Consider the following 238,222-nt stretch of genomic DNA (forward strand, 5'->3'; position numbering starts at 1 on the left):
GCCCCATAAGCCCCCCCCTGGCTACGCCCCTGGTGTAACGTCATTCAACGTTGGTTGTGCTTGCCTGGTGTTGCCAACAGCTTCACTGTACATCCACTTTCACAGGGTGGAACAAGGGCTTTCTTTTTTCCTGGGAGGTTGCCCTTAGGCATAGTACTATCTGTGGCTTTTAAACAGTGCAAGTGTTTTGTAAAGGCGACTGCGCATTGTGTATGCTGTGGTCAGGCAGGCAAAGATGGGATTTGTTTCTTTTCATAAAGGGGAGCACATTTTGATAAAGGCTGCACCCCTTGGTGATATTTCACCATGGCAGCAGCCATGTCAAGCATAAATCTTAGATCTTTAATTAACACCAGTTAAACACCAAGCATGATGGATACGGATTTAGGCAGATTTCTCCTAGCATTTATTGATTAATTGATTCATTCGTGGGGCTTGATGTCCCAAAGCAACACTGGGGCTGTGAGAGATGCCGTAGTGAAGGGCTTCAGGTTAATTCTGACTGCCTGGGGTTTTTCAAGGTGCACTTAAATCTAAGTAGTACAATGATGTTCTCGGATTTCATCCCCATCGAAATGCGGCCGCCGCGGCTGGATATAGAACTCACAACCTCATGCTTAGCAGCAGAAAGCCATAGCCACTGTGCCATTGAGGTGGGTTGCTAGCATTCAAACTGAGAGACAAATGGCAGTGTGTTTTATATGAAATTTTATTTACAATGACTACAATGACCTTTGAACAAGAGCAATGTTTGGACTAACACTCATGACAGATCTTGAACGGTGCCACTTGTATATACAAAAGTAAGAAAGAGAAAAGAATTGTGGTGTGATGCGATGGAAAAAACATGTAGAATTGCTGTTCCACCAAAATTAAGACAAGGTAGCTTGCTTTGCGAGTCAGCAAGCTACACGACAAACCGTCGCCTACATTTGTGTAGCCCACATCCCATTGTTCATGCGACAGAACACATTAGCTGGGAAATGATGAACCTTGAGCATAGTGCTAACTCTGGAAGCAGTACACAAGTGTATGTTTTGGTACCGAAAAAGAAAAGAAAAACATATATGTAGAGAGAGAGAACAAATGAAGGTGCATAACAGAACGTTGGTTGCATGACATCGAAACATGAAGGTGCTCTAAACAGTGCCTTCTCAGTAAAACATCTCTGAAACAACACTGGCATGACAATCTGGCTGTACATCAGCTGCCTGTAAACAAGCATCAGCTTTTGCCAAAACATCCAAGTACATAAAAGGTTTAAAGTGTGCAACAACAGCAATGGTGCTTTGAATTCTTTCTTACAGCGATCAATAAGGACTATCATGTACAGTCAAACCTCGCTATCTCGAAAGTGTTCATTATATTGAACACTTTCTATATCACCTGGAAAATCACATGCACTTTTATTTTTTATTTCTAATGGGGTCGGACATAAAATGGATATGCCTAACTCTGCCACCCCACACCACACGGGCTCTTTTGACAGACTATGAGCTTTCGCACAACACCCTCGAAGATAGCAATGGCACAATGGCCGTTGCTGCTGCTGCGATCGTGCTGGCTTGTCTAGTTTGACAACGTCAACGACGCACTCATAGATGCACTGCATTTGCCGCAGTGACTCCACCTCGGTGCCGCACTCTGCGCCTGCCGCAACTCGCGAGGACTGGTGGTTTGCATCCACAAAGGCGCACGACAGCGCATGCTCACTGGGCTCACTCTACACGCCTTGGAAGATGCCATTTTAAGCTTTGTTGTTGACAGTGTTTCAAAATGCTTTGATTAACGGACTGGGAGATCGCAGTAGAAGTAGAGGCCAAACGAAGACGCTGCCAAGGTTGATCCCGCAAGTGCTGATGTTGCCCCGCTCCCGACTTCAACTGAGGCTGTAGCTGCTTTGGCCCTTCTATGCTGCTACTGCGGCGCAATAGCCGGCCAATCGTTTGGGATTGTTTTGACAATGTTGAAGAGAGCACCGTGTTTAAGCATGTGGCTGCCAATAAGAAGCAGGCTACACTGCTGTAGTACCTTCAATCAAATAAATGAATGCTTTGTGTGAAGCTTCAAATGCGTATTACCTGCGCCACGATTGGGGTGCGATCGGGGAACATTGTTCGGAGCGCGGGTTCGGCTGCACTGCGCGCGTTTGGCCGAGGCCGCCCTGACTTCACGCCGCTGATGAAGTCGGCGTGGCCTAGGCCAATGGTGTGCGGCGCCACTGGTTCATTGATTGGTTAACAGAAGTTGGTTCATTGGTTTGGTTAGTCCTTGGTTCATTGATTGATATGCAGAAGTTCTTTACGTGTTTTTTAGGTGATTTTATATATGGAATTCTGGCTATATCGAACTATTTCGCTATCACCAAGCTGTTCGATATATCGAGGTTTGACTGTACTTCGTCAAGCCCACTTCATAGTATATGTACATTTCAAGCTCTAGGTGCCATTCATCAGGTTAAAATGTAGGCCCTGACAAAGCTTACAAACTTTGGGCTAGCTGTTTGAGGACATCTAGGCCTCTTGCAAACTGAATAACCAACATAAATCACAGTCAATGATGCCAGCAACTAGCAGGTGAAAACAATGAATTTCCTTTCATGAAAATAACTCAAGTACATGCCAGGTGTTTCAACTAAGGGTTAAGAAATCCTTGACCCTTTAATGATAAGGCATAAAAAATACCGGAAGGAAATGTTTGTTTTTCATTGAAATGTGTGAAGTACACAGAGTAAGGACATAAAGCGAAAAGAGACATTTGGGGGAAACGTTTTCAGTAATAGGTTTGATGCCTGTAGGCTTTGCCCCAAACCACCTATGGACCCATGTGGAAGTTGCACGGACAGTTCTCTTGGGATATGAAACAGAGGTGTACATGGCATTTCTTCTTCAATACTTGCAATATATCACTGTAGCCGGGGATTTTGTGTCGGGCTATCTCCTCTGACTGTGCTTTCAAAAGAACGCTTCATGCGCCAAACTTTGTCATCCTATGTTCCCACTCTAAACTAACCAATGATGCTTGCTGCTCATCATTCAATGTTACTTAGCCAGAAACACCATACTCAAAACCAAAACTGGGCAATCAAAAAATCTTTTCTTTTGCTTGTTTCTTGTACGCAACACTCTTCCATGAAAGGTTAGAGATAGACGAGTTGAGATATTTGAGTTATCTTACTGAGATGGCCATAATTGCACTGGAAAACAACTTAAATTGCCTCAACTTTTCCAATTGAGCCACTGATTAACAAAATCATAATAGCGGACTTTTTTAAAACGTTATTCTTTATTTACACATACTGCTAGCCTCAGTTTTAGGCTGTGGCAGGAGCCGTGGAAATAAGACTGGCTATGCTGTCTTTCACAATGTAAAAGTTCCAGGCTGCCTGTTGTCCTTGCATCTTTGTACAGTTCAGTGCAGGATGCCTTCTGAGTAGCCCATAATAGTTTTCAGACTCTGAAGACAATAATTCTACTAATTGCCGCAGTGTAGTCATGGATGTCTGACATGCCAAACCAAGACTGAACACATCAAGAGCACAGCTACCATGCAGTGATGTGTGTTGTGCCACTGCTAGCAGACTAGTATCTTGCGCTGTTGCAAAGCATGCTATTCCTTGTCAGGCAAAGTATGCTCACTTGGTATACAAGCCCGGAAACATTCAGAGGAGCATTACCTAGTTCTCATCATGCAAGCACCTCAGATGCTCCTACAGGCTGCATACCTGCCCTAAATAAAAGGTTAACCTAAGATCTTGTTAATGAGCACCTCAAATGAGTAAATTGATGCATAATTAACAGTTGTCACTGTAGTTAGGCACATCCATAACACAAAAACCTTCACAGATTTACGCAAATCAGAGTAGTTCGTACATCAAAGACAGCAAGCCTGTATAAGGGACTTCTCACGCCTTTCGGAAGTCCTAGAGGTCTGATTTGGCATTGACTTAAGCCTATCCAAGACTTTCAAGTGCATCACTATATCCGGTGCAATTCTTTCACTATACTAAAGCTTTTTCAAATGCTACACTATATCCAAGCATCTATACTTCCTGCAATACGTGATGCCAGCGTCTGGAAGCACGTCCCGATCCCCTGGTTATACAGTCGCTTCGGATCAGCATTGCTGGCTGTTCTTAGCGACAATTCATCATCAATGTTGGCATTTGGCTGCGTGTTGTCACCGATGCCCCGGTCATATGGCCGCTACGGTTTCATGCTACGCTGCAATTTCCAATACAGGCTGCAATGCGGGCTGTTTTCAGGCTCACATTGTTTGCACCATGTTTGCACCCAAAAACTGTGCCGGAATTTCCTTAACAGCTCCGCTTTAGAAGATCACTCGAATATATAGACTCCTTTATCTTTAAGGACTTTCAGATGCCTTAGCTGAAACACCAGCTAAAGACAAACATGTATGTACATAAACCTGATGAAAGATGGGGAAACGGGGAACTCGACTAAAAAATGGTGCCTCCATTCCTTTACAGGGGAACAGTCCCTTCCCAACTGTGCAACACTGCCTGTGTTGCATTCATCACAGAAAAAGGCAGCAGGACAGAGACAGCTTACTGCCACTGAATATATGCACACTCTTTTAAAAGTGCAATGTTGGCTCTCTGGCAAAGTATCACTGCCCTAAACATGGCACCACGACCCTCTATCAATGTCAGCACTAAGAGTGAGGATGTTGGAGAGTGCATGGAAAATAATTTCCGATAGTACACACTGGCTGCATGCGCAAAAACCTTATGAACTGTGCTCACAACTGAGATTCTAACGACGTCCTGTGCGCCATGTTCTCTGCAGCGACACATTGCAGGAAAGCCACCATGCCATCTCTGAAGGGGAAGTGAAATACGTGCACAAAAGAATGGCAGTGCTCAGCTCATGACAATGTAGTTTGCCTTGCAATGCACCACAAACTCAGAGACTGCGTCTCCCTCACCACTGCCGCCTCCTCCGCCAGAAGCGCCGCTGCTTTCTGCGGTCGCGGCCGCACCGCGCAGGCCGCCCGTGATCTCCTCGCTCTCCGCCAGGGGCAGGAACAGCTGGACGAACTCGGGCGTGTACGGGGGTGCGATGACATCCAGCACCTCGGTGACAAAGTAACGGATGAGAGACACGTCCGTGTCCTGCCGCTCCCAGCAGGCCCGGACGTAACTGACAACTGGCACGACGCACCCACGACTCAGCAGGTGCACCATGCGGTCTAAGAGCATCTTGCGTCGCTCCAGCTGAACCAGCACATCGAGCTCCTCGTGTGGTGGGGATTCAAAGAGTCGCACCAGAAGGTCGAGCACCTGCAAGTGTGAGGTGACGGCCACCAGCAGGTTGACACAATGGCTTGCGGATGAATTTGCTTGATTACAAATAAAAATATGCAAACAGGCTTTCTCTCCACACTACTTAAGCACAAGCCAGCCTTGTTGTGAAATGTTGGCAGAAAATGGAGAAAGGTGAAATCTGTGTGCTAGGGGTACAACACGTGCAGCTGTGTTAATTTCCTGCCTTCTAGTTGCAACTCTGCCAGTCAGGGCATTTACATGAATGCAATGAAAGTAGGCCGAGTTGGCTTGTTGGGATGAAACCTACTGGTCATGCTTTCGTTCAATAATAGCCAGTTGCGCTTAAGGTCAGACTGAGTCAACCTGCCTGCACATGGTAGGGCGAGTTGGTTTGGCCTGCATGGGAAAGTGCGCAGGAATGCTGTTGGTTCTTGTTGGCAATATGTGTGCAGAAAACTGGAAATTATGGCTAAACTGGGGGCAATGTTCTCAATCACTTTTGGAGAGAGCATTACACTTCACTACAAGTCACATGAGAATTCATGATCAGCAGTCAGCCTCTAGAATTGGTGCAGGACTACGTTTATCTAGGCCAATTACTTGCAGAGGACCTTGATCAAGAGAAGAAAACTTACGGAGGAGAAAAATGGTTTGGAGGGCATAGGGCAAGCATTACCAAATTATGAGCAGGAGCTTACCACTACTGTTGAAAAGAAAAGTGCAGAATCATTGCATTCTACCAGTACTTACACATGGGGCAGAAACTTGGAAGTTAACAAAGTTTGAGCACAAACTAACCCTTTCCCTACCGTGGGGAAAATGGGCATTTTTTGTAGGTTACACTACATTTTTTTTATGAAGGAACTGTGGCACTCAAAATTTTATGCAGTACATGAAAGCAAAGCAGAATGAATGCATTTTTCAGGCATAGAACTTTTATTAATGAGACTTACATGTCATAAAAGAATTGGCTGTGGCTGAGCTCGGCTATGCCAGGACATACATAGCGAAAGCTAAGGGATAGCATGGTTAGCCTTGGTTATTAATCTTGATTGCAAGTCCAGGTTAGTCTGGTTGTCTAGCTATGTTACGGCGTTTAGCCAGTCGTTCGGCGTGCTGTTCGTCTGTTTCCTGGGCGATTCGTTTCCTCTTCGTCTTGTTCTGATGTCGATTCCAGGCCTTCTCCTGCTTATCAGAATTGTTGCCGTCCATACTCTCACCTCAACTGTGGTTACGGCGCATGCGAGCTCTCTTTTTCAATCCTCCAACATGTTATCAGGCATGCGACGCAGCTGGCGAAGCGAGTGGAGGCGAGCGCAACAATGAGGAACACGGTGTGGTAGGAACGCGGTGTGACATCATGTGCCTCCTCGGAGTACAGCCACGGCGAAATCGCAAGTTCGCAACCAGTAAAGCTTTCGCTTTAAAATATAAATTGCCAAACACAAGACTATGCGATGAAATTGAACAAAACCATAAGGTTACGTTTGATGTCAAAAGAAAAAAAAATGCCAATTTTTTAAAATATGTGAAATGTTTTGATATTTAATAGCCACTATCTGAAAAGAAATCAAACATTTTCTCTGAAAACAACTTACGCAACAAAACTTTATTTGGAAGCCCTGCAGTTGGGCATGCCATGCAGCAAAGAAGTTCCTCGATGTGAAACATCGGGGAATGCTGCAAGTCTTGCACTAATCTCTTGTTTTCTGCTGCATTTGCTGTCACAACATTTCTTGCAGTTTCGGTATGTCATTTTATCTGGCTGGTGTTGAATGGCTTCAGTTGGTGGAGGGGTACAAACTAGCAGTGTATCCCTCAAGTTCCGAGTTGATTTCTGTCGTCATCACTCACAGAATCAGTCAGATGAAAATGCAGCATCTTCTCACTAGCTGTTGTTTGAGCCATTGATAAAATCAGCCACAGATGCAGAATTATCACAAGATCTGCTATGTTTTGGAGCGTGCATGCCACTTCTGGAGGCAGCTGTTTTCGCTTTCAACTCCGATAAGCGAGTGTGTGCACCTCTCCAGAGCCGATTAAAAATTTGCTGCTAAGTGGGAAAAAAAAGAAAAGAAACCTCTATAAGAAACGAAAGTTTACTTCTCTTACCATACCATAACTTGCCCATATCGCTTCTTATTGACACTGACAGCATTGAATGCGTTGATAGCTGAACATGCGACAGTTGAAAAATGTTGTTTGCTCCTTTTTATCTTGCTTTGTTGCAGTGTTTCTGAAATTGTTTAATTCTTTTTTTTTCCCTGAAATCATTCCAATGTAATTAATTGTTGCTCTTACTGTTTTGCTACTCATGTATTCTTGCATTTCCTTGTTGTTGTCTTTTTCTGTATTTCTGTCCCTCCTGCAAGGGCCACTACAAGGCCTGCAGTATTTTCTAAATAAATAAATAAATAAATAAATACGTCAGATGGCACAGTGTGTCCGTGAATGGTGTGGAAGGCTTCGGAAGCGGCATTTGAAACCATTGTTAGAGGGCTAACTGTGCCCAATGGGCACAGTAGGCAAAGAGTTAAGGATTGCAAAATGAGAGATGGAACGAAAAATGTTAGGTGTAACATGAAGAGACAAAAAGAGAACACTGTGGATCAGAAAGCAAAGGGCGTAGTCGATATTCTAGTTGATATTAAGAGAAAAAGATAGAGCTGGACCATGTAATAGGCCATGTAATGCATAGGGCAGATAATTGGTGGTCCACTAAGCCACAGAATGGGTGCCACGGGAAGAGAAGCGTAGTTGAGGATGTATAAAGTTATGTGGGGGGATGAAATTAGAAAATTTCAAGGTACAACACATAATGGCCAAGTGATGCTGTGACAGCTTTATTATAAGTAGAGATGCACATAGGCAGAATAGTTGCTGGCAGAAATGCAAGCAAGGCTAAGCCTCTCTCTATGAATTGCCTGCACTACTGCTCCCCCCTCTCTTTTGACTAAACAATGCTAACTATCACACAGGCCTAACAGTAAAGAACAACTGAACTAAACTTTTGTCCAATTCTCAGTTGACAATGTATGTTTGTTTTATATATATGTATATTTTGCTGATTTCTAACGGTTTCAATACACTGGAAACAGGCCACTAATCTAGCAAGGCCTTCTCTGGCTGGGAAACTAGACAAAACTGGTGTGAAAAACCAACACTCTATACCTCAACATAGATTGCAGTCGACGACCAATAATGCGGACTCGACGGAAACCGGTAAAACAGCCAAATTGTCGAAAGGCCAGAATAGTGGATTTGGCCCAAAACAGGCGACTTTATTTCACAAATGCCCAAAAGAGGTGTGCCATATTCTCAGGTCGTCGTTTTCAAAGATATCGTGAGACTATTCGTGACCTTCAATTTCGTGTGACTATAGCGCAAGGCACGTTGGCGTCTACGAGCCACACCATTCTTGGCCAAGCATGCTATCTTATCACAGTGTGGAAACCCTGCCACCTACTCATGTGTCCAGTGCTAGTCATGTGAACTATTATAAAAATGAAGGTTTGTTTCGAAAGTATTCATCCAAGAATATGCCACAAGTTTGTTAACGCATGTTGCTACGACCTCATACACTTGCCCTTGGCCTAGACATTTCATGGCCACGATTTTTTAGCAGTGCCTCTTATGTTATTCCTTTTTCAAGCTTTTTGAGCTTCGTCAGTGATCGGAGCGATGCTCCGCACACGTTATCAGCAGGATCAGCCGGCCATGAACAATGGATGATAAGAGTGGCATAGAATCGAAAAAAAGAAACTACAAAATCGTGGTCTCTATCTTAACCATTGTCATGTTGTTGCTGCATATAGACATAAGTACAATCAATGCATGCACCAAACCCCCATTGGTGACAGCTAGATCGACTAGGCTTCGCTAGTTTCGGTTTCACGAAGTGCCGGTGGCATCTATACTTCGTTAAATACATCAGGTGCAATGCTGTGGAAGCTACGTAAGAAGTCCGGTCACCAAAATGTATCACTCCGCGCGTTTCCGTCTATGCTTCGCTGCGCGCTAGCGGCGTTTGCTTGCACGAGCATGCACGTGAGGCTGCCGCGACGGGCTGCAATTAAAAAATAACGAAAAGCAAATTGATTTAAAACAACATGTTAGCAGCCGCATAAGTACATAGATTATTTTTAAGGGCAAATACTTTTCTTTTTCATTCAGAACTGAGCTTATGTAAAAATTTTTTTTTGCAAAAGTCGGGTCAAGAAACACTGAACTATTTCAAGTGCAAACACAGCCACTGAAGAAAGTATCTCAAGCCTCCACAGCATTGCACCTGATGTATGAAACGGAGTATAAAAATGAAAATATCGCTATTTTGCTTGACTTAGTGGTCATATTGGCACAGAATTGTGCAGTCGGAGTCTAAATTTTCACACAACGTGCTGCATGGTGTCCAAAATTTCAGTCGTCCTTATACATTAAGTGGCAGTGGCAGTTACCATTAAGTGGCAGTTACCATTAATGGCAGTGCTGTGGGGCTGTCCGAATAATCAAGCATGTCCGAATAATCGGTCGTAGACAGTATTATGTAAGCAGTACGTTACGTCGAGGAGGAGAGGCCTCACCTTCTGGTGCAGGGTGGTATGGCAGACGACCACCTCGTCGAGCAATGCCAGGTGCAGCGGCGTGTGCTCTGTGCTCAGCTTGAAGTAGGAGGAGTCGGACACGGTGTGCTCCACCCAGTGCACCACTCCCAGGGCCACCACGGGGTAGCGCATTGCCTGGAACAGTGGCCCCAGCTCGGGCACCAGCTCTGATGAGCCACGGCGCTCCTGGCACAGCATGTGCACCTTCTCCACTGCCTGCTGCGTGGCACGCAGCTCGTCCCGATTCAAGGACTTGCGCACCCCCTTGCGACGTGTCTCGTACACGCTTCCCGCATAGGCAAGCAGGTACACGTACTTCGGTCGATGCTCTGGGTTGAGCCGTGAGCCTGGCCGGAACAGCGCATCCAGTAGCAGGTCCAAGAAGTGTGGCTCGCGCAGCAGCTCGACGGGTGGCGGGTCGGGTGCCTGGTACATCTTGTGCAGCACTGTCACGTCAGCCGGGTTCAGTGCATCACGCGACAGCATGGCCGACAAGGCCTGGCAGGCCCGCGGGTAGGCTGCGGCACCGTTCAGTGCCATCGTGATAGGTGTTGGGTCGTGACCCGTGCGCTGTGCATACCGGCTGATCTCTTGAGCGAGCCGCTTCACGTTAGAACCACCACGGGGCTCCTGCGAGCAGGTATAGTAAGGGGACAGAAACAGGAAGGAAAAATGTGAAGGGCTCAGGTGACAATTGCAAAACTTCACTCTCGGCTCAACCTCCCATAAGAGAATGTGTAATAGGAAAAGCTTGGAAAAAGAAAAAAGTAAAAACAGAGTTTAATTTCAGCTATGCTTTCCTTGGCTTCATTGTCTGTTGGCATCATAGTATACAGTTGTTACTAGTGAGAAATCTAGCAAGAAATCATGCCTCCTTGCTTCTCCAAATTCTTCTTATTGGCTTATTGGCCAGTTGCTTGCTACTAAGATCACTGCAATGAATGAAGTGCACGAGGCTGAGGTTAGTAATGATGCAGTGAATAAGAGAAAGAAGTGAATAACCAAGACTGCATGTGCGGACGCAAGTGCATCTCTTTCGGAAAAGATGATGATGATGATGATGAAGAGCTCCAAGCAAAAGATCACATGGCACAAGAAACAAATATAGAAGGAAAGGAGCCAACTATGGAAGTCTTCGAAGCTGCTTTATCCTCAAGGTTTCTCCTGTGACGCCTGCATCTCCTCAGCTGGCTGGACTCTACATCAAGCCATCCATCACTTGCTTGCCGCTAAGCGTCATCACCTTGCCCGCCTATCATTCAGCAGTGAAATATGTATTCTTCATTAGACTGAGCTGCAGGCTTCGCAGTGCGTTGTTTCATGCTGTTTGGTATTCTAGCATTCTGTTAATGTCCTTTTGATACATATTGCACTGTTAACTGCTTTAAGTGTCTGTTAGCTACTTCTGGTTTCTTGTGTGCACTAAATGTTTTGTGTGCCAGTGCTAACAAAATGATTTTGTCCTTGTTTAGGTGTTGTGAGGTCACGCATCAGTGACCCGCAACAATAACTAAAGAACCTGCATCAACATCACTTACTACATGATGTCTGTGGTTGAAAGAATGTTCCATATCCAAAGCCGCAGTTATGAGTTGTACTGGCTAACATCCCCAAAGCTAGGCTTAATATGTGTACACAAATACCCAAGAAAAATGGAGAGAGGTACAACTGCTGCAATAGTTCAGTTGGTAAAGTGTTGCGCATGTCAGGCAGACGTTGTTGGTTCAGCTCCTACAGGCAACAAGTTGTCTTTGCTACCACATTCATCTCCGTTGTCATCATTATTTTTATATTTCAGTTAATTTTAACATACCTGCCAACATAGGAACGTCAAAATTTTTTAAACCCAGCAGACACGATGGTGAGAAGGCGGTGTGGCGGACAGCATGCATTTTCTTGAATAGCTTGCCCTCAGCACACAGCAATTTAGGGACACATATACACTTTAATAAAGATGACTTATGTTTAGACACAGCACACATGCAGCAACAAACTTGGCACAGCAAATGCTGACTTTTTCAGCGAATTTGGTGCCGCTGATTTAGCCTGCTTCAGGAACCTTTCTGCACAAACTTACTTGAGGTTTGTACCCTTCTTGCATCCCTTCAACTCTAGAAGACTTGTAACGGAAGGTTCAGAGACCGACGAGTGAAATTTTTTTTGCGACCAGAATTTATCTTTCATAAAACATGATGAAACAATCGTATATTCATATAGTGAACCCAAATTCCTGAACTTTAAGGAAAATTAGGGAGAGTCAGCAACTATGCAATCAATTACCACAGAAATGTCAATTATGAACGAGAAACGGGGCCCCCGCAAAGCATTCTTTTTGCTCACTGCACGAGGCACCCTCTTCTGCACCCTGCAACCTTTGCACCAGGGAAGCTGCACTCACCTGTGCAAGCGTGTGCAGCACGGACTGGCTGTACAGATAGGTGTGCTCGCCATGGCAAACCATGCGTGTAAGCTCTGACAGATTTTGGCTCATGCGCTCCTCGCCTCCCTCGAGGAAGTTGTCCGTGGCCGCTCGAAGCACACGCGAGAACACCTCCAGCTGTTGCGATGCTGTTGAGATGGATGTGATTTCAGCCTGCAGAGAGACCACGGAGATGCTTGTGAAAAAGAAGAATACAAGTGAACAAACGCGTAGGGTGGTCGATACTTAGGGGAGAAACTTGATAGGTGTACAAGCAGATACAATTTTACCACTTCTTTTGCTTTTAAGAGAGCGAGAGAGAAAAAAAAGGTGGCTTACAAAATCTGGCTGGCTGGTAATAAATGATGAAAGATTAATCTTCAGGTCTTCAAATCATGGGTAAGTTACTGTGGGTGCTTACATATTTATCATGTGCTTTCCTTAGCAGTGGATAACGCTGGATGTGCACAAAGAATGTGACCCCAGTGCTCATTTTCACAATACCATAAAAACATTATCTCTGGTTTATTTACGCCGTTTAATGCTCAAATGGTACACAGAAAAAGCATTCCACAGCCTAGTGTAGTGGCGAATATTCACAATCAATCCAGAATAGAATAATCACCGGTATTTCCAAACCTGGCATTTAACAATATTTAACTTACCCAGATCAGTCGATGAGCGCTGACAGATGATGTCAGGAAAGTGAGAAAAAGAAAACAAAAAATTCCAGGTGTCACCAATCCAGCTAAATAACTGGTGACACCAGTTTAAATGACTGCTATACAACACCAGCAGGCTTCATTTTCTACCAGACAAACGAATTATGTAGTTATATTAAATGCATTAACATACAAAATTCACTACTGCAAAGTGTGCTTGGTATACAAGATCTAAGTGTGATAATGCACCAGTGGTAAACACAAAATAACTATTTGCCAGGATGTCAACATAGTTCGAAATTTACTGGGGATCAATGCTGCAAAAGGCTTAGAGAGTCCTTAAAAACAGTGCAGCTCATATAAACAGTTTCTTTTTTCTTTAAACACATTGTTTGTATTGGCGGACATTAGAAACTGTATGACAGTTATCAATTACATCTGATTAGTTACCTAGTAAGCACACACTAGCCTATTAATTTTGGTAAGGGCAGATGTTTCAACAAGTTCCAGAATATCCACCCTGAAATTTGAGGTGAAATGCACTGGCGTTCTGTTTATAATTTTCCCACCATGCCTTTCTTGCCCAGGACAAGTTAAAACCTTCTGGAACACGAATGTATATTTAATGGCAGGCACTGAGGATAAATCTTTCAAAACTGTTTCTAGTCACAGGATTTCCACTAGTAACTGAGCGTGCAAGTAGTTAGTGGTTTTAATTGCCCGATAGTAACATGAGCACTCAAGTTACCTCATCACAAACCTCTCTAAGAGAGAGGTGAAAAAAAAAAAATGAAAACAACAGGAAGCTGGCTATGTAATCTAAATGACTAACTTTGATCAAAAGCAAATGTGCTCATTGTTTTAGATACCACACACACCACACACACATACAAACACACAAAGACGACTCTTTCATGCTCATATTTTGAACAGAGGTGGAATTTGGTGGTGTGTATTGTTTTATGTTAGTTGCAGTCAAAACAGATATAAGAAATTATCAGATAATCCTATACATGAGCTGAAGTACCTAAGTCTGAAATTCTTCTCACCGATATCAGGTGGTAATAAATACGTCCTTATAGCAAATATCAAATATAACAAACATATCTTGGTGTTGGACTTTGTTAAAAAAGGTTCCATCCAGAATGAATCAGAGGTGCCTTTAATTTGCGACAATGTTGGACTAGCAAAACCACTTCCGTTCTAAAGAACAGTGAAGCCATTTGTCACTAAAAGCATAGAACTGCCGCTGCATTTTGTCTTCTCTGTGGAAGGAGTTTTACATTTTTTTTTACATTGTGAAAATTACTTTACAGTTCAGGTATCACAGTTCAGATATCAGGTGGTAATAAATACGTCCTTATAGCAGATATCAAATATAACAAACATATCTTGGTGTTGGACTTTGTTAAAAAAGGTTCCATCCAGAATGAATCAGAGGTGCCTTTAATTTGCGACAATGTTGGACTAGCAAAACCACTTCCGTTCTAAAGAACAGTGAAGCCATTTGTCACTAAAAGCATAGAACTGCCGCTGCATTTTGTCTTCTCTGTGGAAGGAGTTTTACATTTTTTTTTACATTGTGAAAATTACTTTACAGTTCAGGTATCACAGTTCAGATATCAGGTGGTAATAAATACGTCCTTATAGCAGATATCAAATATAACAAACATATCTTGGTGTTGGACTTTGTTAAAAAAGGTTCCATCCAGAATGAATCAGAGGTGCCTTTAATTTGCGACAATGTTGGACTAGCAAAACCACTTCCGTTCTAAAGAACAGTGAAGCCATTTGTCACTAAAAGCATAGAACTGCCCCTGCATTTTGTCTTCTCTGTGGAAGGAGTTTTACATTTTTTTTTACATTGTGAAAATTACTTTACAGTTCAGGCATCACTAAAGATGACTGCATACTTGCTATTTATTGAGATTGAAATAGGCAAGTACTGCATGCAAAGATTGCATTAAAATCAAATGCACTGCCAAATGCCCTGTTAGTGTGAGGTTCAAGAGAAACAAAGCCAGTGGTTTAACTGGAAAAGTCATTTATACTGGCCTTCCTTATCAGTGAAGCATTCGGTATGCGCATTCGCCTGTGGTGTTGCTGCTCAGCTGTGTAACAGGCAAGACTAGTAATATTGACACGTGTACTTATCTTTATCGGGCAACCACGTTTCGCCGCTTAACAACTGTAATCGCAGAGCGAGGGACGCGGCTGCATGTATCCGACGTTTCTGGAAAGTTATCGACGCTTCTATCCGCGTGTCTGTTGTCGCCGAACCTTGTGTTATCAGATTTCATCGCGTGACACGAATGGTGTAGAACTTTGTGGAAGATACGCGGGTCCCATCAGTTAATCTGGAACATTCGACGACTGATCTATAAAAGCCGACGCGCTTGACCCGCTGATCAGATTTTCGACGATCGCCGACTGTGTTCGCCGCTGTCGTTGTGCTTCAAGTGTATCCTGTTTTGTGGGCACAGGTTCGCCCAATAAAAGCTAGTTTTGTCTTTCACAGTACTGCTACTGTGTTCTTTCTTCACCGTCACTACCACGTGACATCTGGTGGAGGTGCTAGTGCGTTCATGTACCGAACGCCCCCGCAAAGCCGCGATCCAAGCCCGAAGCCCGAGGACAAAACCGACACCGCCCAAGACCAGCGTGCTAGCCGCAGACTGCAAGGACTGCCCCCAGAGCACGGACTTCTACCTGAGGCGACAAAGAAGATCGTGGTCAAGAGAACCTCAATGGCTGCCCCAGCGTCCCCCGTTATCTTACAACAACCCCGGGACCCACCGACCTTCCATGGAGCAGCGACTGAAGACCCGGAATCCTGGCTGGAGACCTACGAGCGAATCGCGACATTCAACAACTGGGACTCCGACGACAAGCTGCGGCATGTCTACTTCGCCTTAGAAGACGCCGCCAGAACGTGGTTTGAGAACCGGGAGTCGACCTTAACGACATGGGACCTCTTCCGTAGCGGCTTCCTGCGCACCTTTACGAGCGTCGTGCGCAAGGAAAGGGCCGAAGCCATGCTGGACGCCCGAGTGCAGCTACCGAACGAGAACGTTGCTATCTTCACGGAAGAAATGAAACGTCTCTTCCGCCACGCCGACCCGGATATGCCCGAAGAGAAGAAAGTCCGCCTTCTCATGCGTGGTGTGAAGGAAGAACTTTTCGGCGCAATGGTACGAAGCCCACCGAAGACCATCGACGAGTTTCTTCGCGAGGCCACCAGCATCGAGAAGACACTCGAGATGCGAAACCGGCAATTCGACCGCCGCACGACCTCGACAAACTACGCCGGAGTTCAGTCACTGGCCACGGACGATCTGCGCGAGACCATCAGGGCCATTGTGCGCGAAAAACTGCGCAAGGTCTTGCCTTCGTCGCAGCCTCAAGTGGCCTCGATCGCCGACATCGTAAAAGAAGAGGTGCACCGATCGCTTGGAGTTCCTGAGGTGCAACCAGAACCGCCGCAGACTCAGCCGCAAGCGATGAGCTACGCCGCCGTCGCCCGCCGTCAAGGTCCCCTTCCACGGCCGCGTCAGGGCCCCGTAACGCCGCAATTCCGTCGACCACCGCCGCCGCCGCCAGCACGACCACCCGTCGCCCAGCGCACCTACGCGAGGAAGACGGACATCTGGCGTGCTCCTGACCACCGCCCGCTCTGCTACCACTGCGGAGAAGCGGGTCACGTCTACCGACGATGTCCGTACCGGGAGATGGGACTGCGAGGTTTCGCCGTCAACGCACCGCGTCCACAGCTTGGCGAGCGCCCACGTGACATCGCCGATTACCTCGCCGCTACTCAGTGGAGCCCTCGACGGCCGTCCCGTTCGCCGTCACCAGGACGCTACCTGTCGCCGCAGCGCCGACCATATACCGGCCCAGCCCGGGGCCGCTCTGCGAGCCCATATCCGGAAAACTAAAAGCAGCAACCGATGGAGGTGCGGTTGCTGTTCGTCGAACTGACGAAGATCCTCCGCCGCCGACGAAGACGACAAAGAAACGATCTCGACGACCTAATGACGACACGCCGCCGACCCGACGAAGTCAGGAAGCCAAGACTACACCGACGAAAGACGGCTTGACGACGCGACGTTCCAGCTTCAGTTCAACACGACGCAGCCGTGATCCGACGCCAAGACCTAACTGCAACGCCAGACAAAGAACCACCGACCTCGATGTACTTCTAGACGGCCACGCAGTCACTGCCTTAGTCGACACAGGGGCCGATTACTCCGTAATGAGTGGACACATCGCCGCCCAGTTGAAGAAGGTTAAGACTGCATGGGAGGGCCCCCAAATTCGGACCGCTGGAGGACACCTCATTACGCCGACTGGAATCTGCACGGCAAGAATAACCGTTCATGACCGGACTTACCCTGCCACCTTCGTTATCCTCCAACAGTGTTCACGAGACGTCATTCTCGGTATGGACTTCCTGAACCAACAAGGCGCAGTCATCGACCTGAAGTCGAAGTCAATAACGCTGTCGGAAGATAAAGCGATACCGCCGGAGAGCCCTCGTAGTCACCACGCCTTGAGTGTGCTCGAAGACCAAGTGAGCATCCCGCCCCGCTCCAGCATTGTTATTTCGGTCGGCACCGAAATACCCGCTGACGCAGAAGGTGTCATCGAAGGCGACCAACGCCTCCTGCTAGACCGGGGAATTTTGCGTCGCAAGAGGGATCGCTCGACTGCATGGAGGGAAAACTGAAGTGTTGCTGACAAACTTCAGCCCGGAGTTCAAGCACATCAACAAGGGCACGACGATCGCGTACATCGAGGAAATTGTGGAAACCAGTAATGCGTTTGTCCTCTCGGATTCCGCCACATCTACCCCGACGACCACGGTTCCCGAACCAGACTACGACATTAATCCGAGTCTCCCAGTGATTAAGCAACAGCAGCTCAGAAGTCTGCTCCGACGATACAAACACTGCTTTTCGACGACATCGAGGATTCGACAAACACCAGTCGCCAAGCATCGCATAATCACCGAGGAGTACGCTCGACCACTCCACCAAAGCCCTTACCGAGTTTCGCCGCGAGAACGCGACGCTATAAGAGAACAAGTCGACGAAATGCTGCGCGACGACATCATCCAGCCGTCGAAAAGCCCGTGGGCATCCCCTGTTGTCCTGGTGAAGAAAAAGGACGGAACCCTACGTTTCTGCGTCGATTATCGTCGTCTGAACAAGATCACGAAGAAGGACGTATACCCCCTTCCACGGATAGACGATGCATTGGATCGGCTTTGCAACGCTAAGTACTTCTCCTCGATGGACCTCAAGTCTGGCTATTGGCAAATAGAAGTCGACGAAAGAGATCGCGAAAAGACCGCCTTCATCACCCCAGACGGCCTCTACGAGTTCAAGGTTATGCCATTTGGACTGTGCTCGGCGCCTGCAACGTTCCAGCGCGTGATGGACACGGTTTTAGCGGGATTGAAATGGCAGACCTGTCTCGTTTACTTGGATGACGTCGTTGTATTCGCCGGAAATTTCGACGATCACCTTAGGCGGCTTGCCACAGTACTAGAGGCCATCAAGTCATCAGGGCTCACTCTGAAGCCAGAAAAATGCCGCTTCGCTTACGACGAGCTTCTGTTCCTAGGCCACGTCATCAGTAAATCCGGAGTACGCCCCGACCCGCAGAAAACAGCTGCCATCGCAAAGTTCCCGCAGCCCACCGACAAGAAGGCAGTGCGTAGATTCCTTGGCATGTGTGCCTACTACAGGCGCTTTGTCAAGGACTTTTCACGCATCGCCGAGCCGTTGACACGTCTAACTAAATGTGATGTTGAGTTCAAGTGGGAAACGCCGCAGGCCGACGCATTTGAAGAACTCAAACGACGCATGCAGTCGCCGCCGGTACTTGCGCACTTCGACGAGTACGCCGATACAGAAATCCATACTGACGCCAGTAGCCTAGGCCTCGGCGCCGTCCTGGTCCAGAGAAAAGATGGACATGAACACGTGATAGCTTACGCTAGCCGGTCGTTGTCAAAAGCGGAAGGCAATTATTCTACAACCGAAAAGGAATGCCTCGCCATCGTTTGGGCTACAGCGAAATTTCGCCCTTACCTATATGGCAGACCATTCAAAGTCGTCAGCGACCATCACGCCTTGTGTTGGCTAGCGAATTTAAAGGATCCCTCAGGACGGCTGGCACGGTGGAGCCTCAGACTACAAGAATACGACATCACCGTAACATACAAGTCCGGACGAAAACACTCAGACGCCGATTGCCTATCCCGCGCCCCCATTGACCCGCCGCCGCAAAATGACGAGGATGACGACGCCTTCCTTGGAATAATAAGCGCGGAAGACTTCGCCGAACAACAACGAGCGGACCCGGAACTTAAAGGCCTCGTCGATTATTTGGAAGGGCACACCGACGTTGTCCCCAGGGCATTTAAGCGCGGATTATCTTCCTTCACGCTTCAAGACAGTCTACTCGTGAAGAAGAACTTCTCGCCAGTCCGCGCCAACTACCTTCTTGTTGTCCCGTCAGGACTTCGTCCAGAAGTATTGCATGCCCTACATGACGATCCGACCGCTGGACACCTCGGTTTTTCCCGGACACTCTCGAGGATACAACAAAAGTATTATTGGCCGCGCCTGACCGCCGACGTCGCCCATTATGTCAGAACATGCCGAGACTGTCAGCGACGTAAGACACCGCCGACAAGGCCAGCCGGATTACTACAGCCAATCGAGCCTCCTTGCCGACCATTCCAGCAGATCGGGATGGACTTGCTGGGACCCTTTCCGACGTCAACAACCGGAAATAAGTGGATCGTCGTGGCGACAGACTACCTCACCCGCTTCGCTGAAACTAAAGCACTGCCGAAAGGTAGCGCAGCCGAAGTGGCGAAATTTTTTGTCGAAAACATCCTGCTTCGACATGGCGCCCCAGAAGTCCTCATCACCGACAGAGGAACGGCCTTTACAGCAGAGCTCACCCAAGCCATTCTGAAATACAGTCAGACAAGGCACAGAAGGACCACGGCCTACCACCCGCAGACGAATGGTCTTACGGAGCGGCTGAATAAGACCCTCGCCGACATGCTAGCGATGTACGTCGACGTCGAACACAAGACCTGGGATGCCGTCCTGCCATACGTAACATTCGCTTACAACACGGCGGTGCAAGAAACAACACAGATCACGCCGTTTAAGCTGGTTTACGGCAGGAACCCGACGACGACGCTCGACGCCATGCTGCCCCACGTCACTGACGAAGAGAATGTTGACGTCGCTAGCTATCTCCAGCGCGCCGAAGAAGCCCGACAGCTCGCCCGCCTACGGATCAAGAACCAACAGAGGACCGACAGCCGACACTACAACCTCCGACGACGCTTTGTTGAGTACCAGCCCGGCGACCGTGTTTGGGTTTGGACACCGATACGCCGACGAGGACTCAGTGAGAAACTACTCCGACGCTATTTCGGACCCTACAAGGTCATCCGACGTATTGGCGCTCTGGACTATGAGGTCGTGCCAGACGGCATTTCGCATTCACAGCGACGTCGCGCACGACCTGAAGTGGTCCACGTGGTGCGTCTTAAACCATTTTACGGACGCTAACGAACTTTCCTTATTTTTTTTTTTTTTTCTTTGCTATGAGTGCTTACTTATTACTTTCGTTGGTTTGCAGCATCGGGTCGATGCTCTTTAAGAGGGGGGTATTGACACGTGTACTTATCTTTATCGGGCAACCACGTTTCGCCGCTTAACAACTGTAATCGCAGAGCGAGGGACGCGGCTGCATGTATCCGACGTTTCTGGAAAGTTATCGACGCTTCTATCCGCGTGTCTGTTGTCGCCGAACCTTGTGTTATCAGATTTCATCGCGTGACACGAATGGTGTAGAACTTTGTGGAAGATACGCGGGTCCCATCAGTTAATCTGGAACATTCGACGACTGATCTATAAAAGCCGACGCGCTTGACCCGCTGATCAGATTTTCGACGATCGCCGACTGTGTTCGCCGCTGTCGTTGTGCTTCAAGTGTATCCTGTTTTGTGGGCACAGGTTCGCCCAATAAAAGCTAGTTTTGTCTTTCACAGTACTGCTACTGTGTTCTTTCTTCACCGTCACTACCACGTGACAATATGGTCCCTATAGTGTGCTTCATGCCTTCTGTTATCTCACCGATACACTGGCGGACTGACTCTCTTATATGCACAACACTCCACTGCAATCGCCCTTCTTGGCTGGGTAAAATGAACAAGACAAAAAAAATATATATCTGTCCAGCCAACATTTTCACTACCACGATGGCTTTTTCGCTGTCTCCAGTAAAGAGGAAGAGGGTTTCGCATTGGAATTTTGAGAAGTGCTTCAGAACACATTGGCCGAAGGTACTGAAATCAAGCAGTGCAAGAAGAGAGCACAAATGTGTAAACACACCCACACATGCACGAATACATGTACGATACGTGTGACATCAACTCAGCCAGAAGATGGGCTGCTGATCCTGTCCTTCCTTGTTCGTGGCAACATGGTACAACAAAACTATCACTTTCCCTCCTATTGCTTCCACTACGTGCTGTCTTGCTTTGTCTAAACAATGGTCTTCTTACAGAGAACAAGGAAATTAGCATATTTGTTCCGTTGTTTCCTAATGTTACATTCAACTGGTCGCTTTCGAGTGCTCTCACTGTGTGGTTTACATTTGGCTGGCTGATATTGAGTTTCAAAACTTATTTGGCAGGTTCGTTCAGAGCGCCGTGCTTTAGCTCAGAGCACTCGGAGGCATTCTCACCTTCAAGGTGGGAGCACGACCAAGATCTAACACAATATTCTCGTCACGTGGCTCCTTCAATTGCTTTGGGAGTAGCGGAACGGTTGGCTGTGGCAGACTTTCTGTGGCTCTAATCTTAAAAGGGTTGCAAACCGAGCTGGAGAACAGCAGCAATCACTCAAATGTACCATTCCTGTAAATGTGAAACTTAACCCTGTACTTTTTTTTTTAACCTGTGGGATCATGCCCATACCTGAAATCCAGCGTCGGAGATGAGCTTGATTGTGAAGTTGAGCATGAGGCAGTCGGGGTACTCCTCGGCCAGCTTGTAAATGAGCGAACGCCATGTGGGGTGTTCAATCATCTCCGTCAGCCAGGCAGGCGTTTCACCCTCATCATTGAAGATGGAGTCCGCCTTCTTGGGGTCAAAGTGCTTCAGGATCATCTGCTTCAGGTGGTCCTCCACCAGGCCCTGAACCTGTATCAGGAAGGATAAAAAGTGAGATGGTGTGAGCAGAAATGGACCTCACTACATCTCTGTTGTACTACATGCATAAATTAAAATTAGAAGAAAAAATTGGTAGTGGCTTAGCTCGGCTATGCCAGGACATATGTAGCGAAAGCTAAGGCATAGCATGGTTAGCCTTGGTTAATCTTGATTGAAAGTCCAGGTTAGTCTGGTTGTCTAGCTATGTTGCGGCGTTTAGCCAGTCGTTAGGCGCTCTGTTCGTCTGTTTCCTGGGCGATACGTTTCCTCTTCATCTCGTTCGTTTTGATGTTGATTTCAGGCCTCCTCCTGCTTATCAGAATTGTCGCCGTCCATACCGCCGCCTCAACTGTGGTTGCGGCGCACGCGAGATCTCCTTTTAAATCCTCTGACAGGTTATCTGGCATGTGAAGCAGCTGGCGAAGCGAGCGCAATGACGAGGAACGCGGTGTGACGTCATGTGCCTCCTCAGAGCACTGCCACGGCGAAACCGCAAATTCGCGGCCAGTAAAGCTTTCGCCTTGAAAGCCAGTTTCAGCCATAGGTGACGCATTTAAAGTGATAGCAAGGTTTAGTGTTGCGCTGAAGGGGTCCCGGAACGCTGGCGTGGTGAAGAGTGCTGCCAACAGCATTGCAGCCATCGCATCTCATTGTTGTTTGAGATAAGAAAGCATAAGACTTAGTTTTAAGTTTACTGTCGCAGACCAGTGTGCGACGATGTGGTATGCACACAGGCGCTCAGCAGGAATGCTGTGTGTGTGCACAATGCTCATGCCTACAGTGGAGGGACAGTGTGTCCACTTGACTGTCGCTTTTGCAGCTAAACGCCCTGACGTTGCTACCGTGACAGCACAACGGCAGCGCGAATGCGCCTCAGTCCTCTGTAAACTGCTATCACAATAAAATGTCAGAACAGCTCTTACAAGTGATTACTTCAGACTATGACACACAGTCTGCGCACAAATGGTTTTCTAAGCATGCTGTAGTCGCAGAACCCCGTGTGAAAGTAAGGAGCGAGTATAGAGCCATAAGGGCTGCGGGTGTGGAAACGCAAAGCGCGTTGTACTTGATCGTCGCATTTCAATTCGTGCCGATGTTTCGATATACAACAAAATACCAATTCGTCAATAGCGAAATTAACCGCTCTAGTATGGGGTAAAGCAAGCAAGTGAGCCCGGATGCCTTGCTGGCGGCTCTATGGTGAGAAACGAACCAATAAACAGCTGGGCCAGTTGCGACGCGACTGGCCGCCAGTCATTTTTGACGGATTATACACGTTCGTGTTCAATTCCCTGAGTGTGATTGCGGAATAAATGATACGGGCACTGACAGGACAGTCGGTGTCCGACACAGGCCAGATGACGGTAACCAGTTCTAAACATTGTCGTAGAAGTCAAGTGACAAGAGCTCAAACGTCATCGCAGTCGCTTCTTTACGTTGGTCACATTGCGTCACTAGGAACAGGGTTGTTCGGTCAAAGTTCATGTCTATGCACAGAAACACAGCGTCCCACAAACGCAACAGGCTGAGCTTGGTCAACAACAACGCAGCTGGTGCGCTGAGTTTTACCTCGGTGATCTTCATCCCTGCCATGATGAGCCATTCGGCCAGCAGGTTAGCCGTCTGGGCGACCGCCTGGTAGTTTTCTAGCAGCAGGTCGACGACTTGCTCCGGGTTGCCCCCCGCCTGGAAGTAGCGCTTCAGCTGGACGAAGATGCCGGGCTCCATTATGAAGTCGAGGCTGCTGAACTTCTCGATGCATTCCTGTTGAATTCCCTCGACAAGAGCCTCCTGATCTTCACCCAGAGGCGAATCGGCGTCGCCTTCCTCCCATGTCCTTTCTTCGTCGAATTCCTCCATCTTCTATCGGGACAGAGTACACAAGACGTTCACTTTACACGCTCGATTTCAACTTGAGGCCACTGAAGCAACCTACCAAGCAAAACAAAACGCTAACTCTAAACTGACTTGAATAGGATTGACAGTGGGCTACAAACCGCTTCCTTCAATGGTTATATCAACAGTACGGGCTTTCATGGTAGGTGTGATTTACATATTTATTCTTGCTTCAACAAGCAAAGCATTCAGAAGAAAGGCGCTTTAAAATATTCAACAAAATCCTGGTACTATGTAAATGTTTAGAAGCGTGCTTACAGCAGCTTCGACTCTGGTGCTAGCAGCATCAGGCAACAGTGTGGGAACATTTCGCGCTCTCCACTTTACAGCTGACAGTTTTGGCTGGTTTTGGTTTGTAGCTTTTTTTTTCTCAGATCGTGCCCTTGTAGTTTTGCTCAAGAGGGAGCGAAATATACACCTACTCCGTCTCTCACTACAGGCCATTCTACTCATCTACTGGAAGTAACAAGCTCACGTGCTCCCGTTTCCATTTGCTTTTCGTTATTCACCGTCGCGCTCGCATCTTTACCATTGGTAAGTGAACTTGCGCTCTTCATAACGCTCCACACGTCGTTTGACAATTTGTGTGAGCTTCGTACAGCTATCTAAACAGTTTCTCACTATCTTTGCCATTTTTTTTCTTTCACCGTAATTCACGTGGCATGCTGCGCAAGAAAACATTGAATGCAATCACGAGCATCTTTGGCCCTTTATAGCAACACGACCCAGTCGGTGTAAGAAATGTTCGCTAACACTTCCCACCAATATGACTTTGCGACTGTACTTACCTGTACAGCCGTTGAACTTTTGCATAGGCGAAAATTTTCGCTAATATTTACGAGAAAAGTAACCTTGACGAAGCTTTACTCTTGTCTTAAAATTTGTCCACTCACGCAAACTACGTTCACGAACTTTGGTTATTTTGCGTCGTAAATGGTTTCATGTACGATTTTGGGCAAACGTACGCGGCGTCTCTGGCGTACCAGCACGGCTGTTTCTTCCGGTTTTTTACATTTTCAATCGCGTACTGCTCTTTGTTATGCTGATTATTCCATGTCAAACACGCGCGGAATCGTAGAAGAGCCCTGTCAAGTCGAGCAAACGATATTCTACATTTTGGCTTGCCCCAGTAGTCTGGCGCTGGTTGTCTTTTGACGAAGTTTGTGTATTAGAATGTAGCACAGTCAGTGCTTGCCGCAACAATATGAAAACTAACTGGTGTAGACGGCAGCATATCTAGCGCATGCATTCTTTGTGTGGCTCGACTTGGTGCTCATATTTATTTTGCTTTCATAACAGGTGGGCGAAGCTACAGTTGACGCATTGTGCAGAAAAAATGCGTTCGATGTCGTTTGCTAGTTTCAATTTTGTTTAAGCAAAGCAAGAATACGTGTTATGTATGTGCGGCTCTTCTGTCATTCACTGGTTCATGCTGTCACTTCCGGGCAGCATGCTAGCTAGCACGTGAACTTATTTGACTATATTTAGATAGTTAGCACTCACATTGCGAATGTTGGTTGGTATTCTATGCTGGGGGGGATCTTAGGCATGGTCAAAGCCCTGACATGTCTATGACTGACACAACGCTCAAAATGCAAAGGATAACGTACGTTAACAGGGGCTTGTAATTACAAGCAACCCACCTTTTCCAAAGCATGCCTGTGTGGTTTTCTTTCATTAAAAAAGTGCAGAGAACAAATTGAGCAAGAGTGCCAAGCGTACCTCCTATTTGTTTTTGTTTGAGGTTTGTTTAAAAAGGGCAAATGATGCCTTCCTACAAAGATTCACATAAGAAAGTTTTCCACATAAGCTGTGAGGAACTCTCCTTGTCAGTATATGGCGTGTTTTTTTTATATCACACAGAATTTTAAAGCATTGCCTGTGGCAGATGATGTAATTGTAGTCCTCAAGTTTGATTACCTATAGGTGGACATTACTTGCACGAGAAATTGAAATGCACAATAAAATATTTAACAAGAATTTACTAGTTTTTAAAAATATTTTATGGCACAAATTGCATTTAGCGAGTGTAGCATGTGAGTTTTCAAGGCATATCCACTTTGAATGAATACTAAGGATAGCACGTGTTTTGAGATATGCACTGTGAAACTTGCGGTAAAAATTGAGTATTGTATTCTACTTACTTTTTTAACAAACCGCTGTTTTAAGCGTCGAAACACAAAAGTAACTGGAATGCCCATTCATTTTGTTGCACACTTAGGGAATAAATATCTTGAAACTGCTGTCATCCTGAAAATTGGTTCCAAGTTACTATACCTTGCGAACTCACTAGATGCAATCTGCAAATAGGAATATGTTTCACAAGGTAATCAAATAAAAAGTTGAATAAGGAATTTTTGTTAATTAGTCTAATATGCACTTCAGTTTCTCATGCAAATAAATTCCACCTTTTCAAGTAATCCAGCTGAAGTACTGAAATTGTGCTGCCTGCCACAGGCAATTTTCAAAAATTCCATATTGTTTAAAAAAGAAATCCAATATATTCCTGTGAGTAATCTTGATATTTTAAATGAAACATTTGTCTAAAGGATACTTTTAACTTTGATAACGGTTTGGGAAATTTACCGGGAATATTGTTGACTTTGGGCTACAAGACAACAAATACCAAGATTCTACCCTGGTCTTCCTTCTTAAAATTAACAGGCAATTTTAACGTTCCGAATTAAAAAAAAACAACCCGAAAACGAAGGACTTTAGGTATAAAGTCCAACTACAGTAACTTGCTGCAGGCTTGGAATTTAAGGGTCAGCTTTATGTAAAGTGATGCTGCTGGGTGTTCTGCCAGTTAATGCACACTCTTGTGTCATTTACGAAGCATTTTTGCATTTCCTATTTTGTAGTTTAAGGCACCCAAACTTTGAGAGGACAGAAAAGAACTGCCATGTCAGCGCAACGTCGTGCTGCTTCTCCGTCAACGGAGACCCGCCTGGAAGCCCTGGAGTCATCGCTGCTCGTACTGTCTCAGAAGATGGAGACACTGCGGCCACTGTTGCACCGTGTCCTTGAAAACAGTCAGGCGCTACAGCACCAGCAGCCACCAGCCGGAGTGGGGGCAGCATCGTCCTCGTCGGCCTCCTTTGGGTCGGAGTTCCTGCACGACTTCTTTGCCGATGACTATGATGAGGGAGGTGGCGGCGACTTCCCTGAAGATTCCCAGGTGGGTTGTAAGGTCGTTGTGAATGTTCGCCTTGGTTAAACTCATGTATGCATTCTTTTTGTTTTGTTAAAGTATGTGCTTGCTCATCTTCTCTGGGGTTCACTCTGTGTTTGGGTATCTGTTGCATTGCAATGTTGTGCTGTTGGCTTCCGCCTGGGCCGCTTCCAGAGAATGCCTGCCTTGAGAAAGCGGTGGCTGGACAGTGTTCGGGGAAAAAAGGGAGTGGCAGGGGTTCTTGCGTACTGGTTCTGGTGAGCGCCATAAATTGTGCAGCATGCTGCTGTAGCGGCATCTGGAGAAGGGAGTGTTTGGGTTAGGCCGAGGCTGCGCGGGCAGCTGGGGTGGTTCGAGTGGCAGCCACCGTCGGTGCGAGTTATGCAGTCCAGACACATGGTCCCGTGGCTGGGGGCAAGAATGTGCGCAGCTGAGCGGGCAGTGTGGTCTGGGACTTGAGAGACAACGGAACGATCTCGTCAGGTGCCTGATCGCAGCGACGAACTGCCCCGAGGCCTTTTCTCAGCCGAATTCATTAATGTGAACTCGCTTTCCTTGTTTACTGTATACTCAGTGTAACCGCTAATGTCTGTCTGCAGTTAAATTCAGTCCAAATTATTGACATCCAGCATCTTTAGTCCCCGAATAGCGAAGCAGAGAATAGTGCAGTGGCCTAGGAAAAGCTGAGAAGGAACGAAAACACCATGGAAGAAGAACCCAGCGGAGGAAGAGAAAAGAAAAATTTACTTGGGTGGTACTGCTTATGAGGTTATTTACATCCGTCTACTACTTCCTTAACTAAACTTAAAATCAAACTCTAAAGGATTCAGCGAGAAAATGTCAGGCCTGTCTGTTCTCAATTTAAGCAAACTGATTCTCGTATTGAACCCATCAATACTAAAAACACTGAACTACTTGAATTGAGAAGAACAAGACGTCGTTTTGAACTTTTTGAGCCTGCTTTCATTGCGAATTGGCTCTTGGTCACACATTGTACCTTTCCCCATTGTCTATAAAACCTACACTACACTTCACTTGCTAACCCCATATATTGCCAGAACTAATATTTGTAAGTTTCCCTTCTTGTCACCTTCTCTATACGATTGAAATGACCTAACTGAACATTCTGACACACTGTATGAATAGATGCTGATCAGTTTTGTCTGATAGTTCTTTTTTCTTTCTCTTGCCACCATGTTTTCTCTAAAATGCAGATTTCTTTAATCTTTGCTGTCCGTCTTGCTTGGACCAGTTTAGTGTGCAGTGTGTAATACTAAATAAATTTGCCTATGCATTGGCACCAATAAACAGCTCGCACAGATGACATTGCAGGCATCATATTGGCAAACCCTTGGCATGGCCAAAAAGGAGGTTCACCAACCCATTTAGTCCACTACATTTACCTCGTCTTCATCAGCACAGTACAGCCTGTCAAGGGTCGGCAATCATGATCCTCGGGATTTATGAAATCTTTAACCCAGGGCTGCTCAGCATAGGGCCTGCGCACCGCATGTGGACTGCAGTCGAGTTTAGACATTGATAGTGTACTGGTGCGGCAATTACGAGGAAAACGCCGATGTTGACGCCAAACAGAGGGCACGAAATGAACCTGAAAAAAGAAGGGTGTGGTGTCGTAGTAGCCCTTGTCCGGAGTAGATCAGGCGCGCAATCAATGAAAAAGTTGCCCACACCAAGACCGTGCTATTGGTGCAGCCAGTGGCGTAGCCAGAAATTTTGTTCGGGGGGGGCTACGCCACTGGCCCCATGTGTGTGTGTGTGTATATATATATATATATATATATACACACACATGGGGCCAGTGGCGTAGCCAGAAATTTTGTTGTTGCATTTAAAAGAAAAAGTTTAATTCTAGTGACTACTGGTTTCAAATTTTTTATTTAGGTGGTCAATTATTTATTAAAAATTGGCCAAATCAAAAATTTTCAGAAAACGAAGCTATCAAGTTTAAAACTCCGTGCCTCAACAATGAAAAATGATATCACAATTCTGTGAATTGCATCTAATAGTACATCTACAGCGGACAAAATGGATATGTCACACATGAATCTCAAAAAAGTTTAGTATTGCGGAAATACGGCTTGTGCAGAACCCTTGTACACAACGTAACCAATTCACGTAAGATACAAATTGACATAGCAAACTTGTTCGCTTTGACTGTTATAATAGATGCCGTTTACAGAACCACAATGTCTGTTATTCATGCATAGCTATTAGTTTGTAAACGTCGTGCTTCTATATTTTCAAACTTTCGAATTTTTCAAAATATTTTAAACAACATTCAGGCCCTGAATCGAAGTTGTGTTTCCAACAGAACTAGGATTTAACTTTTTCTCTCAAATGCAACGAATTTCAATAAAAGCGATTAGCAGGATTATCTAAGAAAAGGGTTTCTGCGTTTTACAAGTATTTGAATAGGCCGCGTCGGATTGGGCCCAAGCTAAAGCTCCCTCTTAAACAATTTGTCAAGGGATCAAATCCATGAATAACTGCATTGTCATTGCCAAAGATGCTGCAAACGAATTCTTGAACGCTACGCACAGTCAAAACAATAAAATACGTATTTTTTCATAAAAGAATATACTCGTATGTGCCAAAAATATTGCCCGAAATAACTGATATCAATGCTTCCATATTTTTGTCTATTTAAGTAAAGAAAATATCACACGAACTTTAGAACTATATCAGTTCGAAACCAGGAAAGCAGTGCATGCCACTGATATGAAAAATTAAAAGGCAATGAACTGAACAAGTTGAGGACAAATATGTTAATGAAACTTTTTCATTCAAGAACCGTGCTTACATTCTTGTATATATGCAATGGCCAGTGAAAAATCTCAATGACGCTGTAATTTGTTTTATTGTATTACGCAGAAGCAGCTGTCACCGGTCGTGTATCGTGAGTAATTGCACCGAAATCAGTCGCAACAGAGGGCACGTATAAAAAGCAGGAATTCTGCAAGATATACGAGGACAAGTCAAATGAATGTGATCCAACAACGGGGTACTTCTTTTAAAAGTAGTCTTCATGAGAACTTAGACATTTGTCCCATTGACTAACCAGTCGCGGTGTTCCCGTCTTATAAAACTCCTTGGGTTGCTGCTTCAAAAAGTCTGTATCTGGTTCCCTTGAGCTGTTTTTTCGGTTGCCCAAAAATGTAGAAGTGGCAAGGTGACAGGTCTGAGCTGTACGGCGGATGCTGCAGCGTTTCCCACTTGAAATTTGCCAGTTTTGTATTAACCACGTAAGCGACGTGGGGACAGGCATTATCGTGGAACAAGATGACCCCATTCATCAGTTTTCCACGTTGTTCGTTCTTGATTGCGACACACTGCCATTCTGGCGTTTCACAATATCGGAAACAATTGATAGCCTCTCAAGATTTAGCAAATTCTATCAGTAATGGACCCTGACGACCGAAAGAAAAGTCAACAACACCTTTCCAGCGGAAATGATGGCCTTTGCGTTCTTTGGGCGTGGTAAATTCGAATGTTTCCACTGTAAGCTTTGCCGTCGTGTTTCAGGCCCGTAGTAGTGGCACCAAGGGTTGTCCCCGATCACAATTGCAAACATGAAGTCGTCATCCTCATTGTGATACCCGATCAGATGAGTCAAGGCAGCGCGAAACTTCTCCGTCTTCTCGCTATGGATCAAAATCTTGGGCATCCATTGGGCACCAAAGAGCCGATAACGGAGAAGCTCATGAATTAAGGCGTGAACCGAACCGTGACTGATGTTTCAGACGGTCTGCCAGTTCATCGATGCTTATCGTCCGTTCTTGTTTCATGAGCTCACGAACCTTTGAAATTGTATGGGGGGTGATTGCACGATGGTTTTAGCCCGGTCTTGGAATGTCTTTACAACGTCCTTTAAACCGTTTGCTCCAACGCTTCACAGTGGTCAATCAAATGCCGTGTTCAACGTAAACGGCAGCCATAAGGCGATTAATTTCTGTTTCGGAAACACCTTTAGCTGTCAAAAACTTCGCGACACCGAGCTGTTCAACTTTTGAAGTGTCCATTATGTGACGCAACCATATTCAACCCAGTGTATGAGAGCATTAAAGAACATATATCTTCACACCTGCGCGTCACTTTTTTAAATGAAACATGCCGTTCTCCTACGCGCATGCCTCGCAGATAATGAACCGAACCATTATTGCGCGGTTAGGGTAGGCGCACTTTCATTTGACTCGCCCTCATACATTAGAAATGCAAAGATACAATAGGATATACAAATGTCAAAATACGGCTTGATAAAAGACAAAAAAGTGTCACTGGAAACATAGTTCACTGCATGTATACACAAAACATCGCAACAAGATATTTAAGTATACGTATGTCTCCAATGAGTCTATGTATGTAAGAAAAAGTAACTGTATGTAATGCGTCAAACAAGGCAAATAAACATGTTGCACAATCATAGATTCACAGAATCCTAGATTCCGCCCCCATTCCATCCACTCCCCCGATGTATTGCGCGCGACGGAAGGCGGCGCGCTTGCTCCCCGCTTTTCTCCTTTGCACACACAAGACTGAGCCACCATCGTCAGCTCACCCATTCCACCCTACGCTTTCACTCGCACATACAGCATGCAGCGCGTGGTCACGATTTTATCACCCTTGGACTTTATACGAAACATGAGGGCGACGGCGACGGCAGGAATGCGCCTGGAGTGTCCATATAATTGCTTTCGCAGTAATATAATAAACGTATCCGGCAACTGAAGCGTCCCGTCGCCCATTACTTTCCGCAAAAGAAGTATCAAAATCGAACTTTCACCATGCGACAATTCGCTGCGCCGCAACATTGTATTTTTTTTTCTGTGGGGCGGAGGCACCGAAATGGAAAAAAAAAATGCATAGGAAAGTATGTTGGCCAGAATCGAATGCCTACATCGGGCACCTAATGGGGCTACAGAATTAATGCCGAAGAAAACATGAGACGATTGGCCCACTGAGAACCATACGCATATTGCTCAGTATCCTACACCGGCGAAACAAGACTTTCCGGAAAGGTTCTGCTCAAGGAACGCGGTGCAATCCTTCGAGTCCCCACAGTGATGGCGGCGAGTGACCATTTTTTTTCTCGTCTGCTAGCCAGAAAGCTTCCAAAACTCTGTCAGGTGAAAATCCACTCGGCCAGAGCAAACCGAACGCCCACCGAAGTGCACCGCGCGGTGGTCGGGGCCGTACGAGAAAAACATATGCGCTCTGGCTCGCTCTGGCAGCCCGCGGGTAGGGTAGCGAGAACAAAAAAAATTGAAGAGGCGCAATGTGTTCTCGGCGAATAAAAGTCAAAGTAGAAAAAATAAATAAGAACGTAGTTACTTTGGCTGGCTTTAGTGTCTTGACATGGTTGTTCTGGCGTAGGTTAAAAAAGTGTTGATATTTTTTTATGTGACATGACGGCACAAATGAACCACCCCAACACATCGCCTCATTGGACCTCGCTGCGTGCTTTGTCAACTCGTCTGCTAGTGTGTTGATTTGGCTTGTCTCGTTGTATGTACCGATGTAAGACTAAGTCAATGGACCTTTGGCGTCAAATGTTTATAACAACATTAAACACACAAAGTTCCGCAATTGAAAATTTAAAGCACAACTTTGGAAATGTCAATGCACGTTTCACATCAAGAGCTTATGAGCTTTATACCCATAAAGTTCCACAATTGATATCCATGCGCTCCATAGATTCCGTGGCCTCAGTGAGATGCCGCGGCGAGCCCGCTCACCATCAAAGCACCTTTGAAACAATGTGCTCGAATGGGACTGCTTGGCGTTATGTGACTGCCGGTGTATGGGCGTTGCCACGAAATCCAGCCCGAGTTCGCAATCTTCGCGGTTAAATGTCTTTTCGAGCGTCAAAAAGACCAAAAATAACGTACAGCGCAAAAGGACAAGGACAGCGATAGACGACATACACAGCGCTGTGTATGTCGTCTATCACTGTCCTTGTCCTTTGCGCTGTACGTTATTTTTGATCATGAATTATCAACTAGCCCAAGCAACCACCCTAGTCAAAAAGACATTCTAGACAAAATCCAGAGTGATTTCCGGCGCCGGGGGTCGCTTTGGTCGGCGGTGCATGGACAGCACGAAAAAATTTCGGGGGGGGCTGAAGCCCCATAAGCCCCCCCCCCTGGCTACGCCCCTGGGTGCAGCGTCTACAATTGAATCTAGCATGCGCTTGCCCTATATGCTTCCACCGAATAACACTAAACAGTCTGCCTTTCTGCTAGCAAAAGATGCAACCTGTCCCTATAAAATTGCGGCCCATGTGGCTACCAGAGAAGTTTGTTTTGGCCCTCGCTGGGTTTGAGCTGCGCAACCCTGCCTTAACCCATTACCTTATGGTGTTTCATACCTGCTACTCATAGAACAAATTTTGACTTACTCTAATCGCCATGAAAGGAATTTATCCATATTTACTTAGAATCTGTGTTATCTCTAGCAATTAATTTCTAGCAGCTGTAACTGTGAAAGCAGTTCTTCAGTATTTGGAAACATATTCAGAAAATTGCCGCAGTGTATGTATCACAAGAAGTAGTATGGAAGCAACCAAAAGGATGTTAGGCTACAAAATGTGAACACAAAACTTACATATTGCACTGCACTTACATAGGGTTATACATAGGTAATGCAAGATGTAACAGGTGTAATTAATGGTAACTAACTGTTTAAATGCTGATGGGATGTGTTCATTGACAAAGTGGCATCTGTGACCTGTGTAGCTGTGGTAGAGTACCTTGTTGTGTCTGTAGGGTCTGATAAGACATTCCTAGAGTGCTGAGTGGCCTTTCTTCAACAGCCAATGCAGCAATGGGCCAGACAAGACCAGATGGAGCCACATGCATTAATTGTAGCAGATTGGCCACGTCTCCTGTAGCATACACGTCTCCAGATAAGTAGAGATTGTTAAGCGTTCTAACAAGCGAGCCTTTCTGCAGGGTGCAAGGCTATAGGCGAAATGGAACCTTGAGCTTCGCAAGGCACCATCTTATTTGCAGTGTTCAAGAGACACTAAAGAGAAAAATAATTTCCCCTGTATTAGTAGATTGCCCTTTTATAATTTACCAGAAATGCCATTTTTTACCAATGTTACCAACTCCTGCTTTGCTCATGGTGAGTAGGCGGCCTGCTGCCTTTCCTGCCACCGCAGTGCTCCGATTGTTCTTTGTGCTAAGTGTGTGGGCATTGTCTGCTATAGCTTAGTGAGTTTATGGCTTATTGCAGCACGTGGCATTTACATAGTGCTCGTTGATTAACTGCTTAAGTGTTTTATTTTGACCAAAAGTGACCTTTATATTGCTTTCTGTCTTTTTATGAATGCTAATCTTCAAACCTTACTCCATCGAAAATCCTTCTAAAGCATTCTTAGTCAATTTGTTTCGGGTTCTAAGCATGAAAATAACATTTTACTTCTTCATAATGCCATATATAGGCATGTACTTGTCATTGCCACCAGCACTGCAGACGCCATCGTCTCACATTTGCCAAAAGGCAAAAAAAGTGCTCGATGCCAAAAACGTGGTCTTTGAACGGCTACAAAGTGCTGCCTTTATGTAGAAGAAAACAAAGACCGCAATAAACGCGCTCCTCCAGCGCTGACGAAATGGCTGCCATCGATGTTGTAGAACACGAGTACTGAATCAACGCGCCCTTTGAGGTGCTGAAAAAGTGCCGACATCTATGCAGGAGAACCAGTGGACAGAGGAAGACTTTGATGCCAGCCGTCCAGTGGCGCCTTACATAGGCCGCTTTGTGCGCCGATGCTGGGAAGCCCGTGGGCGAGCAGTGCGCTGTCGCAAGGCTCGTGCAGCCTACCCCAACCCAAACTTGCCTTTTCTGAAGGTATGTGCAGGGCCTGCTGTACTAACTGGCTGTAGCTTCCCGGTCATAATTAGCAAAAAGAATAAGGAAAACTGAGGGACTCTATTTTTTTTGTCAGGATTTTGATTATCATAGCCTGAGAAAAAGCATAGGGGGTAGTTAACTGTCTTTCTTTTGTTAAACTGAAATGTAGAATCAATGAGGAAAAGGGAAAAGTGGGTGAGAAGACAACTTGTCGCTGATGGGAGCCGAACCCACATCTTGCACACAATACATGCGGTGCATTTCCCTTCAGCTATGCTGCCCAGTGGCTGTCCTGCCGTACACTTTCTTGGGTTTACTATATATGTGTATGTGCACTCAGTGGCATAGCTAGGTCGTCTGGCACCCGGGGCCCTTAGGTCTTCTGTCACCCCCGCCAACCCCCCCCCCCCTCGGGTGTCGTCGAGAAAGGCGAGGATATCGACAATTTCCTGGTTTCAGCACCAGTACAGCCGCCTTGGACACCGCGCACGTCCCCAAGGTCCCCCTCTCCTTCGCTTTCTTTCCCAGAGGTCGCGAATGCAGCAGGTATTGGCGGCGAGGAGTTACGGAGTTGCCATCTATCGAAAGCGCCTCGCTGGCGTAGTATGAGGGATCACGCGGCACGCTCCTAATAGGTTTTGCTGTCAGCGCTCACTGAAAACACCACCTGGGTGCTCTCACAAAAGTTTCTGTAAGTACTTTTGAAACGAGAGAAGTTTTTTACAGCCTGAATAATAATTTCGGGCAAACTGAAAGCACAGAATCGTTTACAGACGCTATCTCTTTACCGAATTTGTACAGTGGACGCCACTGTGCGCGGTCACCGCGATTTAGTCTCCCGACCTGGCTTCTTGCGTGAAAGGCAGGCAAACGCCGAGACCAAACTATGTGAAATATGTTCTTATAGTTTTTGTATATCTAAATGGAGCGTAATACAATGAAGCCTCAGTGCAGCGACCAACTGCGTGTCTGCATGCTTGTCCGCGCACTGTTTCGTTTTTGCCGCGTGCGCGTTTTTGCACCGTGCCATGAGCTTTAAGCTGCAGAATGTGAGCATTTGACAGTATACAAGCAACCAATGTTGCGTGGACGCTATCAGAGCTGTTCAAAAATAATTTCACTGTAGAGACTTCGACGCCTACGGGGACTGATGTGCTGGACGTCGCGACGATTCAATCTTTTTTTTTTTCTAAATTCTTGGACGTTTCAATATTATTTCTCGAGTTGCGTCGCACTATATGTTTATCGGTGTTCTCAGCGTGTGATTTCCCACTGCTTTTTTTTTCGTAATCCAGTGCATTAATTCATGACACAAACATGACTATATGCCATGCTTTTTTTTAATGTGCTTCTTACCGCTCCCTTTCCACTCCAGTGAAGTTGCCAGTATCTATAGCATCGACAAGTTCATAGACAAAACCGTCCTGACCTTAGTCGGGCAGCGGACTCGGGCAAGCATCTCAGTGCTCATTTTTCAAACACTGCAGACCCGGCGCCGAAGCAGAAATCTTCCTCGCGTCTGTGCTTGCTGCATACCCGAGTTGTAGCCGATGACTTTTTGCTGGTTTTATGTTACGCGAGCGAAGCTTCACGCAGCTTCTTGTCCTGCGGCTATGTATGAATAAGGCTGACACCCGGGCTCCGTTGCATACCTCCGGCACTGCGGCACCGAGCAGTAGTGGCTACCTTTGAAGGTAGTAGCACCTTCAAAGGTAGCCACTACCTATTGTAGTGCTTTCAATCGTTGTAAAGGAGACACTCGAAGCGGGAAAATCCCGCCAATAAATGAGGACTGCAGTGTACGAGGGAACTTAAACTTTCCTTTTCAGCTTGCTTCGGCGCTCCCGAAGCAGCCGACACGGCTGCTATGTCCACGTACGTGATCCTTAACAACACGTCACGTCGACGGTGGCGCCAGCTTTTCCAGTGGCGGAACTCGAGGCCAATACACGCTGTTTTTTTCTGCGCCAAATAACACAGTGTGCTGCACTGATAACTTCGCATGTGCACATCTTCTGTCAGACTGTAAGGCTTGGCAACCAAAACAAATGCAGCTTCGTGGCAAATACGGCTCACGTCACTAGTAAAAAAAAAATTTATAAAGTTTTAATTACCAATTTTAGCGGCAACATTGCATTTGCAAAATTGAAGGCCGACATTCATATCTTGCCCAACAACAACTTCACAAAAATCGTCGTAGGTACTATGGCCCGCAGTATTTTGGCTGTGGGCAGCCCTGAACGAAAACAAAAATTAAATTGTTTCAGTGACGCTGATCTCCCCACCATATTAGGAAAACAGAAAACGCCACCTGCCTCCCTGCTGCTGGGCGCCAATGTTATGACAATTACGCCTTCTCTTTATTGTGATCAATAAAGCCTTGTTTTTATTTGCTGTTATACGGACGAACGTGATTATCCTAGCTGCGGTACCACCAAAAGAGTGGGAACAGAATAGAGCACGCTTCGCGTCGATTCTTGGCGTCACCATAAAAAAAAAAGAACCTCGATGAAGCCCGTGCCAGCGAAACCTGTTGGTCTGCACTCGCAATGGAGAGGGTTGCGGGATCAACCTCACTGGTCCACTATTTCCTATTTCTTTCGCTACTGCCATACTGGGCGCCGCCCGCAGTGCCAAAGTACTGTAGGTTGTAGCACCCAAAACGATTTTGTTTAAGAAGTTTTTGTTGAGTTAATAATATGAATTTGAATCCTCAATTCTGGAATTGAAGTGCTTCCTCTATAAGTACTAATTAGGGGATTATTAAGGATATGGTTATTACTTACCTGCCATATTTTTCACGCTACCGAGTTCCTAGTAATCACAGTCACATAACTTCATAGAATATCCGGAAATATCCTTACAAAATTCACGTGTTTTTTTTTTTTCAGTTCTGTGCAGCTGACACAGACAGTGTACTTATGACATGAAGTCACACAACAACAACAGTTTTCTGAAACTTTCGAGGGTAAGAAGGAAAGCGTGAAACATAACGGCAGGTTTCGCAGCGGCTTCTCGGAGCGAGCGGGAGAGGGGAAGTAAAAGCGAGCTGGACATCGCGGCAGCCGCGACTATATACAGCCTGTCGAGTCATACGCCGCCAAACTCTTCAGCCGCACCCAATCTGAAGACGATCCAGAGAATCCCATTCGCGACTTTTGACGGCCGCACCTATGCAACGTCGCTCTCAATGAACGCTTCGCTGTAAACGAGAGCGCTGGGCGCGCTCGTTGAACGCCCTCTTAGTGCTGTCTTTGTTCGTCTTCGCTGCACGTTTTGAACGGAAGAGGGACCCAAGAGCGTTTGTTCAGCGACTCCTGCTCCCAGCATGAACGCACGGCACACCCCACATGAAAAATTCCGCTAACACGAATAGTTTAGCGACCATTTTGGGAATTACATTTTATTAGCCCACACATTCATGCAATTATTTCATGGGGTGTTGATAGAGCTGCAGCCGACAATTCTGCGGCGCAACGCATCGGGTACATGAGCTCGGGCTACTGGATACCGGAGCATTCTTTGCCATTTGCGCCCAGTCAAGCCGGCAGAAAAAGGGGTGTCTTCAGGCGTATGACACCCCCCACCCGCTGGCCCCTTGCACCCGGGGCCCACGGCCCCCCGGCCCCCCTGTTGCTACGCCACTGTGTGCACTAGATCTACTCTTGGGAGTGTTGGCCAGTGCCACTCATAGCGATGGCGGCAGAAGTGGAACATCTTTTCAACTGCAAGCATCACACAGTTCGGGAACTTGGGAAGAGGCAGCGGACCGATGAACCTTTGCACTCTCCTCAAGGCATGAAGGCTGCCAAAGTTGAGAGCCTTGCTATGCACTGAGCTAGAAGAGTAAGGGGAACCGAATGACTGTTTTTCGCTACTTTTGACCATGGGGTGCCAACGAAAGCATAGGAGGCTTAGGTGAGACTTAGGGGGCCCTGACTATTCTTTGTTTTTACTGAAAATTTTATCAGGTGGGCAAATGTTTGCGTAGAAAAGAATCATTCAAGAAAGAAAAATGAATCAAGAGAAATATAATTCATTTAAAGTGGTGAAGGAGCATTTTTGCGACTATATCACTACAGTCGCAAAATATGGTAGGCGCATTGGCTGTTCTTTTGCCTCTGGTATGGTGATATACCTCTTGCCTCTGAACACAAAAGCTTCCATTCTCCCTTGTGTACACTAATAAGCAGCCTTGTTGCCTTGTTCACACTATTCACGTGTTGCAGGTTTCTCACCTCGGTGCATCGTTGTTGCCGCAACATTTTTGTTGTTGCAGTGGCGCACTGAACTATGACTGAACTGGAGAAGCTTCAAGCCTCTGTAGCTGAACTGAAAAAAAGAGATTTTGTGCTGTCCCAGGTTGCTCATGCAATAGTAGCAAACATGAAATGTGCTTGAGTGCACAACGGCACTTTTTAAAGAACCATGGTAACAGTGCCATCATTAAAGTATAGTAACTGGAGTCCGTGAACATAAAACATGTAGACAACCATGAAGTGCAAATTTCCACTACATAAATCCTTTGGATTCTCGCCAGTGACAGCGAGGGGTTACGTCAGTGGGTGAGAGAAATAGGGACAGAAGACAGTGCAAAACTTGAGTGGAGGGGATTTATTTATTTCTTATATTTTGAAATTTCTCTGCTGAATAACTTTGGACTGCATACACCTATTGCTGCCGCTGTCATTCTTGTTGTATCTATTTTTCCAACCGTCAGTCCAAGCAAACTGCGACCAAAAAACAGTGGCTTGAGAAGTGTTTGAGGGCACCTTTAAGCCTCTTCATCGGCAGTCGGCAACCAAAGCTGCGGTTTCATGCCTAGCCAAGGACATGGCTGCCATGTTTGTAGCATTACGTGTGTGATTTATGTCTGAATCATTGTGTGGTGTCTGAAATATTGGTTATTGCCGTGATACATAGGGGCTAAGTGTTGGAGGTAGTTCCAAAAGTAAGTTTGGGAATTGTGCAAGTCTGAAAACTCGGCCACCGGCCAATGACTGTATTTTACGTCTTCGCTACCAGAACGTCCCATACAGGCACAGTGTGCATAAATGTGCACACGTAAATATGGCATCGAAAGCAAACGCACCAATGAAAACAATTATATGTAAAATGTATCGCATACATCTTGAAACACTTCTATTTGGACTTGTTCTGGGTATTTAAATACAGTTGAATCTCGTCAACTCGAATATGCTTAGTTCGAAGTTTGGTTTGTTCGAACTGACACTGTGGTCCCGTCATATTTCGATGGGCGAAAATGCTCAGTAATTCAAATGTGCAAGCATTTGTGATGGTTAATTCGAATATACTGCACTCCGACAATGCTTTCGGCGGTGTGCGAAATGATGCGGCGGCGCCTCCGACCAGCATTCCTCTGACTCCGCTATAGAGGAAGAGCTTCGGAAAGACGTCTCAACGCCGTGTGCAAAAAAAAAAAAGGAAAACCGTGGTGGGAATTTGTGCGCAGGCATGTGCAGGCACGCATAACCGATTACTTCTGTTAGTGACAGGTGTCCTATACAGCCAACAACCGATTTTCCGGACCCCAATTTTTCAGACATGCCCAATAATTCGGACGCCTTCGCGGCACTGCCATGTACCTCATAGAGCAAATGTGTAAGAACGCCTGAAATCTCGAGCCTGCGCTCTTGCACGCAGATCCGCTGGCAGCTGTAGCCACACTGCGACAATGCTCGGTCTAGCTACTTCGACTTTCACTACCAAGCTTCTTGCTGTTCGGTGCCGCGTGTTTGATTAAAACCATTTGCCACTGTTAGCAATGACGCCGACTCCGCCTTTGTAATTCTCGCCATTGGCTTCGGAGCGCGAAAAGCATGGCGCATTGCATAATGTCGGTTCCCGAAAGTCGGCTCGCCCCAATACAGCAGTGATACGCGGTGAAGCATATTAACCATCAGACAGGGGCAATTGTCGCGGGAGATGGTATGTTTCCATTAAACCTTTGAGGGTCGATTTTTTTCGCCATATGCGACCGCCCAGGGTTGATTCTTTCTATCACAGATTCCAATTCTTCTTTGGGACTTGCTTCGAAAAAATTTTACCGCAATTTTTCTAGGGTGACCATAAAGTGAGAAAAAAATATTTTGAGTTGGTATACAGTAAAAGCTCGTTAATTCGAACCGCAAGGGGAAGCCGCTTCAGTTCGAATTAACGAAAGTTCGAACTAACGAAAGTGAAGGAGCGCAACAGTACACTGCGATTTGGAAGCAGTAGGGCATGTCAGAAATTTGGCGTGTGCCGCGGGCACACGCCATCTTCAAGTCGAAGCTCTGGGTCCGACTGTGCCACACCACCGATGTCCACCGAAACGAACGTTAGCCGAGGCTTAACACCATCACAATGAATCGCAACGGCCGATACCTCCTAAGCTGAAAACAGAAGTGCACAACCGATGAAGACTGCCGAGACAAAGACGCTGAACATGTGAAGGTGGCGAAGGCCCTGATTCGTTGGTTCTTGATTGCAAGCGCAGCTGCGACGTACTTGATTCGCTGTGTTTTGGAGCTTGCCGTGCCATCTCCACACAACATTAGCAGCTGTACAAGATTTGCAAAGCCTCCAAGATTCGCAACGGGCAAGAAGTCTCGGAGTTTACGTAGAACGGAGAGGCGGCAGCCGCCGCTGCCTTCTGGCTGAGCCCGCGTCGGTTAGATTTTTGTCCAATTTTGCCTTCTCTCGCCGTTCTCTCCGTTTCGGAGGCAATACAGCCTTGTGTGTAAGCAGTAGGCGCGTTTCTCTGGCCGTGTGCCAGGCGAGCGTAGTTCGAATTATCCGTGAGGGAACCTCCTCGCGTTCGAATTAACGGACTTTTTTATACATAGACTTCTATGGAGCTTGGCCGGACCAAATCGTACAGTTCGAATTATCCATAAATTCGAATTATTGAAGTTCGAATTAACGAGCTTTCACTGTATATGTACCCTATTCATGAATAACAACAATAAAAAAGGAAATAAACTTATAAGAATTAAAATTTTGATGCATTGTTATACACATAGCCAAGCGTCTAAAATTCTCACACGAGAATATTTCGCAAGACTCAAATGTTCCTGCTCTTACACTAACATGTACATCCATAGCATAATAAAAGTGCATAGGTGGGCACACTAGAGAAAACTGTGTGGTTGTGTGCCTGTCGAAAAAGCAAAACGTGTGACAAACTTCCGCTAATCTTCATCTTATCGCCAACCAGAGGCAATCGGTTTTTGTGTTTCCAAAAAAAAAGCAACGGTAACGCTTGCATGGCAGCATCCTTCCTATGCGCGCCCCTGTGAGCACTAAACGAGCGAGAGACAGGCGGTCGCCCATTGAGCGATTAGTATTAGTAACAAGATAGCCATCAGTTTTGCAAGCGAAAGAAGCCAAAACTGCGCGGAACAAAATGCAAACCGCCACACACGCACACGCACCAATGTGCGAGCGGTAGTATACAGACGTGCGGGAGCAAACTAGCTCTAAAGCAAACCATGCAACGAAAACCGAGAGGTAGGCGTGCGAAAAAAATTCTCTGTATTCTCTCCCAAACAGTGGCAGTACATGACAGATAAGAAAAAGAAAATTGTCGTGCTTTTTAAACGTACAGACGGCACTGTAAATATATGGCGTTGACCATTTTTGGACTTCTTTGCGGTGCCGTACATTTACTTCATTGACCCTTAAAGGGTTAATTGTACACGCGTGCATCCGCCGTCCCCTATCACAGTACGAGCACCGATATGCCTAATAAGTGCACTGGCAGGCCTTTAGAGCTATTTCGGAGGTACCTGTGGTGATTTGAGCCCTTAGGGGCAGTAAAAAGCATGCATTCATTTTTTCGGACGTTTTCGCGACCCCTTGGGGGTCCGAAAAATTGGATGTTGACTGTAATGTATAAATATGTGTGAATAAGTCTCCTGGAATTTCCCACTCATGTGTTAGCTCAGTGCTCATGGGCCACTGCAGGTAAGTCCTCCATTCAATTAGCTTCCTTTAATTCGAAGTTCGTTTAATTTGAACGAAATTTCGGGCCCCTTCGAGTTCAAATTATCGAGATTCGACTGTAATATGTGTGAAGTGCTTAGTTAATGAGTTTCAAGGTAAGTGGCTGCATGCTTGCTGTCGGTTGTCCATATGTCGTCATGTAGTGGGTTCAGTTTTTAACGCGACAGCGTTAAGGAGCTCGTGTCGCAGAAAAGCCGGTGTCGTCGGCGTTGACCGTGAGGGATAAATCACGGCAGGCACTTCATAAATAAAAAGCAACTACCAAGATGTGCTGGGTGGGAATCGAACCAGGGTCTCCGGAGTGTGAGACGGAGGCGCTACCTTTGAGCCACGAGTTCGATGCTTTCAAGAGGTACAAACGCGCCTCTAGTGAATGCGGTGTTGCCTTCGAAACGAGCCGTGGAAAGTTATCCTGCGGTGTATATCGGTAATTATGAACGTGTAACTTACAGAAGTCGCAATTACACGAGTAGCGAAGTGTGTTTCCGCTGCATTTCTTCTGCGCTTTCCACACACGCAGAGCCATCTTGTGGCAAACACAGAAGACCCCCTCCTCTCCATGTACGGCGCTGCCCCGACAGATGGCGCGCCACGCGCACATTGGAGCTGCGAGGACCGGTGCGAGGCGGTTCGCGGCCCGGACTCTCTCTCCCCTGACAACGCTTCACCTGGCTCCCTCTGCAGAATCAAGCGTCCTTCTTTTCTTTAGATCGCTATCTGTCTATCTCTCTGCCCATGCCGATCACGACGTTTGGCTGGCGTGCATCATTTCCCCCTCCGAGATACCGAGTTCTTCGGTTCGTTCCGCTTGCTCAGGCGCACGTTTCGTTGCTGCGCCGAACGCCGCGTTGCTCGACCATATGGCTCGACGCTCACCGCGTCCGATGCGGGGCGCCTCGTAAGTGATGGCGGCCCTGTAGCCCATTGTCTTACACCCCTTGGCGGGTCGACGGGAACGCTGTCGCGTTCCACTCTTGAAGGCGAAGCTTAAGCGTCCTCCAATTTTTTTATTCTTCTTTCATAGTGTTTTACATCGAGTATATTTTTCATTTGGTTGGATAGGTGCATTACAAGTATGCTAGATAAGAAATATATTTGATGTGCTCGTATCCAATGCTCATGTATCGAGTTATTGCATGGAGTCCGCATTCTGTAAGCTCAAGAAAGCTCTTCAAAGAAATTAACTTTGTTCTGTAGCTTCTTGCTTTTAATTATTATGAAGGTGCAAGAAATGGGGTGAAACTAAATTTTCAATCAACGGAATTAAATGGAACTTGAAAAAGTTGTATATTTTAAGCAAATGCAAACAAAAATTTATTCCTTCGCTGTAACTGACACGGCATCGTATCCCACATTTTTAATTTCTTTATATTTAGCAGGGCAGGACTCCACTGCATTAAATTTGACCAATCAAATCTTCAATATTTGCTCTTCTTTATACCTGATAATTCATGACATCAGCATTCATTATACTGAGGTTTGACTGTATATACTTCACGGAGCAAGAAACGTATAGTAGTGGAAACTCCGCTGTTTGTGGCGACCAGAAAAGGTCACAAGCCCACGCAGCCACTATCATGCTGGCAGTACCTGGCGGCCAAGAAAGAAATGACTGCCGTTTCGGTTGCCAAGGCAATCAATCACGTGTGTGGCTAGCGGTTCAAGCCTGGCACAAGTCCTACTGTGAGAACTCACGCGATTCTTCGGTGCTGGTAACCTGAACAGCGATAGGTGCTAGGCTTCAACCATTTAAGAACAGTAAAAAACAAAAATGCGTTCTTTTTAACGACCGCTATAATAAGATGATCTTTAGCTTCCGGTTATGCGTGGTGCTATTGTTTGACACCTGCGTGATGACTTCGATTGGATGGGTGTAAGCGCTGCTGGCATTCACCGAAGGCAAACATGCCTTCAATTTCTTCGAGTACATGATCAAGATGATTTTCCTCAAGCTCATGGGCCTCACACGCTTTGTGAACATCGCTGACGTTCACCACCACTGATGTTCCTGGCTTGTCGTATACACTCATTCTTCATCTTTTCATGGTAACATGACTGATATTTGTGATGCTTTCCAGTGAGTCTGCTTCTTTTTCAGGCATGTCGTAGATGCAGGGAGCAGCTTCTGGATGCAGTCCAGTTTTTATTTTCAGTTGGTCCAAGATTACTTCCCCTCTAAGCTCATCGTAGTATTTCATCATGTTGCTTGTGAAGTGCTTCTCGCAGACGTAATTTCTTGATGTGAGCTGACAGCCGTCCCCAGGAATTGCCGCAGCCCATGCATGCTTGCAGATGTTCAGGCAAATTCGGAGCCTTGAAAATGCTCACATTTTCCCTGCAAGACTTGTACCTCCTTTGTAGTTTTTAACGAAACGGCTGCATCCCACCTTAGGCTAGCAAACTCTAAAGAAGGGCATTTGTGCGTAGCGGTGCTGTTAGTATTACGACCCTCTAACAGACACCGACAAGAACTGTTGCTGTTTGACTTAAGGGGACACAAATACAGTGTTATGGCGTGCCCGCTGAAGCGAACGTCTGTGTCGTCTGCTTTGAGTGGAAAACACGTGTGCCGCTGAAGAGCACGCGCCCAAGCTGCCCACACAGGTGTCTGCATTCTTTTTTTCTTTCACTGCAGCTTGCATAACGCGCAGCAAAGCACTGCCACTGCATGTGCAACCGTCGGCACATGCCTTTTTTGTGACTTTATCTGGTCGCCCGCACTGACGGGAGTTTCAACTTTCGTCATATTCTTCCTTCATGATATACTTTAAGCTCACCTACTACAAGCCCCTTCTGATAATTATTGAGATAGAATGCTCCCCTAAGCATTATAACTCCTAGTGTATGACCAAAATTTCCCAGTGGGCCTGGTGAGAGGCCTTTTAGAAGGTTTTAATGGCATGCTGTCTTTCAAGTGCAATTGTTCCATTTACACAGTTGTACTTTGTTGTCCGGATTTTGTCTTGTGGTTTTTCCATGTATGCGACCCTTGAAAGTGTGTTTGTGCTCACCATGCCAGGTGCCACGACTGAATCCCGAGTTCGAGGGCTACAGCCGCTTTCGGGCTATTGGCTTAGACCGGGTGCGGGACGAAGCATTCCGCTGCACCCAGTCATCAGTGATAGGTGCAGTGGGTGCCCTGGTGGATCTGCTTGACTGCTGCGATCGCTCAGGTCCTAACGTTGCCCGACAGGTTAGCATTGCATGCTGTATTGATTATAACATTGATGCGCGGAAGCTCTTTGACAACTTTCTTTGACACTGAACTGCCTTTTCTTACCTGATGCGTCAGCTCAGTGGCTATGGTGTTTCGCTGCTGAGGTCAAAGTCGTGGAGCCCACTGCTATGGTGTCTTTCATAGCCACAACATTGCTTTGGGACGTATACCTATGAACAAATTAAGCCTACTGTGTTGGAGGGAAAGCTCTATGATGCAGTACCAGTAAAAAAAGGCAAGATCTACATCTTGGAGCCCAAGGCATGTCATGCTATCTTTTTTACCGCGAAGCTGTTACAGCGAAGCAACTCCCCATACGTTGGCCGATCCCAAAGATAGTGCAATGCCAGGCCGACCCGCAGCAGAGGTAAAGCAGGCGTTAAGCACTCCCCATACGCGGCCCTATCCCGAAGATAGTGAAATGCCTGGCCGAACCGCGGCGGAGGCGAAGCAAGCGTTGAGCACTCCCCATACGCGGGCCTATCCCGAAGATAGTGCAATGCCTGGCCGACCCGTGGCGGAAGTGAAACAGACGTTAAGCACTCCACATACGTAGGCTGATCCCAAAGATAGTGCCATGCCAGGCCGACCTGCGGCGGAGTTGAAGCAGGTGTGAAGCACTCCCCATACATGGACCGATCCTGAATATAGTGCAATGCCGGGCCGACCGGCGGTGGAGGTGCAGTTCGCCATTAAGAGGCCTACATGCACACAGCTTCGCCGGTCATCCTTCTTCACAGAGGGGAAGGGCACTGAGTTTTTTTAATATTGCACGCAGCACTATTCTTGGCATTATTGCGGGGGGACTCAAAGCATCATAAAACGAATCAGCTGTATTGTGGCCAACCACATCTGCTGGCAACTTATTCCGCTGGTCTATGGTTCTCTGAAAAATTTAGTATGTAAAAAGATCTGTCCTGGAGGTTTGAGGCCAGACCTGAAATTTGTGGTCCATAGTGAAGGCAGGTATTGCACAGGCTGAATTTATTTATTTATTTATTTATTTAAAATACCTTACAGGCCCCATGGGGGCATTGTGTAAGGGGGGTTACAGAGTAAGCATCCTTCTAATGTGGTACACAAAAGTTACACCTCAATACAGTCCTCATCAACAATACTACCAAGATTAAAACATGAAACAGGAACAACTGAAGTAATGAAAGGCCACAAAGGTACACTTAAGGAAATAACATGAGTAAAACGTAATGTAAGGCATTAATACTAGAAAGTAAAATACACAAAAGATGAACATATCAGGGAGTACAATTCTTGAAGTGATATTCAGGGAAAAAGACGCAGAAAAGCAATAATATATACAAGGCATACAAGTGAACACACGACACAGCATAAAATAGCAATTCACAAGAGGGAGATAGCAACGTATCAAAAAAAAATATCACAGGATGTTCGAAGCAGATTGCAAAGTGTACGAAAAAAGATAAAGTGATTTGTAAGTGCTATTTTGAAAAATGCTCGTGTAGGAGATGACGAAATTTTTCTTGATCTGACTCGGAAGCAATGTGCTCAGGTAGATTGTTTTACAAGCGAATGGCCGTAGGGAGTGCGGATAAGTTAAAAGCATGTGTCGTACCGTACATGCGCGCGAAATTTAAGTGGTTATTATTGCCAGGCCGAAGCATTGCATTAATTCCTGTTTCTTTGTTGTAAATTGAATAAAACAGTTTAAATTGGAAGATTTTGCCTTCTTTGACTTGGCAAGCACCACTTACATCATCATCATTTATATCTTGCATCAAATAATTTTTATGAGCATTTTGGGAACTAAAATGTGCAACTAGCGTCCCCCCTACCATTCATAGCTTTGCAGTGTATAACGACTGGCATATTTACTTGAAGCGACGTCTAAGTCAAGACGTTGAAAACAATTCTGTCCATATAAGCGAGGTGCAACCAATTGAGTCACCTTTAGGAAAGCATTTGAATACTGACTGTAGAGAATGTGGGTCAGGTGGTTAACTGAGAGGAACAGACCTGTATAATTCCAACCAGTTTTTCCAGCTGGGTATTATTAAGGAAAGAGGCCAACTGGACAGCGAGCGTATATGAAGGCATTCTTTCTAAACTTATTTTGCAACCTTTTTCGAACTGCTGTGGCAGAAGTGTGCTGTACAAATCTGAGGCATTGTGGGAAAAATAAAATGACAGCTGATGTACATGTGGATAAAAATTATGACCAAGTGTCTGATTTGACCACACTTAGTGAGAAAGAGCTTCATGCCATGTGTGCTGATGCCTTTCCTAGCCATCTTCAGTGTTCAGGTTTCTAGGTACCTGGTTAATGAAGAATGAATGCAGAATTAATTTGGCGACAAGCTGATGAGACTGGCGAGTTCATTTGTCCAGCTATGTATCCAAACTATGCGTTTGGCAGGCATCCTCAGATCATGAACCGCAGGTTGATATTATCCCTCAAGAGAAAAGTGTATAACAGCTGTGTCTTACCAGTGCTCACCTACGGGGTAGAAACCTGGAGGCTCACGAAAAGGATTCTACTTAAATTGAGGATTACACAACGAGCTACGGAAAGAAGAACGATAGATGTAACGTTAAGGGGGATAAGAAGAGAGCAGATTGGGTGAGAGAATGAACGTGAGGTAATGACATCTTAGTTGAAATCAAGAAAAAGAAATGAGCATGGGCAGGACATGTAATGAGGAGGGAAGATAACCGATGGTTATTAAGGGTTACGGACTGGATTACAAGGGTAGCGAAGTGTAGCAGGGTGCGGCAGAAAGTTAGGTGGGTGGATGAGAGTAAGAAGTTTGCAGGGCCAACATGGCCACAATGAGCACATGACTGGGGTATTTGAAGTATGGGAGAGGCCCTTGCCCTGCAGTGGGCGTAGCCAGGCTGATGATGATGATGTATGATGTATCCAAACTACGTTGACTTTGTATACGCAGCTTCTCCTCCCCCCCCCTTCCTTCTGGTAGTAAAGCTACTATAGTGACCTAGGAATTCAGTATGTGAATTAATAGTCTGTTTGCTTCATTTGGTTGCAAATAATAAAAAAAAAAATCTGGCCCCTCAGTTGCTCTTATTCTTCTGTCACATAAAAGCTTTTGTCAATCAGACTACTCGTAGAAGGTAATGTTTATGAAAACTTCACTAAATTATTGCAAAAAGATCTACCTCTGTGTGCATTTCATGGAAAATTTGGCTTTTTTCAGTGTTGATGTATGGTGGGAGATCATAGACTGATAAAACCCTCCTAAATGCTATTGCGTTACATCTCTTTCAGGTGATGACATAAAAGTAATTGGTCCCTTTGTTTTCTTTTTTTTTTTACACCTCCGTGCCAGGCGGTTGCTGAGCGCACGGGGGCAGCCTTGGCCCACCTGGGCCGGGCATTCGAGTCGCTGTCAGAAGAGCGTCGCCGCTTTGTGCTGAAGCGTGTTGCACCCGACCAGCGGCGGCTACTTGACGGGCTTCGTCCAACTAGTGCCAGTGTTGGTGGCGGGGATGGTGAGCAGTCGACTGAGTTCCTATTTGGGCCGCGGCTGCGGGACCGTGCTGCCAAGCGGTCTGAGCTCGTCAGTCTTCTCCATTTCCTGCGTGCCCGGGGCCGCCAGCTCCAGGAACAATACCAGCAGCAGAACGGCAATGGACAGCGGGGCAGCAGGCGGCGGGCTTCAAGGCGGCGGCCCAGGACGCATTTTGGGGCCCCTATCAGGCGTAAGCAGAGGCCGAAGGCAACTTGGGTTGCAATGGGGGCTTGTTGGTATGCCATCAAAATAGTCGTGTAGTGCAAAAGGGATGAGGACATGAGAAGAGCATGTGAACACGTTTGGGAACACATGTTCATGAACACACAAGCAGCATGTCTGCATGTTCATGGGCACTTCTCATGTTTTCGTGTTTATGCTACACTAGTACCCTCAAGCCTCGATACAACAAACTATTAAATGTAATTAGGGTCCTTCATCATTGGGTAAAACACAATGCTTCCCCAACTGTTGCACACCAACCAAGTTTTATGAAAGTTGGGTTAAACCCGATTCGAAGTTTCGAGTCTCCTTTTCTAGGCACGACCATGACTGCACATGGCTGTCAGCGCGGTTGAGCCCGTGCATGTGCCCTGTTTTAGAAGTATTCTGCTGTGTACAAAGAGTGGGTGGGCCGAGATGGTGTGGCATCATGTGCACTGATTTACCGTACATTTAGTACTGGAAGTAGCGAAATCTCGGGTTTTGGAGACACGTTGAAACAAGAGGCAGGCGAAGCATTTGCTCCCCACTGCCAGTGCTTTTCAGGATAGTGTCGTCCTACTGCAGGATCAGGAACAGTACTAAAGAGGTGGCGTAGAGGTAGAGCATCCGTCTCACGTGCAAGAGGACCGTGGTTCGAATCCCGGTGCCGTGCAATTTTCCACCGGATTAAAAAAAAAAATACGCATGTCGATAAAATTGCACACACAAGGCCTGGAGTGCGACCTGATCCCGGTGACCAGAACCAGTAACGCACTCCCTCACCAGAGCAGGATTGGCCACCCTGGTGCAGTACTTGGCCACAACCTCCTATACGAATACAACAATCAAACCCCGGCCCTCAGTTCCCAGCAGCTGCGAAGCAACTGACCATGGCAGAGGTCAGACCTGTGATGCAGCAGAGGGTGCTAAGAATCCCTGGACCTGGGCAGGCCATCATTGGAGTCTGAACCTGGCAACATTTAACGCTAGAACGTTATATAGTGAGGCGAGTTTAGCAGTGCTATTGTAGGAATTAAGAGGGCAGTAAATGGGATATAATAGGGCTCAGTGAAGTTAGGAGGCCAAAAGAAGCATATACAGTGCTAAAAAGTGGGCACGTCCTGTGCTACCGGGGCTTAGCGGAGAGACGAGAACTAGGAATTGGATTTCTGATTAATAAGAATATAGCTGGTAACATACAGGAATTCTATAGCATTAATGAGAGGGTGGCAAGTCTTGTTATAAAACTTAATAAGAGGTACAAAATGAAGGTTGTACAGGCCTACGCCCCTACATCCAGTCATGAGGACCAAGAAGTTGAAAGCGTCTATGAAGGCGTGGAATCGGCGATGGGTAAAGTAAAAACAAAATGCACTATACTGATGGGCGACTTCAATGCCAAGGTCGGCAAGAGGCAGGCTGGAGACAAGTCAGTGGGGGAATATGGCACAGGCACTAGGAATAGCAGGGGAGGGTTAGTAGTAGAGTTTGCGGAACAGAATAATATGCGCATAATGAATACCTTCTTACGCGAGCGGGATAGCCAAAAGTGGACGTGGAGCAGCCCGAACGGCGAGACTAGAAATGAAATAAACTTCATACTCTGCGCGAACCCTGGCATCATAGAAGATGTGAACGTGCTCGGCAAGGTGCGCTGCAGTGACCATAGGATGGTAAGAACTCGAGTTAGCCTTGACCTGAGGAGGGAACGGAAGAAACTGGTACATAAGAAGCCGATCAATGAGTTAGCAGTAAGATGGAAAATAGAGAAATTCCAGATCAAGCTACAGAACACGTATTTGGCTTTAACTCGGGAAGAGGACCTTAGTGTTGAAGCAATGAACGACAATCTTGTGGGCATCATTAAGGAGTGTGCAATAGAAGTTGGTGGTAACTCCGTTAGATAGGATACCAGTAAGCTATCGCAGGAGACGAAAGATCTGATCAAGAAACGCCAATGTATGAAAGCCTCTAACCCTACAGCTAGAATAAAAGTTGCAGAAATTTCGAAGTTAATCAACAAGCGTAAGACAGCTGACATAAGGAAGTATAATATGGATAGAATTGAACATGCTCTCAGGAACGGACGAAGACTAAAAGCAGTGAAGAAGAAACTAGGAATTGGCAAGAATCGGATGTATGCGTCAAGAGACAAAGCCGGCAAGATCATTACTAATATGAATGAGATAGTTTAAGTGGCAGAGGAGTTCTACAGAGATTTATACAGCACCAGTGGCACCAACGATGATAATGTGAGAGAGAATAGTTTGGAGGAATTCAAAATCCCACAAGTAATGCCGGAAGAAGTAAAAAAAGCCTTGGGAGCTATACAAAGGGGGAAGGCAGCTGGGGAGGATCAGGTAACAGCAGATTTGTTGCAGTATGGTGGGCAGATTGTTCTAGAGAAAGTGGCCACCCTGTCTATGCAATGCCTCATGACCTCAAGCGTACTGGAATCTTGGAAGAACGCTAACATAATCCATAAGAAAGGGGACGCCAAAGACTTGAAAAATTATAGACCGATCAGCTTACTGTCCGTTGCCTATAAACTATTTACTAAGGTAATTGCAAATAGAATCGGGAACACCTTAGACTTCTGTCAAGCAAAAAACCAGGCAGGATTCCGTAAAGTCTACTCAACAATAAACCATATTCACACTATCAATCAGGTGATAGAGAAATGTGCGGAATAGCATAACGAACCCTTATGTATAGCTTTCATTGATTACGAGAAAGCGTTTGATTCTGTCGAAACCTAAGCAGTCATGGAGGCACTACAGAATCGGGGTGTAGATGAGCCGTATGTAAAAATACTGAAAGATATCTATAGCGGCTCCACAGCCACCGTAGCCCTCCATAAAGAAAGCAACAAAATCCCAATGAAGAAAGGTGTCAGGCAGGGAGATACGATCTCTCCAATGCTATTCACAGCGTGTTTACAGGAGGTATTCAGAGACCTGGATTGGGAAGAATTGGGGTCAAGAGTTAATGGAGAATACCTTAGTAATTTGCGATTCGCCTTGCTTAGTAACTCAGGGGACCAATTGCAATGCATGCTCAATGCTGCTGGAGAGGCAAAGCAGAAGAGTGGGTCTAAAAATTAATCTGCAGAAAACTGAAGTAATGTTTAACAGTCTCGGAAGAGAACAGTAATTTACAATAGGTGGCGAGGCACTGGAAGGGGTAAGGGAATACATCTACTTAGGGCAGGTAGTGACCGTTGATCCGGATCATGAGACGGAAATAATCAGAAGAATAAGAATGGGCTGGGCTGCGTTTGGCAGGCATTCTCAGATTATGAACAGCAGGTTGCCATTATCCCTCAAGAGAAAAGTGTATAACAGCTGTGTCTTACCAGTACTCACCTACGGGGCAGAAACCTGGTGGCTTACGAAAACGGTTCTACTTAAATTGAGGATGACGCATCGAGCTATGGAAAGAAGAATGATAGGTGTAATGTTAAGGAATAAGAAAAGAGCAGATTGGGTGAGGGAACAAACGCGAGTTAATGACATCTTAGTTGAAATCAAGAAAAAGAAATGGGCATGGGCAGGACATGTAATGAGGAGGGAAGATAACCGATGGTCATTAAAGGTTACGGACTGGATTCCAAGGGAAGGGAAGCGTAGCATGGGGTGGCAGAAAGTTAGGTGGGCGGATGAGGTTAAGAAGTTTGCAGGGATGACATGGCCACAATTAGTATATGACTGGGGTAGTTGGAGAAGTATGGGAGAGGCCTTTGCCCTGCAGTGGGCGCAACCAGGCTGATGATGAGGATGACTGCAGGGGCTAGTCAAACTCAACAAAATTAATTTTCTCATTCAAACGTGCTTTTTTTGATTTCCCAATAATCTGGGAAAACTTGCAGTTCCTCCATGTAAGGAAACGCCATCAGAGACTGTACTTATTTGCATAAAGGGTAGGATTTCAATGTAACAAAGAAAATTGCCGATTTTACCGACTTTGCTATATCACCATTTAACTGTATATCGTAATATTGTTACGGGGATGTTGGTAGTATAGACAGACTGCATTTACAATATATATACAAGCAGAGTCAATGTGGTTGAGATGGCTGACCAGCAACAACACGCTGCAGCCAGCATCTCCGATCTTCATCCTTTCTCTTCTTTTATCCTTCCGTAACAATATTAATCATATAGTATTAATATTATATGTGCGTTCTTTTCGCTAAAAGGAATGTAGACACCAAATTTATAGGCTAAGTTGACTATAGCATAAGCTTTGCATGCTTACAAGGAAAGCTTTCGTGAAGTATGACTGACAGCAGATGACTAAAAGGTAATTTATTTCAATTTTGATGTCTCTAAATTAAACATGGCTCTCTCCTCCAGACTTGTCACGATAGACATAATGAAAATGTCATTGGTAAGGAAAATAGTGTGACCCTAAAGGGACACTGGTGGCGATGAATTTTGAAAGTGGCTGCAGGTGTGTTTGCTGAAACACTGCTGGGAGACGCAAGGGTGGTTCTGCCACGCGAGTACACGTGAACGTGGGTGCGCCTGTGAAATTGAGCTGACGACAGGTGAGGTTGTAGCAGGAACTCCGTGAACTCCGTGACATCGGGTACTTGAGTGACATTGTCACTCAAAGTATATACACTCCTACTGGCAAGAATGTTGAAATCTGCAATTCTGCGATGGAAATCATTTTGCATTAAATTACTTGGGAGCCGATCGTGCATATGCTGGCTGCCGTTAGGGTCCCCTAGATGTTGTGTATGACACAAGAGTAAAAAATTATCACTGGAGGGTTCGGTGTCTGCGCTTCTTTGATGCTCAAGTGAAAACTGGGAAATATATACAGTTAAACCCCGATATAACAAAGTAGGTAAAATTGGCAATTTGCTTCATTATATCGAAGTTCTATTGTATTGAAATTCGCCCTTTTATGCAAATAAGTACTGTCGCTGATAAGTTTTTCTTATACTGAAAAGGGCCAGAGGATTTTCCGAATTATTGGGCAGTCGAAGAAAGCAAATTTGACCGAGAAAATAATTTATTTTGATGAATTTAGGAGCCAGCGACGAATGATAGGGTTTCATGCCACGTCGACAATATCTTCACGTAGGTGGTACGAATTAAGCGAAGCCAGCCATGCTATCGCATGCGCTCCGCTCTCGTGGCTGACAGTGTTGCTGGCACTGGGACGACGCCATCATGAAAAGCGGCAGCAGCGGGGAGCAAATGTTTCGTCTGCCACACGCTCCAACAGGTCAACAAAACTCGAGATTATGCAACCTTCAATACTGGCTATACAGATTACATGGTGCTATGCCGTCTTGGCATGCCGACTCTTTGCACATGCGGCAGATTGCCTCTAACTAAAGCAGAGTGCATAGCTGCATATGCACTCAGCCGCACTTAGTTATGTGCAGCCACTACCGAGACGTGTTCCAGAAATCGCGACGCGTGCCAACTGCCTCCCCTTGCCTTACCTCTCTCATACACTTGATTGCGTTACTGTGAGCATGTTCCCCTCCCTCTTTTTCCATTTGATCACACTTGGAGGTGGCATTCATGCCTGAAGCCACCACCTTTCTTACCCTTGCGCATTTTCACTTGCACCCGAGCACAAAGTGCGCAGGGCGCAATAGGATGTTATGGCACTTGGACTTTATACGGAACATGATGTGGCTTCACTGTGGTGGTCGTGTCCGGCGTTATTTGAGAGGTGCATTTGCAAGCAGCTGCTTGTAATTCAGTCATTTGACCATCTGCTTTCGCAGAAGTTTCCATTTATTGTCTCAGCATTCCTTTGCTGCGGAAGTGAAATTTTGTCATTTTTAAATTGCATACAAACACTGTTATATTGAGGTTCTGATTAGATGTTGTTCTATGGACAAGACGTTATGAAAAGTTAAATACTTCGTTATATAGGAAACCTTATTATATTGAAGTTTGTTATATCGAGGTTTAACTGTTTAGTGCCTGCTGACCTTAAGTGAACAAAAGCTTGTTGCAGTTTTAGTAGTTGCGTTTGCATATATATGAAACTGGCACATCACATCTTCTGTACGTCGTAGTATTACCAGTGTGTAAAGTTCAGTCCGTATATTTTTTATAAACATTCGATGGCTATACTATATAAAATTTCCTGTGCATGAGAGGATGTGTTTGCAGGTACCTTAACTAGACGGTGCCACCATATCCAGCAAGGCGCGATTGCATGTCGACTCATAGCGAGAACTGAACTTTTCCCTGACTAGATGTAACCAACACAGCTTTGTTAAATACGAGAAACCTTCATTAAGGCTAAAGCCTTAGACAGTTCATGAGACAATAATTGACTGTTCAGCGTTATGGCACTAAAATTCAATGGCACTAAAATTGGGAGTCGAACCCTCGGAATTTGGTGGAAGTCGAACGCATGACCTTTGGTATTAATTACGGCAAAGTTAATTAAGGTACAGTTCGTTAAGCTAAAGTTCATTAAGGCACTTGAAACCACAACCTTTGGTGAGAGTCGGGCCCACGACCTGTGGTGTTAATTAAGGTAGGGTTGATTAAGGCACTCGTACCCGCAACCTTTGGTAGGAGTCAAACCCACTTGGAGGTATGGGCAAACCAGCCACATCTCCAAGTTGGCTTCCAATTGATGTTGTGAAGGTTGAGAGTTGAACCCACTACCTTTGATGTTAATGAAGGTGAAGTTGATTAAGGCACTCAAACCTGTGGCACAACATGGAGTTATGGGCAAACCAGCCATATCTCCAAGTTGGATTCCAATTGACATTGGGAAGGACGAGAGTTGAACCCACTACCTATGGTGTTAAGAGGAAGATTTAACTCGGGCCCAACTACAACGTGGCCTATTCAAATACATTTAAAACGCAGAAATGATTTTCTGAGATAACTTCTGTGCCGATTTTAGCAAAATTTGTTACATTTGAGAAAGTTAAATTCTAGTGGCTGTTCGTAGCGGAATTTCGATTTAGGGCCTGAATTTTGTCAAGAATTTTCAAAAATTTGGAAGGTCAAGAAACTAAAAGCACGAAGTTTACAGATTAATAGCTCTGCATCAAGAACAGATATCGCGGTTCTGTAAACGACATCCATTAAATAAATTAAAGCAGACAGATCCGATATGCCAATTTACCTATATCTTGCATGAATTCGTTACGTTGTGTACAAAGGTTCTGCAAAAGCTGTACAGTCAAACCTCAATATAACGAACACGCATATAACGAATTATTGAATATATCGAACTCTTCCGAAATATTTTTGTCAAACACATGTATTTTTAACTTCCTATAGCGAACGCGGTTTGGCATAAAACGGATATAACGAACTTCGCGAAGCCAAGCCCTACCTCACTTTAATAGCAGGCGGCAGGCTTCGTTGCACTACAAGTGTGTTGTGCGGCGCAGCAAACGTTCAGGACAACCTCGCAGGCACTGACAGCGCCGCAGATGCCACGTCGTCATCGAGAGTTGACAGCCAAAGAAATCGTCCGCATCTCACAACCGCTGACACCGCCGCTTCAGCAGCGGCGGCAGCGGCGTGATCAAATGTTGCTTTTGCGTTTTAGTGTTAGCAGTGGCGTGGCCGTTGAAGACATGCCCACCAACGGCCATGTTGGTGTTGGTGACATGCCCGCAACAATGACTGTAGAAGACTTCGTAGGTGGCGACGACATCTCAGCGACCACGGCTGTACTGACGGACGCCGAAATCGCTGCGGAAGTCTCTGAACATCCCGCATGCGAAGCTCAGGCTGACCCTGTAGACGATGAGAACATTCCGACTTCACAAGAAGCACTTGCTGCGTTGGATTTACTGCGCCGCCACTGCAATGCTATTGAGGGCAGTGGGTTTGCCCTTGTTGAGTGTTTGCAAACTGTGGACCAGGGCGTGATACGGAATGCGATGAACACCAAGAAGCAGGCCGCGATAACGCAGTTCTTTGTGCGTAAATAAATTAACGTGACCCAAGTAAGCGTCGTTCGAGTTGCTGTGCCTTCTCTGATTGAATTTTGCTCCTCTTGCATGTATTTTTTACGAAATTTTATATTACGAATTATGGATATAGCGAACTAATTTCCGACTTTTTAACTGTTCGTTATAACGAGGTTTCACTGTATTTTCATATTACTAAACTTTTTGAGATCCATGTGCAACATATCAATTTTGTCCACTTTAGGTGTACTGTTAGATGCAATTTACAGTATTGTGATATCATCTTTCATGGCTGAGTTATAGAGTTGTAAGCTTGATAGTTTCGTTTTCTTAGAAATTGCCATTTTCGCCAATGTTTAGTGAAACATTGATGACCTAAAAAAAAAAATTCGAAGCCAACAGTCACTAGATCTTACGTTTTTCTTTTAAATGCAACAAACCTCGTCAAATTTAGTGCAGTGGTTGCCGAGAAAAACGAATTCTCCCTTTACATGTATTTAGATAAAAGCACCCGAGCTAAAGCTTCCTCCTAACCCTTCACGGTTTGTTGTCGGGCCGGATAATACAACATGGCCACAGTGGTGTGCTGTCGGGCACTGCCTGACACGCTTTCTTGTGGTTGAATTGCACATGTTTTCTATAGTTATGCATGATGTGGCATCTCTTAGAAAAGTCAGTAAACTTCTTTGATTTGAGCTTGTCATTTTTTTTACGCTTGATCGCACAGCTTACGCAGCTGAAAGCCTGGATTGTTCAAATGTTGCATAGTGGAGATTCTACACCTAGTGATTCTACGGCGATCATTGCAAAGCTTTTAGCAAAAGCGATGACGATTTTAGTGAGGAAGAGAACTATGTGCCTCCATTTGATGAAGAAGAAAGTGATTCTATAGAAGCCAGCAACAAAGAAGGCGACGACGTTGGAGAAAGTGGCAACAAGAACAGCAGCACAGAACCACGTGGTGCAGGCTGGCAGGTGTACTTGGATAACTTTTCCAGACTTTGCCCCTCTTCCGTTCACTGTCACGAACCCAGGATCCGAAATAAGCTCTTCCAATCTAAACTGCAAGTTGGACTACTTTCAGCTGTTCTTCACAGACCAGCTGATTGAGGAAATAGAGCCCGAAACGAACTGCTACACACATGGAAAAATCTCGAGTGCTGGCAATTTGAAGTACTTGATTTGGAAAGGCTGGGAATATGTGTTCTTGGTAGAATCTAAAGCTTTCCTAGGTGTAATTATCAACATGGCCTTGAATTCCAAGCCAGAATTGAAGGAATATTCCCTTCAGCAACGACCTCCTCAAGAAGAGGCCTTTTTTTCTGAACGTTTCCTAATTAAAGAGATTTCTTCAAATGTTTTGCATGCTGCACGTTGCACCAAGCAAAGATGCCTCTTCACGTCGACCAACTTGTGGAAGCAAGGTCAGGGATGTTGTGACCTACATAGATGGAAAATGCAGAGAGCATATCAATGCCGGCCTCCAGATATGCTTAGATGAGAGCACTGTCATCTTCAAGGGTCGAGTATCATTCAAGAGCTGTAATCCTCAGAAGCCAGCAAAATGGGGCATGCATATTTATGCACTTGATGACTGCCAAACAGGCTGCATTTCTGCCTTTGAGCCACACTATGGCAGCACAATGATAGGCTGTGCAGTCCTTAGCTTCCCTTCACATGCAGGATTGTGCTCCACCTGCTGGAGAAAGTGCAGCAAGCTGTGCCAGGCAGTGGCTATCATCTGTATATGGACAGATTTCACATGTCCCCAATGACTGTGAAAGAGCTACTTTCGCAGAGTGTATTGCGGATGGAGACTGTGATGACAAATCAAAAGCAAATGCCCCAGCAGCTCAAGAAGAGGCTGAAAAAAGGTGAAGTGGTGGCTTATCGCAGAGGGAACTCGTACATGGTGCTTGCCTTGCGGGACAAGCATCAAGTCACAAAGCTAAGTTCACCCTACAATGTGTCCACAAAAGAAATATCAAGGAAGAAAGCTGGAGGGAAAACACACTGAAAAAGCAGAAATAGTTTCCAACCAGAACGACCAGAAAGTGGGTAATAGTTCTGGATCTTAAAGGGTTAAGACAAAGTTAATTAAGGCACGGTTAACTAAGATGGAGTTCATTAAAGAACTCGAACCCAGGAACTTTGGTGGGAGTTGTACCCTCATTCTCTGGTGGGAGTTGAACCCACGACCTTTGGTGTCAAGGCAAAGCCAATTAAGACATGGTTAATTAAGATATAGTTATGGCACTCAAACCTGCAACCTTTGGTGAGAGTTGAACCCGCCGCCTTTGGTGTTAATTAGGGCAAAGTTAATTAAGGCACTCGAACGCATGGCCTTTGGTGGGAAAGAACAAGTAATAGGAAGTAACAACACATTAAAATGAAAATGCCAAGTAATGCAATGAACATTTCATGAGCAGGCAGGCTTTCGCTTTCATCCTGTGTAGCGTATGCTAAAGTGACTGTCAACTTTTGTTGTGTGGCGTATGGGATTATTGTAATATTATTATATGCTGCCAAACAGCGAGACTAGTGTGGCTTGTGGTGGGAAGGCCACAATGGAAAGAAAGTTTCCGGTACTGGGGGATGCAAGTTGTATTTCACTTGGAAGCGGTGTAAGTCCTCTCTCGGTGAGTGAAATGTGAAAGGGTATGCTTCTTTCTGTTGTCTGCTTTTATTAAAGCAAAGCTTTCTTTGTCTCACTGATTCGTCTGTGAGTGCCGAAAACACTGCAGGAAAGCCAACTTGCACATATGCTTAGAACACTACAGTTTACACTTGCAATACTGCACTTGTCGACTGGCCGCCTGGCCAGTGCCTGATGACGCGAAGCAACAAGCTCAGCAAGAGTAGCGCATGTGCTCAAAGTTCACTGAAAGCCCAAGTTGCGTCTTGTAGCTGTGACACCACCCCTGTCATGAATAACTGAGCTTGCCTGCTTATGGAGACAGCAAGTGTGCAGGAACGTGGGCTTGTCTTAGGATCTGGAAAAAAAATATCAAAGCCTCTTTCTCAACTAAATATGGTTGAATGCCACACTACTCAGGCAAACTGTATATATCTTCACTGCATAGCATCTTGCATCGTGCAAGGCATTGCATCTGCTTTGCATTGCATTGCGTCACGCCTCTGTCTACTGCAGCGATCACAAGGCAGTAGTGTGCAAGTGTAGAGTCATCCATGGAAGTGTGTGTACGTGTAATCAATGGCTCCATGATCCAAAATAAAGGCTTATGCAATTTAACGAAATGTCTCTTTATTCAACTTTAACATTAAAAAAATACAACCCTAAACAAGCAATCAAATCACATATGCATAGCATTGGGTTGCTTAGCATTTCTTGGGTTCGTTGCACGGTCATTGGCTTTGGACTTTGATTCAATTTACATTGGGAGAAAGCTTCATGTTCAACCATCTTTTGATTTGATTTTGATCATTTGATTTTGATTTGATCTTTTGATTTTGATTTTTGAAAGGGCTTTGATTTTTTTCAATTTTCAATTTGAATAACCTTTGTTTTGGCACGTCAGTTTTCACCATTCCTTATGCATTTTCTCTGGGGTCACACAAGGAATGTGTTGTGATGCAGGTATAAAATGGTCGCCGGGCCCATTTAATGTGACACATTCTTTGTCTCATACCAGGCACTTTGTGGTAGGGAGGCAGGTTTTTGTCCATCTCTCATTGTTTTGTGCCTCTTAAACAACAAAATTTAACTGATTGATGGGGGGATTTAACCTCGATTTTCCAGCGCAAGAGCCACAATCGTATGCATATTTCTTTTGTGCCAACAGCAACTTTTTGAAATGATTGGTGCATGTATGGCATCGCATAGCACAAGTGAGAGCATGTGCGCGCTTCACTTTTCATTTGGCCAGGTCTCTCACATTTGTGATGTAACATAACAAGTTGCTTATAAATGTGAGAGCATGCCAGTTTTCCCCAGTCCTTTCCTCGTGGCAGCCAACGCTACGTAAATACTGCCCAACATTACGGCTCCTTCGAGACCGGTCAACGTTGTAATGGAACAGGTTTTAATGTTTCTTATCAGAGTACAAAAAAATTGGCTATCATGCTGCCACTGTTACGTGTCGTCTTGCTGGCGTCTTCACACACATGCTCACATCGCTCTATCTGGTAAAGTTTTGCAGAAATCCAAACAATGCTGGATAGCCAGCTAGCTGCAACATGCTCCCTGTAACACTGATTCCCACCTGCCGTGGTGGCTTAGCGGCTATGGTGTTGCGCTGCTAAGCACGAGGTCGCTGGATTAAATCCTGGCCGCTGTGGCCGCATGTTGATGGGGGCGAAATGCAAAAATGCTCGAGTCCCTTGCGTTGAGGGCACGTTAAAGATCCCTTGGTGGTTAAAATTAATCCAGAATCCCCCACTACGGCGTGCCTCATAATCAAATCATGGTTTGGGCACATAAAACACAAGAATTCTAAACAGCGATTCCCACATCACGTGGGATCTGCATAATTGTTTATGTGAATGCACGTTGTTTAGCGGAACTGTGCAAACATGTTTTTTTTCTTTTCTGTCTTGATGCAGGACGAAGGATGTAATCCACTTGCACCATAGGCCACGACATTGGACAAGTCAACAAACTCACCATATATAAGAATAAAGTATATATTGAATATTTGTACTTGGCATCCTCTCCTGCCTCTTTGTTGCTGCTAATGCTGTGCATGTGTACTCTCCTTTACCTGCCGGTCAGGAATGCACTTTCAGCGAAAATTCATTGAATTTCAGTGAGTGCAATTTCAGCGAAATTTCAGAAAAATTCAGGATGGCGGAATGCACTTTGCGGAAGAAAGAAATGCGTAATGCACCATGCTCTTACAGATAGTTCCTTTACAAATACCACAGTCATAAAGTGCTCTAGTTGTTCAGCAACTACTAGTACATTTCACACTTGTGAACAGCCAAAAATCTCCCAAGTGTGGGAATGAAGACGACTTGCTGTGCAAATGAGTTGTTTAAAAAGGGCATTGGGAGAAGTATTTCTCTGAGCTTAATTGTGCTCAAAGTACCTCCTCGTTAACTCCCTCCATCTCCTTGTGTGTAGATGCTTGCCACTGCCAAGGTGTACCAGGAAAGGCTGAATAATGAAGAGACTCGTACTCGATTCCTTTGGCGACCTATGAATTGTTTGTGAAGCACAAAAAGCTTCTCCAGGCGAGGGGTTTCATTTCTGTGGAAAGCAAAGGTGGAAACATGGATACAAAAGAAAGGAGAGGGTGATTCGGATGAGGTGACTCGCTGGCACACGTATACATGTTCTCTTTAAAGGACATTTACTGCTGCATACTTCATGTGTCACAGCAGTCACTGGCCGTCTTCCAGCTTCAAGCGACACAAGTGCAGGGTGCAGTCAATATCTGTGCCTCCACTGGTTCCATGCACCTTGATAGGCAATGTATGTCGCATTGATGGTGTAGAGTTTGTGTGTGTCATTTGAGCCCAGAAGCACCAACGATGTTGCAATGCGAGCGTTTGAAGGTAATATCATCATCATCATGATCATCCGCCTACTTTATGTCCACTCCAGGATGAAGGCCCCTCCCTGCAATCTCCAATTACCCCTGTCTTGGGCCAATTGATCCCAACACGCGCCTGCGAATTTCCTAATTTCATCACGCCACCTAGTTTTCTGTCCTCGAACTGCACCTCTCTTGGCACCCTTTCTGTAACTCTAATGGTCCACCAGTTATCTAGCCTACAAATTACATGGCCTGCCCAGCTCATTTTTTTCTCTTAATGCCAATTAGAATTTCGGCTATGCCCATTTGCTCTCTGATCCACACCTTTGTTTCCTGTCTCACAATGTTACGCCTTTCAGAAGAAGTTTATTTCAACAAGAGACAATATGAACACTGAGTCACACTCGCAGCACAATTGAACCAAGATGGTAACATATGCAAAGTCCGAAGCATTGTATACACGGCACATTTTTATAGTAGTGTCCGAGTACTCGCTCACTAACTTATAACCACGCAGACCCACAGAAACACACAGTTACACATAAACTAATTGTCACATATATAAAATTATGTTCGATACAGTGGACTCTCTTTAAACAGAACTTCAAGAGACCAGGGAAATTTGTTCTGTTTATCAGGAGTTCCATTTACTGAGAGACATTGCAGAGAGCATTGCATAAATACAAAACCAACCAACCATGAGGATAGTGTTCCGTTTAAGTGGCAGTTCCGTTCAAGATATTCCCGTTTATCGAGACTGTATATACATTGTACACAATGGTTATGTGCAATGGTGATATGTGACAGACAGTTTACATAATTTTGTAGTGATGCTATGAGATGTGTATATACAAAAATGATCATGTGTATGAGATCGTGTACACACATAAATCATGGGCACCTACATTCTGTGCTCATTCAATCAATAGTTTTGATCGCTTGGCTAAAAAAACCAGGCTGGACAAAAATTAAGCCATACAGGCCCGTTCTTCATTCCATCGCTTTTTGTGCAGTCCTTAAGTTGTTCTCGAGCTTCTTTGTCAACTTCCAAGCTTGTGCCCCATGTGTTATCACCGGTAGAATGCATTGCTTGTACACCTTTCTTTTCAATGATAAAGGTATGCTTCCAGTCAGGATCTGGTATGTCTGCCGTATGCACTCCAATAGATTTTTATTATTCAGTAACTTTCCTTCTCGTAGGGGACCCTGACCATGAGAAGTGGGATTCGTTTTACGAGTATTCAAATGGCTGCGTTCAAAATGGTTCATACCATCCCTTTGTTGTATTGGCTCTAGACAACACTGGCACCTCGGGACATTATGGAACCTCTTAATGCCACTGTATTTTTCCTCCACTGCTGAGGGTTATCAAGGTTTTGTGGAAGCATTGTAATAAGAGATTTCGAGGTGTTACTAGGTATTGACAGAACATGTGCCAGTTACTGGTGTGTGCTGAACACCTTCAAGGTTAGGGACAGTAAATGGAGGCTCGAAGTGCGATAAGTAATGTCGTATTATTCCGCATAAAAATCTTTCATAACACGACGTTGGCGGGTGCTGTGTAACTTGTGAGACATATGGCAGTGGGGCACAACACAATTGTATGTATAGGCGAGAAAGGCTTCACACTATGGTAATCCTTGCAGCTCCTATCAGTCAAGGGAGAGTATTAAACTGGCGGATGCAAATGGGGGTTTGCATACGTACGCAGGAACTCTGCTAGTAACTGTGACCCAGCCGCCAAAGGAACTGGCATGCTGTGAGACGTCTGCGTCTCCCATCGTAAATCTAATATTTTGCCACTGTCTGTAAAACGGCCATTAATACACGTATCCACTGCGACCTTTTCCAACACGACCTTGAGTCAGTGGCAGTGGTTATTTCCCGGTGATCTTGGCAAGGGTGTTCCGCACCGCACGTAATCGCGGAGTTGTAAACAAGTTTGAAAATGCGCACGCGTACTCGCCTTACGTTAAAAAAAAAAAACTGGCACGCGACGCGTTCTCAAATTTATGAAGGCGGTTCGCGTGTATGTCACAACGCTGACATAGCCTGAGATTTTTGGGCGCGCACAAAAATGGAAAACGTTGGCAATAACGGTACTTTATAGCGGTCACCTTGGCAACCGGCGCGGCAGCCATATGTTTCGCAATCGTCTGCTGTAATCAAAACCGTAACTACTATTGACACGATCACATTCTCAAATTGGCTCGTAAAATGTTTCTCGTTTTTAGTGCAAATAAGCATTTTTTTATTTGGCAAGCAGTAACATCGCAGAGCTGCTGATTTCTTTTAGCCCGACTTCATTGGTATGCTCAGCAGAGCCTAAGGCGCATTGGCGGCGAATAAAAAAAATGCAGATGGTGATATTCTTTCTGGCATTATTTCATTTCATGCAATGATTTGATGCCAGACATGTATTTGCTGTTGTTGTTTGGCCGAGATGACTCATAGGAGGGGTGGAGGTGGGTCTATTTTGTGACGTCACAGTCTGGAGCAGCGTCCGTCAGTTCGCGCATTTTTTTCTCTCTCTCCCCGCTTTCGGGTTGTGTGTGCGTGCGTGTGTGTGCGTGTGGCGGTCGGTCGCGGTGGTGGTGGTAGCGAAATGTGGGAGATGCTAGCGGCGACGAATGGCCCTGGATCTTAAGGCGTGGATAAGTTAGGATGAAGGTGAGTCGCCTTGACACATTGCTCAGTATGCGTCGCTTGGAACCGGAGATAACAGTACTGTGTAGCACACGGGAAGACGTCAGCTCCGCCACCGCTTCGCTTGCTTCGCTTCGCAAGGCGGGTGCTGCCGCCTCACAACGCCGTGCAGACCGAAAGCTTTCGATGTCTGATACGCTTGCTGGGTTTGCACTTCCAACATCTTATCGAATGTATGGAATCGGAACTCTTTGCGACTTTAAACGCGACGCCAGCAGCATCGCTACTGCGATGCCTACGATCCATGTGCAGCGTTGCTGCTTCTCCTGTGTGTGGCAGTTGATTGACGTGCGAAGCTGGGCTCGCGATCCCCCACGTAGTGCCTGAAACTCGGCTCGAGATCGAGTGGCTTCTGCGCGCGCTTGAACCGCTGGACCCTTCCCGAAGAGTTGCGCGGGGAGCCAGCGCGTGCGGCAGCGGGGGAAACCGTAAACCGCGCTTGTCCCTGTGTGTTCCATGTCGTCTCCCGTATCCCCACGGTGCCGTTATTCTGGCGAGCGGCGATGTCGGGACAGGCGTCTTCGTATCATGTAACCCTTATCGCGCAATTCCTCCGGCTCGAATTGCTGCCGCCTCTTGAGGCCAACTCATGGACAGGTGTGCTTCTCCTCGACTTTAGCGTCGATTTATCGCACAGCGAGTGCGCGCGCCACCGCCGCCAGTAGCCTTCGCGGTTACCGTATACTGACGTATACGATGTGTTAGCGCCTGATGCCGAAACTCCGAAGCTGGCAAAAGAAGCAGCTTCTGCAAGTGCCTGTAACGTGAACAAAACGCTGTTCTGGCAATCGTGTGGAATGATGCGTTTCTTTGTAATTTTGTTACCCGAGCGCACTCGCTTTTACCTACAGGCGTGTCACTCGGCAGTGCGTTGCTTGACACCGATCCGTTGGCTTCTGTCCCAGTCGTTCTGCAAAACTACTGTGGAGCAGAAAATTTTGTCTTTATGGTGAGGGGCGCAAAAAGTGGCCGGCGTGGCTTCTTCGACCGCATATCTTGATCACACTCGCAGCTTAATCTAATCGGTAAGAAGTTTACGCATAGCCGCGTCGGGTCTCGATGCCACGGATATCCGTTGTCGAGCTTGAGCAGCCCATGATCTACTACATCCTTAAGAAGAGCCACGTAGTAAGTTTTGTTAGTTAACTAACGCATGACACAGTTTACAATGCTAGTTTTGCAGCACACCGTTTCGACAGCTGTCGTTAACGCAGAAATTTTGATTACTGCTTAGCAGGCTCGTCCGGTGACACTGCACGCTGTTTTTGCAACCAAAAGGCTGGAGCAGTGGTTGCTAAATAGTTTCTTGCAATCTGTCATCAGTTTATGTGCATTTACTCCCGGTCTTCAGTTACAGTTAGAGCAATTATGTGGGGTAGGAGTGTGTTTCTACACAATTTTTCGTTGTTGTTGCGAAGAGTGTTTGTAAGGTTTACACAGCAGTGAGTATACTACTGTTGAACTTGCCTGCAGTGTAGAACAAACAAGTTTCATAAAAACATTTTCGTTCTCGAAAGAATGACACAACATTCTGACCAGCTGCTCTTTGGGAGAACAGTAGATGACAAATGCATTTACATCTCTGTGTGAAGATGCACACATTGCAAGAAAAAGGAAAAAGCTAACTCTTTTAGCAAGGTAAAGTTGTAGGCCAGTTGGTGAGACATTGGGAATAAATTCGCCACAGAGACAGGATGGAGACACAGGACAACACGCTGCCCTGTGTTGTCGTCATTCTCCATCTTGTGTCTGTAGCAGTTTTATTCACAATATCTAACTCTTATTTTAAAGACAGTATAGATAGCATAGCCTGTTTTTATTACCATCCTTGTCATTTGTTTCTTTTTTTTTTGATGCACCGGCTGGTGTGTATTTTCAATCTACATATTTAATTACATTTTCATAATTAATCCATTTGAAGTATAGTAGTTGGTCCCTCATGTTCTTTTTTTTTTCCCCTTATTTTTAACTACAACTTCAGCTGTGCGTAGAAGAAGTTTATCGACTGCAAAAGGCAGCGAGGTTGGCCGGAAAGTGGAGTATCTAGCCTGCTCTCTGCACAAGGGAAGGGGGAGAGGAGAAGAAAGAGGTTCATAATGTGGTATTATGATGGGAGAAATGAGATGAAAGAACACATTGCTTGATTGCTACCATCACAAGCGCAAGACCAGGCCCGTGTTGCCTAAAAAACGGGAAAAAGCATGCATTGACTCTATCGTCTGCCAACTCTCCGGCTGTGCGCCTAGCAGGGGGTCCTCCGATAGTGGTCTGCTATCTAAATGCCTCAAGGTAGCTGCCAGTGTCAGTCTTTCGCATGCATACACAGGGCACACCACGAGCACATGGTCTATAGAGCTGTGCGTAGAGTTAGACATAGTAAGCAGTTCTGTGTTTGCTTTGACCATGCGAAGCTCTTTGCCATGTATTAAGACCTTAGCACATAATGCATTCTACGTCAAAGTATAGCTCCTGTGGCTGAAGAAAAAAAAAAAAGAACCTGTAGTCTAGTGCTTTGAAGCAGAATACACCAGCGACATGGTGAAGCAAGCAGCAACAACAACAAAAAAAGCACGCACAGGAAAGACAGATAATAACAAAAAGGGAGGGGGGGAGGGGTGAAGATGAAAGCTTTTTTGCTTTCTTTTGATCATAGCTTGTCCTGTCGTTATTCACAATAGTCCTTTCTCGACAGACGCTTAACGGAACTCTGAAAAGATGGTAGTTTTTTGCGGCTAGTAAATAGTTGCTGCTGACCAATATGTAACATGCTCCGCAGTTTTTTTCCACTTGAGAACACTTGGAAGTGCCGCATTGTAAACAGGAGGAATGATGCATGGTGGAGGACAGGTCAGCTGTCGCGCCTTAGTTGACTGTTCGGCAGGATGTCACAGATAACACGCTGACTTATATTCGGGAACGCTACAGAGTAACACTTCTTGTGGCTGTTTCTGGAATTAATGGCAGCTGTGGCATTATCACTTCTCCTACTGCTCTGGAAGTTCTTAATTTTGTGCACAGGGATTTATTTTGTTTTGAAGGAATGAATGCAATACGAGGCGCTGTTGAACATGAACATTTGACTGTGGACATGGTTAGTAGTGCTGCCAGATGTTCTGGCCCAATGGGGAACACATTTGTTGTGGTTTTGTGAAGTCATATGCTGTGGATTTAAATTTCATTACGATTTCGGAACCATGCAACATTATTCAGGTAATGTTTTCAGCTTGCTTCGATATGCGCTTAAAGCCATTGCACTGTTTATTTTGCTTTCTTTTGAAATGGCTGCCTGTTTGTTGCTGTAGTTTTGTCACCTCCCACGAAAATTGTATTTTGCCTGCCCATGCCCCTGCACCTGACTTCCAGCTCTGTGTTAATTATGATACGCCACAGTCATTGAAGTTCTTTATTGATCGGAAAACACCACCACATTGCTGCCTTCTCCATAAGTCATTATTAATTTCTGTTACAGGCCCATAGCATAACCTACTGAGACAATTGAAAAAAATAGATAAATAAAAAAATCAGAATGGGCTCTTTGTTATCAGGGTTGCACAAAAGTTAGGAATAATGAATCAAATATGCCCTGTTTGATTTGGTCCCCAAATTGAACACTCACTATTTGCACACCCGATTGGTTTTCGAATACTTCACTTCGTCAATTGTGCAGGACCTAACATGAAAGCAAAAAAAAAAAAAAAGTGAATACTTTCAACTCGGCCAGATAGTTCGCATAATTTAGTATAGCATATTGCATAACTCAGGTTGCCACACTCTTTTTTTTTTTTTACTGAACTGTGATCATTGACTTTCAATTATTTTTGGACACAGCATTTGAAAATAGTTATTGTTTGGTTTAAATGACTAGCATTTGGATTAAATCTGAATAGGCCTCATTGCAACATTGTTTCATACAACAGTGGAAAAGAAACTGCATTTTCTCTGTGTCATTGCCACAGATGATGCAAATTTCCGGTTTCATGTCGAATGTTATACAGCTGCTAGTGTGCTCAAATTTTGTAAACTATTTTTTAGGCTGCTTTTTAAACCTTCACTCTGATAATGAACATATGCTCGAAAAAGTTACGAGTTTGTTAACAAACTGCTAATTTGTTTGGATAACATTTTAGTGCCAGCAATCAAGGACGAAAGAGAAATGTAGATACCACAACCTGCATTATTCCTTGCTGCTTGGGGACTACTAACTTGCTTAGGAGAGTGCAATGATGATATCAGCACAGTTGTGTTTCGGAACTCAGCTGGTTTATCCATTCAAGGCTCTTTAGATTTGCTCCTCTTTTATCTCAATTCTACGTTCGCAGAGTGGAATGATGCTATTTTTATTCAAAAGCAAGAAAGTGTGCATTGGCTCATGTTTGGGACTTATACTTGGTGATATATCTTTAGCCTATCATGATAAACAGTTGTCAGAGAAATCAACTGGTCTTAGTGTTTTTAATGTCTTCAGGTATGTCGATGACCCTTTAGTTCTTGTTAACCTGGACTTAAACTCTATGGTGGATAATCTCTTAAAGGTTTTTGCTGAATACTGAAAAGATTTTGCACCAAAAAACAACACACACAAGAAAGACGATGACACCACGGGTGTTACTTCAACTGTTTAATGAGGGTGAAAGCACTCGACATATATAGCCCTCCAAAACACCGCGCATGCGTACAAGGCAACATGGTGTTTTGGAGGGCTATATATGTCGAGTGCTTTCACCCTCATTAAACAGTTGAAGTTGCGCCCGTGGTGTCGTCGTCTTTCTTGTGTGTGTTGTTTTTTGGCGCAAAATCTTTTCACTATGCAAGATCACCAACTAGCCCAGCAGTTAACCCTTCTAAAGTTTTTACTGAAGCACTTCATTGTTTAGCACTCACTGTTGAATCGCCTGCTGAGGGTTCACTTCAGTTTTTAGGTATGCGGCTTCACTTGTATGACCAGCACACATGTTGGGTATATCAGCCTAGAGCCAGTAGACCCATGTTACCACATTATTCAGCTCATTCAAAACTGGCTAAAAGGGGCATTGCCAACTTGGGTCGGGCAATGCCATAAAAAGTTGTGCCATCATAAGGTTCATACGAGTTTAGAGAAACAGTCTTAATGTTTGCCCTCAGCAGGCTACCCGAAGAGCTTGCAGGTATTTGTAGTAGAGGGCTTCCCGAGGAAGTCCAGTAGAAAAACTGTTAAAGACAAAATTGGCAATCAGTATACAGAAAATGAACAGGGGTCAGGTAAAAAAAGACTCTGGTTGTGCCCTACCTGTGTAGGATGGCACACTATCTTGAGAAGATCGCTAGTTGGGGGAAGGCAGGAGTAGATTTTTCTGCATGGGATAAGCTGAACAAAGAGTGGCGGTTGACAAACACTTGCCGTAATAAAACTGTGCCTGGTTGTTTGAAGCTGCATTAAAATTGTTTCACAGAATGCGTAGAGGCTGTAGTGTATGAACTGCCATTGTGTTGTGATATTAAATGCATAGGACAAGCGGGATGATACCTTAATGAAAGCTTAAAAGAGAACATAGTTTAAATGAGAGTAATTATTTGGAGGGTCATCTGTCCGTTCATTGCCAAGAGTGTGGCTGTGCACCTTTGTTTAATAATTGTGTTATTCTTGCCAGCAGCAGAGGTGCTGACGTGCGTGAAATTATAGAGGCACCAGCTATCATGCGGAATGGTAAAAGGTGTGTTAGTGCTGCATCTGCCAACCTGCTTGATTAAGAGACGGCCTTTTCTGAAAAAAGCAGTATGACGTTTTGACCCAGAGTGGTGGGGTAATGCATAATGTTAAATGCCTGAATTTTCCTGAACTGTTGAGGTTAGTGCATTGTGATGTCTGCCTTCCTTTTGTTGTTGTCTGCTGGCGTTAAAATGCTATCCAAGTTCATATACCAACACACGCAGCACACAGGAGTGCTGATTTGTTCCTAATGCTCCATTGGAGGTTTTAAATGATTTTAATGAGTTTAAATGATTCATAATACACAGTTTAGTAGAAACGTGCTAATGTTGGGAATGCTAGCATGGGATTATTGCTTTATTATAATGGTAAGAAAGGCATTTTCTTATTGGAAAACTATTATAAAATATCCAAGGCCATTCCACCTTGCAAAGGTGAATGACTAGCGGAGCTGTAAACTTTGGGGTAAGAAAACTTGTGGTAAAGACTTTATTGTATCACTCATTGTCACATAGTAACAACAGTGACAATGGCCTTGTGGTCGCTATGATATACACTGATCGGCATGCTCACAACTGCAGACATATTCTTTGATAATGTCAAAGCGATGGACATACGCCGCTGAGTGGTCGGTTGGGCCGGATCGTTGTGGCATCGCAAGTGGTATTTCCACAATCGGAAAAACCTACACCACTCCCTTTTCGGTCCCGACAGATCCACATTGAAATCACTGACAACGACCACAGGGGTAGCGTTATCGCAACTAACTCATGCAAAGTGAGTAGCCGTGAACTTATGGGGCTATGAGCTGTTGCATTTATTGCTTGCTTACGGGGGTGTGAGCCATTGATGATGACTGTTTTCGACATGCTCTTTTTATTTATTTTATTTATTTATTTACCCTCAGGGCCTTTCGGCATTAGAGAGGGGAGTGGGTTATACAACAAATAAGGAGGAAATAAATCATGAGCTTATACACAATATTTGCTAATTATACAATGTTAGCTGTAAGTATGAAAAATGCAGTAATAGAACTTGACATATAAAAGTAACATTAAACAAGAAAAAGGAAAACACCAGGAGCAGTTCGTACAAATGTTTGCTATTATATATTGTTAGCTAGTGCTTTTCGAAAATGATCATTGTTATTAATGGAAACAATGTCAGAAGGAAGTTCATTCCAATCTTTCGACGTACGTGGCAAAAATGAGTGTAAAAAGTGTGTCGTGTTACATGTACCAATTCTAACTTTATGATGATGATCTGTACGGTGAGATAAGTAGTATGGTAGCGATATGAATTTTGGGTGAAGTGTAGGGTGGTGATACAGCTTATGAAAAAATGAAAGGCGGGAAATTTTTCGACGTGTTGCTAGCGGTTGAAGACCCAGATTCGATTTCATTGAAGAAACACTCGCACCACGGTAGTAATTCCATAGAATAAAACGAGTGGCGTTGTTTTGGATGAGTTCAAGGGAATGTATGAGGTTTTCGTGGTAAGGGTCCCATATAGCTGCAGCGTACTCTAATTTTGGCCGTAACAGGGTTTTATAAAGTAGTAATTTTAAAGGAGTGGGAGCATGAGAAAAGTTACGGCGTAAGTATCCCATCAAGTGGTTAGCTTGATTAATTATGTATTCGACGTGATGATTCCATGTTAATTTAGATGTTATATGTAGGCCTAAATACTTATATGAGTTAGTAGATTCTAAAGCAACGTTATTCAAGTAGTACACAGGCAGATTATCGCTAGATCTGGATACTCTCAGAAATTTGCATTTGTTAATGTTGAGTTCCATTCGCCACAATCGGCACCATTTGCTGACGTTATTGAGATCGGCCTGAAGCAGGGAGATGTCGTGTTCGTTAGTTATTTCTCTAAGGATTACACAGTCATCTGCAAATAAATGTATGTCAGAGGTTATTGCTGAAGGTAAGTCATTAATGTAGATAAGGAATAATAAAGGTCCCAGGACGGAACCTTGGGGCACACCGGACTGTATGTTGTATGATTGATTCGAAAGAATGTAATCACTGTTCACTTCACTTTGCTGAGTGCTTGCCCATTACTACCTGAATTTTAAGATGAAGTTCTTTGCTTGTTTTTGTACTGCTCAGTTAGTGTACATATCAGAAGATGACAAACATTTTCCATTTCCCTTTTGGATTCTGACTATTTTTAACCATAGCTGCACTATTTAACACATTAGATAACTTGCCAGCAAGCCAGACGTCAGAATTTCTATGTTGTGCTGGAACAACAGAAGAGCTTTAAAAATAATTGAAATAAGTGTAGCCTTTGGAAGCCGTAGTGATATTTTTGAAAGCCATGTAGGTTCAATGTGATTACTGGTGCTAGAAAATGTCCAAACACAGTTGCAAAAGCTGATTGAGACATGGTTTATAACATGCCACCAAGTTGACTTGCAACATGGCACCAATGCATACATCAATATTGTGCCCTCGGAACAATGTTTCTACCGTTGAAGGAGAGCTACTCTTAAGAACCACCTATAACCTATGTGTGTACAGGCAGTTGAAGATGGTAAAAAGGGTTGAAAAAGCTGAAGAAGGTGCTGCTTATTTACATGTTATTGATTTGGGCCACTATGTAGTATTAGTACAGTACATCATCATGATACATCATCATGATGTACAGTAGTACATCATGATGATGTACATCATCACTGTACATCATCACTACTGTACATCATCATGATGTACAGTAGTACATCATGATGGTGATGATGATGATGATGTAGTATTAGTACAGTAGTATTAGGAATACCTTTCAGATCTTTAAGAAGGCATTGGGCAAGGGGGGACTATGGTTGCATAAACGCAAAACAAGTATTATTCAAAATGACTGAAAAGGCATTAGCATAATGAAAGCACTATTCATGCAATGCAATAGCACGCAACGTCAAAAGTCAGTTCAAAAATTCAATTAATACAAAAACTAAAACAGGAGACAGTTCATGCAGAATGATACATGTATATATTACATGAAGATCAATGTCTTACAGGGCTACCGCACAAATGTGAGGGAAGACATATCAATTGATGAATCATTGCAATGCAAAGTGAGGAAAAAACACGGCAGACAACAATAAATTCTGTCATCGAGAATAGGCTGCAGGTTCACAGATTACGAAAAAAAATCTGTTTCGTTTACGAGCTCTTTCCTTCTTTTTAGAAATTTGGTAGGTAAATGTCTAATGTTATTTTTAAAACTTTGGGATATTCCTGGTAACCTTCACAAACTATTAACATAGATGGTTGTTTCCTTTCAGACGCATAAGTTTCATTAAAACAGCGCAATCACTCGCAGGAACAATGTGACAAAGCGAGCTGCTTGCAAATCATGTGATGAAATCATCTGTACAAATTCTCATTGGCAGGCATTGTTTATACATTTAAAGGAAACCGCATGAACAACTAGAGAGGCCTTTGACTATCTCTTTTTTACTTTGTTCTCTGCACTTTTTTAACATGGGAAATTAAGCACAAATAGTAGTGCACACGGGCATGCTCCACAAAGATGTGGTGCTTTTCCCGTGTTGTGTCCTATCTTCTGTCCTCGTCTCTTGCGCTGTGCAGACATGTCGATATTGAATCACCAACTCGGCCAAGCTTTCTTTATCTTACAAGCCCTAGTTGACATGCATTATCATATGCATTGTGACCATATCTGTTTTTTATCCCAGACCTGTGGGCCCTCTCGTCCTTGTCTGTTGTCCTGTATTACTGGTTCCTGCTATGTGGTCTTTGCAATAAAATTAATGAAATAACAACTAGCTAAATCTGCTACACCTTGAATGTAACACAGTTGGGTAAACACCTTCTTAACATCACAGATACTGTTCGTCATGCAGAGCAATGTCAGCGCTGTGTTCACTTTCTGGCACATCACCACTGTTTACGTGTATGTAATGGGTGGGAAATGCGATACGATACATCACTGTCACATTCATCTAAACGCAGTAATTGTTGTTATTCATGTGGAGAGCAATGAGGTTTTGTTCACTGAAGGCCACAAATGCTTTTTTTTCTCTTTAGTGTTAAGTGAAAAGGAGACATATACCACATTCGTATGTGAATAATATGATGCATCTTGACCACTTGCTGACATAAGGTGGGCAGTGTTCATTAGCTTTGTCACACCTACATTTATTATTATCCTTTATGACAGGGCAAATTTCAGGAGGGAATCTGGTTTGACCAGATTTTAAAAAACTCGTTTGGGGTGCAAGAGTTCAGAATGGTTGGGTTTTACCCAAAAGGCAATGAACTCTTCATGTATATCACTATCCTTGCTTTTGATAAGACATACAGGACTTTTGGCACAGATGCACATAGAAAAGCAGGACAGTTGTTACACATCCGACTAATAATTTTTGTCAGAACAGTTCTCCTAACTATTCTTTTATGAGGTAGCCTTCTTTATGCATGCTGGCACTAAACCTTGTGGTACAAAGCTTGCAGTACAACAAGGTTGAACTGTTGAGACAAACTGTTGTCAACACTGGTGAATTCTATTCTTTTACTGGCTCGGAAGAAAAAGGAGTTGTTATTGTTGGTGTCTTAATGCTTGCTTGAGTGCCACAGGAGTTGCCTTGTTCTTGAAGGTCAAGCTTTTGCCAAAAGGCTGCCACTGTGTAGCAGTGCCATCACTCCAAATGTGCTCAAAATTAGAAGGTAGCCACTTCATACTTTGGAGTGCCATCAGTGTGATGGAAGACGCAATGCATGTTAGGTATCCTAGGGTTATTCGCAAGGTCTGTACATGGTAGTGCAACACAGTTATCAGAGAGAGAAATGCCGCAAGGAGGATTAGCAGATGGCTACATCTTCTTTTATGTTAAGTTTTAGTGAAAGCAGTTGTTCCAGAATGTGGCCCATGCGTTTGTAGCTTGATCAGTTAATTCTGTGCCAATAATCATTGGTAAGTAGATAGGTACAGTCTTTGAACAACTTATATTGGCTATAACCACCGGGGCTCACTGCAGGTACTTTAAGGGAGTTACTGTGGTATGCCAGATGTTCTGATGCCCTGGTGAATGAAAAGAACCATTGTGCTTAGCATCCAGATGATTGGGTTGTTGGGAGCCCCACGATAACCATGCCGCACAGCTGAACCACATAAAGAGCGAATGCGTGGAGTAAGCAGTGTACATTTGACAAAGTTTGTACTTTAGGCTTCTTCTTTGAATCAAGGCGTCGACAGAGGTCACCTTACCTTGAAGGGAAATGTGCTGTGTGTAGCTCCTTCATGTCCCAGCAAATCTGTTTCATTGCCCCATTTCCATCAATGCTCCTCTTACTTCTCTAGCGTATAGCAGTGAATGGACTCTTGTACTCAAGGCGAACAGTTGCATGCCATCAAGTGGCAACAGCTCATGTGAGTGTACACCAATGCGTGGTCCACATTTCCTGCAGAAACGGCTGGTGGCCTGACCCTGCCTCCCTCCCAGGGTCAGTAGCAGTGGCGGAAGATGGCTGACAAAATGGATGACAAACCGCCGGCACCCCCTGTTCGGCTCACCAGCGCCAGGTGAGGCCATGTGTATCCTCTCTGAGGATGAGGTTGTTTAGAGAAACTGCACCACATTGCAGCCATGAACAGGAGCTCGGCTAGCAGAAACTACATTAGATTTTGTTTCCACACACTGTGGTGATGCCAGGTGGCTTTCCTGGCCACAATTGCTTGCTTGAGCCTTAATCACCATGGAGTTCATTACAAAAATTACTAGCGGGAACTCTGGCAACGTGATTGTTCTACCAAGGGAATGAATTATTTTGTATAATCTTTGTGACTTGTGACTTCGCATTTTCTTGTTCTTAAGTTAAGCTTTCTTAAATTTCGAAGAAATCATATTTTTCTATTGGATAAAGGCACTAAATCTCTGCACACATATGTAATCGCCAATTGTTGCATTTAGTATAATGCAAAGTTTTGTTGAATATGGTCCATTTGCAAATCCTTGATGTTATTTGAAGCTGGAAGGCTGAAGTTTAGGCAAAGCCATGTATTTCCCGCCATTCCACCAGTCTCTCTGTGCTGCATTTTTTTTAATTTACTTGTTATGGCTTGTTTCTGATGAACATTCATGTCACATGGCCAGAAATGATGCCAAGTTCTTCAAGCTAATTTTTGGACAACAGCAACAATTTGGACGGTTAAAAACGCAGAAAACAGCGCTTTTAGTGAGCACAAAGCTGTCCACGTGCACTGCCATCCATGTGTGCATTTGTGTCCCAGCGTAGAGCCTTCTGTCCTTCTCTCTGACTCAGTGTTGCATCTGACTCGCGTTGCCTGCCTGGACTAGTCGGCTGTGTTAAGCTGCGAGCATGGTCAGTGATAATTCTCTCTTTCTCCTAGACGAGAAAGTTCTCGGGATGCTATAAAAAGACAGTTCCCATTGCCAGCGACCGCCTTAGAGCCTTCACCATCGCTCTTAGTTACGAGCAGCTTGTCGAGCTGACCGTTCTTTATGTAGAGATATAAATAAACATTTTGTTTTCATTATTTTGCCTCGTCTCTGCCGCTGATCAACTTGGTCAAGCTCCAGGTCACTGGGCTAGCGTTACCTGAAGGACTCGAGAGCCCGTTTGCAACTTTGTGCATGTTATTTAGTATTTATTTACAGTGGAATCTTGTTAAACAGAACCTCAAGGGACCAGGTGAACAAGTACCATTTATTGAGTTCAAGGGTACTCGAGATGCTTTTTCGAAAGAAGCAGATACTTTGTCAGCAGTAAGTGTAGCATATTTGATATTACAACGCTGCTTCTTACAAAGTTTCTACTTGCATGCAGACATCAACTAGAGGTAGCAGCACAAAACATAATTGCAAGAAGAAGGAAGAGCCATTTAGTAAATAAAATAGCAGTTTAAGTGAAGCAACCACTCTTGAAGTCATTGATAAGTTCGATCTTCACCTTGACCACGAGCATATTGTGTTGACGTTTCTGTGTCGCCATCGGAAATGCTAAGCAAACTCACAGCTCACTGATATTGCCAAGACAAAGAAACCACAGCAAGCCATGACCAAGGTACAGCCACACTAAGCATGGCACCAACAAAGGCCGCCTTAGCGATATGAGAATTTTTAATCATATAGAACTGGTGAGAAAACCTGGAAATAAAAGGCATAAACAGTGATGCCTGTTTGGCTGTTCAGTTTTATTTTTGGTAATACATTTAGTGACATTTATCCAGCGTTGTGAAAAATGTGGTTCCGTGAAACACCTTTCGCATTGCCTTTATGCAAAACCAACCAACTGTAAGGCTGTTGTTCAATTGAAGTGATTTCCATTTACCAAGATACTACTTTATTTAGTTATGCTTTATCCACAGCGCCAAGAAGGCATTACAGTAGGTGGGTGTGTGGGGGGGGGGTAGAGGTTATAATTCGCGAAACAATAATGATAATATCAGCAGAACTTCTGCGGAAATATATATGAACAAAGCTTAACAACATTGTACATGTTGCTCGTGACAGCACGCATATGTAAGTGACCTGTGAGAAACACACGCCACTGGAAATAGTTCCTGAAGCATGCCGGTTTGTGGTCACTTGTAGCAATTCTTCATGCTTTGCTTGTAAAAACTTTCTGCATTTACTTACTCTGAAACATTGTCACTAGCACATTTTCTAGCAAATTGGGGTTGGGTGGTAACTCGGGATATTACAAGTGAGGGCAAGTCTGCCTTTCAAGCACTGACCCGCTCCCGCACTCTCTTGCCTAACAGTCACTGTGTGCACATGACAGCAGTGAATCATTTGCCTTTGTTGTCATGGGTCACGAATGGCTTACATGTGTATGCATTTTCCATTGCAGCACGGTGAGAGGCGCAAGTGTCACGCCTGTGCGGGACTCCTCCTCGGTACCTGTGGACATGCGGCCGCTACCCAAAGAGCCCGAGCTTGAGAAGAAGGGCAAACTCAAGCCTTCCAAAGGTGCCTCATTTGTCTTGCCTCTCCTCGGGCTGACTCTATCTGTGATACACATGTTCAGGCAAAACCGGCAGACATTCATTGTCAGTGAGGTTCATGCAATCTCATATAATTGTTTTGATGTTGTCGTTAATCTATAGGGACTGCCTACCATTTTTCAAGTACCTTCTATTTTGTAGCGCAATAGAAAGCCTACTATTCGAAGTGTCTAAACATGCAATGCTTTCTCTGGAAAGTGTGTCAAAATTTTTAAAACAGAATTTCTTGGTCTGCATAGTCTCCTCTGAAAACTGTGTACAGATGCCGACAACATTGATTTCTATACTAGAAACGGTAGCAATCTCAGAAGCCACATATCAGAGCACCACTCCATTCACCATGACTCCATCTCTTTGCAGACGGCGGCACCATTTCCCAACATGTGTTAGCTGGAAACAAGAAAGAAATTACTTTTTCATATAAAGAAAAGTTAGCAGAAGCGTGTAAAATACAATTTCAGGCAATGTAGTATTGTATATACAAGCAAAACTCTCCTTGCGTGGCTTTTTGGTTATGCGACGGTACACAGATTGGTTGCATTGTTTCACCATAAATAAGTCAAGGCCACATGTCATCCTCGCACCACTTTCAAAGCCAAATTAAAAATAGTTTCTTTTTTTTTATTATGGGATACAAGTTTGCTTGTTTCCATCAATATGACACACCATCTTCTCATTCCCACCACAGTCAGACATATGCTGGCTTGTAGACAGTCCCTTTAATTAAGACCTTGAATTTGTCTTGTTCAGTGCATTGCATCTGGGCCATGTAAAGAGTGCTGGTTTCCCTTTGGCCTAGCCTTCACTAATAAATTTGAATCTGTCCACCTGTTGAATGGAGCTGTTGCCAGGCCATTTGCGCTTTTTTTGTGGCGACTGAGAGTTCACAACGTTCAGAGGCATGGCACCTTCCTCACTCTCCTTGAGTCTCACAACACCTGAAGTGTGCTATAGGAGCCTCACCAAACGTTGCACCAACAGCTCTTGTATTCACTCAGGGACTTCAGGACTTCACAATATCAAGGGCTTCACACATTCTTTTATTTATTAAATTTTTTTTGGCTTAGCATCGTGCAAGCATAGCTCTCGCCTTCTCTGCTTCTTAAAACTTGTCTGTTTCGTCAAAAGACAAGTCCCTCTGTCGTAACATTGGCTTCAGCCCAGGACCTTTCTTGTTCGGCAACTGTTGACACTTGATGGTGAACACATTCGGGGTCACATTTATTAGTAACACATTGCGGGGTCCCCAGCACTGGCTACTGTAGCTTGTGAGATGTTGTCTGGCAATCGCATGAGCACACTATTGCCCTGTTATCTGTACCTGAAGTGGTAGCTTATTTGTGCTCGAGTCAATCTAATGCACTCATTAGTATTTGGCTATACAGATTGATGAGTAACTAGAGCTTGCTGCTACTGTACAGCGGGAATTAAAACAGTGCAAAACCAACAAATAGAGCAGGAAAAATTAAGGGATATTGTGCAGGGTGAGGTACCTTAGCACAGCATTCAACCATAGTAGTCAAAACGGGACACTCTGCTGAGACATTATCTGCATCTCGCGTGCAATTGCAGGTGCCAAGAAAGAGCGCAAGGAGCTTGAAAAGCCCATCATCTCGCCACCGACCAACTTTGAGCACACAGTGCACGTGGGCTTTGATGCCGTGACGGGCGAATTCACAGGCATGCCGGACTCATGGGCACGGCTGCTGCAGAACTCCAACATCACCAAGCTGGAGCAGAAGAAGAACCCGCAGGCCGTGCTGGATGTGCTCAACTGGTACGATGCCTCCACCAAGGACAAGGGGGCCTCCAAGTACATGACCATGAACCGGACGCTCGGTGAGTTGGTTGCTGTCTCTTTGTTGCATTCCCTTGTCCCCTGGGAACGGTATAATGTGTGACTGTGCACCTTCAACTGTGCCTCTGGAGCTTATTCGCTGCCTTGTGGGTTGTTGGTTACTGCTTTCTAATTGGCTCTCAATAGCTGAACAGTCAGTTGCTATTAACTAACTTGTAAGCAAGCTATTGAAAAGATAGAAGAGCGTGAAATGAAAATTAAGAGGTAGAGACACATAGACAAGTGTCGACGTGTTTTTGCCTTGATCTCAGTTTTCAAATCGCGCTGTATTAATAAATGAATATGAACCAAGTAGCCAAAATGATCAAGCTGGCACTTAACCATGTATGTTGTGCTCATCGATATGTATGAAGACTAACACTTATGGGGCGCATTATATTATTACTACTTATATCTAATTACTATATTCAGGAGTGCTGGTCATGCATACGCAGTTTGCCTTCTTAGCTGTAAGATTTCTACAACTAGTTTGCTCTAAACGCTACATGATCCACGAAATGAGCATTATGCTTCTCTGCTATATGCCTACTCATGTTCCTAATTCTTTAATGTACATGGAAGGCAGTGGTAACTGTTCAGGTAGGTCGAAATGGGTTGGACGCTTGGCTTACAAAAGTCCTTGTTATGTGTAAAATGTTTTGGACGTTGCAAACCTTGTTTGATATAAAATGTGTGTGACATTGCGCAAGATATGGAAGTAAATACGTACACCGTTTTTTTAAGTTTTCAGTAAATGTACGAAGAGGCTGTCAAAACTCTCTCTGTCCAACAGCTTTTCTCTCCTATAAGTACACTGTGTGGGTCTGGGCAACTTATTGGCTTTGCAAATGTGGGACATACTAGACCAAGCCAGTCATTTCACTGTTGAATTTGTGGCAAGGGTAGCGCAGTCTGCGGAACATTCGTGGGAATTTAATGTAGGCAGTAGTGTCCTCTTAGGCACAAGCATATTGATTAATTGAGATGAGAAATGTCCCAAGGCTTGTGTGCACAAAAATGGTCAGTATCAAAGATATTTTAACAAGAAATGAAGACGGCTCACAAGTAGGCCTTATGTTACACTTGTCTGGTCCAGAAAGCAAGTACTGTAGTGTGCACAGCATTCATGTTCAACATAAATCTTTATTGTCTTCTTACATTTGGTTGTTCCTGTCAGTCAGACTGACTCGTGCAAAGTGGAAGGTATAAGCTAGCAATTAAAAATTGGGACATGTTTTGGACAAGCTTGCATCTGATTTTTCCCCTGGGCTGTTTTCCCTGTGATAAAAAGGAAAAAAACATCCTGTCTGTAAGGGCATTGCTAGGTCATTGGCCTTGTGATGATTTTGTTGTAAACTGCTGTGTTTGCAGTATTGCCCTGTCTTCTCACTGTCTTTCTCTTTCTTTTTCTAACCTATCCCTACCATCCCATCACCTTTTTTGTTCTCACATTTTTTACTTTCTACCTGCTTTACACTGGAACGCTCCAGCCGAGCTTGTAGAGCTGTGGCAGATCTCACGTACGTAACACTCTGGCATTGTCTCATCGCCCTCTATCTCGGCCCTCATGCATGCAAGAGCATGTATATTCTTGTATTTATTTTGGTTTTTCTTTGTCTTGTGTCTTTTCTCCTGCATTCTTTTTTTGCCTTTTTCTGTAGTTGCCCTGCTCTTGCATTATTCTTATTTATTGACAGCATAGTTACCTTCACTTACTGCACGAATGCACGTTTGTCTGGCTTGCTTTTTTTTTTTAACATGGGATGCCATTTATTTTCCTTCCATCGGTGTGCTCAGTAATATCAACTAAGTGTTGTGCAGAGGTATGTGTGTGGTTAAACAAATACCTTCTTGAAAACACCAATTATAATGTCTTATAAAGAAAGAATTGTAATGCGAGAATCATTTGCAGCTACAGTCAAGCCCACTTGGCGCATCTTTGTTGTTTCAGTATAAAATTCGTGCACAAACCATCGATGATGATTGTCAATATAAGTGAAATAGTGAAACACTTCTAGAAGGCTATTCACTTTATTAAAGAAACTGTGCACTTGACAGCGTATATTTGTTGTGGTGAGGATATTTGGGTAGCGATTGTTGTTTCATTGCGTAATGTAGAGAACAATGCATTTAACCAGCATATCTGTGGCAGTAACATCGGTGGGCAGCGCGTCTGTCCGTAAGAGCTCAACATTCGGTGGAAATGCAGCCTGCCGCTTGGTTGCAGCAAAACACAGGGCCCTTTGCATTGTGGTGAAAGTCCAACCTCCAGCCATCACCCACGAGAAATGGAACAGCCAAAGAAAGCTATTCACTTTAATAAGTTTGTTGTAACTGGACTTGTCCAGCAAACAGAAAAGAAATCGTCCCTTTCAAGAATAACAGTGTGATATCTGATGGCTTATGAGATTTGTCAGGTTAATTGTGTGAATTACTTCTAACGTCGTAAGCATGCGGCAGTGTGAACTGAAGGCGATGTGATGACACAAACACTAGCATTTAGACATCAGTATATTTTCACCATTCAAGCTCACTCCACCTGTGGACTGTTGCACGTTATCACTTTAAATTGGAACTTAGTCAGAAGGCTGCAGATCGTCATGGCCATGCTCAGCTCCTCACCCTTAAAAAAGTGTGCACCTTTTGGGGCTTATCTTGTCTCATAACAATAATCATTATGTGCCTTGCTTGCGTTCATTCCCTTGTAAACTCGGCTCTTGATGCTTCCCTGTTGAGAGCGCAGTGTCATGTTGATAATGCGCATGCCGTTGGTGACCTGAAAGTGCCAGGCACGCAGCGTTAAAGAAAGGAAAGGTATGCAAGGTAGATTAAGATTACTGTTGTGGAACAAGAGAAGCCCCAAAGGGCGCAAACTGTTGTCAGGGTGCTGGCCTCATTAGAGTAGTGTTTACAAAGAAATTAGACAGACCAGTGATCACAGAGGATCGACACTTGCTTCAAAAGCAACTATAATAAAAAAAGAAAGCAGTGACCCAAGGCTGCTTGATGGTGCCAGTAGACCGCGAAGAAATATGTAAAGAATGGAAAAATGTAGAAAGGTGAAAAGAGAAAGAATGTAATGTTGTTATTGTGGAACCACTAGGCACTGCATTGTCCAGCACGTCTGATAGGCCATGCTGAAATTCGAAACAGTTCCACAGGTAGTGGCCAGCACTCCCCTGTTTGCCTAGCATTCTTCCTTGCCAATTTCGTGGCACAGATGCTAGAAGCTGTTTGCATCCAAGAGTGTTGGCTAGTTTTGACAGTGCTGCGCCACAGTTACCTAACGTAACCTAACTGGCATGATGACCGAGTTGTCATGGGATGCCCTTCGCAGCCTTCTTTTAAAATGGGTTATTGATGGGGAGTTGTTTTTATAAATTACAGTTTAAATGTGGCGTCTATGAGTGGACTTGACTGTAGCATGAAAACCTGCTAACATGAGTGATTGCACTCTACGTTATGTGGAAAATTAGACTGTAGGGTGTAGCAAACAGGCTCTCAGTATAATATCCTTTTTCTTATGGTGATATGGGTTTGGTCAGACATTCTTATTCTGCTGAAATGTGGCCTGCCAATGACTTTTGGGTTTAAGAAGTTGGACGGCAAAGTACGTTTGCATCTTGAGGGAGTTGGACAGCAGTGTTGATGATGGTGGTGGTTATAGCCTGGATATGGAGTAGGTGACGCGTTTCGTCTGAGCACTCTATGCCTTCGACATGCAGATCCCTCTCCCCGGCCAAGCTACTTGGGAGACAAGTATGCTGTTGCAACGACGGTGATCGGATCATCCACCTCGGTGAGTTGTCAACAGGATTGCAGGTGCCTTTTTTTGTTCCACAGTAAACATTCGCTGTGTGTAGATGATGAGGGGCCCAGTTGCAACGTATGCTGAATAGTAAAGGTTGTGTTGAACAGTGTAATGGTGATTGAAGTTGGGGTGCGGCCTGAGAGGTGCAAACATTTGGCCTGTTTTACTTAAAGCAAGATTGCCACTGCAATGCTGACATACACAGCTGCAGTCGGGCAGGACTTACTTGTGTCTTCTTTCCTGCCAATGAAGGCAGAGTGTTCCTATGACAGCGCCTTGATAGTCCTGTCTTGGTCTGTCTTTATCACAGAACCACTTATGTTTGCTTTGTAAATGCAGCCTTTGTTATGCAAAGCTGCACAAATTGTGGCATGCATGCTTGGGGTAAATCTGACAGCAGCCTTATGTGTGTTGCAGGGTCATGCTGTTGATGGTGTCTGTCAGCACTTTGACTATCTCAGCACAGCGAATCTCAAAAAATAAGCTGAGGATTCTTATAAAAGAATAGCATTTCTAAAACAAGAGCTCTCTGGCTAGACGTTATTGGGAACCTTGGCCACCCTGGAGGATTTCTGTAATTGGGCAAGCACGATGTCATAAAGTTTTGTTAGAAGAAATTTCTTTTTTTTTTATGCAGAAGTTGCTTTTAAATCTGGACTGATGAAGCTAGGAAACTTCACTGATGAATAGTAAGACTATGCACTCTTCGGCAGCAACATTGGAATATTAAAATTGCTTGTGCCAGTTGTCTAGTGCATGACTTGCTTTAATCTTTGTACCATGAGCATGCAGCTACGTTTTGTGCTAAAGGAAAAGGGGACAGTTTCACAAAAGTTGAGTGTCCAGAGAAATTACATAAAGCACAAAATTTCAGCATTTTTCTCTCCTGCCTTTTGGTATTCAGGAGGACAGCATATCTGAGCCAGAGAATGCGCCCAAGTTTTTGTCACCCCATGAGCCCAGGAGGAATGTCTCTGAGAAAATTGTCTATAAGGTCAGTATTCTTGCTTATCTTGCACCTTTGTTTTGTCATGTACCACGAGAACTTGAAACAAGCATGCGAGGTCCAAAGTGCTTGTTAGGAAGCCCTTGGAAGCATGTTACAGCGATAGCTGTTGTGGGGTCACTCACTTACCGTATTTACTCGCATAATGATCGCACTCGCGTAATGATCGCACCCCTAAATTTTGTCGTCAAAATTCGATTTTTTTTTATTTCCCGCGTAATGATCGCACCCCGAACTTGCCGCAGCGATACGTCGTGTGCTAAGTCTAGCGAATAATGATCGCGCTTACCACCTGTCGAATGCTACGCAAACGACTCTTTAAGAGAAGCCAGGCGGCCTGCACGCTCTAAACATTCTTAAGTAGATGCCTCATTTCATTACTTTCATCACTTTCCGCACTTCCATGACAAAATGAGGTACAACCAAACTTGCCTTTATTATGGGTTGCCTTTATAATGGCTGATGTCAACAAAAACAATATAGGCGCATTTCGATTCTTTTCATCTGCTTTTGCACTCGTGAGCACGCAACAAATCGCGCGCGGCAATGACAGTAGCCACGTTTACTCTGATACGTTAAAAGTGTACCCTATTCATACGCCGACGCTTGTAACACAGCTAAGATATTCGTCCACCCTTAGCGGAAACGTGCCGTATTAGGATAGTAGTGAAGACAGATGCCGCAGTTTCCGCAGCATGCCCGTCATGTGTTTCTATGTCACTGGCAGCTAAGCGCGCCCACCTGTTTCTGTCCCCTCAAAGTGGACATGGCTACGTTATTGCCGCAAACTTGCCGATATTAACGGTAATATTCATCACTGATACGGAAGAAACTGTTTCAATGCACGTAATGTACTCACGAGAAGAAAAAAAAATCGCGTTTGGCGCGTTCGGCTTGCTCCGCCAGCCGCCATTTTTGTTTTGGTGTACCGCACCCGCTATCTTGCATCCCGCAGCAAACGCGGGACGAAAACAAAAAAAAATTTTTTTCGCGGAAAATTTAACCCGCGTAATGATCGCACCCCTGAATTTGCGTCACTTTTTCTGACAAAAAAAGTGCGATCATTATGCGAGTAAATACGGTAGTTGTTCTGATGTCCGCCAATTTTCATCACAGAAATTCTAAAGGGATCTGCAAGTATTTTACAAATAAATAAATACAAAAATTGCAGTTCTGCCTGTAATGCAGAGCAGTGATGCCATAACTGATGCAGTATAATGCGCAGTAAGTTTTGCACTGTTTCATGTAGTATTGATGTTACAGCAGCTTTCGAGGAGGGTGAAATGCGAAAACACCCGTGTACTTGGATTTAGGTGCACGTTAAAGAACACCAGGCGGTTGAAATTTCCGGAGTCCTCCACTACGGCGTGCCTCATAATCAGAAAGTGGTTTTGGCACGTAAAACCCCCATAATTTAATTTAATTTAATAAAGTTACAGCGGAGAAGAATACTGTGCCTAGAGAGTGCAGTTGTGCTTTTGGTGCTTGTCCTTATATAGTGTCTGGTCTCAGACAGAGGGAGGAGACTCGGGAGACACAAAGAAAAAGAACTGGATTACACCAGGACTGGGACGCATACTGAATGACAAAAGGACAACATATCGATGCGATATGTATTAATACTGTTCATACGCCTTCCAGCCTCGCAGTAACTGTTCTATAGCACGTTGGCAAGACGCGCTCAGCAAATGCAATACAGTATGTCTTATTCCTGGTTGCATTGAAGGCTCACTTATGGACTTTGTCTCAGTTGCGCGAAGACAGCAAGGATTCTATGCTGTCATCCACGCAGTTCCATGAGAAGTCATTGGCCATCAATAAATGGCCCCTCGCTGTTTCTGTGTGTAGTCAGTATAACACAACCTTTGGCAGTGTAGTAGCAGTGTCAAGCTGTCCAGTGAAAAGGCCTAGTGGCCTGGAGAGTGGCAGGGCATGGCCCAACACAACAGCGAGGAGTCAAATGGTCAGTTCTTCTAGGGAGGTCTGATAATGCCCACATCAATTGTGTCGCGATGCTGTGCTACGCAGTGATTTAGCCACATAGGATGTTACTTTAACCTTGTCCAAAGCCAGATTTAGCGCGGCTACTTTAAGGAGAAAAGGTATTTACATACAAATGCCTTAGGTTGTGCTACACAACATGTAGCAGGACAGCAGGCCTTGGACATGAGCATGGTCCAAAAATGTGAGTGGCCCGAATGCTTTGGAAGTGAGCTGGTAGGTTGTGGACATGAGCATGGCCACAATTTTACAGGCGCGTTAACTGCCAAGAGCCTCTGGTGGCAGGAGTACAGTGGCCACTGGGGTCGTCCCTTTGGGTCTGATTGTGTGTTTGTTATCACTGAATCCCTGCACCTTGTGGCAACCTTGTGCTCACATATCTAGTAGCTGTAGTACTGCTAACATGTGGCTCATACCCGTTATGGAGGATTGTCCAAGAAATGGATGGATTATTCCAAGATAATTATAACTAGAAATAAGTTTTCAAGACTGCTATAGAGTAAATGCTGTTGAAAGGTGAAATCATGTACTGTGCTCTGCATGGCACAAGTGCGTTAAAATCTTTCATTTGAACAATCAAGGTGCTTGGAAAATTAAAAGCTTCATTGCTCTGTGATGTTTATTTGTCGTAATGGACCAGTACTAAAATAATTCAAATGAAGCTAGCGGTAAGAAGGGAAAGGCAGGACAGTAAGAGGAGGAAGAAAAAAAAAACGGCCTGCCCGTCCTGACGTAGGAGCGGCTCGCAGCGGCCCTTCCCGCGTAAGGGTGTTTCTGAGTCGCTCCTCAGGACCTAAGTCCTGAGGAGTGACTCCGAAACCTGCCTGCCTGCCTGCCTCTCCACTTTTCACCCTTGGGGAGCATCACTTCCATAAAGACTAATTTGTCTTTATCTTCTCGATAGGAGATTGCTCACAGGCAACTGTGAACGTTTACTTGAACTGACACCATGTGCAGCAGTGCAAGACTTACTGCGCTTTATATTTCACCAGCTAGCATGTAATTGTTTTGCATTACGGTCAAAACTGCAATTTTTTTTAAATGTCCTTGCTTCATGCAAAAATTTAAGGCATTGGTGCTGTATGAAGGGTGTTCTGGTTTCCAGCTCTCAGGACTCTGTATAGCTTGCACCAACTTACTAGAAACTTTAGAGACATGGATACACCTGCCACATGTTTTAATAGTGCATGAGTGCATTGCCTGTTCTAATTGGGCAGATGAAATGTGAACAGGAAAGTATAGATTTAATTGGAGCACTTCGGAGTGACAACTCACCGGTGCTATTTTTCACAGCCTTGTATTCCTTTGCCAAAGATGATGAGGTCCTTTCAAACTACTAAGCGTAAAATCTGAAACCATACCAACGTCACACAAAGTGGCAAAAGCAGAAACAAAAGAATGAAATTTAGTTAGCTCTTACTTGTTCGTATTTCATTTATCTGCAATAGTACATCAAATATTAGATTGTGTTTAGAGCTTTCAGCTTTGATAACAGCCTTGAGTACTACTTTGGCTCCTCGCAGTCCCAGCAAGAACCCTCATCTCCCGAGGAAGAAGAAGATGAGCCAGGCCCGCCGCCCCCTATTGCCACACGGCCAGACAAGACGAAGTCCATTGTAAGCCATTCCAAGCTTCTGTGCACATGACTTTGTGACCCTTCAGTCTTAGTAGACTGTTTGCTAGTTCAGCTCATTCATGCAACATGTGACTGACTAAGGTGAAAAAAAATAATTGCGAAGGCCATTATCATGGAAAGGAACATAACAGCAACACTACATCTGAACTGGCTGGTTATCCAAACCACAGAAAAACATGCTAAACAGGATGCATAGCAATCTGAAAATTGTGTATTCTTGAACCTTGGATCGAATATCAGAATCAGAATCAGAATCGGTTTTTATTGAGATCATTAGAATGATTACAAGTTGTTAATATTCAGGAGGAGGTCCCGGAGTCAAAGACTGCAATGGGACCTCCTTTACAAAGTAAACTTAATAAAACAAAAGTACAGCAGTTTTCAACACATTGTTAAAAAATTACAGGTTTTAGTATCAATACCATGATTGAAGAATTACATATGCATAAATGTCATGAAAAAAAGCTCTGTAACACAATCTCGTTGACAACTGATGAAGTAACTGCGTAGATGAAGTAACTGCGTAGATGAATACTCAAGCATATAGTATAGTTCATTTGTATTATTTGACCCTGACGAGACTGGCAAAACTGATCGAATTATCCAGTGAGTAGAATTAAAGATGATGCAGAAAAAACACCAAAGCACATCGCTGATCCATTTGGTAGTATTTTCCAGATTCTAACATGCCCCAAAATCAATTGTGCGCCTGATTGCTATGTGTCCGAAGTAGAACACTTACTTAGAAATGACATTAAAATTCCTCAACAAAGTAGAAATTTAATGCGCACCTGAATTTTTAGCAAGAAAGATGGGCAAGGGTCCAATATGTGTTGCTCAATGGCGGCCGAGTGTTTCCTAAAGTCAGCTTATGCAGAACTTATGCAAATTCGTCCAATTAAATATGTTCTTGACATTCTGTGTCCCTATACAACTTACATTTTTAACATCTGCTTGCCGAGCGCTTTATTTCCGAAAAGAATGCAAATTGCAAAAGTGACTGTACTGTTCAAAAAGGGTGATGTGAATGACATGGGTAATTATCGACCAATTTCTGTACTACGCATATTCTCTAAGGGATTGGAGAAAGTTATCCATATTCGAATGTCCAGCTTCCTTGATAAACACAATTTAATCTCACCTGCACAGTTTGGATTCAGCAAAAACAAGTCTACTGAAATGGCGTTACTTGAACAGAAAGAATTTATTTTATCACATCTTGAAAAACTAATGTTAGTACTGGGTATTTATGTGGATTTCTCTAAAGCCTTTGACTGTATTCATCACTGTACACTACTTAAAAAACTTGGAATATATGGAATCTGCGGACATTTCCTGCAACTAATTCACTCATACCTTAGTCACCGGCAACAGTTTGTAAAAATTGAATCATATCAATCTGACTTAAAATCTATTATTAGAGGTGTTCCCCAAGGGAGCATTCTGGGTCCACTGCTCTTTAATATTTACATCAACGACCTTACAAATATCTGTACAAAATCAAAAAATATTTTATATGCGGATGACGCCAGTATTTTTATAACAGCGCCCGATTGTTATCAAGTGGTAAGTGCAGCAAACTCCCTCCTTATACACCTGAAAAAATGGTCAATAGCAAACCAGCTGAAAATCAATGTTAATAAAACAAAAGCTGTTATATTTATTTAGGCTGAAATTGAAACATTTCAACGCTCCAGCAAACTTAACATATGGGGGCGAACCACTACAAATAACTGATCAGATTAAAATCATTGGCGTACTTTTTCCGATAATATGCTTTGGGATAACCACATTGACACTGTTTTGACAAAGTTAACTCGTGTTGTTGGCGTCTTATCTCGCCTAAGAACATACCTGCCACTGTAGGTCAAACTTCTTCTCTATAATTCGCTTTTGTACTCTAATCTAAACTACTGTTTATTGGTTTGGGGCACAACCACTCAAACTAACTTACAGAAACTTTTTGTCCTCCATAAAAGATGGTCAGACTGCTTTATGACTTACCATATAACAGCCATACACACAGATTTTTTTAAAAAACAAACATTATACCAGTAAAAGATCTTTGACTATAAGCTAACACTAGCCTTCAAACGTGAAGCATTTGAAAATAGAACATTTCTACGCGACTTATCATCACTAAAAGAGAACATTTCCATACACATTACCCGGCACAAAGAAAAATGGAATGTTATAACCCCTCGGGCTAACTACTCTACAGAAAAACTGTCCTTCACCCTGCCCACTCTCCTGAATAATTACAACAAAACTATCACTGATATTTTAAAAATAACTAGTGCTGCAATCCGACAACACTATGTATAAGGTATCTCATCTTTCTCATTGGATGATTTTTGTGTTCATTCCCAGTGTTAATTTCGGTGCCTATGTATGGTATCGATGTTCTTTTCTGTAACCCTTTTTACTGCCGCCTTGTAGAGGGGGCTGCGGGCTCCTGTCAAGCTGCCGTTTGTTCGTGCAGCTTTTACCTGCAGCCTCCTCCATCTTGCTTGATGGGAAATAAACATTATTATTATTATTATTATTATTATTATTATTATTATTATTATTATTATTAGCTTTGCCACACGGGCTTTTAAAGTTAGTTTTGCCACAATACATTACTGTTGTGCAGTAAAGCATACAAATGCCTCAAAGGTGGTATTTGTTTCATATGCGATTGCACAGCATAGATAATTTTCGGCCCAATTTTCTTGAAAAACAAAAAAGCAACAACAAAAAATGAAAGGCACGTGTTAGAATTGGGTTGCTCCCTAAGTTGCTCCCTAATTGAATTGCTCCCTAAGCTTCACTGAAGCTGAAGGGGTCACCAAAGAGGTCAAATGCGTGTGTGCTGACTGTTCAAGCTGTAATTATCCTGCAAAGGCCAATTTTAGAACCTAAAGAACGAAAGTTTGGGTGCATTAAACTGTATGGGTGTAGGCTGGGGACTACAGCCAGGGTCAGATTAAGTGAATTTAATTTAACAGATGTCGAATTAACAGATGTCGAATTCACGGGCATCTACTGTATAAGCAAATCATGTGGTCTTTGTGAACAAGGAACTCGTACTGATCCGAAAAAGTATTGCTTTATGAGATAGGCCGTGCCCTGTTGATGATTTTACCTGACTAGACAATGCCGCATCGAACTCTTGATTGCACCACTTCAACTCAATGAGCTCATGCTGCCTTCTCTACAGCACCCAGTGCATTGTTGCCATTGGATTGTTACTCCATTGTTACTCCCTTGCTATCACTGGAGCCTAACAGGATTGTCGTTACATTTCCTAAATGCAGTACACAAAGCCCATTGAGGAGGAGAACAAGAATGGGGCGGCTTTTGGCTATGACGTACGCGACATTGCCAACAACAACAGCACGGCTGCTGCGCCAGGTGCGGTGACGCGACCCCGCAAGAAAAAGATGACCGACGACGAGATTATGGAGAAGCTGCGCAGCATCGTGTCCGTAGGCGACCCCAACCGCAAATACACCAAAATGGAGAAAATCGGGCAGGGCGCCTCGGGCACGGTAAGTGTCCAAATTAATTGCTTTCATCCATTGTGGCATGGAGCGGCAGACAGGTGCATGTGTCGTTAACAGTGAATTATGTCAGTCATGGGATCGCTCCATTCACTATACTGCTTGCTTTGATATCCTTTATGTACGATTGATAGCCTGCATTCTCAAAGTATTTGTGTGTGCATTTAAATTATGTATAATTAAGGGTGTGCAAATACCAAATTTTCAATTTCGAAGCTAATTCAAATGATGATAACCAAGTGCAAATTTAATCGAATCAAATCTAAGAAATATTTTTTGAATATTTTTCATATACAAGTACCGTTGGTTTTGAAAAGATGGAATTGCTTTAAAATACCAGCGGTACGAAAAAAATAAGCAAGTTTGTTGCACAGTAAATAATGTACAGGAAAATTGTGCTTTGGGGTCAACATAATTCTCTTGTACAACATATTTGCTTGACAGTAAAGCAACTGCAGTTATTTAATGTTGTCATGAAGGAAGAACAGCAGCTCGACATGTTCGGAGAGTAGTGACACCCTCCTGCATGTCATTGTTTCTTTAGACACTGAAAAGAGCCACTCACTGGATGCACAAGTGTCTGGTATCTTTTCAGAGGTGTCTCTTTGCAAGTCAAGTCAGCAGTGAGCACCACGCTTAACACACTGTACACATGGATCTTCTTTTTGGCCCAAAATTTTCTTGTTCCCATTTCCTTCAACTGGTGCTTGTGGCAATGAAAATTGCTGCTGGTTGATGAGCTTGTCAAAGTATTTCCATAGTACTGACATGGAAGGGAGCCTCTTCAGAAGCTTTTATTGTTAAGGGCATATCTGAGTTCTTTCGTGTTCTAATTTATCTTGCTTTTTCTAAAGCCAGGTTTGTAACCCAGTCTGCCATTGGAGCATCCTGGGGGCACTTAACTAGGTACTTTAGAACAAGAGTCTAAAAACATTACCAAGCTCGCTACTTGGTCGAATTTGTAGTTTGGAAAACTTGTTTCTAGGCACTTAGCCAGATAAATAGCAGACACACAATTTTCTGTCTGGTATCCATAAGCGCCAGCAGTGGCCCCGTGATAGTGTTCCTTTTTTTAGCTTTTATGTGCTTCACCGCAACATACATTGTATGCTTTTTCGCATAACATGGTTGTACAGCGGCAAAACTGACTTAAGGAACCAACAGCAGTTCTCGGTGGTTCAAAAATTTCGAATAGTAAAACGAACTTAATGAAGCGTATTTCAAAGCGAATCAAAAAGCAACCGATTCAAATCAAATATTCAAAGTCTCGAATATTTGCACACCTCTAATTAAAATTTTGGTATGACATTAGTAAGCATTGTTAGTTGTGGTAGTCTTCATTGAGAGGATGTCCTGTAGGAGTGTGAGGGGATGGGTGGGATTAAAATATCTCCATGCTTATCTGTTTACAGGAGGGAGTATGCAAAAGATGTGTGTGTGTGTGATGCGAGGTGCCATTCAGCTGTCTCACAATTTGGTCTTGCATTGTGACTTGGGCAGCATGATGATGTCTTAAAGTTGCAGTAGCTGGCCATGTCCCTAGCAAGTGCGATACGTTCATGGGCTTATCATGATGGCAGAGGGGGCAGCTAATGTCCTATTTGTTGGTTTCACCAGCACTGCTGTTTTGCTTTAAGAGGAAGCTTTAGCTCGGGCCCAACTCCGACGCAGCCTATTCAAATACATGTAAAAACGCAAAAACGTTTTTCTGAGATAACCCCTGGACTGATTTTGATGAAATTGTTTGCATTTGAGAGAGTAAGATAAATTCTAGTGACTGTTGGAAGCAGAATTTTGATTTAGGGCTTGAATTTTATTACAAAGATTTTCAAAAATCCTGAAGTTTGAAAAAAATAGAAGCATGAAGTTCATAAACTAATAGATCTGCATCAAGAACAGATATTCAAAGCTCATAGATCAAGCTCATAGATCATTCAAAGCGGACAAATATTATATGTCATTTTACATCTTACGTGAATTTGTTACATTGTTTGCGAGGGTTCTGCAAAAGTTGTAATTACATATTATTACATTTTTTGAGGTTCATGTGTAACATATCAATATTGTCCGCTTTAGATGTGCTATCAGATACAATTCACAGAATTGCGATATCATTTTTCCTTGTTGAGTTACAGAGTTGTAAACTTGATAGTTTCGTTTTCTGAAAATTTGCAATTTTTGTCAATTTTTTATAAAATATTGACGGCCTAACTCAAAAATTCGAAACCAACAGTCACTAGATTTCAAGTTTTTCTTTTAAATGCAGCACACCTAGTCAAGTTTAGTGCAGTGGTTGCCGAGAAAAACTAATTCTCCTTTTACATATATTTAGATAAGAGCATCCGAGCTAAAGCTTCCTCTTAAGTGAATGTCTCAGAATTGAGAGGGCCCAGGTTTTATTCTTGCCAATCCATTTAATACTCTATAGTGGTGCTTACAGAAAAGTTAGCATCACTTAGCTTATTAGGTAAGGTAACAGTCAGTGACACTAATTGAGCACATCCTTTATGCTCCGCTCAAATTCCTCCGCATCTTCATTTATTCTTCAAGTTTCTCATAACTATTGAATGTTAAAAACCTTCATAGGCTGTACTTTCATTGCATGCGCAATTACCAATGCCCCTGCCTTGTAAACTAGGCCTTTTATCATCATTGGCATCACTCTATGATTGATGTGGACGCTTTACAGGGTTTCATGCATGCATTGTCTTGCAGGTGTTCACGGCAATCGAGACGTCGACAGGTGCGGAAGTGGCCATCAAGCAGATGAATCTGTCGCAGCAGCCAAAGAAAGAGCTCATCATCAATGAGATACTAGTGATGCGCGAGAACAAGCATCCAAATGTGGTCAACTATCTAGACAGCTATCTGGTAGGTGACGGTGAACTCTGGGTTGTCATGGAGTACCTGGCGGGGGGATCGCTGACGGATGTCGTCACCGAGACGTGCATGGATGAGGGCCAGATTGCAGCCGTCTGCCGCGAGGTGCTGCAAGCGCTCGAGTTCCTGCACCGCAACCACGTCATCCACCGCGACATCAAGAGCGACAACATCCTTCTTGGCATGGATGGCAGTGTCAAGCTGAGTGAGTTTCATGCCTCACTTGTTTGGTCTTGAATGCAAATCAACAGCTGAGCAAGCTAAAAAAGCAGAGCAGAAGAGATAAAAAGAAAAACATACCACTGGTAACAAACTAGACTCATTTGCATTTGCATTTCTATCACTTTCCACTGTTCTTTAGGCGACTTATTCTGATGTCAAGCTGTATCATATGAATCAAGAGTTTAACAACAAAATGGAAAAATGAGATGCACGTAGATAGCAAACATATTGATATGTTGTCACTAATTACAGGTAAGCCTAGAACCATCATTAAAACTGCATTGTTGCGAGATATTTGCAGTCAAAAGACGAAGACAATGTACTAAGTATGTTTGTTGCAGTGCAATTTGCAAGTGCAACACAAGGCCATTGTGTTGCTTGACTCTGAACAAATGTGGGAAACAAAAAGACCCCTACGTGAGGGAGCAAAATGGCCTGGCAGCCCTACCACCCTACCGAGCACTGAAAATTCTGAAACAAACCCTATGTGTAAGGTAATTACGCTATGGCTGGCAACACTGGTGTGTGCTGTGCAGTGCAACACACAGTGTGCACGCAGCCGAACCTGCTCTCAACGAATTCAGTGGTTATGCAAAATGTAGTCGTTATATAAGTAGTTTGTTCTATGTTGTCTAGCCCTTCAAGACGTGCAGAAATTAGCAACACTATTGTTCTGCCAGCATTTTAATCACTAAGCGCTAACAACCCTTTTCGAAAAAAGACAAGCCTTTTCGCTTCATGAAGCAACGAAGCCTGCTGCGAGGTTATGAGCATTTTGAACTGCGTTTGCAATGAATTGAATCTGCCGTTACCAGAGCTTGTGCATGATGCCGGCAAAGAAATTCCTCCAGAATGTCTTTAGGTTCAATATAAGCAGTGTAGCAATCACAAAACATAGTTTTCAGTTCAACAGGTGCACCATTCTACTTTCTGTTAATCAAAGCCCTGCTTGACAGAAGTGAATAGGAATTCACTTCCGCATAATTTACCTAATCGTTTTCAAATGTAGCACTAAAGTTTAGCTAAGGTTTGCTAATTTTGCAACCCAAGGCAGTAGTAAAGCATGTTTGCACAGAGTTTCAAAGTTCACTTGTTCACAATTACAACAACAACAAAAATGGTGATGCACTCTCTCTTTCTTTTTTTTTTTTCCAGTAGTGGCCAGACAACAATTTAAGTTCTTCCAAAGACTGCTGTAAGACGAGGGGGCACGTTTCCACAAAACTTATTGGAAAAAAAGCACGAACTATGTTTCAGTTTTTATGGAGCTGTAAATATTTGTTTAAAAAATCCGACTAATTTGTGCACAGCGTCAGTGTAAAAACGAAATCCATCATCGTAGTTCTTTCAAAACATCTTCTGATTTCAATCATCTCTCATTTCAAGACTGTGAGCACCGTCACCTTGTTTCTTTGAGAGTGTGTAATTACTTTACAATTTGTGGGACTTGGGGGATTCCGGGTACAAGAACGGAACATTTTAGTTGGCTGGGAGGGGAGACTATTTTGGCGTGTGCGCCACCATTCTGCAAAGGTCTCGCAGTGGCTGCGAATCAGCCGCACAAGGCTGAGCACGCCGAGAGCCGTCAAGTCATGTTTTCTCCGTCGCTTCAAAGTAAAAGTAAGAAAGGTTGAATGTCATCGCAATTTGGTATCTTATCAGTAATGATGTAAACGAAGTGTCCACAAACTGGGATCTTCAAATAATGCCGTAGTAACCGCCAACCCTTTGCACATCAGTGTGCAACGCATTCATGGCGACTCAGGTCACGTGAACATCAATAGCAGCAATAGCAACGCTTCAGCTGCAGGATTCAGTGTGCAGTCTGTGCACATTGTGCACTTCCCATGATTATCTCAAGTGAAAGCAGAGGGAGAGTAGGTGGAGAACAGCGTCGAAGGAGGTCGCCTCGTGTAAGCAGACTGCCTCGTGCTCCCGCTGAGTTTTATCTTTTCGTCACTGCTGTGCTGCTCCTAAAGAAGTTACTGTGAATTATGGTGCACATCGGGACAAGGACAGGAAATGATAAAGGCATGCGCTGACTTCCAACTGTGTGTTTTATTTCCCACAAGCAACATATACATGCACACATTAAATACATGATCATGGAAAAATGATACAACCAAATCCTGATAATCAATGTGTGACTATGTGCCGGTTGGGAAGCACCCTAAGTGGGCGCCTCGCTTTCCGTGCATCCTAGATATATATGCTGCCCACGGGAAATAGAAATATACTTGGTAGTCGGCGCTTGTCCTCATCATTCGCTGTCCTTGTCCCAGTTTGCGCTGTAATTCACAATAACATGGAGCGCCAACTTGCACAGCCTCAAATCCTAAAGAAGTGCCTGAAAAGTGAGGGACCTTGCTTGCTGCTTCCCAAATTTGTGCACGGCGCATGCTCATCTAGGATGTTGCATCTTCGTTGCGGTTGGACTGGAGCGGCGCGCTGCACACTCCTTTTGTGCTTGAGAAGGCCCGTCTTGATGTTTTTTCCAGTTGCCTGCTCCATATTTTTGCCGTTGCCATGTTTGAAGTGTTTGTTGTAACAGTGGGTACTTTAATTTAAAAGATGTTTGTTATATCTGGATTTGTTGAGTAGGAGAATCGTAAGTCCACTGAAATGTTGTTATAACCGATAGATTGTAATATCTGGGATCGTTATAAGTGGGTTTGACTGTATTGTGTAAATCTTCGCTATTGTATGTTTTGCGCCATATTTGCATGCTTTTCTGGGAAGTGGAACTTACTAGGCTCTTGGGAGATGTGCAGCGGGAGTTTACCGTGAAATTGCACTGCAATAAGGTTTTGTGTTAAATTCACAATGGCCAAGTACTTCGGTGCAAATGGTGCAAACATACATTGCTTTTGGCACACGGCCTTTTTCCGTATCCTTTTGCTGCCCTTGCTGAAACACTTTACCCCATGTGCGCAGCGGACTTTGGGTTCTGCGCACAGATCTCGCCGGAGCAGAGCAAGCGCACCACGATGGTGGGCACGCCATACTGGATGGCTCCAGAGGTGGTGACACGAAAGCAGTATGGCCCTAAGGTGGATGTCTGGTCGCTGGGTGTCATGGCCATCGAGATGGTCGAAGGGGAGCCCCCCTATCTCAATGAGAACCCCCTGCGCGCCCTCTACCTCATCGCCACCAATGGCAAGCCTGAGATCAAGGAGCGTGAGAAGCTCAGCGCCGTCTTCCAGGACATGCTTGATCGCTGCCTTGAGGTCGACGTCGACCGACGATACTCGGCTGCTGAGCTGCTCAAGGTGCATATGCTTTATCTTTCTCTTTTCTCAAAAGTGAACAGGACTGGCTCCCTCTTTCCTGCCCCATTATGTACAGCCTTGCCATCGCACAATAAATTGGCCAAAGAAAGGGAAAATGTGAAATATGTTTGAATATTTATTACTTCTAAACTGCCTTGTCTGAAGGTTAAGCTGCTGCACAGAGAGACAAGGCTGAAAGAACAGTTCCAAGCACAATGCGGCCATTACTGTTTATGATTTCTTCTGTTTCTTTTCCATCCTTGTGTCTTTTCACCTCGCAGCTTAATTTTCACTCGTGAATTGCTATCCATTATGGCTGTACTGACCTACAAAGGCATGAAAATAATGAAAGCAGACTAAATTTAGAAAAACCACCTATAATTATGTAACAATTGAGTCAACCCTAAAGGGACCAACAACCGTCCCGGATGTGTCATGAGATTATTGTCCCTATGAATTGTGACTGACAAAGTTAGGAACAAGCATACTTTTATCCCTAAAATAAGAAATTCTATTTTTAAATCGGCACTGAAACTCATGCAAATATGACATGGAAGCGACTCTGTGGAGAAACGTTGTCATTAAGCCCACGAAAACAGTGTCCAATTCTAAATAAATGTACAGGCCTCTGTTTGTTGCAAGTACAATATCTACAAATTCACAAGAATGTGTATTTCCTATTATTCTAAATTGTGTACATTTATCTTTGTACTTGCAATCTGCAAATGGTAATGCGAGTTGTCTCATGTCCACATCGACTAGTGTGGAGTGTGGGTACTGCGTGCATCATTTAGTTGCAGCTTCGCTACTTTCTCTGCTAGTGTTCTCATTTGTAATCTAAACTGGGCACTTTTTCAGTTAGTTTTGGAATTTGAAGGCTACTTTTTGAGCTTCGGACATGGCAACACTGCTTGAAAGGAGTGCTGGTAAAGTCCAGTGACTGCTCCTTGCAAAGGGTAACAGTGGCCCATTACTTGGTGAAGTGATGGAAGAGGCTGTGGAGTTAAGGCGAACCTGTAAATTTAGGTTTTAGAGTTATGCCGACCTATTGCAGTAGAAGTGGATGATGAAACTGTGCAATACCAACCTTGCCTCATTTCTTTTCCCTCTTTCTGCCCATCCATGTTCCCAGCACCCGTTTCTAAAGCTAGCACGCCCACTTACCAGCCTGCATCCGCTCATTGTCGCCGCCAAGGAGGCAGCCAAGAGCCACTGAGTGCCAGGCACTAAACGCCAAGCAGGTTCCCCTGCTGTTCTGGTTCTGCCTTCTGCTGCACGGCCGAGCGATCTTGAGACAGTGCCCTGCATTTCCAAAAGAAAGCCATGCAGCTGCTTTGACTCCCAGAAAGCAAGGCCAAGATTGAGCCTGCACTCATCACCTTGGATAGTGCAGTTTCAGCCGTGTGTCAGAATGCCTCAGGAATCAGGATCTAGCATGCTGGCGGAGCAAGTGTCATCCACCAGACGTGGTGGTGATGGTGATTCGTTTCCTGCGCTGGTGTCCAAAAGCCCGATGCGTTCTCCCGGTCGCTCCGACGGGTCAGTGCTGAGGTCACTTTTCGCTGAAGCTTCACCAGCAGTGATATAACTGGTAGTTGCACACTGGGACCGAACTGCAGGCGCCTGCCACCTGACATGGTGATGGTGATCTGTTTTCTTTGTCGGTGTCGGGAAAGCCTTCTGCTGCAACCTGCCACCACAGTGAAGAATACTTGTGTGAAATGGCACTCTCATTGTATGCCCTGCAGATGCCTTCTTGAGGTTTCTTCTTTTTCTGTGCAGAGCTATATATACTGATCACACTTGCTCTGTTAAGTCTGGCAGACAGAGGCACGTGTATCCTCGGGTTGAGCTCAGCCTTCTGCTGTCAGTTTCGACATACAGAACAATGCCTTGTGAACTTCACTCTAAGGCCAAGCTTGGGAAATGTTCACGTTGCTGCTGAAGGAACATCATATGGTCACCGAGGGCGACTCGGCAGCTTTGCACGCAACATGTTGCAAGAAAGATCTCAAGCAGAGGGAATGGGGCGAGCCTGTGCAAAGTGCTTGTGCTGTTGTGCCCCTAGCACTCGCTGTGTTTGGGCTGCGAAATGAGCTTTGCGGCAAAGCCTTTGGAAGGAAAAAACTTAAAGCAGTGACTGCTACATTGCATTTACAAACAAGTGCAAGTTGTCAAAACCAAGCACATCGGAATCACATGCGGCAACACCTGCAACATGGTTTTTTTAAGCTTAGCCATTGTGAGTGATCAGGGATAGGGCTTTCTGAACAGCACACATTTATTGCACTTTCAAACGCTTTTTCACACAGTGGGTGGATTTTGGTCACACAACAATAACCTTTTCTGTTCTCTCAGTGAGGATTCCTCCCTTCATAATGATGTTTGCCAAATGCTTTCTTTTCATGAATGAAACACAACGCTTGCGAATGGTTATATGTTTGAGCATTCATGACAAATAAGCAACAGTAGAATAGCATCAAAAGTGCAAGAACCTAAATTGTTGTATAGAAAGGATGCATCCTAAAGTATGTATAAATTTTTTGAAAGAGTGCAGGACAAAACAAGGCTGTATTTCACGGAGTTCTATGCGCTACATCAAATGACAGCAAGGCAAAATGCAGCTCTATGTGGCCAGCAGCGTTTGCATTTGTTCATAGAACATGGGAGACGTTCCTCCCCGATGCATGGAACTAGTTCACCCAAGAAATTTATTCTCAATTTACCCCTGTCACAGTGCAGTGAACTTTAGGGAAGCTGTAACAAAAAAAAAAAGTTTTTTTATGCCTATGATTGTTTAGCCAGAATTTACAACAAGAACAGGCCAGTTAAGATAAAAATATAAACTTAGAGAAGCGTCTTGCAATCCACCATTGATTCATTTGCAAACAGGCTTCGCTGTATCTTCCTGCACTTACACTGTGCTCCATGTCAGTGACACGAGGAAAGTATTCTTCACTAGATAAAGTTGATTTAAGGCGAGTGACAGGGGAACAATGATCTCCCAAGCAAAGGTTGTAAATCTGTATGACCAGGCACCTCGTGAATTTCAGCATTTATTGTTTTCGCACATTAGGGCAAGCTTCTGTCACTTTTTTTTTTTGTTCGAGCAAATTACATGCATGCACAATGAGCTCCTTTGCGATACTTCTTGGTTGTAAAGGGCAAGGCAGTCACGGTATGCAGTTGTCACATTAAAGTGGCATTGCAATGACTGAAAGACTGACCGTTCAAAATGCGTGCATGTTAAATGCTAGCCAGAAGAAGAAAAAAAAATTTTGACAACATCCCCTCAGTCCAGCTTAGCATTAGCCAAGTACTGATGGCTGTACTGTTAGTGCACATGGCTTTGTGATTTTTTTTGTGATGTAATCATTTGCATCCAGATGTCTTGAAATTGGCTCTGCCACTTTTCTTGGCAGCTGCATCTTCCAGGATCATTGTCATTGCTGAGTGTGACTGAAGTGTCAACGTTGTAAGCATGCAGATGTGTCTGTGTGGTAGGTGTTGTGATAGACCTCCCTTTAAGATGAGCTTTACGCAGCCGATTTCTGCAATATGCTAGACGGGTTTCAGCGCACTCACGCTGAGCCAAACTTTTAATAAGATCGATCACTTTCAGGGATATCTCGTTTAGTGTGTACTGATTGCCTAAGCCAGTGGAATTGTATGTTGCGAAGGGAATGTCATGCCTCCTATCAGAATGATTTTCACGTGGCGTAGCCCTCAAGTTGTCACTTCAGTGAGGTGTCCTGCTGGACATTATGTCATGTATTCCTGAAAGTAGTAGGTCAACAATGCAACCGAGGTTTCCAAAGTGTCTTTACATTTGTATTAATGGGAGTCTACCAAGTTGGCTTGCGGAAGTTCAATCGGTGGATGCGACATCGATGCTGTATGCTGTTGTGCTGGACGCATGAGAGTGTGAGTTGTTTTGTTTTGCCATGCAAAGCAGGCTTATAGTGGGCTTTATGGGTACGCTGTGATTGCTGTCATGTCACTCTTGAGCTTTTTAAAGGTTCATTTAAATAAGAGCAGTGAGAGCTTGCAACCCTATGAAGTGCAGCTTCTAGGATGCACTACGATTTGCTAACACTGTTGTAGAAAACATACGCTGAATATGATGAGCATGAGAGTGCTTGTGGATTGAATTTTGTCATTTTCATCGTCATGATGCAGTAATGCCCCTGTCATTCAAGAAAATTCACTGTCATTTGTAGTTAAGCACGTTGATCAAATCACATTAGGTTCTGGCATTGCATGATTTAAAAAAATAATAATAATTTGCACCAGACAGTGATGGTGAAATGTCAGTGAATAGAATACACAAAAAGATCAAAGCATGTGTGTAAGATATTTTCAACAATGCATGCTTTTATTTAAAATAATTTTGATGTTTTATGGTAATAACTTGGAACTGTTATGTGATGCTTACACAAGCAATCAGATGATATCTATCCATACTAAATTGAGACAACACTCCACAACCCAGTATGAATGCAACAAACATGACTGATATGGTGGAGTGCGATAAATATGCAGCAACACACAGTGGCAGGTGGAATGCTTTGCGTTCTTGTATTCCTCAAAGGTAAATTACTTAGAAATCAAAGGATTATTCTATGTATATTGTCTCTTGTTATTTTTTTGTCTTTTTTTATGCCATTTAGTGAAGTCTCTGAAACATATTCGTATGAGTTCCTAGAACTCATTCAGTTCTGAATGGTAATATTATGCAAGAAAATTAAATAACCACTGGTATGGTGGAATTTAACGCAAATGACATTAAATTTTCCCATGTCACAGACACGCTACAACTCTGCAGAATAAGACACAGTCCTTGACAGTGGATCAGCCCATGATTGATGCAATGAGTGTCCGCGATACATGTCACCGTGGGTTTCGTTCATTCAGGCACACGTTATAGGTGTGTCAGTCTTCATGAACCTATTCGGCTGATGGCTGATGGCTGATGGCTTGGTTTCAGCTGCACTAGCAAAGCTGCTGACTTAGTCGTTTGAGAGCTGCTGCTTTGTAGGTGGAGTGTGAGTGCAGACGAAACCAGCAGAGATGTGAGAAGCGGCACATGCACGGCACTTTCACACGCTGCCCATGTCGAGAGGCAAGTTCAGATGGAGACAGTACAACTTGCATTTTCAATGTTGCTGGCACTTTACCACCGACACTAGCGTAGAATGTGAGGAAAAAGGCGTTGGTATTTCACTATTCATCTTGTGTGCCCAGGAGATTGACAAGTGCTGTCTGCCTTTGCAACTCTGGCACAGCTGCACCTCGTCATTGTGTTGCCATTGGAAGCACGCACGACGAGTCCACTATTGCACCTTCTGGTTTCCAATATCGGCAAGGATAAATTTTCTAGTTTCACAAGGGTATAAGTCTGCAAGTCTTCTGAACATTGAGGCACCTCTTTTTTGCAAACTTAGCATAGACGTGCTCTAGACATACCAGGGTTCTGCTAGGATGATGCTGGTTTTGTGGCAGCTTTACTCTTATAAGCAACTTGACTCTCTTGGCTGCTTGCAACCTTGCGCATCTATTGGGGGTTCTTTTGGGGGTTCTTCTGACAAGTAAAACATTTTCCTTGCAAGCTCATGGGTGCTTTCGGCCGGCAGTACACGCCGCTTTCATTTTTCTCTTGGCAGCTCTCTGTGTGACAGTGCAAGTTTTTCACTGTCTGAGCAGCTTTGAAAACGGCAAAGGCTTTCGTTGGCTTTGGTATTGGGGGCCACTGTGTGACAGAAGTGCAGCATGCAAGTTGCTGTTTGGTAGTGAAAGGATTGTGCCATGTGCTTGGAATAATGTAAAAAACTGCTTTCTTCAAATATGAGAATGCAGCCATGTTTTGTTGGTATTGTGCACATATAGCTGGAATATGCTGCATAGAGTACTTCATCTCCTAGATGTGTTTGTATCTTTCTAAACTCCTCGAGCAACGATTTCGTTCAGTTGTGTTCACGATGCTGCATCAAGCTGTGCCTTTTGCAGTTTGTTCAGTTTTATGAGAGCAGGTGACTATTACTCCTTTGCTGCCTATTATTTATCTTACAGATGTATATTTATGCTATTTTATTAATTAGCCTTTCCCTACCTATGCAGCTTTGTTAAGTGAACTAGCTGGGTGTGAAAATAGGATGGGACTAGTTGCCTGTAGGGGCGGTCTTGCCAGGCAGCGTCTTAGTCGAATATGCAAGTGGTACCAAAGATCAAGAAGAGATGAGGAGATCGGTAACTTAGCATGCAGTTCGCTTATTCATATTTTTGGCTGCAGCATTGTCCTTGTCATTTTTGTCATTTGGTTCTTAAAATCATTTGCAATTTTTTAATGCACTACTAATGCTGGCAGAAAAAATAAAGCATTGTGGAAGTGACCGAAATATTCACGATTGCTTGCTGGGCTCAGAGAAAAATTTGTGTAAGTGGCAGTGAAAGCATTGGCAGGTGCTCATTTGTAAGACACTCCACTGTGACTGTAGTCAGGTCATGTGTTGCAATCTGAACCAATGTAGGTGAGACCTGTTTCCTTTGTCTTTCTGCTGGAGACCCTGCTTCTCGAACTTGCACGAAAGGTTTGAAAAACTAGATTTTTAGCAGCCCAGACATTTGAAAGATGTTTCGGTCATATCAACGTCCTTGTGCAATATCAGCGAATGTCACGTTTTCACCGCTTTTAGTTTTTCGGCAGAATTTTTTTAGAATGTCGTGTAGTGCACGAAATGAACAAAGAGAAACATGGTGGAAATGAGTGTCACTGTGGCATCCTTTGGCTAATCTAGTTTTAGTGGTCGCCACTCGTGGATGCTGTGGAATGGTAGCTTCTATATTTTTGCACATTTAGTTGCACATTAGTCCTCTTTTTAAACCTATTGTATTTTGTATTGCGCTGCTGCTGTCCTGTTCTTATTATGTCTTTTCTTGCATTCATGCTTTCCGATGAGACACATAGTTGCACTTTTTATAGTCACATTCGAAGCTTCTTTTATTTTTCCTTGTTGACTAAAACAACTTTGAGATTTGTGGTTTGTGGCTCAGTGTTGCCATTGGCCTCTTTTATCAGTGCATCACAAGTGTGAAGTTGTGTATCATGTTCTTTAGGTACGGATTGTTTCAAGTATTCTAGTGCACATTCGTTAAACACGGACCATTGGGATAAGATAGAATGCAGTGCTCCATGATGACGATTTGATGGACGAACTTTCAGTGTGTTGTCTGTGCTTATGAGTTTGACTGTTGGTCCTTTCTTTAAAAGAAATAGTGTGTTAAGGTTACGCATCAATGCGCAGTTAGCCATCTACATTGTTTGATGTTTTTTCTGGATAAGTCTTACAAGGATTTGCATTTGTGTCTTGCATTTAATGCCTAATTCTTGTTAGCTGACACCACCTAGCTTTCTGCTTTTACATGCAGTCTTACAGTCTTCTTGTACAAATGTTTTCAAAAAGAAGAATGATGCAGTTGCATAGGGCCTTACCTCTTATTTTATTGCATGTATTCAGGCAACTCTGTTACTGATTGTGCCTTTTGAAGCTCTGTATGTTTTTTTTTTTGCTTGTTCTGTGGTATATTCATTCAACTAATTGTCAACTGATTGGAAGCATAAGAAGTTATGGCTAAATCACAGTGAATATCTTCGATGTTGTGGTCTACATCTGAGGCAGCAAGAAACATTATTTTAGTGTGGAGAAAAAAATTACAGTTAAAGAAAAGAAAGGCAAATTCTATAGCTGTGCATATTGTATGACTGCGTCTGAAAATTGTTTGAGGTTTTATTTATACCTGTCCTGTTCAAATAATTGAGGAATTGTATTGTGAGACACTGGCCTCGCTTGCACACATCCTTTATGCATGTCAAACAGTCGTAATTAACAGTGTACGTTAGGCTTTCCCCAAACTTTTCAAAAATGGTTAATGACAGAAAAAGTCACTGTTGTACTCATTGGCAGCTGGAAAAAAAAAAAACAGAACTGTTGGCTATTAAATTATTTGTCTACTTGCTGCTATAGCGCAAAGCACCACAGAAAGTTGTCACCCGTTTTCTTGCTTTCAATAATCCTATAAACCTTTCGTGATCACTGAAATTTCAATTCAAAAGGACCAGTGCATGGCATAAAAAAGTGTTCTTTCCGTGTGCCATCTTTATCTGTTAAGCGTTTTGTAGCTATTTGAACTAAGTTCTTTAATGGTTGCTGACACGGAGTGTTTGCATGTACATAGGTTTTGCTTAGGTAGCTGTTTTTGCTTCTGCTGATTTATTATGGCTTCTGGACAAACAACCCTCTCAATTTGATGTGCAGCGAGTGGATTTTACGATCAGCGGTGTTAATTGTGCGGGGCTTTACCATTGGGTGTACTTTTTGCCAAATTTCTTGCATACACCAACCTTGTGTTAGCTGTGAGTCACGAATGAGATGTAAATATATATTGGCGCCTGTGATGGTGGCCGTTTTTTCTCTTCAGTAGTATTGTGTTGGAGTCATTTTCTTTCTTCAAATTTTCATGTTTCAGTGAGCCTTGCTTTTTTCCTCGAGGAAGTCTTAGACGCATGTGTAACGCAGAGCAAGATGGTTAGCTAATAATTTGACACACACACACACACATGAAAAAAAAAGACTTGCATTATCTTTAGCAGGTACATATAAAGCAGGGCTGCTTTGGTACCATGTCACTCTGGTGCCTGTGCTGTCATGCCTGTACTAAAGTTCATGAATATGCATACCTTTGTAACATATTCACATACTACAGCCCTGTGATGACAGAGCATGGCATTCCTATTGTATTCAAAGATAGATTTGCTGAAAGGTTTGTGTAACTGCCATGGCTCTTTGATAAAGTAGGTTTTTTTTAATGTTGTTGAGGAGGGAAGCGGAACTACTTGTGCTGAAGTTGCTTGCGGGCATGATTATCTGACAAGTGAGTGTTTCGTTTTCTCATAAAAATTGCCATTAGTACTTGGCTTAACAACGGAAGAAGGCCTGACTGAAAGCCATTTAAATTTGGTCTCCAATTTTTATGTTTGATCTGAACATACAGTTGCAGCTTTCAAAGGTAAATATTCGACAGAGACCTACCTGGTTGGCTGAACTGACTGAATTAAAGCTCATGAAACTCCAACCAAAATTTATTGAAACCCGATGTTTCAGAGCCCTATGGCTCCTTCAAGGACTCCCGAAGAAGGAGCCAAAGAGGCTTTGAAACATCGGGTTTCAATAAATTTTGGTTGGTGGTTGGAGCTCTCATTCTGCAGCTGTATTGCACTAAAGTTCATGGTTTCATCTTTGTTTCCGGTTTCGAATGAAGAAATCACTAATCTGTTATTATATAAGGCCCTTCAAGACAAGGCACCTTGCATAGTCCAATTTGTGTAAATTGCCAGCATTGCTGGTGGCCTTCAAAGAGTTACTGTTTGCTCTTGGCCTACAAATTATACCAGAACAGCAAGTCCTCAGAAGACTGGTTTTCGGGCTAACACAGATCAGCATTGCTTTTACCTTGAGGCAGTGCACTGTATGTACCTGCAGCACAGCAGTTTGTTATGGTAGTATGCGCTGTGTGAAAAGGAACACCTTTAAATATATGCGCAACTAAAGTGGTAGTAGTGGCTCATTGTTAAGCGTAGCATATGAGAATTCTTAAGATATGCTACAGTCTAAACAGACCTTGAAGTGAGGGCCTTCAAAGCAGAGAATGTGCAAGTTGGTTGACTCGTCATAACAGAGGTAAAAAAATAGTATGTTCATTATATATGAGTTGAGAGCATTGCAGTCCAACCTGAACTAATGGTGAAAGAGTCTACCGAGGAATTAACGGTGAAGCATTTGTCAACATCATTTCACTCTCAGCAGGCTTTTACTAAACGCACTATTGCATGAGTGTGTTCCCTACTAAGGGCACAGTCATGTTGGCTAGTGCTAGTGGTTTATCAGCTCTGGTCATCTTTTAGTGTGAAGGTACGGGTTATACGGTTCTGACAGCCTTATCTTCTTAGCAGAATATTTATAAATATTGGCCTTCGTTTGGCCCAGCTCATGATGACGACTATGACAACTGTCTTTGCTAGAACTGACATGTGACCAAACACACCACCGCGGTTGCAGCTTCCTTCATTGCGGCTTGTAAAACCATGTTTGGTCTACAAGCAAGCTACAAGGTTGGCTTCATTACTATGTAATGATATCAGCTTAGGTGTTGTCATTAGTCTTGCATTTCTGACTGATGTAGCAAAGACTAATGGATAGCTCCTTTGGTCAAACGTAAAGCTTCTGAGTCAGTTTGTAGCATGCCGTTTTAGCTGTACGCACTCTTTGTGTGCCCCTAAAACCATATCATGCCTCAACACCCGACAGTACTGAAAGCGGAGTGCACATGCATTTTGCTGTCACATTTTGCTGTCGCACTTCTCAGAGTTGCTGGTTTCCATTTCCATGATGGCTCGTAGCCGAGGCCAGCATCACTGGTTTATACTACTGACTGCACCATACTATCGATGTTGGCTGAAGGTGCATACTCAGTGAGGAGGCCCATTGTGGTTTTTATCACTTGTGCCCATTGTTCTTATTTCATTTGTCTTTCTTCATGGTGTTGCCTTAGTGGCTTGGAAGTGAACCTTCTATAGTTCCGGTGCGATCCACCAGTTACGGCGCTAGTGGTTGCCTATCACTTGTGTCACTTACATGGAAGACTTGGTTGTTGTTCTTGTACGACGCTTGCCTGAAGCCTTGGCACAAAGCACAGTGTGATTACCTTTCTGCTGTCTGGTCGCTAATGCTGGCCTCGATGGTGTGGTGTGGCGATTCAGCAAACGCCCGACAATATGAAAGTACTCTGTGGTTTCGCTCCCACAACCTTTCTGTCTTAGTGAGCTTGAAGACACTGTGTGAGGATCGAGAAAGTGTATGTGTCTCTTGGGACAGGCATGTGTGTGCATGCATGCGTTTTGCACGTTGTGTGCAGTTGACTGGTGGCAAAGCAAATGTTGCCGGCTACATTCTTGTAGCACTGTGGCTGTTGCTTCTTTCTTGTCAACCGCTATGCTAGTGCCACTGACACTGGTATGAAGTGTCACACGTACTGTGCCACTTGCTTCAGTACCGTTGTCACCACTGCCCTGTGAAATGTGGGGTGTGCGGTGCTGGAACGGTCCATTTGACCTCTAGCTACACCTGGAACTGGCTTTCTCTGAGAAGTGTGTGCGCGTGTTTGCGTGTGCGCAAGTGTTAGTTTGCATGTGACTTTTTATTTTAGAGGTAATGAACAACAAGGATGCAATAATGCTGGGTGAATAAAGACTTTTATAGGAGGTGAGATTGGTGGGCTGTTGACTGCTTCCTTTTGTCACCAGACATGTGTGCTGTGTGAGCTTATGTACATTTTCCAGTACAGGTGTTGATGCCGTCTGTGGTGATGCAGTGAAACCTCGATATAACGAAATTTGAGGATCAGCAAAAGTTGCTTTGTTAGAACGTTGCTTCATTGTAATCATTGCCATCTGTCAAGGCAAATGTTGCCTGCCAAGGGCTAAGCTGAAACTGATTCAAAATCCTGCAGCATACTGCCGAAGATTTGCTGCTGCATCGTCATCGAGGTGACTGCTTTCTGTAATGCAGATTTCTACGCTAATTTATCGTCATCGTGCACGCAGAAGTACCTGCCCAACAGGTCTTATCAGCATTTCATGAGCGTGCCATCAGAACTGCATGAGCTTTTGATTTCGTACAGTGCACGTCGCTGTACGCTGATGGAAGCTTTTAAGCAAAAAAAATCTAACGCAGCTGTGAAATTGTTATGTGGGTTTGTAGAGTATGATGACGGAAGTCAAAATGTTCAAAAATGAGAGTGTTTATTTGTGTGAGCCACAGAAGCGGCGCGGGAGGTAAAGCTGGGGAGGGGGGGTGATGGGGGAGGAGTGCAACCTACTTTTTCAAGTGGTAGTAAGAATACAATATATAGACAAGAGCCTTCGCATGTAAGCAGGCCCTCTCAATCCCAGGGGTCTAATGTTTCATGGAAGAGAGGTACAGCTTTGACATTTAAAGATGAGCAATAAAAATTAAACAAAAAAGAACAGGTTAACAGAAAGTGAGTCATATCAATGGACTTGTATTCGAAACCATTACTTTCCTTTCACATTGGCTATACTTACTCAATCTGCTTGGTGGCTATATAGCATGGCGCACTGCTTAGGACGAAACCATGGGTTCGATTCCTGCGGCCATGGCAGCTGCATTCAGAGAGATTTAGTGCAAGAGATGCTCTTGTACCATGTTTGGGGTGTGCAGTGAATAATACCGAATGTAGGAAATAAATGCGGAGGCCACCATGGTGTCCCTCATAGTCCACTTTTCAGCTTCTAGACAAACCCAGCAATTTAACGCAATCTAACAATTAATATATGTTCAGGGTACATGTAATCATGTGCATAATTAGGCCTATTAACTATTGGCAATGCACTATACCTCAGGCGCATATGAAGATGGCCATGCGAAGTTGGATGAGGCCCGATTCAGGTTGGATTTATCGGGGTCTGATGGTGGTGGAAAGTGGAAGAGGATCAAGCCTTTGCGCTACAGCTCGGAATCAGATTCCAATGGCCTTCTGCGCACCGCCTTACAGCTTTGTATGCAGCACACGGCACGTAAGACTTTTTTTTTTCGTATTGTATCTGGGTCAAGTTGCTACTTTTACTGGCACTCGTGTATATACTTGGCCATGTTGAAAAGTGATTGCCAGGTGGTGCACTAGATAAAGATGCTGTAACAGGAGCAACTTAGTCAATTTTGTATGGTGGCCCAAGCTTATAAAATTGTCATGTTTTGCTGGCTGACCATTTGGTTGTTGCTTTCAATGTGAACTTTCATTGGTTTTGTGCAGCTTGCAGAGCCCCAAAAAAGCACAGAATGGAGCCTCTGTAACTAAATTCAGAGATGACATTGCAGCTCAGTGCCAGGTATAGTTTGATAGCACTGAGCGTATATGTTTCTGCAGCTTCTAGTCAGGAGACACCTGTTCTGCCTTTGGAAATGGAAAATGGGAACGAGGTTAGGCTAAATATGGATTGTGTGAGTGACAAGGCGCAGCAATTTGAAAGTAAAAAGATTTTCCCAATTTTGTGGTATTTTGTTCTGTCTATTGCTTGCACACGAAAGATCAATCGTATCCATTTCATTCATTCAGAACCGAGTTGCATAACACTGCAGCTCTTATGACAGGAGCCAAGAATCAGCAGCATTTGGACGCCAGCCCCGGTGCCAATTGTAATACTCGCTTTGCCTATTTCTCACAGTTTCAACACGCTTTTGGGGTGCTTGCTCATTAATTGCTGCGTCACACTTTCCAGGGGGTCAACAAAGTTCTGGGACAACCTTGAGCTGGGCTGGCAAGTTTTCAAACAGCAATACTCTGGCTATACTTATTTATTGCTCTGTTTTTCCTCTTACAGAGTTTCAGCGGCGGTTCGTGACCAGTTTAAATATTATAAGGCAAAACAAGGTCGCGATTGTGCAGATGCTTTCGCTCGCCCTACAGAGAACTTCAGAAGAGACTTTGAAGACGCCTAAGCCAGGGCTGCGCTGCTCGTTAGACTTGGTACGAGCAGTATTAGATTTTAATGAGGCATTGACTGAAACAAAAAAGGCTCTGGTATGGTTCAGTAAGACATTTTGTTTCAGATGCTAGCGCCTTTGGTTTCGGTGAATATTTGCGTATGTATAACCTGTTTCAAAAAAGTATTCCCGCTGAATGATCTCAACTTTTTGCTCCACTTGTTTCAGTGCATACAATTTTCGTCTTGTTTGCTTTCATAGATACATGTGCTCAATGTCCCTGGTATTTGCATCTGTGTAAACCCATTTTACTGACACACCTACATCTCAGAAGTATGCATTGAAATTGCATGCTGAGAGTTGCATACATGTCCTAAATTTCTTCTAGGTTCTGGACCTTATGGCTTATGGAACTAGAACGTTCAACATGACTATCAAGGCAATGATGGCCTATATGGTCAGCGATAGGGCTGCATCAGTATTCAATACGGATGGTCGCAAAGGCAAGCTTAGATTTAGAGATCTGAAGCTCATCAAAGTGCTGTTTTGCAAGTGTACATATTTACATTTGGTAGAAAGTGACTGTTGCTTGAAACTTAATACGCGCTCATTCTTTCAGTGGCTGCGTGGCGTACACGCCACCACAAAGAGTGCACGATAGATGATGTCCTATACCATGTAAAGGAGTAGCTGCGCAAGCCCAAAGAAAGGTGTACAGCCACTGCGAAGGACTAAAAGTGTATGTGAAATTGTTTTCATTTGGCAGAGCTTGAAGGTAATGCTTGAAATGGAGTTTAATTATTACTTGTCTGCTTCGTTCAGATGCTGCAGAGAAACTGAGCCATTTTTTTCTTGCAGAGCCAGGAAGATGGTGCTAAATTAGGTGTACAGAAGTCGCGAACAATGTCTTGTTCAATTATAGAAGGTTCTGCTTCTGCAACGAGTGTGAATACAGAGAAGGCACATCCTGCGGCGTAGACGAGCATGTAATCATCAAACGGTATGTCGAACGAGACAATGCAAAACTATTGCAATCGCGTTTGTTCTGCTGAACATACTGAGTCCTGATTCTTCCAGTGCCATCAGTAGTCGTCGGTGTTGGTGCCTGCGCAAACCAAATGTGTAAGATATCGCAACTCGCATGCCCAAAGATTTGACTAGCTGAATGTCTGCATTTCAAAACGCATCTTTGTTTCAGTTAGCACACAACCGTAATGAGCGAAGCTGTACACTGATGCTAATCTCATACGCGCTTCTAAAAAAGCTACAGAAATTCTGAGAATTGTCTACTAATGCGTAAGCATTGTTTGGCTCGGCTGTGACTTTGTTTTAACACGAAAGCTTTACTAACCTGGTCGAGCCGAGTTTCGCCGTCGCCGCAAATTTGACCTCCATTTGACCGCAGCTGCGCCATAGCCTTGGCAACGCGCCACATGACTCGCCTCGCCGGGCTCCTTTTGCCGCCGGCTTGGCGCATGCGCTCTCCGCAGCTATGTCGCCGCCAGACCACGTGACTCGTCGCGCGCCTGGCTAAGAGGCGCGCCACGCTTGCCTAGGCAGTGCGAGCTTGGCCACGGATGAGAGCGAGGCCGGCCCGTCTTCTCTGAGCGTTGCGCGGGAGCCTTTGAGCCGTCGTTGCCAAGCGGAGTGTAACCACCCCCGCGGTCATCGCCCGGTGAGCTGCTTCACTGGAAAGGGTCCGAAATGCAAGAGATGTGGCACCGTCGAGATTAATGTAGTGATCGCGTTCGCGCGCTGTCCGTTTGTGCTTTGACGCTGCGCGTGTTCGCGGCGTCTGTTTGCATGTCTAGCACTTGCGCTTTCCCTGTGGCGCATCAGGCGTCGCACTGTCGAACGATACGTGTCTACCCAAGCCTTATAATCACAGTCATGACCCGCCGTGGTTGCTCAGTGGCTATGGTGTTAGGCGGCTGAGCACGAAGTGGCGGGATCGAATCCTGGCCACGGCGGCCGCATTTCGATGGGGGCGAAATGCGAAAACACCCGTGTACTTAGATTTAGGTGCACGTTAAAGAACCCCATGTGGTCAAAATTTCCAGAGTCCTCCACTACGGCGTGCCTGATAATCAGAAAGGGGTTTTGGCACGTAAAGCCCTATAATTTAGCTTTTTAAACAGTCATGTCTAGCCACCGACCTAGGCAGAGCCGCCATCTTTGGCCTAACGATGATTCTATACCTAAGTATAATAATTGCAGCTAAATCAAAAGAACCAGGTGAAACCAAGACTTAACCAGGCTAAACCAAGCTTTTGCTTTGCATATCCATGGTTAGCTTAGCTAAGCCGCAGCCAATGTTGTGCTTAGTTTTGCTTACTTGTTTTTTCTAGCTTACACGTGTCTACATGGCCTAACTCGGTGGCAAAAAATGCTTAGGCCTTAGTAGACAATTGTTAGATTTTCTCGTCTAATCCCGCCCCTTCAATGCGATCGTGCCAATTGGGCTGGAACGCTGGGCACGAGCGCGCCTCGACGGAGCAGAGCGGTCGAAATGGATGATAGTGATCTAAAAAAAGGAAAGACGCTTGATTCTGCAACCCGTGAGGGAGCATGGCGAAGCGCCGTCAGGGAAGAGGGAGTGTGAAGTGAAAGATGGTAGAGAAAGAGGGAGGATGTGGCCTAACAGACTCCACTATGCGCGACAGGCGGCAGTCGTCAGTAAAGTGGCCAGCGTTGTAGCTGGCGCTCACAGGCTGTCTCTTCCAGTGGAATTTATAAACTCTAGCAGGCTTCGCAGTGCAGGGAGCCAGGGACACACCGGGAACAGCAGGTCAGACTCTGTGGCCGCTGGAAGGCCCTGGCGTCTGCAAGTGCTGATCACTATATGGAGCGTTCGTGCGCCAAGGATGGGCAGGTACAGAGAAGGTGCTCCAGAGTGTCGGTGTCCCCGCACCTCTTGCAGACAGGTGACATGGCGCGGCCCTTGGCGTAAAGTCGGGCCGCAGTCAAGCTGCAGCCAGTCCGCAAGCGCAGGAGCGTGGAATGGTCTCTCCTGGAGAGGCCGTTCTCTGGAAGCGGGTTGGGGTGTTAAGAATGGCGAGCTGCTAGGCAAAATTGCCACCCAATTACGACAAGGGGGCAAGACGCGCATTCCGCACTCTCCGGCGCTACAGCTAGGAGGCGTTCGAAGAAGCGGGCATTGTGCTCAAAAACCGCTTCCATCTACCAGCCCCATCACCATTGTGACGGAACGAGCTCGTTGGACGGACAATGGTGCCGGAATTCTCCAGTGCGGACCTGATCTGCTACGCGTGAACAAGCTGCCGTGGGAAAGCCGTATTTTGGTGCTTCTCTTGCTCGTCCAGACGCAAGACAACGAGCTACCCACGATGGGCGCCGATACTTCCCGGAACGGCACCCCTCCAACGCCGGCGTCGGGCATCAGAACGCGGTTGCCTTTGTGTACGTAAACTGATCTGCGGAGCAGCGGCGAGTTGGTGATGAGTAAACGAACAGTCGCCGCCTCGTATGGCCGGAGGACCGAGTGTATAAAAACTGTTGTTGTGCGAATGCTGGATACACTTCTCTTGAGCAGTCATGTTAGACTGATTCACTTCTCTCATGCAGTCATGTTGGACTGAAACTCTTTTTCTCAAGCAGTCATGTTAGACTGATTTAATTTCTGTAAATAAACCCATTTTCCTCGTTCTCGATGAGAAGCAGTTCTTCACTTCATCAACGACGTCAGCGTAAATAAGTTGGACGACGGCATGGGCCAGCTACCTTCGAATTCATGCCGTACTCCAATCTTGGCAAAGGACCACGAGCGATGGGATTGAGCCCCCAATCCTGACAGGGGGTCCTACCACTAGCCACTCTTGCGCCGCGTAGTGACGGAAACAGGCGTGTCACACGCCTGTCGTGTAGGTCCAGACAGAACTTGCTATGGGATAATTCCTGGATGTGTTTACTTGGAACATGCAGTTGCTCCTCGAGCAGAACACAGCAACGCGAGATGCAGGGGCGTCCAGGGCAGACATAACTGTGATCATCAGTGAATTCTCATGGTTAGACTTCATCGCTGATAGAAGCACCACAAGCACATTGGCTGTGAATTTCATTGGTGATTTCTGCATTCCAGCCATCCTTGAACACGAGCCGCTCATTTTCATATTTTCGGGCCAACGTACCACGGCGCTCTTTTGATTAAATGTTCTTGCCGTACGCGCAGTAAGAAGCTCGTGCGTTGACAGAATTAAGTTCTTTATTCTTCTTTGGCATCACTGCCAACGTGGGTTAGCGCAATCACTTATGTGAACGAAGATGTGTGGTTGACCTTGACCTTGACCCGTGCTTTCCTCTTGCTTGGCCCCGAACTTCAGGTCTGTTGAGAAAAGTGGCAGAAAGAAATAAAAATCGCACGCAGTGTTATTTGCACAGTATCTGCAGGCAGTATTGCAATGCTATTTCACACTATATCTCGTAAGAACAATTGAAATCTCAGTGTCATTTACAAAATTCCACGACAATCTCGCCCCTAAGATTCTTTTCCCGGCTGTAGAAGCACTGTAATACACCGTCTACACAAGTATGTTTAATCACTCGAAATTTAAAGTGGTCGAAGCGAATTTACCGCTTCCTGAACTCACTTCGTTCATATGAAGATTGAGAAACATTGCGGTCAAATCTCACTGGCGGTTCGTATACGTGCTCATACATGCAACGTCAACCACACCCTATGTAACAAAGGTCCTGCAACGTTTCGCCATCTAACCAAGCTGTAAATAGGCGCGCTTTGTCGCCCGTCCTTAGGTCGTGAAGAAAAAGAAAATTAGGTCGAGCACTATAGGTCAGGCTGCAAAAATACGCCCGCTCGATGAAATTTTGGCGAAAACGTATGCTAGTATTGAGCGGCCGTAGCAAAACAAACCCTTCGCGCTTTGCAGTCATGTGTCGAGTCTCTCACGGCATGCGAAAATCTGTTCTGGTCAGATGTGTAAGCGCATTTCATTTTTTTTTGTTTGTTAGTCGCAGCACGTCTCGAAAATAATTTCGAGTATTTATTTCAAGTATTTCTACTTCGCGGCGTCTGCGCAGGATGGCAGAACTTTTCTTGAAGGAACTAAAAAAAAATTGACTTGGCATCCCGGTCCTGCGAAAGCGGATGTCCAGCAAAGCTGTTGGAAACCTCCACTACATCTGCTGAGGGAGCTATGCAATGCTTTATTGCTTTAGAGTAATGGTAGCAACGGGAGTAATGGTAATTTTGACAGCACGACCCCGCTGGTCGCACTGTCATTCCTTTCCTCTCCATGCGGCTCCTCGTATTCACACTGCTCCGCGGTTGTACTAACTATGCTTTGCATAGCGGTGCTGCAAGAACAACGAAATAAGTTAAATTCAATTAAAGTCTCAGGTTTTACGTGCCAAAACCACGATTTGATTATGAGGCACGCCGTTGTGAGGGACAGAGGAATAATTTTGATCGCCTGGAGTTCTTTAACGTGCTCCCAGTGCACGGTATGCACAGGCGTGCACGCTTGCATTTCAGCCCCGTCGAAATTCGGCCGCTGCGGCCGGGATTCGATCCCGCGCCCAATGACATCAGTTACTAGGCATGGTTCTTTTATATATGAAAGGCATGTGACGTCATTCCCCACGTCGCAAGCTGCTGTCGCCGCAGCAGCTAGCGCAACAATAATGTTTACCGTGAATCGTATGCGGTGAGCGCTGCGTGCTTCACATTGTTATCAGGAACGCTTTATCATCAATGATCTGGTTTAAATGCTTGTTTTGTGATTGTTCTTTATTGAAACGAATGATGTGCAGTATGTTGTACACGTGATAACAAAGAATGTATGCACTTTTCGGTTCAATCGCCGAAGGTTTTTTTCTAATCACTGATGGTATTTTTTTTCCCGTGAGTACGCGCCACGAGAAATCCCGACCAACCAGAGGCTAACATGCAGCTTCGCTCTAAAGGAATTGCAGAGAGCATGGGTGCACACTTAACATCATTAAAGAAATAATTTAGTGCGTTTTGGGCACCGCGTAGAAGGAGCGCTCGCGAGAACAAACGCGTGTAATAAGTGATTTATTTGAGGAAATTTTCCTTACTCCTGAGGTTCCTCACACAGCGTACAGGCATCACGCTGCGGTCTTGTGGGTGATCACCAGAGAAACCGCTTCACATCATTCAAGAAATAATTTAGCCGTCTTTTCTAGGGTCATTATACTGTCGCTTCTCTCGTCGATGAGCTCATCCCAGGACGATCGCTGGTCGCCTGAAGGCCGAACATTTTCCTCATTCGCACTAAAAGAATCTTGTTCAGAGTTAGTGAACAAGCGCGAGTTCTTTCCGTATAAAAGCTCGGAGAACGTCGCCATTGTAGGCGCCATCTCTTAGGTGCTTCACGCTACGAATATCACGTACAACTTTCTTCAAGTGTGTCGCAAAAAGCACTGCTGCCCTATTGAGAACGAAGCTGTGTAAAGGGAAGGCGTGTAAACAACTGATTCCGGGAGCACGCCTTGAACATAAGAAAGAATGACCGCGCGCATCTGGCGGAGCATGTGGAGTCTTGCGGTTATATGACATTGTATACGGAAAGCAAATATTTATGGAGAAAACTCCAATGAGCAAGCCTGCTTGTTATGTGGAAGGATTTCACGTAAAAAGAGGAGGGAGGGCTGCAATCAATGAGCCTTCTGTTTCTTTGTACGCAAAAGAAATCAAGTTCCTCAAGGCGTATATCTAATAGTCAAACCTTTCCTTTATCTGTTTTCATTGACGCATGTGCGCGTGCGCGTATCACGTTTATATGTGTAATTTCATGACAACACTATGAAATAAATAGTTAAGGGTAGCGCTTGTCCCGTGTCCGTGCATCTCTTTTATCGTGCCGTGTTTGTTTTGCGCGTTATTGATTTCATGAAGTATGCTTCAACTAAGCCCTCTGCAAGTCCTAGTTCCTTCAAATGCGCAGCAAAAAAAAAAAAAAGAAAGAGCTGCCCTCCTACGCAGACGCTGCCAAGTGTAAGTACTTCAAGTCAACAGTTGAAATCAATGTGAGGCAACAAACACAAAGAAAACTTTGAAACAAAAGGCACTTCCAGACACCTGTACAAACAGATTTCTGCTTGTCGAGAAGGACCCGACAGCGCAAGGGGTCAAGGGTTTGTTTTCCTGCTGCCGCTCGATAAAAGCACACATGTTTGCGTGTAGTGGCAGTGGTTTTGCTACTTGACCGGCAGTGCTGGGTTTCGTTTACTCTTTCTTCACGTCCTAAGGACGAGTGGCAGTGAGCGCCTGTATCCTGCTTGGTTCAGAGGTTTGGTTTAAGGTAGCTTACAAATAGCGTCTCGCGGAGTGGCGCGCATACGCAAGCTCTCGAGTTTTGTTTGACGGCTAAACTTGCAAGGGCTTTGCTATATAGGACTGAGTTGACTGCTGCTTTTATGAGTATGTATTACGATCTCTCAGCGAGCAGATTTGAGTGCCGTGTTTGTGAATCCTTGTGAGTGTGTTTGTGAAGGGGGCGTTAATTCCGCACCGGCCGTTTAGGCAGACATTTGATTCGTGTGATAAAACCTCCCTGCGTAGACCAGCGTGTGCGTTGCAATGCCTTACTGCCACCATGGGAATACTATAGGCGCGAAATGATCGTGGCACTTCCCATTTGTAATTGTGGTTTCAATTGTTCCTGCGGGATTTCGCGTGAAATGGCATGCATAACCACCTGCGGCTACTACCTAAATAACGTTGTGCGTGATTTTTCTCTTTTTCTGCCACTTTTCCCAACAGATCTGAAGTTCGGGGCCAAGCAGTAGGAAAGCACGGGTCAAGGTTATTTACTGAACGATACAGTTCCGTTCCCATAAGTGACTGCGCTAACCCGCGTTGGCAGTGGCATCAAGGAAGAAAAAAGGAAGCAATTCCACCGATACACAAGCTTCCTACCGTGCGTACGGCAAGAACATTGATTCGCATAGCAAGCAAAGCAGCACCTGCCTACGTTATACCGCAAATATGAAAATGAGCGGCTCGTGTTCAAGAATGACTGGAATGCAGAGAACACCGCTGACATTCGCATTAACTGTGCTTTCGGTGCTTTTATCAACGACAGAATCTGACGAGATGGATTCACTGATGCTCACTGTTATGTCTGCTCTGGATGTGCCTGCATCTCGCGTTGCTCTGTTCTGCTCGAGGGGCAGCTGCATGTTTCCAGGAAAAGTCGCCAGGAATTTTACCGTAGCAAGCTCGGTCTGGACCTGCACGACAGGCTCGTGTTACGCTTCTTTCCGTCACTACGTGGCGCAAGAGGACGTATTTGCAAGACCGGGGTTTGTCTTTCTACCAGGTCACAGGTCGCTCCCCTCTCGCCTTTCACGCGAAGTGGCACGGTTCCAGAAGTACTACTCGAACGTCCAGTGGATATTTTCGGTGGACCAACACGAAGACCTGCTGAGAGAGTTAAAGCCAAAATGTCAGGTGCTTACCGTGAGTGAAAACGAGATCAACGCGCCTCGAGATGGATACAGATCCTGCGAGGAACGTGAAATATTCAGAAACGCAGACTCGATCACAACAGACCGTTCGCCACCTAGAGGCACATATCCCAAGGACAGTCGAATAATTTACACGTTATTCGACGGGCGTAATAACAACTGCGGGAAGGAAAGATTTCTGTACATCCCTATAATTAGGGAAGCGTATGCCGAACTTAACAACACGATGGTTGAATCATGTAGCAGTTCCACCGGCACTGATTCGCTTCTCCTTGACCGAAACGTTGATATGGTCCTCGGCCCACGTCCCGTTAAGTGTTCGCTTCGTTGTTACTTCTACGCGTACGCCGTACGGCAGCCGGAGGCATTCTGCATGCTTGTCCGTCGCAGGCGTCCGGTGCATCCATCTTTCACTGACAACTGGCTTTCGTTCTTCGTCCTCTGTTGCACGTTGATGCCCGTTGCAATGACGTTCTCGCTGATAATCACCGTCAGGCGTCGCATTAACCCCGACCGAACGATCGGATTTTCGTCGGTCGGGCTTTTCCTGGTGAGCACGTTCCTCGGCCGGAGCCCGCCGCGAGGCCTGGGTCCAAGCTCTGCGCCCGCAGGCGTGATGATTGCCGCCTGGATGATGGGCACGTTCTTTCTCTTGAACTTCGTCCAGACGGAGATAACAGCGTCTCGCGCGGTTCCCGAGTACTCGCCGGAAATAAAAGAAGTCGACGAGCTCACAGCGCCTCTTAACGCTGGAAGGGTCCTACTGTGCACTAATGAACAAGTGGCCAGCCGTCTTCGAGATGTCGTCTCGGACGTGTCGTTTTTGGCATCCCTGCGAAGAGCCGCCGACAGCTGCAATCGAGATTGTTTCGCTCCTTTTTCTTGGGATTATTGTACTGACAAGATTAAGAGGGGCACTCATGTCGGGCTAATTCCATGCGTCGTACCGTTGCTGGCACGGGCATTCAAGAGCGGAATAGAGCCGGTTAAGGATCGCTTCCTGTCACACTTCGGATGGTCAGCGGTGCACGGTAGATTCTCCCTGCGGTAAGTTTCCACAAAGCTTTTCCTTATTATATTAAATTTCGTTCTGCATTACACACACACAAAAAGCATAACCATTCAAACTGAATTAAACTGCGATTAAACTAAGTTCGAGACGTCTGTGTCACAGCATTTCACTTCGGCAAGAAATGTGTTGTGTTCATTGGACGGTGATGAAAACGTAAAATATTGTCTTCGTCATTGTCATCATCGTAATGAGAAGCAGCAGCAGGTTATTTTTCTGTCCACTGCAGGACGAAGGTCTCTCCCAGTTATCTCCAATAACCGTGGTCTTGCGCTAGCTTGTTTAACTTGCGCCTGCAAATTTTCTAATTTCATCATCACCCCACCTAAATTTCCGCCGGCCTCGACGACGCTTCCTTTCTATTGGCACTCATTCTGTAATTCTAATGGCCCGTTGGTTATCTACCCTACGGATCACATGGTCCGCCCAGCACCATTATTTTATCGCAATGTCAACTAAAATATTGTAAATAATACCAATGAGAAGAAAACTTGCTTGTCAGTGCACAGTAATGAGTGAAATATAAAGAAATGAAGGGCGCATTGAGTTCTCTTGAGGATTTGAAATCCTTGGCCCGTAGTCACTAAACCAGCAATTTCTTATGCTAGAAGTGTTCGTGAGAGGAGGTGTTACCTAACCGCGCGGTGTTGGGCATAATAGTGAAGCCTGCCGGCGGGTGGCTAAAATGCATAGGCAAAGTTTGTGCGCTTTTCTTAATTGGACGCCTGTTTTGGACAAGCAATGCGCGCGCCCGTCGCTAGACGGCGTGGAACGTCAAAACACGTATCCGTCTCTGACGCGGTAGTTTCTAGGTTGTCGTGGCGCCATGTATATCTTAATTTCGGCATTGACAGCTGCCCGAGGGACGCTTTGCGCGCTTTACGGTGATGTAATGTTGGCCGGATGTGGTGCAAGGTAGCCAGCTTAAAGCAATTAAACCGAGACGCCTTCTCTTCTCTTGAACACGCGTGAAACGCTCGAAAATTGGAGACAAATGTGGGTGAACCACGTACTCCCGCCAATGCCGAGCTGCCTGCACCAGCTATTTCTTGTTGACATCTTTGAGTCAGAGCGCCACCAACGTCGCTGGCACGTCTGGTCAGACAAGGTTGTGCTACCGGTTCTTCAGTTGGCGTAGCTGACTGATCGAGAACCGCTAATTTGAGATCACGCGCACCTGTGGCCGAATTGACCAAGCTTTTCGTTCGTAAATCCTCTTTGCGATTGGCTGACCGTCCTTTCTAGTAATTTGTCCAGCACCAGGGCTGGCTGAAATTTTCTCTTACAAACAGTTCTAGTGTAACAGCCGCAAGAATATAGTCCCTGATTGGCTGCCTCTCCCTATCTAATCTACGCGATGACACGCGCGCCACAGAATTTGAAAAACAAAATAACACTACATGTTTGGCAACGTTCAGGTTGACAGACTTAGTGCTCAGTTTCCTTCCTGGGGGTCATGGCTTGTTACGAAGCTGATGAGCCTTGTTCGGAGATCGATGAGAATACAGTAGCTGCCGGGCTCGTGGCCAACAAACAATCTTCAATGAGAACGTGCGGTTTTAATCTGAAAGACTTTTTTTTTTTGGAGGCGGTTACATTGTCGAGCCGTATTGTAGTATGTACAAGCAAATGCAATATTATGTCCAGGGGAAGTATTATTTACGCGTTGCTTTTCGCTTGAAGTAAGAGTAGATTATGCCATTTTTTTCTTTTGGCATTTCTTATTTATGACATTTGTTCGTTTCTGGTCAGAGTGAAAGATAATATGCGCTTATTTATTTTCTCAGCCTTGAAGTTATTTCTATATCTTGTCTCGATCTGCAAGGAAGTTTCGAAAACGTGCACTCCTTGTCATAGAAGCTTTTTTGAAAGATAGTTTCTCTTATGTAAAGCTTTCAGGTAGACACAAGAGAACGTAAAGTTCTGCCCAATCGATATGATAGTTGTTGTTTATTGTTTTTTGAAGCAGGGATACACTTTTCGTAAATATCTTATTTTCTTGTGACTTCTCGGTCTTCAGAAGAATCCGCTCATGGGCCAATTGGTACAGCTTCTTGAATTGTACAAAGTTTGTACAGCGCAATAGAAACCAAGACGGGAAAGGAACACACAAACGACATGATCTGGCACTGAATAGCCAGCGCCAGTCCATGTAATTTTTGTGTAACTTTCGTGTCTTCGTTTTTAGTGCACTGCAGAAACTTTGTACTATTTTTCACCTTGATTTTGACGTTTTGCGTTTTGCCCAGTGTTTGCGTTTTTTTGGTGTAATTAGTCGTCGACGCTTGTGATATGTTCCTGCTTTTCCCATGTGGCAGTGAGTAGGCAGCGCTATCCTTTGATGCCAGTATGTTCGTATATATTTATGGCAATAAGAATAAAACCATACTCAACTACACAAATAGGGTACCATAGTACACAATGAAGAGTTCGAATGCGGCGATGACTATATATATTGTCCTGTGTCTTAACAGTTCCGTGGAGGGCGACAAACAATACCAGTCGTGCGAGCAGGTCACGAAAAAGGGTCACGAGAGAGGCTAAAGCCATTATATGGTTGTTCCTATGACAGAGATAAGCGGTGCAGAGTAGGCGAGCCATTTTTTATCTCACATGTCGGTGGCTCCGACGAGAGCTGTAGTTGCCGCTGGACATTGAAAGTGTGACTTATACTCTCAAGGTCACCAATTCCTTGAAGGTCGGAAGAGCTTTCGCAGTGGCAGCAGGAAAGCTCATGCATAACCCAAATGCGTCACATGCAACAACGCACCGCGTCACTTTCGGCATGTTTTATGCGATGGCCTCTACGCGAGTTGTGTTCCATTGTTGGAGCCGTTTACCAATCCTGGGGTGTGAAGTTTTATTTGTTCGGCTTGATCAAACAGCCGGGCGTACGAGGCATTCATGATGAATCGCAATTCTATGTTCAAAAGTGTTCTCCAGCTCAGTTTGCCCCAACCTGCGCTACCGTGACCTCGTCCTGCTTTACGAGATAATATTTGTCTGCGTCACTAAGTGTAACGTAGGAAGTGTACGGTTATGGGTGCACGTTTCTTCCATTATGGCTCGCATTTTGCTAGGCCTCGTTCCTGCTTGCGCTCACAATTCTGGTACACCCGGAGTAGCCCGTAGTCGAACTCTGAAACAAACCATTATAAACAGGGATAAGGTGCCTCAGAAAGGCCGACCAACGTTTCGATAGGAGGACCTATCTTCGTCAAAGGTGGCGTCGTCATCCTCGGCATGCTAGTTTTAAAGGGTTAGTGCAGTGACGTCACTGCACTAACCCTTTAAAACTAACACGTCACTGCACTAACCGTTTAAAGCTAACATGCCGAGGATGACGAGGCCGCCTTTGACGAAGACAGGTCCTCCTGTCGAAACGTTGACCAGCCTTTCTGAGGCATCTTATCCCTGTTTATAACCTTTATACCACAGTGTGCAATTCCATCTGTCAGTCCCTTTCTTGATTTTGAAACAAACCATAACTCTTGAGCTTTGAATACTACATACTACTTCCTATGAAATAATTTAGAAGAGCGTGCAAGCTGTTACCAGCATCAGCGTACGCGCGCGCTTACCGCTGCGCTCACTACGGTTGTACTTTGAAACATACAGTTTATTTGAATTATAGTGTGCAGGTTGAGATACCTTTCACCTTTACTTTGTGCAGGCACCAACACCGACGATTGCTGATGGCGCTGGAAGAATCGGGCCTGAGTACGTTCAGCAAAAGAAGCGCGATTCCTGCAATAGTCAAGACGGGCATTGTCTCGTTCGGCTTACCGTTTGTTGATTACATTCTCATCTACGTCGCAGGATGTGCTCTCTCCTTCTTGACACTGGCTGTAGAGGCAGCGTGCCATCGTTTTTACAACGTTAATCGCGGACGCCCGCAAGCCCGCCTGCATCCTTTTCATGTGAACCTGGACTGAATGGTCTGCAATCTGACCTGCAACGCTGCATGGTTCATTAGGTTGTAGCCACTGGAACATTTAAAACAACGCAAGGCTAAATGAGCACTGAAGAAAAAAAACATTTTGAGCTCTATTAGTAAATTACGCTTCTACAAAACAAAAAAAAAGACGCTGTTACCTTGAGAGAACGCTTGATAAGCCATAAACTGGGCAAAAACGACAGACAGGGGGCGACACCGCGTTGGTGTTTCCGCATCAGCTTGCTGAAACCTCATGGATTTTGATGGCGTCCGCTAGACCCTAAAGCTAATTCTTTTCCCGGTAAATATAAAGAGAATTGTGTTTAAAGAAGCCACAAATTGAACTTGGATAGTTTTGAGAAATTGGCTGAGCCACCACGGCTAAAGAGCTTTGAAATCACGCCGATGTGCCGGTGATGGAGTTTTGGTTCCAAATTAGAAAAAAAAAGTTTGCCATTGATTTTCTCTGTTTAGCAGCTGGCCTATTGCAGCAAAATCAAGTAAAAATAGGGTTGTAAAAGAATACTTTGTCATTTGGTACAAATGCTTGCTTTCAGTGTCTCTTACGTGGGGACTGTGACCATAAGCTTAGGTCGGCAGCATACGCGGATGCTCACTTATATTCCCTCCCCAATGATATCGCAGGCTGTGTACTTACACACATTATGCAAAAAAAGAGGTGAAGCGTGCAGACAGGACACAAGAGTAGAGAAGTGGACAACAACGTGTTGTCCACTTCTCTACTCTTGTGTCCTGTCCGCACGCTTCACCTCTTTTTTGCATAATGAATCCTTACCAACTAGCTCAGGTTTCTGTCGTTCTAAGTACTTACACTCGTCAGTGTTCACTCAAGCTCCCGACTCACGCACGCTCATTCTAACTAACGCTCACTTGCGTTCATAGTGATTTACGCTCCCGCTCACCGGCACTCACTCACATATTTGTGTCCACTAGCACTTGCGGATGGTCACCTAAGTTCACATTCACGTCCACTCTATAAATCACTTCCTTTCGCTCGTACTCACGTTAACCGGCACTCGTGTTCGTACTCACGTTCGCTCAGACTCATCGGCACTCACTCCCGTTTGTACTCGCGTACATTCGCACTATTCTTCGCTCACTAACGCCTAATCTCATACCTGTGAAATTAGTCTGGAGCGAGTATGAGTCAGTGTAATCGTAGGCGAGCATGCCGGCCTAGGAGTGTGGCACGCCAGAATCGCCATTCATGCAGTGCTGCCATCTCTAATTCTCAGAGTTTGACAGACAGGCTGCTCGCTTATATGCGTATGCATATATAGGTCCGACACGTATCTTATCTCTTTATTTACTTTTTAATTTATTGCTGCTGTCGGTCTCAGGGCAACGTTTAAGGACTGTGCACCTCTTGCGTCACAGTAGCACGTACCTTATCTGGAGGATTGGCCAAGAACTGGCACCACCCAGTGGCACATACCGAACGGCTAAATCAGATAAAGTTAATGTATCCACTAAATACAATTTGCTATTCCATTAACAGGCCGCTGTATTTTATAGATATACCTATCAGCCGATATTATTTGTTCTGTTATTATGCAGGACGTTTCTTTTTGTCGCGCAGAACAAAGGTGCGCTTTCTTGCACTACTTTGTTGGTCAGCATACAAGGAGTAAATAAGTCCGTTCGCTACTACTTTCATTCGGTGCACTTATAATCTTCGTATAACCTTCGTATCCGCACATATATCTGCCGGGGATACTTACTGCCCCAGCAGCCGCATGAGTGCAGGCAGGCAAAGGAGGGTAGGCAATAAAGCTTCGCTTTAATATAAGCAGCACAAGGCCATTAAGCTTGATTGTCGAAACCAGGCCCATAGCAGGAAAAGAAGGGAAAGACGGTAACAATGCCATAAATACGTTGCGACTCACACATGTGCCGTAAGAGGAAAGACATATATGTACATAGAACCAATATGAATGTCAGGCACTTTTCAATTCATGCGCTTTTTTTTGTTTTCACAGGAAGCAAGACACACCCGAATTTGTTAGCATTTAATAGCTTTGGCAACTCAACATTCGAGGCCCCATAATACGTGCGTGCGCGAGGGCTATCTGCAATGTGTGTCATGTGATATGCTGAAACATTTGGTTAGGTGAGAGAGCTGTTCAAAGTAGTTACTGGTGGGCTTTTTCGAAGTTAACTAGCGTTTCAATAGCGGGCTATTATAAAGAGCGATACACTACGTTATTTCGCACCCACAGAACTGGCACATATGTACACGCACACACACATCAGTTACTTAAGGGTTCATAAAACCTTACACAGTGTTTTAAGAGTCCAAGTGCACGTCATTAATTTTCTCTGTGTTATGTCCTGTTTAATACATAACGCTCGATCATATTTTATGCACTTGCCGCAATAACACTGTCGCTGCACGAGTGCTTTTTTGAACTTTTGCTGTACTTCCACGAATCTCAGCACCGCCACATTTTTCATGCCCACGGGGACCAAAACTGAGGAGTAGTGTGACTTGGATCGAATCAAATCGCACTATATTATAAATTACGCGTAAGTAATTGTCATGTCTTTGTATTGATGCATGAACTGAAAGCTAAACGGTTCAAAGCCACTGCAATTATTTTGCGAAAGATCTGCAGATGTGTCGCAGTTGTCAAAACAAGGAAGTGTGAAATTGCTTGCTGTGAATAGGCTGTACTTTTTCTATAAGTCTTGGCTTTGTTATGTGTACTCGTGTTTTGTGAAATGCTTAAGTTCCTCTGTGAATTCATTTTCCGCAAATGTGTGCAAAAGACTTCATGTGCTTAAAGAGTATTTGTAAGTTGTTGCTGCTTTATAAAGGGGCAGCCACCCAATCAAGCTGCTGATGTCAGTAGCTTGTTGTGGCTGCTCCTTCCTTGTATGTTTTCATCAAGGATAATAAATTCAAATTGAAAAATTGCAATTTTAGTAATAAATGTGGCTCTTGCTGAAGCTATTTCGTCTCTAGATTGGCTAGATCACCTCGAGCCCATACTGAGAAAATAGAAGTGCTTACTTTAGCAAACACTATAATATTCTAACAACTCTTTTGTGCAATGAAATTGAAAAGCCAGGAGAATTCGCCTAACTTCGCACAGCAATCGTGGTTTTATGTGTTGAAAAAAACCCAATTAGCTATTCTATGCCCCTAAAAGTTTCATTTTCCGCAGTCCCCATAAATCCACAGCCGTAAATCCCATAAAAGTTCTCCCCCACACGAAACCCATAAATCCACACTCATAAAATCTTCACTTTCAACGTATTATATTTTTTTTTGGCGTCGAAATAGGACCGACTGGGCCACAAAGCAACTACCATACGGGGCGGCCACCCTTGAATAGAAAGCAATGGGTTGGCACAAAATAGCTCACACAGGTGGAAAGATCCGTCGCATACATAACACATCATTCGTGCATTCATGTATCCCGGTACATGAAACGTTACTAAAGCGCTTGCAAAATCTATCAACACTTAAGTAAATCATCTAAGTTGTAGACAGTATGAAAATGTGAGATGTTAAGCATGGAACGCCCCTGCGTAATTGAATATGTATGGGAACCCGGACTCCGCCTCGAAGGCTGTAGAAGTCTAGAGATGAGAAGCTCTGCTGTGTCACCTAGAATGATCCAATCAATCAATCAATCAATCAATCAATCAATCAATCAATCAATCAATCAATCAATCAATCAATCAATCAATCAATCAATCAATCAATCAATCAATCAATCAATCAATCAATCAATCAATCGATCGATCGATCGACCGATCGATCAATCTGTTTATTTAGGCATTATGCCTTTATGGTTTATTCCTTAGGTTGGATCGACCATTTAGATCAACAAATTAGAAGTGACAGACGAAGGTCCTGCCGCGGGAGCATGGGCAAGACGCCAGGCCTAGGTTTGTAAGAGTTCGTTTGAAATCTGTATCAGGCAGCGCAGTAGTGCCGTGAAATTCTTCAGTCTAACAATTGAGGCATGAGTTACCAGCGTCTCTATAAGGGGTGAGCTGGAAAAAAGGCACAGTTTTTTTCGGAAAGCACTGCCTTTTGCTTATAACTAGTAATAGAGGTCATCATTAAAAAGTTTTGGAAGGGAATAGATACCACACGCATATCCTTACATCACACATGAGCCGTACTGCTTATTGCGTTCTGTAATGCTTTTCTAATTGCGTGCAAATATAAGAATAAATTATAGGAGCCTATTAAACTAGTTCTATCTGGAGGTACTCTAGGGTGGAGAAGAAAAATCTGCGTAGAAGCTACGGCATCGACTGGCATTTTCTAGGTGCTCTACAAAGTTGAAAGGCTGGGATTTCAACTCGTCCTAACAGCGTGTCTAGAAACAACCAAAGTGTTCCAAGACTCCCATTTTCGTAAAGATTGGTCATGCTATGGGTCGACACGACACTGATGCCGACGCAAACGAGCGCAAACGCCAACGAGTCGGCAGACCGTGTCACTGAGAGATAATTTGGGACACTCGGACGGCAATGACGCCGATGCAACTGACAACAAGTTGTGGCGTGACAGGCATTCTTGCCGACGAAGCCGACAATCTACCGATAGTCATTCGACCGCTCTCCATGCGATGGGCCGCTGAGCGATAACACAGCATCGACAACGCGATTGCCGTAGGAACTGCGCTTGTACTGAATAATTTTCTTGTACGTAATGTATTTATCCGCCCACAAAATAAACCTAGACATGTTTCCGAAGTTGCTTGTACTGAATAATTTTCTTGTACGTAATGTATTTATCCGCCCACAAAATAAACCTAGACATGTTTCCGAAGTTTACACGAATTGTTGGACATTGTTAACCATTTTTATCAAGTTCGAGCCACGTTCTTGATCTCTTTCAGCAGATGCTAGAACTAGTGACGCCGACGAGGTTGTGCATCGACTATGCCTGCGAATTCGAACTAAAGGATAACCAGTTAGGATTACAGAAACTGTTTTTGTACAAGTACGGACCATAGCAATTTGTAATGAACCACTATTCACTTCCTACGGTGCTTCGTTTGTGGTCGACGTTAGCTTGGGGCTCGAAACTAAATAAATAAAGATCACGCGAATCTAACAAAGTGTTGGAATTACCAGGTATCAGTACGTGTAAGTAGCATATAGCGGATGACGCGTGCATGACTTCGTCAGCTGTAGGTGTCAAGTCAGGAGGACGAATGCGATGTATGGTAGTTGCCGAGGGAAGGTGTATGCATTCTAAAAGAAGTACGACACATATCTAAATGCATTTAATGATTATCTGCTGTGCGATGGCGCGGGCAAGATAGCGAACGTTCTTCGTTCATTCTCCCCATCTGTGCATGCAGCCCACACAGGGTTACCTGCCTATAGTGGTTGGAAGCTGTTGTATGCAGCTAATTGCTACCACAATACGCCTTCCATTCTTTCACAGAAACTAATGAAACAGATGAACAAGTGAAATGCTCTAACAATATGCACATAGTCAAGCAAAATAATTGGGTCCTCAATGTTCAAATATTATGTTCCTTGGTTTCACCCGTAAGGCTACCGCCATGAACACTGCACTTAAAAGGAAGCTTTAGCTCGGGTGCTTCGTTTTCTCGGCAACCACTGCACCAAATTTGGCGAAGATAGTTGCATAAAAAAAGTTAAGATTTAATGACTGTCGGTTTCGAATTTTCGATATAGGTCGTCAATCCTTTATTAAAAATTTGCAAAAAATGAGGATTTTCAGAAGACGAAACGATCAAGTTTATAACTGTGTAACTCAGCAATAAAAAATGATATCACAATTTTGTAATTTGCATCTAATAGTACATCTAAAGCGGACAAAATTGATATGTTGCACGTTAATCTAAAAAAAATGTAATAATGTGTAAATACAGCTTTTGCAGAACCCTTGTAGACAACGTAACAAATTCATGCTAGATATAAAGTTACATATCGAATTTGTCCGCTTTCAATGATCTAATGGTTGCCGTTTATAGTACCGCGATATCTGTGCTTCATGCAGAGCTCATAATTTATAAACTTCGGGCTTCCATTTTTTTTCAGACTTCTGAATTTTTGAAATTCTTTTTTTTTTAAATTCATGTCTTAAATTGAAATTTCGCTTCCAACAGCCACTGTAATGTCTCTTTCTCTCTCAAATGCAACAAATTCTATTAAAATTGGTACAGGGATTATCTCAGAAAAGCGTTTCTGCGTTTTACATGTATTTGAATAGGCCGCGTCGGAGTTGGACCCGAGCTAAAGCTTCCTCTTAACCGCCGCGCTGCATACAACAGATTCAAAATGTCAGGCCAACTGGTTAAATTGGTTAGAGGAAAGCTGGTTAAAGAAGACCACGACCTAACTTGAGACCTTGGCTCAATCATAGTAGGCTCTGGTGACTGAAACCGGAACATTATGCGGTCCCTGTGGGGCTATAGAGGATTCAACTAGTGACAATTAGGGTTTTACGGACGGCTTCTGCCTTTCAGTTGTGAAGAGAGTTCATGGTTATGAACGTCGTGGTAATGAAGAGAGTTCGTTGTTCAGTGTAACATTTTCGTGCTTCAGGTCAGCCAAAACAGCATGCAGTCGTTCTTCATGCTCGTGCCATGTAGATCCCCATACTAGAATTTCGTTCATATATACTTTAGTTCCCGCTAGGTCTTCAAACATCTCAGTCATGGTCCCTGAAACCCTCAGGTGCAGAACGAATTCCGAAGGGCAACCCGCATATACTGGTAGCGACCACATGGCGCTGGGACTGCATATTTCTGACGTAGCTCATTACAGGAATTTGATGGAATCCAGAATTTGCTCGGAGTTCCGAAAAGTAAACCGCACCAGCCAGTTGCACATCAATTCCTTCACGCTTGGGCAGTCGAAAACTTTGACGTTCCAAGTTCGCGTTGATGTGTCGTGGGTCCCGAGACACGCCGAGCTGTCCGTTATTTTTTTTTCCTGTGCGGCGACGAGACCACTCACCCAATCTGTAGGCTCTTGGACGAATCGCACAATCCCTGTAATAACAAGACGCTTAAGCTCCACTCGTAATGGGCCTTTCACGGCAAGGCACACGTGTCTCACTGGCTGCACTAGCAGTTGGGCTCCTTCACGTAATGCCATTTTTACGAAGGTTTCTCGCATTGAAAACCACTTAACACCTCAGGAAACTCGGCAAGAACTGCTTCTTTCAGCGCTGGTTGTGAAGAGACTCGCAATAGGCGACGGGCGCTGGCCAGATGACGGTCCGACAATTCCAGCTTCCTACAAAATTTGCAGATGTCAGCCGCTCGGGCTAAGACAGAAATGAGACACCATTCTGAACAGTATCTGACGTGCACCAGCTTTATGGCTTGCTTGGAGCAGATAAGCGAGCTTGCTTTAATAATCTCAGCGACCCACGGCAGCGTTCGAAAGTATTCGGCATGTACAGACGTACCTGTATATGCAGAATGTGGAAACGCTTGCCTCAATATTAACGCGTGTTAGAGAGCATCGTGAACGCGCAACGTTTCCTGAAAGATGTGATTCCTCCGTTCGCTAGACTGTGTGATCTGGCACTGCTGTCAGCATGGAAGCTTGCCCGTCCGGTGTCCATACTCTGTTGAGGAATTCAAGCCTTTCACAAGCACGAAAGTTTAGAATTACACCTTTGTGTTTTTTGACGGTTAATAATCTTACTAGACCTTCGGTGTTCGCTCCGCGCGGTGTACAGTGCCCAAGTGCTCAATAGCAGCACAACTGTACGTAACACGGCAGAGTAGTGTTTCTCGAGCTGAGAGTCGCAGTTTTTAGGCTTCGACAAAGCCGGCTTACCGGACGTAGATTTATCTGAGCTCCAGTGTCAATCTTGAAATGTATGAATTTACTATCAATTCGCACGGGCTCAACCCAATCCTGACAGCGGCCAGCCCGGGCCTTGAGATCCATTACTTCGAACTGATCAACAGTGGGTTGCTGTGCGTCTTCCGCGGATACTTCTCGCACTTGCCGACAACCGGTCGCGAGATGATTTTCCCTCCCGCAATTCCAGCATGAGTTGGCCACACGTTGTTGCGCCGTGGTAGCTTGCAATTCCTGCACGTCGCATTGAAGCTCTTGATGAAGGGGTGTGCCGACGTGACTTCGCAACTGTCGCCGTATTCTTGCGTGTTTTGTCGAGCTCTGCCCCACATTATTGCGCCTGGTTTTACACTTCGGCCACAGTTATCTGCACTTCCTCGAAATCTTTCTTCAGATATTACTCCACTTGTTCCTCTCGACACATGCTAGCGGCCTGCGCTAACGGTAGATCTTGCGCGAGAAGTATTTGCTGGAGCAGATTAGAGTAAGCCGTAGACAATCTGACCCCACAAAAGTGAATGTCTGAGCTGCAGAACTGGCACTACTTTGACTGGCACGACCTTAACGGAACTGTTAGAACGGCTACCCTTCCTTTTGAATGCGCGCTCGAAAAACGCAGCGTTCTTAAGTTTCATTTTTTCTGAGGCATGCAGTAGTCTTCAAACTTTTTGATGATTATGTCATAAGTATAGCTCTTGACGTGCCTTCGAATCTGCTATACACATCCTGGGATTCGTCGCCGGCAACATGCCGACGTAGCGCAATCTTGAGGCCACCAGGTCGTACATCAGCAATTTCCGTCGTCCTGAGGAACAACCCAAAACACTGGCAAAACCGCTTCCAGTTTCCTGCCACGTTCTCATAACATACGGGCTGAGCGCGCGGCTTCAAAAACTCCATGTCGAGTGGCGTGGTTCCATCCCGATAGCCGAAAAAATCCTACATATCCACTTCTGACATCATGCGATGACGCATTCGTCATCATCATCATCATCAGCCTGGTTACGCCCACTGCAGGGCAAAGGCCTCTCCCATACTTCTCCAACAACCCCGGTCATGTACTAATTGTGGCCACGCCGTCCCTGCAAACTTCTTAATCTCATCCGCCCACCTAACTTTCTGTCGCCCCCTGCTACGCTTCCCTTCTCTTGGGATCCAGTCCGTAACCCTTAATGACCATCGGTTATCCTCCCTCCTCATTACATGTCCTGCCCATGCCCATTTCTTTTTCTTGATTTCAACTAAGATGTCATTAACTCGCGTTTGTTCCCTTACCCAATCTGCTCTTTTCTTATCCCTTAACGTTACACCTATCATTCTTCTTTCCATAGCTCGTTGCGTCGTCCTCAATTTGAGTAGAACCCTTTTCGTAAGCCTCCAGGTTTCTGCCCCGTAGGTGAGTACTGGTAAGACACAGCTATTATACACTTCACAGCTATTATACACTTTGACGCATTCAAGATAGCGAATATTCTTTATTTATACTGCTCATCCGGGCTTGCTGCCCGCCCAGTGTTGCCCGCCTATAGAGTGGCTAGCAGCAGCCGTGTACAGCTGAATAGCTACCACAATAAATATTCCTTGTGCCCAAGTGGCACATAACCATCGTGGAGGATTGACAAAGAATGGGCACACGCCCAGTGATCAAACGCTATGGTACCCAAGGTAATTGCAGCATAAGACAATCAACGAAGCCGCTCAATACCAAGCGCTATTTCATTAAGAATACTGCGATATAGAGATACCATTGAGTCAACATTTAGGTGTGTGAGTGAGTGAAACAACTTTATTTGGTCCGCAGTAGACGCGACTAAAGTCAACGTCACCTGGCTAGGCCCACTCAGGGACCATCAGGGGAAACCTAACGGCCCTCCCGCGAGTTCTCTCGACTGTCAGGATTTGAGAGGTCTGGTCCTGGGCCTTAATGAGTTTCATCATTTCCTCTTGGGTGAAAGGGGGACGGCAGAGGGGCAGCCCCACAGGACACGCTCGAAGTCCGCATAGCCACCACACATGGGACAGTTCGGGCTTGGGAGCCGTTCGGGGTACATTGTGTGCAGAGCCGCGGGGCTCGGGTAAGTACTTGTTTGCAGAAGTCAGAGTGACTGCCTGGGCCCTGCACAGCGAGGAGTGCGGCAATGGCAGGAGTCTTCTTGATAGATAATTATGTTTGCAGATCTCGTTGTACGAGCAGAGAGGTAGGTACAACTTTTTTTCGCAGGTGCACCCATTGACACTAACTTGTCGGTCAACATTCAGGGCTATATAAGGGGTCTATTCTGAGAGAAAGATAATAATTACACAAAACCAAAAAAATTGCATGCTAGGAATGTGCAAATATCGAGTGTCTTTCAGCGGACTAAGCGCTGAATATGTACGAAGTCTGCACCCTCTCCGGGCGCTTTTTGTGCGCGGTACCCATGGACTATGAGAAACACTGAAGTCGAGATAAATAATTTCGTGCCAATTTAGGCCCCAAGGGGTTTTCCGACAAACACCGAAATCTCAGCGCACTCGTGTTCTTGAATCCCGCTCTGCATTGGAATGCGACTGTTGTGGCTGTGAATCCTAACCGCGGTCCATTTATTAGTCCAAATATTTCCAATGTGCACGTTCCTAAAATGTGCTTGAGAAGATTGTTGTACATGCTTTATTAAGCAGCTTTTCTTATTCACGTAATGTCATCTTATTTTAGTGGCGTTAACAGCCCCAGAATGAACCATATGCTTAAATGTGCTTTCCTTTACGTATGTGTATTTGTTAGCGCCAATGCTCCATTTAGGAATACTTATTGCTGGAAGTGGGTTGTTTCCTGCTAATTTGGGATGGTATTCATCACATCCTACATCTTGAGTTTAGTAGGAGCTGGGGGGAGGGGGGGGGGGAGTTCCCGATAAATTATGGGGTTGATGTGTCAGCGTCTATATTGTTGGGTTTTGGAAACAAAAAGGATGGGAACGTGAAAAGTCTATGATGATTCACAAAGACCAAAAGCAAGAAATCGACAGAGAACATTATTAATAATAGCAGCGCCTCTCTTCCTTAGGTCGTACCTGGCTGCCTGAAGACAAAAGCATACGGAACAAATATTCGAATCAGAATGAGTCATGTGCCTGCTGCTTGGACGAGTAACCACATCGAAATGAAGGGTAAAGATATTCACCCAGCTGGGACTGTAGGAAACGTCAAGCTCCCAGAAATACTGGGATGCCAGGCTGAGGGGATTGTTATCTGGCCAGCACTCGATATAAGCAAGAGATGTTTAGAGCATCTAGTGTATCTATAGAAAATCAAGGAGTAGCTATAGAAAAAAAAAACTGGGATGAGATCGATGAAACAGGGACCATTACAGGCTTAAGTAACTGTACAATAACAAAAAATAGAGCTTTGAATGAAGAAAGGGAGCCAATGGTATACATAAGCAAAATGCTAGATTGAATTAGATGTCGTAAAACGTGGTTAGCTCAAGGAGTCTGGGTAATTATTTGTCGGCGCATCGTTTGAAAAGGGGTGCCAAGAAAAATAATGATAATGATGACGATATATATATATATATATATATATATATATATATATATATATATATATATATATATATATATATAAACTACTGGAATGATATACGGCGCTGGCTGCCTGCCCACCTACTTTCGTTGTTATCTATATGTTTATGCATATGGGACCCTGCTCCGACGCAGTTGAACAACCCACAGAAGCTTGTTATCCAGAGCTATGAGGACCGCAATCACGGCAAGTGTAAAGCGACACCCAAGGTCACGCTGAGCGTGTACTGATTATAGGGGCCAGGCAGGCGGGATGTCCATGCAAAGCCACTGACCGGAGCACTGAGTATGTGGTGGTTTGAAGCGGAAAACCAAGGCGACGATGACCGGAGTGAGGCGGTGTCATCTTATGGGGTCGCTCTGGCACAGACGCAACAAACGCAAAGCGGTGATTGTGGTTTGACAAGCCGCCTCTTCCGACAAGGCGAGGAGAACCGGGAACTGGATGCTTCCAGCTGGCAGGCGGCCACAAGAAAAATAACACGCCGCAGAAGTGAGGATTCAGCAATTGCGTGACAAGTAGCATTTCGGTTTCTTGCCGTCTCCGCAGAATTCAGAGCGGCGGATTATGCTAGATGACCGAGCTGTAGGTTTATTTGCCAGTGAGAAACGGATAGCCAGTGCTAAGTATAAGGGAGCCCAATCGTCACACACGAAGAATTACCGGGAAGGTCAAATCGCAGGCACATTTCGAAGTGGTTTATAGGTCAAGCTTTGTTTCAAAAGAAAAAAGGCTCAACTTCGGAGATGAGGGGTATGCGAGCACTTCTGCCGCTTCGTCCGCGACGTTCTTTCTGCTGTTCGACTCCGCGGGACGGGCTGGACTTCTCGGACCACAGCATGGCGTACCAGCACAAGAGCCTCTGGGAACTGGTGCGGGCTCTGGGAGTGCTCAAGGTGTGCTCGTACGACTGGCTAGTGGACAACAGCCAATGGGTGAGTGCTATAGGCGCGAGTATGCAGCGTGGCACGACTCAGGGCCGTGCATGAGTGAGCGGCAGTCACTATAGCGTTGCCCACCATGATCCAGTGCCTAAGACCCGGCTCCAGGACCAGTGGCTAAGTGGTTGCGCTGCTGAGCCACGAGGTCGCGGGCTCGACCACAGCCGCAGCGGCCGCATTCCGAAGGTGGCGGCATGCAATAACGCTCGCGCACGTAGATTTGGGTGCACGTTGGAGAACCCCAAGTAGTCGAAACTAATCCGGAGTGCCCCACTAATACGTGCCTCGAAATCAGATGTTGGTTTTAACACGGAAAACGCCTGAGTTAAAAAAAAAAAATATAAGTTACTAGCTCTTATAGATCCGTGATGGTTCTGTACCTCGCTCTACTTTGACGGCAAGGCTGCAGCTAAAGCGTACATATTTGTGCGTGAAGAAATCGGGGAGGTGCAAGAAGGTAGCAGTAGCTGTGATTTTGAGGATGCAGCTCGGAGCCCGAAGTGGTTAAAAAATTAAGTTACGGGGTTTTACGTGTCAAAACCACTTTCTGATTATGAGGCACGCCGTAGTGGAGGCCTCCGGAAATTTCGACCACCTGGAATTCTTTAACGTGCAGCTGAATCTAAGTACACGGGTGTTTTCACCCCCATTGAAATGCGGCCGCCGCAGCCGGGATTCGATCCCGCGACCTTCTGCTCAGCAGCTACATTTCGCGATGACACACCACATAACGTGCGTACATGACTTAACGATATTGAAACGCTCCTTCTTTCCGGTGACCGTTCTTTCACGTGCTAACAACTGTTAATTTTATCGCTCGGTGCAAGGCGCGCTTGCTTGTATCAGAACATTTTCGATTTCCGTCGTCGATTCCATCCGGTGTCGACGTTGTCGCCGAAGCTTGTGCAAACAGATTGCGTGCGCGACGCGAATAATGTGTTGGACATTCTGGAAGGCACACGAGCACCAGTGATTACACTGGAATCTTCGACGAGTGATGCATAAATAGCCGACGCGCTTGACCTGGGGATCAGATTTCGACGATGGATGCAAGTGCTCGTCACTACCGTTCCGCCGTAGTGTAACTTGCTTTTGTTCCCGCGGATTAGCCGAAATACATAGCTAGTTTTGTGGCTCGCCGATATGCCGCAGTCAATTCTTCACCGTCACGACAACGTGACAATACGCAATACGCAACAAAGCTCTTGTCTATCGTGGATTTGCATTCCAACTCGAAACTTCCGTGTTTGTACAAAAAAAAATGGGAAGGGGGCATTTGATATTGGGCTCACTTCGCTGCTTTCGTTAATGTAATCAAGTGTGGACATTCCGGCTTCGGGAATGCTTTATGCACCGCTTCACGTGCCAGCGCTATACTAGGTCCTGAGTGGAGGCGCCTAGGAAACGTTCAACCATGATAACTCGAAGTGAAAGCAGATTTTGCGCGCCCCCTTTATCGCCGTGTTTTCCAGCGTAGTGAGAAGGTGACGACGTTCGCTTGCGGCACGAGTGCTACGGTTACAAGAAGCTGCACAGCTACTCAAGTTGGTTTCCCAATCTCCCTGTCCGAGTATACCTTTATTTCCTGCTCTGCGTGCCTCCTAGATTGACTGCTTTACCGGTTCTCTGTTGTTAATGCTGGGGTCTCCAATCGTCGCTTATACCCACAAGTTAACGCAGTACGTTTCCTTCTTCTTTAGCGCAGAAGCGGATTATGGTAAGTCTATGGTAAGGCTTGCTATTATCTACGCCGTAAGGTGGCGTCTGGTTTAGCGACTGTTTCGCGACCATCCGAATCCATCCTGGGAAAATGCTGCATCTACAGCAAAGAGCTCCGTAGCCGGAGTTAAGTAGCACCGCCAGAGGAAGCGTCGTGTGGACAGCCTTCGAAACGAGCAATGAAGAAGTTTACGTGACCGTGCTTCTAGTGGCGCGGACCACGTGGAGCCATCGCGACAACCACGTGCAATAGCGACATACATCTCTGCGATTACTTTCATTGCTCCTGTAGCGCTCAACATCCTCAGCTTTTGTGACCGTCACCTAGTTTGATTGGGAAAATAAATAGCCTTAATTTGTTGTCGGCTTGCATTTAAGCAACCAGACCTAATGGCTGAACTGGGAGGTACAACAGAAACGGAGATTTTTCACAGAGTTCTTGCAACAACGTTGCGGCTTCGGAACCCAGCTTGCGTGACAGAGTTCAGGGCCAGTATTCACGAAAACCTCCTGCCCCAGAATGGATTCTTAGGAGCAAATGCCAGCCAATCCTCATGTTGAAGATACCGATAATTACCGAACGTGGTAAAAGAACTTATGCACGAAACGCATATTGAATTTGTCGACAGGGACCGCATTCACAAAACGCTCCTACGCTCAAAATACCAGTGAAAATAGTAAATGCTCCGCAGAATGTACATGCATCAGGGAAGAAAATAAAAAACTCAAGGCTCAGGTTAACGACCTATAAACCAATGCATGCAACGCTTAGAAGCGTTGCTAAGCAAAACAGCCAACAACACACAGGCAGGGCAGCAGAGCGGAACGATAGGCCACCAGCCCGCCATCTCCATTCCTCCCCCCTCAAGAACCACCACGCCCTCATCGCTCCCCGGTTCGGCCTCGGCAGCGGCAGGCCAGTCAAGTGTAGTCACCCTCGAAGGCATATACGCTACGATACAACAGATGCTTTACCAGATGGGCGAATTAGACAATAAAGTCAAGGAGAACACACTAAGACATGAAGACCTTGAAAGAAGAATACGCTAGGTTGAGTTTGGCTCGCGCAAGCGGTCGACGACGAGAGCCGCAACCCACGCATCAAGGCGTACAGGCGCATAAACAACACGGGTAAGGTCAGGGACGCCGACATCTGCGACGGCGGAGGCATGAACCTCAGCAATGGCTAACACCACACGCAGCGCGCCCGGACACCTCGAGATCTGGCAGTGGAATAGTCGCTCTTTCAACAAGAAGGCAAGTTCACTCCACCTCTTCATCCAAAATCACCTATACCCTCCCGACGTCATCTGCCTATAGGAGGTCGGGAACCAGCCGATCATGCTACGGGGTTACTACGCAATTAAACACGTGGGATCACCGAAGGTCATGGTTTTAGTTCACAAAACGGTAACGGCCGTGGGACAACATTATCAACATCATGACATTAATCACGTGCTAGTGGAAGTCCTCCCGAAGAAGAGGGGTAGACGTAGTACATTCACCCTGAATTTGTACAGTCCGCCGAGGGCTCAGAAAGACGACTTCCGCAACATCATTTACGACAGCGTGAGAGCCGCTGGCTGCAACCAGCTGGTAGTGGTGCGAGACATGAACGCTATACACACGACTTGGGGCTACCAACAAGACACGCAAAAGGGGAGGTCGCTCCTCGATGAGGTAGACCAAATGGACCTCGAATTGATAACCAACCTCCTCCAACCAACCAGAGTAGGCAACAGTGTAAGTCGAGACACAAAACGTAAGGGAATACTCATGGGCGCACCTGGGCGAAACATTGGGCAGCGATCACTACATCTTCAGCATCTCGGTATCCACGCCGAAACTGAAGAGAACAATTGGCGAAATTAGGCTTACGGACTGGGAGGCATTCAGGCAGTAACCCCCGCCCGAAAACGGTATAACGGACATAGCGGAATGGATGTAGCACCTCCGGGATGCCCACATCCAAACCACTAAAACCATCCAGCGCACGGTCGAGACACCCGAAGTCGACCGCCGGCTCTTACACCTGTGGGAAGCCCGTGAGGGCCTCCTCAAACGGTGGAAGTGACAGCGGTTAAACCGGAAACTACGTCTACGAATCGAGAAAATAACAGACGACGCCAGAAATTGCGCAAACGAGCTGACGCAGCAAAATTGGGTACAGTTTTGCACCTCGCTCAAGGGTACCCTGAGTACGGCTCAGACGTGGGCCATCCTACGTTGCCTGATCGACCCCGACAAGGCGAAATCGACAACCAGTCGGACGCTTCTAGAAATCGCTCACAAGTTCCCCGGAAACGACCACGATCTGATTGACACACTAAATACCAGATACCTGGGTAGCGACCCCATGCAACCCTGCCTCCTAAAATATGAAGGGGAAACAAGACCAGAACTGGACGCTCCCATCACGGAGGAAGAGGTGTATGCCGCGGCACGAGCCTCACAGCGCAACACTGCTACCTGGGTTGACAAAATCACCAATGCCATGTTTAGAAACCTGAGCCCGATGCACATCCAGGACTTGACCGAATGCATAAACGAGGAACTCTGGAGCAAGGGCCACGTACCGAACGAGTGGAAACACGCGGAAATCGTGACCATTCCCAAACCCGGCAAGAAGCGCGCGATCGACACCCTGCGTGCCATCTCGCTGACTTCGTGCCTCGCCAAGCTGTACGAGAGGGTCATCGAAACCCGCCTGCAACATTACATAGAGGATGGTGACCTCTTCCCGCACACCATGCTTTGCTTCAGGCCGGGACTTTCTGCGCAAAATGCGTTCCTAATCCTAAGGAAAGACGTTCTCAAGGGTATCCCGAAGGGAGGATAACACCTCCTGCTCGCATTCGACCTAATAGGGGCCTTCGATAACATCTCTCACGAAGCCATTCTCAAGGGACTGCACGACATCAGCTGCGGGGAGCGCATCTTTAATTGCATTAAATCGTTCCTGACGGGCCGGACGGCAACCATCGGAATAGGCCAGACTCGATCGGATACGCTCGACGTGCCGAACAAAGGAACACCATAAGGGGCGATGATCTCCCCGATTCTCTTCAACGTCGCGATGCTAGCGCTGACCAAAGAACTGCGGAAGATCCCCGACCTAGGTTACACTCTGTACGCAGACGACATCACGCTCTGGGCCACCAAGGGTTCCCTAGCGCGAAAAGAGGCGACCCTTCAAGAGGCCGCGACGGCCGTGGAGAGATTTGCGGCAGCTAGCGGGGATGCGTTGCGCGCCCGAGAAGTCCGAGGTGATCCGGGTGCACGGAGGAGGAATCTACAAGTCCCCCGGCCCTATCGACCTCTATCTTGAGGGCCAGAAGATCACGGAGGGCAATAAGACTAGGATTCTGGGTTTTTGGATTCAGAGCAACCTGAAAGCCTCCCACACCATGCAAACTCTAAGGTCCGCCACCAACCAGATCTCGCGGATTATGAAACGAATTACAAGAAGCCGCAAGGGCATGCGTGAAGAGGACACGCTTCGCCTCGTCCAGGCTCTGGTGATCAGCAGAATAACGTATATCATGCCTTATCACTACCACTCGCTAAACAAACGTGGCCAAGAACAAGTCGATGCCATCATCAAAGGCGCGTACAAAACGGCCTTGGGTCTCCCTGTCACCACCTCAAACGAGAAGTAAGCGGCCCTGGGGATTCACAACACCTTCGCTGAGCTGTCGGACGCGGTTATGGCTTCACAAAAGGCCAGACTACAGAACACGGCGGCGGGCAGAGCCATCCTCCACCGGACCGGAACGGCAACGGAGCTCCGTGCCCTCGATGGACAGTGATCACTCCCGCCTGAGGTCATGCAAGATCAAGGTGAACCCGACACCGAAGCACATGAGTCATGAACTCCATGAAGGACGACGCAAGGCTCGCGTCGGCAGACAGCGCCGACAATCCAAGGGTGACCCGTACGTAACGTACGTGGACGTGGTGGTGTACCCTGTAGGGGGCCTCTTCGCGGTAGCCGCTGTGAACGGGAGAGACAACTCCTTGACGCTCGCGGCCTCCGTAAGGGCAGAGACCCCAGCTGCGGCTGAGACCATAGCCGCGGCGCTGGTAATAAAGCAAGAAGACAGGGTAGGCAGGGAAGTCTATGTCGTTACCGACTCGCAGCAGGACTGCCGTAACTTTACCAACGGAGGAACACCGCTGCTGGTGGCTCAGCTTCTAGGCCCGAGGCGGCAAGAATACCATGAAATCACGTGGACGCCGGGCCACGCGGGTCTGGAGGGGAACGAAAGGGCGAACGCCCTAGCTCGAGCGCTAATCAACAGAGCGGGGCAAGGCCAATCGTCTCATCAATCCCAACCCTTTACCTTCATGCCCCTGCCGTCCAATTACAGCGACCAACTCGAGATCCAGCGACTCAACCGCAGGATTTATCCTCCGCCTCACAGAAAGCTCAGCACTGAAGATGCCGTAGCTCTCCGACTTATTCTGACCAACACATTTCCAAACCTACACAGATACAGTAAAATGCTCCCACATACATGTCGCGGCATCTGCCCCTGGTGCGGCGACACACGCCCTACACTCTTTCACATCTCGTGGGGGTGCGGGGCGAACCTCAACACTTAAAGACGCCTAGCACGTCATTTGAGCGGTGGGAGGTGCAGCTGACCGGCGATACCCTGGCGGGACAAGAAGCTCTCGTCCAGCAAGTACGTCGAGCAGCCATGGCCAGTGGAGTCCTGGAATGAGGACACCACCCACTCGACCTCAAGAGCGACCACCTCGATGGCCCGAATAAATGTTTTCTCTCTCTCTCTCCCTCTCTCCTACGCTAGAATTGTTCGTAACAGAAAATTCGAGACAATCCTGACGCTGCACATGTTATTAGCGATGGCGACCGGCCAATGGCAAAGGGCACTCGCGAAAGAAAAACTTTGTGAATTCTGTCCCAGTGCCCGAATACACAAATCTTTTCGTTGGTAAGTGCTCTAAACCATTGGCTGTCCACTTTCACTAATGATGTGTCCAATATCAAGATTGACTAGAATTTGCTGTTTTAGAGAATTCAAGCGCGTACAATTTTTTGGGAATACGGGCCCGAAACTGTAAGCGTCACGGCAAACATATAGGGTATAACGCCTCCACAAGGTCATAACGAAGGAATAATTCTGTCCCTGTTCTATTATGGGTGCCGCGGTGCATGAAATTTAAAATTAAGTGAGCTGTATAACGAATGATTTGGGAGGCGCCAAGCATTTCTTTATAAAAGCGTTCCACTGTAGTTAGCAGCACATACATATATATTCTGTCCTGATTTTCAATAAGAATGCTTTTCTTTCGACTGGCGTTGCTATCGATGATGTTCATCAGTAAATGTATTGTAGGACCGGCTATTCAATCCGAGTTCTCACGTTCACTAATAGCTTTATTAATTTATTTCAAGAACGTCGACAGACGTTGCAATTGCTTATTTGAACACTGGCAGTGTTCATGCATGTCCACCTAGTACGCATCCTGACGCCTTAGTGCCGGTTTCGACTTACGCTCCCCAAACTGCCCAAGAAATGGATTGAAGCTCCGTGTATAATTTTCCTACAAAGCCTACCTCGCGATCTGCGAGACAGAACAACGTAGAACGGCAATATAATTTGTCACATATATCAATTACGATGCGAGTGTCAGGATTCTTTCTGAGTGTATACGCCTTGAACATCAACCTGCTTCAAATGTGAAACGTGTGCATTATTGTATATAAATGTTAGCTAGATATTATTCGACAGTGAATTGCTTCATTAGAAATTATTGCTGATTGACTCGTGTTCCTTGTCGATAAGAGCATGTGGCCATCACCGTTATGTAAGAGAAAAGAAGGCAGTCCGCTGTATTTAGGAAAAGTGAAACACTGTTGAAACAGCTGGCGCAGCGAAATCAGTGAATCTCGGTTTACCTCTCGTCAGCTGCTAAGAATATTAGTTGCTAGATTGTAGAACAATAGAACAAATTGGGTGGCAGTAGCCTGGCGCAATTTCTATCAAAAGAGGTCTTTGATTTACCAAAGCCATGACAGTTACAAAAAGTCTCGTAGGATGTCGTGTCTTGTCGAAACATTACTACCGAACAACTACCTTTCGTCATTTCTTTCTCCCTTGCTTACAGCAGGTGGCTTTTCTTACTGATATAAACCTGCGGGCACATCCAGTCTGAATGCGTGGTGCTAGCGGACTGTGCAGAAGTACAATGGGCGGCTGCTGGAACTTCACCCTACGTTAGCTAGCTCATATATGGTAGCTTGACAAAACACGAGATATATACGTTCCTTTTTTATTCTCATTTGGCTTTTCTCCCGCGTATCAGTCATGCGATACGTGGTTTCGCAAGCCTACTGATAAAGTGAAGCATACACAAAGATAGAGAAAGCGTTGCCGTCGACGCGTCGTGTATGTCGCTAGATACCAGCTCACTGCGCCGGCCTTCCGCACGAAGCAAGGAGAGATGCTGCCGGCAAGAAAGCAGCACCTGATGATTTGTACTATATATCGCACGCGTCGTAGAAAGTTGTGCGCAGCAATTTGTCTGTGCTGTACTTTGGTGTACAAAACCTCAGCTCGCGGTAAAATTACCAATGCAACCTGATCTACCACTCTTTAGCATACAACGTCGTTCACTCTTGGGGGAAACAGGTTACATTGACGTTCTAGCTAGTAACAATCCAGTCTATCCTTGAATTTATCGAAAGAACTTTGCCATTATGATGCATAATGCATATATCTTATAGTATAAAAATATTAATAAGCTAATGTTCAGTAAACTTTGGCTAACTTAAGTGCTTCAATACTAATGAAGTATTTGCCCCAGGAAGGCACTGCCTTGTACCCATAAGTGTATACATAACGATCATTGCAGTGGTACACGCTCTTTGGCTAGTAGGTTAATACTTAAAAAGTATGTGTCACAAACGAGAGAGACACAAGAAAGGAGGCGGGACGAACGGCAGTTTTCTTTCTCCGCAGAATTGTTTATAGAGGAGAGATAGAGGTTCGCTGAAGAGGACTTGCTGTGAAACTGGCTTAGCAGTAATATCTGCATTAGTACTAACAGGCGTTTGTGCTGTCCCCTTTCTTGTCCTCTTCTTGTTCATCGCCATCAGCCTATTCATATCAGCGCAGGACAAAGGCCACTCCCGGCGAGCTCCACTCACCCCTATCTTGCACCAGCTGACCCCATATTATGCCTACAAATTTCTTCATGTCATCCCACTGCCTGGTTCTCTGTCGTCCTCGACTGCTCTTCCTTTATCTCGGCACCTATTTTGTAACTTTAGTAGACCACCGGTTTTCTGCTTAACGCATCACATGGCCAGCCCAACTCTGTTCTTCCTCTCGATGTTTACTAAAATATCGGCTACTCCTGTTTGGTGTGTAATAATTGCCGCAGTCTTTCTGTCTCATAATGTTACGCCTAACATGTTTCATTATATCGCCTCATTGCGCGATCCTTATTTTCAATCTTCCTATTGTAACCTTCAAGTTAGTTCTTCAGATGTTCATATCAGTCGAATACAGTGATTATAAACTTTCATTTTCAAGGATAGCGGTAAGCTACCAGCCTGAGGTTTATAATACCTGCCATACGCGCTCCAACCCATCTTTATTATACTGCAAATTCTTTCCTCAGGATCAGCGTCCCTTGTGAGCAAGTGACTTATAGATTAAATGCATTTTGGTACCGATCCTAAAGGCTGACTGCCAATAACGAATTCTCGTTTTTCTTGCCGAGCTATATGTATTACTCGATGGAGGACGCCGCCCGCCTAGGGCAAAGACTCTCGCCTACTCATTTCTTTATTATATTCTATTACTAATAATTTCATTATATTGTACATAACCTAACCATGAGAAGTTTAGTCATCAATTCACAGCCGTTTGTGAAAAAAAAAAACGACTACCTTGTTCGTCAGTTTCTTTTTCGGTTTTTTTATTAAATCTTGCGTAACGTTTTGAGCTGTTCTCCTATATTTTCTTTTCGTTCTGTGTAAGTTATGCTTGCAGCTGCCTTGGTTGTTAGTTTCCATGCTTTTATGTTATGTTTTTGTAGCATCTAGTTCTGGATAAGGCTGTGCCCTCCTTTGTCTTATAACAATACTTTGTATCCCCGCCTCACTTTATATTCCGAACATGAAGTCTGTGAGGTATGTAAATAAAGAATAATAATAATAACAACCTTCTGTCTGCGTAATAATCTTGAACCCAGTTTTGACAATTTATCAGCTTCGACCATATAGAATCGCACTATCCTAGCTGATAAACAAGAAGAGAGTGAAACATTGAAACTATATCCTCGGTGAGAATGAGGAAGCAGTAAAATAAAATTTGCGGGGCTACAATATTCATATGGGGACGAATCATCAGCGAAGCTGTTAAGGCTGCATACGTGGGCTGCATACGTTATGAAATCATACGTCTTTTTTTCTTCGTGCGGCACCACACTACGCCGACACCAGCGCCGCCACGGTCCCCGCACTTCCCATGCATATGCCGCAACCGCTGCTGCAGCCGCGCAGACACCTCAGAAAAACGTAACGTTATAACCACAGAAGCCCAGGCTACGTGCGCAGGCACCGTTGCCACACTCTTTCCCCCTCTTATTATTAGTCAAGCAGGATTTAAAAGAAAGAAAGCGCATGAAGGCCAATGTGCTGCACCAAGGACACCTATATATTGTGACACGTGTGTAATGGACGTCACGATGACGGGTGTCATATAAGCGCCGCTGATTGTCCTGCGACTCTACAAGTCGACGTCGGGGAATATGGCGTGCGTCTTGTGCTTTGAGTATGGCTTCACGGGAGTACTCGGATGTGGAATTCAAACTAGCAGGCAGAACGGTGTCGGAAGGTAGAGTAGGATCGTGGCCAAAACAAGAGGAAGAATGGAGAGAAGCCTGCGGTATCATGACGAGACGAATTATAGGCGAAAGTAACGAACGGCAGCGCAACGTCCCAGTCGCGATGGTCATCGGAGACATACATGGACAGCATGTCAGTAAGGGTGCGGTTAAGACGCTCGGTTAGACCATTCGTTTGTGGGTGGTAAGCAGTAGCAAGTTTGTGTTTTGTCGTGCACGAGTGTAGAATGTCATTGACAACTTTATAACGAAAGTAGCGGCCTCGGTCGGTGAGGAGCTGTCGAGGGGCGCCGTGGTGAAGGCTGACGTTCTTTAGGAGGAAGTCGATGACATCGGTTGCACAGCTTGTCGGAAGAGCCTGTGTGATTGCATATCGGGTGGCGTAGTCTGTTGCTACAGCAATCCACTTGTTTCTCGAAGCAGATGTAGGAAAAGGGCCTAGGATCAACACCTACATGGAAAAATGGTTCTAATGGTACGTCAAGTGGTTGAAGGCGACCAGCAGGGAGTGTGGTCGGCTTTTTGCGTTTTTGACAAAGGTTACATGCAGCGACATAACAGCAGACGTCACGGCATAGACCAGGCCGGCACGTCACGGCACAGACGCGGTCATAAGTCCGTGAAACGCTAAGGTGACCGACAATTGGTACATCATGAAGCTGGGCGAGAACAGTCTGACGCAGATGCTCAGGAACAATGAAGAGTCGGGCAGGGCCATCCGGGCGCATGTTAGAGCGGTACAATATACCATCTTGAAGTTCAAACATGCGAAGGGAAGCATCGGGCGTCGTTGAAGTGAGCCGTTGAATAAGGTCTTGTAAAGAGGCGTCCCGACGTTGTTCGGCTCCAATATCGCGAAAAGCAACCAGTGAGAGAGCGGTGACGGGTATGCCGGCCGCAGAAACGTCAGGAGGGTCGACAGGATGGTTCGACAAGCAGTCCGCATCTTGATGTAACCAGCCGGTCTTGTATACAGCTGAATAATTGTATTCTTGAAGGCACCGACCCAGCGGCCAAGGCACCCTGAAGGATCTTTGAGGGACGAAAGCCAACACAGAGCGTGGTGATCGGTCATGACTGTGAATTTGCGGCCGTACAAATAGGGGCGGAATTTAACCACTGCCCAAACAAGAGGCAGACACTCGCGTTCGGTGATATAATAATTGCGCTCAACAGAAGAAAGAAGGCGGCTGGCGTAGGCAATAACACGTTCTCGCTCTTGTTATTTTTGTGCCAAGATCACCCCAATACCGTGGCCACTGGCATTGGTACGGACTTCTGTTGGAGCTGGCGCATCAAAGTGAGCGAGAATGGGTGGGGACGTAAGCAGCCCAATCATCTCGGTGAAAGCACCAGCTTTCTCAGGGCCCGAAATGAATGCAGCGTCTTTCTTGAAGAGCTGATTGAGAGGGCGCGCAACGTTCGCAAAATTTCGGACAAACCGACGGAAGCAGGAGAAAAGGCCCAAGAAGCTGCGAACATCCTTGGCACATGTTGGCACGGGAAAATCTTTCACTGCCCGTATTTTATCGTGATCAGGGCGTACACCAGAAGAATCGACGAGATGCCCGAGCACAGAGATTTCACGATGACCGAAGTGGCACTTGGACGAATGTAGTTGCAGCGCCGCCTGACGGAAAACAGATAGGATCGTCGATAGGCGTTCGAGGTCTGTCGCAAAAGTCGGAGAAAAAACGATCACTTCGTCCAGGTCACAGAGGCAGCTGGACCACTTGAAACCATGTAGGAGGGCGCCCATCATTCGCTCAAATGTGGCCGGGGCATTACATAAACCGAAAGGCATCACTTTAAACTGATACAGGCCATCGGGAGTAATAAAAGCTGTCTTCTCGTGTTCCATGTCATCGACGGCAGTTTGCCAGTAGCCGGAGCGAAGGTCGATGGACGAAAAATATTGTGCTCCATGCAGGCAATCCAGGGCATCGTCAATGCGTGGTAGCGGATAGAAGTCCTTCTTTGTGACATTGTTGAGGTGTCGATAATCCACGCAATATCGCCATCTGTTGTCCTTCTTTGTAACTAGTACAACAGGGGATGCTCATGCGCTGCAAGAAGGTTCGATGATGTCTCGAGAAAGCATCTTATCAACTTCATGTTGAATGGTGTTTCGCTCAGTAGGCGAGACGCGGTAGGGTCGCCGATGGATCGGGCTCGCATCACCGGTGTTTGTTCGATGTTTTACGACAGATGTTTGTCCTAAGGGGCGCTCTTCAAGGTCGAATATGTCCCAGTATGAGGCAAGGAGACAACGTAGTTCTTGAGCACACTGGGGCTGAAGGTCGGGAGCAATAATTTTTGTTAGGGCACTCGAGTCTGAAGGGACATGGGGCGAAGCAAGATTTGAACACGAGGAGCTGTCACAAGTTAAAGCCGAAATGTGGTAGTCTCTGGCCGGCGTTATTTGCGCCAGGGATATTCCGCGTGGGAGTACTTGTGTAGAAAGTCCAAAGTTCACAAGCGGAGGGCAGGACGTGTTGTACAAAATGGTAATGGTGGTGTGAGGAAAAGCGACGTTATGCGAGAGCAGGACATCCGGATTAGGGCATACGATGTAGTTACCGTCTGATACAGGTGGAACGGGGGAGACACCTATGTAGGTAACGGTATGGTAAGGGAGGTGAATATGCTCTGTGGAACATAGCCGTATCGGAGCACTATCGGGAGGGTCAATAGCAGCAGCTAGAGCGAGTTGCGCAACACCAGCAGAACAGTCTATCAAAGCGGAATGTGTAGACCGAAATTCAAGGCCCAGGATGAGGTCGTGAGGGTCCAGTGCTCTAGAACATAAAATAAAACAGAAGTATGATGCCCGGCGACACTCACGCGAGCCGGACACGCCAATAACGGCTGGTGTCGGCGACTCGGACCACAGGCGACGGGGCAGGAGTGAGGAGTTTCTTGAGACGATTCCGAAGCTGAAAATTCATTACAGATCAGAGCCGTAACAATATTATACATAGTGTTTCTCTTACAACGCCGAATTTATGTGGTTCAGTTTGGACCCAAGATTTCAAACTTATTTTTGGAAGTTGGCAGAGTGCTTGAAGCCTGCTGCACCTCCGCCGCGGGTCGGCCCGGTATTGCACTATCCTCCTGGGAACGCATGTGGGGGGAGGGGGGGGGGGTGTATGCATACAGGGCCTAGAGACAAACAGTTTCGCTCTAAAAGCCACAATCTCTCCCAAGCTCTTCACTGCACACTTAGAAGCTTTCAAGCAATTCGACTTGATAGGATTAGGAGTGTAGGAGTGAGTATCAACGGCGAATATTTCAGCAATCTGCGATTTGCAGATGACATTGTCCTGTTCACCAACACTGGAGTTGATTTGCAACAAATTAGTTTGGGCTTTAGCTTTCTTGTTCACGCTACGTTTATTGTAATTAGTCTACTTGAAGTTTCCCGAGTACGCAGCATCGCGCAAGAATGTTGACGAAGGCCCGACACATGGCCTGTGTCACCGCCCTACCTCGCGGCAGCTGCTGGCGGAGACCGCGTCTACGGAATTCAAAGGCGCCCACCCGAGCCGGTCTCTCTGCTAAACAGCAACAATTTGGACTGATAACAAATAGCATTTGGCGAAGCAGGGGGAGCACTCCGGAGGAAATTCCTCGTAAATGATATCAAGTGCCTTTTTTTTCTTTCTTTCTTTCTGTTCACTTTGTATACTGGCGTGTAATGGAAACTGTCTGATGGCAGGAGACACATTTGTCGAACCGCGCAGCTCCTCACCACGGGCGAGCGGGTGCTGGGCCGCCACCTCATGGGCGCCCTGGTGGGCCCCACCTTCTACCGGCAGTTCGCGGGTGGAGCCACTCCGCAGGAGATGCGCGCCTGCGTGGATCGGCTGTGCGGTACTCGGGTGCGCATCATGGTGGCCTGCTCTCTCGAAGACGACGACGGCAGCGGGCAGAGGAGCGCAACAGACGCCGCTTCGGCCTCGCAAAGGTGGCGATGCCATTTACTCCAGCGACATCGCTAACGATGCCAAGCAATCGAAATCTGGGCAAGTTAAGAACTAAGGGTCAGCAGACGACCTGCTCAGGGGAGAGTGCTGGTGTTTGTGTGCCTCTTCACTGTCTACGTTTATAAGATAAATGTCCGTCAACTTGTCGGCGATTTTCGTTGTTTTATGTACAGGTATAATGAAGCCATTTTGCTACACTTGCCACGCTGAAAGCAAATGGAGCGCTGATACGCTTCATGAAGACTAATATATTACATTCTTTGAAGGCGACAGCTCGCTCATGTGAGTACAAGGTGCATGCATACGCAGTTTGCCCTTTCCTTTTCTCCTGCCGTTACTGCTTCATTTCTGCCCGTCCTCGAGCGAAGGGCATTCAGGGGAGAGGGAGGAGGCTTATTCCTAGTTACCGCTTCCAGGATTTCCTTATTTATTTCCATACAACAGCAGCTGCTATTGCAGTCTCTTGTTTCGGCACAGGTTATCGACCACGACACTGTTTAGTGCGACTCAAAGTTTAGACCTTTTAACGGACGCTATAGAAATGCGAGCCAACAACTACTACTTGTCTCGCCTTACGTAAATAAGCACGTATTTCCGCGCTTATTCGGCACTTCGTATGCGCTCTTGTACGAACAGCGAGTTGTGGAGGTAGGTGGAAAAGAGAGAGTGTTTAAGGAAGGGGCAGGCCCGAGGGTGTCGTAAAGAGTCGGAGAGCGCTTCTGACGTCGAAGTCAGGTTGTTCGGGCGTTTGTTGGCCATCTGCCCCGAACCCTGGACCGGTGTTAGGAACACAGCTGAGTGTGAGTTTTAGGGCGAAACATAATCTGTAAAAAATATAAACACAGATGAAAGGGGCAGCAAAGCACAGTAGGCAGTGTGATCTACTATGCAGCGGGGTTTGGTTGATTGCTTCGTTGTAGAAAACCGATGGTTATAGCCTGGCAAAGTGAATGGCCTAGCATTTTCTCCGCCAATGCTCCGCCGGAACTCTACAGTTTGAATGTTAGCGAAACGTAGGTTCCAGCGTTACGCTCGATATGTGGAGTTCGTAACGGGTCACATGATGGACAACTTTTTTTACTACCTCTATTGCTGCTTATCGTATCCTAATTAAAGTTTCGCGTTGTGTCATACTTGTCTCATACGGTACGGTGTAGTGTTTCAGTCGAAGAGGCTGTGTAAACTGCTTGGGGATTTCTTCAGTATAGTATTTATGCCCTCATTTTTCACACCTTTGGCACGTGGCATTGTGAAGTGCATACCATGATTTTGACAGCTATGACATGAATGCACATCCCATTATATTCATTATCTCCTGCCAAGTATTTGGGACGAAATAGCTGCAGGTTCCACGATAGACATGGGGTGTTTCAGATGAGACGCCGGAAATTGCCTATGAGTAAGGCACGTGAAATACATGTCCTCAGGGTCGTAGTGCTTGCAGTGGCATATACAGTATTTTCGCTACCGTATGCTTATGAACAGTTAAGTGTATAACCCACAGGCTGTTTATAGAAAATTAATATAGGCAATCTGTACTTTACAGAGTTCTGTATAAACTGTATACCAGATTTCTTTATTTTTAAGGTCTTCCAGACCTTTGAAATATCGCTTTTGGTAGATAGCCTAACTGTACTCTATAAGCTGGATTACTTGAAGAGGCTGGCATGACTTGAACGAGGAATCGATATACGTAACTGACTAACTACAACATTAACTAATTAATATCTTCACTAATATGGCACACATTAGCTGGCAAGGCATATTCACTTAGAAGGAATTTGGTGCTAATACCGGTTTTCAGATATGCGTTTCCAAATTGTGCGATCTGTCGCACAATTCGACCTGTACTGCTCATACTCAAGAAAACGAGTTGGTAAAAAAGAAAAAAAAGTAGGGGGAACAGCATATTTTGCCCCAAGTTTGACAGCACTTGTCTCAAAACTGGTATGCTTAAAACGCAATTCCAGCATACTGGCTTCAATTCATTTATTGAAACGTGTGCCGCACATTGATTAGCTAAAATATCGTCAATAAGTTAAGCTTTGCTAATTACTAAATATATGGCCAGAAAAAGGCAACACGTGATATGGGAGAAGCTCTGCCGGGACGCAGATTTTCTTTTCTTCTTTTTTGAGTAAGGAACGTATGGACAAGGAGTCACATGTAATAATGTAACCTATTACAGAGCATGCGTGCGCTTCGTTCATGCAGGCGTGTCGCGATGTACGGACGCAACGGTGAGGCCGTGCTATCGTGCCTGCGTATGACGTCGGAGCTGAGCTCGGAGTCACCGATGATGCAGGTCAAGATGAGTGGACTGCTTCCGCCCCACCTGCTTGTACGAAACAAACATTCTTCCACCGTACTTTGTTCAGTGTTCCCCATGGCTTGTTCAATGCTCGGTAATATAATGACTTGGGCTCTTTCCGTCTCCGTCGCCTTCTCCTGTGGTTGTCTTTTTGAATGCGCAACTTGGTTCTTTAAAGCAATGCACCAACTACCTCAGCAAGGAGTTCTTCTAAAGTAAATAATGATTTAATAGCCCAGGATCGTTTCCTTTTGATATGCAGGGTGTTTCGGACAAGGCTTTCGTAATTATCTGCAGGGAAGGTGTGCTAATTAAACAATTTCCACAGGGATTCTAATGGTTTACTACGGATACCTACATTTTAAAATCACTAACTAGACAAAGACTTACGAAATTAAGCTAATTACTTCTTAAAGTGAAATATCCAGACGATTTGTTCTAATGAAAGACTTGGGAATCCCATCATTTGAGAAGGTAATAACCGCTTTCAGACACGCAAAAATGTGACTAATTTATAGAGAGTAGGGAATCCCCACCAATCTCAACAAGAAAACAAACCGAACGACCGAAAAGCGCAACTGTAACACCCTTAGAACGCTCCTGTGAGGGACGGTACTGATTAAGCCACCTGTTGGGCGAGCATGTAGCAAGATCGTGGCTTGATAAGGACGCAGAGATGAATAGAGTAATTTTTTTTTGTGCGTATGGAACAGATTATGAACTCCTTTGATGACTGTACTCAAGTATTCCATTAGAATCAACCAACTGACTGCTTCGGTCAAAAAGGTTACTAAAATTTGCGCAATTGTCTAACTACAACCTCGAGTCATTTCAATATGTGTGTCTTTCTGGCTTGCCTAATCACGAGAAACTCGGTTGACATAGGATATTTCTTCATATTAAAAAAAATAATCGAGCGCATATTCTTAAACATCCTGCATATCCTGCCGAGAGCTTGAGCGACGTATCTGTCATCAGCTTTTCACGAAGAAATAGCAGGATTTTTGAGCCGGTCCGAGGGGCGCGCATAGGCATCTTTCCCTTGAATACTATTTTCTTCACGACAGTGTACATCGCGAGCGGTGCTGAGGTTTTAGGCTAAAATTAGGCTAATTTACGCGCATTTGCAGGAACAATACGGAGATGCCATCGACAGTTGGTTTATTCTTCACACAAGCAGACCCGCTCAGATGCTCTATGGAATTGTTCTAGAGAACTTTGCCCTAAAGGTTGTTTCACGGCAGTGTGTGTCACGGTGCCGTGAAACCGCATTTTGAGGTGAAATTTGCACTACCGTGAAGCCATACCTTAAGTCGAAATTTGCATATAACTCGCATCCGATTTAACTTAATTAAAAAAAAATTTGACGCGTTCGGTGCTAAGTTCGGTGGCCGACACCCGGTGAAACGGCACTGGTTAGGCCTAACAGTCAAGGGAGGTGTGGCGGTGGATGGTGAACTGTCGCCGGAAGTGTGCCGTCCATAGGGGTTCGGGACTGAGACCAAGGTTGCGGGAAAAACTGAGGTCCGCAAAAGAAGGAAGTGTGCCTACCAAGTCGATATGTGCGCTTACTGAACGGAACGGGTTAAGCTCGCATGCCGACGGAAAGCCTCAAGCTCAATTTTCGCAACGCAGTACAAACAGCCGGCGTCGCGCCGTGAAGGTCGCGCTTCACAGCATCGCGCAGACGCACAAGGGGCGAACGCGAAACGCTCCCGCGGCACACCACAAAATTTCGAGTAGACGTAAGCAAAGCAATGAGAAAGAGGATGTAAAAAAATCTTCTGTGCTGCTGGAGTTGTAAGAAATCTTGAACTTGGCATTTTTGCTCGAAAATATGTAAACAAAGACATTTTAAAGATAAACTGACTTCAGAGATGAACCTGTTTCCTTTTTGGTAAGTAAACCATATTTTTTTTTACATTTCTCAACTTGTGGCAGTTCTGTCAAGGTTTTGTGCAAATCCCAGTATTTGAACTATTCGCTTTGAAATCATTTGTTACTGATTACTATTAGATTCGACTTCGCTTCGTACAATATAGAAATTGATATTCACACAAACCTATCTTTTATTCTATTTTAGTTTTGTTACTGCTTCCTTGTGCTGCTGAACAGACGATATGCGGAAGTCTGTACGCAGGCTTTCCCACACACCGACCGTGCCTTAACCAATGTGGTCTCGTTCCCGCTTGTAGCGCTGGTAAAACTCAGAGACGCGTTTTGAAAGCTTGGGCGACGCGGGGAATGGACGGTGGCAGGAATAATTTCCCCATCCCGCATGTTGACACTTCAATTACGATTCTAGCCCGACGTCCGCCATCTTGGTTCCGTCAGAGGAGGTGTGTGGTGAAGTACACTTGCAGGTTTTGCATATCGATAACCTGAATATTTTATTGTAGAATATAGCTATTGCAGCAAGTTTGCTGCAGTTGCTATCGAGACCTTTCATTCCAGATTTGCGCACTGTGGAGGTCTATGTACGTATGGGCCACGTTACAATTACTTCTTTCTTTTTCTCTTTTTATGAACACAGGTGCACTTGACTCGGATCTTCAATTCCACGGAGAAGCCGGAACTCATCATAAGTTGCCTAGGAGACGCGGTTCGAAGCGATAGTTACAGAGTAAGTACTGCGCAAAATAAACTACGAAAATTGAAACTGGTAAATAAAAAAAAGCAGGAGAATCTTCTGGAAGGCTACCTTGCCTCAGAGAAGTAACATGAGGGGAAGCTGCTCTGGAGGAAAATGTAGCAATAAAACCGTAACTATACTGGGACTATGCCTGTTGCAGACGACCTTACTCGTAAACAGATTTCGATTGTTTTCCAAATATTGTCACGTAGTGGCAACGGTAAATCACAGAATAGGCAAAACTGCAAATGAGCAAACTAAGTTTTAGTGGGCGAACCTGTGCCCACAAAAATAGGCTACACTCAAAGCACAACGATGGCGGGGAACACAGTCGGCGATCGTCGAAAACCTCATCAGCGGGCCAAGCGCGTCGGCTTTTATATACGAGTCATCGAAGGTTCCAGAGTAATCGCTGGCGCCCGCGTGTTCCAGTTCTTTCCTTTTTTTTTGAAGTCTTCCAGAAAGTACTACACACTTCGCGTCGTACGTGCATGTAATCAGGTTACACAAGGTTTGGTGACAACAGACAGTGGATAAAACCATCGATAACATTCGAGAAACCCGATACATGCAAGCGCGACCCGCACTGAGCGATAATATTTGTTAGACGATGAAACGCGGGTCACCCGATAAAAATAAAGTACAAGTGTCGGTATGAAGATTATTGACATGTTAACCCTTCATATATACACGCCTCACTTGCACGGATTTCGCAAAAAAAGTTCATTAGGAAGCTAAAATAGAAAAGAATGCGGAATTCCCAGTGGAGCTTTCTAAGCATGCGTAAGCACACCCCCAAATTTAAGTGCGCCCACCCGCAAATTTAACTTGGCCCCCACTGAAACTTCAGTTAGCCTACCCCTATATTTCAAGTTGGCCCACGCCAAAGTTTAAGTTGAACCACGTCCAAATTTCAATGTGTTCAGGTCACCAACGCGGAAACACCATGCAACTGCGACAAAAGACCATATAAATTTTGAAACTGTCCTGACGAAGAGAGTTCCACTCTCGAAACTGTTGACACAAATAACGTCTACGTTTTCGTCTGCGAAAACGTCTCCATTGGGACATAATTTCTTCAAATGACAACTGCCCTATTGATCTCCTACCTTCTCATACATACATATCTAGTGGGGAGTAAGAGTCACGCTGGTTCCGGTGGTACAACTTCAGAAACAGTACGACGTACGTTGTTTTTACAAAATCTATTTTTGACGCTTTGGCTTGTGGACCAGCCTTCGTCAAGCTGACAGTTATCAAGTAATTGTTACTTTGGCAAAGGCTGGTCTACCAGCCAAAACAAAGAAACATCGTATGTCGTACTCTTTTCTCTGAATATTTTGGGGACGCCGGCCACATGGCTGTGCTTCTGTGCCGCCATCATCACCATCTGGGTCTGGCTCATGGGCCCGTACCACGCGCAGCCAGGCTGGGGCCGGAGTGTGAGAAACGGGTACCAGGAAGCTACCAGTTGGCCTAGGACTTCGGGCACTAAATGTTATCTCTCAAATGGCTCCTGCATCCTGTGTCACCCGCAGTGGTTGCTCAGTGGCTATGGTGTTTGGCTGCTGAGCACGGGGTCGCGGGATCGAATCCCGGCCACGGCGGCCACATTTCGATGGGGGCGAAATGCGAAAACACCTGTGTGCTTAGATTTAGGTGCACGTTAAAGAACCCCAGGTGGTCGAAATTTCGGGAGTCCTCCACTGCGGCGTGCCTCATAATCAGAAAGTGGTTTTGGCACGTAAAACCCCATAATCTGCATCCTGTGTCGTCTCGGGGCTCCTCAGCTGGTCACTGGCTATATATATATATATATATATATATATATATATATATATATATATATATATATATATATATATATGTACACACACGTTGTGCATGCATGTGTCGAGTAAGCAGCTCCTTAACAACACTTTGCCATGTGGTGAACGCGGTTTACGCCACGGATAAGTGGCCTCCAGCAGGTGCGACGTAATGCTAACGCATTCCTCTGCAGTGACCGCTAAATCGCCACTGAATTTCTTTCTCAACGTATACAGCACAATAAATTACTGCACTTTCGATCAAGACCACCGCAGGATCGTCATTATTCACGAAATAGACTGGTGATATATTTTTCAATCAATGCCAAATCATGCTTGTAGCTTAACCCTTGAGGTCAACCGAAAGGGTACATCTAATTTCTGCTCTTGGCATGTAAAAACAATGAAGAGATTGCGTCACCGTTTGGAACGGCAATAGAATGAGTCTATGCCAGCGATAGGTGAAAATAAAGTTGGTTTATGTTTCGCCTCTCCATTCGTGTTTGCAACTTCATATGCCATTTAACTGTCAAGGTGTGTCATACCAGCGCGAGGAAGAAGGAACGAACAGGAGGCAGCGCCCACTCTAAAAAAAAAAAAAGGATCCGAGAGGGGAAATTATTTGTTGGGAAGCGCGTGCCTTTAAACGCTAGGTGCGAAGATCTACGAAGCCAAATTCAGAAGTAACCCAAGTGTTTAAAAAGTACACTGTCGCACACTGTCGCGTACGCATTGCGCCGAGGGCGTAGTATATACGCAATACCCCTGAGACATGGTAAGGCACACATCGCGTTAACCGGACTATCTGGTTAGTCACAGACCAAAGGAACATGGGCTTCCCATCAATGAAAAAGCAGGCTCACACATTCTCTTCAACTGTGGCTCGTGTGGCTGTGTATACCAAAACTTACGAGGGCATGCGTATCCTCGCTACAACCCGCGACATGATTGCGCAGCAAATGGTGGTTTATCAAAATAAGAGTGAATCAACGCTCCTTCAATCTTGCTATATATAAGAGAGGGTATCAAGTTCTACAACTCTGTGATAGTGTCTCTTTTTAATCGCTAGCGTCTCTTGTGACATTTGCTCTGGAACTGCGCATATAATCACAGCTATTAAACGTGCACTTTCCGGGCCCACTACCCTGTTGCGAGTTTCCGTTTGTTTTATAACTCTTGCCTTTTGCGTAACACACCTTGACAGCTATGCACCGAGCAGCTCAACATCGTATTTTCTAGACTCACACGTCGACGTCTTTTCACATGTCTTGTGCATGTCTCAGTGAGGCACGTTAAACTATGGCGGATCTGTTCCTCTGGCATTTCCATTGCTCGCTGTAAATTCGCCCCTCTCTATTCAACACCATCGCCTTCCCGCTCTGTTTTCTCGGTAAGGTTTCGTTAAACATGGTGTTCTCCAGTGAGCGCATAAAGCCCATTAAATACCTGTGAGGATTTCTTTAGATTGACAGTACTCTCTTGTCGGACGTCGCAGTACTGGTGGCTTTCGTACCATTTCGTACACACTGCATGCAGTGCAGTGAAGCTCCGAAATACAGATACCCATTATACTGCAGTCAAATCAGGTCATTTTTTTACCACGGAAATGTTTTAGAGATGATAATTATTAGTGGAATCAATGATATGCGAAGCATTTTGTCAGTAGCCGTCTACCCGGCATCATTTGAGATTACGCAAAGCGTCACCATGCGGACCAACTTATTTGTGTAGGACGAACGGCTATGCGTCTGACGCGAGAGTGTGAAAGTGGACAGCAGCAAGACGACGGTGACGACGATCGTGTGAAGGCGACGGAATGAGTTCCACTCTCGCGATTCAATGAGAGCTTCCGATTTGCCGATAATAAAGTGTACCACCATCGTCATCATCGACTTGCCGATCGTTTGGTTCTACATAAATATTGAAAGAGCGTAAGCGAGAGAAATACGAATATTGACGTTATCGGTGAGTACGTCCTCGCGTCAGAGCCGTGCGTCCTTATGGCTACGACATGTTGTGGATGCTAAAACGACAATGTAATATGCACCGCGGCTATGAAAGCTTGAAGCCTGTTAAAACCTCTTTGACCTGGGCCGATCACGAAGGCGGTACAGCGTCGCACAGTTTCTACGTAGCGTTAACCACTGCGAGAAATGTACTGAGGAATGCGGGCCGATCCCGGAGATGGCGCAGTCTAACACAGCGTCTCAAAGCGCGAGTTGTCAAGAGGAAAAAAAAAAACGCGAAACTGGCACCGACGCGCACCGAAGAGCTAGCCAGCTCTGACACGAGAGAAGTATGCGTGCGGTCGGGGCTTTGGGCAATTGTGCTTGAAAGCCGAGGTTCTATTCCACGGTCGGTCCGAAGTGTGGCGAAGAAAAGGAAATGACTACCCACCGCAAAGTGCCTGGAATGAGGCACACAAGGCTTCGTGCTAAAATGTTGAGCAGACAGATAGCATAATTTCGCAAAATCTGTTCAATTTCTTGAAGGGCACAATCTGTTGGATTACTTGCGTTAAGCACAATATATAAATGGATATGACTCCATCACTGTTTTCAGTTTAATTTCAATCCCTCTACTGGGAAAGGTTTTTTAAGGTAAACAGCTAAAAAATCACTTAGAAAGCCTTCGTTAACTTTCTAACGCCACAGCGCGTGTTTTCGGGCAAGCAATCTCTGCCCATTTCAAGCAATTCAGCTCAGAATTCAGCTCAGGCAGAATTGGGCTATGTGCTGTAAAATTTTCATGATAAGTCTGTTTTCACTAAAATGGATCACCTTATAAATGTGCGCTCCGAATGTGGAAGCTGTAGTGACGAGGGCACCTTGGTGTTACTCTGGGACTGCTGAATAGTGCTTTGATAGAATTATATTTTGCATATGATTTTAGCTAGACAAAATTATATTACGGGCTGAAGAATTAAGAACTTACATCATATTTTCTGTTCTTTTGAATAGTTGGGGAGTGGTTTGTTTGTGTTTCTTTCCGGAAACCTGTGCTGCGTCATTGTGTACTCTGTCCAAGGTATGAAGTGACAAACGTGGAGTTTTCGCCTTCTAACATATCGATGTTTTGTATACTTAGTGGCACGAAGCATGCCATCTCGCTGCTTTGTCAGAGAGAGAATGGGTGTCTCCAATCGACGATAAACGAAAATTCTTTATATATCATAAGAGTACAAAAAGCAGGGACCAGAAAACAATGCCTTTGCAAGGGTAGTCAAAGAACGCGAAAATGCTTGCTGTAAATGTCGACCCTCGAATGACAAAGACAGGATGTTGGGACGATAGTCATGTTGGAATTAGTGTGAGCATCTCAAACGGAGATATTTTTTTGTGTGTGTGTGAAATAAACACGTATACAAATGAATGAATAATGCTACTTTTGGTGATGCAGGAGTACTCCGACTTGCAACTAGAAAGCAGTGATCACATATTTCTCGAGCTGGTGCTGAAGAATCTTCGCAACGTGTGTCAGGTGAGTGAAATTACAGATTATATAAAAAAAGCACTGGTTATCTCTAACGTGGAGGTATAACCGCGGATGTGTTCGGATCGTTTCGGTAGAAACTAAAGCTGCTAGAGTTTTTAACATTCCTAACTTTGGCCTAGAAAGAACAGAAAGAAGTAAATGACGAGATCGGCGGGGGGGGGGGGGGGGAGGGGTATACGCTGCGAAATATATTGCAGACGGCACAGGTAGTACATTGGATCCCGTGTCCATACCATACACGGTAATTGTGTGCTCCCTCCAACTGTTAGACAAATAAATAAATAGACGTAAGGCAAAGGTCCTCGTCGGCCTTTGCCGCCTTAAGCCTATTTGACCCACAAAGCCCTAATACCATCTCACATCGAAAAAAAAGTAAAACAACTTGTTCACATTTATTTCTGGCCTCGGGCGAGGAGAAAAGGGCGAGCCTTTCCTCCTCTCTGGATTGTGCGCGCTGCCGCTGCGTTGCCTGAATGTGCGGCCGTCGCGTGCTGCAGAACAATTTGGAGATGTTTTAGCTCGTTCCTTGGGAAATTTGCGTGGTGTCAGTTCACACGAGGTCATCGAAGAACCACGGTGTGGCCTTTTGGGGCAGCGGCGAATTCGGTACGCAGAAATTTGTCCCGCCTGCGCAAACATATGCGACGTGCATTATCGGTTGCGGTGTACGTGCTTGTTGTGAATTATTTTGGCTGCATCGGTTTTTTACTCGAAGAAGAGCAGCGGCGTCTGTTAATTCCCAGCGTGAATCGGAATGTCACTTCGCTGTCTGATCAGTTAGCTTAGCATCCCCCAAAAATAAAAAAAAATAAAAATAATATAAGAGTGCTCGTGTACGGCCAACTATATTGCAACCCCGAAACATCCAAGCGGAAATCACTATAGAAATAATTGCGTCAATAACCGGCATCGTTGTTATGCATTTCAAGTATATATATATATATATATATATATATATATATATATATATATATATATATATATATATGGTATAAACACGAAATCGCTGTGTAGCTGTGTAACAAATGAAATTAGTTTTCATTCTATTATTTCGCAAAAAAAAGAAGACACTGGCTAACACCGCACTGAGGCCACGAGGAACTCTTGCACTAAGGCTAGGAGACGCTCTCCCACGGTCACGCCGCATGCTCGCACCATGCGCTATATAGAACAGATCTATAACAAAGCTTATATCACATGCTTTGGACGCTCGCGCAATCCGCAGCTGGTCGCTGGGCCAATCTACAAGTGTAACTGCGCGGTATGTTGTTATTACTAACCAAAGCTATTTTATTCGTGGGCGGAAATGTCGTTCAACAAACGCGGTAGCGGCGTAAGATATCTACAGATAACAATTTGAACGCTTTTCGCAATAAAAAGCACCGCTTACTCTCCAGCCGAATGGTGCCCACGCTGCTAGGATCATCACATGTTTAGTAACTACACATTGCTGCTAAACCACAGCCTAAAAATACAGTGACAATGCTGCAGTAAGGTAGCACTCGTGAAAGGTATTTTCGGAAATACGCAACTGATTTCCGAGGCTGATTGTAGGTTAAAACACGCGCGCACACATCGCTCTGGGTGCTGTGTCCGCCTAAAAGCCAGCTGAGACTTTGGCCATGCCGACTTAAATCACGTTAGTAAATCTCACAGAACCGTTTTCCACGCAGAAGATGCCACTTCATACTACATAGACCGCTCGAGCGTGGAATAACCCCCAGAGCTCTCGCCGAGCGTGTACCTGGCACACAACAAGCAGTGCTCACCGATTACCCTTAGATGGCGCCACTGCCTACGTAATATGGCGGCGTCAATAATAAAAAAAAAAGATTTGTTGGTATAAATAAAACAGTGAAATGATAATTGAGCAAACATAAGTTAGTATGGTAATTATCTATTTTGTAATTGATTTGCTGAATTATCTACAACTGAAAACTTCCTCCAGAAGATGAAAATAGCTAGCATGAGCTCTATATTGATTTTTCGGCGCTTAAATCAGAGTTTTCAGGCATCAAATTCACCGTATACAAAATTGTACTTTGGAATTTGTTCTTTAAAAATAAAATAATAAATATTTCAATTATGAAAACAAAAGCACTCCTCTTCTGAAGAAGACAACTAATGAAAGAAAAACAAATGCACCGACGACTTCGATACTCCATAATGCGAAATTTGAGCGCAGCTCTATACGTGTTTTCATTTCGCGATATATTGGTTGGCGCGTGAGGCATGTTGCAAACGGAGCGATGTGCGGTGCGACTGCCTCGCTAATCGGCAGATCGCGAGAGGCGACGCGTGGGCGCCATTCACAGCAGCCGCCGCAGACCTCCACTCATGCAGCTTTTTGTTTCCATATATGGTATCGGTGGCGTCATCGGTGAACAGACGACGCGCGCACCTCTTGCGCCATGTGGTAGCTATCCTCACCACAGAGCAAGTCTGGCGGGGCACTACGCTTTTCTTCTCACGCTGTCACCATACCCTCCTCCTCCGCTTTCCTCCTTGCGCTCTTTGCCATCGCCGCCTTCTTTTCCCTGCTGCTCTCCGCGTTCGCTCTTTCATCCTGAGCTGTGCTCGTTCGCTCGGTTACGAGGACGCCGAGGGACGACGCCGACGCTCGTCGCAGGAACGGGCGCGTAGAAGCTGCTTTCTAAAAGAGAAACAAAAGTAATGCTATAAGTATTTACTGCATGAATAAATGCCAACATTCGTCAAAAGTGCGCTTTGTCAAAAGCGCCTTCACTCGTCGAAAGCGTGACGTCTGTGCATTTCACTGCGAAAAGGAACGCGCACTCTCGCGATACACATACACTGGCTTCCGTTACAGGCACCAGGAGATGCGACCCCCATGTAGCTATTGTCATGTATTGACGCTGAATAACCCCAGTGGCACAATGCAAGTAAGAAAACTAACTGTTTATCGGGCGAACCTGTGCCCATAAAAACAAGTAACAGCGATAGCGGTGAGCACACACTGGTCGATCGTCAAAAGTCTGACGTGTGGCGTGTGACTCAGACGCGTCGGCCATTCGTACATGAATAACTGAATCTTCCAGCATAATCGCTGCTGCCCACGTAAATTCTAGAATATGCACCACTATTCTCGTCGTGCATCCAAGCTTACTACACAAGACTCGGTGATAACATAAACAGCACATAGAACCAGCGATAGAATTCCGGAAACCTCTGATACAGAAGCGCGCGTCTTATGCTGGGCGATAACTTTGAGCATCTGTTAGCCGGCGAAAGACGGTCACCGGGAAAAAGTAAACAAGTACACGTGACAGTATAGCCTAGATAACCGGTCATTTTGATGCGACTTACGTGACGCTCTCTTCATGCTCTAAGCCAGGGATTTGGCCCGTCCTGTGCACGTGCCTTTCGAGACAGACATGACCTGCACGTGTTTCTCAGATCGGAAATGGGTTTCTAGAGCGGCCAGTTTGGGCGTCACTTGAGTCGACGCCGAGTTTTGGAGTTATATAACCGCGGCGGTGGTGCAGGGTACAGGAACGGCTGACACGACGCTGCACTGAACTCTCGCAGACTGCGAAGGATGCCGGAGTGACGATTCTGGTGGACGCAGAGTTTGCAGACATGAACGGAGGTATCGAGCTTTTGGGTCTCGCTCTCATGGCCGCATTCAACGAGCGCACACCGCTTGTGTGGAACACCTACCAGTGCTACCTGACGGTAAGGGCCCGAATCGAGGCTATATAAGATACAGCTATCACTTAGAGCAAACTGGCGCCATCTGGCGCCTATATGCTACAGAGTTTCCCCCACTGTTCTGTTCTGCGCGCTATGTCAATGACTGTGCAGCCTGTATAAGTAAACGACGCGCGCTGTCTACCGCATTGAAATGTATATATATATATATATATATATATATATATATATATATATATATATATATATATATATACACGCGGCAGACTTCAGGGATTTCTTCAGCCACGAACTCATTTCCCCCCTGCGACATCAGCATTCCCGTTGCCTGATTCTTCCTCAAATATTCAGGTTCACTCACTATGGGGTAATTGGACCAGAACACCACGGTTGTAACGCGGAGGGGTGCGGTCGTATAGAAAACCAATTAATTTAAAATAAGCACTTGAAAAAAAAATTTAATGAGTAATATAATATCTAAAACGCTAACATAATTATGTAAAAGTACAAAAAGAAGATCCTGGATTATTTATTTATTTATTTATCTATTTATCTATTTATTTATTTATACTGTCAGTGCATGGAAAGACAGGAGTTGCGGTTACATTGCTGTCGCGTACAAACTAAACATAGTTCATGTTTATACAATTCTGTAGAAAGCAATCAGGATAGGAAGGCATAACATAAACAAGTACGAAAACCATAAACCACATGAGTTGCAATGAAAAAGTTTATCGCTATATAGGTCAACGGAAATAAAAAAGTGATGCGCCAAACAGCTGCAAATGAAAAACAACTAACAACAAAATGTGCTCTCAACCGTTCACAAATAATTGGCAACAGCCTTTTCAAAAGCTTGTAAATCAGGACTACCTACTATCTCTTGCGGCAAGTTGTTCCGATCGGCTATGCTTCGAACCAAGAATGAATGTTTGAATGATTATGTTGTATAATTAAGTGGTTTAGTATGTTTTGAATCCTTTGTTCTGTGGCTACCAGGATTCTGTAATGTGAGATGTTGTTCTAAGTCTGGTTTATAGTCTCCGTGAAAAAAGAATGTCAACCTGTTAAGCTAGCTGCATTTCCTGCTTGACACTCATGAGATCAGTTTTGCTTCTAAGTTCGGTGACGGACTGGGTTGTAGCATATGTGTTAAAGAAAACCTTCAGGGTCTTGTTTTGCACGTGCTGACATTTTAACATGTTCTTTTGAGTGTACGGCTCCCACACATGGCTTGCATAAGTCAGTACAGGAAGTACAGTCATTTTGTAAGCTTCTTTTTTTACTTCTGAGGTAGCGTCGTGAAGTTTTCATCGTAATGACCAAGAGAGAAAGAGAGAGATACAGGAGATGAGTAAGGCAGGGAGGTTAACCGCAAGATAGACAACTATTTTGCTACCATGCACTGGGGAAGGGGTAAGGGGAGACAGAAAGATCTTTAAAAAGAAGAAAAAATTCCACACAGGCGAAAGGAGTGGGGGAGGAAAAAAGAAACAAACAAACACGCAAAGGAACGCAGGAGCGTCACAGACGTCCGAGCAGGTCGCTTGACCGGAGGAACCTCAGTAGCGCTTTCACCGCCTTCTGGTGTGAGGGTCGCGTCAGCCGGCACTCCTAGATCATCTGCGCAGAAAGCGGTTGGTCATCGAGGCGTGCCAATGCCGCCACGAGCGATTGTCTCTAGGAGCTGTAGCGAGGACAACAACAGACGGTACGGTACGTTCGATTGTTTCACGCGGTCGGAACTATCAGAGGCATGCACTGTCAGTCATACTGATGAGGCAAGCAAATGCATTCGTGAAAGACACTCCTAGCCATAGTCGGTAGAGAACAGTTGTCTCGATTCTGGATAGCCCAGATGGAAAGCACAGTCGTAGTGATGGGTCCAGGTGGTGCAGTCAAGTATGTCGGACAGCTGGCGTGTTCCACGTGAACCGTGTGGCATCACACGCTAGTATGCGAAGCTTTGTTGCTGCGTCAGTTCTTGACAGAGGGATTGGTTCCTTCACGGCATCTTTGTGAGCCCACCAAGCAGCTTCATCGGCGTTTTCGTTGCCCTTGATGCCGCAGCGCCCTGGGAGCCCTTGAAAATTAATGTCATGTCCTTTCTTTCCTAGCTGGTGATATAGCTGCCTTATTTCTAGCACAAGTTGGTCTTGTGATCCACTAATGACCAAAGTTTACGCATGGCCTTATTATAAATGTTGTCAACATGTACCGACCTGCTCAAGTCACGCGTGAGATGAATCGCTAGGTACTTAAATTCCCCAACCTCCGGTAATGCTGCTCCGTTCATGCTGTAGGGGAGAATTAACGGATCTTTCTTACGCGGCTTATGCATAGCAACAGTTTTTGATGCGTTCAGCTCCATTTTGCACTCGTCACACCAGAGACGGACATTTTGTAAATGGCTGCTAAGTTCCTGTTGGTCATTAAGGGTGCTTACTTTAACATACACAATGGTGTCATCTGCATAATGTTTGATGGTTATTTGGGTCGAATAAGAAACCTGCACTCATATCGCGTATGTAAGCGGAGATAAAAAAAAGTGGGCCTATAAAAGACCCTTGTGGCACACCCTATCAAACTGATTTATTGGTAATGCAAACAGAGTTTGATGAAACAAATTGTTCCCTTTCAGATAAATATGCCGTTATCCATTTTATTAGCTGAGTATTACCTAGAAATTGAGACAGCTTCATAAGCAGCTTTCTGTCGGATATTCTATTGAATGCATTGCAGAAATTGATAAAGATAATATGTATTTAACCCTCTCCATCAATACATCCACATATTTCTTGTGTAACTTCAGTGAGATTAGTGACTGTTGATTACCGTCGTCGAAAACGATGCTGATTTTTACCCAAAATGTCGTTTTCTTACACACGTTTCATTAGAGATGTTGTTAAAATGTGCTCCAGCGTTTTGAAGCATGTACTTGTCAAAGAGATGGGCCGGTAATTAGTGACATCATATTTGGAACCGTGTTTGTGAATGGGTACTATCTTAGCCCGCTTCCAGTCTCTCGGAACGTCTCCGGATTCGAGAGATTTAGTATAAATATCGAAAAGAAAAAATGAGCAACACTAAGCGTATCGCTTTGAAAACCGTAAGGAATTTGATCAGGACCAGGCCATGTTTTCTCATCTAGTTTAAGGAAGCACATTCAGAATGTCGTGTCGTATGACAGTTAGCTCAGATGGGCATTGCTTAATGGAAAGCCGCGTTTGGGGTGTAGAACCATCATCCCATGTGAAAACGGATTCAAAATATTATTTGAAGAGGCAAGCCATACCGGAGCTGTTCGTGATAAAGAAGTACTGACTTGTTCTTTGGGATGTACACAACTTCCTTTTTGTATGACATTGTAATGCATGGTGTGTAATCAGAATTACATGCATGGACAGGCTTTACCATTCCCAGACTTCCTCTGTCTAAGGGAGCTGTATGTTCTCAGTTAAAATTATTACTTTTATAGAACCTTGTGTTTGCAGCAGTTTGGCAAAAGGCTTGGCTTTCTTATGTGGTTCTACATTTCACTATTTAAATATAATTGATTAAGATAATCCTAGTACATTATGTTTCTATTCGTTTGTTTTGTGTGATGCAGTTACATTTTCTTTTGTTTTCATTTTTCAGTAGCGCCCGGACGCGAAATGCCAGTTGCTGCAGGAGCACAATGCCGCACCCCCGTCCCTCCCTTCCCCCCACAGCCTTTCGCGCGACGGAAGACGGCGCGTTTCCTCTCCACTTTCTCCTTCTCGCGCGCATGACTGAGCCGCGCACATCTGCTTCCTTCACGTACTTTCACTCGCACATACAGCATAACATGCGCGGCGACAGTATTTTCGCCCTTAAACTTTATACGGAACACCACGGTGACGGCGACGGCAAAAAGCGCCCGCAGTGTCCATATAATTGCTATGGCAATAAAATGGGCGGTATCTCAGTGCATGGTTAGCGTGCTCACCTCTTCAAAGGCACATGTTTTCCCTGGCACGGGTTTAAATCCCACTGACGGTGGCTTTCGAGAACTTTTACATTTCTTCGCACTGTGGCAGTGGCGATGCCGGGGATGACGAGGTGGCATGATGACGAAAGCAATCATAATTGTGTGTCGTCAGTGCAGCGTACCCGGATTGATGAACGGACTGGACGGACGAACAAGGCAAATCCAATTTCTAGCACTTAACTGCTGTCACAGTTAAAATAAAAGAAAAAGGAAAAGCTTTACAGTTGCGGAGGTGTTTCTATGCTCGTGTTATCTAGATGCTACTGAGCGGTGTTTCTGCTACTAATTGATAAAGTTACAGGGTCAGCTTTGCTCATTTCGGTGTATTCCCAAAGATTACCGGACGAGATAGTACATAAAGGGCAGGCTTTTTCTTTTCATATATTTAAGTTGTGCATGTCGTTACACATTGCGGAGTCAGCAGCTAGATCATGACGAAAGGAAAAAAAGGAAGACGCTAGTTAGTTGCGTAATTGCCATTTGTGAAAGGCAGTTTAATGCTGTAGCGAAGTTTTTTTTAGGCGGGTAAGTTGTGGAGTCATTTCGGCATAAGAGCTTGGTGTAGAAGACTTCACTGGACGATGCAGGACACTCCTGACAAGGTCGGGCGTCACCTGTGCCTGGCCACTCGCATGGGAGCCTCGTTCGGCGTCAAGCTAGTGCGCGGCGCCTATATGGACGGCGAGCGCAGAAAGGCCAGGGAGCGTTGTGAAGTCGATGCTGTCTGTAGCAGTTATCGTAAGACCAACGAGAACTACGACCGGTAAGCACAGATTCATGTTGTTGACTCCTCATGCATGACCAGCACCCCGGCGAAAGAGCAATTTTTCTTCTGCGCACATTTCAATCACGTGGCAGCTGCGGTGTGCCAGCACTTCTTGAGTACTTTCCAGGCCAGTATGTGTCATGTGTCATGACGTCGTCTACAGGAAAACCCACGAGCGCATATATTCAAAGCAGAACGCAAAAGACGCTTTGTTCATTGGTCGTTTTTGCGAAGCATGGTCAATCGGAGCTCTGACCTTGCCCTGAGATGTCATGGCATGTGATGTGTGGGCCTACAAATTACGTGTAGAAGTTACTGGTATCGACGTTCAACGTCGTCCTGCAATACGTCCTAACCGGCCTGTAGAAAGCAAAGTTTCGGCTTGGAGGTTGTGTCACTTAGTCGGTCGGTCGGTCGGTCGGTCGGTCGGTCGGTCGGTCGGTCGGTCGGTCGGTCGGTTGGTCGGTCTTACTGGGTCGGTGCGTCAGTCAACTAGTACATAAGGCATGTGTCTCGATTTTCTTTTGTAATCTATAGTAGAGTGTAGCAATACGATAGCATTGCATGTGGGAAAACACAAGCGAAAATAGGTTCTTCCGGCCGCACTGTCATTGCAACTTGGAGAACAAACAAAATAGCTTGTAGTTAACCAATGAAAAAAGCAAAACAATAAGAATCCTTCACGAAGAAAAGTTTGCATAAGGGCATTCAGTATCGTTACGTCACTGTGCTTTTTCTGAACGTTTTGAACGCCGAGAACAGCTCAAAAGAAAACTTGCCGTTGTGTGCGACTGAGGTGCCGTAAAAGAATGGACATATCATATTATTTAGACAGCTGTAATTCTTACCTTGTCCTTGAAAGGCACATCTATATTGCACCTGCAGCTCAAATAGGCACGCGGATCAGGATGTCGGGACCTCTCATTCCGGGTCAAATAGTGGTCCATAAAAAGTCAGGTTTGACTTCGCTGTAGAAATGAAATTCGGGACTGTCCCGTAAATTACGCGACGGTGGGTAAACCAAAGGTATACGACCGATTTGATGTACGGAAGACAAAACGCACTGTACTCAACAAAAACTGAGACATGTGGCCTTTAAATCATTCAAGCCTTCTAGATGGATTTCTAGTTCTTCTGAACCGCAAGCGGTGTTGCTTATCGCCGGAACATTGTTTCTGCACTTTTTTTAGAAAGACTGCACCTTTTTCTTTTGTACCATTTGCTCATTTTTTTCTGTGCGGCCGCAATCCTTGAGAGAATAACAGGGGACGTTTTCGTTGGCCCTATTCATTTTTTATTCTTCGCAGGGTGCTGTGCTACCTTCTCGAACACATATGCAGTTCGGAGAGGGAGTGCTGTCTGGTAGTAGCGACGCACAACGAGGACAGCATACGTACTGCCACCAAACGGTATGACATTGTCACCGAAATGCTGCATCTAGTATACACTGAACACGTGCTACAAGTCAAAGATGGTGTCCATGACGTCACCAGTACTTTACTCCGCCCACAGTACGGCAAAAGCATGACCTTGGGGAATGACTTTCATTAATCTCGCAGAGCCGTCTTTAGGCCTGTGCGATGTAGATAGCACCTATCGGCGACCTCGCCATATAATTTACTGTTATGAACGGCCCCCGAGATCTCAGACTGTGATCCCGAACTCATTCGAGTAATACATTACAGTTCAGACGCTTAGCCCAAACTCTAATCACACGCCTCGCGCAGCTCTAAGAATGTAGTGTCCTTCCACTGCTGCCACGCGGGCGCCCTTCTCTTGTTTAGAAACCGAAGGAAATTTGAGGAAACAAGGGCTGCGTAACTTCTTAGTATTCCGCCCTAGATTTCCCTATAGGCTTCACAGATTCAAATTATCGCAGAGGATATGTGTTGATGTGGATCAATAAAAGACAGAGGACATGATACGTGTTCCCTCTCCATGTTGAAGGTACAGAAAGAAGTTCCGATTTCCTGTTCATACTCATTGCGAGCCTTTCTCTCAAGGAGTGAGGCAGAAACGCCCATCGAGAAAACACAAAACACGCACGCATTGAGCATTGTTCGTTTAGAAGAAAACTTCTGCATGAACGCAAAAAGTTGCATTTGTTCGTAACATATAAAGCGCCGGGTGCGTAGCCACTACCCTCTGTCTAGAAGTTGACAGGGTTGTATGTTGGTTTCGGATCCTAGCATGCATTTTTCAAGAAAGGTGTTTACGTTACATTTTATTTGAACTATTGTTCCTGTCGTTGTCGACGTCTCGCTGAGATCGTTGGGAATGAAATCTGATTAAGAGGTTACGTCATGAGCGAAATCTCGTGATTTATGAGTCCTAGAGTTCAAACTGCGGCAATAACAACGAAAAACTCGAGCTTTTAGTGATGGTCTGCAAAATGTTCTGTCTGCAAAATTTTGTCAGGCTGGGGACCACACAACGGATGTGTCGTTCCGTCGGCATATTCTTGTTGACCTTTAGTTTGTTGAAGTCTACAGGTCACAGCGGGTGTGTTATGTTTTGTACTGCTATTTTTTTCTTCTTCTAGGATGCAGGAGCTGGGTCTCCCTGTTAACGACAAGAGAGTCAGCTTTGGACAGCTGTTGGGCATGTACGATCACATCACCTTCCCTTTAGGTGAGTCATGGGGTTATTTGGGGGGATGCGTACTTCACCGCGAAATAACGATAGGTGCAACAAGAAAGCCATTGGGGGTAACCGAAATTCTAGTTGAGATTAATAAGAAAAATGCAGTCGGGCGCAACATGCATTGCATAGGGCGGTAACCAGTAGAGAAAAAATACAGAAAGAGAGCTAAAACAATTAATAAAATAAAGAGAAACCGCAGTGCCCATTGACGGGCCCTTGGTGTGGTTGGAGTTCGCAGTCCAGGACCCCATGAGCCCTGACCGCTCGGTGTGGGGCTCCCTGAGGGGGTTGGGTGGGTTGTAAAATAACAACTGAAAGGCCAAATCATCTGTTCAGGTAAATAGAATATATGATTGAACTCAATTGTTTAATAATGCGCCAAAAACACAAAAAACACAGGAGCACACCAAATCAGATAATAATAAAATTCATACAACAAAAAGGAGCAATTCAACACTATTTAAGAAAGAACGATTTCAAATATGCAAATGTCAGCATTGTCATTGTCACTCACCTTGCTAAATAAAAATTGCAGCCAAGTTATGGACTGAGCTACACTACAAACTTTGTGAACTCTAGCACATCATTCCGTAGAAATCGTCTTTCCGAATAATAGTAAAAAAAAAACAGATAGAGTGAAGCAAAAGCGGGCATTAAATATATCCATGAAAACGCTTATGCAAAGATACCAAGTCCCGCACCTTTACGTCACAAATTCAGCGTTTTCATGTTTTGTACCTGTTACGAATTCCCAGGAAGCACATTGAATACCAAATCAACATTGATAAAGGTAAACTACACCTTTCGGCTTCTGCACGTCAGCCCTGACCAAGGGCCAACCCGACGAGCAATTTTGATTTCCGTGCAGGACGCCTCTCTATTGAAATGAAGAACTATCACGTCATTACCGTAGGTCTTAATGGGACGCTGAAGAACAAAGTCGAATAAAGTTAGTCTGGCAGAATAACTTCAGTAGCGCTAATTCGGGGGAAGAGACTCCCACTAGAGAGCAAAATAGAGAGTGACGTGGTCGCTCCGTGGTTCCATGGCGTTCTGCCACTGAGCGCGAAGTCGCGGGTTCGTATCCTGGTCGCGGAAGTCGCATTCGGATAGGGGTAGATTTCAGAAACTCTCATGTATCGTGGTCTGCGAGAACTTCGAATGACCCCTGACGGTGAAAATTAATTTTCAGCTCTCCACTATAGGGCCTCGCTTTGCCCACTGTGCAGGTTCGAAGTCGGGACGTTATACATACATACATACATACATACATACATACATACATACATGTGTGTATACATGTATATATATATATATATATATATATATATATATATATATATATATATATATATATATATATATATGTATATATATATAGTGGAAGTGGCATTCGTCTGCTCCAGACCTCTGTTCGATTGGACGTCGCCCCTCGACGAGACAAAACGTCTATGTCGAGTGAGCTCCAGAACGACACTTGGCAATGCGGTGAGCGCGGTTTAAATTGTGCATCCGGGATGTTAAGTAGACACGACATAATACTCACGCATTTTTCTCGTACTTACCGCTAAATTGGCAATGATATATATTTTTTTCACTTGGCGCCCGTCCCGCGACGCCGATGGCATTAATCGTACGTCACGTTTATCATGGGGTTTCTTCACGTTATAGGTCATCATTTTTCGTAACTACACTTCAGAGAAACTGTGACATGGAGCCATCGGTTTCAATGACATGCGATTCGCGTATATGTTTCTTTGATCATCGAACATTTCGCTAGCTTCGTGCAAGGCGCTACTGAAAACACTGACGTCTCGCAAAACTGCACTCGGTGACAACCGAAGAATTGAACACAAGCTCCGCCCACAAAACGGTATTGCATCTGGCTTCGGTGTGTCCGCTTTCCAAGACATCGCTCTCGAGAAACGCCGACGTAAATAAGATAACGTAATTGGCTGACGCATCTAGGCAAATCACGCTTGAAAGTGAAGCACCTGTATGACACTCACTGCTTTCCTAGGTTGTCCGCGAGTATATAGTGCGAAAATTTGACGTTGACGTCGCCGGAGTGCGAAAAAATTCTGTAAGACGACCTGTCTATTGCATGCATGCTCCATGAATATGTGACAGCAGGGCGATGACCTTAACGCTCGCAAAATCTAATCACAACAGTAATCACCAAGCTAAACACTAAGCTTTCACGCAAACATTCCTTGCCGTCACATCAACTCGGAAACACAGAGCGGTGCCGTTCAGCGTAAATTACGCACACTAGCTGCCCATTCAAATCCACTTTATTTGTAACTGAGAAAAAATTGAAGTCTGTCAGTCCAGCTTAACATTTCTTTTTTTACAGTACCAGCCTAAGTGAGCCGCTCGCTCGCTCTCGCTTGCAGCTACCCGCGGGTACAACGTGTACAAGTCGATCCCGTACGGCCCGCCATCGGATCTGCTGCTGTACTTGGCACGACGTGCCAGCGAGAACCGGTCCGTGCTGAGCAGCCCCGTTATCGAGCGGCGCATGCTGGCCGCCGAGATACGCCGCCGACTCGCGGGCTCCTGGAAGAGGCCCCTGGAGCCAGCGCACGACTGAGCTGAACGCTTGGGGCGCCTAGGTGGCCCTGGACGCACGCGGGCCATGACGCACAGCGATACCCTCCAATCAAGAGATATGATGTCAGTGCGTTGCCCTTAGCCGCTAGGTGGAAGAGAGACTCTCCGCTCTTCCGGTGCGACGTTTTTGATAACGCCAAACTGCTTCGAGCGCAGGAATCCGTCAGATGCTCGCTCTTCGGGCTCAAAGCGGCGCTGAACTGAGCTTGCTGGTACTTGGTACGTGACAAATAGAAGATAGGGGGTGACAAGATGAAATAATCGTCACGTACCACTGTGTAGTGTACTCACTCCTGTCTCTAATCCTTTGTTTTTTAATTCCCTCACTTGGCTTCATCTTTCGCTTGTCGAGAATGCGGCGGAGCCACGCCATTCCTTCTTAACCAAAAACTGCGTATGCAAGCTCGCGCCGCTCTTTGTGATGGTGCTTGTCTACCGCGTGTTGGACGCCATTGTAGTGTTTTTGTCACATCTTTAGTATCCCCTTGTTGTTGAAGACATGTTTATTATAAAAATAAAGAAAGAAGTTACTGCCTTGTAGATTGAATATACTGTCTTGCTGTGCATCACGGAGGTATATTGGAACCTCGCTAGAATGAGTGACGACTCTAAATGCTGCGACAGCAGTCATTGCACCTACCCTGTACCGTCTCCCTGCCAAGTACTGCTTTTTTCTGCCTATGACCTTCATCTGCGTTTTGCATAATTTATTTCTCTTTGTGTGCCTGTTCACTTAGCCTCGACTGTGGGAGTGGACGAACTCTTAAACCATGTCACTTATGGTGATTGCAACATGGATGTACAGTAAGAAAAAGTCCGATCCAGAAATGGAAAGGGCGGGTGGGATTAGGCTGACTATCCTTTCCAGGCGCTACGCACACTGAAATGAGTCAAGCATTTGTAAGACTAGTCCCGATGACTGAGATTGTACAGTGGTAAATCTAAGCATAATACGTATTGCATACTTTATTAAGTGGAGCTATAGGACAATGACTACTGCAACAAGTCCGTGCAGAACGGATTGCTGCCTGGCAGGTTTTTGCGGTACCCGAAGTTGTGCATCACTAAGAAATTTGGGGCAATTAGTGTCACGGAGCCTCGCAAAAAGGTAAAGGGAAGGGCCTCACTTGACACGTATACTTCAGAGTTGTAAGCTGGGACACATTTTAAGGGGCTCAACTGTAAGCTCACCATAACGAACAAAGTGGTGCTTGAAATCGACAATAATTTATTACGTGCTTGCACAATGAGTTCAGAATTACAGTATCACCTTCTACCTCATAGTACAGATGCATACCATATTAGCGAAAGGCAGACACTGCCGCAGCTTCAGAAAGGCGGCTCTGAAGTGGAAGTCATCCGACATTCGGCAAACAATGCCAAGGACGAGTTAGCGTGTTTTGTATATAACGTGTCGACAGAAGCATAACGCTTGGACAAAATACAGACCAAGGTCTTTGATTTCGTAAACCCTAGGTGAGCAGCTGGGAAAGTGTAAAAAATCACACTTAGAGTCGTTTCCGCGCATAACTTACCACCACAGTTTTAGAAGCATTAATAACAACAGCATGTCCTCAGTGCACCAGATTGAGAGTCAAAAGATGCTTTTTGAACGCCATGTAGTCGTCCACGCTGTTGACAGTCTTAAATACTCTTGAGTTGTCGGTACAAAGGAGGAATGAAAAATGTTGGTTCGCTGACGAAATGTCGTTTGCGAGTACTAAGCAGAGAAGAGAACCACGAGAAGTTCCTGGAGAACGGCAATAGTAACTTCGTAGCCAATAGATATATGTCCATTATAGCTCACGAAGGAAGTTCTGTATGCTTAAGCCGTCACCTAACAGCGCAGTGGTGAAAGAAGGTGTGTTCATTTGCGTGACTTTTGCAATAAGCGGCTCATGGCAAGCTTTCTCAAATGCTATTCAAGTGGTGCAGCGCAAGTGGGACGGAGACAAAGAAACACGAACCACATCACAAGTGCGGAATAAAAATTGCTTTTATTTGCACCAAAACCGGCCTATTTATGCGCAAAAGGTTTGCCATGCAACACTGCAGTTAACAAAGATATCGTCACACATGATCAACTAAAAATAAGATACCGCTAACGAATAAGAACATGCTGCTAAATCCACAGAAACACCAAGAACAAGATATGATCATCGAACACAGTTTACTGTTGCCACGTGTCTCAATGCTTAAGGCTAAGGCGAAGTCACTATGCAAAACAAATAATGATGTAAACAAGAAACATGCGCACAGAACAAGGTATCCACCCACTTGGCTTGAGCAGGCTTCTGGGACGAAAAAAAAAACACCTTTGAAAGAGGATGAAACATTTAAGAGCTAAACAAAACCTTCAAGAAACTTAATCTCAGCATCATAAGAAATATATCGATGGCTTGCTCACGCAATTGTCCGCCGATCTTTTAATAAAAAGAAATCGACTACGTTTTCTCGCTTGGTCCTGTCTCTTGCTGCCCTCAGAATCTTAGTGTCGTGAAATTTTGGTTGCAGCCGCGCAGCTTGCAATGTTCAGCCAGAAAGCCACCTGTCTTATTACGTACCTTAATATTATGCTTCTTGGCCCGCTCGTTGAAACATCTGCCCGTATGGCCTATATACCGGCGACCGAAACCCAAAGAAATTTCATAAACAACATTTGCCATACAGTCTGTGAATTTATTTTTATGCTCAGTTGTGCACTGCACCAACTTCTCTTTGTTTGTCATTGCACACATTTTTGACAACTTACCTGGTGCAGAAAACACAATCGGAACCTCATGCTTCGAAGCAATCTTTTCGACGCTGTGTGACAGTTTATGAATATACGAAATCACCTGCACCGGCCTTTTTTCGTTACCAGGCTTACATTTTGGATCGTGGTTCTTAATATTTCGAAGCAACGCTGCTGAAACCGCACTAATTAAAACCGATGGGTATCCGGCATCTTTCAGCCGCGTCACTTGGAGGCCGAAGCTTTCACTCATTAAGTGGAAACATGTCTCGGTTATGACTGAATGAAGACAATTCATTACAATTACTCTTTTGACAAGTTTAACAAGTTTGACAAGTGAATGTTAAAAGGCAGTAAATTTATCTAGCCACACGAAAAATCTGAGGAGTGACTGAGTAGCCTCGACCCAGTAGACCAGATGGTGGTAGACAGTACGTGGCGAATAGACAGGGCTCATGGATTCCTAGACTGAGGATGCCACATGCCCCTGGCGAAGGCTCTTGCCCGCGCATTTCTTTATTTAAGTTCATTCCTACTTTGTTTCAAGAAGAAAGCAGTCAGAAATGACTTTGCATTGAGGTGTCAAAGGGACAGCAGGCATACGCGTCCAACTTCCTGAAAGGCTGTTTAGTGCCAGTGAAACAAATAGGTCCCTCTTTTCTAAATAAACCGCGTGGTGTAGAGAAGTGAAATTGGTTGGAAACTGTTCCCAAGCACCTCATTTGCTGATAGCACACATAAAATTTGAATAGCTTCGTAAAAAAAATGCACGCTGTTCTTCAAAAGGTCACTTAAACCGATTGCCAGAGCGCATGGGATCCGCATGTTCATTTAGTTTCGCAGGAAACCCCTAAAAAGTGCGACATTTTGAGTGTTTTCATGCGTATCAATACGCGCACGCCATCTTCAATTACTTTCGTAAATAAACTAACTTGTTCACGAAGATCAACTGTTATGTTTACAAGTAATGAACCAGCGTTTTCGAGATAAGGACACAGGCGTACGTAGTCTCATCGGGCAAAGTTAAAGATGCTTAGCTTCGTGCAGTCGTCTGAATGGTTGTTGTATTTCTGTGCTGGTAGGACTAAGAAAATTAATAATGGACGGTAGAACCTGCCGGGGACAAACAAGAATAACGTTTCAACGAGATATGAACACATTATCAAGATTCGTGTGGCAGACATCTAAAACTGTTCTCAGAGCAGTTATCACTAACGGCAAACTGCTCCGGCAAGGAGAAGAGACAGAATGAATAAGGGAAGGACGTTTCTAGGAGATGCAGGAGAACTAGACAGAAACGTTAGTCCAAAAAATGCAGAACACGTCAATGTTTTGCAACAGTTAACACTTTGCGGTTACCGTGAGATCATGAAAAGTTGCTTAAATTTTAATGGATGCCAGGAAATTATACACTGCGACATGAGTTGCGCCTGGCGCTACACAGAATACACCAAGCAACAGCCATTCATAAACGGCACAGTATACATCAAACGTTTGTGCTTCCACCAAAAATAAGTACGATTCCTACACGAAAGACACTTTAGTAAACAAGTAAATGAGCAGGTACACGATATTTCTGCAAAGAACCAGGTATCTGAACGACGCTTGGCAGAAAACCATTGCGTCGTATGGACAAACCACATCTTAGAAATTTGTGATCGGATTTGTCAGATATTAGGAAGATATTTTACATCTTTGGAATCCTGCTATGAAAAACGCTTTAAAGTATTTTGTTTTAGTTTACGCCAAAGACCTTTTTTCTAAAACATTACGACATGATCAATTACTCATTTCTGCAAAAAAGGTGCATCGGCTGCGTAGGGTTTCAAAACACTGCCGGCGTTCCCTCGAGCAGTAATCGATAAGGTGATCAGGAATAACGGCAAAGAAAACTTGCAAACGAAAAGCTTCTTGAATTCGGCCTGTGGTCGACAGCGTCCCCTTTCTTGTGGTAAATAGTAACGGTAGAACAAACTGGACGCTGTGTAAATGACCCCCTAAGAGAACAGAGCAACAATGTTGAAAAAAAGGCGCGCACGCGATCGATGTCTTGCTCTTCACTGCATGCAGTCGCGTGACTGTGAATCACTTTTTCGCAGAAGAACAACGTCGCGGTTGGGCTCTAGTTGTTTGAGTACTCTCATTTGTGCAACTTTCAGATAAGAAGTTAACTTCCTGAAGAAAGTGAATCGCGCATGTCAAATGGCGATAAGGTGATGTAGAAACCCCCGGGCTGCTGAAAACAAACCTTTAGCGCTCGTCTGTCGTTGCTTTTTCTGTCCGTCTCTGTGTCCCTGCGCTACGATTTGTTAAATGATAACAATTAGCTTTCCCTGGGCTTTTTATGTTGTATGTCGGTTAGTGCGCTTGTGACTAACGAAATACCAGGCCCCTCTGATCCCTTTGTTCTTCGCAATTTGCCATGATATACAAGCGTTCGATGTTCTTGTGCGACCCTATCCTGCCGCTGTTAACACTGTACAGTCTCCAGTGAGCGAAACGCAATACACAGAGTGCGTAGCTGCCAGCACGTTTTCCGCCGGCATGAGCGAAAGCCCTTGTCACGCATTGTGACGGCCATTTTGGTCCGTCACAGATCCCCCAGTGCACTACGATGGCGCAAAAAGTGCCGGCTTCCTCGCGGTCCGAGTATCGCGTTTCAGTCGCCGAGCACTGTAAAATGGCATTGTCGGTCTCTTTTGAAAAATAAGGTGACACCATCCACTAAAGCCAGGGCACACAGCAGTTTTTGTCTCTGAGATAACCTGCAGGTTAGTACTGATCGCTTTAGGCGACCGCATTATGGATCTGTAAGTGAAGCAAGTGACCGCACCAGGTTAGTTGTATGGTTGCTTACTTTGTTGCGCCGTCCCATAATAGCGTAGCTGTTTACAGCGGTGGATGCGGATTGTTTACATTGTCCGCCAGGTGTGCTTTTGGTTGTATATTGTAACAGTTTCATTTCCTTTTCCATTCTCTTTCGCCTTTCGTCATTGGCGCACACTAAGCCGCGCCTCCGATATAGTGTATAGTGAGGTTCGGCCAATCGGCGTGATATATGACAAGAATTGAAAGAAATAAGCGAAAAAAAATCCGCGCGTTCGTTTATTCTTGTTTTTAATGCTCTTTCTTTAAAATACATAACACTTTCAAGAGTCGAATGTGTACAGCCCAAAGGTGCCACGTCCAATGCTTGAATGGGGAGGCTCTGTGAAACTGCAGCTGACGGTGAATAGAATTCAGCGGAGTTGTCGCGCGTGGAACCGAGATACACTAAATTCCAACACCGCCCGAAGACATAAAAATAACAGAATATAATTTCTTAAACAATTTTCTGCACACGCTTATTTCCTTCAATCCACAAATCCACCCGTTACTGATGTTTTCGGTATTGTCATGGTGTCACGAGCTGGAGAAACACTGTCGCCTGTGGCTTGGCGTGGCATTAACAAATATCTATTTATTCCGCATCGGGATGGCCGACAGCCCGGCATGCAACAACAACTGTGGCCACTAAAAGACATTTGCTCATCTCATTTGCGAACGTTCTTGCTAGAGTGCGCCTCGTAAAAAAAACTGTCCACCTATTTTAGATAGACTGGACAATCGGCCTTTGTCGGAAGAGAGCATCCTCGGATACTAATCCAGCCCGTTTTCAACACAGAAGGCGCTGAACAAGTTGAAGCGCTTCTTGAGGATTTGCGGAGTGAGTGACAGACTTTGATGGTTGTGTACTACATCCCCCAATTATTTGCACAGCTTTTTTTTATTTCTAAAATTTTAGCTTGTGTCTTCTTCTACCAGCCTTAATTCGGTTTACCCTGTTACCCCAGCACAGGGAAGCGGTCCATGCACTGGCTAAGCTCCCTGCTCTTCCCTTTCTTCCTCTCCTCCATGTAATCCTGCAAATACACCGTGCGCTCGCTCTTACGCCCAGACTTTCGCGGTGAAAGAATTGTGGCTGTGAAAGGCTGAAGGTAGAACCAGTGGTCAAAGTTTGTTTCGACGTGGAGGGAAAAGAGGGTTCGCAGTAGTGCCATGGAGGACGGGACATGTCAGCACGTACTGCATTTAGAGGGCACCTGAACGGCTGCTATAATCTTGATGCGTCAAGCACGTTTTCAGTTTTCACTGCGCTAGCATTAGGACAGGCAGTGTTTCGGCGGCAGTGCTCGTCTTAGGGGTGGTGCGACCATAAAGGTTGAAAAAAAACTCCTCTGTTTGCAAACAATCTTATTTATGTTTTTTATTTAAGATATCCTTTGAAGATTTTTAGGCGATGAATTGGTGCAAAGCTTTCGTACTTTCTTTGATGCAATAGGCACGTCGGGACAGCTGTGGAGACATCACTTGCACCACGAATGCTGATGCGCCATTATACCCATGCAATTTAGTGTAAATAGCGAAAAATGCGTCATTGAAAAAGGTAATTTTTTTTTGCTAGTGTGTTCCAAATCGAAACATTCTTTAGTTGCACGAAAAAGAAAATCGCGAGGAGGATCTCATGGATACCTCGAGTGGAGTTAAATAAGCAAGTATAATGGCGAGAGCGACTGCGATGTGTTGTTCACGTTAAGTATTGCATTCATAGTCTGTGTTTTTCTTCGAACGGAGAAAACTGTTTCTAACACGCATGCATACGCAGACGGCACGCGTCGTCTATACGAGGCCTGTCGGCGGCTGCTGCTGTGAATCGCGCCCACGCGTCACCCACGCGCTGCCCCTCGCGATCTGCAGATTAGTGAGGCAGTCGCGCCACACTTCGCTAGATTTGCAACGTGCCTCACGAGACAGATTAGAGAGTTTTAGAATATCGTTTGTCGCCTTACGTATACGTTAAGCGTAGTAACCTTTGCGGGATGTTACCGTGCGCGTCCTTTCAAAACATTTAGTTTACTTTACGGGAACGCAAACGTGGGGAAGTCGTTATAAAGCAGGGTGCCTCGTGCCAAACATATCCAAGCCAAGACAATCCATTAGCAACCATCCTGTTGCTATGCCGACGGGTCTCGTTAGGCGTACGTGAGCCGGAATGGCCGAACGATCTCAGAAATTGGACGCGCTACGCCCTCATAACTAACGTTTCAGGTGAGTGTAGAGAAAGCGAAAGCTCATTTCAATAGTTGCTGGCGATCAACGCCATCAGCCATCACGACGCTATCAAGCCATCACGAGAATTGACGCGGGAGCCACGGGTGCCGCCATGCTCGACAACGCGATTTCCTAACGTGCGTAAACATCCGAACGTTAGACTCGCCAAATAAGGTACGTTATCATAGCGCACGTAAACCGCATAAACCAAATAGCGTTCAGAGCATGCGCAGTAATGACAACGTTATTTCTTTATTTCTTTGCGTACGTAATGCGTTTACGTATGGTTGCAAACGCTAAACTAAAACTGTTTGTTGTCCGTGCCAGCCAGTATATCGCGAAATGAAAACACGCATAAGAGCTACACTCAAATTTTGCGTTATGGAGTATCGTAACCGTCGGCGAACTTCTTGTATTCGGGAAGAATGGTCGTCCCGCCCTAACTTATGGCTCAATGACAAGTGCATAGGTGTTCAGTGAAGACTGGCTGCCCCCTCCGAATTCTTGGTATATGGCCAGTGCTGTGCACTTGCGTGTGGCCAAGAGGCTCAAGAAAATGCCACAGATGCAACTGAGCGATCAGAGAGAGAGAGAGTGCATGCGAAATTGACAAAACTGGTGCACGAGTGTGAGCAAGATGTACATGCGCTTTCTTCTTCCTTCATTACTGCAAATAATTGTTTTCCTAATTTAGCTTGGTTTGTCAGCAGTGAGAAACCGTGTGCTAATTTCAACCATCTCTAATAGAATGGATTTCCCTTATGTAGTCGTCTGCGGTATAGCATATTTAGGCCTCTACATGTCTACGCGTTTTTCGGTGCAATTATTGCTATCGGAGAAGGAATAACCGGTTAAGCATGAAGGCCCCTAGATAGTCTACAAATCCAAATATGAAGAAAGTAAAGACTTTACACAGTTACCGACACGCTACGCAACGCCATCGAAAAATTGAACGAGATGTTTCGTCATCTGCATTAACAAATTAGAGAGCATATACGACCCTAGCCAGTTAAAGATAAACAACCAAGGTGATGCGTATAATGAGCAACAAACGACAGTTTATATTGAATTCAGTTGAAGAAACCGAAGTGCTAAGTTCTGTTAAAAAAATACTCTCAGCTCAAGCAGTCCGTACAGATGGTTAACCAACGAAGCTGAAACGTGCGGCCCGGTGTTTATCACTGGGTAAATCTCGACGGTTCATTAAAGCCTTTCTCAATCATTAATTATGTCTTCGTGTTTATTAGGTAATTAAACATTCAATTAATTAATCAATTGATAGGTAATTGAGGGTTGATGGCGCCTACGAGCGCGTCCGCGCGGTAGGGTGCCAACGAGGCAGCTGTGGACGAAGACGAAAAGGATAGTAATAGGGGCTTGTTGGTACGGCATATCTTATTTTGTTATAGCGCAAGCTTGACAAGGACAAAAGAAGGCACATCAGACACACACAGCGCTGTGTGTGTCTGATGTGCCTTCTTTTGTCCTTGTCAAGCTTGCGCTATAACAAAATAAGAGAAGACGACAAGCCATTGCTGATGATGATAGTTTTTGCCTATACGCGCGAACACGATAGTGGGGAAAGTAGCCCTTAACAGCTTCGCTGTAAAAATATTGTTTTGGAGTATGAAATGGAGTGTATGAAATTCATTACGGAATGGCCCACATATTGGCCCTGAGAAATATTTGGCCAGTCGCTTCGCTTAGCTCGTTACTACAGATGGTTATTTCCGACGACCTGTTCAGAGCACTCTCATCGCCTCGTGTATCAAGGTTTTTGAAGAACCGTGGAAACATCACCATGACGACGAACTTGATTTTAATGCTTGTGGATTATATCAGCAAAAGGCTAAAACTTATCGTGTGAACTAAAGCGAACGAGAAAAAAAAAAGCAACGACAGCTATATAACACAAAAGGCACCACATAACAAGGATCCTTGCAGTCTCGTTTGGCCACTGGAGGTTTGAATGACCAATATACGCCAATGCTTTCCCTGCCAGAATGTTCGCGCGACAAGTGGAAACAACGCAAACAGCGCTTGAGAAATACGAATCCTGGTGCTTGCCAGTCTATTGAGCGCACATATAAATCGCGCGTCACGCGCCCTAATAGACGTTCTTCGAGGCAACTCCTCGCGTAGCTCGTGGCGTCGTATCTCAGGGAGTTTGCGACTCGGTTCAGCAAAAGAGGTTCGCGGCCGTCCATGCGGTTAATGAGCGTGGCTGAGGCAGGCCATCTTGCCATTGGCTCGCACCACGGTGAGTCGCCGCTCGGCGTGCGTCCATTGGTGCAGTTCGCCGTGAGGGCGGGGCCGTAGCCGGTGCATCTCCGTGACCACCGCGTTCAGCAGAGGGAGAGCGGGTCCACACTCGGGCGACGACCGGAATGCGTCCGCATCCATGTGCTTGAGCGCTACGCCAAGGAGGCGGTGGGCTGCCGCGAACTTTACCTGCACATGCGCAGCGATTCCGGGGCCGCAACTCATTAGTGTTCAGAATATCGGTCGGCTGAATACCTTTTCGATGAGTAAGCTTTAGATTACGTTAAGCCTTCTCTTCTACATGGCAGAAGAGACGTGGTGATAGACGTAGCCTACTGTCAGATGACGTGGTCACCCTAGTAGAGTGGACGATCATGCGCACGTTTTTAGTGCATTAGAGAGAAATGGTTAAGGAACGAAAGTAGCTAGCACTGGTCAGGTTCAGTGGCCAAGCCTTGCAAGCGTTAATCGAGCGATTGATTGATTCAAGGGGTTTAATATCTCAAGGCGATACTGGAATTACGGGAACGCCAGCAGAACCTCATAGCCACTGCGCCATTGAGACGGGTAAGAAGTGTTAATCATCTTCGTTGCTGTTAATCAAGAGGCACATCAATAGCGTTTCCGCGATGCCTCCTGGGCCCATCAGGATTGTGTTCACCTTTCTCAGATACTTGTCAAAGATATACCGATGAAATATTGTTGGTGCAATTGCCTGGTGTTTTGCTAGCTCAGACGCTCTCACCAGGTGCGCATGAATAATTGGGTTTTGTAGAAAATGCGTCTGCTGCGCAACTGCGCTTGCAAAGGCAGCGCTCGCTGCGCACTCACTTTGCAAATGACGCTCTCTCTTTCTTCCAAGACGATGAAGCGTTTCCCTTTGGCCTGCATGTAGCAATAGTCGTTGTCCTGCCAGACGGTGGAAAACGAAGGATCGTCTATGATTTGGCATACCTGGGACATTAGGTGCGAAAAGAGTGCAAAACTTTGAAGAAAGAATAATGGCGGAAAAGAAATGAAACACTAGCTAAAAGGGAACATATGACGAAGTAGTTTTCGGGCCTCGTATTATGCTCGTTCAAGGACCTTCGTTTACTTTGTGGCGCTGCGCTTACTCTGGCATGGTCTAACTTGTTCAAGATATACTACAGCAAGGCTCTGCGTGTGACTTGCCATTATTTAATGCTTCTACAAATGCTATAAAACCAAAAGTTTATGGTGAGATGAAACTTATAAACAAGACGCATTGATCGCAATTTAGCATGGCTAGCAGACCTCCAAAAAAAAGGTTGGAATGCTCACTTTTCATAATGTTGTCACAGGAGATACGATTCAGTGATAGTCTTTCGTACCCAATAAATGTAAAGGTCAACGGAAAGATTTGTGTGGTAAACAGCGGCCAATATAACACTCGACTAGCACATGTAGTTATAGTATTCGTATGCGTTCCTACGCTCTCAATTATTCGTAAAGTTTACGAATTTGGTCTCGTAGTATGATTTTACGCATATTGCGTTGAGTTTTACGAAAAATAAGTTCGGTTCATGATGATGTTTTAAAGGTGTTGGAGGCTGGGGCGAGCAAATTGAGCAAGTTTATCAAGACAACTTCCAGAAGCAGGCTAAATCAGCACAAGCAATGTCGCTGAGGAGGTCACTGCGATCTAAATATACTATATTCAATCTAATTATCTGCTGTGCCTAGCTTGGTGCTCCTTATGTGCTGCGTCTGAACGTAAATAAGGTGCGTATATATCGCACAAAAGGCGCACTCTCAAGGCCAACAAGCAAAAATTGGCCCTGCTCTCTCCCCCTCCGTTCTCAACCCCCTCCTTATGTCATATCTGTGAGTGTCTTTACGAATTCCAAAGTTCACAGGTTGGCATGCATGCCAATAAGCGCCTACAAGAAGGGAGACTCAGTGATGCTTGAACTAGGGTATAATGGTACGCCCACACTAGCGACAAAAACGCGCGCGACACGCCGCACGCGGCAAGCGCCCGCGCGGCAGACGCGTGCGGGCAAGTCCACAGTCGCGTTTTGCGGCACGCGGCAGCGGCCCGTGGAGTCCCGCGTTGTCTCGTTCCATTCGATACTTCTCGCGACAACGCGCTCTCCGTTCTGCCCATTTCGTCTTCCATCGGAAGTGTGTGTTTTTTTGCGCCACTGCCGGCCACGCTCAGGCATGTCGGATACGGACGAGGAGCTACTGGTGACTGTGAACACTATAATACTTGTTTGTTCTTTACTTGTGCGACGCCGACGTGCCAGACAGCGGACAAGAAAGTTTTGAGTGCGGTACAGGGACACTGAGGGCCAGGCGCACACTCTGCTTCCCCACCTTCACCAATTACTCACCTGTCATGCCAAACTGCTGTCCATAATGTGCCAGCGGTTGGCGCGCAGCTCCTTGTCCGACGCTCGATTTATCATAGAGGTACGCATATCCGCGAACGGTTTCCAAAAACGCCTCCATTGCGAGGCGAATTCTTCGTCGACGCCTCAGTGGCGGTGTGGTAAGGCTTAACAAAAACAGCCCCCTTGACTGGAAATGGCCTCTGAGATTTTACGGCGCGCGTGTCACTGTTCAGTCTCGGAGCCCATAAATTATGATTCTTTGCTTATGCGACAGGTGGCGCCACAACAGCGCGACTCGTAAAGCGGCTCGCTACTGATTGGTGGACGTTTCGCGTCTGCCGCGAAAAATGGGTCTCGCACCCATTCGCGCGTTTGCCGCGCGTTGCTGCCGCTTTTCGTGAATCTTGCCGCGCGCGACAGCACCGCTCGCCGCGCGCGTTGTGTCGCGCGCGTTTTTGTCGCTAGTGTGGACGTGCCATAACACTAAAGCATACTCTTGAGTGCCCAGCCCGGCTTCATCGGATCCTATAGCTAAGTTCTGTGCAACTGTTGTCAGAAGTTTCGAAGCCACTTCGAGCGTCACCACACCTGGCATGCACTGAAATTCCTGAAAAGCTTTTGTTACTTCAAATACACGAAGGTTAAAAGTACAAAGTAAATCCCTCTGCTAAGGTTCTGAGCACAGGGTGCGCTACAGGACTGGGCCAGCCGACTGATCTCTTCTCTCGCGGAGGGACTTCAACGCTTTTTACATATGCTGTATAGTTCAAATCAGGCAGCAATCTGTACTTCTTTATTTCTCGGTCTACAAGATTAGCCTAATATAGGTGCTCACCCTCGGGCTCACGCACCTCGAAGAAGGCCCTGTAGCCGGCCGCAGAATGGTACGGCGTTAGGTCGGCGTGCCCGTGGCAGCTGAGGCCCGCCGAAACGCTGGTCCGCCCAGGCAGTGGCTCCTGTAGCTCGAACTCCCGCGACGTGAACGGTACGACTGGCACCAACTGAGACAGGGAGCCGGTGAGGGCGTACACAGCAGCCAGACTGGTGTTCTGCGGAACGCGCGTTCCACATCGGTTTGTTCCCTTGTTCTCACTCCTTGATATTGCACAGGTAAAGCAGGTTTCATCATAGACAGAACGACTCGGGTGTGCAAGTTTCGCGATAAGCAAAGGCTGGTAGATAAGCTAAGTCATAGTAGCGGCACCCTACTAAGCCACATGACGCATTTCCTGGCGTTTCATTTGTGCGACTTGATTTGTACCCAGAGCCGTGCAGACCTTTCTCGATGTAGGCAACAGCTTGTAACGCGCTGTGGATTGAGGAGTGCTAAAGTGCATAGACTGATGAAATAAACTAGAGAGAAGCTACAATGTCCATTCAACTCATTTTCGTCATGTCTTGCCGGGACGCCCTCGAATAAAATTGTTGGGTAACCCAAACAAAAGAGCAGGCCCCAGGAAGACGGAGGCTTGAAGTGATCGACAATCGTTGAAAGAGGAACATCGCTGTAATCAGCGTTGTGGCAAGAGGACTTGTCTTTGTCGAGGCGAAATAACCGTCAGCAATACCCCTTCATTTTGCACTTACATTCTCGCTTGTCATAGAAACCCTAGCGACAATACCAATTTCCCAATTAGGCCGTGTGATTAGGCCGTGCTCCAAGGACCAAGGAGCGTTGTGTTGCTGTTATTTGGCTTAGGACTACCGAAGTTTTCCTAAATGCACGTTGCTGCTACCATGCGATCGCCGATGAATGCAAATTGAAATACGCACACCGTTCAAATAATAGCAGCGACGCTGCAGTTGTCTAATACTTCGTGTTACATTTCCGTTAACTTAGACACTTCACAAATTTGCACGCACTTCACAGTTTTGCACAACATGCACGTTCGCTGCGTACCAATGTCCAGTATTGTTTCTCTCTGCTAGCTCAAAGCATGGAAACGAAGTTTAATCATGGAAACCTTCTTGCGTACGCTATGTTCAGTTCTGGGAGTGTATTAGATCTGAAGAGCCATAGCCAAAATGTTCATGGAAAAGTAGGACCGATATTAGAAAACATCCTTGCAACGAAAAGGCATACTCCTGCTCCTGCGCAAACGAATTTTTGAAATTACGCTTTCACATATTCAACGATTCTACCTTAGCGAAGCTCTGGTTGCAGAGATACTTGTGGGCTGTGCCTTGTTGAGAGCTTACACACCACTGCATAATCGTTTGTGCCTTCCTCGTTTCGAAGAGTAAATATAAAATCAGTCTCTGGGTCAGAAATGTAGAGCTTTTTATGGGGTGTAAAAACGAGTCCGTGTGATTCCTTGAAGGCAATAAAATGTGTGTCCGAGAAGTGGTGGACTTGCTTTCACTTGTCATGGTTAAATTCCTTCAGCTTGGAAAGTACTTCCTGAAGGCATGCGAACAACAGTAACAAAATATTTTAAATATAAATATCTTAGCGAACCAAGCAGCGATGGGCTGAGACAGTTGTCTGCCATTACTTATTTGTCTTTTTTTTTTTAGCTTCAACGTCTGAAAGTACTCAGATACCATTGCCTGCGCCCTCCTGGCAAATATGATAACCTGATGGAGTTTTAGTTTGCCGGTAGTATACATGAGGTCTCTAATTTGATGGCGTTTTCCAATACCAAGGGCGTATATACGTACGTCGGGTACCGGTAACGTTCTTCGAGTTCGCAAATAAAGAAAGAATACACAGATCCCACGCACTGAGGAAATCTATGTAAGCGAAAGCTTTGTCTGCGGTTTGCGTTCACTGACGTCATTTGGCGGTGATATGTTGACGGCATACGACAGTCGTGACAGGATGTGAAATGTTACCTTGCCTACTCAGCTTGTGTTTGTTGTTCGTACTCCGCTCGATGCTTCATGCGAGCCTTCGTCTCGTCGGCACTAAGTGCACGCTTCGGCGCCATTCTGGGTTGTAGCGTTGCTGCTGACAGAACTGCCTCCTCCTCCTCTCTCTATCTTTTCCCTCGCCAGCCTTCTCCTCACCTCCTCTCTCTACTGTCGTTGCCGTTGCGGGTGAGCACGGAGACAAGCGCGGCAGCTCTTGCACAGCATTTGAGAGGGGTCACGCCTAGTTAGGCGTCTAAGGGCATTGTGCAGATGCGACGCGGCGTAAATCTTGACACGAGCTTCTATGGTCGTCTTTACTTTGCGCCGCATTCCTGTCATGTACTAACGCGATAGCGTTAAAGTCGCCGTGTCGCAGTAAATCTGGTGTCGACGCCGCGGGCGTCGCTTGGCGAATAATCATTCTGAACCACAACTGCGGCGCACACCTTCTCTTACGTTCTTTACAAAGTTATTCCTCGGTATTTTGAGAATGAAAGCTCATAAACAAATGTCCCGAAACAAAACACAGACTGTGCATGCCTTTTATGTTTTTGTGACACGGCCACGTCTCCACCACGGCCCGACGCGGCCGCCGTTACTCAACTGCGTCCACATGTGGCCTGCGTTGGCGGCGAGCCAGACAACAGCAGCCGCAGCAACAGCAGGGGGAAAGTCGAAGGAAGATGCAAAGAAAGCTTCGCTTTAAAAGAAGCTTTTGAGGATGTTTGTTGGCGGAGATCGCCCGTCTCACCCACGAGTGCTTTCCGTAGAGCGCTGAGTGAGCCGCCGTCACTTGGTCGTCATTCACAAGGTCTTGCGTATTGAGCACCAGGATGTCAGCATCGCTGCGAGAGCACAAATTAACACATTCAGTACTCGTTATTGGAGGTACACAACGCTCCAGCACTTTCAGAACAACTCGGATGCCGAGTATATGAGCATTTTCACTTGTGTCGTCTGAGGAACGAGTAGCGAATAGCATCGGGGCAAACGATGAAGGAACACAGCACGAGAGTTTGCTGTACAGAAGTTGCTCCCGGCTAGCATAATCTCATTCGTGCGTTGATACGTTTAAGATCGGCGGTTTTCATGTAGCAACACATTGGAGTACTGAGGTAGCGCGAAGGAATATAAAAACGACGAGACAAACAAGGACGATCGCTATTGTCTCGCCGTCCAATTGTTATTGTGTTTCTCGCTACACACTCTCGCCGGTAATCATGATATATACAAACTATCCCAAAACGCATCCTCACAATGACGTAGATTCAGCTGGTTTCGCGCTGCACTAGTCAGACAAAGAAGCAAGCTCCTTTCTTTGAGATGAGCCGTGTGACGAGCGATTACAAGAACGCAGCCAACAAGGAAATGTACGTAGTATATAGTACAGAACCTATAGCGGGAGGACACAAAGATTCACTTGTGGGAATGAGTTGCAAGAGCAATGAAGGTTTCTGGGTCTGAGAGTTCCTAGCAGCATGGCGGCCATATCCTTGCCAAAAAGTTTTGGCTCACAATGCGAATGAGCAAATGAAGATTAATCGAAGTGCGAACGCGTGATAATACGCTGGACAACTACTTACATTTTTAACCTGATACTTTGTTGAAATGTATTCGTTTTGTTCTCTTCCTTCATTGTCCTACGAATGAGCTCAAAAACCTACTCTAACGCATACTCCTCCAGCAGTTAACATTGGAAGCCAGTTACTTATATATGAAATTGGGCCTCCCAACTCACACGGCAATTTCCTATGGGGGTTGTTAAAAGCAATTGTTTCAGTCTTACTGTCGCTTTAAAATTTTATTTTTGGGGATGCTGTGCACGAATCTTCTCGGTGAGGCTACTCGTATCTCGCTGGATATATGCTTAGGTAGACACTGGCACCGGACGGCCCAGCCTATGACAAACTGTCTGCGTGTTTGTCAGTTGCATGATTCATCCTCGTCCACATTGTTCCGTATGAAGTGCCATAATTCTCAACGTGAACACGTAACTACGGGGACACACAGTCATAACTGAAAGCTTCCGAGGTACTTACTCGTGTATCTCCTTTACGTTCACATGCTTCATGAAGCTCAGCTCCGGGTAGATGTTTACGCTGAGTACTAGAAGTGGTAAGTGGGCACGTAGCTCTTTCGATAGTGCCTGAAGAATAAGAACGGTTTAATAAAAGATTAATAAGAGCACGCTTTAACCTCAAAAGATAGGAAATACTTGAAATAAGAACGTACTCTTAAAACAAAAGAGAATTCATAAAGAGTTCATAAAAAGCAGAAGATATTATATCTGTTCAAGCCGGGGGATTTACACCCTGGCAGTGGGTTGAGACATGAATTTTGAAAGGATATAAGCGTGGCATAACAGATAAATAGAAGGTGTATAAGCGCTGCTGCTGAGAGCTGTGTGAACAATTATTTTTCAACTACTCATCTTCATACTCGATTATTCATTGCTGCCGAAGAACATCATCGCGAAACTGGGCTGGCTCACTGTGACTAAGAAACTGAAGTGACAGCATTACTTCGATGCTCTCAGTCTCACTGGTGTACACACGCTGTACCAGGCGCGCACAATCGCGGAATCGCGGACTGAGGCTCGATGCGGCTCAAGGATTCTCCCAGTCGTGCCCACTCACCCTCATACCCACTTAGAGTTGCGGACTCATTTGTTACCGGGGTGTCGCCAGGATTTGCGCGAGCATTTTGTGCAGGTGGATCCGTCTTCAATAACACCTTCAGACGCGTAAATTCTTTTATTCGAGATGTCTTAAATGAGGGGAGGCGTGAATCCACTTGCCATAAAGTACCTTTGAAACGGCAACGAATGCTTTGCATTACAACGAAAGAAACAAGAAAGAGATACGCGTCAGAACGTGTAGAAGGGATATGATACGTATCATCCTATCATAATACAGTAGTGATATTTTAAAGAAATGCCGGCTTGTGTACAAGCTGCACCGAAACCAGACTTACGCTCCAAGTACCCCAACTGCCCCATCTCCGCTGCCTCGATAATTTTTCGAGCAGCCTAATCCGCCATTCTGCCAAGACAAGACCCCCTTATATCCTTTCTTTTACAACTGCAATGCAGGTGCATGAATGCCAGGTGGTCTGATTAATATATAGCCCCAAATATGATTATGCACACGAAGTCTTTCATTAAGGCAGAATCCGATCTTGGTCCTGGTATTTCTTACCGCACGCGAACGGAACGTAAACTACGCTTTCAGCGGCAATCTCTAGAAATATTTGTTTCCACATATACCCTGTTTTGTGGCGTTTGTTTCCTGCTATGAATTCGCTATTCTAATCATGCAAGTTGTGAAATACATGAAAATCCGTCATAGTATAGCTAAGTGGCTGTGGCGTTCTGCGTTTAAGCACGAGGTCCTGTGTTCGGTTACCGTCCACGGTGGCTGTGTTTCATTGACGGTGGAATACAAAGACGTTCGTGTACTTAGAATTAAATGCGTGCTTATGAACTCTAGGCGCTCGAAATTAATACACTCCCTCCCTCGTCTTTCCCATTACGGCACCTTCGATAGCCTGTTTCTTTTAGATTTTAAACCTCACAATTTGATACAGAAAAAGTCGTGAGTACTTCACAGACAAAATTCACACGTATTTTATTTCGCAATTGCTTTTTGCCACTGGCCGGACGCCTTTGCTATTAATGTTTGACGTCACTATTGACTGCCAAGTGCCGTTACGAACGATTCTAGCCTATGTGAACGTTTTCCTGAGTTATGGGCCAAGTGAGCTGCCCGCCGAGGGACAACAAAGATGCAGGCGTGAATCGACGGTTGTCCACCTTGACGAGCGCGTCGTATCCCGTGGACACAGAGTTGCGACCGACGTCCAGCTCGGCACCCTGGAAGCCGTGTCGGCGCAGCCACGCGGCTGTGGTGGAGGCGAAGTGGCCGCTCTCTTGCGCCGCACAGCCTGCGTCCACAACGAACACGGAAGCCAGCACGGACAGGCCACGCCGCCTCAGCGACAGGAACTGCTCCAGGGCAGCTGCAGAGTACGCGCAGTGTAAACCCATAGTTGATTGAGTATAAGCACTTTCATCACTCAACATCTCAGCAATTGCAGAGTTTTTAGCAACAAAATTTGTACATGTTAGGGTAGCGATGTTAACTAAGCCAGCCTGCCAGTCCAGCCCAGCCCAGCCCAGCCCAGCCCAGCCCAGCCAGCCAGCCAGCCAGCCAGCCAGCCAGCCAGCCAGCCGTCCAGCCAGCCAGCCAGCCAGCCTGCCAGCCAGCCAGTCAGCCAGGCAATGGACATTTCGGTCCAAGTAGGCTTAGCGCGTTTTGAATTGGTCGAACCGCGGTGCAGTGGGTAACACGTAGATAACACAGGCTTCCGAGCGCGTGGGAGAGGCTAGCGTGGCATCGTGCAGATGCCCTTTCCCCTCACGCAACACACGGCGCGCTATCGCGCAGCAGGTGTCCCCTGTCGCTCGCTTTGCTCCGCCAAGGCGCGCTCGTGGCGTCGCAGCCAATGGAAATTTAGGTGCCGTTTTTCGCTTTTTCAGATGACAGACGTTGGCTCTTTCGCTCAATGGGCTGGTTGGTGCTCTCGCATTAAAAAGAAAGCAAGGAACCACAAGAAAATTTTGCATATGCACCCACTTGCCATATATGCTCTGGCGCTCCTGCACTCGGGGCGCAGGTACGTTTCTAGTGCTATGCGTGAAGCACAGTACTGCTCCCGTATACTTTAGTAGCCACTGCTCAGCAACGCTTTGTGGCGGCTGCTGAGCTGCGATTTCCGTCATCAGACAGTACGAAGCCTCTACGGAATATGCGCTTGACTTAGGCGACGTTTCTACGACTCCTCTTTTGTGTCCCAGCGGTCAGCCGCAGATGCAGCGGTGGCGTAGAGGTAGAACACCCGCCTCGCGTGCAAGAGGTCCGTGGTTCGAATCCCGGTGCCGGCAATTTTCCACCGGATTAAAAAAAAAATCCGCGTGTTGATAAATTGCATAAACAGGCCTGGAGTGTGGCCTGATCCCGGTGACCAGAACCGGTAACGCACTCCCTCACCAGAGCAGGATTGGCCACCCTGGTGCAGTACTTGGCCACAACCTCCTATATGAACAACACAATCAAACCCCGGCCCTCAGTCCCCAGCAGCTGCGAAGCAACTGACCACGGCGGCGGTCAGACCTGCGACGCTGCAGAGGGTGCTAAGAATCACTGGCTCCGGACAGGCCGCCATTAGAATGTGAACCTGGCAACGTTTAACGCTAGAACGTTATCTAGTGAGGCGAGTCTAGCAGTGCTATTGGAAGAATTAGAGGGCAGTAAATGGGATATAATAGGGCTCAGCGAAGTTAGGAGGCCAAAAGAAGCATATACAGTGCTAAATAGCGGGCACATCCTGTGCTACCGGGGCTTAGAAGAGAGAAGGGAACTAGGCGTCGGATTCCTGATTAATAAGAATATAGCTGGTAACATACAGGAATTCTACAGCATTAACGAGAGGGTGGCAGGTCTTGTTGTGAAACTTAATAAGAGGTACAAAATGAAGATTGTACAGGTCTACGCCCCTACATCCAGTCATGATGACCAGGAAGTCGAAAGCTTCTATGAAGACGTGGAATCGGCGATGGGTAGAGTGAAAACTAAATACACTATACTAATGGGGGACTTTAATGCCAAGGTAGGCAAAAAGCAGGCTGGAGACAAGGCAGTGGGGGAATATGGCATAGGCACTGGGGGGAGTTATTGGTAGAGTTTGCGGAACAGAATAATATGAGGATAATGAATACCTTCTTCCGCAAACGGGATAGCCGAAAGTGGACGTGGAGGGGCCCGAACGGCGAGACTAGAAATGAAATAGACTTCATACTCTGCGCTAACCCTGGCATCATAAAAGATGTGGACGTGCTCGGCAAGGTGCGCTGCAGTGACCACAGGATGGTAAGAACTCGAATTAGCCTAGACCTGAGAAGGGAACGAAAGAAACTGGTACATAAGAAGCCGATCAATGAGTTAGCGGTAAGAGGGAAAACAGAGCAATTCCAGATCAAGCTACAGAACAGGTACTCGGCTTTAACTCAGGAAGAGGACCTTAGTGTTGAAGCAATGAACGACAATCTTGTGGACATCATTAAGGAGTGTGCAATGGAAGTCGGTGGTAACTCCGTTAGGCAGGATACCAGTAAACTATCGCAGGAGACGAAAGATCTGATCAAGAAACGCCAATGTATGAAAGCCTCTAACCCTACAGCTAGAATAGAACTGGCAGAACTTTCGAAGTTAATCAACAAGCGTAAGACAGCTGACATAAGGAAGTATAATATAGATAGAATTGAACATGCTCTCAGGAACGGAGGAAGCCTAAAAACAGTGAAGACGAAACTAGGAATTGGCAAGAATCAGATGTATGCGTTAAGAGACAAAGCCGGCAATATCATTACTAATATGGATGAGATAGTACAAGTGGCTGAGGAGTTCTATAGAGATTTGTACAGTACCAGTGCCACCCACGACAATAATGGAAGAGAAAATAGTCTAGAGGAATTCGAAATCCCACAGGTAACGCCGGAAGAAGTAAAGAAAGCCTTTGGAGATATGCAAAGGGGGAAGGCAGCTGGGGAGGATCAGGTAACAGCAGATTTGTTGAAGGATGGTGGGCAGATTGTTCTAGAGAAACTGGCCACCCTGTATACGCAATGCCTCATAACGTCGAGCGTACCGGAATCTTGGAAAAATGCTAACATAATCCTAATCCATAAGAAAGGGGACGCCAAAGACTTGAAAAATTATAGACCAATCAGCTTACTGTCCGTTGCCTACAAACTATTTACTAAGGTAATCACAAATAGAATCAGGAACACCTTAGACTTCTGTCAAGCAAAGGACCAGGCAGGATTCCGTAAAGGCTACTCAACAATAGATCATATTCACACTATCAATCAGGTGATAGAGAAATGTGCGGAATATAACCAACCCTTATATATAGCTTTCATTGATTACGAGAAAGCATTTGATTCTGTCGAAACCTCAGCAGTCATGGAGGCATTACGGAATCAGGGTGTAGACGAGCCATATGTAAAAATACTGAAAAATATCTATAGCGGCTCCACAGCCACCATAGTCCTCCATAAAGAAAGCAACAAAATCCCAATAAAGAAAGGCGTCAGGCAGGGAGATACGATCTCTCCAATGCTATTCACAGCGTGTTTACAGGAGGTATTCAGAGACCTGGATTGGGAAGAAATGGGGATAAAAGTTAATGGAGAATACCTTAGTAACTTGCGATTCGCTGATGATATTGCCTTGCTTAGTAACTCAGCGGACCAACTGCAATGCATGCTTACTGACCTGGAGAGGCAAAGCAGAAGAGTGGGTCTAAAAATTAATCTGCAGGAAACTAAAGTAATGCTTAACAGTCTCGGAAGAGAACAGCAGTTTACAATAGGCAGCGAGGCACTGGAAGTCGTAAGGGAATACGTCTACTTAGGGCAGGTAGTGACTGCGGATCCGGATCATGAGACAGAAATAATCAGAAGAATAAGAATGGGCTGGGGTGCGTTTGGCAGGCATTCTCAGATCATGAACAGCAGGTTGCCATTATCCCTCAAGAGAAAAGTGTATAATAGCTGTGTCTTACCAGTGCTCACCTACGGGGCAGAAACCTGGAGGCTTACGAAAAGGGTTCTACTCAAATTGAGGACGACGCAACGAGCTATGGAAAGAAGAATGATAGGTGTAACGTTAAGGGATAAGAAAAGAGCAGATTGGGTGAGGGAACAAACGCGAGTTAATGACATCTTAGTTGAAATCAAGAAAAAGAAATGGGCATGGGCAGGACATGTAATGAGGAGGGAGGATAACCGATGGTCATTAAGGGTTACGGACTGGATTCCAAGGGAAGGGAAGCGTAGCAGGGGACGGCAGAAAGTTAGGTGGGCGGATGAAATTAAGAAGTTTGCAGGGACGGCATGGCCACAATTAGTACATGACCGGGGTTGTTGGAGAAATATGGGAGAGGCCTTTGCCCTGCAGTGGGCGTAACCAGGCTGATGATGATGATGATGATGATGATGATGGTCAGCCGCTTCGTTCCTCGTAGTGAAATTTCTGGTGCATAGCCACTGCTGGTGATTAAAATAAGCACCACAACGAAACATAGCCAAATAGCAACACCTGCTCGAATGAATTGCTAAAACCGTTTCGCAAGTGTATGTATACCTGTCACATAGTCTGGCAGCTCGATTGCGCGGTCCCTGTACTGGGCGCCGACAAAGACGGCGTGGCTGCAGTGCTCGTGGCGGAAGTGCTGCAGCAGGTCGTAGGCCCAGTCGCCCCGCAGCGTCTCGTTGGCCCATGCGGGATCGTAGTAACAGCACAGCACTGGAGGCGGTGCGGGAGCGAGTGGACCTTGGGTGGCGCCAGCGCGGGGTTCTGCGCCGGATGGTTCGTGTACGAAGGGAACGAACGTACCGAGAGAAAGAGAGAGAGAGATAGAAAGTGGTTGACGTGCAATGCATCCTAGACTACAGTAACTGCCTGGCGTGGAGCCTGCAGTTGAACATCATTAAAGACTATTGCGAAAAGAGGAGGAAGGGAGGAAGGAGGACGGAGAGCGCATGCGCTAACGGATATCGGAGGCCATGAAGATAGGGACAGGAAAGAGAGAAGTGGAGTTGGCAGCTCTGTGCGCATCGTGCTCACCAAGTCTGGACGCAACCAATCCCGCTCCGCTTACGGAGCGTCCCAGGTAGCACAAAAGAGATACGTAACGTTTTCGTAGCGTTTATCCAAGACGATAAAAACGGGTTAAAGAAGACACGAATGAGAGAACTTCGGCGGGAAAACGTCGTATATCTCTGCTAATGTCCGGCTTAATTACTTTCTTGAGACGATCTAGAACAGGTCTGCAAGACGTATTCGAAAAGCTGGTCTAGAAATAGGATTGGGAAAGACAAGTAATCCCTTTGCCAAAACTATTAGTAACCAATTTCTAAACGTTTTTAGGAGGTTATCAAAAAGCTGGTCTAGAAGTGGTCTTGAAAGGTTTACGATCATCTGAAGCTAATTTTCGCGGTTGACGGGTGCGATCAGACATCGTTGTTCAAAACACGCGTTTAGTTTCGCCTCACGCGACTGGCCTATGCCGCGCAGACGTCGTCAGCCGCACCCGTTGGCACGGCCTATAGGCCAATCGCGTGAGGTGAAACTGATCGGGCGTTTCGAACAACGATCTCCAATCGCGCCCCAGATGAGTAGAAGCGTCGGTGTTGACTGTAAGAGCCATGGCGCAGTGCCAAGCACTGTTCCCCGCATGGCCGGCGCATCCTCTACCAAGTCCCACGGAAATAAGCGTGTTAGGAATAATGAATCCTTAATACCACCTTTAGTAAGCGACGATGCTTACAACCAAAGTGGGAATGACATCCTGCAAAGAACAAATGGTCACGACTTGGCAGACGGCAAGACCAAGCCCTTCATGCCAAGAGTGCATGAAATGAGAACATTGTGACCAAGCAAAAACACTTTATTAAAATGTCATGCTTATGCAAGCTTCGAACAAACTATGTGAGAAATGCAAATAGAAGTAAAAGTACATCAACAATGACAAAAGTCGCAGAAAGGATTCGTAATGAACTCGAAAGTGAACATTCACTAGCACATAAACAAAATTCCAAGTACACATACAAAATTAAACAGAAGAACCTGGAGTGTACTAAAGTTTCTCATTTATCATAGTAAGGAGCACGTGCTATTAGATGGACTAGAGTTATGCAGAAGTTACATCGGAGCGAATGGAAGTAGACTGAAAAATGCAAGAGTATGAATCGGATGGTAACTGCCTCCAAGCAATGTTACCAATCAGCTAGAAGCTTGAAAAGGGCACAAAAAGAAATACCACCGCATACCATCATAAAATAATCCTGTGACAGAAATAAAAAAAAATGGGAACAATGCAAAATTGGAAATATCGCCTTTAGGATATATCAAAGAAGGTAATGGCGAGAAAAATAACCATACAACAAAAAAGCAATAAAGTGAAATTAGTACAGAATACTTAAACGGGGGATTCAGTGTAACAAGTGAACACTACTGTAGTACAGCGAACGATGAGACAGTAATGCTGCATCTTGCCACTCCGGAACGTGAGAAATGAAAATGCAAGCCTCATATTAGTAACTTACATAAACATGGAAATAAACTAGAATGCACTGGAAGCTGCATTTGTGTAACAAAGGAAGCAATGGTCATAATAAATAGTAAGTGTTTCATCTAAAAAACCCTGTACAAGAGGCAAAGTTGTACCTCTCTGGCAAAAACAAAGTTGCAACGAATAATTTGCAAACCACCAAATACATTAATTAGCACACTGACATGTCACACTTTGCGCACATCTTCAGTCTCCTAAAGTAAAGAAAAAGCACTCTGAATGAGAAAAACGTTTAACACATGTAGCCCAGAGCAAATTATTTGCCAGTTCACCCACACTTTCACATCCAAAAACATTTGCCACGAAGTCCAGGCACAGTTCCACTGATGTTTACCAATTCACCCCCACTTTCACGTCCAAAAATATTTGGCACACAGTCGAGGTAGAGCTTCATAGATAAACAGCTTGAGCGCACCCTACTGATTATTCTGCAGTCCCGCCGGAAATAGAACTGCCGCACAAGCTGGTAGTGGTTTAAATGTAGACGCACTTGCTGCCCTGGACAGGTATGCTCAGATATCTGCACTGGTGCTCCGTTTTGTGAAGTAGACACATTGATGCACTACGCTGGTAGTTGAAATGTTTTGAATGCATAAGTATTGGCTTCACCAGAAAGACTTGCCCACATACCACCACTGGCATATATATGCACTTGCTCTTCACTCAGTAGCATTGAACGTAAAGTGTTCCCTATGTGGGAGCCATGTGTAAAACCGGTGTCACACGACCACTCTCGATCGCGATCAAGCCCGATCCGGATCGAAATTATCGATTCGACTGGCTCACTCTCGCAGCTTGCGCAAAGGAGCCAATCACGACCGAGAAATTCGATTTGTAATGGATTGGATAGCGGTATCAAATAATGCACAGGCGTACGCTAGGAAAATGTGTTGCACAAGGACAAAGAACTGCGGCATGCCCTGCTGTGCGAAGCGCGCGAACAGAACACATAAAAAAAAACCGCGTGAGCGCTTCGCAAACTCCACGCGCACACATTGCACCCGCACGAACTCGGCAGGCCGCCGACTAAGTAAAGCGCGAAGGGCGCACAGCGTACATTCCGACACATGTCCCAAACGGCAAACAATCGTACTACCTGAAGCATACTCGACTCACGCACGCAGTATCCACAAGCGAGTTATGCAGCGTACATGCTGTATCCATTCGCCAAGTAGTAAAATTGATAACAAGCACAAAGCTACAAGGGAATCAATACATTAATACCATTTGAGGCGTCAAATAGAATTGGGCCGTTTCATATATTGGACACAATATTGGCGGCGAGGAGTTACGGAGTCGCCCTCTATCGGAAGCGCCTCGCTGCCGTAGTATGAGGGATCACGTGGCGCGCTCCTCATAGGTTTTGCTGTCAGCGCTCACTGAAAACACCACGCGCGAGCTCTCCCGGACATTTCTGTAAGTACTTTCGAAACGAGAGAAGTTTCTTACTGTCTAAATAATAATCTTGGGCAAGCTGAAAGCACACAATCGTTTACAGCCGCTATCTCTTTACCGAATACGTACAGTGAACGCCTCTGCGCGCGGTCGCCGCGATAGAGTCTCCCGAACCTGCTTCTTGCGTGAAAGGTAGGTAAACGCTGAGAGCAAACTATGTGAAATATGTTCTTATAGTGTTTGTATAACTGAATGGAGCGTAATAGAACGAAGCCTCAATGCAGCGATCGCGCAGATTCGCAGCGACCGACTGCGCGTCTGCATGCTTGTCCGCGCACTGTTTCGCTTTCTCCGCGCGCGCGTTTTCACACCGTGCCATGAGCTTTAGGCCGCAGAATATGAGCATTTGACAGTATACAGGCAACCATTGTTGCGTGGGCGCTATCAGAGCTGTTCAAAAATAATTTCATTGTAGAGACTTCGACGCCTACGGGGACTGTGATGTGCCGTCGCGACGATGCAATCTTTTTTTCTTCTAAATTCTTTGACTTTTCAATACTATTTCTCGAGTTGCGTCGCACTGTATGTTTATCGGCGTTCTCAGCGTGCAATTTCCCGCTGCTTTTTTTTTTGTAATCCAGTGCATTAATTCATAACACAAACATGACCATATGCCATGCTTTCTTTAAATGTGCTTCTTACCGCTGCCTTTCCACTCCACTGAACTTGGCAGTATCTATAGTATCGACAAGTTCATAGACCAAACCGTCATGACATTAGACGGGCAGCGGACTCAGGCGAGCGCCTCAGTGCGCGTTTTCAGAACATCGCAGACCGGGCGCCGTAGCAGAAATCTTCCTCGCGTCTGTGCTTGCTGCATACCCGAGTTGTAGCCGATGACTGCCGGTTTTATGTTTCGCGAGCCAAGCTTCACACAGCTTCTTGTCCTGCGGCTACACGTGAATAAGGCCGACACCGGCCTCTGTTACGTGCGTCCGGCCCTGCGGCACCGAGCAGTAGCCTACCATGTTGCGCGCCTTCAAAGGCAGCCACTACCTATTGTAGTGCTTTCAAGCGTTGTAAAGGAGACACTCTAAGCGGGAAAATTTCGCCACTAAATGAAAACCGCAACGTACGAGGGAATTTAAACTCGTTTTCAGCTCGCTTCGGCGCGCCCGAAGCAGCCGACGCGGCCGCTATGTCCACGTGATCCCTCCTAGCACGTCACGCCGACGGTGGCGCCAGCTTTTACAGTGGTGGAGCTCGAGGCCAATATGGACACACGTGGTACCCCGTAAGACCATGAAATACCGCTCACGTGGGTAAAGGGGGCGAAAACACAATCGAGAACCTGAAGCGTAAACGATAAAAGCACGGTATATATGGTGCACGCAAAATTCTGTCAGTGCGCTGTAGCGTGAGGGAAGAAAATAGGGCGAGCACTTGACCTCACCTTTTGGGATACCGTACTATAGTACTGAATCATTAAAAAAAAGCCTGTTTGAACCAGTTATCTTGTCTGCAACACTCTTGCTAAACGGGAGACTAAAATACCACGATGACGGCTCTATTGCGGAGATTGGCAAGGTGCGCACAGACAGCAATTTTGCCATCTTTCTTCGCATTCTGCAAAATGCTTTCTTGTTAGGATCACGCATAGCGGCCGATCCCGACGCTAGGGACACACAGGCACGATTTCTTCTCTCTAACTTTCGTCCTTATACTGTCCTTAACGCCTGAATTACAGCGTCAATGAAAAGGCGCCTCAAATAACATGACAATGAACTTGAAGAGCTGATTAATGCCCTCCACTCGGCGCCCTCCAATTGAAAACACTACTGATTTCCAAATTAAAACTACACAAACAGATCGCACAACCAAAACCATTCACAGAATGTCGTTTTCTTGACAGCAAAACACTGCAACACTTACATGACAAAAGGCAGCGGCAGCACATTCAGAAGAGTCGCAAACAGACTATAGTGCCGTGCGAGTGCGATAACGCAACTATGCCAGACTTCACGAATAACGTGGCCGCCTTGGTCAGATAACAATTGAAAAAACTACTGATTTCCGAATTAAAACCACACAAACAATTTCGCACAACCCAAACTAATCACAGAATATCGTTTTCGTGACAGCAAAACACTGCAACACTTACATATAGCAAAGGGCAGCGGCAGCACATTCAGAACAGCCGCAAACACACCACAGCGCAATGCGAGTGCGGTGACGCGACGACGCCATGAAGACGCGACTATGCCCGGCTGGCCCGGCTGCCCGGCATCACGAATCACGTGGCCACCTCGGTCACATGATAACTAAAGAGATAGAGCGAGTCATATGAAGTCGTTTTCAAAACGTATTCACCCCTCGTTTTTAAGCTGCCTGGCTTGCAACGTTATCCAAACGTATTCACCCCTCGTTTTTAAGCTATCTTGTTTGGAACGTCTTTGATGCGTCGATTTTGGTCAAAAATCCGTTTCAGACGTTGAATCCCTTAATACGACGTTTTCAAGACTTTGTGTGCTACCTGGGGTATCGCGTCTTGCTATGACGTTAGCGTGCAAACTGTAGTGATGTAGCAAGTGAGAGCAGTGAAGTTACATTTCTCTGCTTAAAAATGAATATAGAGAACCTCCAATGTGAAGCCAAATTAACGATAGCTAACTAGCTCAGCTTACTGCGTGTTAGCAGTAGCATGACGTTCCGATTCGTGCAGTATCATTTGGTCAAAACGTTTGTACGGTCGTGCGGTCGATGCACTTTTGGAGGAGCACTGGTTTTGCTTCCACCGCTTGCCCTGTACTGCCTTTCTCTTCGTGTAATAGGATTCATTCAATTTCTTTAGTTTAAGTATTGGCTTGTTGTTGTACTGTTTGCTGTAGTAAGCATCACCCCCTGTACCTCGTAAGGCAACACAGCTGCTAACGCTAGAGCTCCGTGGAAGTCAAGTTGGGACAGCTGCTGGGAGCTCGAATTTTCGGATGTGAACGTTCTTGACCCAACATTCACTGCCACGCGAATTTGATTCACAATCAGGGCGAAAGTATTTCGATGGGAACAGAATGCAAAGCACGTGCACTAAAGAACCTCAAGAAGTGAGAATTTATCCGGAACCCTCCGCCTTGGTATAACCCACAGCCCCTGTATTGCTGCGTGGCGTGAAATCTTATCAACCAGGCGATACCGGCGTGAGTACACCCATATTTCCTTAAATCATTTCATTTTCCTTGGCATGGCGTCATTTTAGATATTTGCGACAGCGAGGTACAGTTATGTCGCAAATCTAGCTGGAAAATTTATGTAACAGCCACCGGTGCAAGGCAGCAGCTTCAGGCAGGTTCGACAGGAAGCATGTACGTATTTCTCCACTTATTTATTGCTCATTGTTGACTCTAATGATCAGCTGTATACCTCTCATGACGTCAGTATTATGTGTCGGTAACAATAACTGCCACTGTATTGTCACAAAGAAGACGCCCGATGCAGAAATGCATTTACAACTATTTACGTGGGGAAAATGTAGTGGTAATCGCGCAGGCTGGTACAAAAGTCACAGCTCCAGGAGACAGTCTGCCACTTCCTCTTCGTCTTCCTCTTGCGCGCGCGCACGGTCCTGTCCAAATGCACCGTAACAATATGTTTAAATGACCGGGCAGCTCCGTAGCGTGAAAGTCAACGTATATGGGAAAATCACGGAACGTCACTGTTGCTTTCTATGACTTAAGTTTGCTTGCGTAGCGTACGCGACAAATTAGTGATTGTTGGAGCGAATGTTAACGTTGAAGAGATCGCATAGACGACGCTGGCATATAAAAATTAAATTATATCCTTGGGTTTTATGTGCTAAAACCAGGGTCTGATTTTATGAGGCTCCGGAATAAGTTTGACCAGCGGGTGTTCTTTTACGAAGCGCCTTATTTTTCTTGACTTCTTTCAGTGAGGGTTTTGAGACGCATCCACTTGTATTTCAAACACAGAATTCTCTGCAGCGGCTGCTGAGGAGAATCCCGTACGAACGGAATTCTCCGTACCATATAAACGGTGTATAACACTACGTTTCTTACTCCGTTCAAAACTTTTCTGCTGTTGGCTTTGAAAGAGTAAAAGAAAATTCCCAAAGCTCATATTTCCGTCTTTATGGGAGCTACTGCGGACGCTTACAAAAGCTGATGAAATACTGTCAGCCCAAGAACTCTGCACGGATGGTTAACCAGCGAAGCTGAAACGTGCGGCCCCGATATTTATCATTCGGTAAATTCCGACGGTTCATTAAAGGCTTTCTCAATTATTGGTTACATCTCTCTCGTTTCTCAATCAATTAATCATCAATCATGTAGTCAATTGACTAATTAATTAATTGGGTAATTAATTACACCGACGAACGCGGGAGCAGAGGCACGAGCGCGTTTGCGCGCTGGCGCCGAGGGGCGCCAACGACTCAGCTGTGGAAGAAGACGACAACGCTCGAGCCAATGCGGATGATGACAGTTTTTTTCTACACGTGGACACGATAGTGCGGCAAGTAGCCCTTAACAGCTTCGCTGTAAGAAAGCGCCTTCTCCTCGGTTTTCATAGAGTTAATGATAAAAGAAATATGCACTTACCTTGAGCTGCAGACATTGAGTCGTAACCTGATGAAAGAAAGGTAGAATCACTCTGATATGGGGTTGGCCTGAGAGGCAACTTTGAACACGTATTCCTTTGAGCCCCGAAATAACATTATCGATTGATGTGTCGAATTTAAATTTTACTGCAAGAAGAAGGCTGCATGGAAAGCATCTCAAGCTTGTAGGTAGAAGCTTTGTGCTCTTTTTATTAGGTCATCATAGTTACAGAGTAATTAGGTGCATATTTATTGTGTACTCAGTCACGCTGTGTGTCTTAACAAAAACTTAAATTTCCAGGTCCATGCGTCTGCACAAGGTAATTATTATGTGCATGCATAACAAAAGAGGAAAAAATTAATCTTTCACCATTAATGACACAATGAGCCGTGTGGAATGTCCCGTCAAACATGATGGCAGTGCCTTCAAAGTTGTTTTGTGCAGCGATACGCTGCACTCTGAAGTAAAATCGAGCCAAATAAAGTAAATGGGGAGCAGAATGTTCAGTTTATCCGAACTTCAATGTCCGCAATGTTTTCCTTGCCAAAGGGGCATTAACCGGCCTAGTATAGCGTAAAATTACAACAATACATTTCTATGCCTTTTCTGCCATTAACTCTCCACAATTGACCAAAAGTTTTCATGCCACGCTCATTGAAACTGTCTGTCACGCGACGTCACAATCACTGCGAAAGATCTGATATGGCGTGAAAACACTGATTATGCATGATTAGGCCGAACAGAAGAAAAAACGAATAATTTTCCATTCTACGCCTTCTTCACACTTAGCCTTCCGCTATTGATAAAAAAATTTCTGGTCACGCCGAGTTCGCCTGTCTATCACGCGACGTCCCGAAACCACTAAAACTCACGACCGCAAAGTGGCTATAGATGCATTACCACGCCGAACAAAACTAAAATATTTTTGAAATAGCCGGACATTGCTTCCTTCCGGAAGGTATATAATATGGCTGCCCTGGCACTGGCTACTCGGACATGCCGGAGAGCATGGATTTATTTGCGTATAATAAAAGACCTTGCGAGCGTTATCGAGCCCTTTCGACACTATACAACAATGCTCTGCCAACTCTACTTTGCTAACAATCCGTTTTAGCGTCATTTTTATTCTTCCGTTGCACGCCGCCGCGATTTTCAAACAGCCACCGCAAGCTAAGCCAGGGGAAGCGGACCAATCGGAGACGCCGACACTACTCTCCTTCCCCGGTTATCTGTTTTCACTGCGCTAGCTCGGCCCCACCGAAACCCTATGTACTCTGGCGCGCTTACCGCCTCTTGTCAGCCAATTGGAGTAGAAAGACCTGCCATAGTAGACAATGCTATTTGCTTTCACAGCAAACAAAAGTGACCTCTATAAACTAGCAGAGCGTTTGATCGGGCTGTTCAGACAACACTGTTCAAACAACACTGCTTGAGTCGGAGTTTATGTAAACTTGACATCAAAAGATTGGGAATAAATCAGAAATAAATAGGTTTGTGTTATAGAGCCTTAAATCAGCAAAAAAAAACAAGAACAAATGTGCGTATGCTCCATCTAGGGGGTATGAAAATAATTATCGCGGCTCGTTGCGAGTTAAATAAGCCTCCAAACAGTTTCTAAGAGAGTACGCGTGTGCTACGCCAGTAAATTAATTGTAAGCCGGCGCTCCGCGTCCCTCGTCTCTGCGGTCATCCCTTGTCTACAATGCGCTGTGATTTACTTACATTTGCGATAACATCAACTAGCTGGAATTTTAGTCTTATTATTGTATGACAAAACGCACCGCCGCTATACTGGCGATACGTAGGCATGCAACGTTACTGAAACCGCTGCTAGGAAGCAGGGGCCGAATTCACAAAGCTTTTCGTTCATAACTGCTGTTTTTCATTGACCAATCGCCTTCCCTAATGATACGTCCTGCATCTATACTCGCTCGCACGAACGCTTTTAGCGTACGAATGTTTTGTCAATACGGGTACAGTTGTCTGACAGACGTTCTAAACGGTGAACAGGCTTTCGTAAATGTTTCACGTAGTTCGTGACATGACTGAACTGACGAAATAGATCCTAAAACTAGGAAGCATCGACAGTACCGTTTCTATAACAAATTATCTATTAGGGGCCAAACAGCATACTTACGCGCCTGTATGACATCTGCAGAAGAGAAAAGCAATTTCACGCTGTTTTAATGGAGAAAACAAAATTATGGACCGTGAGAACGTTCACCTTTACAAGACTCAAATGACAACCAGAAACATCCTCCGAGTACCATCAAGCGATTATCAAATATAAGTACTGTAATAACCGTTAAGTAGACCTCAGGCGGCTTCAGATTTTGCAGCATGTAGATGCAGTGCCTGTAAACATGATCTACGCTGAATGCGACGCCCCTGACGTCAATACGCAAGGGGACAGGTAAGCTGGCCTCCGCAACAGTAGCAGCAAGATGAAGTCGTCAAGACAACATGTTTTAGGAATTGACGTGAACAGACTTCGGTGCTGCCTCGAGCAGAAAAGAGCCTTTGATGACTGCAGAATGCGTAGCCCTATTGAATGTCGAGGAAAGGCTGATATACGCCTGTCTTGGTCTCTTTCGAAGTAGTCAATGTAATAACTTAATCATTGTTTCACAACATTTTTTATTTGTTATTGAGCCCGCTATAAAGGAGTGGCACGTGTGTAAATGTTCTTGGTTCATTTAGTACTTAAAAGGGAGCTTTAGCTCGGGCACAACTCTGATGCCGCCTATTCAAATACATGTAAAACGCAGAAACGCTTTTCTGAGATAATCGCTGGCCGATCTTGATGAAATTTGTTGAATTTGAGAGATAATGTTAACTTCTAGTGACTTTTGGAAGTGAAGTTTTCGTTTAGAGCCCGAATGCTTTAAAAGGAAGTTTCAAAAAATGGAAGCACGAAGTTTAGAAATTCGTAGCTCTGCACTAAGAACAGATATCGCACTTCTGTAAACTGCATCCATTAGAGCATCCAAAACGGACAAATTTAATTTATCAGTTTACATGTTACGTTAAATTGTTATATTGTTTGCAAGAGTCTCGTACATGTCCTACTCACATATTAGTTGTCTACTTGAGAGCCATATATAATACATCAATTTTGTACGCTTTAGAAATACTGTTAGACATAATTACAGAATGGTGACATCTTTTTCTTTGATGAGTTAGAGAGCTGTAAGCTTCATAGTTTCGTTTTCTGAAAAGTTTCAATTTCCAACAACGTTTATAATATAAGTGACAGCCTACATGAAAACTGCGCTGCCAACAGTCAGTGCATTTTAACTTTATCTTTTAAATGCAACAAACCTCATCAAATTTGGTGCAGTAGTTGGTGAGAAAAACTATTTCTCATTTCCATGTATTTAATTAGGAGCCTTCTAGATAAAGCTTCCTCTTAAGGTAAAAAAATATTTTGATACTGTACGCACAGTTTCTTTACAATTTTAGGGCCGTGAACCAATTGCTGTGCACAAGTGCAAATATTGTTTTGCATTTGTGCTTAACACAACTCTGTCCTACTTGACAAATAACAGCGCTTTTAGATTTGATTGAACGGGAAGCATTATAATTTAAACAATAATAGCAATCAATCAAATTTGTCCCATTATATTTCTTCATGAAAAAAAAATTCGCGCAGCAGCCTAACAAACGCTATACATGGGCAGAGGTCAGCATAACTGTTGTCAGACGTCGGAACTCAAAAGGAGGTGAAGTTTTTTAGAGTACGCCGATACTTACACTTTTGGTACTTTACTGGTACCTTTTGTGTTGTTTCTTACTGTCAGGTAGCTATGCTTTCAAGTGGCGGGTGACGATATTTAAGAAACTAGACGGCTCATTTAGGTGGACCTCAGCTGGTGAAGCAAAGAAATGGATCGGCGGAACAGCATTGCTTATGAGCGCAGAAGGCGGTCGTCTAGCTGAAAGACGCTGCCTACACCGGGCTTTTTTGTTATATAGCTTCGCGTCATGTTTGTACACGCAGCAGTAGCGCAGTAGCTATGGCAGTGCGCTGCTGAGCTCGAGGTAGTGGGCTCGACCATGGCTGCAGCCGTGGCATCCCGATGGGGTTTAATAGAAAAGCGCTCGCGTACCGTATACATATTGCGTGCGCGTTAAAAAAAAAAAAACCAGGTGGTCAACGTTATTCCGAAGTTCTCCACTACGCGGTGTGACTCATAATCAGTCAGTAGTTTTGGCACCTTGAAAACTCCAGAATTTGATTAAATCATGTTCGTCGATTGCTGACTACGTAGCCGTGAACGCTTTTGTTCCAGGAGCTACCACAACTGCAGCGGCCAGGATAAGATAAGGTACGAATGCCTTGTCATTTTAGAAGCGCAAGCAACAAGAATCGCGAAGAGTGTGTTACCTCGAGCGCGTCTTTCCAACAATTCCTGGATAACGACCGAACTGCGCGTTGCGAACCCTGATACCACGAGGGAAGGAGGAGAGACCATTGAAAACCATTCTGTGAAAAAAAAAAAAGAAGGAAAAAGAAAATAGACTTGTATCACGTGGGCGCTTTTCAACGGCCATTTAGTCAGCGGCCTTTGAAATTTTAAAGCAGTATGGAAGCCGAAGAAGTCCTGTCGATACCACATGGACAACCCCGATGGCCGTTGGAAATTTTAAATAACCTGATAAGAAGCGGTTGTGGCGCCATCGTCGAAAGCGATTCACGCCCGATAGTAAGCAGCTCCGAATGTGACTATAAATCTCTAAACATGTATTTCCATTGCTTTAGGCTTGCTAAGTGGCACATTGAAACAATGTTGTGAGGTTACGGGAAGGAAGAAGTGTGCATCTATTTACAGATGACTTTTAATGGCTGAGCCAACAAGCGTACAGTAGCGATAATACTAAATTCTTCTTCGTCTTCTCCAAGACCACCATCAGCGTCCTCTTCTTCCACATTACCGACTGTGACATCACCCCGTCAGAAAAAGCACCTTATTGGTGTGGCTCATCGGTCTAAGAAAGGTAAGGTTTGAGACGGCTGACGTGGATGATGTCAGAGAGAGGTGAAGGCACCGTGGCATTCAGCGGAGACACTTCATATGTGACAGGGGTCACCTGACGAAGGATGCGGTAAGGGCCATAGTATCGCGAGAGGAATTTCTCCGAAAGACCAACATGCCGAGTTGGATACCAAACTAGCACAAGAGCACCTGGTTCGTAGTGCACGTCATGATGGTGCTAGTCGTAACGGCACTTCTGGCGTGTCTGTGAAACAGAAAGACGAATGCGGGCAATCTGGCGTGCTTGGGTCACTGTGGCTATGACATCCCGAGTGCACTCTGTCGGCGACTCGAGTGTGGTCGAAAGGAGAGTCTCGAAAGGCACAGTCGGCTCACGGCCGAAGAGGAGATAGAAGGGTGAATAGCCAGCTGTATCGTGGCGCGAGGAATTGTAGGCGAACGTGACAAATGGTAGAGCAATGTCCCAGTCGCGATTATCGGAGGGAACATACATTGCAAACTTGTCAGTTAATGTGCGGTTCAGGCGTTCGGTAAGACCATTAGTTTGAGGATGGTAAGCGGTAGTAAGTTTTTGTTTAGTAGCACATGATCGAAGCAGGTCGTCTATGACTTTGGCAAGAAAGTATCTGCCGCGATCGGTGAGAAGTTGACGAGGTGCACCGTGGGGCAAGATAACGTCGTGAAGCAAGAAATCAGCGACGTCTGTAGCGCAGTTGGTCGGTAGGGCCCTAGTAATGGCATAGCGAGTTGTATAGTCCGTAGCGACGGCAATCCACCTATTTCCGTCATTTGATATAGGGAATGGTGCGAGAAGTTACGTGATCGTAGCATTCAGGCATTTTCACGAACCGTTATCTATTTCTTTTGAGCGCTCTCGCGTAGCTGGGACAGCCGTCTGCAGTATTTTTTATGGCATGGGGCCGATGCTTGTTGGTGATACAAGAAAATAATTTTTTTGGAAAGCGTATAGTTTCATGCCATTATTTATCTTTAATCGTTTTCGCGGCACGATGACTGCATACAGGCTCTTCACGACAGTGGCTGCAACCTTCGTTCGATAGTGTTCGAGAATTCAGTAATGTTCCGCAAAACTGCATCAACTCAATGGACTAGCGATTCGATGGCCATGGATGTTGGCCTTGTAGCAGTGCCTTAATCATCTTGAGTGGACATAATGTCGGTTCAGAGTCACCCGAAATGTCTGTGTGCCCCCACACCGCTATTAGACACCCTTGGTGTGAACTACTAAGTTATTTATTGCGCAATATATCCAACGGCATGAATCAACGACTATACGATAACAATGACAATGACGAAAGCGTGATGACGAAGACACTAGTGACGGCACGAAAAAATCAGTTCGTTGAATGACGTTTAAGATGACGAAAGACGAAGCTGTGTTTGTGAGAGAAACACCGAAACTGACTGCTGCTTTGAAACACGTGTTTTGACCATGTTTCAGAGTGCAGACAAAAATATTCGAGTGATGACTCGACGTCCATTAGGCTGCAACTTATGAGTCTTGAACTACAGACCGTTTCGTGCAATGGCTCGTAACTTCGGTGATTACGTCGCATCTTTTAAGCATTTGCATATTGCAACTCTTCGACTTATTCTATGCCAAATTTATGTCACCATGTCTCCCTTAGCTGATCAAACTGAAACATTTAGGTCGTGCCCTAAGCATCACGCTATAGAACTTGAGGCTAAGGATGGTCAAGCTCGATTTCTTAAGATATTACTTGCTAGCAGAGCGTAAGGTGACCGCGAAACAAGTCTTCCGCGTCTTCTATCGAAACACAACGGCTGTGCGCCTATTCCTGCCGCAGCTCGTCTCGAAGCGCTTCTCTCATATCGGGTTGCCCTGACCGGGCTTGATTTCGAAGTACAGCGACAGTAAGAAACAACACAGAAGTACACACTTTTGCGTACAGCGCCCAAGTTCAGTGCTACAAGTCAAAGACGTAATCATGCCGCATACTGCAGCATTCATGGTGAACATAATCGAGTATCGTTCGTCCTCACAGCGCGCGCGCAGATGCAGCCTGGTTTTGAGCTTACCATGCGCTTTGACAACGAAGTAGACGGCTGCGCCGAAGAGAACGAGGAGAACCACGGTGGCAGCAGCAAACGCGAGGGGCCTAAGCATTATCTGCACTTGGTAGGCCCTGCACACGAAGTGGACAGCCACCGTTACACTTAACGCGATCGAGGAGAAGATAAATTTTTCGCATATTCTGGCCGTTTGTATCCCACCGTACTTCATACCATCATTTTGCTTGTGAAAAAATATAAGGTTGCGCGCGTGGTGCCAGTATTTTACAGTGCTGCTGTGTGCCACACAATCGGCGCTCGCTATAAGCGTCGCACATATATACGGTTCAATATTGGAATCTGAACCTGGCACCGTTTAACGTTAGAACGTTATCTACTGAGGCGACTCTAGCAGTGTTATTGGAGGAATTAGAGGGTAGCAAATGGGATATAATAGGGCTCAGTGAGGTTAGGAGGACAAAAGAAGCATATACAGTGCTAAAAAGCGGGCACGTACTGTGCTACCGGGGCTTAGCGGAGAGACGAGAACTAGGAGTCGGATTCCTGATTAGTAAGGAAATAGCTGGTAACATACAGGAATTCTATAGCATTAACGAGAGGGTGGCAGGTCTTGTTGTGAAACTTAATAAGAGGTACAAATTGAAGGTGGTACAAGTCTATGCCCCTACATGCAGTCATGATGACCAGGAAGTAGAAAGCTTTTATGACGACATGGAATCGGCGATGGGCAAAGTCAAAACAAAATACACTATACTGATGGGCGACTTCAATGCCAGGGTAGGCAAGAAGCAGGCTGGAGACAAGTCAGTGGGGGAATATGGCATAGTCTCTAGGAATAGCAGAGGAGAGTTATTAGTAGAGTTTGCAGAACAGAATAATATGTGGATAATGAATACCTTTTTCCGCAAGCGGGTTAGCCGAAAGTGGACGTGGAGGAGAACGAATGGTGAGGCTAGAAATGAAATCGACTTCATACTCTGCGCGAACCCTGGCATCATACAAGATGCAGACGTGCTCGGCAAGGTACGCTGCAGTGACCATAGGATGGTAAGAACTCGAATTAGGCTAGACTTGAGGAAGGAACGGAAGAAACTGGTGCACAAGAAGCCAATCAATGAGTTAGCGGTAAGAGGGAAACTAGAGGAATTCCGGATCAAGCTACAGAACAGGTATTCGGCTTTAACTCAGGAAGAGGACCTTAGTGTTGAAGCAATGAACGACAATCTCATGGGCATCATTAAGGAGTGCGCAATAGAAGTCGGCGGTAACGTCGTTAGACAGGAAACCAGTAAGCTATCGCAGGAGACGAAAGATCTGATCAAGAAACGCCAATGTATGAAAGCCTCTAACCCTACAGCTAGAATAGAACTGGCAGAACTTTCTGAGTTAATCAACAAGCGTAAGACAGCGGACATCAGGAACTATAATATGGATAGAATTGAACAGGCTCTCAGGAACGGAGGAAACCTAAAAACAGTGAAGAAGAAACTAGGAATAGGCAAGAATCAGATGTGTGCGTTAAGAGACAAAGCCGGCAATATCGTTACTAATATGGATGAGATAGTTCAAGTGGCTGAGGAGTTCTATAGAGAGTTTTACAGTACCAGTGGCACCCACGACGATAGTGGAAGAGAAAATAGCCTAGAGGAATTCGAAATCCCACAGGTAAGGCCAGAAGAAGTAAAAAAAGCCTTAGGAGCTATGCAAAGGGGGAAGGCAGCTGGGGAGGATCAGGTAACAGCAGATTTGTTGAAGAATGGTGGTCAGATTGTTCTAGAGAAACTGGCCACCCTGTATACGCAATGCCTCATAACCTCGAGCGTACCGTAATCTTGGAAGAACGCTAACATCATCCTAATCCATAAGAAAGGGGACGCCGTAGACTTGAAAAATTATAGACCGATCAGCTTACTGTCCGTTGCCTACAAAGTATTTACTAAGGTAATCGCAAATAGAATCAGGAACACCTTAGACTTCTGTCAACCAAAGGACCAGGCAGGATTCCGTAAAGGCTACTCAACAATAGACCATATTCATACTATCAATCAAGTGATAGGGAAATGTGCAGAATATAACCAACCCTTATATATAGCTTTCATTGATTACGAGAAAGCGTTTGATTCAGTCGAAACCTCAGCAGTCATGGAGGCATTACGGAATCAGGGTGTAGATGAGCCATATGTAAAAATACTGGAAGATATCTATAGCGGCTCCACAGCCACCGTAGTCCTCCACAAAGAAAGCAACAAAATCTCAATAAAGAAAGGCGTCAGACAGGGAGATACGGTCTCTCCAGTGCTATTCACAGCATGTTTACAGGAGGTATTCAGAGACCTGGAGTGGGAAGAATTGGGGATAAAAGTTGATGGAACTTGCGATTAGTTAGCTAGTTAGTTTACTAACTAACTAACTAATCTAGTTAGTTAGTTAACTAACTAGATTAGTTAGTTAGCAACTTGCGATTCGCTGATGATATTGCCTTGCTTAGTAACTCAGGAGACCAATTGCAATGCATGCTCACTGACCTGGAGGGGCAAAGCAGAAGGGTAGGTCTGAAAATTATTCTGCAGAAAACTAAAGTAATGTTTAACAGTCTCGGAAGAGAAGAGCAGTTTACGATAGGTAGCGAGGCACTGGAATTGGTAAGGGAATGCATCTACTTAGGGCAGGTGGTGACCACGGATCCGGATCATGAGACTGAAATCACCAGAAGAATAAGAATGGGCTGGGGTGCGTTTGGCAGGCATTATCAAATCATGAACAGCAGGTTGCCACTATCCCTCAAAAGGAAAGTGTATAACAGCTGTGTGTTACCAGTACTCACATATGGGGCAGAAGCCTGGAGGCTTACGAAAAGGGTTCTGCTGAAATTGAGGACGACGTAACGAGATATGGGTGTAATGGGTGTAATGATGGGTGTAACGTTAAGGGATAAGAAAAGAGCAGATTGGGTGAGGCAACAAACGCGGGTAAATGGCATCTTAGTTGAAATCAAGAAAAAGAAATGGGCATGGGCCGGACATGTAATGAGGACGGAAGATAACCGATGGTCATTAAGGGTTACGGACTGGATTCCAAGGGAAGGGAAGCGTAGCAGGGGGCGGCAGAAAGTTAGGTGGGCGGATGAAATTAAGACGTTTGCAGGGAAAACATGGCCGCAATTAGTACATGACCGGGGTAGTTGGAGAAGTATGGGAGAGGCCTTTGCCCTGCAGTGGGCGTAACTAGGCTGATGATGATGATGATGATGATGATGATGATGATGATGCATCGAAGTCATCAAATAATTGTTTACCATGGAATATGTACGGTACCGCAACGTGCCCCCCTCCCCCAGAAATAACTAATAAATTGCAATTTGTGGATAGGCTCTTTGCCACACAACACGCGTCAGCGAACCCAGAAACCGAAACTGGGGCGCTGTAACGTAAAGCTATTCCAAACTTTTCTATTCCATTACTGCAATCAGCCCTGTGCGATTAGTTGAAATTTGAACCACCCCAACTTCGCCTGTCTGTCACGTGACGTCACGAGAACCGCGATAGGTCCCCGTCAGATATGACGCGTGCACACTGATTATGCATGATTGGATCAAACAAAACAAAAACAGTTATGTCTCATTCGACGCCTTTTCGCCATTAGCCCTCGGCTATTGGTCAAAAGTTTTTGGGCTGCACCCACTTCACTTACCTGTCACGCGACGTCACAAAACACCGAAAACTCCCCGCGTCGAAGACGTGTACGCGGTGAAGATGCATTAATATGCCGAACAAAACTGAGGGTGTTTTTTTTTTCTGAATAGCCGGAGGCTACCCCTTTTTAAAAGGAATAGAATGGCTGCCGCCATTGCTGCCGCCGAATGGCTGCCGCCAATGCTAGGCACTGGCTACTCGCACCTGCCGGAGAGCATGCGTTTATTTGCGTACAATAAAACTTTTTGCGTGGCCGTGTAAAATCTTCAAGCGCATTCGACATGTTTACCACCTCGCCCTGCCAACTCTGCTGAGGATCCGTTTTAGCGGCATTCTTAACCTTCCGTTGCATGCTGCCGCGATTTTCGACCAGCTAATTGAAGGAAAAGCGGACCAATCGCAGACGCCATAACCACCCTCTTGATCCGGTTATCGATTTTCAGGGCACTAGCTCGGCCCCATCGAACTCCTCTCCACTTGAGCGTGTTCCTCGCCTCTTTTTAGCCAATTACATAGGAGAAGCCACTCACTGTAGGCAATGCTATATTCGTTTTTAAAGCAAACAAAAATGGCCTCCTCTAAACGAGGGGAGCGTTTGATTTGTCTGTTCTGACAACCCTGCGGGTCACCACACTATGCTTGCGCCGGCAGTTACGCAAATTTGACGTCTGGAGATTGGAATAAAAACATATTGGAATGGTTTTACATTATAGCGTGCCTGGAAGCTCAATAGAAAGGAGGCTAACAACCACGGCTTTCGTAAATGCCGAATTACGACTGTTGCGCATATGTACACCACTCACCACTCGCGTACACCAGCCAGTGGCCAGAATGCTAGTACTAGCGTTCCGCGTACCTTATATTTCTATAGCAGTGTACTTTCTCCAGCTGAGTGTTCAACGACTGAAATGTCCGCCTTTCATTAAAGGGTTCTCTCTCTCTCTCAGCTAAGGGTTCTCTCAACACACTGTGAACAAAATATGTGCAATAACTTTCAATATTTTTCTTAGGCATGAGACAGGAGTCCTTTGTTTTCCCCCGCAACAATTGTGATGAAGGCGCGATACTAGTACTGGCAGTAGTGGTGAAGAACATGGGTAGTAACTTGAAGAACAACATAAGAATTATTGACTATGTCCACTTATCGAATAAGCGAACCTGTTGCAATTATTGAAGAATCAAAATTGCGCAATTGCATTGCACCTCATACCCGCTAATTGGTAGACATAGTTCAGAACCACAATGAGATGAGGACGCTGATATAATTTTAGCGTATAGATGCTGATAAATAAGGCATAAAGTGGAAATGCTCCATTCCAATAAAGTGAGTCTGTGTCGACAGTAACATAAATTTTTCACGCCTCTTCTCTGCAATTACAAAGTGATACTACGCAATTCATACAGCAGAGCATTTGTTTCAAAGTTTAGCTTATCAAAAGATATCGCAAACCCGTTATCAAAAAACCTTGGTCCCAAAATATACAAGGGCGATGTCGCACGCATTTAATGGGTCACCAAACTTATTCTTTCAGAAGTCTCTATTAATTCATATGCCGCACAAAAAAAAACACAGCTTTGCCCGAAATGCAAGGCACCTATAGCGATAGTAAAGTGTTAGAGAACTACACAATGTAAGGTTCATAGGTTTATATTCTGCATAAATTGCAATAAACATTCACTTACTGATTAAATCGACATGCATAGTGCCACGCGTGCGCAAGCAAAACAAAAACAGATCTCATTCGATGACCACGAACACTGACATCGCTACTTTCTTCTTTTTCTTCTTTTTCATGCGACAGCACTCAAATTCAGCGCTGACTTGATTACTTGCAATTGGAAGTTTCTATATTTACTGCGATAGCAATCATGAAGACACTCGAGTCGCGTTTTTAGGACCGATTTACGCTCGAGCCGCCCATCGCCGCAAGCCGCACCGCACGCGGGCGGTCGCGCGAAAGATTGCACGTATCAATCACTTACGCGCAAATTTCGGTTTACAATGTGTAAGGTATACACTGTGCGCACAGCGTAAACGGTAATTTGTGCACAAGTGCTGGATACGTGCAATTTTTCGCCCGACCGCAAGCGTGCGGTGCGGCTTGCGGCGATGGGCGGCTCGAGCGTAAATCGGCCAGCTGCCGCCTCCACCGTGCCGTCCCGGTGGGGAGACGGCATTCGCGGCCTGCACGCGGACGGTTGGGTCTCCATGAGACAGGCAGTGCGTTTGGGGGCAGCGAAACGATGAAGCGAAATGGGCGCACCGTCAAGGCTCCGCCCACTCGGATAGGTGGCGGAGCCTCGACAGCATACTGCCTTCCACTGCTGGCCTGAGCGTTTCGCGCATGCATACCATAAGCATACTACAGCGTGACTGCTGAGCTGCTGTTCGAGTACTGGTCTTAACGGAAAGGACAGCAAGCGTCAAGCTAACGTCATCTAATATTTCACTGGGTGACGCGGACGGTTTCCCGATGGCCTCATTCGTGCTCCAGCAAAGTGCGACACCTGAAACGCAAACGTGGCGCCGCTCCTAATCACGCCAACGTTTTGGGACGCACGGTATAGTTGGCAGGGTGCTGTTCCTTGTGCCCAGCAGCAGTCGCCTTGCGTGCTGCGTCGTGCCATGACACAGCCGCGTGTGATTAGAACATTGTCCGAGGAGCTCGTGCGCAATTAAACCTTACTTTCGCTGTTAACACCTCAGCTGTGATTTTGTCAGCCTATAAATACTCGGCGGTGAGGAGAAGACGGGACACCCAGAGGCACAACCCACCTTTCCACCAACACCTGGGCGGGCGTATCGAGATGCGAGCCACGCTGCTGTGGGCCCCGTTCGTGGCTCGACTGATCGTTCGACGTTGTAGCGTCATTGCTGCGCAGAGAGAAAGGTAGCACTCGGTATAGGAAATCGATTATGTTCACCAGCTACACGGTAAAGTGACTGACTGCTCATAGGGAGATCAATGCACGTTAATTTTTATAGAAGGTTTGCATGCATTCTAGAGACTTTCACACGGCTCCGTTACGCAGTTGCAGCTTCGCCCAGCTGCGAAGTTCACGAGTGTTCACAGGACACTCAGCCAATGCTGTAGTCTCGCCTAGTTTCTCACGTCTTCCACATTCAAGCGGCCAGGCCACGCACTTCGTAATCACTGGTTGTAGATCGAACGGCGATGCAGACGAAGAATCACTCATAAATAAATGTTTTCTTCTTTTTCTCGATTAATATTCTACTGGAAAAAAAATAAGGTCGCATATATACAACTGAAGAAGGGATGTGTCCAAAGTGTGAAGGCGTCACAATGGTGACTGCGCAACACAGCAGTTTGGACTCACAATACCGTGCATGATGCTTGCTGCGTATTCAGGAGGCAGTGTGTCGAGGAACGAAGTTATCTGGGCTGGCTCGCAAGCCCGCGGACATCTGGGTGGCCCTCATGACTGGCACTGGCTTGACTCGCTACAGTGCTCGTGCGTCTGATCACGTGTTCCAGTCAACTATGGGTTGGCTGCTGTATCTCTTTGTTGCCTCGCAAGACAGCGACGTCATAGAAGGAAGGGACGTATAGAAACTTGATGTCGCTCCTACTGTGCGTGATCTCTTTTATGAAAGTTGCAGCGAGGTCGGTGGAGGAGAAACGAGAGATGGCGTGGCACTGGCTGAGACCAGCTATACGGGGTGTCGACCCACGGCTTCTTTGAAGTGCTAACGTATCTTCTCTGTCAGCCTACTACAGTGCTAAGACCACGGCGGTCTTCTGACATTCTACCCTGCACGAAAGTGCACTCTCTCCCCGTATACCCAGAAATGTACTCCGCTTTGTCATTCTAAAATGACATTCTAAAATGCCATCGAGAACTCGAAAGCTCGTCAAGGTCTTACCCCGAACTTCTCAAAATGGGAGTGTTAATAATCAACAGCGTAAAATTGTTCCAAATATATTTGCTCGGAAACCGATTCATTAGCTCTGGAAGTGATCTATGCTATATACCGAGATTATTTAGCAAATAAATTTACATTAAAATTGTTCAACAACGCGATGTGCGTTGCTTTATGCATAAGTGCACATATGTGTGTTAAATGTGTCTTAGAACCTTCATTTTCTCATAAATACTGTATGACTAACGCACAATGCGCATGCATTTTGTGGTTTTGTATTGTCTGTGTAGACATTGTATAGGCGCATTATCGCACCATCCGAATTGCCTTGTGTCGTTGTTTCAAACACTTGGTATTTCTTTAGCTTAGGAAGCTCAAGGTTCACGTGCACTGTTCTTTCATAAGGCTTGATTTTTCAGGCATTCTCTGAACAACTGCTTTTCAAGTGCGCTATGTGCCATTTGTTCACTTTCCTGCATAGCTGTATACCAGAAGGATATCATGCCGAGTCTCAAATTTAGACGTCAGTATCAGTGCTGTTATTCCCCGGCACCACAGCATACGGTATCGCTTATATGGTTTCCCTTATCTGTTTTCCTTTCTACGAGTTCTGGTGGAATCTTTTCTCAAGTCCGCACGATGCGACAATGTTGGTAAATCGATGCGCAGGGACAATGTGCGTGTACGTGACGTTTTGTCTGACCACGAACCCTCTAGTGGAATCAGCTCTCGGCGGATGCCCTGCATTATAAAAGATGCCAAGATAGCTGTGGAATTTCCTTCATCAGGAGCTTATAGAGAGTCAGTCTTGCCGTTGTGAGCCGTTACGTGTCTCGAATGCGCGGTAAATCGTTCGAAAGCATCGCTCACCTCAAGGCCAGTGAAGCCAACATTGTGATGTGTCTTCTTTCTCGCTTTCTTCTTGCTGCGCAGTCCAGAGAAGATGCTGATGATGATGACATCGTTATGTGAAACGTTCGATTCGGGGTTATAAAAAACACCGAATGCACGCAGGAACTTAGTTGTGAAAACGGGTGCTAAAGAGCGTTAGAAGACAACTCGGTGTGACGTGTAGAGCTTTCATGGGACTTTGGAAAACATAGCCGTGCAACGCTTTCGAGTGCCCAAATAAAGGATATTTTACAAAAGCTGTAAATTTTGCGCAGGCATTTATGCGCTAATGTGCGAGCAAATTGACTATAACGCTTGGGCTATTTTCAGGAAATGCTATCTTGGTGGCAGTTATATTTCCCTCACGCCGGAGGACCAAATTCTGAGCCGTTTATATACACTTGTAACGTCCCTGCAACAGTGCTAAAAAGTGGGCACGTCCTGTGCTACCGGGGCTTAGCGCAGAGACGAGAACTAGGAGTCGGATACCTGATTAATAAGAATATAGCTGGTAACATGCAGGAATTCTATAGCATTAACGACAAGGTGGCAGGTCTTGTTGTGAACCTTAATAAGAGGTACAAATTGAAGGTCGTACAGGTGTACGCCCCTACATCCCGTCATGATGACCAGGAAGTCGAAAGCTTCTATGAGGACGAGGAATCGGCGATGGGTAAAGTCAAAACAAAATACACAGTACTCATGGGCAACTTCAATGCCAAGGTAGGCAAGAAGCAGGCTGGAGACAAGGCAGTGGGGGAATATGGCATAGGCACTAGGAATAGCAGGGGAGAGTTATTAGTAGACTTTGCAGAACAGAATAATATGCGGATAATTAATACCTGCTTCCGCAAGCGGGATAGTCTATAGAGTGGACTTGGAGGCGCCCGAATGACGAGACTAGAAATGAAATATTTATACTCTGCGCTAACCCTGGCATTATACAACATGTGTACGCGCTCGGCAAGCTGCGCTGCAGTGACCACAGGATGGTAAGAACTCGAATTAGGCTAGACTTGAGGAAGGAACGGAAGAAACTGGTGCACAAGAAGCCAATCAATGAGTTAGCGGTAAGAGGGAAACTAGAGGAATTCCGGATCAAGGTTCAGAGCAGGTATTCGGCTTTACCTCAAGAAGAGGACCTTAGTGTTGAAACAATAAACGGCAATCTTAAGGGCATCATTAAGGAATGTGCAATAGATGTCGGTGGTAACTCCGTTAGATAGGATACCAGTAAGCTATCGCAGGAGACGAAATATCTGATCAAGAAACGCCGGTGTATTAAAGCCTCTAACTCTAGAGCTAGAATAGAACTGGCAGAACTTTCGAAGATAATCAACAACCGTAAGACAGCTTACATAAGGAACTATAATATGGATAGAGTTGAACATGCTCTCAGGAAAGGAGGAAGCCTAAAAGCAGTGAAGAAGAAACTAGGAATTAGCAAGAATCATATGTATGCGTTAAGAGACAAAGCCGGCAATATCATTACTAATATGCATGAGATAGTTCAAGTGGCTGAGGAGTTCTATAGAGATTCATACAGCACTAGTGGCACCCACGACGATAATTGAAGAGAGAGTAGTCTAGAGGAATTTGGAATCCTACAACTAACGCCGAAATAAGTAAAGAAAGCTTTGGGAGCTATGAAAAGGGGGAAGGCAGCTGGGGAGGATCTGGTAACAGCAGATTTGTTGAAGGATGGTGGGCAGATTGTTCTAGAAAAACTGGCCACCCTGTATACGCAATGCCTCATGACTTCGAGCGTACCGGAATCTTGGAAAAACGCTAACATAATCCTAATCCATAAGAAAAGGGACGCCAAAGACTTGAAAAATTATAGACCGATCAGCTTACTGTCAGTTGCTTACAAACTGTTTACTAAGGCAATCACAAATAGAATCAGGAACACCTTAGACTTCTGTCAACCTAAGGACCCGGCAGGATTCCGTAAAGGCTACTCAACAATAGACTATATTCACACTATCAATCAGGTGATTGAAAAATGTGCGGAATATAACCAACCTTTATATATAGCTTTCATTGATTACGAGAAAGCGTTTGATTCAGTCGAAACCTCGGCAGTCATGGAGACATTAAGGAATCAGGGTGCAGCCGAGCCGTATGTAAAGATACTGAAAGATATCTAGCGGCTCCACAGCCATCGTAGTGCTCCATAAAGGAAGCAACAAAATCTCAATAAAGAAAGGCGTCAGGCAGGGAGATACGATCTTTCCAATGCTATTCACAGCGTGTTTACAGGAGGTAGTCAGAGACTTGGATTGGGAAGATTTGGGAATAAGAGTTAATGGAGAATACCTTAGTAACTTGCGATTCGCTGATGATATTGCCTTGCTTAGTAACTCAGGGGACCAATTGCAAGGCATGCTCACTGACCTGGAGAGGCAAAGCAGAATGGTGGGTCTACAATTAATGCGCAGAAAACTAAAGTCATGTTTAACAGTCTGGGAAGAGAACAGCAGTTTACGATAGGTAGGGAGGCACTGGAAGTGGTGAGGGAATACATCTACTTAGGGCAGGTAGTGACCGCGGACCCGGATCGTGAGACTGAAATAATCAGAAGAATAAGAATGGGATGGGGTGCATTTGGCAGGCATTCTCAGATCATGAACAGCAGGTTGCCATTATCCCTCAAGAGAAAAGTGTACAACAGCTGTGTCTTGCCAGTACTCACGTACGGGGCAGAAACCTGGAGGCTTACGAAAAGGGTTCTACTTAAATTGAGGACGACGCAACCAGCTATGGAAATAAGAGTGATGGGTGTAACGTTAAGGTATAAGAAAAGAGCAGATTGGGTGAGGGAACAAATGCGAGTTAGTGACATCTTAGTTGAAATCAAGAAAAAGAAATGGGCATGGGCAGGATAACCGATGGTCATTAAGGGTTACGGACTGGATTCCAAGGGAAGGGAAGCGTAGCAGGGGGCGGCAGAAAGTTAGGTGGGCGGATGAGATTAAGTTTGCAGGGACAGCATGGGCACAATTTTTACGTGACCGGGGTAGTTGGAGAAGTATGGGAGAGACCTATGCCCTGCAGTGGGCGTAACCAGGATGATGATGATGATGATGTAACGCCCGCGGAGCACTTGAATGCGCAATTCAGTGCGAAAGCTGCAAATAACCCACACACTTTGTACTTCGCCTGCGCAGTGCCTACAATGTGTTCTTCGTTTTCCCCAAAACCAAAGAAAAGTCTTTGTTAATGTCTCTGATAACATTAGGGAAACACTACAAACATTGTATAAAGCATTAACACAAAGCGGAAACGGGAGTTCAGTATTTCTTTGCAAAGCTCCTATATTGTAGTCAGAGAGAGAGAGATAGCACTTTATTTACACCCGTCAGAGAGTATGGGTGATCGGGTGAGACGCAGCTCTCCCTATCACCGTCTACCTCCCCCCTAGACGTCGGCCGGAATCAGTTGACTTCCGGCGGCGGCCTGGGCTTGACGGATGGCCTGTTTTTGGGCTTGCTCTTCCTGGCTATGGAGGGAGGATTCCCATGACTCTCTGTTTCCATGTAGGCCGTTTAGTGCTGGGCAAGCCCAAAGCATGTGATTTAGCGTTGCTATGCCTTCACAGTTTTTACATTTTGGAGAGTGCACCTCAGGATGCCATTTGTGCAGAATATACGGGTTTGGGAAGGTACCTGTCTGCAGTTTTCGCCATATTACCTCTTCCTGCTTTGTGAGAGATCTATGGGGGGGAGGCAGAGTTCTCCTCCCCATTCTGTAGTGTTCTAGAATTTCTCTGTATGTGGTTAACTCTCGTTTTTTGGACAGGAAGCAATCTGCCTGCGCTGGGGCCCGGTGTGTGAGTCCTCGGGCGACCTCATTGGCGATCTCGTTCCCTGTGAGTCCACTATGAGCGGGTGCCCATATTATCCTAATTAGGTCGTTAGGTACGTTCTCCTTGCCTGCTTGCAGAATTTTGCCGGCCTCTTTGGAAACCTTACCTTTGTCATAGGCTTTGATTGCAGTTTTAGAATCGGTGATGACTATTCTAGTTGATGGGTATGTGATTGCCAGGGCAATCGCCGCCATCTCTGCCTCATCTGGTGAAGAGTGTCGTACGCTACAGCTAGAGACTAGCTCGCCTTTGTCGCTCACTACTACTGCAGCATAATGCCCTTCTGGGTATTCTGCCGCATCGGTGTACACTACCCCTTGTTTCTGGAGGAGGGAGCCTTGGAGTCTTTGGACCCTGCTTCTCCTGCGTTCCTTGTTGTGTATGGGGTGCATGTTTCTTGGGATAGGGGTTATTCTTAACTTGTTAGCAATTTCTTTGGGGATGACGGTTATCCTATCACGTGATTCTGGGTTTTGATAGCCCAGGTTTCTGAGGATGGATCGGCCCGTTTTGCTGCCAGTTAGTCTGATATATTGTGCCGTGAGTTTCGCCTCGCACATTTCCTCTAGGGTGTTCGACACTCCTAGGTTCAGAATCATCTCGGTTGATGTGCATGCTGGTAAACCTAGTGTAGTCAGAAACATTAACCTTTCGCCACACATTATACTTAACATGCACCGAATTCTCACTAAATATAAACTCGACTGTATCTAATGTTCTCAAAGTACACTGGAAAACGACTAATTGCAAGCGTATATTGCTCTTTAGAACTTTGTTAAGGAACGTTCGCGAAGGCTGTCGTTAACCGACGCTCTTGAAACTTTGCCCGCAAAATACGCATAAAATGCCCCTTATTTTTGCAAAATGGCTTCCTTAAGGTACTCTGAGGTTTTTCAGCACATTGGACAAACTTCCTACGCGGTTCGTAAAAAAAACGCATGTAAAGCTGAGGACGCTTAAGCATAAGTAAGTTCCTACAAACTCTGCAATTAGCCTACACATTTCAGTCTTTCAGTACGTGCTGCTTATAACATATGACTCCAATTTCTCCTTAAATATAGAATGCCGCCGCCTTTGGTTCTTTCATAAATCGTTTTATATCATGCATCTCGAGAATGAAACTTGGCTGTACGGCGCGATAAGGCCCCTGCTGCAATCACGTGTGCAAAGCGGGCACTGCGCACTGCGCCAGTTGGAATAAGATCGCGGGCACGTGACGGCAGCTTAATTTTGCGCCCACCTGCTGCATCGCCGAAGAGTTTCACCACCGACCCGTGCTTCGCAGTGCTGTGTTGTAATCGGGTAAATTCAACGAATAATCTGAGACCTATTATTTCGTCTTATACATGACCGTACATACACGCATACATACATACATACACGCATACATACATGACCGTACATACATGCTGAACTAGGCCTCTGTGACGATTCCTTTAATATTTCCAGCATACACGTGAGTCGTAAAGCTTGTAGTTAACTAGTTAATTTAATTAGTTTGATTAGTTGATCGATCCCCTCCCTTTTTTCTTGCAAATTATGTCCACCTAGGTTCATAGTTTATCGGTAGCGACGCCATTCTAGTAACCTTGCTGGGCTTCTTTTTATAAAGTGTTCGAAGTAAAAAAAAAAGAACAGCAGACTTGTGTGACCTTGCAGACTTACAATTTCCAGCGAAGCTGTTTCTTTCGAGCAGCTACTATAGAAGTTCAGCTGGGTGTAATTAAATACCACACTTTAAACGCTGCGCCTACATGATTGGTACAGTTGAAACTTTCCAGCATATGACGCATTCGGGTACTTAGTAAGAACATTTCACAAATGCAGTAATTATTCCACACATAATAACAATAGTACTTCCCTCATTTTCGCAAGATGTTATGTTGTTGGTGTTTACATTTCCCCATGGCAGCATGTTAACGTCTACGTCGTTCCTAAATCACTGTTTTAACGCTCCAGATAACCTGTATACGTGATTTGCTGTAAGGGCCTGTAATATGGCAGCCAATTTTGAACTTTGCGTACCCGTTACCTATTACTTGCCTCTCATTTTAAACACGATAAACAATGCGCCTTTTGTCGTTCATCGAGGACACCGTTATTGATAATGTATTGTTATGGGATATCACAAGCACGAAGGCATAGACTGCGATCTCGAGGAGGTGCCAAGCGAAATATGTAAGGTGTTTTTATTTTTTTAGCTGCACCAAATTTTTTAACATTGGCTATGGCAGATAGCACAATTCTAACTCTTGATCTAAATTATTTGATGAGTCGGCCAATACTTCAATGACAAATCAAAATGTTCAATTGAATAATTAACATAATTACACGAATCATATATTTTAATTATTTACTTTACGCCACATATTTCAATCTACGAATTATAGTCGCTAAATTCGCAGGCGTATTCACTCAGAACGAATTCTCTGAACAGCACCAGTTCGGAGATATTAATTTTCAAAGTGTCCGTCGAAGTGCATTGGTCTTCCAGTTACTGTTGTGCTTCAATGCATAAAAGAGCGGTTTCTTTAAAAAGTAATTAGAATGCCAGTGCATTTCATGCTTAGGTGTCTGTATTTTTTAATCTTAAACGTAACAGCAAATTAAGTATTACGCAAAAGTAATGCGTCATGAGGTCACTGAACGGTAAGTGCTTTGTACCTCGTCAATGCTTCGAGATGTTCTCATTGTCACTTTTTTACCTATATGCAATAATTAGAGCTAGTTAATTATGACGCTCCTCATGACACACCGTCTAGACAGCGACGCTTGGCTGTGGATTTTGATTCTCCACATCAGAAATTGTTCTTGAGATGTTGGTCTTAAAAGAGTTCCGATACAACAAAATGTAATCAATTCGAATATGAACGTTGTAAAAAATGGGGGATTCGGATACTGAATCAACCATAAGATACATTTCTGGAGCTAAATGGGAAGAATCCAAACAACGAGGTACAAAGTGGAGGAAAAATCTGGTTTATTTCTTTTAGTACACGCACACAGTAGTACATAAAAGCCATTCATACTGGTATCTTGTGAATCAGCAAAAACTAAAAAGGTCACAGCCTATCTGGGTTGGCTTATGACGGGTACTTTAAATAGCTGGTGGACTATACTCATATCATCGGAAGGCCGACCGCAATAGTCATTGTAGTCACGCACATTCCCCTGCAGCAGAATATCAGAAGCCGCAGAATAACAAAATGTTAAGCTAAACACTTCATTTCCAAGCAAAAACGTTGGCTTCGTACTAGGAATCTGTGCAATGTACACATATTTTCTAGCTAACGAAAACATAGGTATACTGAATGTGTGACAACTTATAATAACCGTGCAATAGATATCTTTACAATTATTGCATTGTATATATAGGTTGTATCACTCTTAATTACACAGGGTTTTGGATTCCAGTACCGTTGGCGCCCTAATGTTTTAGTTGCAGTTCATTTTGCATTATCCATTGCCTCTATTCGTATACTGTTGTACTATCGCCCTTACTCTTACCTACAGCGCTCGCCATTGGAAGCTGTAGGTAAGAGAACCAACACTAGAATGATCGTTCAGGGCCGGTCAGCCAAGTCGAACTGAAGCAATATGTTGTTAAGATACAGTTGGTAATGAAACGATTATTATGAATTTTTTGTTCCGTTTATTAGCGCAGCATTTCACCGCTCTGGCCTACTGTGTCCAACATTATTACTTATGAAGTAGCGGGTATTCATAAATAGTTCCTGTTGATTATCGTGAAAGACAAATTGGAAACTTAAGAACTGTATTGCTGAGGAAACAGCGCTGAAAGGTTATTAACGTGTGGTCAAGCCGCATCCATGAAACAACAAAAAAATAACATGGAACAGAGACGTTGCTACAGCTTGTCCATTGTCATATGGGCGTGTGTCGATAAACCAAACGAACAACTTTGCACTCGAAGCGGCAAGTTTAGTAGCTGTCTGTCAGCACCCAGTGTCCGCTGTGGTATTGGAACCTAGTGCACGGGAATGTGAAGTGGAGAAAAGGTGCAAAGATAGGCTTCCACGCATAGTTTCCACCAACAGAGAACTCGACTACTTGAGATTGCTATCGGCAGAGAAAGAGCCCATGTCCTATAAGCATATCTGAAGTTCGGATGCCTAATCGAAGCATCCTAATTCAACATACTTATATTTGAACGAGATGTTAGAGAAAAACAGTAAGTTAAGCTTGACTAATAGACTGTACTTATAGGGTACTAAGTCGCTGCTACCCTGGACTCAAGGCACGCCATATGGAAATTCTCGCAACAGGTCCCCGTCATGGCGTGAAGTTGGGGAAAGTTAACGTGTTTAGCAATAAATAATGTCTGCACTGCATCCAAACATAGGCAAAATCTAATTTCTACCAGTCCTACACAAAATGGAGCTGGATACGCGAAGTCGGCGTGAAATTCAGGGCGTCATACCAACGTCACCGGCGCTTGAGGGAGAGAGAAGAAGCTTCATGGAAGAGAGGTTGAAATATTGGTCTCAATGTCATGCCCTTGCACTCTGCCCTGCGCCAGAGAAAATGGTTTGGGGGAGAGTCCAGCATTGGCATTTAAATATGAATAGTTTTCCGTCTTGCTTCTCCACTAGTAATTAGCTTACTTGTGCCACACGAATGAAGAAAGCTATGAAATAATACTCTGTTAGTCTAAACTTCGTGTTTATTCTTAGTGCCCCTTTAAAGAGGCGAGAGTACGAAGGAGACAGGAAGGTATGGACTATCTTCCTTGACATAAGAATGGCGGAGAACATTCGAAATACAGCCTTCAGTGACAAACTACATTGTTTTGCATACAAGATACAAGTTTAACATCACCTGGCGGTTCCTTGCTTTAATTTTGCATTGCGGATTGCCGCGTCGTCTCGTGGTATTTCAGATGCAGTATGCATAAATTTTTCGTCGTCCCTAACGATGCAGCGGTTCATCTCACGAGGTTTAGGTTTTCCTGAAAAGCGGTGACTACACGTTCGATAACGTACGGCCACCTACACCTAGGTTTGAGCTCACCGCAGTATTTTATCTTATTCTAACTGGTTTCACATTCAAACGGACGAAAGATAACGCCCACGAAGATTATCACTGGATATAAGGAGCATAGATCGGACCCTGCACTCTGAAGTCTGAAAGCTGTACATGGAATTTCTAGCCTCGTCACTTGTCCGTGCTTCTCGCAGAAGCATTCACGTTGTCTATGGAAACTGGTGAAACGACTAGGGGTGCCTCGATAAACTCTGTTTTCTAGCGCAGCAATCGCAGCACTTCAGTAACTAGTATTTTGAGGGCACTTGGGGTTTGTTTTATTTAAGTTGTAACGACGACTAAGGCGATGTCTTTAACGAAAGGACGAACAAACTAAAATTTACAAGACACTACTGACACCTCGGTTATCGGTTGTTGCTAATGCTTAACCAAGTTGCTAGTTTTTTTTATATTTCTTTACGCTTATGAATTGCCCACCCATGCTCTTTCTTTAATCGAAATTCTCTGCCCATATTTAGAATTGTGGGTAGTGACGAAGGGCTTATGGCGTTTACTGCAAGCACGCGCTGTTCCAAGCATTGGACAAAAAAGTTGTACATTGGAAAGCCCAGAGCGTAGTAGAAGCTTCGCGAGCGGCTATTCTGCAATGTAAATTGTACTTCAGCTACGGTCATCCGCTCGTTACACGATCACTATATTAGTACCACAACTGCCATTTCTGCTTGCTCATTTTTCCAGTCTTTTGTGCAAGGTTGTCTTTTCTTTCGCGATAGGCAATGCGTGTGCCAGCCGTTCCAAATTGCTCGCATTTACTCCACGTCAGACAAAAAGCATACGTCTTTCGGTACTTGTAACGATGTTCCATTGATCTCTCTATCATTTGAAGGGAAGATGGGCTTATTGAAACGAAAGCATCAAACGGCCCATTGAGCGAAAAAGCCGGCGTCTGTCGTCTGGAGCAGCGAAACGGCCCCTAAATTCCCATTGGCTGTGACTCCACGCCACGTACGCGCCTCTTCGATGAAGCGCAGGATAAATCAAACACTTGCTGGGGTGCTGGCACGCCAGGTGTTGCGTGATGGGAGAGGGCATCGCCGCAACGCCACGTCACCCTCACTCTCGCTCTCGGGAGCCTGCGTCATCCGCGCGTTCCTTGTCTGCGCAAGCTCTCGTCTGCGTTCTAACTTCGCCTCCGTAATCACTATTAAGAAATAACGTATCAAAAATAAACAGAATGAATTCGAAAGGAAGGACGTTGTGGTAGTGAGTTTCGAACCTACTACGACCCCGCGCTCGGAGGTCGATTGTCTAACTCACTGGGCTAAGCAGGCCTGTGCGCTCTGCTTTATGGCATTATGCTACTTGGGCCGAAATTTCCATTGCCAAGCCCGGCGGGACAAAGGCGGTGGTGACAAAATCAACGCGGATTACTGGAGAGCATCCCCATCAGATTATATGGCAGTTGGGCAAGGCAGCATGCCGTCACGGATCGAAGTGCACTGGCCTTATGCTATCTAGCAGGCGCTGGCCAAGCGCCTCGACGCGCTCGCATGCTCGCGAGGAGTTCATAACCAGAAAGGACTGTTCAGCTGCGTTCAATTGGACATTCATTTTTTCGCATTTGCAACTCTTAAGAAGTGCTTAGGTATCGCCGGTTCTCTTTAGACATGGCCTATGGAATGCCAGTAATCTAGCAGTCTGGGTGCTCAAAAAGCACTAGAGCTATAGACGAGGTTCTAGGATTCAAGTGGCCAGATTGTTTGTATTAAAATGCAATAAAGTTTCTGCTTGCGGTAGCTTGTCGAAATGGTTTCAGCAGCTGCAATCGGTGCTTCTCGGCGGAGATCATCATACTTTGAAGACAAAAAAAGTTTGCGTTTTTGGCAACAGTGTAATTTTCACCACCGAGCACTAAGCTGTCTGTTGAACAGATTTCAACTGGCTGCCATGTTGTTGGGGATGCATGGCTAGTCCCAGCAGCCATCTACTGTAAAGAAGCCTGCAATTTCGAAAGCTTTATTTCATGCTCCATCGGCACAGTGGCGCACGTATTAAGATCGGGCTTTAACTAGCTTCTGAACTCACTGCCTCAACAACAAACTCTTCCCACTTCAATACATTGTGGACACTTTTTCGTTGAATTTGTCAACTTATTGTTCTGTCATACTGAGTGCACAAGAAGGAAATGCTTCGTCGTGTGCAGTCAAGGTTTCTTGATTGTGAAAGGGTATGCGTCTATGTTTCAAGAACCATGATGTACCCCTCTTTCGTACCATTCATTGACCTAACATACTCGCTGCTACCACTGAACGTGTCTTCCTCCGCAGCCAACTAATTATAAAGCTAAAAGCGAGCTGTCAACATTTCATTGTCAGGCAAAACAATCTGCACACAGAATTACACAGCATAGGCGCTTGCCAGAAATATACACGCGCAAAAACTGTCCAATGGTTTATTGCATTTCCGCCGTGAGATCCGCTCAGTTTCCATGGCTCCGCTTCGCTCCGCACAGTTGATTTTTAACCGCCTTTATGTCGAGCCCTCCCCTCCCTCGCGCTTCCCTCACTCGAGACTATACACAATCTGAGGAGGCACATGCCTGCCTCACAGTCAGCGCAGAAACTTTGTTACCGCGAGCCACATCGCATTGTCGTGCTGTTTCATCACGCGTAAGCGACCACACGCGCACGCTACAAACGTGTCCAGTCCCGCATACTTATAGCGGCTTCTTGTATCGCCCGTGCGCTTCCTCCATCGCGTGCAGCAGCTCGGCGGCTTGCGTGCCGTCCGTCCAGGAAGGGCTGCGTCGGCGTCGCCCGTGCGTGACGGTGGCCGACGCCGCGGGCACGTTGCCCTGCACCGTGACCGGCGTGAGCCCCGTGGCCAGGATGGACGTGAAGGGGGCCATGAAGGTGGCCAGGCCCAGCATGGAGGCCAGTCCGAGGCCCAGCATGAACAGCAGGATGTCCTCGGCGTCGAAGTAGGAGCGGCCCGTGGCGCGCAGTCCGCCGCCGAGGCGCTTCTTCAACGCCGACGGCGAGAACGAGAGGAGAGACCGAGCCTCTCCGTCGCCTTCCGACGTCGATGCGCTGGCGCCGTGGCACGGTGGGATCAGAGCGAGCAGAAAGAAGGTCGCCGCGAAAGCTACGGCGAGGAGAGTGCACCCGGTCCTGGGTCGGCCCTTTGCCTTTGAGTCGGGTTCGGACCGCCTCATTTTGGACAACACCTGCGCAAGAGGAACGCGAGCGAGAATGCACATTGACTGCTTAAAGCGAGAGCTGATGAGAATTCAGGGAAAAAAATCCAACTCCAAATTTTAATTGTCGTTCACGTGATTACGCATGCAAGAGAGGGAGGAGCGGCACAAAGCTCTTCCCTGATGTGACACGGCAGTTACGTGCGGCGTTTAGTCTGACAACGGGGTGGAGGTATAAGCAAAGATCATAACTGTTCCCCTTCAGCTCTCGGCTGGCGAAATCAAGATATGACAGCGCGGTGGGCCGTGCAGTTGTTGCTCTTGATTTCAATAAAACTTACAATACTTAGATATCAGCAGTCACTTTATCTGTGTAGCCCAATCAAGGGACATGCCCCCTCGTCTGGTCACCATTACGCAAGCGCACTGCCCTCCGGCTTCTCCACTTGCGCCATCATCTCGGCATGGCAACTGCCGTCATCGTTGCAGACTGCGCAGTCACGTGTTACGACAGTGGTTGCAGGTTCTTCAATTTTTACTTTGCCAGACGAGAGGGCAAGAGTGACAGTTATCATCTTTGCCACTACGCCCCGTTGTAATATCAAGTAATATCAAGAACCCATATAAAGTCATGTTAAAGTCAAGCATAAGTACTTGGGTATTTGAAATACCTCAAGAGGTACATCGTGAATGATGTAATTACACGTTCATCGATCTTTTCTCCTAGTTTTTATAGCATTATAGTTATATATATAGTTATAGTTATAGCCCTAGTATAGTTATACTAGTGCACTTTCTCTTAGCTATAGACAGGGACACAATTTCGTTTCGTATTGAGGGCCATCTGCCATTTCCTACACCACTCATGTGTTAGTTTATTGTTTAAAATAATGTGTTGATTCAGAGAATCAATTTCATTGTAACGAACACAATCGTCCGCAAACGTCTGATAACTGTATTAGTGGTTGGAAGGTCATTATTAAAAATTGGAAACAGTACTGGAGCGAGAACACTTCTTTGTGGTACTCCACATAAAACATTAGTTGTCAAAGAACTCTGGGGAATAATTTCAACAAACTGACTGCGGTTGCTAAGGTAGTTTTTTATACGACC

The 238,222-nt window shown here is 45.3% G+C and overlaps 6 protein-coding genes across 13 annotated transcripts; 4 read left to right on the forward strand and 2 right to left on the reverse strand.

Moving 5' to 3' along the window:
* Nucleotides 1-688: 688 nt before the first annotated feature.
* TH1 (negative elongation factor complex member TH1) lies at nt 689-24,214 on the reverse strand. The gene is made up of 5 exons (XM_065440392.2): nt 23,786-24,214; nt 21,983-22,207; nt 12,287-12,481; nt 9,868-10,518; nt 689-5,302 (listed from the first exon to the last, which is right to left on the reverse strand). Exons 1-5 carry the CDS (start codon nt 24,074-24,076, stop codon nt 4,883-4,885), a joined length of 1,782 nt encoding a protein of 593 aa, XP_065296464.1. The 5' UTR covers nt 24,077-24,214; the 3' UTR covers nt 689-4,882.
* Nucleotides 24,140-62,674, forward strand: LOC135908581 (uncharacterized). 3 transcript variants are annotated; one of them, XM_065440409.2, is made up of 7 exons: nt 24,408-24,463; nt 24,552-24,646; nt 26,974-27,290; nt 35,001-35,156; nt 46,186-46,359; nt 49,707-50,079; nt 62,578-62,674. In XM_065440409.2, the coding sequence occupies exons 3-7, from the start codon at nt 27,015-27,017 to the stop codon at nt 62,589-62,591; spliced, it is 993 nt and encodes a 330-aa protein (XP_065296481.1). In that variant the 5' UTR covers nt 24,408-24,463; nt 24,552-24,646; nt 26,974-27,014; the 3' UTR covers nt 62,592-62,674. The 3 variants fall into 3 exon arrangements, with proteins under 3 accessions (XP_065296489.1, XP_065296481.1, XP_065296476.1); XM_065440417.2 differs by lacking the exons at nt 24,408-24,463; nt 24,552-24,646 and adding an exon at nt 24,140-24,254; XM_065440404.1 differs by lacking the exon at nt 24,408-24,463 and having other exon boundaries at nt 24,470-24,646.
* Nucleotides 62,675-66,026: 3,352 nt separating this feature from the next.
* On the forward strand, nt 66,027-111,430 carry Pak (serine/threonine-protein kinase PAK 3-like protein). Its single transcript, XM_065440379.1, has 11 exons — nt 66,027-66,182; nt 77,343-77,457; nt 79,749-79,867; nt 81,475-81,741; nt 85,465-85,538; nt 86,455-86,544; nt 90,081-90,173; nt 93,493-93,726; nt 96,454-96,823; nt 99,775-100,109; nt 101,242-111,430. Exons 2-11 carry the CDS (start codon nt 77,399-77,401, stop codon nt 101,323-101,325), a joined length of 1,725 nt encoding a protein of 574 aa, XP_065296451.1. The 5' UTR covers nt 66,027-66,182; nt 77,343-77,398; the 3' UTR covers nt 101,326-111,430.
* A 3,595-nt stretch (nt 111,431-115,025) lies between these two features.
* LOC135907418 (uncharacterized) lies at nt 115,026-127,779 on the forward strand. The gene is made up of 4 exons (XM_065439108.1): nt 115,026-115,340; nt 121,428-123,181; nt 126,877-126,923; nt 127,023-127,779. Exons 2-4 carry the CDS (start codon nt 121,653-121,655, stop codon nt 127,136-127,138), a joined length of 1,692 nt encoding a protein of 563 aa, XP_065295180.1. The 5' UTR covers nt 115,026-115,340; nt 121,428-121,652; the 3' UTR covers nt 127,139-127,779.
* An 11,027-nt stretch (nt 127,780-138,806) lies between these two features.
* On the forward strand, nt 138,807-178,567 carry LOC135907409 (hydroxyproline dehydrogenase-like). Its single transcript, XM_065439096.2, has 10 exons — nt 138,807-139,481; nt 153,833-154,056; nt 156,290-156,416; nt 158,920-159,009; nt 164,226-164,306; nt 167,871-168,017; nt 172,593-172,768; nt 174,079-174,180; nt 175,314-175,402; nt 177,811-178,567. Exons 1-10 carry the CDS (start codon nt 139,293-139,295, stop codon nt 178,005-178,007), a joined length of 1,422 nt encoding a protein of 473 aa, XP_065295168.1. The 5' UTR covers nt 138,807-139,292; the 3' UTR covers nt 178,008-178,567.
* Nucleotides 178,568-187,654: 9,087 nt separating this feature from the next.
* LOC135907364 (chitinase-3-like protein 1) lies at nt 187,655-225,070 on the reverse strand. 6 transcript variants are annotated; one of them, XM_065439076.1, is made up of 12 exons: nt 225,021-225,064; nt 223,044-223,142; nt 216,582-216,688; nt 211,661-211,675; nt 209,524-209,550; nt 201,529-201,741; nt 197,136-197,341; nt 195,364-195,470; nt 194,076-194,169; nt 191,323-191,520; nt 188,946-189,023; nt 187,655-188,303 (listed from the first exon to the last, which is right to left on the reverse strand). In XM_065439076.1, the coding sequence occupies exons 1-12, from the start codon at nt 225,041-225,043 to the stop codon at nt 188,064-188,066; spliced, it is 1,407 nt and encodes a 468-aa protein (XP_065295148.1). In that variant the 5' UTR covers nt 225,044-225,064; the 3' UTR covers nt 187,655-188,063. The 6 variants fall into 6 exon arrangements, with proteins under 6 accessions (XP_065295148.1, XP_065295141.1, XP_065295134.1 ...); XM_065439069.1 differs by having other exon boundaries at nt 188,946-189,068; XM_065439062.1 differs by having other exon boundaries at nt 191,307-191,520.
* Nucleotides 225,071-238,222: the final 13,152 nt, after the last annotated feature.

The sequence above is a fragment of the Dermacentor albipictus genome, chromosome 1 (genome assembly GCF_038994185.2).
Source record: "Dermacentor albipictus isolate Rhodes 1998 colony chromosome 1, USDA_Dalb.pri_finalv2, whole genome shotgun sequence".
Taxonomy (NCBI): Eukaryota; Metazoa; Arthropoda; class Arachnida; order Ixodida; family Ixodidae; genus Dermacentor; species Dermacentor albipictus.

Bases quoted from the DNA above. Each gene is read 5' to 3' on its own strand.
- TH1 (XM_065440392.2), bottom strand. From the start codon at position 24,076: ATGGAGGAATTCGACGAAGAAAGGACATGGGAGGAAGGCGACGCCGAT. The intron at 10,519-12,286 runs GTGAGTGCAGCT...ACCTGCTCGCAG, and splicing joins TGCTGCACACGCTTGCACAG to GAGCCCCGTGGTGGTTCTAA. The intron at 5,303-9,867 runs GTGAGGCCTCTC...TCACACTTGCAG, and splicing joins ATACCACCCTGCACCAGAAG to GTGCTCGACCTTCTGGTGCG.
- LOC135908581 (XM_065440417.2), top strand. From the start codon at position 27,015: ATGTCAGCGCAACGTCGTGCTGCTTCTCCGTCAACGGAGACCCGCCTG. The intron at 35,157-46,185 runs GTATGTGCAGGG...TCACCATGCCAG, and splicing joins CAAACTTGCCTTTTCTGAAG to GTGCCACGACTGAATCCCGA. The intron at 46,360-49,706 runs GTTAGCATTGCA...CCTCCGTGCCAG, and splicing joins GTCCTAACGTTGCCCGACAG to GCGGTTGCTGAGCGCACGGG.
- Pak (XM_065440379.1), top strand. From the start codon at position 77,399: ATGGCTGACAAAATGGATGACAAACCGCCGGCACCCCCTGTTCGGCTC. The intron at 77,458-79,748 runs GTGAGGCCATGT...TTTCCATTGCAG, and splicing joins GTTCGGCTCACCAGCGCCAG to CACGGTGAGAGGCGCAAGTG. The intron at 93,727-96,453 runs GTAAGTGTCCAA...ATTGTCTTGCAG, and splicing joins GGCAGGGCGCCTCGGGCACG to GTGTTCACGGCAATCGAGAC.
- LOC135907418 (XM_065439108.1), top strand. From the start codon at position 121,653: ATGAAAATGAGCGGCTCGTGTTCAAGAATGACTGGAATGCAGAGAACA. The intron at 123,182-126,876 runs GTAAGTTTCCAC...TACTTTGTGCAG, and splicing joins CACGGTAGATTCTCCCTGCG to GCACCAACACCGACGATTGC. The intron at 126,924-127,022 runs GTACGTTCAGCA...TCTACGTCGCAG, and splicing joins GCTGGAAGAATCGGGCCTGA to GATGTGCTCTCTCCTTCTTG.
- LOC135907409 (XM_065439096.2), top strand. From the start codon at position 139,293: ATGAGGGGTATGCGAGCACTTCTGCCGCTTCGTCCGCGACGTTCTTTC. The intron at 154,057-156,289 runs GTGGCGATGCCA...TCGTTCATGCAG, and splicing joins GCCGCTTCGGCCTCGCAAAG to GCGTGTCGCGATGTACGGAC. The intron at 159,010-164,225 runs GTAAGTACTGCG...TTGGTGATGCAG, and splicing joins TTCGAAGCGATAGTTACAGA to GAGTACTCCGACTTGCAACT.
- LOC135907364 (XM_065439054.1), bottom strand. From the start codon at position 225,043: ATGTTGGCTTCACTGGCCTTGAG. The intron at 216,689-223,043 runs GTGGGTTGTGCC...CTTCGTGTGCAG, and splicing joins GCCCAGGTGTTGGTGGAAAG to GGCCTACCAAGTGCAGATAA. The intron at 201,742-209,523 runs GTAAGTGCATAT...CATCCGGCGCAG, and splicing joins CTCAATGTCTGCAGCTCAAG to AACCCCGCGCTGGCGCCACC.